Raw genomic sequence first — 254,920 nt, 5'->3', positions numbered from 1 at the left:
GCGTCTCTCATAGCCTGAGTCGCTTTGGGACATTAACCCGCCAAACCAAACACGAGTTACGTGCACTGGAGAGGTTGCTTTGCCTGGAAGCTTCTCAAAAGCGCATGTATTTTGGCGCGATTTAGCCAGAATCAGTTGGGCCGCAGCGTTGAGGCTACTGTACTAAGGTATACTAAGCAAAAAAGATCGCTCTAGTATTCGAAGCGATGCGTCAAAAATCGTTCTCAAAAACCGTCGTTTCACAACCGAAACTGGGAAAAAGGCAGACACTGCCAAATGCCGGAAATGATGAAAAACTGGCAGTTTGTTGCTGCAAAGACTTTTCCATCATGTGCAAGGCTGCCGATGCTTAGCCAACTTCCAAACGGCCCATTATACCGAATCCTACAGTGCGTAGGGAGGTGATAGTTGGTGAGGAGGTGATATGGGGGGGGGAGGGGGGGGGGGACTTCGTATGCCTCGCAACGGCCCCGAAACAGACGGTAGCGTCCATCGCTCCTTCAGGTACGTTCGTAACGTTTGACGGCGCAGTTACGGCGTATTATTCTCTATAGCAACGGACGTCCGAAACACGCATGCGCGGGGGGTGTTCGCATGGCACCTTTTTCACTTCCGGATTGTTCCAAAATCGGGCCCGCTAGGGGAGGTTGGTGGATGTATCGGTCTCCGCCTGCTCTGCGCGCGGCAGCGCGCCGCAGTTTATTTTTTCGAACACCCTTTTTTTGCTCCCGTGGCATATTAAAATTTGTTGCGCTGCTGCTCAACATTGGTAATTGCAACGCTGGGCCAATGTTTAGACAACAGAGATTATATCTTTTTATGTTTTTATTGCCATATATAACGTAGCTGATGAAGTGGTTTCAATGCAGGTGAAAGCTCGACAGATGAAAGTTGGCCGCAAATGGCTCAGGTAATGATGATGATGATGATGTCTTCAGGCTCAGAGCCCAGAGCAGTCTGCGCGCGCCTCCCACCTTTTCTTCCCAGAAGTCCTCAGTAAGTCGCGACGCGGCGTAACAATTTCCCTGGGGGCCGACGATTCTCGCCCTCGAGAAAGTTAGGCGATGATGGCAGCGCTTCAAGCGAGCCGCATGAACGACTTGTGCCTTGTGGGAACGGCGTTTATCCGTCAGCACCTTGGCGACGACGTAATTCACGTCATTCAGTCCGTACAGCACGACAAAGGGGCCATCGTACTTGTACAGAAACTTCTGATACAATCCTCTCTTGCGGGTTGGCGTCCAAAGCGAGACAAGTCACCAGGAGAGTAAGTGACTGCACGATGATGTAGGTCGTAGTATTCTTTCGAGCTGCGTAATCATCATCATCGTCATCATGATGTTGATGATGTACATAACGGGCTATACGACGGGCAAAGGTATTCGCGAAATTGATTGTCAGGCGACCTTACCTCCATCGGTCGGATCACCTTCTTTCAAAGCGGGGGAAGAACGGAGCGGTGACTTGGGAATGGTTAACGGCCTTGTCGCTGTGGTGGCTGAGTGATGCTGTGATTGGAGACAGGGGAGTCACTGCGTGCAAGGCGGTGGATAGAAGGACGCCGGTAGAAGGTAGCGGGTGGTTGCTCCCACTGGGCGTCATTCCTGAAGCGTGGTGCGCGTTGTACAGGGCGCCGAGAAAATTGTCTACGTGGCCAAAAGCGGGAGATGTGTCACCTGCACCCACAACACATCGGTGGCTGGCGGCTCTGGTAGCTAACAGCAGGATCGCTTGGAAACGCGATCGACGGTTGTGAAATTGGAAGGGCGGCCTAATTTGGGTGCTCAAATGGAAGGCACTGCTTTATGACATCTGCAACCGTAGCAAGGGTTTCTTGTGAAATAAGAAAGTTATGCATGTCCTCAGCAATCTCCTTGACTAGGTGCCGTACCTTGTCGTCTTCTAGCATCTGCCGGTTGACAATGCGACAAAATTTCAATACTTCCTCGATGTATCGCGTGTGTTTCACGGGACAGCTGGGCTCTCTGGGAAAATTGATGTCGAGCGCGTTCCTTCTTGATTTCTTCAACAAAACCGGCTCCAGGTCGTGAGTTTCTTCGCAGTTGTCAAGCCAAGCTAGAGCTCAAGCAAGGAAAACAACAGCGTTGTATAGACAGGCGGTAGAGTTCCAACGGTTGTACTTGCTGCATCTTTCATAATGTGGCAACCATTCTTCGACGTCCTCTTCGGTCTCTCCGTGGAAATGTGCGCGGATCTCGCTGATGGGGAAAGGTCGTCTCCTCTTCAGCTCGCTATTCCTGGGTCTGCGTCGCTTGCGCGGTACCCATTGAAATGAACTCTTGAGGCGATAAAGGTGGCAGACCTGCTACACGGCGGCTACGACGGGGTACTGGAGAATCCAGGACGTTTTTACCCAGCATCTAGTACTAAATGTAGAGGATGAAATGGTTTTAATACAGGTGAGAGCTCGACACATCCAAATTGGCCGCAAAAGGCTCAAAGCACAGATAAGATAAGCACAGTGCTCGTCTGCGCTCATTAAGCAGCTACGCGGCGTAAGAATATCCTTCCCGCTGGTTTACGTCTAAAAGAAAGATTTCTCCAAGTACACTATGTGTCTATGCTGCAGCTTTCCGTACAATACAGACAGTGCGTGTTGATGCACCAGAGGTGTTATGTTTATCTCAGGCGACGCAGCTGATATTTTCAGTACATCCTCTCGGCCATCATTCCGCAATATATGCGCGATCATTCCTGCATAATATTCACGCACTACGGAAGGATCAGTCTGTGCACAGCAAGTGCACGCAGTTTAATGCATGCATGATGCCCCTTGCGCTGGTAGATAATTAAAAAAAATTGTTTCGTGCTTAAGTAACCGCGTGAATGCAAACTACTAACACTTAATGGCCTTCATTGTCCATGTTAATATATGCGACATCAATAAGATTCTGTTAACATACAATTGCGTAATCAGTTCCCACGATGTGCCGACTATTCTGCAGACCAAACACGATGACTGCTTCGTGAACAGGAGCGGCTAAACCAGAGTTCATGATCCACGGCGCGGAATGAGCCATGGCTCCTGGTGTCGGTTCCCATCGTATTGGTGCGGGTCGCTATGCACTCTTGGCAATTTCTAAGTTCACGAGCACAGAATTAAACACCACCGTATTTTTCGCAGCACCGACATCACTAACACATGAAAATAACACTATGTCAATGTACCGTGTGTCCCAAAAATGACTGATGGATTTTGAAAATCAATTAAAAAAAAGACGGAATGAGATAGAATTGTATTGTTTGCGGCCTTACGCTTAGGAAATCAGGAAATTTTATCTCTTCAAATTTCAAATTTAGTTTACATTTCCACCAACAGGTGGCACTGATAGCTATAAAAAATTAGAACACCTGTATAAAAATTTTGCTAGGACTGTTGCAAAAAACTAAAGAATGGCATTTTATATGTAACCACCACATGCGGCGACGACGTGGCGCAGTCTTAGGCAAAAGTTCCCAGACACCCGTTGTAACATGTCACTTGGAATTGTGTCACATGCCGTACAGATGTGCTACTTCAGCTCGGCAGTTGTTTGTAGAGTTTGATGGTAAACCAAATCTTTCAGGTACCCCAAAAGAAAATAGTCACAGGGCGTCAAGTCTGGCGGATAAGGAGGCCGTGCCATGCCACTTCCTATATGCTTGTCGTAATCCGAGGCAATCACACGCTCACTGAAATGTTCGTTCAAGAAATCAAATACGGTACGCGTTCGGTGTGGACGAGCGCCATCTTGCACGAACCGGGAGGCGTTCGGACGGTCCTCCAAAGCGGTATGAATCGCCACAAATTCTTCCAGTATCCCAAGATATCGCACAGCATTTACCGGTTGCTCTCGAAAAAATGACCCCATTATTCCTTTTGAGGAAACCGCAGCCCATACCAATAATCTTGATGAATGCAGGGATAATGGTTCAGCAATATGAGGATTTTCACTTCCCCAAAATCATGAGTTCTGCTTGTTGACGTAGCCATCGAGGTGAAAATACGCTTCGTCTGAGAACCATAGAAATAAAATTCCGGGATTTCCTAAGCGGAAGGCCGCGAACAATACAATTCTATCTCCTTCCGTCTCTTTTTTTATTGATTTTCAAAAGCCACCAGTCATTTTTGGGACCCACGGTATCTGTGACCGGCGCCTCAAACGGCGACAGCGCGCGGGGTAACGCGACTGACGCATTTCCCATACACGCGAAGTATGCGAGACTGTTGCAGCGGCCGCGCCGGTAAAAATTCAAAATGGACAGAGAGGGAGAGATATCTTTTCTCCTTTCAGAACCTTGTCGCAATTAAATCTCTTTACTACAGACGCTAGCGCCAATTCCTCCTTAAGCTACGTTCACAGCGTTAGGCGGACCAGTTACGGCTTCAGTGGTTTCTCCAATTAGCCGGGGCGAAACTTGCTCGCGCCTTCCTCCCCCTGATGTGTCAGACATCCCGGACGCCGGGTGGAGTGCGCCGCGGTCACTACTCCGGCGGCTTGGAGCCGCGTTCGATATTTCATTTATTTATTCAAATACCCTAAGGGCCCGGGTGGGCATTTCATACAGAGGGGTGGGATAACAGTGAAAATAATGAAACCGTATCAAATTGCAATGAGTACGAAAGTCCTAGCTACAGACACCATTACGAAATACACATAAAACGCTGTAAACATACGTGTTCATCTGGGTGCGGTTTACACAATAAATACAAAAGGAAGGAAGGGTCAAGAGTATAACTCGAGGAAGCGTGTCAAAAGGACTTCAAATTTGTCGTGATCATTGAGAGATGCAATGGGGAGGGAGCTGATTTCATTGACGGATGGCGAGGAAGAGAGGCGAGTGAAAAAAAAAAATATTGGTTCGAGCAAACATAGGTTCGACTTTTATTTGGTGATCAATTCGTGGCAACACGTTGCGGGCCGGGGTGATATGGCACAGAGCAAAGGAAGAATGACGATAAAATAATTTGTGAAAAAAGGATAGAAGTGAAAACATTCTTCGTCTTTCGAGCAAAGGTAAGTGCCGGTATTTTTTTTATTTCTGTTACACTCGATGGTCGCCAGTAGTTCTGGGATATAAACCGGGCGGCTTTATTTTGTAGACTCCAGTTTCAATACCAAGTATGTTTGATTTGGGTTCCATATCAAGGAGGCGTATTCCACTTTCAGTAGTTTACTGTATATTCCATAGTTAGCGGGTAGACGGTCGATGTCACAGGATACGCCTTCTGGCGTGGCAGTTATGTCAGGCATTGCTGAATGTAGCCTTTGGAATTGCGGATCCATGGGTAAGGGGCTCTCATGAGTAAACACTGAGCAGAAAAATTTGTTGAATTCTGCTGCGATCTCAGCTGTCGTAAGGGGTCTTCCTTCTTTAGTCGTTCGGGCTACGGTCTTTGTACTATAATTTGGATTAACAACCCGCCAAAATTTTTGGTGGTTGTTTTTAACAAATTTGAAAAGTCGCTATTATAAAACTTGTCCTTATCGGTTTTGATTTCAGTTTCACAAAGCTGCGCATGCGTGCGGTAGTTACTCCGATCTTGTTCAGATGCTGATAGTTTAGCTTTTGCGTACAATCGCTTTTTTTATTTATACATCATTCAACGCTCCTCGTGTGCCATGTGCTTAGTGTGGATGGGGTGATGGTGATTTTAGGCACATGCTTATCTCTAAGCAAAGTTAGTTGATAACTAATAAAACACCAGTTCTCATTTACAGTCCGTGAATTGAAGAAAGGAAAAAAATCGACAGAGAATAATGACAGTTCATTCAGGAGCATGTCAAAATTTGCTCTGGTGTAATCGAATAAAACTTTTTTTTCTTTTCCTGGCTTTTCCGTAGGTACCATGAAATCGATATTGCAAAATTTTGTTATCACTGACATCTTTTTAGGACATTCACGGATGTCCTGTCTTGTGCGTTGTCAGCGCAAGGTCCAAAAGTGAATCGCCACGCTTGGGAATAGAAACCATTCGGTGCAGATCAAAGAGTGATAGGACATCTAGAAAATTCTGATATTCGCGCATTCTTGTGCCATGGAGGGGACAGCATGTCTGCTAGTCAATAATCGGGTAATTGGAATCTCCGGCCAGGAATATTGGTGAGCGTGGAAATTTGTTCTGTACACACGTTAAAAACTCACTCAGGTGTTCCGGAAATTCTTCATGCGAATCGGATTGGCGATAGCAGACCCGACTAGCACAAGTTACAGAAGGCGATAAACACGAAGCAATCCACAGAATTTCTAGACATGATTTCGTGTCTACAACCTACGCTTGCAAGCATTTCCTTACAGCGATTAACACCCCACCACCGCGTGAAACAGCGTGGTCTTTCCTAAACAATGAAAACTGGGTGGACAAGGAAAGTTCGGTATCAGTAACATCGGGAGATAACCACGTCTCTGTGCCTAGCACAAGGTCAGGTGAGCATGCTTCAACATATGGACAGAAATAATCTTGGTTTGGAACAAGGCTTCGGAAGATAGACACTAAAATTCACAACGTCGAATTTCCGCATTTCTGCATGCGTGGAAGAGGACGACCGTGTACGCAGATAGCGCACCTATCCCCGGTGAGCTGATTAGATACCGACAAGAAGGGGGGATCGCGCACGAAAGGTAAACCCAGTTTGTTCACCTCGCGTAGCTGCTGGAGTTGCTGGGGTTACTGCCGCCTGCCAGTGTTGGCGTGGCCTGTAGCTGCGAAGTACTACGTGCTGCTCTTCCCAGGACCGGGACAGGGACGCCAGTCGAGGATTTATTATCCGAGTAAGTGCTGCTATTGCCCGCTTTTCCTTTTGTATGGTTTAGAGTTCATTGCCCCAGAATCGCCCCCAGCGCAGCGAGATGCTTTCGTTGGTTCAGCGGATGAAATTCCTGTGTTGGTGCCAACGTAAGGGGATACTTCGCCTACGCCCTCCCATTCTATCACCATTCGGCGTTCTTTCTGTGTCGGGGCTAAGTATTTCAATCCAATTGCACGGTTCTTACAGCATACTAGCCTGGTGTACAAAAACGTTGAAGTGCAGGTATCTCGCTGCTCCATTTATGCAATCATCGAAAGTATGAAAGTGACCTCGAAATGCAAAGGCTGGTTCGCGAGTGCGCCTGCTAAAGTAACTTGTAGTAGTGGCGGCTAGCTGTAAACTTCCCCTATTTTGCATTTAATAAAGATGCAGGAGAAGACGAGAAAGCCATTACGCATTTTCTTGCTCCCGCCTCCCGTTCCTCTAGGTTACAAAACTGCGCAACAAAGATTGTTAGCGCAAACGTGCTTCCTTGAGGGCTCGAAAGCGGTGCCATATTATCGCTCTCCGTGTGTATCCCAAGGTGACCGGGCAACCCTTTAGTGTCCTTTGTTGTCGATTGTCCCCGTGTGTTGCCGACCGAACCAGTAGCAGGTGGCGCGTGGGATCTGGATGTGGTAATGTATCTGCCCGTCTAACAGCTGTCGCTGCGAGATGACGATGATGTTGCAAGGTGTTTATTTGGATATATAAGATGCTTTCTTCGTTTGAGTGCCATCCGCCTAACCAGGTTCTCCTCCCTGCGCTCGTTAACCAGGTCCCAGCTGTACAGCGGAGGTTCCCGTGGTGCTCGGGTTGGGTTAGGGGGGACTGCCGGGTTAAGTTGGCACGGCCAGGTGGTGGGTGTAGTGCAGTATATTCATTACAATGTGGGCATATGTTAGGGTACAGTGTGGTGTAGCTATGGGATTCCAGCACTTTAGGTTACTCGCAGCAGCGCTAACCCACTGCGCTGTCTTTATAACGCGACACTCGTTTCGGTGATCACGCTCCTATGTATCACGAGTCTGCATTCACAGGTTGCAGTGTGCCACGCTAGTAAACTTGTTCACTTCTGTTCAAAGTGATACCCTTCAATACAAGGCCCTGTTACCGTTGTACTGAAGTGTTGTTCATAAGCATATGTGTCTTCTTGTGTCTTCCTTGTGCGGGAGCACGAGCACTGTCAGTATAAAGGAGCGTTGATGACGGTGCTTTCTCTGCGGCACTGTTAACACAACTTGTCTATATTTCGCCTTGTTTTCCCCCAAGGGAAACAGTTTGTTTCGTACATCCCAACGAAAAATGTTTATACAACTTTTCAGAAGTATCGAGTGTTGCGGAAATAAACGCACGTTGTAAAATGTTTCTCTCAGCAAAACGGGCGCATTGTTCGAGCTCAAATTTCGCACAGAAATGACATGTTGTCGGCAGAATTGTTTTATACCAAGTTCGCTTGGGGTACTTACCTGATTCGAACAGAATAAGTCGGAAATTGACATCGTCTGAGGCGACGACGAAGGAAATTAAGCCGCTCTGTCAACGATCGCATTTTTGGCGCCATCTCGTTTCTTGGTCGTGAAGATTCAGCAAAAGAGGAGGTTTCGGGAGATTTGAAGATGCTCTTTCAACTGGTTTCTCAATGGTCACAGAAAACTTAGCTTGGCCAAACTAAGTTTTCAGCAAGTTAAGTTTCCCGTGACCATTAACAAAAAGTGTTGAAAGAGCGTCTTCAAACCTCCCGAACCTCTCTCCTTTGCTGGATCTTCACGGCCAACAAACGAGATGGCGCCACCGGTGCGATCGCTGACAGAACGGCGTGATGTCCTTCGCTGTCGCCGCAGACGATGAGAATATGCGACTTTTTTTGATCGATTCTGGCAAGTAACCCAAAAAAATGGTAGGTTGAAAGAATTCTGTCGACAAAATGCCACTTCTGTGCGAAATTTCAGCTCGAACAATGCGCCCGTTTAGCTGGGAGATGCATTCTACCGCGTGCGTTCCTCCCGGAAATTCCACCGCCGCTCCCCCACTCGCCACCCTCGTTGGCGAAAAAAGAAATCCTTACTCTTATATACCGAGAGAAAGCATTTGAGTCAGTCGAAACCTCAGCAGCCATGCAGGCAATGCGTAATAATGGCGTATATGAGCCATATTTAATAATACTAGAATATGTCTATAGCGGCGGCACAACGAACATAGTGAAATAAACTGATAAAATTCAACTAAGGAACGATATTAAGAAGGAAGGTGCGGTAACTGCAGTGTTATTCACCGCCTGTTTAAAGAAGGTTATCGGAGACCTGGATTGTGAACCTGTTGTGATAAGAGTTCACGGACAATATCTGTTTTCTGCGGTTCGCCGATGGCATTACGTTGCTGAGTAACTCAGGGGATAAACTACAAAGCATAATCAATGATTTATAAACGGGAAACAAAATGGTCGGTCTAAAAATTAATATCCTGCAAACTAAAGTAAAATTCAGGAGTCACAAAAGGGGACAGCATTTACAGCAGGGGACCCGCCGCGGTGGCTCACTGCTCAGCAGCAATGGGCAGCAGGTGCTCGGCTGCTGAGCCGAAATACGCGGGTTCGATAACGGCAGCGGCGGTCGAATTTCGAGGGAGGCGAAATTCTAGAGGCCCGTGTGCTGTGCGATGCCAGTGCACGTTAAAGAAATGGTCGAAATTTCCGGGGCCCTTCACTACGGCGTCTCTCATAGCCTTAGTCGCGTTGGGGTGCTAAAGCCCATAAACCAAAACCAAACTTAAGGCGTCCACTGGGCTCCCATTGCAAAGGGTGCGATGAGGCTCGGACTGTAAAAAAATACGAGGTCCGCTCTTACAATATGCCGCTATCGTATATCTGATTGTAGCTAAGACTTTTCACATTTCGTAGCGGGGAATGATATGCCCTCTCAGCACGGGGCAGCATGCCATTATTTTCCAACTGGCCCTGTCTGCCATATTTCACAGGCGCCATCGCATTTTTTAAGTTCTTGCAGATGAAAAGGTGACTCCAGGTGATAATATGCGGACAACGATTGCAACCAAAGTGGCGAAAGAAGAATGAAGGGTGAGAGGTTGTCTTTAGGGAATTTCGTTGAATGACAAACTTCTTGATAAGAATAGATCCGCCCGCTTGGCGATTTAACGCGGCGACCACCGACAGCGCACACAGCTGATGTCGTTCACGATAAGGACGATGGCATCTTCAGAGTGCGGGGAGACGGTCGCGAGAGCGCTAGGATGAAGTCTCGTGTCATCTTCCCGTAACCGTAGCAACAGACAAAGGGGAGGTGTTTGTCTAAAGGACATACGCTGGAGCGGCGTCGAGTGACAGCTATTGTTTATCTGCAGCGCACGAGTGGAGGCAGAGGACACCGCCATGCCAGATCCTGGGCCCGGGGCGCTGTACCGGCTCCGCGACCACATCGCTGGCGCCAACTGGCGACCGACACGGTTCGCCGATGTCGTTCCCAACATCCGCATATGTAGTCTTTGCCACATGATTCCCAAGAAGACAGTAACTCTTCCCTGCGCGCATTTTCTCTGCGAGTCCTGCCACAGAGCCAGCGCACAAGATGGCGGCGGCGTGTGTCCTCTGGACAGGGAGGCCTTCGGTGAGGACGAGTGCAGCTGGAACCCGTTTATCAGTAGGAAAGCCAGGGAGTTGAAGGTGAATTGTGTTTCTATCTTTGTTGTGCAAATGCATCCATAACATCTAAAGTTCTCTTCGCCCTTTCGCCGGCTCTGGCTCTTGCGGGGAAGTATTGGTAAAGCCGCCAGGGAATATACTATCTGTTGGTTTAAGCTCGTCCACCGTAAAGTTCCAGTAGCCTACCAGATCACTTTGTCTGGCAGCCGTAAATATGCAGGATGTTTCATGTAAGACTTTACACGGTATTTAAAAACAGGCTTTTTGAGTTCTAACAGCGCTTTTTTCGGCATAGCTTACGGCTTCATAGGGCGCCTTATGAGCATAGTCCGGCGGGCTTCCTAGTCCGTGCGGCATACACATTACGGAACCCGTTCTCTGCAACGAGCTTGATGCAGGGAAGAGTGGAGATTTCAAATTTTTGGAATTTAAAATTGATTTCTTCTGTGGCGACACAACTGTGAATCCTCCGATTTACTCTTTGGGAATCGAAGCTGTAGCGCATGTTACGCGCCATTAGCCTAGTCTGTTTGGTGAATTAGATCGCTAACCAGATCTTGATCATTCACCCCGTCATAGCCCTTCATCTAATATCATGAATTATTTCAACTTCGCGCATGGCTGAAGGCATAGCATCATAGACGTCCTTTCAGCAAGTTAGAAATTATTGCAGTGGATCGATTTCGCTCCAGTTCATCCTCAAACATTAAACTCAATCACTACTGAGCCCATCTCCATTTTTTCTTCTTGAAGGCTCACTGCTGGAACCAACCCCATGGATGCGAGTTCGTGGGCACCATGGAAGCCATCTTGAGACACTACGAGGCTGAATGTATATTCCACGCAGTCGAGTGCCAGCAGTGCGGAGTAGCAGTTCTGCACAGCGAGCTGACAGCGCACTGCGTGGCTGGATGCAGCGGCGGCCTTCTTTTACCCAATACAGAGCCCAATGGCATACCCACAATGCATGACATCAGTGCAGCTGTGGAAGAACTGAAGGCTTTCGTGAGAGATCCCCAGCACGACCAGCTGCCAGCTCTTCAGAGTCAAGTGAACCAACTCATGGAGCAATGCAGGCGGGATGCCACAAGTTTGATGGAGACCATGCGTTTGCTCACTCAGTCAACAGATTGTATAAAGGGGGAGGTGACACGAATCGCAAGCACCGCGCAACAGGACCGCTCTGTGGGTGGCTCAGGAGAAGAGGTTTGCGCCGGTATCTCTGGAGCCGGATCAGGCAGGGCGCCTATACCAAGGCGCACGGGAAAGATGCTCATTCTTCGCCGTCTGGAAGTGTTCACAAAACATTCACTGAATGCTCTGGAGCAGCTGCGAGGTGGGACAATAGGCATACCGGTTACCATTCAGCCCCTGGAAGAAATTGAATGTCTATCAGAACCGAGCTACAGTCCGTATTATGTTTTTAAGCTCAGCCACGCTGACAAGGTATTGAGTAGTTGTCACAGTTTTGCAGACAAAAAATGGGGACATCATATTATTTGGGATCGGAGGGACAGGTATCTCACAGTTACATTCTCGACTACCAACTTCGGCGGCGCGGCCAAGTTATGGGTCCTTTTGGAATGGCTCTTCCTGCTTCCCTCAGCTTCCCTGCCATCAGGTAGACTTAGTTTGAGCGTGCTGCATGAAGACCCGCAAAAAAATCTTACGATGAGAGCAATGCCATTTTCAGTGTCCCCGCTTTGTTGTCATCGCTACAACAATTTTTGCACGGAAATTCAATTGGTCAAGAATAGTGGATTCCTCGTCAACGAAGAACTGCGGTTCCAGTTAACTTCTATCAGATGACCGAGGAAAGAGCGTTAACGTGAAGTAGCTTGCCACCACCAATGTTAAGCTCGCTGTCGGCCTGCTAGTGTTGCCGTGTCTAAATTGGCATCAACATGTCAACTTCACACTCATCTGATTATTGGCGTTTGAGATATCGGGTTTTTCAGCTTACACTTTCAAAACGCAAGTTTCAGTTTTGAAAACGTTATTACCCTTGTCGCTGAGGCTCGACAAAATTTGGCTGCATCGTGCGAAAATACATTCGCATTCGAAAGCAGGCGGAGCAACACCTCCAGCGCAAGTAATAAGTCGAAAAGCCCAAATTTTTCGAGCCAGAGCGCCCAGGGTATGGTGTTTTCGAAATTCTAGAAAGTGATATGGCTATTAATAACGACAGGCTACAAATCTCTAATTGCAACTAGGCGCCTAATTCAACTAGTTAAAAAGGCAATTACTAAAACTTTGTGTGTGCGTGTGCGTGCGCGTGTGCGTGCGTGCGCGTGCGTGCGCGCGAGTGCGTGTGCTTGCACGCGTCTGGGCTAGTCGGCTGCAGATCATGAACGATTAAGGTGCCCAAAAAACTTCATCTAGGAGGAAGCAATTCAGGAACAACGTTTTCGCATTTCTTTTCCGTCCTCCTTTTTTGTGCCGGTTAATGGCTCCATGCTTCCTTTCCGTCACTGAACGGCTGTCTGAAAACACCAGTCTGCTTATTCCTGCCGCGGTCTTCGAGCCAATTGTATTGCTCCGACAAAAAATGCTGCTATCATACCAAATGCGAGGACGAAAATAAATGCGCATACTTTCGCTTTGGAATTCTTATCTATATTTGTGCCCCGCCGCAGATAAAGTGCTCCATGCTATCTGTAATAAGAAGGGCACTTCCACTTGTGATCTAAAGCAGGAACATTATCGAGTTATTCCTTCTTGTTTTGAATCCAGGCATCCGACATTAACACTATGTTGGCAGAAAATGAAAAGACAATAACGTTTTTTTTTTATGGTAAATTCATCAGCTTCAGCAGCTTTCCATTAAATTGAATAAAAAAAAAACTAATCCCGCTCACAGCACAAGATGAAAAGAGAAGTGTCACTCAGATAATCACCGACGAGCGTTTTTACGCTGCTTTATAGTATTGTTGAGAAAGACATTTTCTGGTAGACACTACGCTGCATCATGGGCTCTATATACGTCTTGAATAAACAGCGCGAACGAAGACGAGCACAAAAGACAAGAAAACGGACGACACAGCGCTGACTAACAACTGAGGGTTTATTGCTGATCACACAAGTATAAATACATAGATGTCGACATAGAGGGACTGGACTGGAGTTTGAAACCGAGGTGTCTCGTAGTCAGTCAATTTTTTCTGACGCTCTCTCCCCCCTTGAGATCACTTATGAAACGCCTGTTCACAACCGCATCAAGTTTCTAGACCTTGGCCTGTACTTCACTCCTGGCCACGTTTTCAGGGCTTTCGAACCTCGAGGTAACAAGCCTCTTCTTCCCTATGGTTCTTGCCATTCCAAGCTCATTAAGAGGGGTATCATAGGGTCCTGTTTGAACAGCTCATTAACAAAATCCTGCCACCACAGACTGCACTCCAGCATTTCACACCAGGTAAAATGGTTGCTCTCGGCAGGGTACCCTCTAGAACTTATCACGTCAGTAGCTGAGCCGGCCCTAAAGAAGAGCAAGTCAGAACCAGCTACACGAGGCGGCCAGGAATCGGACAACAACCGCAAACGTGTCGCTGTGATTCCATATCTACATGGAATTTCACACTCCCTGAAAAAAAGTGGGGAAAAAAGCAGGTGTCGATGTTGTGTTTTCCGCGCCTGATCGTCTGGCTGGTTTGTCCGATCTGTTAATGAGATCAAAAGAAAAGTGGCGAAGTGCACAACTAAGCACCAGTCACGCTTCGTTCCTTGTGATAAGGGGGTTGTTTATAACATCCCTCTGCCCTGTGGAGGGCAGTACGTTGGACAGACGGGACGATGTATCAATAAAAGGCTGTGCGAACACAGCTATAAAGTCTGAAAAGTAGTTTCCGGTCACCTCGGCATTCATTGCCGGGATTGTGAATGGGCAAAGACAGAGAAAAAACAGTGCGTACCGCTGTATCATGAAACCAAGGTCATTGCCAAAAATCTGGATAAAACTGCGAGGGAAATCATCGAGGCTTACAACATATTCAAGCAGGGAAATGCATGTATAAGCACTCCTTCGCTAACACTACTGCAAAAAGAGCTGTCACTCCTGGGGGCTGATCATTTCCGCTGATTACTAGCGCGCTTCTGTTGCTGTTGTCACATTTGTTTTTTTTTTGTTTTTGCACTTCGTAAAACTTTCCCTCTCTGCCGACATCTATGTATTTATTCTTGTGTGATCAGGAATAAACCCTCAGTTGTTAGTCAGCGCTGTGTCGTCCGTTTTCTTGCCTTTTGTGCTCGTCTTCGTTCGCGCTGTTTATTCAAGATGCTTAACCAACTAGCCCGCCAAAACGTGTTAACGCAATCTATATACGTTAAAATTAGTCCCTAATATCGAGGTCTGCCTCGCGTTTTCCAGTTTCTTAACCCCAAAATATCGAAAGTAGCTACAATACTTTACCCCCTGCTCTGTTGTGCGCTTCGAAACATTCCCGCACGTTTATGAGAACCGTTATCGGGTGTTTTCTTCCCAGGAATTGTTACATGCAAGATGTTTCACCAAAGACTGCAGAATTTTTAAAAATCGGCTTTTTGAGTTAGAACCGCGCTTTTTCAGTGTATTACTGTCAGCGCTGTACTGCATCAGAATACACCCAACACGTGCTAACTAGCGCTCTGGTTAACTAATTTTGAATAGTTAACTTTTTAACTATTACCTTGAGGCTACTATTTATCGAGATGCGTGTAGCCCACCGTAAGTAATATCCATATCAGGTTTTAGAATTTCGAAAACATGGTTACCGTCGGAGCTATGGCCCCACAAATTTTGGCTCTTTAGACGAGTTCGGTGTAAATAGCCTCGCCGCGGTGTCTCAGTGGTTACGGCGCTCGGCTGCTGGCCCCTAAAGACGCGGGTTCGATCCGGCCGCAGCGGCCGAATTTCGATGGAGGCGAAATTCTACGAGCCCGCGTACTGTGCGATGTCAGTGCACGTTAAAAAAGCCCAGGTGGTCGAAATTATCGGGAGCCCTCCACTACGGCGTCTCTCGTATCCTGAGTCACTTTAAGACGTTAAACCGCCATAAAGCCAACCAAACACGAGTTACGTGCACTGGAGAGGTTGGTTTGCCTGCAAGCTTCCTAAAAGCGCGTGTATTTTGGCGCGATTTGGCCAGAATTACTTGGTCCCCAGCGCCGAGGCTACTGTACTAAGGGTACTAAGGAGAGAAGGTAGGTCTAGTATTCGAAGCGATGCGAAAAAAATAGCCCTCAAAAACCGTCGTTTCAAAACTGAAACTCGGAAAAAGGCAGCCATTACCAAGAGCCGGAAATGAAGAAAAACTGGCAGTTTGTTTCTGCAAAGATCTTTCCATAATGTGGAAGGCTTCGGATGCTTTGCAAACTTCCAAATGGTTCATTTAGACCAAATGCTACAGCGCGTAGTGAAGCGTTAGTTCGCAGAAAGCTTGGTTTGGAAATTTTGATGTTTTCTTCCACTTCTTTTGGGCAATAAAAAAAATATTTTTTTGCCAATTCTGTAAGGTTTTCTTTTTCCTTTTGAAGCGCTCGTATTATTAGCAAAGACCAAAATACACGAAACCATCAAAGATATTTAAGATGCTGTTGAGATTGAAAACGCTTCTACTGATGCCCTTATTCTCAACTATTTCGAGTGCTCGTTCAGCAGGTAGCTCACGTACGAGCAAGTTTCTGAAAAAATTGTGCACTAACTCAGTCTAGTAAAACAATCTCATAAAATATGCATTCACGGAGAACTCCGAAAATTCATCCGGACGTTTCTTGGTTGCAATACAGACGAGTAATGCGTCGTCAAAATTTTTTCGCAGTCCCCTCCATGAAGACATTATTATGCCAGGCTCACTCGGCGGTTCCTCGTGTGCTTTTCAAATGAAATACGCGCACATTTTAGAGGGCAGGTCTTAAGCGACCGTACGTCGGTTGAACCTCGTCGCCGCGTTCGGTGTAACCGAGCTTAGCGATAAATAAACGAACAGATAAGTAAACAAACAAACGTACAGATCAGGTAAGCTAGCCACTGCACGAGAGCCCTGGGCTATCGCCGCAGACGATCACGCCTCTCGTTAAACTGCAGCACACTCTCGCACTGTGCATTACACGTCGTCGTCTTTTTGAACTAACACTGCTATTGGACTAACAGGCACGTTGTTGTTGTTGTTGCCTTGGTGGCATTCTCGCGGGCTGTGCATTGGACATCGTTGTCTTCGTCAACTAAGACTGCTATCGAACTAATATCGTCGCTAGACGTGCCGACGACCCAGCAAAGCAACGCACTGAACCTACAGAGCCTGAGATATCGACAGAGCTGGCCTCAAATTTCGGATTGGGGAGAATCGTAAAAGCCCTAAGAGTTGTTGTTTTTTTCATATAAATGGCGTCAGATGGTGTCCCGGAATAAGGACTACCAACCGGGAAAGGCAGCGGTGAAACCCTCCACTCTCCCCTAAAACCAGCCCTAGTGCATTCAATAAAGTTTTTACCACCACGAATATTGAATGACCTCTTTTTGTTTTAGAGCTTATTCACATTAGCCAGCTTCAGAGAATTGTGAAAAAAAATGAATACGAATATTGTCTCACCCCGCCGGGGTGGCTCAGTGGTTATGGCGCCCGGCTGCTGTCCCGAAAGACGCGGGTTCGATCCCGGCCGCGGCGACTGAATTTCGATGAAGGCGAAATTCTAGAGGCCCGTGTGTTGTGCGATGTCAGTGGTCGAAATTTCTGGAGCCCTTCACTACGGTGTCTCTCATAGCCTCAGTCGCTTTGGGAAGTTAAACCCCAATAAGCCAAAGCAACCAAACGAGTGTTGTCTCGTAGGATCAGCCAGGAGTGTACGTTGGAGATTTTAAATTCTGCTAAAATTGAGCTTCTCAAAGGTGTTAGACATGAAAAACGAAGAAAAGAAAAATGAAAATATAACAGAACATCCGATATTTCGCTTATTTGCACTGTTGGACCCATTGAAGTGTGTTTTCCATGATGTGTAAAGAAGAATAATCAGAGTGATGGCGCTGAACACAACATGCCTCCAAGTGCTAACGCTCATCCCATTGCTTATAGTTTTCCAAAGATGAGGTGCCGAATCTGGCTAATCAGTGAGCTCAATTTACATTCAACTGCTTTCCTAATTGTACTAAAATTAGTTCGTAAATAATTGACGGCAAATTTCGTTCTGACGGTTGAACTAAATATATTAGGATTTGTAAATGAAATTTTCCTTGAATGCATTTGAAGCCATGCATTTTGCGACGCTTTGTAATGCTCGCGACAATGTTCATCATTTTTTGGTTGCTCTACGTCTTTTTTGCGTGACACGGAAACAGACGCAGTGGAGTTATTCCGCTTATTTCTCGCTCCTCATTTCTGCAGATTTAGCACTAATATTGCTTATGACTGCATTCAGGGAACAACGTAGAAAGCCTCCGTGTTAATCCCTCCTCCACATAACTGGTTTGTCTTGTCTGAGTGGTGCTTGCTTGGCCCTATATTTATGATGGAGATTCACGTATGCTTCATCCGTGCATTCTTTGCTCTGTTCCTGGATGACTGATGGGAATTTCCCAAAGTTACACGCTTTCCATAACTGATATGTGCACATTTCTCTCTCGTGACACCCCTTTTTACGCTGGCTGACCGGTCTCTGGGATCTGCCGTGCAGTGGTTGCCACACAAAGAGAAATTTATTGTGTACAAACCAAACAAATAATTCAGTAGACACATATATACACTGGGGAGCTGCCACTTTCAAATTTAGAGCGTTAGCTTTAGTACTTGCATTACGCAAGGCAGCGTTAGTATGAGACACAGGGTCATTCAAGTGGGACCAGTGAGTAATACCATTGGTACACAGATTGTGGGCCACCTAATTGGCGTATAATTTCGGAGTGGTATCGAATGATTATGCGCTTTACGGAGCATAACATTACTAGTCGAGTCAAACCATAGGGCATGATAGGGAATCGCACCGGCAAGCTTTGGTTCCCCAAACTGTGACTTCTCTAAACTTCAAATGTGCATTACGTCGAAATTAATTGACATGGACATTCAAAGTGGTTTGAAATGATTTATCTTCTTGCACTGTATATTTTGTCATCAAAGAAGTAGATATACGGAAATGACGAAAAAAAATTGGCGGGGGATTAGCTTTGGTTAAGCCTGGTAGGTCGCGAAAGCGGGTGTTTCATACTGCATATGCATCGCCTCTAGTCGGAAGAGCGCGGCGCGGCGCGCCGTGGCAAGCGGCTGCCGTTACCCGACGAGCCGAGTTGGTAGCCCGTCTCTTGCTCCTGGTATGACGTCAAGCCATAATGTCACTAGCGCCTCTAGCGGGAGGAGCTGCGCAGTGGGCCGTGGCAGCTCCGCCGCGCCCATGCTAACCGCGTGAGCTGGGGCCCTGTCTCTCTCGGTCTGGCGTGACGTCACCACGTCACGCCAAACCGGAATGGTGGAAGCGCCGCGACCACGCTAATGGCTCGAACGTGAGAGCAGTATTGCTTTCGCAATAAAATTTGTATGGGATACAGCGAAGACGGCTTATGACGCAGTATTCTTTCAATATTGCTAACGCTCGATACTCATATGCTGCCTCAGCGTTTTGCTCTTTTTCGTACTGCTGGAGGGGCGACGTTGGGATGGCGCGAAAAATGGCCCGAATTATTTAGTCGAGCGAGTGTTGCGAGTAATCGCGTTTTCGAAATTCTAAAAACTGATACAGCTATTACTAACGGCCGGCTACAAGTCGCTAGTGCAGTCTGGCGCTTACCGTTAATAGTCAAAAAGTTAATCATTAGAATTTGTTCAACCTCTTTAGTAAATACCATTCGTCAGCTTTTGACGTCCACCAACGCAGCTATTTCTATGCCACAGGAAGCTTCTGTTTACATGAACAACCCTTTCCTTAAAGATTAGTTGCGCAGCTTCTCTGAAGCACCCAGTGCATCAAGGAAAGAGCATCCAAGAGCAGTAATTCCATTTTCCAAAGAATGTACAGAGTGGTACAAACGAGAAGCAATGAGCTGTAGATTCGTGCAATGACTGTTGGACCGTACAGTATGCGTCTGTAAAGTCAAATATTTTATTTCCTTCGTAAGAACGCGCATGTCTTCTTTGGTAGCTGGTATCTGCTTAGTGCACTCGACAGACTGTTTCGCAATAAGCGAAAATCTGCTTGTGCGCGCTCGCGGAACGTGTTATTGTTCATGATAGAAGTTAGAACGAGATAACACGTTGGTCGTTTAGTCGGCAGCCGCCCGTAATGGTGTTTCATTTTTCTAAATTTCTGATTTGAGGAACGCCAACAGCGGATGTTCACAAAGGACTGAGAATTTTTCAACCTTGAATTTGAGGAATAGATCGGAAGTGTGGGCATTGAACGAGGTGCTTGCAACAGCGCGTATCGCATTCATTTGTAGTGTAGCCAATCTGCCGAACTTCTTGGCACTAGTATGCGATATGAATAAGATGTGAAAAGTGTGCCGTAGATTATTAGCTTGTGAGGGAAAGGTAGAAAGCTTAGTAGGTTTCCAAATATACCTTGTTCTTTACGCAGTTTAGCTTTTCGCTCTCTATATGTAAATTGCCTTGGCATATTTTCATGGAATACAATATCCTGCTTTTTTGCTGCGGAAGAAAATTCTTTTTGGGTATCATCATTTTTCAGTTTGTTACAGCGAACATATGAGCAGCACAGCCACAATCCGTTACACAAGCATGTTTCTCTTATATGACTACTGAGTGTTTGCAGGCACTGAGGGCCATCGAGTTATGTGGCCACAGTCCGTGGACCTTATCCTCCGTCAGAGGGCGGTTATCGAGGCGGTCCGAGAACAGCGCAGATTCCTTTCTTCTGTAAATAAAGCAGGGCGCGCACACAGATGTTTGATTTCATCTACGCATCCACATGTGTCACAGGCAGGGCCGTCGGCAATCCGTATGCGGAAGGAGGATGGCATAATAAAACCACCGCCACTGACAGCACAGCAACGTTGCTTTGCGACTCGGTATGTTAGGGGAAAGACGAAGGCACAGACCGGGGTCCAGAGCATTGTGTCGGCGGTTAAAAAAGTGCCCGTGTTCCATGCAGCCACTCTGAGCTCCCTCGCCGCCATGAGAAGCCTACCCGCTGCGTCCATCCTTGATGGAGGGATAATCACAGGAAATCCGTCGTTGTGGGCAGATCGGGCGGCTGCGTCCGCACGACGATTTGCTGTTACGCCACCGTGTCCTGGTATAGCCACTGAAAATTTTTGTACTGACCCTTGGTTAAGGGGCTGTGGCAAAGGTTCGGGGATTTCAGAGCCGTGGAGCGGCTCTGAGGGGCATCTTTGGAAGTATTGCGTAGGCGTGGCGAGAGCCGCAGGCGGGTCTCCCGGGTGTCGTCGAGGCACCCACGGTCACTACTCCGGCGCCACGGAGCCGCGTTCGAGATTTTATTTATATATTCAAATACCCTAAGGGCCCGGGTGGGCATTTCATAGAGGGGGGGGGATAAGAGTGAAAATAACGAAGCAGTATAAAATTGGAATTAGTACCAAGGTCATAGCTGTAGACACCATAACGAAATACGCATAAAATACTGTAAACATACATGTTCATCTCAGTGAGATTTGCACAATAAATATGAAAGTATGGAAGGGTCAAGAGTACAACTCGAGGTAGCCTGTCAGAAAGACTTCAAATTTGTCGTGATCATTGAGAGATGCCATGGTGTGAGGGAGCTGATTCCATTGACGGATGGCGAGGAGGAGAGGCGGGTGAAAAAAGAGATTGGTTCGAGCAAAGGTAGGTCCGACTTTCATTTGGGGATCAATTCGTGGAAAAACGTGACGGCCCGGGGGGATATGGCACAGAGCAAAGGAAGAATGACTGATCTAATGTGAAAAAAGAATAGAAATGAAAACATTCTCCGTCTTTCGAGAAAAGGTAACTACAGGTATTTCATTATTTCTGTTACACTTGATGTTCGTCAGTAGTGGTTGGTTTTGGTTCATGGGGTTTAACGTCCCAAAGCGACTAAGGCTATGAGAGACGCCATAGTGGAGGGCTCCGGAAATTTCGACCACCTGGGGTTCTTTAACGTGCACTGACATCGCACAGTACACGGGCCTCGAATTTCTCCTCCAAAGAAATTCAGCCGCCGCGACCGGGATCGAACCCGCGTCTTTCGGGCCAGCACCCGAGCACCATAGCCACTGAGCCACAGTGGCGGCTCGTCAGTATTTCTGGGATATAAACCTGGCGGCTTTATTTTGTAAGGACTCTAGTTTCCCTACCAGATATGTTTTATTTGGGTTCTTTATCAAGGAGGCGTATACCACTTTCGAGAGCACTAACGAATTGTACGCCAAGACCTTTGTGTTTGCGTTTGGTAGCCGAAGGTTTCGTCCGAGGAAGCCAAGAGTTTTCGATGCCTTATTAATAATTGCATCTATGTGACGGTTCAACGAGAGGTCGGATGCTAAGTAAACCCCTAAGTATTTGATGGTGGGTACTGATTCTATGGGCACATTTTTCAGGGTGGAATGGTATGCTAAAGGGCTAGAGGTGGTGGTAAATGTGATTGCTTTTGTGTTGCGGAAACGAACTCCTAGGAACTTATGAGAATTCACCTGTTCAATTTCTGTGTTATTAAAATATATTCGGATATTATGATCAAGAGGTTTATTTTTCGCACGGAAAAGCACATATTTAGTTTTTTTTTATGTTTAGTTCAAGCTCATTGGCATCAAGCCATGTTCCCAGTTCATTGAGCCAGGTATTGGATTTGATATTCAAGCACTCTAAGGTTGGCACCAGAAAAGAAGACATTAGTGTCAACAGCGTAGAGGACCATATTTGAAGTTGAGTGTATATTTAAAATATCAATAATAGAACCGTATTAGAACCGCATTGCCTCACCCGCTGTCCTACAACCAGTGCAGTACTGATCCCCCCCCCCCCCTCCGTCTCAAGTGAAAATACACAGAGGGATATCCTTCATCTAGTCTACCTATGCCTATACAAACCATTCCCTGTTCTACAACCAAGACAACCCTCCCCCCACCGCCTCCGCCTCAAGTGAAAATACACAGAGGGATATCCTCGATATAGTCTAGCTATGCCTATACAAACCATTCCTTGTTCTACAACCAAGACAACCCTCCCCCCCCCCCCCCCCCACCCCACCCCACCCCGGGCCCCAGTGAGCGTATGCAGAGAGGGATACCCGCAATCTAGCTGCACCTACCCAAACCGCCCAAACCATTCCCCGTCCCGAATGGCCGCTCGAAATCGCCCTACTTCGATGGGCGAGCTGGCTCATTCAGTCTTCTCTGTGCTTAAATTGAAGTTACGGTTAGGCACGTGTAACTTTTTCTTACTTTAGAGCACAAGAGTTAGTATTTCAACCAACGCATTCTCTGTTTTTAATTCGGGCGATGTTACTGCGGTAATTTGCTTTCGAGAACTCGGAAGCGGCAACAGAATTCACAATGCTCTGCAAAAGCGACCAGTGCTTGGTCTCACAGCTGGGAAACGCTCTCGGCTGTGATCGTCTTGAGACTTTTGCAGAGGAGCGCTTCACTGAAGCAAGAAAATTGGTTTGGTTTATTAGGGTTTAACGTCCCAAAGCGACTCAGGCTATGAGGGACACTGAACCAAAAAAAAAAAGGGAAGGGGGCCTGAGGTAATGTAGGGTGAGTGGTCGTAACCTTCACTTTATTCGTACAGGCGTTCTCCAGATAATAACCCCGTGCTGTTCCGGCAAAAACAAGAGTGCAGATTCTGAGTGAAATACTGAAATAGCGTGGCTCAAGAGGAGCATGAGGAGCAGCGTCCATCCATTGGAGTCTGGTTGAGATACATTGAGATATAGGCGGGAAAATAATAACTGTTGGCCAGATGGGAAGGGTAATAGAACTTGCATTTATGCTAGTAGTCAAAACATAACCGAGTACTGCCGCGCAAGATAGCCACATGGGATTTGTCTGGACGGATAACAGCAGGATCATCACGGATGCCCCAAAAGACATTAAAACCCCCACGAACGTACTGCGGACGTTCAGGACGTCCGTGGCAGGTTCAATGCCCATTGGGGCGTTTCCAAGTGCTTTACATCCCGTGGCAGGACACATGCGCTCTGAGGCTGTCCCAGCTTGAGGCCACAAATTGGCACTCAAAACAACGATAACCCCCTTCCGTTACATGTCTCTGCATGTGACGCTGTACGTTAGATCGGTTCGTCGCAGCATAAAAGCAAAAGTCGCACTTGAACGGTCTTTCGCCAGAGTGCTTAAACATGTGCTCATTGAGAGAGCTAGGCCAAGAAGTCGAGAAGGGGCACACGTCGCACTTATACGGTCGTTCTCCGGTGTGGCAGCGCGTATGCCTCGTAAGGTGGAAGTTGGTCTTAAACGCCGCTTGGCAGAGGGTGCATGTGTACGGCCTCTCACCCGTGTGGAATCGGACATGTCTCGTAACATTAGTGGAGCTGTTAGATGTGAACGGGCAGAAGAGACAGCTGTAGAGTTGTCCCTGTTCTTGAAGTCCACTCTGTTTCTCTTGAGGAGAGGAGCAGAATCCTTCGCTGATTGCATTCGCTCCTCTTCCACCCTCGTCGTCGTCCAGCTCACAGCCGGAAGCCGAACTCATGAAGTGGTCGCCAGGACTGTACATTGCTCCTCCTGCGATTGCAGCCAAGAATGCGAACGTTAAAAAAAAATCACCGGCTCTTTCTCTGACACTTAATGAAGCTTCTCCTCTCGCAACATTCCAGTGCAGTTGTTGAAGAATCCCAGATTCAGTTTGAGTGTCTTGATCTAGAGTCCATATCTAGTTTGGGATCGCTTTTAAGCACTAAGACAAGGTCAGGGCTCGGGCACACGTCAGATAATTGCGCAGTATATCAAGCCACGCAGTCAATGAAAAGTTATTCTTGATGGCGTTCGTTTACCTCGATGATTGTTTTCTCTGCGATCTATTCGTTTATGTGTAAAAGAAGAGGCACAGAAAGGCGGACATCGCCATCGTTGATCGTGACAGCGTGGAGGAAGCAATTATACATACTATAGGCAACGAAGGATTCCCGAGTTACCATACTTCGGTCATTACGTCACACGCCTGAAAACTGTCACGAAGACCGCTTACAGAAGACAGTTTTCAGGGACTCCGTATTCTAAGGGAGAACTGCCTTGACGCACTTGGTACGCAGTTCTTGTGGCAGAAACATATTTCGAGTTTCGGAGAAAAGCCTAAAAAGTCAGAATTGAATGAAATTCATCGCTGCACAAGAACTATCGCTGTAACCTATGGAATCGTATTTGTACAGGTGTCGACACGGAACTGTTTCGAAGATAGCTGCAGCGATGCCCCATATTAGTACAAAGGAAAACGTAAGTAGAAACATAAGAACAGTAACGATGGGTCTTCAGTGCTCGCAAACAGACCAAAGTAGACAGTATCAAAACAAGTAACAAGCAGGAGGTGCACTGACGGTGCAGTTACCAGATGAAAATGAACGTAAACCTATAACACAGGAAAACAAAATTTTTCAACTTTAAGCACGCATCTTGATTAACCATAGCTGTAGAGATACAAGCAAGTACAACAGAATTTCAACCACCAGCAGCAAATATACTGAAATGCTTAAAGCAAGCATGTTTAGTTATTTAAAAGGAAGTAAAGAGAGTACAATGTAAAGGCGTAGGATAGAATATTGCGGGCTTCTGTCAAGTTAATTCACAAATCAGTGACGTGAGTACAAACAAATGGTGGTGATAGCTTAGGCATATACAAGGGTCCTGATCTGAAAACCCCGAGGGAGAATGCATTTAGCCATTGCAGCACTCAGCCTAGAAGTTACGTCTGACACAACATATCCATTGCAGTGCTGAAGGCGCATTCAACGCAGGAATAAAATTCAACGTCGCTAAAGCCTTCAAGCAAGCCTTTTCTGCGGGAGCAAAATCCGCTATATTCCGTCCCGCTGGGATGGTCGATCGGGTATGAGGAAAGCCGTCGCAGAACCCTGAAAAAAAAAAAAAAAAGACGTTGCCTTCCTTCACTTTTCGCAGCATAAAATGCACATTTCTAGCAAGCCTAGAAATTGAGAGCAGCAGGCATGCTTAACATAATGTGCCCAAAGTGAAAACACTGAATATACAGGGTGTCCTGGATGAAACGGGCAAGATTTTTTTTTTTTAAATCAATTGTCTTCCGTACTGAAATGAAGTGAATTTTGTTAAGGTTATGTAAAGCATCGGCCACTGTTTCTTTCATTCCTCCCGCTTTACTGGGCGATGGAAGTTAAACAATGAACTTCATAAATATGCTTTGAACCCTGAGGTAAGAAACGGAAAGTTGTAAAGCGCCATGAAAATGGCCCGACCTAAGGTGCTACCGAAGGGGCAGCCATAGCGTGTCCCCCTTCATTCGGCAAAATGAGCTCACGAAATTAACACACACACACGCACACACACGCACACACGTCCGCCGTAATCCGCCGCGATTACAGCGTTCTCATCAACGACTTCGTGCCGCCTTCCCGCCTTCTGCACTGCCCACGACAGAGCTTAGCTTTGGGGTTGATTTCCAAAAACTTTGAGACCATTGCGGCGACCCGTATTGGAGCAATGCGAAAGCAAAACGTAAACATACACCTGACGTCTATGTACCATATCGACGTCCATGGTTATTATGACGTCTAAGTGTATTTTTTCGCGCTCCATTGATGAACTAATTACATGTCATCAACCAAATTTTTCCCACGGCAACATTTTATCACACACAATCTGTTAGAATCATACTTTCACATATTTATCTTCAGAGAACGACACAATCGTGCGGACACTTTTTGCTGACGCCGCAGAGCCATACATAATGCTTTCGCATTAATAAGCGCCAGCGCTCGTTACCAGCTGCTGGCGCTTATCTCCGAATCAGCACAGCAACGATGAAGCTCAAGACGCGAAGTTGGCAGCGCTTTACGAAATCTCGGATGGACAGAGGTGTCGCGTTGTATTTTTAATTTTCGCGGGCTGTCATTTCTTCCGAAAGAAAAAAGGGCTGCGCTAAGGCTGCCTCGTCGAAAGTGCCTGGGTCTGACCATTTTCATGCCTCCCGGCTACTTTCCAGTGCACACCTGAGCGTTTAAAGCCACATCTAAGACGTTAATAAATTAATGTCATTTAACAAATAAAAATGCAGGGAAGAAAAACTGGCCGGTATTTTAAATAACTCCAGGAACATTATCTCGCTTTCAGTTAGGAAGAATGATTTGTTTTTGTTTTGAATCTCTATCCATTTTAGCTGGAACAACGTTACATATAGTGATCATGATGGGTATAGTCGCATGGAGAGAGACCAGCCGAAAGGCTGGGACTATTCAGTTATAGTGCCTAGAATATTCTAGGCACTATAATTCAGTTGCAAATACACGTACCTCGCTATAGAAATATGGATTACGGAGATGCAGATATTACGTAACTTGGTCAAAACATGGCATGATGATGCCATGTCATGACATGATGATGCCATGTATCGCCGTTTAGTTTAGGGAGAATTTCTCGTTGAGCTGTAAATGCAACAATAGCCATCGTTTTGGAGATGCGACATATGGAAGGTAAAAAAGAGTAGAAAACTGAGCTGTAGTCGGATACAGCTTAAGTCTGCAGTGAAGCTCCGCCCACATTACGCCTCGGCGCGCAGAATTCCTCCACGACGAAACAGTAGTCCGCTGCTTAAATAAACGTTTGTTACCTAAACAAGAAGCTTATCACAGGAAGAAAATTATGAGCTCTAATTTTGATACATGGATTGTTTGATAGAGACAACCATTAAAACCTGATTTCGTTTACAGTTGCGATTGGCCAGCGGAGTGATACAAGACGCCGCGGACCGTAGCCCAGTGTTAGCAAGTGCTGTTTCTTTAAGTTGTATCCTACTATAGTTGGTTCATACCTCTGGGTGGGTACAGCAGGAACAACAAAACGAGGACGCAAAAAGGAACACACAGAACGTGGACGCTTCGTCCACGTTCTGTGTGTTTTTTTCTGCGTCCGCGTTTTGCTGTTGCTGCTGTACCCACCCAGAAATATGGAAGGTGTACGCAATCAAACAGCTGCAGAGTCGAGTACACGAGACCGCGCGAGCTCTGCCGACGCTTCGAACCAAATTATTTCCAACAGGCGATTGTCGGTGTTTAATACGGTGCGCCCAGTGATGAAGACCTGCAAAAAAGGAAGAAAAGTTATTAACGAGAAAAACACTCAAGGAAACACACTTCCCCAGTCTCAGGTCTTTAATGACTTGCTTCTCTTCCAAAATAAGTGCAAATATCCACACTCAACGCAACGGCTCTCAAAGTGAAGTGCCTTTTGTGCAAAAAATATCCAGACACCAAACCTCATTGAGCTTCACTTACGCAAAGTATGTACAAGAAGTTCACAACGGCTGCTCTCACTAAGGTACTGCCCACGCAAAAGTTTTCAGGCAGCAGCTCTCATAGATTACTTAGGTACCGCTTCTTGAAGGGCTTCAAATTATGAGCTGTCATAGCAAGATAATTACAGGCTGCCTGTGCAAAAACATCCTGGTACCAGTTCTCGCAGTAAGTTTCTTGCGTACATTCTCGGCAATATCTTCCGGGCATCAGCTCTCTCAACACCTTATACATGACCTGTCTGCTCGAAAGTGCCGAGGCACTAAAAACTGATAATATTTTCTTTTTTGAGTAAAGGAAGTGGCGCACTAACTGCCGCACCTATATCAGTGCACACCTGAACCGCGCCGTAAGGGAGGGAATAAAAGTGTGAGCGAAAGGAAGCAAGGAAGAAGGAGGTGCCGTAGTGAAGGACTCCGGAATATTTTGGACCGCCTGGGGATCTTTAGCGTGCACTGGCATCGCACAGCACACGGATGCACCGGAAGGCGAAACACAGAAGGCGCCCATGTGCACGCTAAAGATCCCCAAGGGGTCGAAATTGTTCCGTCATGCTAAGACACGCAAGAACGAAACTTTGGTGTTCCTGTTCAGGGAGAGAGAGAACTTTGGTTTGGTTTATCGGGTTTAACGTCCCAAAGCGACTAAGGCTATGAGAGACGCCGTAGTGGAGGCCTCCGGAAATTTCGACCACCTGGGGTTCTTTAACGTGCACTGACATCGCACAGTACACGGGCCTCTAGAATTTCTTCTCCAAAGAAATTCAACTGGCGCGGCCGGGATCGAACCCGCGTCTTTCGGGTCAGCAGCCGAGCACCATAACCACTGAGCCACCACGGCGGCGGGAGAGAACTTTCATTTTTCAGGTTAAAGCCCCACCTCGATGGACACTTCCGAGGCGTACGGGCGGAGCGCCTAGGCGTACGGGCATACGCTGGAGCCTGTCTGCGCATGCGCGACGCGCGAGCAGGCGCGAGCAGGGCGTAGATATCTGTGCATGTCATATCGGCGCCCACACACGGGCGCTAGCGCGCGCGTCGGAAGCGGGATACGGTTTACAACAATCGGAGGACCGCGGGGCTCTCAGGGACTTTTTTTGAAGCGAACAGCTTCACTAGGGTCGTCAACACCGCACTTTGCGTGAGCTACGCCACAGATTTGCCACAGCTGCGCATGCGTGAAACCGAGTGACGTCACGCGGAGCGCAGGTGGCCGCTGTGCCGCAGCCGTCATCCCTGCCTCGCGCTGACTCCGTCTAACCTTTCGCCGCCGCCGCGCGCTACAGCGCATGTGCGTCACCGGTTCCTCTCCTCGCCACCGTTTTGCTCTTCGCCGCTGCCGGCGGTCGCCGCCGCCGTCCCAAGAGGCGAAGGTTCTTTCGCAAGGCGTTGCGAGAACGCGGGAGCGGCGGCGGCGGCCATAAAAGAGGCGGCCATCCTCGCCCCCGTTTGACCCTTCGCCGAAGCAGTGCGCAGTGCACATTTGAAAGGAGGGGTATATAAGGCGCGCTTACCCATAAAACAGGCGCAGACACTCGCCATGGAAAGAGAAGAAGAGGCAACAGTCTGACGGCGCAGAAACACCGATCCAGAAGTGGTAGCTTGGGAGTTGGCTGAAAAGCAGCGAGAGCTTTTCGCTTCGAGATATCCAGGGTTAACCTTAGCGAAGTCACAGCCAATTTTTTTCTTCATGGCTGGAAGCTCTTTCGGGTTCCCCAAAATTTTCCTGGAATCCTTGCAGCTCCCCAACCATCTTCTGTTCACGGCTTGACATTTTTTTCAGACGGCATGGAGGTGCATGCAACTTTCCGACGCCCGTCGCGGAGCGTGCTCGGCGCGCAGGCGCTTCGCGTGTACGCCTCGGAAGTGTCCATTGAGGTGGGACATTAATCTTCTAGAGATCTCGAGTATACCATTCATTAGAGAATGTACCCTTTACCTTTAAGATCAGAACCTTGCGACATCTAATTGCAGTGCAAAAGATAGTCCGTTCTCCGCAATTTTAACAACGAGCACAGACATCCACTACCAACGATAACAGAGCACGTGCTACACTTTTCGATACAAAATTCAAGTACAGCTTAATCCCATGTTTAGCGAGCTTGAAAAATGTTTCGGAAAAAAGGCGCAAGTTTCTATTTACCTCGCTAAAGATTGCCAGCAGTCTCAATTTCAGTGCTGTCAGGTGACACCGCTTCACATCAGCATTTTTCTAACAACCTCTGTATGCATGTGTGCTGCTGTAACTGGCTGCTTAAAAAGAAAACATTAAGGAATGAATTATACTTCAAGTGTTTTGCTTGTTACGGGAATTTCATAATGCAAGCTCATCAACGGCAAGTAATTAACTCATGCAAGCACACTGCGTAAAATTATTTATATCGTGGGTGTGAGGTTATAAAAGTCAAGATGTAACCTGATTTCTATTTGGACATAGGCACTCTTTTCTCACACCTGAGGCAACATATGTTTATATAAATTCTAAGTTCAAGCAAAAGATTACAGAACAGAAGCGCCGCTAACAACGAAGACTGCTATCAATAACCGAATGGTTTTCGGTGCAAGTACGTTAAAAAATTTATGGTTTCCATCGCCATGTTGCCCATCACTGAAAGAAATCAGCATCCGTGTTACTCTTGGACAGACATGAGTCCATGAAAGAATTCGCGCTAAGCGCGCACGGCAACCTGCTAGTATGGAAACTTTTTCTGATGGTTTCCCATATTACCGACGCACACGAGTCGATTTCTGGACTTCCATATACCTGTGCGGCCTTTATTACGACGTGATAGTTGAAGTGTACAAAGCTCTTTTATCTGTCTGCCATGAAGCACCACACCTCACCTGTTGTAATGTGTGAGGCATCTGGAAGATTTTGGGCTTGTAACTTCGATCTCATTACATGTATCCACCCAACATTTATCTGCATCATTGTGATGCTTGCGAATTTAATTAATCCCTTGAATAAATCATCAAGATTGAATACATTGGGAAAATTAATTCGTTAGTAATAATTTCTTGTAAAATGCGGGTGCTATTGTGCTCGTCGTCAAGGTAACTTACATAAGCTCTGTAAAGAATGGTACTAATCGATCATGACTATTAAATTTGTAAAAGAAAATGTTGCTGTGGTGTCTGGTTCAGACCAGACGCATGACACGGGACCACGCAAGCGCAGTATGCAAAAACCCTCTCCTTATATATGGAATATGGAAACCTTATATAGGAAATCATATTGAATGACGATGACGATATGTACACTGAAAGAAGCGAAGCTGAAACAAGAAAGAAGGATACAAGATCGCCTCCCGCTTGAAAATACAACATAGTAATTTGCAACAACCAAAATAACATCAACTAAACACTTATTGTTCAGGTAAAGAAAACCCAAATCTTTCTACATGTCGGCGTACCGTAGTGCTGCGACGCAAAGGTTGCTCCACCGAATCCTCTAAAGGAGCAACCACTTCTTCATTAACTTCAGCCCTTGTTTCTGGCAATCGCAACAATTCACCCTGTTCAGCGTCTGCGCGGCTTTCAGGCCCAGCGGTACCCGAGTAGTCATGAGGCAATGCCCATGCCCATTGTTCTATTGTCTGCGATTGATTGCAGGGAACCCGAACTAGTTTACACGCGTTCCAGCAACGACCGTCGCTCATCAAAAAGCTATTTTTGCCTTTTCTGCCGACAATCTTGAAAGGTCTCATGAAGTTTACAGACGCTTTCCCACCGCCTGCTGGCTTGCGAACGGCAGGCGTCGGAGTTTCGCAGCGACTGGTTTCACAGATGAACGGCATTTAACATGGTGAACAAAGCCTTTCACATGCCCTAACTGTTCCGTGAACAAGTGCGCAAACTGGTGCGTAAATTCTGAAGGCAGTGAATCAGGGCATGTCACCTGGCAGCAATTCAAGGTTGAGCCGTTGATAGTGATTCCCAGGCTCCGAACGGCATCAAGCCCAAGCAGCGAAGTGCCCTTGGTTGTGACATGAAAAAGCACACTGGCTCTGTTTCTCTTGTAAGATACGTCAGCAAGAAGGCAACCGCTTAACTTGATTTGTTCTCCGGAATAGTTACACAAATTGGCAGTCGGCGGTCGTAATGAGTACGTGTCGGCCAGATATTTGTGGTAGTGCTCTTCACTGAGCAAAAAAACCGTTGTGCCTGTGTCGACAATAAACGACAATCTTATCTTCCCGATAGAAATGTTGGCTCGAATATCTTTCGCCGACGCATTACGGTCACCGATTTGAAGTACCGTGACGGCGTTGGCCTTCTTGGGCTTTCGAACGGCATATATTTCTTTTTCTTCGATTTGCACATGCTTGAAAAGTGACGAATTTTTCCACAAGAATTTTTCCGCTTGTTCCTCGCCGGACATGCAGTCTAGTTAGCCATATGCGATGACGAGCCGCACCTGTAGCAACTTCCTTGCTCCGAGTCTGGCCTTTTTCGCACATCTTGAATCTTGTTCACAGTGCTATGCGCGAATTCCTCGAGCTCTTGTGCTTGCTCAATTTGCTTCCCGATGTCAACAGCACGCTGCAATGTAAGCGAAGACCCTTCATAAAGCATGCGTTCACGGGTTGTTCGTGACGAAGTGCCTTCCAGTAATTGGTCTCGAATCATGCTATCGGTAGCACTGCCAAAATTGCAAGTAGACGCAAGGTCCCGAAGACTGTTTGTAAATGCTTGAAATGTCTCACCAGGCCGTTGTCGTCTTTGGCGAAACCGGCGCCGCTCCACCAAATCATTCGTAGCGCTCGCGAAATGCGTATCCAGTGCAGCAAGCGCGTCCTTGAACTGGTCCGCCTCTTCCTCCTTGTCCCCCTTGTCCTCGGCCTTGGCGTCCGCAGTCACGTCTGCTCCTTGTGCAAGGATGCTGTAGAATATTCGCTGGCCTTCAACCCCGAGCGAGTTTAGCAGAATTGCCTTGCAACGCTTCGGCTTCAGTTCATCGCCGCCAATGGCCTCCAGGAAATTCAGGGATACGCGTTTCCACTGCTGCCAAGGCAGAGCCGGGTCACCGGGTGCAGGCAAGAAAGGGGGCGGTGCTGGGAAACACCCGAGTGGCATGGCTCCGATACTGATCCTCTTCGCCAATATGTGGGGTCTGGTTTAGACTAGACGCATGACACGGGACCACGCAAGCGCAGTATGCAAAAACCCTCTCCTTTATTCGTCACAGTGAAGCCACTTATATATTGAATGACGATGACGATATGTACACTGAATGAAACGAAACTGAAACAAGAAAGAAGGATACAACAGTTGCTTTTCCCGAACTCAAGTCGTTCCTGTCAAGTGCACGTTTTTTAACACCAAAATCAAATCAGCACAGCACTACTACAGAAATATTAGCTGCCTAGCTATCTCTTACGTTGCCGCGGCTTTTCGTATGCCTTTGTTTTAATCTACCCGTTGCTCATTCGGTTTCCGTTGGCGCTCATTCAAGGCATCTTATGGTGAAAAACATAGCCCTGATATAACATGGTAGGTCGTAAAAATCAGCTCGCTCTATTTATAATAAATTTGCACACAATTCTGCTACCGGGATTCGATCACGTATCCCTGTGCTGAGCGGCCGAACAACATGTATGTGACAGAAGTCGACTCCAGCCCACTTTTTGCGGGAAAGAGCAGCTTTTGAGAAGAAAAGGCGCGACTAGTCTTCTACTCGCTTCCTAGATGTTTTTGCACTTTCCCTCAAAACGTGAACTGGAGTCGACTTCTGTCGCATTCATGTAAACGCCGTTATAGAGGTCTTCCTCACGCGGGTGCCGACGGCGGGAACTCGCTCGAGGTGGAAAGATCGTCTCATCTCCCTCGCGTCCAGAGTTCAAGTAACTGCCACGGGACCCTCAGCTGGGATTCCTTCCTTGCTCTCCTGTCCCCTCGTCCTGCCAGCCCCTTCTCTCCTACCCGCCCCGGCATCCTCCAAAACATCTCCTTCTTTTCCTGCGGAGGCGGCCGGACACTGTCCCGTGCTTTTGAAATGGCTAGCTCATCTAGGGGGTTGCCGCTGTTTGTTTCCTAAGAAGTGCCCCCCCCCCCCCCCCCCCCTCGCGACCCCGCTTCCTTTCGTCAGGGACCGGTGGGTTTTCGCGGGCGACGGAGAGCGTGGCGCTCGCGTGATGATCTCTAGGACGGTGCACGTTCCTGCTTGAAGGTCGAGGCCGAACGAGGCAGGAAGGTCGCCAGAAGTAAGACAGGCGCGTGGCCCGTCTGCCATCATCAACCATATGGGTCGTCACAGTCGACGGTGGTATAGTTCCCCTGGAGTCGTGGTAAACATTCGAACAGCCTTTCAGTTTTGTTTTTTTCTTTGTCAGCCCGCGTGAGCATTAAAGTCGTATACGATATTCTCGCTGCGCTTACATGGGACTGGTTTGAAGCACAGCCCAAAGTTCGCATGTCTCACAAAGCTGTTAGTGAAAGATGTGACACTATAACGGCATTTCAGTCTTTCCGGCCTCGCACATCACGTGAATGGAACCACCTTCCTGCAGATATCGTCGACGTTAGTGATAACCAGCACTTTCGTACTGCACTTGCTAACATTGTATAACAGGAGGGTGAAAACACTACATTTTGTAATATGCATCACATCTGTTTTTATGTCTTGTAACCACTCTCCTCTTTAATGCCTTTGGCCCTGAGGTTTCAATAAAAGAAATTAAATGTTTGCTGTATTCGGGAGCAGATACGATTGTTTCTCTAGTTAAGAACGTTCATTTTGCAACCTTACGAAAACAAAAGCTCTCACTGTCGTCATCAGTAGCACTGTCTTGTCCCAACTCACACTATTAAGCTCCATGATCATACCTTTGCGGTCTGCAGGAAAAAAAAATGGGACGCATTGCTTTGGGCTCGCGGTCGATTAAAACTTGGCCGGTGCTTCGTTATTATGCATAATGTCGGCCTAGCTGGCACGGTGCGCCGAGATTTTAGGGGACTTGTTATCGCGCACGTGTAGGTTTGGACATTCCGATGAACACTGAGTGGCGATTTGACTTATTTAAAGCGGTTGTGGCTGTGAGTTCGCTGGTCAAGAACAACAAATTCGATAGGAAAGGGTATAGTCTTCATCTTTGCAAGCAGTGAAGGTTCTACATGCATATCCTAGGTTGCGCAAAAGAGATGTAGCACCCAAAATCTTTTCGCGCGTAGGTCGTGCGAGCAGGCGTACACAGAGCGATACTGAAGCATGCACAACAGCTATAGGGTCATTCCAGGGAGATGTATCGTACCAGTAATTGCGGGCAATTTATCCCATAACACGGATCGTGCTACGAGAAATATACCACGGCAACTGATATTGAGCTTTAATGCATGCTCAGTGCACTGACGGAAATGTTTTCATAGTTTATTTAAAGTACGAGATTGAAAGCATCTGAAATTGTGGTCAATAGCCTGAGTGTAAAAACGGTATTCGTGCGCAGTGAAAAAAAAAAATCAAGCCTAATCTTGGCCACACAACTAGCTATAAGCAGGACCGCGCACTGCTCGCGTGTCAGTGACCGCGAGGTGCGAGCAAAAAATTATAATAATAGCATGCAAAGAATGAAAACGGGCTACCTCTTTTGACTTCACGCGATCTAAAGCTGGCTTATGCACTGGCTTTCGTAATCACGGGTGTCGTGGTCCGCTCTCAGGAACAGGACCGCTCCACTAACTCACACCGCATCTTTGGCAGCGAAGAACATAGCACTGACGAAAACCCTGCAGACAAATAGTTCGCTGATATTTCCCAAATATTACTTGGCCTCCCTCGATCACGTGCAGGCAGCGGGCAGGCAGACAGGCACGAGGCATGCTGATGTCACCTGAAAGCATCAGTGGTTTTCAGGGTCACTCCCTGTTCTCACTCCAGCGTCTCTCTCCTGACAGCATTGACCGCGTTGTTGGGCATGCTCCCTTCTGCCGCCTTCGAAGGTCACATTGCTTTGAGCAGGGAAAGGGGTTGGGACGCGTTGGATGGTGTGATGTAGGTAGAGGCCCGGGCCAAGCAAATCCTAGCGTGCGGAGGCGCGATTAATTATGCTTGGTAAGTAATCCAATGCCGAAGGGTAATCCAATGGCGGTAATTCAAAGCAGCGGATGCAGCGAGCACAGCACAACCACCACCACGCCCATCCAAAAGCGGGAAATACTGCGAAGCGCAAGCAGGCTGAAGGTAGTTTGTTGGCCTCCTCAGTCACGAGGTCTTCACTGTTTTAGGGAGCGCAGCCAGCCTCCCTCCAGCAGCCCGCACGAATCGAACAACCTCAGGAGACGCATGCAGTCGCGGGAGCCTTCCGAGTACTCCAGTCAGAACAGGGCGGCCGTAGGAAGCCGTGCCGCTGTCCTTGATTTGGGCACGATTATGGCTACTGCAGCAGCTCCGATAGGTGACAAAATATCCTGGGAGAGAAGCACTTGTATGGAAATCCAACGATGTGATGAAAACAGTGCCGGAAGCTCCTCGCTCGCCTCAGTAGGCAAGAGCATCTCCAATGTGGGAGCATATCCGAACTGCCGCGAAGGCAGTAGTTCCATGCGGTAGGTACAAATTACTGATAGGAGTGGCCAGGCGTACCAATCCAAATAACGCGCAGATCCTTGGGCAGGCGGGCGATAACCCAGCCGGCCGAAATCCAGGTAGGCGACGAATTGAGCTGGCCCTTGAGAGCAGGCACTCACACGTCCTCACCCTTCGGCGACTTCGTGGAAACCTGCGAGTGGCACGCATCTCTGGCTGACTCTTCCTGAGGATCCGACTGAAAGAGTTTCAAGCTGTGAAGAAAAGAGGCTGGGAGAGCTAAAAGGCATTGAAGCCCTGAATAAAAGGGTCAGAGGCAGGGCTGAAAGAACTTAAACCGTGAAGAAAAGAGTTTGGGGGTAGGGTGGTGGGGTGACACTTAAAGGATTCAAACCCGGAAGAAAAGAGACGGAGAATGCCCCGCAGTTCACCGATTGTTGTAAACCGGACCCCGCTTCCGACAAGCGCATGCGCGCTCCGACTTCGTGCGTTGTCCTTGAGGACGCGAACCCTCGAGAGGGGAAAGGGGGTATGCTGGGCCGCCCACGAGCGCAACGAGACTGCACGGGTGCCTCTCGGGCGTTTTCGGTTGAGCTCAGTTCGCGAAGAAAGTGAAAGTGGCGCTTGAGACTAGCAAAGCAGGCGGTGGAGGTGCGTGGATGGCAGCGAACAGCGAGAACCCGTATTGGGAGGGGGGGTATGAAAGAAAAATGTGGCCAGGCAGAAGGGGAAGAGATGGGGATGAATAGGTTGGGAGCTGGCAAAACGTCGCAAAGCTGGACAAAAGAGACGAACAAATGGCTGAGAAGCGTGCTTGGGCAGTAATAGCCCGCGCAGAGAGAAGAAAAGGAATAGAAAACGAAGTAAACTGAAGGAAATATGAGGAGAGGAAAAAAAAACAGTACAAAATCAAAAGTGCCGCGCGCGCGATTAGTCCGAGACAGGACGCTACGTGCGCGCGGCTATGTAGTACATACAGTTTACTTCTTTTTGTAAGTGATTGTGCGCAGTGGCCGCTCGCGCGCACTTATTTTCGGACAATGTTTGGACATTAGCGCGCGAGCGGCGCGAACTTTGTTACTTTTGTATTTTGCAAATAGTGTACAAAGCTCTACCCTGTCCTTTCTTGCTGTCGCTCCCCTCTATACTTCTCACTATCCTCTCCCTTTCCCTTTCATTTCCGCCGGCTGCAGCTCCGGTGCTTAAGATATTAGACAGCAATTGCCGCGGCCGGCAACACTTTTTTGCTTCACTTTTTTATTTTTAAATAAGCCACTACCACCCAAATCAAAAGGCCAAAGAAAGCAGATAAGATGAAAGAATGAGAGGGAACCGATGAAACATCTAGCAGGGGCTATTAAAGGCTTCTGATTAGTATTATATCAGACTTCGTTTCAAAAAATGTTAGCAGAAGCAACACTGACCCCCAGGTGATCCCTGTAGCCCTCCTAATTGGAGCCTTGCCTTATGGTAAGGACAGAATGTTAAAAAAAAAAATAAAACACCTACGTTAGATAAAGTGTGAGGGCCAATTAGCTGCAATGGCATGTCATTGTTTTCATTTTATTCTTTGCGTTCACGAATCCTGTCATTCACACAGCTACTTGTTTCTTCAATGTAAGATTGAAGTCTAAGGTTGTTCTGATTTTATCTGCGATTATCTTGTAGGCAACGGACAGTAAGCTGATCGGTCTGTAATTTTCAAGTCCTGGACACCTCCTTTCTTGTCTGGCTGCTTTGGCTGGTTTATGGGGTTTAACGTCCCAAAGCGACTAAGGCTATGAGAGACGCCGTAGTGGAGGGCTCCGGAAATTTCGACCACCTGGGGTTCTTTAACGTGCACTGACATCGCACAGTACACGGGCCTCTAGAATTTCTCCTCCAAATAAATTCAACCGCCACGGCCGGGATCGAACCCGCGTCTTTCGGGCCAGCAGCCGAGCACCATAGCCACTGAGCCACCGCGGCGGCGCCTCCTTTCTTGTGAATTAAGAAAATGTTTCCAATATTCATGTTCCGTACAACGTTCCCATTAGGTATGCAGTAAGTTCCCTGCCTCAGTGCATTGTGTCCGAGATGAGATCCCACATGGCTCTTAAGGCCAACACACAGCCCAACTTCGAGGCCTGGAATACTGATACCACCCATGTTTTTTTGGCAAGCGAACAAAAACGACTAGCCTCACGTATACGACGTCGACGCTGCCGGTGGCAGAACTGGCCTGCATTGCGAGGAGCCAGGGGAAGGCCAACAAAGACGTCACACACGCTGCGCTTTTTTTTTTTCGTTTCGGTTTTTCGCTGACAAATCTTCAGAACGGCAGCCGGAGTGCGGCTCGGAGGCACTTAAGGATGCAGGCTAACACGATTTGTAGATGATCACATGACCTTAGATAACCGAAGGATTCCTCTATCTTGCAACGTCGGTTTGTTGCGAACCAAATCAACGTCACGCCAAAAAAATTTCTTGGCCCCGTACTGCCGATCCGATCGTGATAACCTTCAAATCACGCTAAGGCTGTAGGCAGATAAAGCAGCTTTCCAAAGTGCTGATAATATAGCGACGGGAAGGAGGAATCCTTACGAAAGCCGGGCCGAGGTTATTCTGCTTGCTGAGCTGCTGGGGTGGCTGGGTGCGAAGTTTACGTGCTGCTCTTCAAAGGACCGAGACAGGGACACCGTCCTCGAGCGATTAAGTTGCCGCGTAAGTTTTTTACTCTTCTCTTTTTACATGTCTGTCTTCGAGTTTGTTGCGCGTGATTTGCGCCCAGCAGAGCCCGCCCCTTGGTTTGGTTCAGCTGCTAATTAAAATCCCTAGGCACCATGTCCGCGCCAGCGTAAGGGGAAACCCTGCCTGCCCCCTCCCCTTTTATCGTCAATTGGCGTTTTTCCTCTGCCAGGGCTAGAATTTCTGTCGAATGGTATGTACACCCTCCCACTTTTTTAACCTGAACGCGCGAGCGTCGACTGCCCGGCGCTGCGGCGCCGGAAGAAGGAGAGGAGAACGCCTGCGAGGGCAATGGCACGCCTACAATTCATGCTGCTGGAGTAAGGTTCATCTGCTAGGCTGTTCTGATTAGTGCGAAGCAACCCCTGCCCATCATCGGCTGTTATGCATCGGAGCCCCAAGAAGCTGCGAGCGATTGATTTATCCGCTGCATGTAGCGTGGGTGATTCTGAAAAGAGCATATATTTGGGAACAGCCTAGCATGCCCAAGAAACAAGTTGCAATCGCTGCTTAAAAAAAACTAACTGAAGAGGACCCTCGCTATTGACGCTTTAATTTCGCTATTTTAAGCAAATGCTCTCGAGACGCTACCCGCAAATGCAACAGGGGTCTAGAGTCGTGCCTGGAACGCTACGTATTTGCACCATCCCAGAGACATATGCACACATCAGACAGAACACGAAACAAACGCCCTCAGAACTCGGCCTCAAAAGTTGCTTCGCAGGGGTTGCTTCGCACGAAACAGAACAGCCAAGCAGGCGACGCTAGCTGCAGCGACATGATCAGCGCGCATGCTCGTCCCCTCTCCCGATTTCCGCTCTGCTTCGCCTCGGCACCGCTGCACTGGACAGTCGACGCTCGTGCGTTCAGGTTAAAAAAGTGGGAGGGTGTACATACTTATAGCTGGCTAACCTCAGTGTAGTAAGAAGGTCGCCATACCGGTATCTCGCTGCTGAATTTGTGTACAGTCATGAGAATTATGAGCGCGAACACGGCATCGCGTGTCGTTCTGCACTGACAGCGCAGCCTGTCGTACGCTATGTCTGTGGTCACACGAGGAACTTGCACTGCAAAAGGCTGTTTGTAGAGCGAACCTACTTCCAGCCATTACGTTTTTTGCGGCTCCGGCAGTTTCTGTATAACCTGCCGTGCTCGCTGTCTACATCTGGAATACGGCTAACTGCACAAGAGTGATAGGTGGCACACGAACTCACCTAATAGCGTTCAGAGAAGCGGCAGCCAGGTGTGAAATTTCGTGTCTTGCGGGAGATATGGAAGCAGATCAAAAGGCGAATGCGAATTTTTTATTTATCGTTCCTTTCAGCTACAAGGGTGCCCGACCAGTATCCGGGCGCTCTTGTGTCGAAAAACGTGCTGCCTAGCCAGCTCGATAGTACCCCAGAATATTGCTCTGGGCGTGAATGCCATTGTTACCGGGCAGCACTTCCATGTCCTTTATCAGTTATCCCCGTGCATTGCCGAACGAACGGGTAGCAGACGGCATCGCGGCGGGTGTATATATGTTCGTCTGCCAGCCGTTACAGCACGATGATGGCGATGGTGTAAAAAATTCATTTCGTTCAACAAGTGTGCTCCGTCTGGGAGAGGCCTTCAGTCCCGGGGCCGGATTCTCGCGTGTTTGGTTGGTTTCCCCGACGAGTTGGCTTCGGCTATAGCGGCTGGCTGGCCTGCCGCCGGCTGTTGTCATGAGGCTGGAGAGCCAGCTAATCCCCCAGTTAACTGGCTGGGACAGCCAGCTACGTGACAATCCGGCCCCAGGGATCCTGCAGGAGCTGTCGCGAGCCTGGCTCGGTACACAAGTTTGTGCTGCTTATCCTAGTTGATGGCTTCCTCCTGACTCCGTTCCCTCTTCAAGCATAAGATAATGCGAGACTTTACAATCCTATGGTCACTAAATCCCACCTTGCCGAGCACCTACCCATACTGCATGGTGCTGGGGAGAACGCGCTATATGAAGTCTATTTCATTTACGGCACGGTACTTAAATCGCAGTATCACCATACGTGATGCACTAGTGGGAACGAAAGCCGCCGGGGGGCGTGACTGGCGACCTAGGCCGATGACGTTTGCTACCCGGTGGTTAGAGAGCGAATTGGGGGTGTAGGCATATATTCGTGCTTTGTGATGTGGGATACTTAAATGTGAATGAAATCAGCAGTCATCAAAGCCAATACAAAACATAATGGATTTTTTTTTGTTTGTAAAGAGAAAAAGATTGGGCATATGGGTAATGCATACTTAGAAGGAAGCCACACCACGGAAATGAAGACGGGACGCGAGACAATACAAGGACAAGCGCTTGTCGATTTGTGGCCTTGATCAATGGAATTACATTAGCGCGACTGATTGTATCTATCCATATATGTCTTAAGAAGCCCCTCATTTCCCCGCGCTTCTTCGCTTAGTGCTCAAGTGAGTTCCAGGAGAGTACTACGGAAGGCTGGCTGGTATGACATAATTAAGCATAAAATTTCGCGGAGGACAGACACATGACAAAAGCAGACAGGACGAACGCAAGCTTTCAAATAGTTTATTGAAGCAATGCCTCACACTTTCCTCAACAACAATACGCAAGCGCGCAAAGCACTCAACCGTGCACTCTAAACGTAAACACCTTATCAAGCCGAGGAATCAGTTTCTTTTTGTACAAGTGAACCGAAGTGTCGATAACAAATTTTTCGAATCCTTATCTGTGTATATGCAAAGCTTCGTAAATTTCACTTGCCTTCATTTCTCTGGCGCCGGCGATTATCTTAGTTTACTTGAAACGCAGCTTATCTTTTTTCGTTGCAGATAGGCAGTGCTTAGTTCTAGAGCTGCCCACAGTGCGGGCCTGTCTACTTTTGTCCCGTGTCCTTCGCGCAGTTCTGTTTCATTATGCTTAAATGAGGCAGCTGTTGGTAGACACGGCACCTTTATTCCTAGGTCTGTTAAAGCTCGTCCTGAAGATCTTTGTCCCGTTGCACATTTCTTAGTGCGGATGCACTCGTCTTGACATACGTACAGTGAGGTATCCATGTCTCTGTACTGGACTATTGCTGTACTGGGACAGGGGGGCGGATGGAGAGGTCTGATAAATGCACCCCCTTTAAAGCTGACAGAGTGCATTGAAAACTGTTCTCCTGTGCTTTCAGAGTACCTCTAAGCGAGACTGAAAGTGACCGTACACGTATAAATAGCAGACAGGAGGAATAACGCGCTTCCCGCATGCAATTTTCGCTATAGACATATAATGGCACTGAAAAAGGTACTGCAGAATGAAGCGGTTGTTTAACCCATGTAAATCATACTTCAGGAATTAAAAAAATTACCGACGATTACGTTACTTCCTAATGCGAAATTTGAGCGCAGCAAATAAGCCGTTTCACCTTTTCGATAGATTGAGGCAAAGAAATCGAGCAACACATGTATGCGCTATCACAGAATTTTTTATTTTTCACACGTATTCGCAATTTCGGCTCGGGCGGTGCACATATACAGATCCGCCGCCACCGATCTGGCTCTCTGATTGCCACCGCACAGGGGTTGCATTGGAGGAGGAGCGAAGAAAGGAATTAAGTTCGAGCCGGCGCTTTGACAAGCGGAGACTCGCAGGAAGAGGGGGGAGGGGGGCGGCGTGTACACCCAGCGGCAAACGATGGGGGCAGAAGCGCGCGCAGCAAGCGGACAACACGATAAAGGGAGGAGGGAAGAGATAGCAGCGACAGACTGATGCCGCTGACGCCGATAGCGCTGGGGGGATGAAAGGGGGGCGGAGCTGGTTACGAGGCCGACGCCGACGACGACGCGAAACCCAGGAACGGACGCCAAAGAGCTGCGCTCTAAAAAAAATTGCTGAGGCTCAGCTTGGCTAAGCCTGGGGAATGCGAAGCATATTAGTGGCTAGGCTTGGTAATACATGGCTTTCCTTGGTTGAATACTTGGTCATTTTAATACAACCACTAGAAGCCTTCGTCGTGGGGGGAAGACAACGGCATGGCTACAGCGGAACGCCGACTAACCCCGAGACGCGCGTTGGGTGAGCGCCTGGATTGCCACGGAAGCCGCGTCTGCCTGCCCGGTGGAGCGAGCGTTTCACCTACACCGAGTGTGAACGCGCGTTCGAAATGCGCGGGAATGCGCGGGTGTGACGGCTAGGGGTCCCACGGCGACGGCGCGAGGTGGAGGCCGGCTCCCTCATCCGATGTCACGTGGTGTGACGTCACGGTGTCACGTGGCGTGACGGCTAGGGGTCCCACGGCGACGGCGCGAGGTGGAGGCCGGCTCTCTCATCCGATGTCACGTGGTGTGACGTCACGGTGTCACGTGGGGGTCCCACGGCGACGGCGTGAGTGGTAGCTCTAGCAATATGCTTCGCATAAAAAAACTATGCAGAATGCTTATTGCACTTCAAAATTGGGACTCATTCTTCTCTAAATGGGAGCATACAAAACTGCACTCCCACAATGCTAAGCTTGTCCAGGGAAGGTTTAGAACCTCTTGAACCTCCGCCTCAGTGGTTATGGCGCTCGGCTGCTGACCCTAAAGACGTGGGTTCGATGCCGGCCGCAGCGTTTGCATTTCTATGGAGGCGAAACTCTAGAGGCCCGTGTGCTGTGCGATGTCAGTGCATGCTAAAGAGCCGCAGGTGGTTGAAATTATCCGGAGCCCTTCACTACGGCGTCCCTCATAGCCTGAGTCGCTTTGGGACGTTAACCCCCCATAAACTTACACTAGCCGGCGCTCTACACAATAAACTTTCAGAGTTACCGCTCAAAAAAGCGGAGTGCTACATGCAGGACGTTGGTTACATACCTAATGGCTAAGGGCTTGATTTTGCTAAAGCACTGTTTAGAAAAAGCTGCAAATAGGCCTCTGCCTGTTTGCAAGTCAAAAGATGACACGTGGAAGAGCAAGAGAAAATGCCTATTTCTTCGTCCTCGCGTGCGTTTCCTTGCACCCCTTCAATAACGTCTGCAAATATAATGCAGCAATTTGCTGGTTCGCGGCATCGATCACGCGATGAGGTGTATTTATTTATTTATTTATTTCTTGTACACCTCAAATGCCCCTGAATAGGGGTATTACATGAGGGGAAACAATACACAAAATGAATCTGAAATGAATGACATGGGGTTTAAAACAGAACATTTTCAATGGCTTTTTTAAAATGGACGGCGCTGGTGTGGAGTGCGGCATCGGCAGGCAGGCCATTCCAGTCTACTGCAGTCTGGGAAAAGAAGGAATGAAGGTGCGCAGTGGTGCGTGCGCGGAGGGGATAAATGGCTTTTCTGTGACTGGTGCGAGGAGACACGTGATGAGCTGGTTTTAGATCTGCAAGGGATGAATGATAAAACTTGTGGAAAAGGATGAGTCGGCAGATTTTGCGTCGCAGCTCGAGGTCAGGCAGGTTAGCTCTTGACTTCATGGCAGTCACACTAGACTGATAAGAGTAGTCTGAATGTATGAATCTAGCTCCACGGTTTTGCACTGATTCAAGTGCTTTAGTTAGATAAGAAATGTGAGGGTCCCAAACTGCGCATGCATATTCCAGCTTGGGACGAACCAACGTTATGTAGGCGAGAGTTTTAATAGACGAAGAAGCTACTGGCAAATTACGTCGTAAGTAAGACAGGACACGATTAGCTTCATTAGTAATGGCAGTGATATGGGTGGACCAAGAAAGGTCATGCGATATGTTAATTCCCAGGTACTTACATGTTGATGTCGGAGAAATAACGGAACCGCAAAGTACGTAGCAAGGAGTTGGGTAAGTGCGTCATTTTGCAAACTTACAAGCTGTAAGCTTGTAAGTTTCCTGATTAAGTATATATTATTGTAGTTTGTTTATTTTGTTAATTGATGCAATTTCTCTTCATAGCGGCAGCAACGTGGGAAGGTGTGCACGTGTTTTTCCTGTCCCGCATTTAGACGTCACTTTCCGCCCTATCCCCAGTCGTGTGTACCCATGACTTCGCCCATGACTTTCACCCATGACTTCGCACCTACCGAAGCCCTGAAATGGCACTTCGTTCGGTGGTTATCCAGATAATTTTCTGCTGGTTTCCGGAGTTCGAAAATGGTCGTCCAAAAGGGCATCCCTCAAAGCCTCCGCAAACCAACAGCAGAAATGACTCCCACGCGACAAAGGCTACATACCAGATGGGATAAGTGGATCGTTCTTAAAATAAGACAGTCTCGTCCAGGTGTTTTTGCATAACACTTTTCAAGTTTGAAGTTTATTCATAGTTTCAATACACAAGAAAGATGAAAAGGCAAGAGATAAAGGCGTAGCCTGACAAGCGCTCTTGCTTCATCGAGCAGTCATAGCGAACAGGATGTATATGTACACAAACGTTGCAATAATAAAGCGCATATGTAATAAACAAGACAATTGCGCGCACATCTTGCATAAAAATCAACATCACAGAAAAAAAAGTAGTACTAGGAACCAGATTTTCTAATTATACAAATACAAAAAAAACCTGTAAATATCAATACAGCCATTACTATAATCATTTTCTAATGACCACTTCCTCAGTTAACTTTTCACACCTCGAAGCGGAGAAGTGTCCGTGTCCTGTCAGCATGCAACGGCATACGGCAACTAGCACTTTTTATGCTTCCCAGGAGGCGTATAATTTTTGTTAATTTTTTGCAGGAGCCCTCTCCCTCATAGCCTGAGCCACCTTGGGACGTTAAACACCATAAAAACAAACCATTTGCTGCAGGTGCAGGGGTTTTTCAAGGTGATGACAGCCAAGGATAGCACTCGTCAAGGCGAATGAAGAACGAAGGCTATAAGCAGTTTACTTCATGTGATTTATTGGTCATTGCCTGGAAGAACGATGGATATCTTAATTTTCTGTGAAAACGGAATGCGGGGGGTGGGGGGCGGACAGTCGTTCAAGCTAGGATGCAGACCCGTAATAGCGGTTTAGAATAGGGGGGCCCCAAGGCTTGGGGGCCTCAATGAAATAGCTGGCCCCAGCGCTACGTAAGCGTGTGCCGGTGAGTTTTAGAATACGGGTCTCCTCTACGCAGCGGGGACAGGCTTGCGTTTATCGATTGCAGCGCCACTACGACCATCCAAAAAGCTACTCCTCAAAAGTTTTTAAAATATGAGTTTTTTTTTCTTCATCAGAAACTGCTATTATTGCAGACACACGATTTAAGAGTAAAAAATTATAAGTGTTTTTTTACTGAGGCAGGAAACCCCATTCGAACGTCCCACCAAGTCACGTCTACGGCGACCAAACAATGCTACTCGCTAAGCCTAGTAGCATTGTAAACACGGAAGCAATCTGAAAATATGGCGATTTCAGCGCTAAAATTTTGTGGCGTGGGCATCTTCAGACAAAGCGAAAGCTTCGTGCGCCTTTCGTTTGCCATGAACTTAGTGCACAGAGTAGCGGCGACGACGAATCGGTGGTGAAGAGTATAGTGAACTATAGTGAACAGAGAGGCCCCGCTTCGATGGGCGCCGCCATGTTGCCTGTACGTAGAGCGGCATTGGGGCGCCCGCTATTTCGGCAAAATAGCGTTCACCGCTAACGTTAACCCAAGACGCAGCGCGGGCATTGCGTTCTGCGCATACGCACTTCGACGCCCCAAACTTCTTGCGGGGGCCCCCAAAGCTTTGGGCGCCCTATTCTAAAACTCCGTAATAGACACGTTTAGCATACCGTGTACCATGCTATCGTTACCGGTACTGGAGTACCGGGAGCCCGCGCGCAGCCAATGCGCATGCGCAAATCGCCTTGACGGCGCCAGATGGCGCGATGTGCCCACGAGCTGCGCGCGCGTCTGCAGCATCGGGGCCAATCAACGCGTGCTCAGCGGCGGTGGGCGGCACCCGGTACTCCGGTAGCGGTAACGGTAACACGGTACACGGTATGCTAAAGGTGTCTTATGTCTCCTTTTTAACGCAACAACGGAGGACGGGAAGGTTCCAGCCTCAAGGAGGTATGGTCGGTAACTGACCACTATCGTTCTGGGGGATTGCAGGAGTGGGGGCCGAAGAACACCATGCAAGATCCAGGGCCCAGGGTGCGGTACCGATTGCGCGGTCACCACTTCTGTGGCGTCAATTGGCGGCCGACACGGTTCGCCGAGGCCGTGCCCATGATCAGCATCTGTGGCCTCTGCCATATGATTCCCAAGAAGACGGTAGCTCTTCCCTGCGCACATTTTCTCTGCGAGTTCTGCCTCAGAGCCTGCATGCAAGACGGCCGTGGCGTTTGTCCGCTGGACGGGGAGGCCTTCGCAAAAAAGCAATGCAGCTGGAGTAAAAGGCTCATAAGGACAGAGAGTGAGATGAAGGTGAGATTTTTTTTCACGGCGACAACTGTTATAGGTTTAGTTTAGCAATATAGCCCTGCATTTTACTTTTGAACGTACGACGTCAACCATAAGATGATAATTACTGAGTGAAATGACTTTTTTCACATTGATTATTCGATTAAATGACCTAATTGCTGTTGTTACCTCTTTCCAACTAAGTTGGAAAGAAATAAAATTCAAAAGGCATCACTTGGCTGATAACATCCAATTCTGTGCAAAATACTCAAGTTGTGTAGTTTTTCCGAAACGGGGAACTAAGATCACTTGGACTGATACCAATAAGAAAATGAGTGGTGTTCTGTGAAAGCAACGCCAAGCCACAGAGGGCATAGCAAAGTGCCCTAAAAAAAAAAAAAACCTTTCGCCAGTTATGTTTTCTCATTGACTTTTTCACCAGCGGCGTTCTTCTATGGTTTGTGCTTTTGCAATTTTGCAATGCAATGACCCCACCAACACCTGTGCCTAGCGCTCTAGGACATGTCCGCGTTGTCGGCGGCATCATGGTGACGTGACACTACTAGGCCGGTAACTTGCCGGTGACTTTACAGTTACCTAATGTCACGTGATGGTGATGTTGTTGCATAGTGACGCCATGGCCTCGTGTTGCTGAACGCCAACGACGGCGATGCCACTCACGCCACGAATGAGCAGCCAACAACCTCGCTGTAAAGCTTTTTGCGCTTCGAGAAATAATGCATGGGCTCGCTTTTGCTCCGGCTCATTCTGTTATGTGGAACTGATTTACCACTGACCAGTTCTTTATTTTTTTCTTCCAAGGCTCACTGCTGGAACCAAGCCCATGGCTGCAAGTTTGTAGGCACCATGTCCGTCATGCTCCAACATTACGAGTACCAATGCGAATTCCACGCTGTCGAGTGTCCGCAGTGCGGAGACGCAGTGTTGCACAATCAGCTTGCCGCTCACTGCGTGGCCGGATGCAGAGGCGGCAATCCCTCAACCGCTGGTGACGTGGACAGCCGGCTTAATGTGCATGACGGCAGAGCAGCCGTGGAGGAGTTGAAAGCCATGGTGAGATACCCGCTTCAAGACCAGCTTCCCGCCCTCCAGAGCCAAATGAACACACTCATCGAGGAGTCGAGGACAGAAGCCGTGCGCTTGCTGGAAACCATTAGTTCGCTCACTCAGTCTGCAGACACCATAAAGGACGAAGTGGAGCAAATCGCCGGCAACGTGGCCACGACGCTGGCGGAAGTCCAGCGATCTCGGGAACATTCCGAAGAAAACAGAGTCGGCGTCATCGGAGCTTCTGTCCCGGTGGGGTACATACCGTGGCACACAGAGCAGAAGCTCATTCTTCGTAGGCTGGAGAAGTTAGCCGAGCAGTCACTAATTGGTATGGAACAGCTACGTGAGAACACTGAGGCGGACACCCGGCTTGTACTAATCAGCGCGGCGGCGGATACAGGGCTGCTACCGATCGTTAATGCCTCACCCGAGCCGCCCACTACGTTTAGGCTGAGTGACACTGACCGGCTCTCATCAACAGCTTTAGTTGGCGAGAAAGTGTACATATTGGGCGTGAAAAATATTGGGAACCTATTACCGACTCTCTGGACACCAGGTGTTATCAAGAAGAGAGCGACATTGATCATATGGGATTTCAGGGACAGGTATCTGAAGGTTACTCTCACTGCCGCCAGCAAAATTGCGCTTATTGGTGGTGGCCCCTTTCTTGATGTGCGTTTGGAGTTCTCCTGCCTCATTCCATCCTCTCGATTGCCGTCGGTTCGATATACTGTGACAATGCTGCATAAAGAGCCTCGAAAAAATCATCACTTGGAATTGTCGGATGAACGTCGCGACTCGGGTAACTTACACTCTTACTTTGGAACAAGTCTTGAATTGCTCGACGTCGAGGGTTTCCTTCACGACGGAGATTTTCGTCTTGAATTGAAACAGGAAGTTTCTTAATTGACGGGCACATATCATCGTCTAGCCACTCATCGTCATAAATGTAGACCTCGCCTTGCTTGGACATTGTTGTCGTTTATAAGTGAAGTTTGTGTCTCATCGTCAGTTTAGCTTTTGTATTGATTGTTTTCGTCCCGAAAAATGACACTGTAAGCGCTCTTACACGATTGCACCATCCACGTCATTAGCGCACAGGGATTTCACCCATGAAAGTAATTCTAACGGCAAAACTGCGGAGAATTCTCGACTGTCTTGGCGAGCCTTGTATATCTTTATGCGGCTCCGTCGATGAATGATTAATCGAAGGTTCTTAGGCGTCTGGTCATCTGCATCTCAGCTTGCAAACATTTCAGCAGCACAGCAAACATTTAAGCAGGTCAGCAAACATTTTACATTATATCTCCTCGATGGGATCGCGTATCATACTTTTATCTCTCCTACATATCATAATCATGTCAATTTCATAAATCTCATATTTTATATTGGACCGCATCGGACAAAGGCGAAAAAAAAACCCTAATCTGCGTTTCTTCGTCAGACCAGCCGTATGTGTATGTTGAAGATTTTAAATTCTGCTAAAATTGACCATCTCCGAGATGTTCGGCATGAAAAACAAAGGTGTTATTGAATATTGCACAGTCAGATATTTCGCTTATTTGTACCTTTCTCGCCAAGAAAACTGCTTTCACTACGATATGTACAGAAGCATATTCGGAAACACGACGCTAAGTCCAAAATGCCTCGTATTGCTGACGCTCAGAGCAGTGCTTATAACTTTCTAAGCTTGACATGCCAAACTTGGCTAATGCGCGATTTCTAGTGACATTCAATTGCCTTTAGACAACAGTAAAAGTAGTTTGTAATTAACTAGCGTCAAATATGTTTGTGATTATTGACCTGAATTTTTCAGGAATTATCACTGAAATGTTTCTTGGATGCATTTGTTTAAAATTATTTTGTCGGTTTATTAAAAATCTCACGAAGTGCTATTTCAATCTGACTTGTGAATACTGAATTATGTGATTTTTTGTCGAAAATAAAGGTGTACAGTCATGCTGTTGGTTTCGCCGTTCAGGACAATAAGGGCTCTGAAAAAGTAAAACAGAAATTTCATTAGTGGTTGGCCCTAAGGTAGAAACTGACAAAGCTTACGCTATGTTGTGTAATGCTCGAAACCCAGCGAGAGCTGGGGTGCAAGTGTGTACTGTGCAGATCTCCATCTTTGTTACTTCGCATGATATCTGCTGTACTCACTGTCCACATGCACGTCATCCACGAGGGAGCTCTCGAGCCCGACGCATCACGGCGGCGTGGCTGGTCGGTCTTTGATTCAGGCCCGAGCCCAAGCAGCACACGTAATGCACCCAATATTGGCAATGTATCGGTAAAGGCCGACCCTTTCAAAGGAGAAGAGAGAAACCATCCATTTTCAATATTGGCTCGACTACTTGTGCTGCTTGGGACGCGACAGAAGTGCCGTATGGGCCGCGTCGCTCTGACTCCCAGCAACGTTGGTGCGACACATTCTACACCCACACACCTGCTTACCATTCACTGCTATAATTGAACGCCATATCGGGTAAAGCTCCACAATCTTGCCCTCTTCGCTCAGTTTTCATTGTGCTCTCCCTCACCCTGTTATTTCTTGCAAAGCTGAGGGCGACTGCGCACAGCATTGCCCTCCTTTAAGCTTCTGTGGTGGCGCTGTGGTTCTGGCGCTCTGCTGTTGAGCCCATGAAGTGGAGATTGAATCCCAGGCGAAGCGGCCGAATTTAGATGTAGGCGATGTGTAAAATATTTTGTGAGTAAATGTGAGTAAATATTTTTAGTAGACAACAAAACCGCAAACTAGGCCCAAGGAAATAAAAATACGCGTGGACTCTTTGCTTTCGCAGGTCATTGCGTATCAATCCGCCGATGGCAGCGTGGCAACACGCCACGCGATTGGCTGAAAGGCACTCCTAGCGTTGGCTGAGTGCTCCTACTCTCGGAGGTCAGTTGAACAAAAAAAATGGCTGGAGTCGGGACGTTCGACCCGATTTATTAGAAAAATTGGCAGCAGGGGACAATAATTCGAAGTTTCTAAGAATTGCTCCGAGCGTGTAAATCGAGTTCCCGCAGTAAAAAGGCGATCTCAGAATAATTTATTAGTGCACCTTTGAGTTTTAACACTGGAAGCACAGACATAACAGCATGAAGCAGCGTGTAGTTTGAAAACGGAGGCTGTGGATAGCACCTCAAACGTGCGTGGTCTCTCGACCCGTGGCAGTATGGAGATCATTACGTCAAAGCTCCACGCACCTTAGATTTGCGTCGGACACACGCTCTTGGTTCCCTCGGAAAAAAGGGCATCCACATAAACGTAATTAATACTTTGAGCGCATATTAATGCCATTGAACACGACAATGCGGTATTTGATATGTGCGTCACAAGTGAATACCTTTAAGAGGACGTCGGCGGTAGTGCATTTAGTGTAAGAGCGTACGTTGTTGGGCTAGTCGGTCAATCATAGTAAACACATGGGGGGTACTGCGCACGAAAAGACATGGACAAGAAGATAACACAACAAGCGCAGACTCACGACTAACTTTATGTGAAAAAACGACACTCCTTTTATAGTTTCAAACTGTCACATCACACACATGTGATGTGACACGAATGTGCATTTGGTGTGTTTGTGTGTGATTCGATAGAATATATGGGATTCTAAGAAGGTTTAAGCAGGGGCTTAAAAGACGTTAGGACTAATGAGAATTCGCTTTTCATAACAGCTGCACGGTAAACATTGGATGAACGTTCTCGCAAGCATTCAGTGTTGCGAGGAATCGGGACACTTATGAGCAAGAGAAGAAGAGCGCCTCCTCGTCAGAATTCTCACCAACACTGTACTGTGCCCGGCGGTGCTAAGCCATTTCAACACATCTTTTGATGGCGCGTGTCAGTTCTTTTGGGAGGTGGCTGAAACCTTCCACATGGTTTGGGCGTGCGAATCAAACCCATCTCCCCCAAACCCACCAGAGAGTACTGGGAGGCGACCCTGCTCGGCTGTTTAGACCTCAAGGCCCAAAAGGCCTTGGTTCAACGGACGTGGGCGGCGTTGCTTGCGAATGCACCAAGTATCGTAAGGGAAAAAGGGCTCTACCCCAATCACCTCTCTAATTATTTAATGGCTGATAAATTCTTTTTGCTATCAACACCTACTCATACTAGTTCGGCACCTTACAAAATGCGGCCTCCTAAAGTGAATGCATAAGACTACCATTAATTGTTGAATAGTAACTTTAACGAAATATTTCTCATGTCACTGAATGTGAAGCTTGAATCGCACATCTTTGGCGCTTAAAGGATGCCTGCTGTCGTCTGGGGTTTTATTTCTTTCGTATTTATTATCGCTACAGTTACGCTGGTCAGAGACAAGACAAAAGGAGCACACCCGACTGTTCACATTGGTTTGTAGTCCATTGTAACTCTACATCAAATACGCATGCAGTTGTGTTACCAACTACCTAAAGTTTAAGCCATAAGAAGGGCATTTTGAGAGTCTTGGCGATTGCACGTCAAGGCTGAGGAGCAGTTAATTCGTGGGCTACTGCGTTATTTTCCCGCAGACCTCTGACGAGCGCAAGCCATTGGGATACCACGATCTCCGCCCTTACAAAAATTTTTTACACAGTGCATAGACTGTCCATACACTTTTATCGTGTCTATAGACTCTCTATGAACAAATCCTAGAGAACAATCTATAGGCAATACAAATGTTGTAGGCAGTCTACAGACAATCTATAGATTTATGGCCATACGCTTTTAGTAGACTTTTGTTTATAGGCAGTCTATAGACTATGAATAGACAAAAATAATATCTACACGAAGGCAGTAGATTCTATAAGAAGTCTATAGACTGTTTACAGACCATTTCTATAAGGGCGGAAAGCCATGGTAAAAGGAAGGTAAGATTTTAGTGAGATGAAGTACGTGCACGAAAAGCTCAAGCAGGTTACTAGGTCGAAACTTCTTTCGGGAGGATGATGGGTAATTGAATATCAATCATGCATTTGGCTTCCTTACCCTGGCTGTAGGCAGTTTCAGGGACCCTTCGTAGTGCCTTAAATGACGCTTAATTTGGAGGCGAACGCGTTTTCTTATGGTGAATTTTTATGGTGTAAAGGGATCTCTGGCCAAAGAGCAACAAGGCACAGGTTGTTTTCGTCTACTAAAAATGTGGTAAAAGACCCATTTCTCAAGCATTTCACACTGAAGAAGCCCAGCAGCAGGCAGAGGCAAGCTTGTTCCCGTTTTATCACCGGTGGGTACCCGGCAGTAGTGGAGATTGAACCCTTTATCTCCCGCGTACGATGCGCATTCTCAAACCACAAGGTCACCACTGCGATATTATGCGTTTTCCCTTGTTCCGCTTTGTCGTTTGAATACATTCACGCTGATGCGCTTCCAAAAGCCTTAGTAAAAAGAAAGTAGATATGAGGGCTGCGATAAGGGCCACGTGCCACGGGTGATATGGTCAAACGAGTTACTCTTACTGAATGGCCGGCCTCATCTTGAATTCGCAGGCAAGCTTTGATATTTTACCGAGAGTAAGAGCCTCACGGCACTGTCAGCAAGGAGCTGTAAGGTAAATGTCTTTGAACTGCCTCGCTTTTCTACTTCTTAGGCTTCGGAACACTACTTTTCAGTTTATGCAGGGAGAGGAATCCCTGCTGAGAACAGTAAGGCAAGTGTAACAACAACCATGGAAGAAATGGAAGGAAGATGGATACGAGTGGTTGGCTTGAAAAAGTTGTAGGGTTTTAACGAAACTGAGGTAGACGTGCGAAAGCTTTCGTCCACAGATGGAAGATGATGGAGACGTCGACATGCAATAGGCAACACGAGACTGTCTTGCAGTTTAGCAGGAGGCGACATCGGCTACGGCGATGGCATAAGCGCTCTCGTGCAGCAGCCAGCAACGCTTATCTGTTCGCGCCGCTGGGGGTTCGAAACCCAGTCATGGCAATATCTATTTTAGTATTGAAGCTTGGCCAAGGTCAGCATCAAGGTCATGAAAACCACATGTTTCTTGTTTGTGTTTGACCATGTTCAGAAGTGCATACGCATTAAAGCTATACTGGAGTGACAAAGCGTAGTCGTTAAATAAACGAACGCCTCTTCAACACCTATAGCGTTCAAAGGTACTGAGGTTGATAGGAAGAAAGAAAATATTCGTTGAAACGAGCGCGATAAGCGGGACGGTGGAGAGGTCGTTAGAACGCTGGGACACAATAGCGCGGTATCTTGGACGTTGCTGTAGTAACCGACGGCGAAGTGGCGGCCTCTAAAGGCGACACTCTCGATCCCGTGATAAAATGACTGTTATCATTTCTTCTCAGTGCAGTAGCGGAGGCCGAGAAGGTCGCCATGCCGGATCCGAGAACAAGAATGCTGTACCGCTTGCGCGACCACGTCGCCGGCGTTAATTGGCGCCCTACGCAGTTCGCCGAAGTCATCCACGTCACTCGCGTCTGTGGACTCTGCCACATGATTCCTAAGAGAACGGTGCTCCTTCCCTGCTCGCACTCTCTCTGCGAATCCTGTTTAGACGCCAGCTCCCAAGATGGCGGCGGTGTTTGTCCCCTGGACAGGGAAGCCTTCGCCGCGGACGAGTGTATTTGGAATCCGTATCCGTCCAGGAAAGCAGAGGCATTGAAGGTTAGTGCTGCTTTCTTCGTGTTTAAAATACTGTTCTTACATTTAAACGCTTCTTCGCGCTGCCGCTTCGGCTCTTCCGGATTTCTGCGTCGGCGTTGTCGGCGTAACCTCCATCCCGAGTAGCAAAGCGAAACGTCACCCGCAAGGTGGCGCCAAGGGAGGTTCCCGGTGTGTGACTCGCAGCTTAACGCACCATATGAAGAGCTGCGCTAGAACCTCGCATTGCCGAATATCGTAACCGTGTGCCAGTTTTCCATCTGTGGACCAAACATTTCTCAAGTGTTACGGAATGGCTTTATGGAACTGAAACGAGCCCGAAAAGTCTTTCTTTGACGCGTAGCGACACGATACGAGCCCAGCTGTGCGTGCGATGTGTAGTGCGATGGGCCAGTTTTCAAAAAAGATGTTCACCAAATGCATGAACTTAGTGCGTGCTGCTTTATCGTTCTTTTACAGTCCAAATTGATTTTAGCTGTCCAGTGGACATTGTAAACGTCCTGATTGGCTCTTAGTACAGCGATTACCTAAATGGAGTTTCCTAAAATGTTACCTAAAATAGAGTTACCTAAAAATCACTGGAGCAATATCGCGTTTAAAAAATATCCTCCCTACACAAACTAAGTTTCTAGGTTGCAACTCGCTGTTCAGCTCCCATATAAATTTTTGGCTGTTAGTACGGTGTGCTACTACATTCACAAACCTTGAACGCATTTATTTATTCCAAAAAAAGATATCTCCGGCATGCATATAACTCATCGTACCTACATCCAAGCGCAGACTTCTTTAGTCGGTTGACAGTGATAAAGTCCATAATTTTTAGAAATATCGCCTCGGTGTCATTTTTAAATCAGAAATCAAGAACAATCTAACCAACCTCGGGCAATTAGCCTAACTAAAGAAAAACGCGTTAAGCTATCCAGCAAGACATGGAGAGGAATGGATTGTGCCGACACCTCGTGTGAATCTTGGAAGAGGATGCATTCACTACGCTCTTTCGTTTCTTCTTAACATGTACCATGCCATCAATTTCGATTTGTTTGCATGTTTTCGGAGGGAACTGCACACTAGGTATGCATTTAACATAGCTTAAGTTTACTTGTATACATATTGCTTTTTATTGTATTATTTCCGTAATCTTTGGTGTATCTTTTTTATTTAAAACTGTACAACCTTTCGCACTGCCTCGCTGCTGAACTTTAGGCTTGTAGACTCATCAAGCTGCCACTGGGCAGTATTTTTTTTCTACAATTCCTCCATCTGTACTGTAAGATGAGAGAATAAACTGATTTGATTTTGACTTGAGTTACCCGACAGCAGATAAATCTTGAAAGCGACATAAACTTGAAAGTAATTTCTTCTTTTATCCTCGGCATAGATAATCACGTCATATAAATCATGTCAAATCCCCTCAGCGCTCCAGGCCGAATGTGACAAACGCCCTTTCATACAATTTCTAGAGTCGACTCGGAATCGCTTCAATTACCACTGAGTGCATCTCTTTCTTTTTTTGAAGGCTCATTGCTGGAACCAACCCAATGGCTGTGAATTCATGGGCACCATGGACGCCATCTTGCAGCACTACGAGGCTGAATGCACATTTCACACTGTCGAGTGCCAGCAGTGCGGAGTAGCAGTTCTGCACAATGAGCTGGCGAAGCACTACGTGACGGGGTGCAAAGGAGGCACTGACTTGCCCAATAAAGACCACGATGTTACAATCACTATGGGCGACATCAAAGAAGACGTGGAAGAACTGAAGGCTTACGTGAGAGATCCGCACCACGACCAGCTGTCAACTCTTCCGAGTCAAGTGAACCAACTCATGGAGCACTGTAGGCAGGACGCCACACGTTTGATGGAAACCATGCGTTTGCTTACTAACTCAACAGAGAATATAAAGATGGAGGTGGCACGAATCGCAAGCACTTTGTCTTTTACACCTGCGGAAGAGCGCCATAGTCGAGGAGGTTCAGCGCATGAAGCCGGAGGTGATATTTCTGGAGCCGGTTCCAACGGAGCATCCATACCATGGCGCACAGAGAAGATGCTGATTCTTCGCCGCCTGGAAACGTTCACAAAACATTCACTAAATGCTCTGGAGCAGCTAAGAAAAAGCGTTCAACCAGGCACGCGTTCGACACTCATCAGTGAGACCAGAGCCTGCCCGCTTACCACGGTTGAGCAGCTGAGCGACGCTGAAAAGCTGTCATCAGACTCGCTATCTAGCCTGTGTTATTCATTGAAGCTGTGCAACGCTAACGAGTTATTGAGGTGTGTGAATGAAATTGGGTGGAAGAAAAGAGCACAGATGATTTTATGGGATGGGAGGGACAGGTATTTCAAGGTGACCTTCGCCACCGAAAAGTACAACAATGACATCAGGTTGTACTTGTGTTCGGAGTGCTTCTGTCTCCTCTCATCTACTCGTTTGCCAAATGGCCCATGCAAAGTGACATTGCTGCATAAAGACTATGTGCAGAGACATGAGATGAAGGTATTCCCTCTTACACTTGCTCCGGACCCACTTTATTGCCGCTTCGATTTCTGGACGGAACTTCAGCTTATCAAGGACGGAGGATTCCTCCAAGACGGACAGTTGCACTTTCTGTTGTCCATGAGCGAACAGTGAACTAAAGCGTCGGAACGTTGGGTACCTATTCGTCAGGAAGGTTGGTTTTTGGTTTGGTTTTTTGGGGTTTAACGTCCCAAAGTGACTCAGGCTATGAGAGACGCCGTAGTGAAGGGCTCCGGAAATTTTGACGACCTGGGGTTCCTTAACGTGCACTGACACCACACAGTACACGGGCCACTACAATTTCGCCTCCATCGAAATTCGACCGCCGCGTTCGGGATCGAATCTTCGTTTTCGGCTCAGCAGCTTAGTGCCATAACAACTGAGCCACCACGGTGATCCCCAAGATTGAGTTTGCGTTCGTTCAGTTTTCATTTACAGGCTGACTTTACGTTCCACCATCCGCCTCTATTATCATTATTTACCTCTGCCTGGGTGCTGCACGTTTTGTTTCCTTTCAGAAAACGACAACCTGAAAAAGTGAGACTGCTTGTACATTCCACAACCTTCATGCGTATTGAACTGAACCTGAAAAATATACTGCTATAACCCTATATACAAGGCGTGGACAGATAGGCATATGGAAACGGTCATTAACAAAAATCTTTTAAGTGAAGAGCCACAACATAAAGAGGAGGGGGGGGGGGTATTTTTTTTTTTAATTTCTGGCAACACGCATGATTTTTCGATTTCTCCGCAAGATAGCGCAAACTGGCGACAGCTGCCTGCGTGCCCCCCTCTTCTAGAAACTAAAGAAAGCTGTCTTTAGCGGCAGAAAATGGGAAAGGCAGATGCCAGAGAGTCGCGAAGCGCACTTGAACCCGCCTGGAGCCGCATGCTGTTCTTGAGCTGAGGTAGGCCACCTCGCTTTATACAATGCTTAAATAAATTTTACACTTGAACATCTCTGGTTTCCTGCTCTGCCGAAGACGTATATATAGGGTGTGATCTTGTAGTCTCATCAGACCGCTCTCCCCGTAAAAGGAGCTCTTAATTGTAAGTTAGAAAATACCAAAAACACTAAATACACCTGTCATCATCACTGACCCATGTTGCAAGTAAAATACAGGCATCACCAACGATTTTTGAACGTAGATCCTGGAGGCTGCACTTACTGTCGTTCACTAAAAATCAGCGGCAATCCGTCCTTTTCGGTAAAGGCGTAACGAGTTTTAATAGACTAGCGGAAAAAAAATTTAATCCAATTTTATTCCGGATAAACGCGTCTTTTCCTTATGAAAAACGGTCAACATACTCAGAAAGCGCGAAAGAAGTCATTTTCCGCTCAGAATAATAATTGCATCGAGTTGGTAAGTGCATTAAATTTCGAGTCTTGGCCTCGGTGCTTGATGTCGAAGTGTCACCGACAAAAATTTTTCCAGCATGGAAGATATTTGCTGCATTTGCACAAGGCATGAAAACCACAGAGCATAAATTATAGGCATAACTATACGTAATAGCCCGAAATGTTCTTGCGTTTAAAGTTGTAGACAGACGAAATTTCGAACACCAACAAACTATATGAGTAGTTTCATGGGAATAAACAGATGCCTCCTCGGAAGTTTTTGTCGCAGCTGTTAAGCGGAAGATAATTTATTATGATTTTCAATTTTGTCCCCATAGCCGTTCAGCAATTCCACCCAGGTCGAATGACGTCAACATGCGCTTGCCCCAAGCATTGTGACGTCATAGTACCTAGTGGTTGTTCAAAAGAACTACCAGCGCTTGCCGGCGACGTCAACGTCAGCAGTATTGTCGCAGTCCAGGCTGAACGGTCGACCGTGGCGTCAAGGTACACATCACCGCTCGCACCGACCGAGATCGAAACTACCGGGTGACAATCGTTTGTATTTAATTTTTAACTTTGCGCACTGGTTCAGATTTTGACGAGGTGCGGCCCTTAAAATAAAGCTGTATTTTCCTGATGTTATGCGTACCCCGTCCGTGCCATGGCTAGCGGTTTGAGACGAATTCGTATTCTACTGAGGGACTCTCAATGAAAGTAACGCATTTAACGCCTAGATGATATCATGACGGGGGGGAACCACCACCGTTTAGAAAGCTTCGTAAGGAACGTTATTGGCAGGCATAACATCTGCCCAAGGTATTCCCAATAATGATAAGAATAAGGCACCTGAAGCGACATTTTGGCGACATTTTTTTAAAAAGTTACCTCCAAGTAGAGAGATTTTACAGCAGCGCGTGCGATGTAGGCTGTGAATACTACGCCCGGTATAAACATTTTAATATTTTTCGTCTCTGGTTGCATATCATCTGTAACGTCGTAAAGCTGGGCATGGGGTTGAATATAAAACGTGGGGGAGGGCTCTGGATTAATTTCTGCTAGGTTTTTTTTTTTTTACCGTGGATAGAAATATCAAAGCCAGCTGGCTTAACGGCCCTGTTTCGTATTCCGCCTCAATTAAAATGCAGCCGCCAGAGGTTGCATTCGATCCCGCCACTTTGGCCGGACCAGCCGAACGTGAAGACCACTGAGCCACTACGTCGGGTTTGACTTCAGCGCTTTTCAACAGCTATTTGTTGTGCATCTGGCTGCTTGACGGCGCTGCCCGTGAAAGTTGTAGCTACGCCTAGTCAAGTTTCGTAGCGCCGCTAACCTCATGTCCGTGACTTGACGCCTCCGTTGGCAGAACTGATTTGCATTGCGAGAATAGTGGAAGTAACAAACATACACTCGCCAACAAATGTGATCAAGGGACCCGTACGGGCCACAAAACGTCGTGTTTTCTTTTGAAGAATTTGTTGGCAAGTGTATTTTCGTGATTTCCACTATGCTCTCTCCTCGCCAGACGATATTACGTCAAACTCTGGACTATATGCATTGCGAGGAACCAGCGCGAAACCAAAGAAGACGTCACCCACACCGCGGTCTTTTTTTTTTCGTTACGAATTCTAGCTCGCAGTTCTTCCGGACGGCAGGCGGAGTGCGTCGCGCCGGCATAAGCGGATGTCACGTGGTCGTCAACTTCCGTATTCCACGCGGCTCCGTTCCGCTGGCGCGCCTTGGAGCGGCTCTGAAGGGCATGTGGGGAACTATTGCGCAGGCGTGGTAAGAGCCGCAGGCGGGTCTCCCGGGTGTCGTCGAGGCACCCACGGTCACTACTCCGGCGGCTCGGAGCCGCGTTCGATATGGAAGCGGACGACCGTGTACGCAGATAGCGCGCCTATACCCAGCGAGCTGTTTAGATAGCGACAGGAAGGAGGGATCGTGGATGAAAGGCGAACCTAGTTTGTTTAGTTCGCTTAGCTGCTGGAGTGGCTGGGGTTGCTGGAGCCTGGACAACAGTGGTGGTGTGGCCTGTAGTTGCGAAGTGCTACGTGCTGCTCTTCCCAGGACCGGGACTTAGGCGCCAGTCGAGGATTAAATAGCCGAATAAGTGCTGCTATTACCCCCTTTTCCTCAGTATGGTTTAGAGTTTACTGCCCCAGAATTGCGCCCAGCACAGCCAGATGCTTAAGTTGGTTCAGCGGATGAAATTCCTGCGTTGGTGCCTATTTAAGGGGATACCGTGCCGACGCCCTCCCGTTCTATCTTTCTTTTTCTTTCTTTCATTCCGGTTTAACGTCCCAAAGCGACTCAGGCTATGAGGGACGCTGTAATGAAGGGCTCCGGAAATTTCGACCACCTGGGGTTCTTTAACGTGCGCTAACATCACACAGTAAAAGGGAATCTAGAATTTCGCCTCCATCGAAGTTCGGCCGCCCCGACCGGGATCCTTCCGTTCTATCACACGCTAACCTGCAGGACCACCGCTCTAATCAGATCACGCGTGATGTCTAGCAGGTTACGTGGCAAGAAGGACCTCCTTGCCCCTCGTGGAATTTTTCTTTGAAGAAACCACATACTCCACAGCTCATGACGCAACTGTAGATTTCCCTTGTGGTACGAAGGAAAATGCAATGGTTTACGAACTATATTCTAAAGCGCATTCAGTGCACATCGTGCGCAGTATAAAATACTTATAAAGTACCATACAGTTGCTAATTAAAAAGCGCCCTAAACATTGTTTCCATAACTCAAAAGCATAGGTAATGCACTCGGAGGAACAATAAACGAAGAAAAGAAGGAATTGGTATTGTTATCACCTGAGCCGTGTTTTGTCTACAGCCCACGATGCACAGCATACAAGGCCTCGCAGTAGTGATGCAAAACTATCGATAGTACTATCGATACTGTCGATAGTTGAGTCACTATCGACCTATCGATAGTAAAAAAAGACTATCGATAGCATTATCGATAGCGCGCTATTGATAGTACTATCGATAGTCATTACTTTCGATAGTAGTATCGACAGTACTATCGATAGTACTTTCGATAGGTCTATTGATAGTACTATCAATATCCGTATCGATAATACTTGTAATATATCGTACTATCGATTCTATAAAATCAACCACGCGTACCCACTGCATCCTAAACTTGGTTTCCCTAGTGTGTGGTATGGAGGTGATGGTATGAGCAACTGACAGGACTCGCCCCCTATAGCTTCCTATACGCGTCACCGAGCTCTGCAGACGTTCCCTACGTAAAGTTGCTGGATAAAATTTTAGCGTGCGAATGTCCTAGTGGCGAAGCATGTGTGCGAAAAGCATTTCTGCAGCGGTTACGTCAGCAAGACCACGCCTGCAGTGCACGATAGAGTCGTGCAAGCCAGCACAACTTGGGGTGTTTGTTCTTTCATCGGATGCAGTTCCAGGTATTTTTACGAACTGTCCCCGTGCACGTTAAAGACCCATAGCTGATCGAAATTTACCTGGAGACCTCCACTACGGCATCCCCCATAGCTTGAGTCTCTTTGGAACGTTAAGCCTCATGAGATCGTGAAACCAATCAGGTATCGCAAATGTTTTGGTTATATTGCTGGCCAGCAAATTCGTAATATCAATATTGTTACTATCAATAGTCTTACCATCGACAGTTTCACTATCGATAGTCTTGCTATCGATAGCGGTACTATCGCTAGTAATACTATCGATAGCAACACTATCGATAGTAGAATCGATAGTATTACTATCGATAATACTATCGATAGCCTATCGATAGTAGCACTATCGATAGTTCTTTTACACCATCGATAGTTTAAAAAAAACTATCGATACTATCGATACTCAATTTTTCGATGGTGTTGCATCACTACCTCCAAACCATCGCGCTAAACCCTCATGGTTATACACCGTACACAGACTCAATGGCGGCCATAAGGGCGCTCCAGAATGGAAACATACCCTGCAGGAGTCGAGGAGGTACAGCAGATGAAGCCGGAGGTGATATTCCTGGAGCCGGTTCCAACGGAGCATCCATACCATGGCGCACAGAGAAGATGCTGATTCTTCGCCGCCTGGAAACGTTCACAAAACATTCACTAAATGCTCTGGAGCAGCTAAGAAAAGGCGTTCAACCAGGCACGCGCTCGACACTCATCAGTGAGACCACAGCCTGCGCGCTTACAACGGTTGAGCAGCTGAGCGACGCTGAAAAGCTGTCATCAGACTCGCTATCTAGCACATGTTATTCATTGAAGCTATGCAACGCTAACGAGTTATTGAGGTGTGTGAATGAAATTGGCTGGAAGAAAAGAGCACAGATGATTTTATGGGATGGAAGGGACAGGTATTTCAAGGTGACCTTCGCCACCGAAAAGTACAACAATGACATCAGGTTGTACTTGTGTTCGGAGTGCTTCTGTCTCCTCTCATCTACTCGTTTGCCAAATGGCCCATGCAAAGTGACATTGCTGCATAAAGACTATGTGAAGAGACATGAGATGAAGGTATTCCCTCTTACACTTGCTCCGGACCCACTTTATTGCCGCTTCGATTTCTGGACGGAACTTCAGCCTATCAAGGACGGAGGATTCCTGCAAGACGGACAGTTGCACTTTCTGTTGTCCATGAGCGAACAGTGAACTAAACCGTCGGATCGTTGGGTACCTATTCGTCAGCAAGATTGGTTTTTGGTTTGGTTTTTTGGCGTTTAACGTCCCAAAGTGACTCAGGCTATCAGAGACGCCGTAGTGAAGGGCTCCGGAAATTTCGACCACGTGGGGTTCTTTAACGTGCACTGACATCACACAGTACACGGGCCACTACAATTTCGCCTTCATCGAAATTCGACCACCGCGGTCGGGATCGAATCTTCGTTTTCGGGTCAACAGCTGAGTGCCATAACCACTGAGCCACCACGGTGATTCCCAAGATTGAGTTTGCGTTCGTTCAGTTTTCATTTACAGGCTGACTTTACGTTCCACCATCCGCCTCTATTATCATTATTTACCTCTGCCTGGGTGCTGCACGTTTTGTTTCCTTTCAGAAAACGACAACCTGAAAAAGTGAGACTGCTTGTACATTCCACAACCTTCATGCGTATTGAACTGAACCTGAAAAATATACTGCTATAACCCTATATACAAGGCGTGGACAGATAGGCATATGCAAACGGTCATTAAAAAAAAATCTTTTAAGTGAAGAGCCACAACATAAAGAGGAGGGGGGGGGGGGGGGGTATTTTTTTTTTAATTTCTGGCAACACGCATGATTTTTCAATTTCTCCGCAAGATAGCGCAAACTGGCGACAGCTGCCTGCGTGCCCCCCTCTTCTAGAAACTAAAGAAAGCTGTCTTTAGCGGCAGAAAATGGGAAAGGCAGATGCCAGAGTGTCGCGAAGCGCACTTGGACCCGCCTGGAGCCGCATGCTGCTCTTGAGCCGGGATAGGGCACCTCGCTTTATACAATGCTTAAATAAATTTTACACTTGAACATGTCTGGTTTCCTGCTCTCCCGAAGACGTATATATAGGGTGTGATCTTGTAGTCTCATCAGACCGCTCTCCACGTAAAAGGAGATCTTGTAAGTAAGAAAATACTGATAAACTAAATACACCTGTCATCCCCACTGACCGATGTTGCAAGTATAATACAGGCATCACCAACGATTTTTGAACGTAGATCCTGGAGGCTGCACTTACCGTCGTTCACTACAAATCAGCGGTAATCCGTCCTTTTCGGTAAAGGCGTAACGAGTTTCAATAGACTAGGGGAAAAAAAATTTAATCCAATTTTATTCCGGATAAACGCGTCTTTTCCTTATGAAAAACCGTCAACATACTCAGAAAGCGCGAAAGAAGTCATTTTCCGCTCAGAATAATAATTGCATCGAGTTGGTAAGTGCATTAAATTTCGAGTCTTGGCCTCGGTGCTTGATGTCGAAGTGTCACCGACAAAAATTTTTCCAGCATGGCAGATATTTGCAGCTGCTTCATTTGCACAAGGCATGAATACCACGGAGCATAAATTATAGGCATAAGCATACGTAATAGCCCGAAGTGTTCTTGCGTTTAAAGCTGTAGACAGACGAAATTTCGAACACCAACAAACTATATGAGTTGTTTCATTGAAATAAACAGATGCCCCCTCGGAAGTTTCAGTCGCAGGCGTTAAGCGGAACGTAATTTAATATGAGTTTCAATTTTGTCCCCATAGCCGCTCAGCAATTCCACCCAGGTCGAATGACGTCAACATGCGCTTGCCCCAAGTATTATGACGTCATAGTACCCAGTGGTTGTTCAAAAGAACTACCAGTGCTTGCCGGCGACGTCAACGTCACCAGTATTGTGGCAGTCCAGGCTGAACGGTCAACCGTGACGTCAAGGTACACATCACCGTTCGCACCGACCGAGATCGAAACTACCGGGTGACAATCGTTTGTATTTAATTTTTAACTTTGTGCACTGGTTCAGATTTTGACGAGGTGCGGCCCTTACAATAAAGTTGTATTTTCCTGATGTTATGCGTACCCCGTCCGTGCCATGGCTAGCGGTTTGAGACGAATTCGTATTCTACTGAGGGACTCTCAATCTAAGTAACGCATTGAACGCCTAGATGATATCATGACGGGGGGGAACCACCACCGTTTAGAAAGGTTCGTAGAGAACGTTATTGGCAGGCGTAACATCTGCCCAAGTTATTCCCAATAATGATAAGAATAAGGCACCTGTCGCGACATTTTGGCGACATTTTTTTTTAAAATTACCTACTGCCAAGTAGGGAGATTTTACAGCAGCGCGTGCGGTATAATGTAAGCTGTGAATGCTACGCCCGGTATAAACATTTTGCTATTTTTTTCTTTGGTTGCATATGGGCTGTAACGTTGTAAAGCTGGGCATGGGGTCGAATATAAAACGTGGGGGAGGGTTCCGGATTAATTTCGACTAGGGTTTTTTTTTTTTTTACCGTGGATAGAAATATCAAAGCCAATTGGCTTAACGACCCTGTTTCGTATTCCGCCTCAATCAAAATGCGGCCGCCAGGGCTTGCATTCGATCCGGCCACTTTGGCCGGACCAAACGTGAAGACCACTGAGCCACTACGTCGGGTTTGACTTCAGCTGTTTTCAACAGCTATTTGTCGTGCATCTGGCTGTTTGACCTCGCTGCCCGTGACGGTTGTAGCTACGCCTAGTCAAGTTTCGTAGCGCCACTAATCTCATGTCCGTGACTTGACGCCCCCTTTGGCAGAACTGATTTGCATTGCGAGAATAGTGGAAAAAATTGGAGGCTTATCAAGGTTAAGCCCAGTGGATGCGAAGCATGTCCTTAGCGTTTGGAGGCATCTTGACCGCATACACGGCCGGCGCAAAGACGCTGGCGCGGTTGCGGGCACAGAGACTGACGCGACGGCGGGCGCGCGCCGCCTCATCCCTGGCGTGACGTCACATATCACGTGATGCAGCTATGGTGGCGCCGCCGCCGCGTCGCGCGCGACGGCGCGAACCGAAGCGTGGAGGCCTCCGCCGGGCGACGTCCGACGGCGCGATATGAGGCCCCATCTGCAGCCGGTGTGACGTCATCACGTGACGTCACACCATGTGATCTCACTTCAAGGTCAATGGGGGCCACCGCCGGGAGGCGACCGACGGCGCGATATGAGGCCCCATCTGCAGCCGGTGTGACGTCATCACGTGACGTCATGTCACGTGACCTACTTGAAGGTCAATGGTGGCCACCGCCGGGCGTCGCGCGAAGGCCCGAAACCTACGTCATAATAACAAACATACACTCGTCAACAAATGCGATCAAGGGACCCGTACGGGCCTCAAAACGTATTGCTTTCTTTTGAAGAATTTGTTGGCGAGTGTATTTTCGTGATTTCCACTATGCTCCCTCCTCGCCAGACGTTATTCCGTCAAACTCTGGACTATATGCATTGCGAGGAACCAGCGCGAAACCAAAGAAGACGTCATCCATGCCGCGGTCTTTTTTTTTTTCGTTACGAATTCTAGCTCGCAGTTCTTCCGGACGGCAGGCGGAGTGCGTCGCGCCGGCATAAGCGGATGTCAGGTGGTCGTCAACTACCGGATTACACGCGGCTCCGTTCCGCTGGCGCGCCGTGGAGCGGCTCTGAAGGGCATCTGGGGAACTATTGCGCAGGCGTGGTAAGAGCCGCAGGTTGGCTTCCGGGTGTCGTCGATGCACCCACGGTCACTACTCCGGCGGTACGGAGCCGAGTTCGATATGGAAGCGGACAACCTTGTACGCAGATAGCGCGTCTATACCCTGCGAGCTGATTAGATAGCGACAGGAAGGGGGGATCGCGCATGAAAGGGGCCCGATTCCAGGGGCCCGATTCTCGATATTCACATTCGCCTGTCGGCACCATATTGCCTCTCTGATTGGCTGTCAGAAGTCTCAATCGCCCCCAATGGGCGTGTCAATCAGGGTCGGTTACAGGAGCACTTTTCGCGGTGACGTCGATTTGACGTGGCATTGAAAATGCTTTTTCGCAGCGCTATTCTTGGCCTTCGGCTGGTACATATATGTGATTGTGGGCAATTTCCTCACTGGCGTCCCAGAACCCTCCTCCGCTCCCTTCCTCCTCCTCTTTTTTTTCTCCCTTCTCCTCTTTTGTTTTTTCACGGCTGTTGGGCTCTTCGGTCTATTCCTCCGGACCCTACCTCCGGTGAGTCTGCCTCTGCGCCCCGCCGCCGCGGTTTCTTGCGGTTCTGTCGTGCAAAACCGCGATTCCGCGCGTCTTCTGGATCACGCGGTCTGTGTTCTTTAATATTTTTTGTGTTTTATAGTTTAATTTCTTTATTATTTTGTTTCTTTTCATATTTGCATTTTTTTATTTCACTCACGAAACCCGTGCGTTCACTAGATGTGCCTTTTCTCTAATATTTTTCGTGTTTTATGATCTAATTTCTTTATATTTTTGTTTCTTTTCATACTCGCAATTTTTTCTTTTGTTTTATTTGACTCACAAAACCCGTGCGTTCACTAGATCTGCCTTTATTCATGCTCAAACCGTGTACGTGGCGGAATGGCAGCGACTAAGTGCCAAACGCCCTGGTTCGATTCCCAGTCTCTAAAGTTTTTTTTTCTTTGCCGGAACTCGAACACACTTGCTAGCATTCCCTGCTCACGACAGTATGAGGCATTAAAGGCTTTCGCCTTAATAAAGCCATTCTGCTCGTATTTTCTTTCACAGCTGACCTGCTCCTGGCGAGCTTCTAGGGCGGCCGGCTCGCGACTTTCGCGTTGCCCTTCCAGCCATTTGTGTGGCCGGCACGTTCCTCGCGCAAAGAAGGCGACTGCGCACGTAGTTAAAATGGCGTTAAAGGGCGATTCACACGACGGTCCGTTCGCCCGCGGCCCGCGCACTACCTGCTCTCATTCCGTGATATTCTCTCGTATTACCGAGACAAACGAAGGGAATACGCACCCCCGCTCCGTCCCTCACCATAGCTCAGGCTGCACATTGGCGACAACTACAAACCCGGACTGCTCAATACCCAATACTGCTGCATGCCCGATACCCAGACCAATTCTCGTCATCATGCAAACTTTGCGGCAAACCAGGAGACTTCTTACACACCCTCCTCACATGCCCCACCTTCCCTCATCCCCCATCACCAACCGCGGCGGAGTCTTACTGGGAGTCTCTTCTGACCAGAGCGCCGGCGCTCACCGAAGGATTACGCTCCAGGGGCTATCCTTCGCGTTGTAAGGGTGCCTTTTCCTCACATTGAGGAGGCACCCAAGTGCCATGTAGGGGGCTTCGCCCCCACGATTTACATCATTGGCAATAAACGTTTTCACCACCACCTACGTGTTCATGCGTCAGCACATTGAGAGGCGCGCTGACCAGGCCGCGGGCCGACAGCGCGCCTCTCAATGTGGTGACGCATGAACACGTAGTGCGCGGGCCGCGGGCGAACGGATCGTCGTGTGAATCGGCCTTTAACGCCATTTTAAGTACGTGCGCAGTCGCCTTCTTTGCGCGAGGAACGTGCCGGCCACACAAATGGCTCGAAGGGCAACGCGAAAATCGCGAGCCGGCCGCCCTAGAAGCTCGCCAGGAGCACAACAGCTATGAAAGAAAATACGAGCAGAATCGGTTAATTAAGGCGAAAGCCTTTAATGCCTTATACTGTCCTGAGCAGGGAATGCTAGCAAGTGTGTTCGAGTTCCGGCTAAGAAAAAAAAAACTTTAGAGACTGGGAATCGAACCAGGGCGTTTGGCACTTAGTCGCTGCCATTCCGCCACGTACACGGTTTGAGCATGAATAAAGGCAGATCTAGTGAACGCACGGGTTTTGTGAGTCGAATAAAACAAAAGAAAAAATTGCGAGTATGAAAAGAAACAAAAATATAAAGAAATTAGATCATAAAACACGAAAAATATTAGAGAAAAGGCACATCTAGTGAACGCACGGGTTTCGTGAGTGAAATAAAAGAAATAAAAAAATGCAAATATGAAAAGAAACAAAATAATAAAGAAATTAAACTATAAAACACGAAAAATATTAAAGAACACAGACCGCGTGATCCAGAAGACGCGCAGAATCGCGGTTTTGCACGACAGAACCGCACGAAACCGCGGCGGCGGGGCGCAGAGGCAGACTCGCCGGAGGAATAGACCGAAGAGCCCAACAGCCGTGAAAAAACAAAAGAGGAGAAGGGAGAAAAAAAGAGGAGGAGGAGGGGAGCGGAGGAGGAGAGGCGGCGCTGCGAGGAGGGTTCTGGGACGCCAGTGAGGAAATTGCCATTGTGAAGGGAAAAGAAGCTACAAGTGGTCCGTGCGAGAGCACTTGCGCTCGACTTGCCAATTTGGAGAAAATAGCTGTACACCGGAAATGGCAACTTCCTAAAATCTGATTGGTTGGAACAATATCACGTAAAGCACGTGATAGGCGCACATTTTGGAGTGATGTCAGAATGACGTTTCATCACGTTTACATTGTGCCGCCATTGCAAAAAATGGCTGAAATTCGCCGCCCAGTTTGTTCAGCTCGCTTCGCTGCTGGAGTGGCCGGGGTTGCTGGAGCCTAGACAACAGTGGTGACGTGGCCTATAGCTGCGAAGTGCTACGTGCTGCGACAGGGAGGCCAGTCGAGGATTAAATAGCCGCGTAAGTGCTGCTATTACCCCCTTTTCCTCTGTATGGTTCAAAGTTTATTGCCTCAGAATTACGCCCAGCAAAGACAGATGCTTGCGTTGGTTCAGCGAATGAAATTCCTGAGTTGGTGCCAATGTAAGGGGATACCGTGCCTACGCCCTCCCGTTCTTTCTATTTTTTTTTTCTTTTAGTGCGGTTTTACGTCCCAAAGCGACTCAAGCTATGAGGGACGCTGTAATGAAGGGTTCCGGAAATTTCGACCAACTAGGGTTCTTTAACGTGCGCTGACATCGCGCAGTAAAGGGGAATCTAGAATTTCGCCTCCATCGAAGTTCGGCCGCCGCGACCGGGATGCTTCCGTTCTATCACACGCTAACTTGCAGGACCACCGCTCCAATCAGATCACGCGCGATGTCTAGCAGGTCACGTGGCAAGGACCTCCCTGCCCCTCGTGGAATTTTTCCTTGAAGCCACCACATACTCCACAGCTCATAAAGCAACTGTAGCTTTCCCTTGTGGTACGAAGGAAAATGCAATGATTTACGAACTATATTCTAAACCGCATTCAGTGCACATCGTGTGCAGTATAAAATACTTATGAAGTACCATACATACAGTTGCCAATAAAAATGCTCCCTAAACATCGTTTCCATAACTCGAAAGCATAGGTAATGCACTCGGAGGAACAATAAACGAAGGAAAGGAGGAATTGGTATTGTTATCACCTGAGTCGTGTTTTGTCTACGGCCCACTATGCACAGCATACAAGGCCTAGCAGCCATCGCGCTAAACCCTCATGGTTATACCACGGCCGCTCAATGGTGGTTATACAGAGTACACAGACTCAATGGCGGCCGTAAAGGCGCTCCAGATAGGAAACACACCGTCACCCTTAAAGGCGACTTACACACCGCGCTATAATACGACGTCGCGGTGTCATACTCCGATGGGTCTCTGGCTATGCTGGAATCGCAGGAAACGAGCTGGTCCACCGACTCATCCGCGACATCACGCATCGGGCACCTTCAATCTCGTGGATTTTCCCACCGGCAAGGGAAGATAACGTTGCGTGCAAACGCAACATAACCACTTATGACAACGTGAGGGACGCCCTCCAGACATGGCCTTTCCCCCAACCAGTGCTACCAGCACCATCATTCCACAAACTCCGCCAAATACAGCTGAACATATTCCACACCCCTGCCGGGTCCTACCTGAATCGCCTCCGAGCTACCCCAGACTGTCTTAACTTCCCTGGACCTTACGCAAGCCTAGAGAATTATATCTAAACATGCCCAGTCGCCATGCAGTCCCCTCACTTTCCTTACCCGCCCCAACTATTTTGAAGAGTTTGGTTAGCTTTGGACTAGTTTTATGATCAACTCGTCCTGGTGTAAAAAACTCGGTCTTACCTTAGCGACTACAACGAAGTCGCCCATTAAACTGTGGTCTCTCTCCACTAGGTGACGCCCAAGTGAGGATAAAGCCAGAGAGAGGAATTTTAGTGAGGAAAAGGTGGAGAGGGGATAAAGCCAGAGTTACTTAGATAACTCAATGAAAACGCACTCGTGTCGATGGATAAATTTTATGTCTTAATACCAGTTGTTTATTAATCTTCGGCATTGCCAGAGTTCTGGGAGATAGAGTTTCTCTAAACTCGAGCTATCCTGCATCAGGCGGGCATCGCTCGAAGCCTTCGCAAATCGACAGCAGAAATAACTCGAATGCGATAGGAACGGCGTGGAACATGTGAGAAGCTCAAGCTATAATTCTATTTCTTTTTTTGCAAATCAGCCAGATTAGGATCATCCGACTGAAGAAGGTGCTTTCTTATCCTCCTTTCCTGCCTCTACGTAGAGGTGGGCTAACCTTCGCGCCTGCGCCTCGGTTGTGGAGTAGAGTAGAGAACTACGTTGGTGGCGCCCTACGACGACACGCGGATGAACTGAAGCAGCTGCAGGCGGCAGCAAACAGCCTCAGATATCGGTGCAAACATCGCGCTTTACATGGCTAGCGGCGCGGCGCAGCAACTAACTGAATGGCGGCGTGTAATGGGCTCCCACTGCAAAGTGTGCAATGAGGCTAGCACTTAAAAAAAAAAATAGGAGGCTCCGTTTTTGCAATATGCCGCTATCGTACAGCTGACTGTAGCTCAGAAAGTCAGACTTTTCACATTTTGAAGCGGGGAATATTATCCGTGCCCTGTCAGCACGGAGCGGCATACCATTATTTGCACTCTGGCGCTCCCTCCTATATTTAGCAGGCGCCGTTGCATTTTTTTTTTCAGTTGTTGCAGATCAAGAGGTAACTCCGAGTGATAATATGCGGACAGCGATTCCACCCAAAGTGGCGAAAGAAGAATGAAGGGTGAGGGGTTGTCCTAAGGGGATTTCGTTGAATGACAAAGTTCTTGTTAAAAAAATATATCCGCCACCTTGGCAACTTAACACGGCGACCACAGACAGCGCACACAGCTGATGCTGTTGACGAGAAGGACGGTGCTATCTTTGAACTCTCCATGATAACGGAGTGCGTGGAGATGGTCAATAGAGCCTTAGTCCGAAGTCCCGTGATACCTTCCCGTCACCCTAGCAACAGAGGGGAGGTGTTCGCCTGCAGGAGATATGGTCGAGCAGCGGTAAGCGACCGCTATTGTTCTGCGGTAGTGCAGGGGCGGAGGCCGAGAACACCGCCATGCCAGATACTGTGCCCGGAGCGCTATACCGGCTCCGCGACCACATCTCTGGCGTCAACTGGCGACCGACGCGGTTCGCCGATGTCGTTCCCGACATCCGCATCTGTGGCCTCTGCCACATGATTCCCAAGAAGACGGTAACTCTTCCCTGCGCGCATTTTCTCTGCGAGTCCTGCCACAGAGCCAGCGCACAAGATGGCTGCGGCGTGTGTCCTCTGGACAGGGAGGCCTTCGATGAGGACGAGTGCAGCTGGAACCCGTTCACCAGTAGGAAAGCGAGAGAGTTGAAGGTGAATTATGTTTCTATCTTGTACAGAGGGCAAAACGCCTGCCTATAACACGTTCTGGGCCTGTTTCGGGCTGAACACGCGATATCTAGCGATAACATTAGGTTAAAAATGGTCTGGGTGTAAGCATGCTCAGTTAAACTCGTAAAATTTCTTCGTCATTTTTCGCCTTCCTTTCGGCAGTGGTTTTGGGAGCTGCGGAACGCAGTTCGGCTGTTCTAAAAAGGCGTTTTGCCCTCTATACAAATGCATCCGTAACATGTGAAGTTCCCTTCGCCCTATCGCTGCCGTTGCGTTTTTGAGGGGAAGCATTGGTAAAGCCTTCAGTGAATAGATTTTCTGCTGGTTTAAGCTCATCCACTGTAAGGTTGCAGTAGTCTACCGGATCCCTTTACCTGGCGGCCGTAAATATGAAGGGTGTTAGACGTAAGACATTTCACAATTTTTAAATATAGGTGTTTTTGAATTAGAACAGCGCTTTTTTCGGCATAGCATGCGGGCCCTTACGTACGGCGCCATATGAGCATAGTGTGGCGGGCTTCCTAGTCCGCGTGGCATATGCATTAATGAACCCGTTCTCTGCAACGACCTTGATGTGGGGAAGAGTTAAACTTTCAAATTCTTAGAATTTGAAATTGATTTCTTCTGTGGCGACCCAACTGTGAATGCCCTGATTTAATATTTGCGAATCGAAGCTGTAGTGCATGTTACGTGCCATTAGACTAGTCAATTTGGTGAATTAGATCGGTTACCAGATCTTGATCGTGCACCCTTCATAGCCCATCATCAAATATCATAAACAATTTCAGCTTCGCGCAAGGTTGAAGGCATAGCATCTAGACGTCCCTTCAGCAAGTTACAAATTATTGCAGTGGATCAATTTCGCTCCAGTTCGTCCTAGAGCATTAAACTCAATCACCACTGAGCCCATCTTTATTTTTCTTCTTGAAGGCTCACTGCTGGAACCAACCCCATGGATGCGAGTTCGTGGGCACCATGGACGCCATCTTGAGACACTTCGAGGCTGAATGCAGATTCCACACAGTCGAATGCCAGCAGTGCGGAGTAGCAGTTCTGCACAACGAGCTGACAGAGCACTACGTGGCTGGATGCAGCGGCGGCATTCCTTTACCCACTACAGAGCGCGGTGTCATACCCACTATGCGTGACATCAGAGAAGCTGTGGAAGAACTGAAGGCATTCGTGAGAGATCCCCACCACGACCAGCTGCCAGCTCTTCAAAGTCAAGTGAACCAACTCATGGAGCAGTGCAGACGGGATGCCACAAGTTTGAAGGAAACCATGCGTTTTCTCACTCAGTCACCATATTGTATAAAGGGGGAGGTGACACGAATCGCAAGCATCGCTCAACAGGACCACTCTATGGGAGGCTCAGGGGAAGAGGTTAGCGTCGGTTTCTCTGAAGACGAATCAGGCAGGGAGTCTATACCAAGGCGCACGGAAAAGATGCTCATTCTTCGCCGTCTGGAAGTGTTCACAAAACATGCACTGAATGCTCTGGAGCAGCTGCGAGGTGGGACAATACGAATACCGGTTACCATTCGGCCCCTGGCAGAAACTGAAGGTCTATCAGGCCCGCCCTGCATACCGCGTTATGTAGTTAAGCTCAGCAGCACTGACAAGGTATTGAGTAGTTGTGAGAGTGTTCAATTTAAAGAATGGGAACAGCATATTATTTGGGATCGGAGGGACAGGTATCTCACGGGTACATTCTCGACGGACAATTTCAGCGGTGCGGCCATGTTAACGGTCTATTTGGAATGGTTCTGCCTGCTTCCCTCAGCTCGCCCGCCGCGAGGTGAACTTAGTGTGAGCGTGGTGCATGAAGACCCGCAGAAGGATCTTAAGATGACAGCAAATGTAGATTTACTGTCGTCGCAATTTATTCATCGCTGCAGCAGTTTTTGCACGGAAATTCAATTGGTCAAGGACAGTGGATTCCTCGTCAACGAAGAACTGCGCTTCGAGTTATCTTTTTCATCAAATGACTGAGCAAAGAGCGTTAACGTCGAGTAGCTTGCCACCAACAATGTTTAGCTCGCTGTCGGTGTGCTGGTGCTGTCATCTATAAATTGACACCAATATGACAACATCATATTCATCTGATTATTCATGTTTAAGATACCGGATGTTTAAGCGAACACTTTCAAAACACGAATTTTAGTTTCGAAAACGCTATTACCCTTGGCGCTGGGGCTCGACAACCTTTGGCAGCGTAGTGCGAAGATACATTCGCTTCCAAAGCATGGAGCCAAAGCGACGCCTCCGGCGCACGAAATAAGTCGAAATAGCGAATTTTGTCGAGCCCCAGCTTCAAAGGTAATGGTGTTTTCGACAATCTAGAAAGTGATATGGCTATTACTAACGACAGGCTGCAAACCTCTATTTGAAACTAGGAGTTCTAGTTAAAAAGGTTATTATCCAAACTATATAACCTAGGTCTGGGCTAGTCGGCTGCAGATCATGAACAATTAAAGGGACACTGAGGAGAAATTGAAGTTGGCTTGTATCGACAGAATACCAGCTCTTGATTACAAAAACGCCACTCATACTGACAACAAAGCTCTTGTAACGTAGAAAAGAGCAAGAACCAAAATACAGGTATCGCCGCCACAGGCCAAACTCGCAAGTACAAGCATGATGACGTCATAGGACAAAACAGTGTTGCTAGAACTAATGGTTCTAGCTACACTAGGACACGAGAAGCCACGAATCACTGAAGCGCAACCAATGCATGCGCAAATCTCCTTGACGTCGCCAGATGGCGCCACGTACCCGGCAGCTACGCGCGCGCCTGCAGCATCGGGACCAATCAGCGCCTGCTCACCGGCGTAGGCGGGCTCCCAGCAAGGTTCTAGAGCACTGTACTCCCGGTATTCCGCTAACGGTAACAAGGTACACGGTGTGCTAAAGGTGTCTATTTGCGAGAACTTCGTTGACGACTTCGAGAGCGGGATCCATCGTAACGATGGCAAAACGCCGCTGCAAACGTGAACGAAGCGACGGTAGCGACGGCCGCAATCGCCGATAGATACCTTCAACGTGCGGCCGGCGGTCGCTTTCTTTTCGGCTGCTGCTAGGCCGCACTGCTGGCACAGAAATCACGGAGTCTGCGTTACGTCATGTGCACGTCTTGGTCACGTCACTTAGTCCTGTGTCGTCATAAGAGAATCCCAAGTTTGAATCAGAGCGGCGGGAAAAACTTTTTCAACTTCGAATCCAAATTTCTTAGAAATAAATGCATCTTTCGCTGCCTGCCAAGTGGCAACAAAGCCATGAAATGCCGAACTATCGGATTTTGCTTTAAAAAAAAAATATTAATAGAGCTCTCCTCAGTGTCCCTTTAAGGCAAAAAAAAAACGGGGTCTAGGAGGAAGACACACAGGAACAATGTTTTCGCATTTCTTTGTGGTACTCCTTTCTTTGTACCGGTTAGCGGCTTCACATTTTCTTTTCGCCACAGGACGGCAGTCTGAAAAGATCGGTCTGCTTATTCCTACCGCGGTCTTCGAGCCATTTGTATTACTACGACAGAAAATGCTGCTATCATACCAAATGGGATAACGAAAATAAATGTGCATACTTTTGCTTTTTAAGTCTGCCCTATTTTTGTGCTCCGCTGCAGATAAACTGCACCATGCTATCTATTGAGAGGATCACTTGCACTTGTAGTCAAAAGCAGGGACATTATCGAGTTATTCCTCCCTGTTTTGAATCCAGGCATCCGACATTAACACTATGTTGGCAGAAAATGAAAAGGAAATAACGTTTTTTTTTATTGCGAAAGCAATACTACGCTCATGAACGGCCTTTCGCATAGCGGCGGCCGGTAGCCAGGTTTGACCTTTAGAATGACCTCTGACGTCATACCAGGGTGAGAGGCGGGATACCAAGTCGAGTCGTCGCGCAGCGGCGGCTGGTAGCCACGCGTGACCTGTAGACGCGGCGCACTGCGTTCCTTCAGTTGGAGGCGCTGCGCTTTTGCCTTCGCAACCTACCAGGCTTAACCAACGCTAAGCCCCTGCCAATTTTTTTATGGTAAAGTGTATCAGCCTTGGGTGCTTGCCGTTAAATTGAATAAAAAAAACTAATGCCGCCGACTGCAGAACATGAAAATAGAAGTGTCGCTCAGAAAATCACCGATGCGCGTTTTTACACATCTTACAGTTTTGTTGAGAAAGGCGTTGTTTAGTTAGCAGCCAAGTTTTTTTGGCAGACACTACGCTGCATCATGGGCTCTGTATGCGTTAAAATCAGTCCCTAATATCGAGGTCTGCCTGGCGTTTTTTAGTTTCTTAACCACAAAATATCGAAAGTAGTTACAATACCCCCTGCTCTGTTGTGCGCTTTCAAGCGTTCACGCACGTTTATCAGAAGTGTTATCGGGCGTTTTCGTCGCAGAAATTGTTACATGCAGGATGTTTCACCTAAGACTACACAGTTTTTACAAACGGGCTTTTTCTTAGAAGAGCGCTTCTTTAGCGTAGCGCTGTACTGCATCAGAATACAACTAACACGTGCTAACTAGCGCGCTGGTTAACTAATATTGAATAGGTAACTTCTTAACTATTACTTTTAGGCTCCTTATTTATCAAGAGGCGAGAAGCCCACCATAAATAATATCCGTATTAGATTTAGAATTTCCAAACCTGGTTACCATCGGAGCTGCGGCCCGACGAATGTTGGATATTTACATGAGTAACGTTCACTCGAGAGGTTGCTTTGCGTGCAAGCTTCTCAAAAGCGCATGTATTTTGGAGCGACTTAGTCAGAATTAGTTGGGCCCTAGCGCCGAGCCTAATGTACTGATGGTACTAAGGATAGAAGACAGCTCTAGTATTCGAAGCGATGCGGCAGAAATCGCTCTCAAAAATCGTCGTTAAAAACCGAAACTGGGAAAAAGGCAGCCGTTACCAAGAGCCGGAAATGACGAAAAACTGGCAGTTGTTGCTGCAAACAACTTTCCATAATGTGGAAATCTCCGGATGCTTAGCAAACTTCCAAACGGCTCATTTTGACCAAACTCTACAGCGCGTAGTGAAGCGATAGTTTGCAGAAAACATGGTTTGGAAATTTTGATGTTTTGTTCCACTTCTTGTGGACAATAAAAATATATATAGTTTGCCATTTCTTTTTCTTTTTTTTGAAGTGCTCCTATTATTAGCACGGACCATAATACACGAAGCCATCAAAGATTTTTAAGATGCTGTTGAGATTGAAAACACCCAGATTTTAGCCAAATTCAAAAATATGGAAATATGGAAATGAAATAGCATGGTGGGCAAAAACAGTAGAATCGGTACAGTGGAGGCACAAATACACAGCGCCAGTAAGTTAACGCCCTCGACTTCGACGGCATCACGGCAATGCGTGGCGAGCACAATACGTTATCTTCTTGTCACTCTTTCTCGCTGGAGAGCGTCTCCAGGGGAGTGGAACTTGACCTGCCAGCGGCACTGAAAACAGACGGCAGCCCCAATACCTCCTTCAGGTACTACTCTCATAACTGTTGGCGGCGCAGTTACGTATTATTTTCCATAAAAACGGACGACCGAAATACGCCGGCGCGGGGCGTGTTCGCATGGCACCTGCATCGCTTCCGGATTGGTCCAAAATCGGGCCCGCTAGGGGAGGTTGGTGGATGCATCTCTCTCCGCCTGCTCCGTGCGCGGCAGGGCGCCGCAGTTTACTTGGGTCTTCGTGCGCCCTTTCTTTGCTCCCGTGGCATATCAAAATTGGTTGCGTTGCTGGTCAACATTGGAGTTGAGGTCCCCTCTGGATCTTGTGGAGGGAAATTGGGTTGATGACGATTGTTGAAGGATGCTTGACGTCTTGCAGATTCGAATTGCTCAATCACATTGCTAGAGGACACTTCTGGAGAGGTTAACTTTTAATAACAATTAATAACACAAAGGAAGATCAAAGCAAGGAGAAAACATTTGCACTTGACTGGCTCGTACTTCTACGTGACGAAACCAGCCCTCGGTCCTGCCGAAACAGCTGGTTTTAAACCCTATGTCTCCGCCCTCGGTGGGGAGAATAACCAATCAGGTAACTGCACAAACATCCACCCAATAAATTATTGGGAAAGGCAAACATCACCAATCGCTGCCGCGGTGGCTCAGTGGCTATGGTGCTCGGCTGCTGGCCCAAAAGACGCGGGTTCGATCCCGGCAGCGGCGGCTAGAATTTCTTTGGAGGAGAAATTCTAGAGGCCCGTGTGCTGTGCGATGTCAGTGCACGTTAAAGAACCCCAGGTGGTCGAAATTTCCGGAGCCCTTCACTACGGCGTCTCTCATAGCCTTAGTCGCTTTGGGACGTTAAACCCCACAAAACCAAACCAAACATCACCAATCAACAATTCGGAAAGGACAACACAACCAATCTATGATTGGGGAAAGAAGGTAACTCATCGAGAGAAACACTGTACACATATATACACTTTCTACCATAACGATTTTGGAGAATTATGCTTTCCTGCTGCGAGCTTCGCGAACACTCTCACTTTCCCATGATGCAGATTATTTGAACGTCCGGTTGACCGAAGTTCAAGGAAAGTCACTTCAACCGATCTGTTCAGCATCGTCGCTCCTCATGCCTGCAGCTAGCGTGGCAATATTCTATTGATCGCGCTTCAAGAACGCACGCCGCTGCAGACATGGGACAAAAGCCACGCACTGTGACGCGGGTCCGCCTCGCCACAAGCACGTGCAGAACAGGATGCGGCGTAATGAATCCGTCCCTGGAGGGAGTTTGACCTTTCCCGTAATCCTCCGCTATCCGGCGCCCCCCCCCCCCCCCCCCCCCCCCTTATCCCGCTGGGCAGCGAGTGTGACCCATCTCCTTCTCTGCAGTTGTGCGGAGGGCACAAGAGAAAGAACGTAATGGGCGTTCCACTAACGCGACCCGGATGCGGCAAAACAAAGTACAGCACCGCGAACATCACTATTGGTAATCTCAACGCTGGGCCAATGTACCGCAGAACAGGGAATATATTTTTTATGGTTTTATTGACATATACAGGGTGTCTAGGCTAACTTTAGCCAAAGGTTAAAAAATAAGATATTTTAGGTAAGCCAGGGAAACCACTTGCATACACCTTCCAACCGGCTTGCGCATCATAGCCAATTTTTCGTTTTGCAATTAGTTCATTAGCAATTAAGATAATTTTTCTAAATGCGTAAATATTGGCTTTAGACAGCAGATGTGAATAGTAAAGTTGGAGAGAACCTTCAGAAACCGCCATTCCATTTATTTGCTACAAAGAAAGCCTCATGTGCATCTTTTTTCCGAGCTCCAAAGAAAGCCCACGAAATACAAAAAAAAAATCACGTGACTAGCGCATTCGCGCCACGATTGTGCTGCTCTCAACCGTGGCTTGAGTGAACGAAATCAGCTGCTGGCAAGGCGCGCTGGCCTCATTACTCCGGCAGGCCGATATGTCGACGGTGGTTGCGGCGCCCCCGCGAGAAAGTCTGCAAGCGCCAATTGCTAATTAATTAAGTGCAAAACAAGTAACTGCCTAAGATGCGCAAGCCGATTGGTAGGTGTAAGTGGTTTCCTTGGCCTACCTCAAATATCTTATTTTTACCCCTTGGCTAAAGTTAGCCTGGACACCCTGTATATTGTAGCGGGTGCAGTGGTTTTAATGCAGGCGAGAGCTCGACAGATCAAAGTTGGCCGCAAATGGCTCAGAGCCCAGATCAGTCTGCACGCGCATCCCTCCTCTTCTTCCTCGAACTTCTCAGTAAGCCACGACGCAGCGTAACAATTTCCCCGGGGGCTGACGGTACTCGCCCTCGAGAAAGTTTGGCGGATCGACGATAGCAGCGCTTCAAGCGAGCCACATGACCGACTTGTGTCTTGACGGAACGGCGTTCATCCGTCGGCACCTTGGCGACGACGTAATTAACGTCCTTCAGTCGGTTCAGCACGACAAAGGGGCCATCGTACTTGTACAAAAATTTCTCATACAATCCTTTCTTGCGGGTTGGCGTCCAAAGTCGAAGTCTCCAAGAGAGTAAGTGACGGCACGCTGATGTAAGTCGTAGTATTCTTTCGATCGGCATAATCATCATCATCATCATCACCGTCATGTTGATGATGTACGTAAACGGGCTATACGACAGGCTTCTTCGGCACGGCATAGTATCTGGGCAACGGACGTGTTGTTGAGGGAAAACGGGAAGACGGTATCGAGGAAAACGTGGGCAGTTTGGCATATAGCAAATAGGAATATACCTCGTGACCCTATGATGTGCCGTGCTATAAGCGTACGTCACATATAGTAACGCTGCGTCCCAGTGGCGATGGTCACGTGAGGCGTACACCGACAACACAGCTGAGTTCACACACGCATATTTCCCATTTTAACCGAGGAAGGATAGTGTCCATAAATCGCTCGAACTTTGCGGGGGCGCTGTATAATCCAAACGGCATCACATTAAAATCGTACAAACCGTGCTGGGCTACGAAACCTGTCTTCTCACGGTCGCATAGATGCGGGGGAGTTGGCCAATAACCAGATCGTAAATGAAAAACAAGGAGAAATATTACGTCGAGTACAGACAATCGACTGCGTCGTCAATGCAACGCAGTCTTTGTTAACGACGGTAGTCAACGCAGAATCGCCAAGAATTGTCTTTTTTTTTTTTTGCCTATAGGGTCACAGGGGCGGCCATCGGACTGGAAGATTCGCGGGTGACTTCTTTCTGCAGCATTTCGTCCACCTGGTCTTGAATTATCTTGCGCTTTGTTGGGGAGACTCTGTAAGGTTTCTGGCGAATAGAGGGTTCGTTTTCTATGTTAATTTTATGCTGTAGTCGAAAGGCTGGGAAATGGCTACCCGATCCGTTGGAGCCAAAGTCGAACCCTTGGGCATGATTCATAAAAATTTCTTGCAGCGTACGGCGTTCACTAGACGGAAACGATTTGTTGAACATGCGTTCAAGCTCAGCACAATATTCAGATTTCCCTTTCGCGGCTCCTCTGCAATCAGAAATAGTTTCAACGGTGTGGGTCACGTGGTTCTCAAATCTCGCGAGTGCTAAACCAGAAGGAAGACTAACAGGCTGCTCTGCCACGTTCACAGTCCAGATGTGTGCGCGACCATCCACTGCCTCCCCGACGGCGCGTGACACCAAAATAATTTTTTTTCGCCCCGTTCGAGACATCTGGCTCGACGACTATGGAGTGCGTGCCCACGAAATGTTCGGGTGATTTCACAGGCACAAATGCTGCCGTCAGTGCTGGCAGCAGCACATATTCCTTCAGGGAGAAAACTCCTGCATGATCCTGGACATATTATTCACTAGTGCGAGGCAAATGTTTGGCTTCAAACAAATTTCACTGTCACTGAAGCCTGGCACTGCACCAAACTCGCGGAAAAACTCAACACAAGATCATGTCATGTGCGGTACATCTCAATACAACGAATTCTGTTCTGTCGAAGGCGGTTCTTAACTGACAGGCCCATGACTGACACAGCGGCACAAGCGTCAACCAAAGCATCCGTTTCGACATTGTCTACACACACTGACACTTCGATCATAAGCATGATGATAGGCAGAGGTATTCGCGAAATTGATTGTCTGGCGACTTTGCCTCCATCGGTCGCATCACTTAGTTTTCCAGCGGGGGAGAAACGAAGCGGTGACGTGGGAATGGTGAACGGCCTTGCCGCTGCGGTGGCTGAGTGATGCTGTGATTGGGGACAGGGGAGTCATTGCGTGCAAGGCGTTGGAGAGAAGGAGGCCGGTAGAGGGTAGCGGTTGGTTGCTCCCACTGGGCGTCATTCCTGAAGCGTAGTGCGCGTTGTAAAGGGGGCCGAGAAAATTGGCGACGCGGTCAAAAGCGGGAGATGTGTCCCCTGCACCCACACGGTGGCTGGCGGCTCTGGTAGCTCACAGCAGGTTCGCAGGGCGCGCGACGAAACGCACCACGATGCCCTTCATCAGGATGGAATAGAAGCTGCCGGAAATAAGGGTGAGACGTCGATTTCTGGGTCCGCTCAATACCGGATTTCTAAGATGGCTCGTTGTTATTTGGTGCAGTCCATGGCGTACGCTGCTACCATGATGGCATGGACCTCAGTGTATGTTGATAACGTAGATGAAAATTTGTACGTTTCTGGTGAGCACAGAACTGCTCGCTCTATAGAACTGCTCGCTCAGAACTGCTCTTGACTATAGAAGCGATGTTTTCGGTCTTGCGGATGTCGATGCTGGCGACGGTTGTCACATTGTAAAGGCAGCCGAATTTGGACTCTATCCGGCGTGCTTTAAGTGCCTCAAATGAAAGGCCCTACTTTGCAACCGTAGCAAGGGTGTCTTGTGAAATATGAAAGTTATGTACGTCCTCAGAAATCCGCTTGAGAAGGTGCCCTACCGCATCTGCCGGTTGACAATGCGACAAAGTTTCAATACTTCCTCGATATATTGCGTGTGAGCCCTCTTGACAGCGCGGCTCTCTGGGAAAGTTGATGCCGAGCGCGTTCCTTCTTCGCAAGAGTATTTTCAAAGGTCTTCGTGATTTCTTCAAAAAAAACGGCTTCAGGTCGTGTTTCCTCGCGGTTGCCAAACCACGTCAGAGCTTTGCCAGCAAGGCAGAATGCAACGTTGTTCAGGCGGGCGGTAGAGTTCTAACGGTTGCACCTGCGTCTCCTTTCATAACGTGCGAACAATTCTTCCACGTCCTCTTCGGTCTCGCCGAGATATGTACTCGGCTGTCGCTGATCGGGCAAGGTCGTCTCTTCAGCTCGCTGTTCTTGGGTCTGCGTCGCTTGCGTGGTAGCCATTGAAAGGACCTCTTGAGGCGGTAAAGATGGCAAACCTTCTACACGGTGACTGCGACGGGGTACTGGCGATTCCAGGACGTTTTTACCCAGCACCTAGCACCGAATGGAGCGAATGAAATGGCTTTAGTACAGGTGAGAGCTCGACAGATCAAAACTGACCGCAAACAGCTCAAAGCCCAGATCAATCTGCGCTCAGTAAGCCGCTACGCGGAGTAACAATATGATTCCTGCTACTTTCCGTCTAAAAGAGAGATTTCTCAAAATGCACTATACGTCGATATTGCAGCTTTCCGTACAATACAGGCAATGTGTGTCGACACACCAGAGGTGTTATGCTTATCTCAAGAGGCGCAGCTGATATTTTCAGGGCATCATTTCGTGCATGATTCACGCAATACACGTGTGATCATTCCTGCATAATGTTCAGGCACTGAAGAAGGATCGGTTTATGCAACGTGAGTGCACGCAGTTTAATGCATGCACCATGCGCCTTGCAATCGTAGATAATTGCAAAAAAAATTGTTTTCTGCTTATGAAAACGCGCGAAAGCAAACCACTATCACGTAGTGAACAACATCCTGTCCATGCTAATATATGCGACACAAATAAAATTCTGCTAACGTACAGTTGCGTAGTCAGTTCCCACGATGTGCCGACTATTCTGCGGACCAAACACGATGACTGCTTCGGGAATAGCAGCGACTAAACCAGAGTTCATGATCTACGGCGCCAAAATGAGCGATGGTTCCTGGTGGCGGTTCCCATCGTATTTGTGGGGGTCTCTATGCGCTCTTCGCAATTTCTAAGTTCACGAGCACAGAATTAAACACCACCGTAGTTTTAGCAGCACCGACATCACTAAGACATGAAAGAAACACGACGTCAATGTACCATGTGTCCCAAAAATGAGTGTTGGATTTTGGAAATCAATAAAATAAAAGACAGAATGAGATAAAATTGTATTGTTTGCGGCCTTACGCCTAGGAAATCAGGGAATTCCTTTAAAATTCAAATTTAGTTTACATTTCCACCAACAGGTGGCGCTGATAGCTATAAAAAATAAAACACCTATATGAAAATTTTTCTAGGTCTGCTGCAAAAAACTAAAGAATCACATTTTCAATGTAACCACAAGATGCTGCGACGACGTGGCGCAGTCTTAGCAAAAGTTCCCAGACACCCGTTGTAACATGTCACTTGGAATTGTATCACATGCCGTACAGATGTGCTGCTTCAGCTCCGCCATTGTTTGTAGAGTTTGGTGGTAAACCAAATCTTTCAGGTACCCCCAAAGAAAATAGTCGCAGGGCGTCAAGTCTGGCGAATAAGGATGCCGTGCCATGCCACTTCCTATATGCTTGTCGTAATCCAAGGCAATCACACGCTCACTGAAATGTTGGTTCAAGAAATCTAATACTGTACGCGTTCGGTGTGGACGAGCGCCATCTTGCATGAACCAGGAGGCGTTCGGACGGTCCTCCAAAGCGGTATGAATCGCCACAAATTCTTCCAGTATCCCAAGATATCGCACAGCATTTACCGGTTTCTCTCGGAAAAATGGCCCTATTATTCCTTTTGAGGAAACCTCAACCCATACCAATAATTTTAGAGAATGCAGGGATAATGGTTCAGCAATATGGGTATTTTCACTTCCCCAGAATCATGAGTTCTGCTTGTTGACGTAGCCATCGAGGTGAAAATACGCTTCGTCTGAGAACCATAGGAATAAAATTCCCGGATTTCCTAAGCGTAAGGCTGCGAACAATACAATTCTATCTCCTTCCGTCTTTTTTTTATTGATTTTCAAAAGCCACCAGTCATTTTTGGGACCCACTTCATCTGTGACCGGTGCCTCAAAAGGCGACAGCGGCCGGGGTAACGCGACTGACGCATTTCCCATACACGCGAAGTATGCGAGACTGTTGCAGCGGCCGTGCCGGTAAGAATTCAAAATGGACAGAGAGGGAGAGATATCTTTTCTCCTTTCAGAACCTTGTTGCGATTAGCTCTTGTTCTTTACTACAGACGCTAGCGCCAATTCCTCCTTAAGTTATGTTCACAGCGTTAGGCGGACCAGTTACGGCTTCAGTGGTTTCTCCAATTAGCCGGGGCGAAACTTGCTCGCGCCTTCCTCCCCCTGATGTGTCAGACATCCCGGACGCCGGGTGGAGTGCGCCGCGGTCACTACTCCGGCGGCTTGGAGCCGCGTTCGATATTTCATTTATTTATTCAAATACCCTAAGGGCCCGGGTGGGCATTTCATACAGGGGAGGGGGGGGGGGGGATAACAGTGAAAATAATGAAACAGTATAAAATTGCAATAAGTACGAAGGTCATAACTACAGACACCGTAACGAAATACACATAAAACGCTGGAAACATACGTGTTCATCTGGGTGCGGTTTACACAATAAATACAAAAGGAAGGAAGGGTCAAGAGTATAACTCGAGGTAGCGTGTCAAAAGGACTTCAGATTTGTCGTGATCATTGAGAGATGCAACGGTGGGAGGGAGCTGATTCCATTCACGGATGGCAAGGAGGAGAGGCGAGTGAAAAAAAAAAAAACATTGGTTCGAGCAAACATAGGTTCGACTTTCATTTGGTGATCGATTCGTGGAAAAACATGACGGCCCGGGGTGACATGGCACAGAGCAAAGGATGAATGACGATAATATAATTTCTGAAAAAAAGGCAGAAGTGAAAACATTCTTCGTCTTTCGAGCAAAGGTAAGTGCAGGTATTTTTTTTATTTCTTTTACACTCGATGGTCGCCAGTAGTTCTGGGATATAAACCGGGCGGCTTTATTTTGTAAAGACTTCAGTTTCGATACCAAGTATGTTTGATTTGGGTTCCATATCAAGGAGGCGTTTTCCACTTTCAGTAGTTTACAGTATATTCCATAGTTAGCGGGTAGACGGTCGATGGCGCAGGATACGCCTTCTGGCGTGGCAGTTATGTCAGGCATTGCTGAATGTAGCCTTTGGAATTGCGGCCCCATGGGTAAGGGGCTCTCATCAGTAAACATTGAGTAGAAAAACTTGTTGAATTCTGCTGCGATCTCAGCTGGCGTAAGGGGTTTTCCTTCTTTAGTCGTTGGGGCTACGGTCTTTGTACTATAATTTGGATTAACAACCCGCCAAAATTTTTGGTGGTTGTTTTTAACATATTTGAAAGGTCGCTATTATAAAACTTGTTCTTCGCGCTTTTGATTTCATTTTTACAAAGCTGCGCGTGCGTGCGATAGTTATTCCAATCTCTTTCAGATGCTGATAGTTTATCTTTTGCGTACAATCGCTTTTTTTATTTATACATCATTCAACGCTCCTCGTGAGCCATGTGCTTAGTGTGGATGTGGTGGTGGTGATTTTAGGCACATGCTTATCTCTAAGCAAAGTTAGTTGATAACTAATAAAACACCAGTTCTCATTTACAGTCCGTGAATTGAAGAAAGGCAAAAAATCGACAGAGAATAATGACAGTTCATTCAGGAGCATGTCAAAATTTGCTCTAGTGTAATCAAATAGAACTTTTTTTTTCTTTTCCTGGCTTTTTCGTAGTTACCATGAAATCGTATTGAAAAATTTTGTGATCACTGACACCGTTTAAGACATGCACGGATGTCCTGCCTGGTTGCGTTGTCAGCGCAAGGTCAAAAAGTGAATCGCCACGCTTGGGAATAGAAACCATTTGGAGGACATCAAAGAGTTATAGGACATCTAGAAAACTCTGATATTCGCGCTTTCTTGTGCCATGGAGGGGACTGCATGTCTGCCAGTCAATATTCGGGTAATTGGAATCTCCGGCCAGGAATATTGGTAAGCGTGGAAATTTGTTCTGTACACAGGTTAAAAACTCACTCAGGTGTTCCGGAAATTCTTCATGCGAATCGGGTTGGCGATAGCAGACCCGACTAGCACAAGTTACAGAAGGCGATAAACACAAAGCAATCCACAGAATTTCTAGACATGATTTCGTGTCTACAACCTACGCTTGCAAGCATTTCCTTACAGCGATTAACACCCCACCACCGCGTGAAACAGCGTGGTCTTTTCTAAACAATGAAAACTGGGTGGACAAGGAAAGTTCGATATCAGTAACATCGGGAGATAACCACGTCTCTGTGCCTAGCACAAGGTCAGCTGAGCATGCTTCAACATATGGACAGAAAAAATCTTGATTTGGAACAAGGCTTCGGAAGATAGACACTAAAATTGACAACGTCGAATTTCCGCATTTCTGCATGCGTGGAAAAGGACGACCGTGTACGCAGATAGCGCACCTATAGCCGGTGAGCTGATTAGATACCGACAAAAAGGGGGCATCGCGCACGAAAGGTAAACCCAGTTTGTTCACCTCGCGTCGCTGCTGGAGTGGCCGGGGTTTCTGTAGCCTATAGACAACAGTGGTGGCGTGGCCTGTAGCTGCGAAGTACTACGTGCTGCTCTTCCCAGGACCGGGACAGGGACGCCAGTCGAGGATTTATTATCTGAGTAAGTGCTGCTATTGCCCGCTTTTCCTCTGTATGGTTTAGAGTTAATTGCCCCAGAATCGCCCCCAGCGCAGCCCGATGCTTTCGTTGGTTCAGCGGATGAAATTCCTGTGTTGGCGCCAACGTAAGGGGTTACTTTGCCTTCGCCCTCCCGTTCTATCACCAATCGGCGTTCGTTCTGTGTCGGGGCTAAGTATTTCAATCCAATTGCACGGTTCTTACAGCATACTAGCCCGGTGTGCAAAAACGTTGAAGTGTCGGTATCTCGCTGCTCCATTTATGCAGCCATCGAAAGTGTGAAAGTGACCTCGAAATGCAAAGGCTGGTCCACGAGTGCGCCTGCTAAAGTAACTTGTAGTAGTGGCGGCTAGCTGTAAACTTCCCGTGTTTTGCATTTAATAAAGATGCAGCAGCAGACGAGAAAGCCATTACGCATTTTTTTGATCCCGCCTCCCGTTCCTCTCGGTTACAAAACTGCGCAACAAAGATTGTTAGCGAAAACATGCTTGAGGGCTCGAAAGCGGCGCCATATTATCGCTCTCCGGGTGTATGCAAAGGTGAGCGGGCAGCCCTTTAGTGTCCTTTGTTGTCGGTTGCCCCCGTGTGTTGCCGACCGAACCAGTAGCAGGTGGCGCGTGAGATCTGGATGTGGTAATGCATCTGCTCGTCTAAAAGCTGTCGCTGCGAGATGACGATGATGATGGTGGTGCGAAGTGTTTATTTGGATATATAAGATGTTTTCTTCGTTTGAGTGTCATCCGCCTAACCAGGTTGTCCTCCCTGCGCTCGTTAACCACGTCCCAGCTAGGCAGCAGGGGTTCCTGTGGTGCTCGGGTTGGGTTAGGCGGGACTGCCGGGTTAAGTTGGTACGGCCAGGTGGTGGGTGTAGTGCAGTATATTCATTACAATGTGGGCATATGTTAGGGTACAGTGTGGTCTAGCTACGGGATTCCAGCACGTTAGGTTACTCGCAGCAGCGCTAACCAACTGCGCTGTCTTTATAACGCGACACTCGTTTCGGTGATCACGCTCCTATGTATCACGAGTCTGCATTCACAGGTTGCAGTGCCACGCTAGTAAACTTGTTCACTTCTGTTCAAAGTGATACCCTTCATTACAAGGCCCTGTTACCGTTCTACTGAAGCGTTGTTCATAAGCATATGTGTCTTCTTGTGTCTTCCTTGTGCGGGAGCACGAGCACTGTTAGTATAAAGGCTCCGAGCGTTGGTGACGGTGTTTTCTCTGCGGCACTCTTCAAACCACTTGTCTACATTCCACCTTGTTTTCCCCCAAGGGAAACTATTTGCTTCGTACATCCCAAGTGAAAATGTTTATACAACTTTTCAGAAGTATCGATAACTTTCAGGTATTCGATATTTGATTTGATCCAAATGTTTCGTATTCGACATATCGCGAATTATTGGGCTTAATCTAATGGTATCTCTGGAACGCATGCAGGGATTTGTTTCGGCTTCAAGTACCACCTATTGTGTGTTATACGTAGACTCCCCCACTCGCCACCCTCATTGGCGAAAAAAAGAAATCCTTAGTCTTATATACCGAGAGAAACCATTTGAGTCAGTCGAAACCTCAGCAGCCATGCAGGCATTGCGTAATAATGGCGTATATGAGCCATATTTAATAATACTAGAATATGTCTATAGCGGCGGCACAACGAACATAGTGAAATAAAGTGATAAAATTCAACTAAGGAACGATATTAAGAAGGAAGGTGCGGTAACTGCAGTGTTATTCACAGCCTGTTTAAAGAAGGTTATCAGAGACCTGGATTGTGAAGCTGTTGTGATAAGAGTTCATGGACAATATCTCAGTTTTCTGCGGTTCGCTGATGACATTACGTTGCTGATTAACTGAGGGGATAAATTACAAAGCATGATGAATGACTTAAAAAGGGCAAACAAAATGGTCGGTCTAAAAATTAATATCCTGAAAACTAAAGTAAAATTCAGGAGTCACAAAAGGGGACAGCATTTACAGCAGGGGACCCGCCGCGGTGGCTCACTGCTCAGCAGCACTGAGCAGCAGGTGCTCGGCTGCTGAGCCGAAATACGCGGGTTCGATCCTGGCAGCGGCGGTCGAATTTCCATGGAGGCGAAATTCTAGAGGCCCGTGTGCTGTGCGATGCCAGTGCACGTTAAAGAAATGGTCGAAATTTCCGGAGCCCTCCACTACGGCGTCTCTCATAGCCTTAGTCGCGTTGGGGCGCTAAACCCCATAAACCAAAACCAAACCCAAGGCGTCCACTGGGCTCCCATTGAAAAGGGTGCGATGAGGCTGGCACTGTAAAAAAAATACGAGGCTCCGCTCTTGCAATATGCCGCTATCGTATAGCTGATTGTAGCTAAGACTTTTCACATTTCGAAGCGGGGAATAGTATGCCCTGTCAGCACGGAGCAGCATGACATTGTTTTCCAACTGGCCCTGCCTCCTATATTTCACTGGCGCCATCGCATTTTTTTTTAGTTCTTGCAGATGAAAAGGTAACTCCAGGTGATAATATGCGGACAACGACTGCAACCAAAGTGGCGAAAGAAGAATGAAGGGTGAGGGGTTGTCTTAAGGGAATTTCGTTGAATGACAAACTTCTTGATAAGAATAGATCCGCCCGCTTGGCGATTTAACGCGGCGACCACCGACAGCGCACACAGCTGATGTCGTTGACGATAAGGACGATGGCATCTTCAGAGTGCGGGGAGACGGTCGCGAGAGCGCTAGGATGAAGTCTCGTGTCATCTTCCCATTACCGTAGCAACAGACAAAGGGGAGGTGTTTGTCTAAAGGACATACGCTGGAGCGGCGTCGAGTGACAGCTATTGTTTATCTGCAGCGCACGAGTGGAGGCAGAGGACACCGCCATGCCAGATCCTGGGCCCGGCGCGCTGTACCGGCTCCGCGACCACATCGCTGGCGCCAACTGGCGACCGACACGGTTCGCCGATGTCATTCCCAACATCCGCATATGTGGTCTTTGCCACATGATTCCCAAGAAGACGGTAACTCTTCCCTGCGCGCATTTTCTCTGCGAGTCCTGCCACAGAGCCAGCGCACAAGATGGCGGCGGCGTGTGTCCTCTGGACGGGGAGGCCTTCGGTGAGGACGAGTGCAGCTGGAACCCGTTTATCAGTAGGAAAGCGAGGGAGTTGAAGGTGAATTGTTTTTCTATCTTTGTTGTGCAAATGCATCCATAACATCTAAAGTTCTCTTCGCCCTTTCCCCGCCGCTGGCTCTTGCGGGGAAGTATTGGTAAAGCCGCCAGGGAATATACTATCTGTTGGTTTAAGCTCGTCCACCGTAAAATTCCAGTAGCCTACCAGATCACTTTATCTGGCAGCCGTAAATACGCAGGATGTTTCATGTAAGACTTTACACGGTATTTAAAAACAGGCTTTTTGAGTTCTAACAGCGCTTTTTTCGGCATAGCTTGCGGCTTCATAGGGCGCCTTATGAGCATAGTCCGGCGGGCTTCCTAGTCCGTGCGGCATACACATTACGGAACTCGTTCTCTGCAACTAGCTTGATGCAGGGAAGAGTGGAGATTTCAAATTTTTGGAATTTAAAATTGATTTCTTCTGTGGCGACACAACTGTGAATGCTCCGATTTACTCTTTGGGAATCGAAGTTGTAGCGCATGTTACGCGCCATTAGCCTAGTCTGTTTGGTGCATTAGATCGCTAACCAGATCCTGTTCATCCACCCCGTCATAGCCCTTCATCTAATATCATGAATTATTTCAACTTCGCGCATGGCTGAAGGCATAGCATCATAGACGTCCTTTCAGCAAGTTAGAAATTATTGCAGTGGATCGATTTCGCTCCAGTTCATCCTCAAACATTAAATCAATCACTACTGAGCCCATCTCCATTTTTTCTTCTTGAAGGCTCACTGCTGGAACCAACCCCATGGATGCGAGTTCGTGGGCACCATGGAAGCCATCTTGAGACACTACGAGGCTGAATGTATATTCCACGCAGTCGAGTGCCAGCAGTGCGGAGTAGCAATTCTGCACAGCGAGTTGACAGCGCACTGTGTGGCTGGATGCAGCGGCGGCCTTCTTTTACCCAATATAGAGCCCAATGTCATACCCACTATGCATGACATCAGTGCAGCTGTGGAAGAACTGAAGGCTTTCGTGAGAGATCCCCACCATGACCAGCTGCCAGCTCTTCAGAGTCAAGTGAACCAACTCATGGAGCAATGCAGGCGGGATGCCACAAGTTTGATGGAGACCATGCGTTTGCTCACTCAGTCAACAGATTGTATAAAGGGGGAGGTGACACGAATCGCAAGCACCGCGCAACAGGACCGCTCTGTGGGAGGCTCAGGGGAAGAGGTTAGCGCCGGCATCTCTGGAGCCGGATCAGGCAGGGCGCCTATACCAAGGCGCACGGAAAAGATGCTCATTCTTCGCCGTCTGGAAGTGTTCACAAAACATTCACTGAATGCTCTGGAGCAGCTGCGAGGTGGGACAATAGGCATCCCGGTTACCATTCAGCCCCTGGAAGAAATTGAGTGTCTATCAGAACCGAGCTACAATCCGCATTATGTTTTTAAGCTCAGCCACGCTGACAAGGTATTGAGTAGTTGCCACAGTTTTGCAGACAAAAAATGGGGACATCATATTATTTGGGATCGGAGGGACAGGTATCTCACAGTTACATTCTCGACTACCAACTTCGGCGGCGCGGCCAAGTTATGGGTCCTTTTGGAATGGCTCTTCCTGCTTCCTTAAGGGAAATAAATAGCGCACAAGAGAAGACGGGACAAGCGAGGAGACACAGACAAGCGCTAACTTTCAACAGACGGTTTATTGCAAAATCGGGAGCATATATACACATGTCCAGATAGGCAACAAAGAACAGGATCGAAGATAACATCAAAAAGACACACACCCCCTCGACAGCCATCTGGTTATCGTGCCAGATATGCAAGCTCTTTTTTCGACAAATTAACGGAAGGTTCGCTGACACAATCCGGTCCAAAGCGCACGATATTCGACGCTTCAACAATCTCCCTGGTGAGTTGGTCGCGGTGATGATACAAGATCACAGTATCTTCAAAAATTGGACGGCAAGGAGGGTCGCAGTCACATGTCTTACAATGCAAAGCCAAATGCCCGTCGACACCACCTCTGACTTTCTTCGCGTGCTCTTTTAGGCGTACGTTGAGGCATCTGCCCGTTTGCCCGATGTAGAATCTACCGCAGGACAAGGGGATCTTGTAGACTACCCCCAGCCGACAATGGACGTAGGACTGCCTATGTCTGATATTACAGTCGGGTCTACGCGTTTTAATCGGGCAACTCATTCTGCACAATCTCCCCAGCCTCTCAGGAGCCGTGAACACGACCTTCACATGAGACCGTTGACCCACCTTCTTGAGGTTGTGTGATACCTTATGCATGTAAGGTATCACCGCCAACTTTTCTTTCTCACTTCTATCCTTTTTCTTTTTCCTGTCCTCTGCTCTTTGTTCATGACTCAGGCGAGAAGCTTCCTTCCTTTTGCGATGCAAGCATTCAGCTACCGAAGCTATCACGTGAGTCGGATAGCCCGCGCCCAGCAAACGTGCAACTTGCATGTTTAAACCCTCCTCGAACGTATGCCGGCATGACTTGTCAAGAGCATTGGACAGGAACGAAAGAACGATATTTCTTTTGACAAGTTTAGAATGCGCTGAACTGTACGGCAAAGGGGGCTTGTTAGCTCTGGGCTCGTACATCCAACAGGCATGGTCCTTTCGAAACCGCAGCCGCAGGTCTAAGAACCTAATGCTGTCATGATCAGGCATTTCAGACGTGAATGTCAACGGGTAAAAACAATCAACAAAAGAATTTAAAATGCGCGTGACAATAGGGTGACTACTAACGAGAAGATTAGAACGTCCGACAAGAGGGTCAGTAAAAACAGATAGGTCAAAAAGAATTAAAAAGTCATCCACATAACGAAAGATCTTTAAAATCTTTAGATCAGTTAGACGCTCAAAAAGAGCCTTGTCACAACGAGCTAAAAACAAGTCACTCAAAATCGGTGCGATGCAGGATCCGATGCAAACACCTTGCTTTTGCAGGAAAACGTTGTTGTCAAAGGTAACAAAAGTAGAAGTAAGGTAAACAGATAAAAGCTCTAAAAAACCATCCGTGCTCACGCCACAAGCATTTTGAAAGTCGACAGCGCCGCTATTGTCGATAGCATCCTCGACGCAAGACAGCAGCCCTTCATGGGGCAACGAGTAAAACAAATCTTTTATGTCTACTGAAAAAGCTGCAATGTTCTTCTGGTCATTTGCTTTGAGGAAGTCAATAACGGCTGCGGAATCCTTGGTTAGGAAAGGATCAATCACAGTGAGGAGTTTCAAATTGGATTGCAGATAGTCCGCAACGCACTTCTGCCACGAACCAGACTCTGAGATAATGACGCGAAATGGGCATTCTATCTTATGCGTCTTAGCCGAGAAAAACATCTCCAGTGTATCTTTGTCGCTATTATCTATGCCCTTAACGACGTTCGTCAGGCTAAGCTTATCGCAGAGCTTTTTTGCCCGCGCCTTCACCTTTGTTAGCGGTACGCGTTTCATCTGCTTGAACACAGTCTGTACAGCCTCAGACGCCTCAGACACTTGTGCTTCCCTCAGCTTCCCTGCCGTCAGGTAGACTTAGTTTGAGCGTGCTGCATGAAGACCCGCAAAAAAATCTTACGATGAGACCAATGCCATTTTCAGTGTCCCCGCTTTGTTGTCATCGCTACAACAATTTTTGCACGGAAATTCAATTGGTCAAGAATAGTGGATTCCTCGTCAACGAAGAACTGCGGTTCCAGTTAACTTCTATCAGATGACCGAGGAAAGAGCGTTAACGTGAAGTAGCTTACCACCACCAATGTTAAGCTCGCTGTCGGCCTGCTAGTGTTGCCGTGTCTAAATTGGCATCAACATGTCAACTTCACACTCATTTGATTATTGCCGTTTGAGATATCGGGTTTTTCAGCGAACACTTTCAAAACGCAAGTTTCAGTTTTGAAAACGTTATTACCCTTGTCGCTGAGGCTCGACAAAATTTGGCTGCATTGTGCGAAAATACATTCGCATTCGAAAGCATACAGGCGGAGCAACGCCTCCAGCGCAAGTAATAAGTCGGAAAGCCCAAATTTTTCGAGCCAGAGCGCCCAGGGTATGGTGTTTTCGAAATTCTAGAAAGTAATATGGCTATTAATAACGACAGGCTACAAATCTCTAATTGCAACTAGGCGTCTAATTCAACTAGTTAAAAAGGCAATTACTAAATTTTTGTGTGTGCGTGTGCGTGCGCGTGCGCGTGTGCGTGTGCGCGCGCGCGTCTGGGCTAGTCGGCTGCAGATCATGAACGATTAAGGCGCCCAAAAAACTTCATCTAGGAGGAAGCAATTCAGGAACAACGTTTTCGCATTTCTTTGCCGTCCTCCTTTTTTGTGCCGGTTAATGGCTCCATGCTTCCTTTCCGTCACTGAACGGCTGTCTGAAAACACCAGTCTGCTTATTCCTACCGCGGTCTTCGAGCCAGTTGTATTGCTCCGACAAAAAATGCTGCTATCATACCAAATGCGAGGACGAAAATAAATGCGCATACTTTCGCTTTGGAATTCTTATCTTTGTGCCCCGCCGCAGATAAAGTGCTCCATGCTATCTCTAATAAGAAGGGCACTTCCACTTGTGATCAAAAGCACAAACATTATCGAGTTATTCCTTCTTATTTTGAATCCAGGCATCCGACATTAACACTATGCTGGCAGAAAATGGAAAGACAATTACGTTTTTTTTTTATGGTAAAGTGCATCAGCTTTAGCAGCTTGTCATTAAATTGAATAAAAAAAACTAATCCCGCCACAGCAGAAGATGAAAATGTAAGTGTCACTCAGATAATCACCGACGAGCGTTTTTACGCTGCTTTATAGTACTGTTGAGAAAAGACGTTATTAACTGAACATAGAAAATTTTCTGGTAGACACTACGCTGCATCATGGGCTCTATATACGTTAAAATTAGTCCCTAATATCGAGGTCTGCCTCGCGTTTTCCAGTTTCTTAATCCCAAAATATCGAAAGTAGCTACAATACTTTACCCCCTGCTCTATATGCGCTTCGAAACATTCCCGCACGTTTATGAGAACCGTTATCGGGTGTTTTAATCCCAGGAATTGTTACATGCAAGATGTTTCACCAAAGACTGCACAATTTTTAAAAATAGGCTTTTTGAGTTAGAACCGCGCTTTTTCAGTGTATTACTGTCAGCGCTGTATTGCATCAGAATACACCTAACACGTGCTAACTAGCACGCTGGTTAACTAATTTTGAATAGTTAAGTTTTTAACTATCACCTTGAGGCTACTAATTATCGAGAGGCGTGTAGCCCACCGTAAGTAATATCCATATCAGGTTTTGGAATTTCGAAAACATGGTTACCGTCGCAGCTATGGCCCAAAAAATTTTGGCTCTTTAGACGAGTTCCGTGTAAATAGCCCCGCCGCGGTGTCTCAGTGGTTACGGCGCTCGGCTGCTCGGCGCTCGGCTTCGGATGCTTTGCAAACTTCCAAACGGTTCATTTAGACCAAATGCTACAGCGCGCAGTGAAGCGTTAGTTTGCAGAAAGCTTGGTTTGGAAATTTTGATGTTTTCTTCCACTTCTTTTGGACAATTAAAAAAATATTTTTTGCCAATTCTGTAAGGTTTTTTTTTTTTTTTGAAGCGCTCGTATTATTAGCAAAGACCAATATACACGAAACCATCAAAGATATTTAAGATGCTGTTGAGATTGAAAACGCTTCTACTGATCTCCTTATTTTCAACTATTTCGTGTGCTCGTTCAGCAGGTAGCTCACATACGAGCAAGTTTCTGAAAAAATTGTGCACTAACTCAGTCTAATAAAACAATCTCATAAAATATGCATTCACGGAGAACTCCGGAAATCATCCTGACGTTTCTTGGTTGCAATACAGACGAGTAATGCGTCGTCAAAATTCACATGTGTTGCACAGAGCTCTGAAGCTGCTTATCGAGGAGACCCCTCATCAATGCCTCAGCTTTTCACAGCTTTCCGAAGATAATGATACACTGGAAGCCAACTTTAAGAATAATTTTCGCAATTTCTTGCGTACTCTGCGCGACACCGAGATGCTATCGGTGTCCCTGAGGTATCCACAGAAACTCTGGGGATGCGAAATTTGCGGATAACCTGCTTTGTTACAAGAGGTCAGTCTGAGAAATGATGTTGTTTGTATATTTCATCGGGACTGCCGCTTCATTTGCGAGGAAGTGGCGTATTTCCAACAATTGTTGCAGACTATTTGAAGTGGGAATCAGGTCGAAGAAATGCATACACTCTTTGGTAGCCGATATTCTTAGTCTTCATTTCTTGCCAAAGCGAAAGAGCACCCGCGCATTGCTTACCGAAAACATGTGAAGTGCTTAAACAAGTCCAGAGCCGTCAACTTCTAGCTCGAACACACGAGGTGCATGGTTGCGCTCTTAAGACCACCAGTGCGCATCAAAGGAAGTGGCAGACGCACCAGCTGTAGGTCCCTCTAAGCCTGCGCCACTTTTGCTTCGATGTATGCCTGTGTCGGACGCAGTGGCCATCAGAAGAGATCTGTCGCACCTCTCGGGTGTTCAATCCAAGAGTAAGCGATCGTGTACATACCTGGAATGTATATGAGTTCATCTTATGACAGTGAACTAGTGCACTGCACGGGCTCGGGCCAGTCCTAAAGCCCGGGACATGATTTATTTTGCCGGGCCTGGGCCGGGCCCGTGCCTGAAGTTGCGGGCCCGGGCCGGGCTCGGGCTTAAAGCTGCGAGCCCGAGCTGGGCTTGGGTCTGTACAGAAACGGCTGGTGTCCGACTTTTATTCACTATTGCAGAGTGAAGTACACTGCTGGGGCATTGATGCAGCGACACGGATGAGCTATGAGTTATAGTACGCGCTGAGAAAAAAACTAAGCTTTATTCATTAACTTATTTATTTCCTTATTTTCATGCCGCGGTGCACCAAGAGTAAAATTCAACCTGCCTTAATTGGCCATTCATCGTTCGTCATCCCAAAACGTACCTATACACAATTAGAAATGCATTCGGGAAGAACATATCAGTTTAGGACGCTTATATTCTTCAAAACACACACCGTGAAATACTCAAGTCTTTTATCTTTCCGTTTCTGCTTAAAGGCGGCCAGTTCGGCAATGAGTTCTACCTGTGAGATCGAGAGCTGCCTAGCAAGCTGCTTGCTAGGCAGCTTTAATGTTTATACTTTGCGGGCGGCAAAATATAACTGATTAAAATCATGGGGGAATGCAAAGTAGTCTATTACGTGTGTATGCAGCCCTGTTTATTTGGCTCTCGGAACATCCGAGTTTATCTTTGCGCACCTACACGAGATCACTGCCCAAAAGACGGGCCTGGCGAGCACTACTCTTAATCACTTCCTTCTGGGTTAAAAAGAACCAACTTTCTGCAAGCCAAACTGTGGTTTCAGAACCTTTGTCGGCCAGTTTCTTATCGGTCTAGTAGCAGTCTACTTGCTCAGAGTGAGCAGTATACCTCAAGCGTTACTGTGAAACGGGCCGGGCAGGGCCCGCTAGAGCGATAATTTAGCGGGCCCGGGCCGGGCCCGGGATTGAAGCCACGGGCCTGGGCCGGGCTCGGGCTCCAGGTCTCGGGCCCGAGCCGGGCTCGGGCCTCAAATTGAGGCCCGTGCAGTGCTCTACAGGGAACTAATGGCAGTTGTGTGCACATAGTCTGCGCGTGTTTGATCGCTCTGTGTTGTGCTTTTGCCGTCCCAGTGAGCTGTTATATTTTTTTGCACTAGGCAGGGAAGTCATACCCTAGCGCCATAGCTTACGTCCGTGAATTGTTACAAATAACGAAGAATGAACTTCAGAGCTTCCGAGAAATGGTTTTTAAAAATTTATTTTTCGGGACCACTGAGGATATAGGATAATGTTAACTCACTCGATGAACTCGTCCAAGAAAAAGTGTCCACCGGGTGATTTTTTTCCCATTTACACATTTGTATTGTGAAAACTGTGATAGATCGGTCGGTGCGGTATGTGGAGGCAGACTGCACAATGAAGCCGATGTGATGCACGTGACACAGCTCACTTAATGCACGATTGATTAACTAATATTACCTGATCAACTTGTTCACTTTTAATTTTAAAAGCTAATATAACACAGTGAGATTGAAGCCCTTCAACATCGAAGGTGAGCCCAGTTTTAAAATTTTTGTAATCTGCAATGCGGTTCAAATGTCAAATGTTAAATATACACACTTCAATCCTCCTAGGATATTTTTTTCAATGGCGTCTCTTGGTGTAGTATCACCGCTGAAATAAGGTTAAATGCTTCTACGTCATAAATTACCCAAACGGCGTCTGTATTTTCGGCAACGCCATGTTATAAATATGCCACACTGGGAAGCCAACTAAACTTAAAGACATCAAATCCGCACTTTGTTGTTCAATAGTTTGAAGCACATTGCAGGTTAAGAAAATTTAAAAACTGTACTTCCTCACATGTTAACGACCTCTGATTTGGCATTTTAATCTTGGCCCCTGGTATCAAAATTTCACAGTTGATTTATTTTAATTAATTGAGTAACTATTGAGCTTTCTATCACGTACGTAATGTACGGCTCTATGTACAGTCCACCTGCACGGACCGCATCCACGTATATCTAACAGTTTTGAAAAGATAAATCTTCAAACGTAAAATAAAATCACTGCCAATAACTGGGTATATCAGCCTTTAATCAGGGAGTGGAACTGATTGCACTGCCCTCAACGTCTTTTCCGCGCGTATTTTTTATTCAGTTATTTATTTTCATTAAGCCATTACGACCAGTACCGCCACCATTTTCCTGCCTGTAATTCCTCGAATATAACTAAAATTGGGCTTCTCGGGACAAGCATTTATTTCATTCCAATGATCAGAATTGCACAATACTTCGCATTGCATGACACCATGCAGCGCTTCATGCATCTGATATGGGCGTCTTATAGTTGCCCGTGCAAATAAAAAATCTTTGAAACATTATGAAAAGCGATAGAAATGCTGAGCGCTGCCCACTTCCGTCCAGAAATTTTTGGATAGAACTTTTCACACTTCGGAGAATAGCCTCCGTCACCTGTCAGCATAGAGCGCCAGAAAAAGGGCTATTCCCACACCCCAACTTGTGTGTCTTGTGGTGGATGAAAAAAATTAGTTGAATAAGAAAATTAAGTAATGAACTAATTTAAAACAAAATGACAAATGAAGTAAATAAAGTGATATGCCAAAGGGACGCCAGGCAGCTGAAGGGACTCATTAACGCAATCCCGGCTTAACGCTTAAAACGGAGCTTAAGTGTGTCCCCAAATTTTTCCACGGGATTTATTTGACTGATAGTTTTTTTTTTTTAATAACAGCTTGCTTCGCACCTAAGCCTACCGACGATCGACCGATAGCGCAACTGGAGTCACTGATCAGAAGAACAGCAAATATCTTTCAGTTGTGCATGATTAAGTTCATAGTATTCAGCGCAAATGCACAAGACCAAAGAAAGAAAGGCAGAAGAAGGCCTTGCGCCTTTGCTCAGAATACTATGAACTTAATTCGATGTTACCAACTATCCCAGCAACTAACTTTACCGAGGTACATTTCTTATACATCGGGCTCGCCTTTATTCAGCGTTTCCGCTCTTCAGGATGTGAATATGCTGCAGATCAGCATCGCAAGAACGACGTTTTATGCGAAGTTCCTGGGTTTCTGCATTAAGAAGAGTGTGACCCCAGCTGTAGTCAGCGCTGTGTTCGTCTTTCTTCCCGTCCGTCTTCTCTCTTTCTTTCTTTAGTCTTGTGCCTTTGCGCTCTTTACTATGAACTTAATTAGAAAATACCAACTAGCCCAGCAACTAACTCTACTGAAGTTGTTCAAGATATGGGAGTGCAGTGGGTGAGTCGCAAGAGTGCTAGGACGCAGTCGCGTGATGTCATCTTAAGGCAGCAGAGGTTGACGGCTTGGAAGCCGCCTAGAGGACATATGCTCGATCCTCAGTAAGTGACTGTTACCGTTTTGTGGCTGTGCAGGTGCGGAGGCCGCGAACACCGCCATGCCAGATCAGGGGCCCAGGGTATTGTACCGACTGCGCGACCACATTGCTGGCGTCAATTGGCGGCCGACGCGGTTCGCCGAGGCCGTGCCCAACATCCGCATCTGCGGCCTCTGCCGCATGATTCCCAAGGGGACGGTAGCTCTTCCCTGCGCGCATTTTCTCTGCGAGTCCTGCCACAGAGCCAGAGCACAAGATGGCGGCGGTGTGTGTCCGCTGGACGGGTAGGCCTACGCTGATGATGAGTGCGGCTGGACTCCGCTCTCCGATAGGAAAGCGAGGGAGTTGAAGGTGAGTGTTGTTAAAGCTAAAGTTGTTATAGCTTCAGTTTAGCTGTAGCAATTGCCGCAATATAGCTATAGATGTAGCAATACAGGCATATTGCCCTGCATTCTGCCGTGGAAAATAGAGCGCGAGCTGTAAAGCGTGAATTATTACTGAAATAAATTTTTCACTCTAATTTAGCACTAGTTAAGTTAACTTAATTCCGATAAATTCATTTCAATAGCCGTCTCCAGCCAAAAGTGACAGGTGGCAAAATCGAGTGAAAGAAATCCCCCTATCCACGTTTAGGGGAGAGGAGAATAGGCAAAGAGAGGGACCGAACAGAGAGGGAGGCAGGAGGGTTGTGACCAGGTCGTATTTCGCGTATTCGCATTATCATGACTAACCTTGCTCTCACAGCCCAATGCACGATAAATGGGTAAAACCAGAGCCATATCAGTTTTAGCTGATAATGCGCTGAGCAGATAAGCATAGCTGTGCAAATTTGTTTGCAGGCTGTTTGAAATACAATCATTAAACAAAAGGCGCATAGGCGCTATCATCATCATCATCATCATCATCATTTATTTTCCCTTAAGGACCCCTAGGTGGGGCATTACATAAGGGGGGAGCAAAAATACGAAATCACAAACGATAGGAACATTTGAAATATAACAGTGAAGAATGCAAAACAATTGTTAAAAGAGCATTGAAAAATGAAAAAGGGAACAATCACAGGTACACTGTGGCCATCACGCTATATATACAGGAAGAAAACGGGAACACTGATTAGCAGACAAGGGTTAAAAAATGTAACATGTGCCGAGGCGGTACTGAAAATTGTCGGGCATTACACTGTAAGTGCGCTAACGAAAAGGATGAGATAAAAGCAGGGTTTTGAATTTGTTTGCATCGCGCTCAGTTACAACTGCCTCAGGCAGCTCATTCCACTGTTCAATGGCGGATGGCAGGAAGGATTTTTGAAAGGCATTGGTGGAACCATGTAAACGCTGTAGGCTCAGGCTGTTAAAAAGACGGCGAGATGTTCTATTGGGAGGGAGTAGAAGTGTGCAGTGCAATTGCTGTAGTATAACTTGTGGAAAAGGCAGAGTTGGGAAATTTTACGGCGAAAAGAGAGTGGCGGTATATCAAGCGATGATTTTTTGCGGGGCGAGCTTTGATGGGCGAGTTGAGGGGCGAGCTTTTGTCCAAGTGTCAGAGAGCAGATTTTGGCTTGATTTTCAGCGGAACTGGTTCTGTAATATAATAAGTAGCGCATATAAATGCACACCTGCTGAGCCGCGTTCTTTTTTCCACGGCGTGCACATGAACATTGCTTTCTGAGGAAACGTACTTTTCTTAATGCACCTCTCACGCGCCATTGCTCAGGAGGGCATGTGATCTACCTGTGATTCGTAAACGCGCACTGAGAACGCACAGTAACATAGGAATGCTGCGTTTCACGTTCACCGAAGCGCAGCCGTCTATGACCGCGCACATGAAAAGGCGGCAGTGTGCTTGACAGGGGTGGGTTTTAGATGGCGTCGAGGCCTAGTGGCACCAAACGTGGCGAATACAGCGCAAGGCTGGACCACTTCCTCTTTTAGAACAAAGCCTGCAGCGGGGCGCCTGTTCCCAAACTATTTTGACTGTCCGTGTGATTTACTGAGGGACCGTATGGTGGCGTCAGCCTATTACTCAACCTCGGAAGTTTTATTTCCTAGCACATAATGCAGAAAATTTTTCATGACTCTCTAAAATATTTTCGTTGATAGGAAATGCGCAAATTGCTGAAAGTAGTGTATGTCATGGGGTAGTTCAACGTCGTGGACGCGAGGCGGCGCTACGCTATTACTCAATTGGGGGAGAGAAGAGCAGAGGGGAGAGGAGGCCACTCGGACGCCTCACGCTGCAGGTGCTAGGTGAATCGGGCAGTGGACTGGCATGTGCGCTTTACTGTATTCGGCACACTGCAAAGATGCGGACCATATGGAGAGAGTGGTACCGAACGCCAGTCAAGGCGGCGATGGCATCCTGCCCTCGCGATGGCATGCCCGCTGCGATGGTCGAGTGGTGAGGGCGTTCGGCAGATGAGCTAGATAACTCGGAATGAAATCCCCGTAGCGCCATCCGCATTCCGATAGAGGAGAAATGAGTTTCTATTTTAATATTATTGTGATACATTCCAGCGGCTAAAAAGACACGGACGAAGGTAGACGAGACAGGACGAACGCCGGACTTCAACTGAGGTTTATTTCACAAACAGCGATAATATACAAAAGGGGGCGCAAGGAAAAGTAATCCGTGACAAGATTAACCCATAATCAAAAAAGTGCAGAAGGCTCCTTTGCCATGCCACTCATGTTTTCCACATCGGCGCATCTACTATCTATCGAATCGCCTACCTGGCTGAATCCACCCGTTTGCCTTCAGGTAATCTATTTCTTTTTTGTGTAGCGCCACAGAAGGGCTGCTGACGCAGTTTTCTTTGTCATTGAAAATACTGAACGCTTCAAAAATTTCTCGGCTCTTTTGAGTCTTAAATCTGCGCATCACACTTGTCTTTTCTAAAAACGCCTTGCATGCTGGCTTGTGTGAGCAACGGCGAATGTGGTCGGCTAGGTGACCTCCGCCAGATAACGAATGGGCTGTCCGGCGATGCTCTAGCAAGCGTTCGTTGAGGCAGCGTCCCGTCTGTCCGATATACCGTCTGCCACAGGCGAGGGGGATGCTGTATACAACACCAACTTCACATTGAACAAGAGGTTTGATGTGCTTAATTTTGCACATAGGCCTCTTTTTGGCGTCATTCACCAGGCGGCACATGCGTCCCAGCTTTTCCGGGGCCGAAAATACTACACGCACGCCACACTTGTCGCCGACCTTCTTGAGGCGGTGTGAGACCTGATGCCAGTAGGGCACAACGACAGGTCGCTGTTTGGTACGTGCATTTTCCCTTGGCTTGCACCGCCCACCAGATTTCACCTCGCGAATCTGGGTTTCCACCACAGATGCCAGAATTTCTCCTGGATACCCAGCCTTATCCAATCGCCTTAGTTGGGCATGGACGCTGTCACGCACTTGATGTTCGCACGACTTGGCAAGAGCAGACCGGACGCAATTTTTTGCTATAGCTCTTTTCACGAGCTTGGAATGGGCCGAATCATAGTTCAGAATTTGTTTCTTCGACCGTGGCTTATACTGCCAGCACACACGCGTTTCTTCAAAAATAAGGCACACATCAAGGAACTGGATGCGACCTTCCTGCGGTAATTCGTGAGTGAACTTCATTCCGAATGCATTATTAGCAAATATTTCCAGAATGTTGTTCACATCGATACCTCTATCCTGAGCATCAATCACATTTACTACCACCAGGTAGTCGTCAACATACCTAAACACTTTCTGCACGTTGGCGTTGTAAAGGGACGCCTGAATACGCTTGTCAATACTAGATAAAAATATATCACTTAAAAGTGGTGCTAGGCAGGAGCCTATGCACACTCCTACTTTTTGGATGAAATGGCGCTCATTAAAGGTGACAAAGGTAGATGACAAGTAAAACTTTAAAAGCTCTAAAAAGTTGTCGGTGGATAACCCTGTCCTGTTCTGAAAGGCCACCGGCCCAGTGTCTTCAATAAAATTCCTTACAGCGCGGAAAAGTTCAGGATGAGGTATAGAATAGAACAATTCTTCAACGTCAATAGAAAACGCGATCATTTCTTTGCCTGAAGCATCAGATCGAGAGAAATAATCAATAACATCGTTAGAATTCTTAACCAGAAACGGATCTTCTAGCGGAATATCTCTAAGGTGCTTCTGCAGGAACCTGGACGTTCCTGCAGAAGCACCTTAGAGATATTCCGCTAGAAGATCCGTTTCTGGTTAAGAATTCTAACGATGTTATTGATTATTTCTCTCGATCTGATGCTTCAGGCAAAGAAATGATCGCGTTTTCTATTGACGTTGAAGAATTGTTCTATTCTATACCTCATCCTGAACTTTTCCGCGCTGTAAGGAATTTTATTGAAGACACTGGGCCGGTGGCCTTTCAGAACAGGACAGGGTTATCCACCGACAACTTTTTAGAGCTTTTAAAGTTTTACTTGTCATCTACCTTTGTCACCTTTAATGAGCGCCATTTCATCCAAAAAGTAGGAGTGTGCATAGGCTCCTGCCTAGCACCACTTTTAAGTGATATATTTTTATCTAGTATTGACAAGCGTATTCAGGCGTCCCTTTACAACGCCAACGTGCAGAAAGTGTTTAGGTATGTTGACGACTACCTGGTGGTAGTAAATGTGATTGATGCTCAGGATAGAGGTATCGATGTGAACAACATTCTGGAAATATTTGCTAATAATGCATTCGGAATGAAGTTCACTCACGAATTACCGCAGGAAGGTCGCATCCAGTTCCTTGATGTGTGCCTTATTTTTGAAGAAACGCGTGTGTGCTGGCAGTATAAGCCACGGTCGAAGAAACAAATTCTGAACTATGATTCGGCCCATTCCAAGCTCGTGAAAAGAGCTATAGCAAAAAATTGCGTCCGGTCTGCTCTTGCCAAGTCGTGCGAACATCAAGTGCGTGACAGCGTCCATGCCCAACTAAGGCGATTGGATAAGGCTGGGTATCCAGGAGAAATTCTGGCATCTGTGGTGGAAACCCAGATTCGCGAGGTGAAATCTGGTGGGCGGTGCAAGCCAAGGGAAAATGCACGTACCAAACAGCGACCTGTCGTTGTGCCCTACTGGCATCAGGTCTCACACCGCCTCAAGAAGGTCGGCGACAAGTGTGGCGTGCGTGTAGTATTTTCGGCCCCGGAAAAGCTGGGACGCATGTGCCGCCTGGTGAATGACGCCAAAAAGAGGCCTATGTGCAAAATTAAGCACATCAAACCTCTTGTTCAATGTGAAGTTGGTGTTGTATACAGCATCCCCCTCGCCTGTGGCAGACGGTATATCGGACAGACGGGACGCTGCCTCAACGAACGCTTGCTAGAGCATCGCCGGACAGCCCATTCGTTATCTGGCGGAGGTCACCTAGCCGACCACATTCGCCGTTGCTCACACAAGCCAGCATGCAAGGCGTTTTTAGAAAGGACAAGTGTGATGCGCAGATTTAAGACTCAAAAGAGCCGAGAAATTTTTGAAGCGTTCAGTATTTTCAATGACAAAGAAAACTGCGTCAGCAGCCCTTCTGTGGCGCTACACAAAAAAGAAATAGATTACCTGAAGGCAAACGGGTGGATTCAGCCAGGTAGGCGATAGATAGTAGATGCGCCGATGTGGAAAACATGAGTGGCATGGCAAAGGAGCCTTCTGCACTTTTTTGATTATGGGTTAATCTTGTCACGGATTACTTTTCCTTGCGCCCCCTTTTGTATATTATCGCTGTTTGTGAAATAAACCTCAGTTGAAGTCCGGCGTTCGTCCTGTCTCGTCTACCTTCGTCCGTGTCTTTTTAGCCGCTGGAATGTATCACAATAGTACTACCAACCAACTAGCCCAACTTTCTACGCTTAATTCTATTTTAAAAAGACTGTTTTAGAGTGAAAGCTGTACTACTTCTTTACAAAGCTCAAGGTCATGCGGCTATGAAATTTAACCTTCAAACCAGGAAGAGCGGGGGCTTGGCTCTGACATCGTGTCACGCGACTCGCCACACCACGCCACAGCTGCGCGCGTTGACCCAATACCTCTTGCTCACCTCTCAACTATCGAATCACGTGACTCATTACGTCTCGCCACAGCTGCGCATGCGGCGCCGACGCCACGCACGCAACTCCCTTAAATCACGTGACGCACCGTTCGCTGTTTAAAAGCGTGTGACATGTGCTTACCATAACAGAGCTTTCGCTCGTCTTACTAGGCTCAGCCTGGTTTAATCGTAACTAGTTTTTTTTTTGCCAGGAAGACGTTTTTCTATAGCCGAGAAGTCCACGGTGCCCTCGTTCTCACCACACCCTCGTAACCGCCGTAGTATATTCGCAAGGCGTGTGTGGCGTTGCTGTACTACGGTTCCGTTGGTTGGGGCGAACCTACTTCAGAACCGCAAATAGGCTCGTCGTGACGGTCATTCTTTTTAATGGCAGACATATTTTCTTTGAATGCAGCAAAGCTTAAATTTGATCATTCTTTCCTTTTCTTCATGCAATTGCCTTGTGTGGCTCAAGTATTCCAAAAGCTCTTCCAAATAATTCAGAGAAAACATCTATTCGCTTCGAATTCGATTGCAACCGAAAACCACTTCTGAGACGAATCTAGTTTTCAGTATAGGCGCGTAAGTTTTAATTAAGATTTTAACAATAAAGAGGACTGTGGACTCGATCAGATACCTAACAGTTTTTAGCACGACATGCTGTTTGCAGTGGTAGACACCTCACCACTATATTTCGCAAATCTCTTTCAACCGACACAGTTCCTTCGTCATGGAAGCGATATTGTTCTGAAGGGTCGACAGAGTCACTATTGTCGACAGAGTCACTAGGGTCGAGCCAACTCTAGGAGTCCTTTTTAAGCACAGCGGTGTGTCGTCCCGGACATGGGATGAAGTTGTTGCGCACACGACGAGCGCGCTAAGGATGGCAGCGCAGTTCGGCCTCTCCATGGAGGCCAGGGTGAGCGTCATCAAGGGCCGCGCGTGCGCCTTTGCCCACTATGTCGCCCGCGTAGCAGTGATGCCGCGTCGTACGGCGGGTCGGCTCGCGTCCCTTGTGGGCGCCTTTGTCTGGGACGGTGGCACGGCGCAGGTCGCTCGACGCCTTTGCCAGCTGCCGCCTTCTAGAGGAGGACTCGGGCTGCCCTGTGAAGCCACCATAGCGCGTGCGCTCAGCGCCAAGCTCGTAACCACGCTGGTGGAGAGCGACGCATACCTTGGGCGTTCGCTCATGTTTTATTGGATGAGCACAGTGCGGCGCTTCTTCACCACTGAGCGCCATATAGGTCCACAGGCCGAGAGGCCTCTGCGCTTCTATAGAGCGGCTGCTGGTTTTAAGCAGTCTGTTTGTTCTGACTTGCCAGGAGTCGACCTGACTGAGACGCCCGCGTCTCGGCTGAGCGAGATGATCGCGTGCGTGCGCCTTGGCGCCGACGACCAGCGGCGCACCGCGGTACGCAAGTGGCGCACGTGGTGCACAAGTCGTGTCCCTCCGCAGGTCCGCGACTTTGAGTGGAGGAGGAGATGGAGAGTCCTCCCCACGCGCGAACGCCTCTTATCATGGGGCCTTGTGCCCAACGCCCAGTGCGCGCAATGTGGAGCGCGAGAGACAGCGCGACACACTTTTTTTGAGTGCCGTGTTGCCCGGATAATGTGGTGGCAGGTGTATCGGATGTTTTCAGTTCGTGCCGGGCCAGGCATCCGGCAACCACGGGATTATTTTGGCAAACTAGTGTTTATGTCCGCTATGTTTGTTTTGTGGCGTCGCCGCTGTCTGGCCGAAGCCCGGCGTCAACCGGCGACGGCTATGTACCCCGCGTTGCAGAGCCTGCGTCTCCTCATCTGGCAATACCTGTCTGAAAGGCTTGCAGCGGATGGGGAGGCGCGGTTTCTGCGACGGTGGCACACACGCTTCTTTGTCGTGCACGAAGGTCGGCTGGTTATGCCGGCGCTGCGGTATTAGCCGGGCCGACTCCCCTCTCTTTACCGACTATGCTGGTTTGTTCGAGGATGGTGGTGTATAATTTTGAAAGGGCCAGTCACCCTGAGAAAAATCCTTGCCCCCCCCCCGTGCGTCGTTGCTACGGGAGGCTGATTCTTCTTTGTCCAGTGTTCGTTCTATGCACTATAGGCTGTAATTTGTGATATGTACGGTGTGTTAAAATAAGGTCATGGTGTTTCTGGGTGGCCACCCACTTTGTATACATTTGTTTTGCCCTCAGTCATGAGTGTGTTTCCAATGTTTTGTTTGTTGGCACTGTTGAATAAACTTCCCTTTTATTCTAGGAAATACACACAGGTGGACAGCAAAGGCTTTATGCATGCAACAGCTGAGCGGTTCACATTAAGTTAATCTAGTTGATATTATCATAATCTTCATCATCATTATCATCATCACCAGACTGACTACGCCCACTGCAAGACGAATGCACTCCCATATCTCTTCAATTAACCTTATCCTGTGCCAGCTGCGGGCCCCCTATTCCCATAAACTTCATAATACATAGATGATATAGAACCTAGTTAATGTTCCTCCCCAGCAAAGATCCGGTTACACGCTGATATTATTCAACTACACTCATATTTGACCACAACTAATTGAAGGAAATTCCTGAAAGGTATCAGTTTGAAGCCTATCACTAATTTCCGCTAGGCCAACAATGTCCTGAGAAACCTCTAGTCTTGGCTTTGGTAGTGGATTCAACACCCTCACACAAATATATGATTTCGCTCATCACATCTCTCGTTCTCTTGATATCGATGACTTGGATGACTGCATGTATATATACATAGCAGACAATAGGAACGGGATATCAATCAGAACTAAGTTATTTAATTGTCTCATTTCACCTGGAAACCATAATGTAGGTAGCGAACATGGTTCCGAGGTCACCTTGACAAGGCTTGCTACCGCATGCAATCGGTAAGCTAACGCGTGAAACAGGCTGCTCTGGCGGCAGAGCGTTCACACTCTTCAGAAATAACAACATTAGTAGGAAATAAATTTCTCTACTGTTATTCTTTCTTATTATTGCGTTTCACCACGGCAGGAGTCGCATGCGTTGTGTCCTAGGGTGTGCAGTGAGCGGCATCATTAAACGCCTATATATATATATATATATATATATATATATATATATATATATATATATATATATATATATATATATATATATATATATATATATATATTATATGCGCACACCCCACTATATACTGCACACCCCAGGACACAACGCATGCGACTCCTGCCATGGTGAAACGCAATAATAAGAAAGAATAACAGTAGAGAAATTTATTTCCTACTAATGTTGTTATTTCTGAAGAGTGTGAACGCTCTGCCGCCAGAGCAGCCTGTTTCACGCGTTAGCTTACCGAGTGCATGCGGTAGCAAGCCTTGTCAAGGTGACCTCGGAACCATGTTCGCTACCTACATTATGGTTTCCAAGCAAAATGACATGAATAAATAACTTAGTTCCGATTGATATCCTGTTCCTATTGGCTGCTGCAGGACAAATAACATGAAGCAGGACTTTCGTGCTAGCACGCGACTCAGGAAAAAATATTGAAATCGTTCAGTGTTTGCGGGATTGTGAGAAACTAGAGTTCCTATTTTTCTTACCAATGAGGAGTGAGTGCACCACGTGGCCGGTAACGTACCTGTGACTTCACTTACCTGATGTTACATGATGGAGACAACTTTGTGTAGTGACGTCACTGTCACATGTTTTGGAGCGCCAACGACGGCTATGCCACTCACGCCGCATGTGAACTGCTAAAAGCCTCACTGTAAAGCTTGTGTCTTTCAGAAAATAGTGCAAGGGGAAGGTTTTGGTCTTCCTCACTTTGTTACACGGAACTGATTTACCACTGACCAGTTCTCTTTCTTTTTCTTTTCTAAATGTTCACTGCTGGAACGAAGCGCATGGCTGCGAGTTTGTGGACTCTGTGGACATCATGCTCCTACACTATGAGACCGAATGCGAATTCCACGCTCTCGAGTGTCAGCAGTGCGGAGAAGCAGTGTTGCACAATCAGCTTGCCGTTCACTGCGTGGCCGGATGCAGAGGCGGCAATCCGTCAACCGCTGGAGACGTCCACAGCAGGCTTAATGTGCATGACGTCAGAGCAGTCGTGGAAGAATTGACAGCCATGGTGGGATACCCGCTTCAAGACCAGCTTCCCGCTCTCCAGAGTCAAATGAACACATTCATCGAGGAGTCGAGGAATGATACCGCGAAACTGCTGGAAACCGTTCGTTCGCTCACTCAGTCTGCAGACACCATAAAGGGCGAGGTGACGCAAATAGCCGGCAACGTGGTCATGGCGCTGGCGGAAGTCCAGAGATCTTGGAAAGATTCAGAACATAGCACAGGCGGCACTATTGGAGCTTCTGACTGAGGATTGTCCTTATCGTTGCACACGGAGAAGAATCTCATTCTTCGCAAGGTGGAAATGTTAGCAGGGCGTCCACTGGTTGGTATAGATAACCTGCGAGAGAGCACTGCGGCGGACACACGGCTGGTACTGATCAGTGAGAGCTCACCGGAGCCGCCTACTACGCTTAAGCTGAGTGCCACTGAATACCTCTCATCCAGAGCCATCTTTGGCGAGAAAGTGTACGTACTGGGCTTCCCAAAATTTGGGCGCCTATTACAGTGCGGAAAGTTGCGTCCCGAACGTAGTCAATCATTACATGGGATTCTAGTGACAGGTATCTGAAGATTACACTCGCCATCGTGGAACGAATGTTCATCGATGCTTATCTTGAAGTGCATTTGGAGTTCTTCTGCCTCATTCCATCCTCTCGCTTGCCCTCAGTTCGACATACTGTGAAAGTGCTGCATAAAGAGCCTCGGAAGAGTCGGAACATGGACTGCCGGAATGAAGTCAGCAACGCAGGAAAAATACACTCTGACTTTAGATGCAGGCTTGCTTTACTCCAGGACAAGGATTTTCTTCACGACGGAGGACTGCGCCTCGAATTGAATCAGCATGTATCTTAATCGATGGGCAGGCATTAACGTTGAACCTCTGGTCGTCATCAATGCATACCTCGTCTTCTTTGGGCCTTGTCGCCGTTTATAAGTGAAATTTTGTGTCTAATCACCACTACGTCTTTTTATTTATTTATTTTATTCAATATACCCCTAAATGCCCTCTAATCGAGGGTATTACATAGGGTGTACGGTAAACACAAAGGTGCAACGCATATACACAATAATACAAAATACTACTAGAAGACACAAAACAACAAACTCATTATACCCAATAAAAAAAAGTAACAGTGTATTAGAGTAGTAAGGCAACTGCTGGTTTAAAAGCAAAATAACAATATATCTGAATGAAACAAGCGATATAAGCAATGAGCAATGCTGCAAAGAAATTTGTGTTGAGAGGTCCTGAAACTTGATAAGTTTACTTTCATTCGTAATGTGTCATGCAGGGTATTCCAGTCGACTACGAGGCGTGAATGACTGCACAAAAGAAAAAGTGTGGCATGAAAGGCGCTATTTTTTCAACGGTTGATCACGGCGCAGAGAAAAAGTACCGGCTGGTTGGAAGAAACTGTCGTGGAGCAAACGCGATAAAGTTTGTGGAAGAGGTCTAGGTGTGGTATATTGGGACGATGTGATAAGCTATCAAGTTCGGGTCGCGCTTTTAGTGCGCGCTTCCTTTCTTCCTGCCAAACAACACCTCAGGAAGTCTAGCTCGGCTGTACAACACTCGACATTGGCGCACATTGAATTTACCGAAAAAAATGTTTTAACAGGACACTTCCGGACATCTAATTCGGGGCTGCTTTTCGCAGCCTTGTTTTTCCGTAGTCCACTCCGCGAACAAATTATTAGGCCAGGCTCACTCGGCGGTTCCTCGTGTGCTTTTCAAATGAAATACGCGCACATTTTAGAGGGCAGGTCTTAAGCGACCGTACGTCGGTTGAACCTCGTCGCCGTATTCGGTGTAACCGAGCCTAGCCAAAAATGAAGGAACATATAAAGAAACAAACAAACGAGCAGATCAGCTTGGCTAGCCACTGCACGAGAGCCCTGGGCTATCGCCGCAGCCGATCACGCCTCTCGTTAAACTGCAGCACACTTTCGTACTGTGCATTACACGTCGTCGTCTTTTTGATCTAATACTGCTATTGGACTAATATGCACATTGTTGTTGTTGTTGTTGCCTTGGTGGCATTCTCGCGGGCTGTGCATTGCACATCGTTGTCTTCGTCAACTAAAACTGCTGTCGTACTAATATCGTCGCCATACGTTTAGGCGACCCAGCAAAGCAACTCGATGAGCCTGCAGATCCTGAGACATCGACAGAGCTGCGCTCATATTTCGCAATAGGGAGAATCGCAATCGTCCTAAGGATTTGTTTTTTCATATAAATGGTGTCAAATGGTGCCCCGGAATAAGGACTACCGCCCGGGCAAGGGAGCGGTGAAACCCTCCACTCTCCCCTAAAATCCACCCAGTGCATCCAATAAAGTTTTTACCACCACGAATATTGCATGACCTCTTTTTGTTTTAGAGCTTATTCATATTAGACCGCTTCAGAGAAATGTGAAAAAAAATGAATACAAGTGTTGTCTCGTGCGATCAGCTGGGAGTGTGCGTTGGAAATTTTAAATTCTGCTAAAATTGAGCATCTCAGAGGTGTTAGGCATGAAAAAAGTACGTGTTAGTAAAATAAAGCAGAAAATCCGATATTTCGCTTATTTGCAGAGTTGAGCCCATTAAACTGTTTTTTTTTTCGTGATGTGTAAAGAAGAATAATCAGAGTGATGGCGCTGAACACGACATGCCTCCAAGTGCTAACGCTCATCTCATTACTTATAGTTTTCCAAGGATGAGATGCCGAATTTGGTTAATGAGTGACCTCAATATACATTCAACTGCCTTCCTAATTGTACTAAAATTAGTTCGTAAATAATTGACGGCAAATTTCGTTGTGACTGTTGAACTTAATATATTAGGATTTGTGACTGAAATTTTTCCTGAATGCATTTGGGGCCATTCATTTTGCGACGCTTTGTAATTCTCGCGACAATGTTCATCATTTTTTTATTGCTCTACGTTTTTTTTGTGTGACATGAAAACAAACGCAGTGGAGTTATTCCGCTCATTTTTCGCTCCTCATTTCTGCAGATTTAGCACTAATATTGCTTATGACTGCATTCAGGGAACAACGTAGAAAGCCTCCGCGTTGATCCCTCGCCAAAGTGACATGCTTTCCATAACTGATGTGTGCACATTTCTCGCTCGGGACATCACTATTTACGCGGGCAGACCGGTCTCTGTAATCTGCAGTGCAGGGGTAGCCATAATTTACACTGACAAATTTTAGAGCGTTATCTATAGAGCAGGCGGGAGCGTAGCAACAGCGGAGGTTTCTCCCTTTTACAGGGCCGGAAGTTGGTCGCACTTTTCTCCCCGTGTCAGCATAGAGCGGCGTGCAGTTGTTTGTCAAGTGACGTACATTTCTATACCTTCCAGGAAGCGAAGCATTTTTTTTTTAATTTGTGCAGACACGTGAACCTTCATGGGGTAACATGGCAGACAAGGATAGCACACTAGTAGGAGAAACAAGAAAGAACTCTATGAGCTGATTATTTAATGCACTTTGGTTTCAATGATAAAACTCTTGTTCATAGCAGCCCTTTTGGCCCATAAATGCGCCGACCACCGACAGAGTGCACAGGGTCTGTCGTTGAGGAGAAGAACGACGATTATCTTTGAGTTGCCGATGATAGCCGACGGCGGAGGAAGGGTCGCTCAAGCGAAGGACACAGACCCGTGATATCTTCGCGTTACGAAAGCAACGGACGACAGGGCGGTGTCCGCCTGCAGGAGATACGTTACTGTTTTGCGTCAGTGCAGGAGCGGAGGCTGAGAACACCGCCATGCCAGATCAGGGGCCCAGGGTGCTGTACCGACTGCGCGACCACGTCGCTGGCGTCAATTGGCGACCGACGCGGTTCGCCGAGGCCGTGCCCGACATCCGCATCTGCGGCCTCTGCCGCATGATTCCCAGGAGGACGGTGGCTCTTCCCTGCGCGCATTTTCTCTGCGAGTCGTGCCACAGAGCCAGCTCACAAGATGGCGGCGGCGTTTGTCCGCTGGACGGGGAAGTCTACGCTGATGATGAGTGCGGCTGGAATCCTCTCTCCGAGAGGAAAGCGAGGGAGTTGAAGGTGAGTGTTGTTAAAGCTGAAGTTGTTGTAGCTTCGGACAGCAACGTGGGCTCACAGCCTTGCATCCTACAGGCTAACGTACAGCTTCAGCCGTGAAAAGTTTACTATGGATGAAATAATTTATTTGCTTTTTAAATTGAACTGAAATTAAGGGAATTTAATTCAATTCAGTTCAATTCCTTGACCGCTATATGCAAACCGTGGCAGGTGCTAAATCGATTGTGGGAAATCCTCTCTCCAAGTTTAGGGGAGAGGAAAGATAAGGAAAGCGGGAGAGCAAAGAAGCTTGAGAGGGAAAAAGGCGACGGGTGTCGAGATCATATTGAACATTTTCACTAGCACGCCCCACCTTTCTCCTACAGCTCAATGCATTTTAAATGGGCTGAAACCGGAGCCATTACAGCTTGCGCTGGTTAATGCGCAATGCCGATAAGCATAGCTGTACAAATGTTTTTGCAGGCTGCTTGAAATAAATTTCCGGAGCCCTTCCCTACGGCGTCTCTCATAGCCTCAGTCGCTTTGGGACGTTAAACCCCAATAAACCAAACCAAACAACCACTAAATAAAAGGCGCATTGGAGCTGTCGCCCCCGTTGTTTCGTTTCGGGCCCAGCTTTTGTCAAGGCGTCAGAGAAGAGATTTTGTCTTGAGTCTCAGTGGAACTGGTTCTTAAGTGTAGTAAGTAGCACATATAAATGCACACTTGCTGAGCCGCGTTCTTTTTTCCTCGGCGTCCACACAAACATTGCGTTCTGAGGAAATGCGCCTCTCACACGCCATTGCTCAGGATGCAAAATAAGGGCGTGTGATCTGCTTGCGATTCGTAAACGCTCCCTGACAATTCACAGTACACGGACATGTTGCGCAATGCCTGCTCCCAAGGATGCGTTGCGCAAACCAGGAGGAGTTGAGGCTTGGCTCTGACGTCATGCCACGTGACACCGGAACGCCTCGCCACACCTTCGCGCGTTGAGCCTACGGCGCTCGCCTGCCCCGCAACCATGAAATCACGTGACCAGCTGCTCCTCGCCACGGAGCCGACGGCACTCACGCAACTCCCGAAAATCGCATGACGCCCCGTTCGCTGGATAAAAGCGTGTGGCATGTACTTACCTTCATGTGCTTACCTTGACAGTGCTTTCGTCCGTCTTCATTCTTTCTTTTTCTTCGTACAATTGCCTTGGGTGGCTCAAGCATTCGAAATAGTATCTTGCGAATAATTCGGAGAAAACCTCTATTCGCATCGAATTGGATAGGAACAGCAAAACCAGTTCCCAGGCGAATCTAGTTTTCAGTATAGGTGCTTTGATTGGAATTAAGGTTTTGGGAAAAAAAAGCTCTGTGGACCCGATCACATACCTCGCAATTCCTTAGTACAACAGGCTGGTTATACATGTAGACAGTTCACCACTATTTTTTCCCAAATCCCTTTCAACCGACACAGTTCCTTCGTCATGGAAGCTATATTGTTCTGAAGTGCTGCCGGAGTGGTAGCCAGGAAGAGTTCCGAGGAACAAAGACGCCTTAGGGTTTATTCGCTCTTGATTTAGAGCCTTGACTAGAAAGGGCACACATTGGACAGCAGCAGACGCGCTGAAATGCTGTACACAGGCAGCAGCTGGGCCGTTGGCATTCAGCTAATCTAGATGATGTCATCATCATCAGCAGCAGCAGCCTGACTACGCCCACTGCAGCGCAAATGCCGCTCCCATATATCTCCCATTAACCCTCTCTTGTGCGAACTGTGGCTACCCTATCCCCAAGAGCTTTTTAATATATAGATGGTATAAAACATAGTAAAAATTCTTCTCCAGCAAAAATCCGGTTGCTTGCTGATATTATTCAAATACATACATATTTTTCTTCCAACCAGTTGAAGCAAACTCCTAAAGTTAAAATTCTGAAGCCTATGACTGTTTTCAGCAGCGCAAAAATGCCCTTAGCAACCTCTAGCCTAGCTTTGTTAGTGGAATCAGCGCCCTCACAAAAATATATGATTTCTCTCATTACATACCTCGTTCTCTTCATATCGTTAACTTAGATCACTGCATGTTTATAGGCATATCGAAGGTGTTTAATACTGCCTCTCACTGCACACTGTGCGATCAAACGCATGCGACTGTGTGGTGAAACTAAGTAATATGAAAGCAGAACACTAGAGAATTTTCTTTCCTGCTACTATCGTTATTTCCTTCGAAAGAGTGTAAAAGCTTTGTCGACAGAGCAGCCACGTTTCACACGTTGGCTTACTGAGCGGATGCAGTAGCAACCCTTGTGAGGGTGACTTCGGAACCTTGTTCATTACCTACATCATGGTTTCCAAGCGAAATTAGATCAATAAATAACTTAGTTCCGACTGATATCTCGTTTCTATTCGCTGCTGCAGCACAAACTTCATGAGGGAGGACGTTTGTGCTAGCACGCGACTCCGGGAAAAATGCTCAAATCATTCAGTTTTTGCGGAGTTGCGAGAAACTACATTTCCTATTTCTCTTGCTAGTAAGGAATTAGTCCTCACTTGGCCGGTACAGCGCCTGTGACTTGAGTTACATGAGGTCACATGATGTTGACACTTTCGTCTGGTGGCGTCATGGTCACGTGTTCTGGAAAGCCAACGACGGCGATGCCACTCACGCCACATGTGAGCTACTAACAGCTTCGCTGTAAAGCTTGTGCGTTTCGCGAATGAGTGCAAGGGGAAGGTTTTGGTCTTCCTCGATTTGTTACACGGAACTGATTTGCCACTGACCAGTTCTTTTTATTTTTATTTTCTAAAGGCTCACTGCTGGAACGAAGCGCATGGCTGCGAGTTTGTGAGCTCCATGGACATCATGCTCCGACACTATGAGACCGAATGCGAATTCCACGCTCTCGAGTGTCCGCAGTGCGGAGACGCAGTGTTACACAATCAGCTTGCCGCTCACTACGTGGCCGGATGCAGAGGCGGCAATCCCACCACCGCTAGAGACGTGGACAGCAGGCTTACTGTGCATGACGTCAGAGCAGCGGTGGAGGAATTGAAAGCCATGGTGGCATACCCGCTTCAAGACCAGCTGCCTGCTCTCCAGAGTCAAATGAACACACTCATCGAGGAGTCGAGGAATGATACCGCGAGATTGCTGGAAACCGTTCGTTCGCTTACTCAGTCTGGAGACACCATAAGGGCCGGGGAGACGCAAATCGCCGGCAACGCGGCCACGACGCTGGCGGAAGTCCAGCGATCTTCGGAAGACTCGGAAGAAAGCGGAGGCGGCATTACTGGAGCTTCTGACTCAGGAGAGTCCGTACCGTTGAACACGGAGAAGAATCTCATTATCCGCAAGCTAGAAATGTTGGCAGGGCATCCACTGATTGGTATAGATAACCTGCGAGAGAGCACTGCTGAGGACTCACGGCTGGTACTGATAAGTGAGAGCTCACCCAAGCCGCCTACTACGCTTAGGCTTAGTTCCACTATACACCTGTCATCAGAAGCTTTCCTTGGCCAGAAAGTGTACGTACTGGGCTTTCCAAATGCTTTTGTGGCATTAGACAGTGTTAGTGCGGCATCTGGCGTCACGAAAAGAGCGACAATCATTATATGGCATTCTAGGGACAGGTATCTCAAGGTTACCCTCACGGTCATGGAAGGAATCATCTGTGATTTTGAACTTGATGTGCGTTTGGAGTTCTTCTGCCTCATTCCATCCTCTCACTTGCCGTCAGTTCGACATAGTGTGAAAATGCTGCATAAAGAGCCTCGGAAGAGTCGTGATATGAACTGCTGGAATGATGTCAGCAGCGCAGAAAAAACATGCTCTAGATTTCGAAGCCTTGTTTCATTAACCAGGGACGATGGTTTCTTTCATGACGGAGAATTGCGCCTCGAATTGAATCAGCATGTATCTTAATCAATGAGTACGCACTATCGTCGAGCCTCTGGCCGTCATCAATGTAAACGTCGTCTTCTTTGGGACTTGTTGTCGTTTATTAGTGAACTTTCTGTCTCATCATCACAACGGCTGTTTAGTTTTTTTTATACAATATGCCAGTAAATGGCCTCTAGTCGAGAGTTTTCCATAGGGGGAAGCTGAACACAACGGTGCAATACATATACATAACAATACATTGTAGACATCAGAAAATAACAACCTGATTATAGCCAATAATAAAGTGCATTATAGAAGTAAGGCAACTGCTGGTACAAAAAAAAGTCAGGGGGCACTTTGAAGGTCTAAAGTGCGTAGAGGCGAAAGCGTTTGCCGCACCACTTCGACTTCCTCTGTTGCACTGGTGACGTCACCACTGGATGAAGTCACACATATTTAATGACTAATTACTAAGTAATGACAAATTACTAATTGGTGGATAATTGCTGATTAATAACCTAAAAGAAATCACGCAGTGAATGTCTCCCACATATCGGTGAACACCCGTCATCCGTTTTTAGAGGAAGGGAGGAAATGGGAGTAAAAGAAGAAAGAGAAAGCGGGGCGTTATGAAGAAAATGAAAATTGCATTTGAGGAAAGGAAATAAAAAAAAAACTATTTAGACCAACCGAAAAGCGTGACACCTCTGCTGACAACCTTCTGTTGACAACGATGAGGCATTAAAGGTTTTCGCCTTAAAACGAAAAAAAAAAAAATGCCGATAGTTACGTTATTTCGTAATGTGAAATTTGAGCGCAGCACACCAACCGTTTCAGTTTTTCGATAGATTGGGGCAAAGATTTCGAGCAGGACATGTGTGTACAATTAGAGACAACTTGTTAATTTTCACAGTATTCTTTCTCCAAGAAGCACTCCGCTAACAGTTCTTGATTGTCATGAAGGAAGCTTTGTGGTCGGAAAAATAGATAAATATATGCTCGACTTGCTGCTCTAATGCCTGGTTCTCAAAGAAGAGGTCTATGCAAGTATTTCGCGAGGTTTTCGCAGCCGTAGGAGGCGTTACGAGCGAGAGGAGCGGGATGTTCTCCCATATGAGTGGTCAGGAATTCCTGTTCCCATATGGACCGAACGCTGAGCTCGGCTAAGCCACTGTCCACGCCAGCTGCGATGTGCAAGGAGGCTGGAGTGGACAGTGGCCAAACAATACATTACCTCCATCGACGCAACAGGCATGTCCGATGGAAGAAGATAAGGCAGAGCTACCCCCTCCGTTTCCACACCAGTTCGGCACTAGCACCACCGAGAAGCAAGAATCTCCACGAGACGCACCACACCAGGCACCAACTCCGCAGGCACCACCACCGCAGGCACCAAAGCCGCAATATGCGGAGCACCCCCAAACTGAGGAACGCATAACTCGCTTGGAAAAAACAATTCAAGACCTCACGGAAAATAAATTAAAAATTATGATCGAGACGACAATCAAAAGCATGTTCGAATCAGTTATTAAACCCATGGTGGAAAACCTCGAACCAGTTCTAATAAGGATACAAGCGCAGGAGATTAGAATTGACCGCAAACTTCGAAAATTATCAGATGTTTCTCGTAACAAGGGCACAGAGCTACAGGGTAAAATGGGAACTCGTCGCCTACTAAGCACTCAGCTAGATCTACAACCTGAGGGCGCACCACATGATGAGACCCCCATTTCTAGTGTTCAACATGGCACCACAACCAAGACCTAAACTTGCCATCCAACAGTGGAACTGCAGGGGACTAAAACGAAAGAGGGAACCACTACAACAATACGTAGACTCTCATGCCCTTACGCCGCAAATAATAGCAATGCAAGAAGTGAATATGAAGGCTAAGATCAGAGGATACTGAACACATCAAACAAATCCCTCGACATGCATCTTGGTCCGCAAATCATGCACGGCAACCACTGTAGACCTTAATCTAGACAGCGCCATTGAATATACCTTCATAAAACTACTACCACAGCAAAGAAACAGCAAGGGCACCTATATACTCAATATATATAGTCGCCCCAAACAGCACCGCGTAGCATTCGACACGATCTTTCTTAAAGCACTAAGAGAAGCTCAAAAAGCTCCCCTAGCTATAGTTAGCGACTTTAATGCTTCTAGCCCCCTATGGGGATACCCGAGGGAAGACGAGAAAGGCAGAAAACTAGCATCCGCCATCGCCGAAATGGCCCTGACCCTACTCACGGACCCGCAGCACCCGACGCGAGTCGGCACCACCATAACACGGGATACTTCCCCCGACCTGACGCTCGTCCGCAGTGCCCGCAACTATGAGTGGCTTAATACGGGAGAAACGTTAGGCAGTGATCACTGCGTGCTGCAGACCATCTTCGAAAGCAACAAGCACACCAAACCACGAGGGTAAGCCCGAATTACAGACTGGGAGACATTAAGGAAGGACACCAAACTAGCTGCATCGGCACAGTTACGAAGATTGGGCGGCCTCCATTCATGACCTCAAAGAAAAGCTAACAAAATCCCTCCGTGACGACCCAGCTGCTGACAACCACCTCCTACATCTTTATGAAGTCTCATAAAACGGTGGAAAAAAACAAAGACACAATCGGAAACTTATAATTCGAATAGCCAAGCTTACTATTCAAGCGGAACAAAACGCATGGGACCTCGTTCGCACCAATTGACTAACAAAGTGCGAATCCCTCAAAGGCCGCCTAGACGCCAAGGCGACGTGGAACGTTCTGCGATGCCCAATTGACCCTCTGAAAGCAAAGAGTGAACAACAAAAAAATTTGCATCGAGCCCTACACAGTTTTCAAGGCACGGATCATGAACTCGTGGATTAACTCTCGCGTCGCTACATCTGCACCGCGAGAGACCCACAACCCTTGAGTAAGGAGTACCGGGGGGAACTGAACGAAAACCTAGATAGAGACTTCACTTTGGAGGAAATCATTGCAGCACTAGCAGATATGCGCCGAGGCACAGCCCCGCGGTAAGACAAAATTACGGTCGGGCTTCTGGCCAACCTCGGCACAGAGGCTCTGCAGCAACTGACGGATTACATAAACGAATGCTGGCGCACCGGCACCATTCCACAAGCATGGAACACAGCGAATTGTACACTTTATCCCGAAGCCCGGCAAGAAAATCAGCATCGAAAGCATGCGCCCCATATCTCTCGTCGTGCGTAGGCAAACTCATGAAAAAGGCAGTCTACGCGCGTCTCAACTATCTTGGGGACAACGAGCTACTTCCCCACACGATGTTTGGATTCAGGGCACACTTGTCCACTCATGATGTGCTTCTGCAAATCAAACGCGAAGTCATTGATCCCGCACGTACAAACAGTTACCGAGCGCTTCTAACCGTCGACCTCAAGGGAGCGTTTGACAATGTCAAGCACTCCACAATCCTCAACAACCTCCACAGCACGAAGTGTGGCCAGCGAGTCTACTCGTACATCTGCGATTTCCTCACGGACAGAACCATCAACATCAGCGCCGGCACAAAACACACAACGGAAGTGAAGATGGGCACGACAGGCACTCCGCAAGGCGCAGTACTAATCCAACTTGCCTTCAGCATTGCGCTCCTAAATCTCCCACCTCTTCTCAATCGGCTGCAGGGTATACGCCGCACCCCATTCGCTGATGATATAACCATCTGTACAACCACTGGAAGTATGGGAATGATTGACGAACAGCTACAAACAGCGTCGACAACAGTTCGAAATTATGCACGGGTGTGTGGACTAACGTGCTCACCCGAAAAATCTGAACTCATAGTCTTCCGTAAAGGCAGTGATCAAGACACCATCAACATCCGCGTTGACAACTCACCCATCAAGTAAGTTCAGGCCCTCAAAATACTGGGTCTGTACATAAATAACAACGGCAACAAACTCCTCATCCTCCAGAAACTGCGGCTCGTGAGCGAGCAAGTCGCCAGGATGATCGCCAGGATAACGACGTGGAAATCAGGGATGCGAGAAGAAGATACTCTGCGACTGGTGCAGGCTTTCGTCGTAAGCCGCATCGTCTACGCAGCTCCCTACCTCCGCCTTAAGAAGAGTGACATCAAAAACCTCGACGTCATAATCAGAACAGCCTACAAGAAGGCCCTGGGCCTCTCTCTTGCAACATCGACGGACCGGCTCTTACGACTGGGTGTGCACAACACTATAGATGAGCTTATAGAGGCACAGCTTACGGCGCAGGTGGTACGGCTCTCCACAACTAGGACTGGCCGACAAGTCCTCAGTGACTTAAACATCGATTGCCCCGACAGCTAGACATCAAAACCGACTCCAAAAACTGGAAGGCAACACATTAGATCAGCTAAAACCTTGTAGGCTAATCCAAGCTACGTCCCGAAAGAATTTTGTTTATTAATGCTTCTGGGATTTCTCGCTCACGGCCAACACCGCCGACGCCGACCCCGGCTTTTCTGCGACACGGGGCCCTTAACGCTATCTAGGCAAAGTAACAATATATCTGAATGAAACAAGTGATCGAAGCAATAAACAATGCTACACAGATATTTGAGTTAGGAGGTCCTGAAACTCGTTCAGCTTACTTCCATTTCTAATGTGCCATGGCAAGATATTCTAATCGACTATAATTCAAGGTATGAATGATTTTTAACTTTTAACGGTTGATTACAGCGCGGAGAAAAAGTTTCTCGTGATTGGAAGAAGCTGCCATGGTGCGAAACGTGATAAATTTTATGGAAGAGTGCCAGGCGTGCTATTTTGCGGCGATGTGATAAGTTATCAAAAACACCACCTTATGCACTCTAGTCCGGCTGTACGACTTTCGACATTGGCGCACATTGAATTTACCGAATAAATTTTTTTTAACAGGACACTTGCGGACAAGGAATTCGGAGCTGCCCCTGGGAGCCTTGTTTGTCCGTAGTCCGTTTACGGAAGAAATGATTAGCCGAGGCTCACTCGGACGTTGCTCATGTGTATTTCAAATAAATGCGTCCCCATTTTTAGAGCTGCGTCGCCGCCGTCTGTGTAACCAAGCGGATCCATAAATAAGCACATAAGTAAATAAAGCAAACATTGTTGCGACTGGTATCGAAACCCCTAGCGCCGTGAACAGATCAGCTCCGCCGGCACGAGAGCTGTACACCGTCCTCTTCAATGAATGCTGCTATCGGACTAATATGCAGATTCTCGCGGACTGTTCATTGCACATCGTCGTCTTCGTTAGCTAATACTACTATCAAACTAATATTGCCGCCAGACGTGCCGCCGACCCAGCAAAGAAAAACAACGAGCCTACAGTGCCTGAAACACAGAACGAGCGGCGCTCAATCCAAAATCGAGAACGGTTATCACAGACATTCACCGGGCCTGTGAACACTATCCTGCAGGGGAAATGTCATCTCTTCCCTCCCAAATTCTAAGGCGGGCTTCCGCCGATGCAACTCGCACAAAGGTAATCTGGGCTCCTGGCCACCAGGGTGTACGAGGCAATAAGTCCCCCGAGCGCTCACACACCGGGCTCTTCCTCCTAGCTCTTCTGGCTCAGCAGCTCGTAAACCGCTTCTGCGGTTCCGCGAAAACTTAATTCATTAGTGCGACCGCCACCGCCTCTACCCGGCACTGCCAAGGGGCTGAGTAAGGCGGAGGAGCGAACTCTGCGGCGCCTGCAGACAGGAACTCTTCTCTGTCCTGCCATAGCAAAACACTTTGATCCGAACACAGATGGGCGCCGCCCGCACTGCGGAGATATCTGCGATATCTCACATGGTGTGGGCACGTACTCAGAATCCTCACCTTCCCCCTTCCCTAGTAAAGCGGCCGCGAGAGGGGGCATCGTCATGCGGTGTCCCGGACTAAGGATACATACATACATACATACATCTTTATTAACTCTCACAAGGTTACATCAGTAACAGAGGAGAGAGGACGCAAGGCAAAAAGCTGCGTTGGTGCAGCTTGAGGGCCACCCTGCGCCTCCTGCCGGTGGTATCGCCTGGCAGCTAATCACAACAGCAGTGGAAGAGCGCACTCACAAGCACAAAAGAAAATACAGCCACAAAATATATACATCAACATTTGCATGACGTTATGCCTCTGTTATCACTCGACATTATTGGACAAAAGAAACTGCTCAAAATTTTTATGTACAGGAAACGCATTTATAATCAACCGAGATACAAATCAAGTAGAAAGAAGATACACAAAGCTATATATATATATATGTTCTAATCATGATGTCAAAATGATGCACATTCAAACAAAGGAACACATTCAAACACATTCAAACAAAGGAATAAGTGTTATTAATTTGTGCCGTGAAGTCTTTTCAAGTATGATGTTGTTCTTGTGCAGAATATTGAGGTAGTGTGGTAGACTATATGTCACTGACTGCTTACCGTATGTAGTGCGGCAGAAAGGTACGGACCATGACATTTTGTTCCGTGTGTTATAAGATGGAATCGAACGAATGAGGTTGAAACTTGATAAGAGGAGATCATTCTTAGTTGAAACAGCATTTTTATACATAGAGATTAACTTGAATGGGAATAACTCTGAGAGTTTCATGATACTGAACCTTGCAAAGTAGGAAGCCGTATGAGTACACCATGGCACATTAGCTATTAATCTAATTGCTCGTTTTTGCGCCATTAGAATTTTCATTTGGTTTTGCTTGGTTGTAGTCCCCCAGACCATGAGACAATAAGTTATATGTGGCAATATAAATGCATTGTAAATTAATAATTTAACTCTAGGCGGAAGTGTGTGCCTCTGGCGGCATAGGATGCCATTAATCTTGTTTATTTTAGCGCAGATATTCTCAGTATGTTTATCCCAATTAAGTGATTCGGTCCAAACAACACCAAGACATTTCACAGCTGGCACGACATCAATTTTTTTGTTTCCTAACCAAAGGTCAAAATTTGCACGCACCATTCTGTTTTTAGCTCGGAATATTATTGCTTTGGTCTTCGTGATGTTTACCCTTAGGTAGTTCTTAAAGGACCATTGACGCAGGAATTCTAAGAACTTATTGCCGTGTTCTAGCAGGTCTCTTTCTGTGTTACCTGAGGAAAGCATTGTGAGGTCGTCTGCATACGCTATTATGTTGACAGGAAGGGGAGCAGAAAATATATCATTAATGTAAATATTAAATAATAGGGGGCCCAGAATGCTGCCTTGTGGTACACCAGAGAGGATAGCTTGCAGCGGGGTCTTCTGGTCCCTAAACTCTCTTTGAGTATAAAAGGAGCTTTTCACCACCACCACGCTCAAATTTCGTATTGGGGAGAATCATAATCGCCCAACGAAGTTTTTTCGTGCAGGCAAAGGAGCGGTGAAACCCTCCGCTTTCCCCTAATACCCACCCCAGAGCATCCAATGAAGCTTTCACCACCACCGCATGCAATTACCTCTTTTTGTTCATATTAGACTGCTTCAGAGAAATGTGAAAAAAAAAAAAGAATGAATACGAGTGTTTTCTCGTAAGATCAGCCGGTTGTGTGCGCTCGAGATTTTAAATTCTGCGAAAATTGAGCGTCTCAGGGGTGTTAGGCATGAAAAATGACGGTGTTAGGAAAATATTGCAGAAAATACGATATGTCGCTGGCTTGCAGAGTTGGGCCCCTTAAACGTTTTTTCCATGAGGTATAAAGAAGCATATATGTCAAAAGATTTCTCTTCTTGCACTGTATACGTTGGCGTCAAAAATGCAGGTATCCGGATGTAACGAAAAATTTGTACCGGACATAGCGAAGATTGCTAATGACGCAATAGTTTTCGATATTGCTAACGCCCGATACTCGTACGCTGCCTCAGCGTTTTGCTCTTTTTTACCAAGTATATATCACACAAAATAGGCGTTAGGTGTTACACATATAATCTGCATACCGGTGAGCTTACTGCGTTGCTTAACTATTTTGAGACAACCTGCTATGATTGCTCTTTTGGTGACGTTTCTTGCGAGGTTGCTCCGTAGCTGCGCCGTGGAGACGCGATGCTCCCACTGTAATGAAAGCGTGTAAAATGATTCCGCGTAGTGGTCAAGAAAATTTTGGTGCTGCTTCTGAACTGATGCTTGATAGCAAAAAAAACAAGCACATTTCTTTTCGCTCTTATCCTAGGCAGACAACGGGCATTTAAACATAAAAATAACTACCAGAAATGCACTTGAGGCACATCACAACTATGCGCGTTCAAGTTTCAACAATGATCGACACTCGTTCTGCGGGTGTGAAGTTGCTGCCTTTGCATTTTAAAGAAGGCGGCAGGACTACTTGATGTTAGACCCAGCTGTTTTGACAGCTGGTTTCAAAGCAAGGATAAGCGAAGTATCTCATTAATAACATTAAAATAAATGTACTCAATAACTTCTCTCATTAGTTATTGATTGGACTGATACAATTAGATGCATGTGCGAAAGAAATCGAGGTGACGTGAAACGTTGTAACGTTGGATTTTGAGGGTTTCTAAACTCAGAAACTGCTATTGAAACAAAGCCTATTATAGCTACAATGCACAACACCATCTATTTGTGGCTCGTTTTCCAAACCTCCAAAACATCTCGCCCTTAGAGCAAACATAACTGTGCTATGGCGGCATTGCCTGCACTTATTAGTGAGCACTACAATCACACTCGAATGTGGTTGTTTTCCATACTTCTTTCAGCTAGTATATTCCAGGGCAGGTCACCCGAGTTATTGCACGAACATTTTTTGCCGTTGAATGAAAAGTTGGAGAAACGCAGGACTGGAGCGGCATCCCTAGGGGACGCATGCTGATCTATTTAATCCTGGAGGTCAGCGCTGCACCTAACTTCACTCCGAAGGGAAGGAAGTACCGCCGTAGTGCTGATGTCTCGGCCGTGCTGAAAATCTGACTTGGGGGTTTCGCAACCATCGCTGTTGAAGAGACTACGTGGAGTCACTTTCTTGTGCGAGAGTACGAAACCGGATGCGCTGCTAAGTTTCTTGGATGCCAGAGCAGCCCAAGAATATTGACGAGCACAATAAAGGACCTTCCCCACCTCAGCATCCATTCTAAGAGCGCTTTGCATGTCTTTCTGAATGCTTGCCCTCAGAATGCTTTAGATAGACGCTTTGTTAGCAGAATAACATTAGCATCTGTTGTAGAAAGATTCATTTCGAGTCCCACAATGTGGAGATACTGCTATGACCTTTTTCATTGATGTTTTCCTCGCTAAGCAGGTGCAGCAGCTTTCCTCGTGGTTTCTTGCTACTTTGCCAAGCTATTATAGGATCAAATAGCTAGCTGTGTGCACACAATTAAGGTCGTGAAAGGAACACAAGGGCAGTTAAAATCTACATCCTTATCGGCTTGTAGAAGGGTCAACTCATTATCTCTGAAGAATAAAACAGCTTCTCTTACAGACGTCTTCACTCCTGAAGGAAGCCCGCCCAGAATACTGTGAGGCTTGCTAGTATTCCGCAGCAGGCAGTCAGCACCATCAAGTAGATACCGTTCACAGTCCTCGACAGATGCCTTGCGTGCCACTTGCCGGTTCAAGGAGAGCGGCTCGCGTGTCGGCACTTTAGGTTCCCTTCTGGAATTCGATACCCTACCCACTCTTGATAAGAAATCTCGAGAAATCTATGCGCGAGAGATCGAAATCCGCCTTGTGCGGTAAAGCACATTGTGGCCCTTTTTGTACACAGGGTAGGGTCAAAGACCCATTTTCCAAGCATTTCACCCCAAAGGAGCCGAGCAGCAGGCCAGAGGAAAGCTTGTGACCATTGTATCAACGGTGGGTATACCATCCGACGAACCTCGCCCATCCAGCATAAAAGAAGAGACAAAAGCTCAGCATGGAACGTAAAGTGCCGGAGCTGCTCACCTTGAACCGGCAATTTCCACGCAAGGCATCTGACAAGGACTGTGACCGGTGACTACTTGATTGTGTTGAGTGCCTGTTAAGTACTGCTAACAAGCCTCAGAGAACTCGGAGCGGGTGTCTTTTGGGAATACAAACGTCCTCTGAGCTTGCTGTGTCCCTTTCAGGTCATTGTTTGTGTGTACGCAGTTAGCTACGTGATAATGAACTACGGACTCGCCCAACACCGTGGTGTTTTAGATAACTATAGGATACTTCTACTGTTCAATTGCGCCCCCATATTTTGCCTTAAGTACTGTAAAACGTGGTGGTCAAATGTATTTTGCCTGCCCTTTCACACTAGGATAGCCCGACAGCCAGGCCTTGGGTAAGCATGTACCTATTGTAAAACCAGTGGTAATATGCAGGCTCTGGGGATAGAAGAGATCCCGAAATTGAGAATGATTCTGAAGCTACTAGGATATTGCTTCGGTTTTCTCAGGCGATGAAGTGTGGTGCACGCTCGCTCGCGAACACTTCTTACTTTGTTGCGCCGTCCTGCGTAGCGAAGCTGTCATCGAGCGTCTTCTCGTAGCTCTCTGGTAGCAGCAGAGTTGATCCTGCGCCGGCGGCGCAGAGCCCTGCTGCAAGTGCATTTGGCACCCACTGCTGCGTCGCGTGGCCCTGCATAAGAAAACACGGGATCCCCTCAGTTATCCTCAAGCGCAACTCGGAAACATGACGACAGTGTGGCAAGACATGCTGAGTTCACTGAGCGGTGCAACAAGTAGCTAACCTGTTGTTGTGCTTCATGCGCTACATGCGATATTTGTTTCCTTGCACCGCTGTGTTACGGCTGATGCCTACACCTTATGTTATATCAGATTAACGTTAAAATTATTTTTGCATTAAGGCCTAATCGATTGATTGATGAGGTAACATGAGTATGGTTTGTCGTCGAGTGAAGTGAGTGGCCAGGGAATATTGGGATGCTCACTTCTTTGCAAATTAGATGGCTTTTAGCCTGCCTGTGCAAAACAGAATGAAAGAATGTTTTATGAAGGCTTCGAGCACAAAATAAACAAGTTAGATTAGCTTCTTTACGCGCGGCTCTAATTTCCTGTTTGTCCCTCTCGGGCTAACTAGTTCCAACAATTGCTACAGCCTATGCCACCACCTGTCATCGCGCTTTACACGCATTTTATCTCCCGCTTGACTGAATTATGCCCTTCACGGTTACGTTATGAGCTTGGATTAGCGCTCGCGCGTTACCTGGATTTTATCCCAGCATCTGCGGGTAAAGCTGCACACAACAATGTGTCTCCATCCTATCAGGGGCAAAACTGAAGATGTCTCAAGTAAAGTAACGGTACAGCCGCTCACTTTTAGTACATTATTCGACTGAGATCTCAACGTCCGCGACATGCTCATCCTTTGACGTTCGTAAAGGCGCCTGCGCCCTAGACGCGACACACAAAGAAGCGCCGGTTCACGGAAACGTCAACACTGCCACGTCAAAAACAAACTCACAAGGCACCAGTGATTCAACTGCATCAGTAATGGTGACCATGATACGCGTGACACCTTGCAACAAATCTTAGGAAGTGCAATACGTATACACTGCTCATAGTCCACCTAATGCACAGCCTTTGTCACAAATTTTTAACCAATGTTTTTTTTTTTCTGGGCCCCGAGTAAATTTGAGCGGCAGCTCAGTTCAGCGTCATCAGCGTTGCAACTGTCTACAAGGTGGAAGGAGCTCTCGTCTTCACCTCTTCGACTCTTAGGCCTTCCAGGTGTGTTAGCGAGATCCACTAGATGACTTTTGAGCGACCCCTTCGAATGTATATTTTCGACAAAGCCCGTACATGAATCTGCCGCCGCAGCAATCGAAAATGAATGTCATCTTCGATTGCAGCGGAACGTCCGTGAAGCCAAATAGCTGCCAAGTCTTTTATGCCGTACTACGACTCCGCGGTATGGGTGTACAAACCGTACCAGGTCGTCGAAGAAAGGTGCCACGACTGAGCCGAGCCATCCCATGGTGTTGCAGAAGCCCATGGCGACGGAGCGCACCACAGTCGGATACAACTCGCTCTGTTGGACACGCAGTATGGTGCCGCTCACCGACGTGCCCACCTTCCCCGCCATCAGCAGGCCCAGTCGCACCCACGAGTATTCTGCGAACAAGTTCGATCCTACCACTGCGCGCTCCTTCGCATCGAATGGAATCGCCTGGATTTCATCGGTATTTGTCCATCGAAGTAATGTTGAGCATAAAAGCGATTGAAATTAATGCCGGTTAGTAATAATTTTGCTTTGTCGGGCGCAACCACAGGAGTGTCCGAGCAGCTTTGTTCTGTTCCTTTCGTTTCTACATAAATCTTATCTTCTTTCTGTTCTGCATAAAAATACAGAATTACTATGTATGGACACCATGCTTCTATGGCAGCTAGACTTATTATTTCGCTCCACTGTCCTTTTATTGTGGGCCGAAGCCTCAAATATCATTTCCATTTTGCCTCCATAGAAACGCAGCAAGCCTAGTTGAGAAAAAAGTGGTGACCTTGAGTGCAGAAGACAAATTTTATGTCCCCTCAGCCACTTGCCTCTTATTTAGCAATGTAAATTTCTTGGCAGCATTATGAGCTCCGCAAGCTTCATTACGTACCGGTAAATTTAAGCTGTTAATCAGGAGCTAACGTAAGCTTGGTTCATTTGCGCGTTATCAGATTCACATTGCACGGAGACGGTCCGGGGTCATAAGCTCTTCCCACTCTGCTCAGCCTCGCTACGTCCTTGGAAGGCGCGCAGCCCAAACCACCCACGATGAACAACAAAGTTTCGTTCCTATCTGATCAAAATACTCATTATCTCTTTTCAACGTTATGAAATTCCAAACACAGCTTTGTTATCTATGCCAAGGGCTCGAACACCCACAAAAAAACATATAGGCGGTATAGATTTGTGACGGAACAGCGCAAAACACCGGGACAAGAGACAGCGCTTGTCTCTTGTCCCGGTGTTTTGCGCTGTTCCGTCACAAATGAATAACCAACATGCCCAAGCTGCTGTCCAGGCGGTATAGACTACGAGAAGAACGGATCTGAAGATGAGGGCAACGAGAAGGAGCCCTAGTGGTTCTCGTGATCACCTAGGAGTGAATTGCTTGTAACGAATGGGAGTTCGTGGAAGGATATCAACACGATGGCCTTGTAGTCAACACGCGCCAAATCAACGCTGCACAGCGGGGAAGAGCACATGGAGTTCACGCCACCCAAGGTGCTATATAATGCGGCAGCTTTGAGAAATTTGGCCTTGTGGCGGCTGATGCAGCGCAATTATAAGAGTGCTAGCAGATATTTAGAATAGCAATGATGATTTGATCATCGAAAAACAAGTTTTCCCAATTATTAAGCTCAAAAAGCCGAGCCCCAGGCCAGAGTAAGGTTCAGTCATTAGAACACTGTAAGTACACGGAGGCACAGGAAGTTGGTTGGTTTGGTTTATGGGGTTTAACGTCCCAAAGCGACTAAGGCTATGAGAGACGCCGTAGTGGAGGGCTCCGGAAATTTCGACCACCTGGGGTTCTTTAACGTGCACTGACATCGCACAGTACACGGGCCTCGAATTTCTCCTCCAAAGAAATTCAACCGCCGCGGCCGGGATCGAACCCGCGTCTTTCGGGACAGCAGCCGAGCGTCATAGCCACTGAACCACCGCGGCGGCGGAGGCACAGGAAGTATTTTGGGGAAGGTGTCAGGTTACCAGGTTCACTAAATATATTTCACTTTCCTAGTCCCTCCCCTACGCAGAGTAGCACGTCAGCGAACATTCACGCCGGCTAAAATCTCTGTCTTTCATGGAAGAGCTATCTCTCTCTCTTTCAACATAGACTCTCTGCGTGAACTAAATGGTTTCCAACTTGAATGCTTAGTGCATTCTCAGTGCTGACCGCCTAAAGATTCCATGAGTTACTTCGCATTGCTCAATGCTCCGCGAGCGCAATCTTTTTGCACTGTGGGTGAAGTGCAGCTCACCTGGCGGCACGAGCCAAAGGGCGATTAAAATAAGCGCCGAGAAGGAGAAGCTGCCGAAGACGGTGCTGCGTCGGTGGCAGTACTTGACGAGCATCGCGTTGAACAGCCTCACCGGGTACTCGGACGAGGCGCCGATAGTGAAGCTCACGTACGGGTCGCCGCCCACGACAGCCGTGGACACGGTCATGTGGTACCACGCCAAGTTGTAGACCACCCTGTCGGTGGTCAGGAGAGACATCCCTGTACATAGTACACAATATACCATGCCGCAAGACAACCACGGGACTCTTTATATAGACGGTTGCCTATAAAAGCCGGTGTGAAACAGTGGGTACCATACTTGGTATTCAGGGTACAGCGAGATCTCTGACACAAAATACCGGAGGTCTTAGACGAGGAGACCAGGAACAACAGTTAAGGCAGGAACCGGCAACTATCCTACTTTACGCCACTCAAGCGATTCCCGTTCCCACCCTTTCCTAAACTGGACGCATTTCATTCTTTACTTTATTAAATTCATTCTTTCATTTATCACCTCCAACGCTATCCCTCCCCTTCCACCACCACTAGCGCTCTTGTGAGGTTCTGTGCGGTACCGGAAAAGCACCCACTGATCCGCTAATTCTGCCTTTTTTGAAGATGCCCTCAGTAAGGGATTTTTCACCCTCCCGTGCAAGACATTTCTTCCTAGTGCATATAAAAAAAAAGTGTTGACATCTTGCGCAGTGGAGAAGTGGTTGTGTGGTGGTTAAACATAAATGATGTTTAACAGAGAACACAGTGGGGCCAGTTGGTCATACATAATCTGAACGAAAAAACGTAGCGTTGAAACAGGACACAGAAAGATGAGGACAGGACGGGGCTACATCTTTCTGTGTCCTGTTTCAACGCTACGTTTTTTCGTTCAGATGAATGATGTTACCCAAATGGCTCAATGTGCGTTTAGAGAGCCCCTAGTTATGCGTGTGGATGGCAGTGAAAATAACCTCAAGGCTAAGCTATGTTTCTCAATTGTGTTTCAAAGTCCACAATCTTGGCGTCACAAAAAACACTTGGACTTGAGCGGCGCGCACCTAACAGCCGGCTTAGGCGAACCTTTCATGTGGGTGAATGCAGCTTTTCCAGAAATCCATCTAGATATTAGGAGAATCCCGCCCTATAGATATTTCAATGAAAACAGATACTTGCTAAGTACGTACATAACTGTGTCGTACTAGACTTGACTCGGAGGATGCGTCAGTGTTTTGACCGGCTATGCTATTGCGTGGATACTATATTACCGATCATGTACTAAAGGAGTTCTAAAAGTTTAGCCACAGTGCGCTTCTGTGCACTTACTGACCGCGCCACACACGCAAGGAAGCCGCGCATTCTGAAAGACGTAGACGCAGTGGCTAATCATGCACACCGTGACACATTCCTAAATTCAAAGTTTTAAGGGAAAAAAAAGAAAGGCCGTATGGATTTCTGTCATGCAGCGCTTGGGGCACGCTTACTGCTGGAAGCTGAACAGCGCCGTTAATACGGCCCAGGCTTTAGTAGAGAACAGGTCAGCGACGCTTGCTCTGTGCACGTCCTGAACCTGGAAAACATTTAAAGGAAAATGCGCAGAATTGAGTACTTTGTCCAGTGCTTTGGGCTCATCGAGTTATACTCTGAACTTCTACAGCAGCCATACGAACGAACTGCTGAGATAAACATCCAGTCATATTCGATCTTTTAGAGCGTTAGCTCTACTATTCGTGTTACTCTGAAATCCAAACCACTGTTTCAAAATGGCGGCCGTAATGGCATTCGACGCATAGCTATAGTGTACTAGAATTAGGATTCTAGTACACTATAGCATAGCAACAGTGTATACATAACACGTGACAATATAGCCAGTGTAATATGTAAACATCCTACCAGATGTCAGTTGTTACCCCAGATGGCAACCAAGTGTCACCATTCAATGGTGCCATACCTTGTGACCCAGGTGGTTGCATTGCAACAACGTACACTTATAAGCAGCACCCAAGTACAGAATACTACTATACCTTCGCGTCCCTATAAATACCGCAGTGTGCAAACAGTCAAATTGGTCCACTGAGGGGTACCTTTGGTACACAGACTATTAACCACCTAATTGGAGTACAACATTCAGAGTGGTATCAAACGATTCAGCCTGTTATGGATCATATAATCACTAGTCGAATAGTCGAATCAAATTCTAGCACATTATAGGGATTCGTACCGACGACCTTTGGTGTCCAAAGCCATAATTTCTTGGATATTAAGACGTCCATTGCGACCAAACTACTTGACACAGGACATTCGAAGTGGTGTCAAACAATTTGTCTTCTTATGCTGTATACGTTGGCATCAGAATGGTTTGTGCAAAAAAAACTTACAGCTAACACTCGATCATACGCTGCTTCAGAGTCTGGTGATTTCTTATAGCATATCGTTCGCATTCACCCTATCGTCGACCTGTAGTGCGGCACGTTGGGGGCATAAACGGTGACTACGCCGTGGCCCATGGGCTTTCTTACCACCGCCAAAATAATGCACCGCTCCAGCATAGGGAGATTGTTAAGCGACTGCCGCATTTAAACAGTAAGAAATACTACGAATGGATTCATCCACCTGTTGAGCTATGTGTTGCGCCGTTGCTGTCAATGTGAAGAGCGCGGCAGCAATATACCAGAACTCACCAGAAAATACAAGAGTGGACGAAGCGGGTAAGGAGTTTCGGAAATTTGCTGCGGTTCGTTTTTTTTTTCTGGGCACTTTTTTTTTAAACTGACATGTGTGTCAATGGTAACTATCAATTTTCATTTCGAGCGGCAATTATGACTTTTTATCTGAAGTCATGTCATAATCGCACCTGTTTACTCCACGGGGGCAGAGAAATTTAACACTGCCGCCAAAATAACGCGGGGGTCGCAGGCTTACTTGTTATCATGGCGTACATAGTTAATATTTTGCACATTGCGTGGGGACCTTTCTGCGAAAGGTGCCAGTACCTGCGAAAAGCGAATGACCGTTGAAAACCGAATTGCGCTCTTGAATATCAAGATCAGAAAAGAGTAGCTCAGCACTAAAGATTCACCAGGCTAAATGTGCCTGCTTTGAATACTGGCACTCGAAACATCCGAATGTTTGATGTCTCCATGTCGCATTCCTGAGTCCTGCGCAGTTGCACCTCAGAGCTAGAGAAGTCAAGATTTCAGCGCTGCTCACACGTGTGGCCTCATCCCGTCTTTGAATACAGGCGCCAGAAATATCCGTGCCGGCACGATGGGAACGTGGGACTTGTGCGACGCGAAATCTCAGTTCATAAGCGCAGAATAGATCTGAATTGCCGCCACGCAAAGCCGCACACTTGTGCTTTAGCACAAGTGAGCAGCTGGCTCCAATTACCTTTTGCATAATGACTGCAGTGATGCCCGTTCTCCTGTGTGTAATTGCTGTTAATCGCGTGGACATGAGTAGCATTCGTCAAACATATGCAGACCGAGAGGTTTCCTTCTATATCATGCACTGACTTAAGCTTCAGTCAGGCGAGTACACGTGAGTGAGGACTACAGATCCTGCCTTCGATAAGGATGAAACGCCGGCAACGCGAAACGCACCGCACTGAATAGACAAACAGGAAAGGCGGTCGTCTGCATGTGTTGGCAATGAATGCACATTTCGGGAGAGGTAAAAAATTCTAATTATCACGCGATGTTTCACATGCGCGTCTCGTACTTTTTAAAGAAGGTGCATCAGAGGCACACACCCATAGATTTCTTTAAATCATTATCACTTAAAATAATCAACATCATCATCATCATTCACACCGTTACCCTTAAGGACCAGCGCTTATCTTGCCTTCACATTACATGCCCTGCCCAAGCCCATTTCTTCCTCTTAATTTCGGCCGGGATGTCATTAATCCGCGTTTGTTCCCTCAACCACTCTGCCCGCTTGCGGTCTCTTAACGTCACACCGATCGTTTTTCTTTCCATAGCTCGCTGCGTAGTCCTTAATTTAAGACGAACCCTTTTCGTCAGCCATATGCGCTCCACCCCATTCTTATTCTAGTTATTTGCCTCTCACGATCCGAGACAGCAGCCACTATCTGCCCTAAGCAACCGTATTCCCTTACCACTTCCAGCGCCTCGCTACGAATTGTGAACTGCTGCTTCCTTACGAGATTGTTGATCATTATAATAAATTCTATCTAACGGGAATGAAGTAATCATTTATTGTGTTATAATAATTATTGGCATGGACTCTTTGGCACGCACTCACCGCAGCCTTCCTACGCTTCGCCTCTTCAACGATTTCGTCAACCAAGTTGGCCGGACCGCGGCCATTCTTGGCGAACTTGGTGACCACTTGCTTGGCCTCCTGAAACCGGCCCGTGGCCATCAGCCATCTGGGAGACTCCGGCAAAAAACTGGGCAGAAGGGTTGAAACATAGTCCCGCCACATTCGCACTCTTCCCGTGTGCGTACACTAGTGTTATAGCTTTGCAACGCCTATTGCGTAACACCAAGTTCACGAAACGCGACGCCTATGCGCTGCTTCAAGTGGAACCAATGCTAATTGTACGGGATGTCTCACGCAACTTGTGCTTGAAGAAGAATTTTAAACATGCGGTAGGAGATGCAGTGTAGTGACACTTTGCGCAGTCGGTACTGCCATGCCAGTCTCACAACCAGTTTTCAGTAGCACCTTAGCGTGGCTGCGATTTCAGCAGACTTGTACAATATGTCCTTACGTACAGTTTCATGTTGTTATTGAGTATGGCTTTATTTTATTTCTATGATTTTCTTTGATTCTGATTGTTCACAGCTGTGATCTCCTTTTCTACACATAATGCTAGAGTTGCGTCCTTGCATGTTTCGCACTCAGGTGTACTCTCTGTTGCAGTTGTGTTTTGTTGAGCAAAATGTCGTCAAGTCTAGTGTGATTTCTAACCCCATATTACAAATAGTATCATGCAGCACAATGAGGCACCAACCTTTCTTTCGATGCCTATGTTCATAAAAGAAAAAGAGCGAGGAACACTGTTGCACACCGTGTTCGTATTTTAATAAATATTCAACTTTGAAGCTGCCTGAGAAACGCGGGAAAAATTAAAATGCAACGTTATACAAAAGGAGGATGCGACAGCTAGCGAAATTTTTGTCATTGCCAAAGAATGAAAGAGAGAAGGCAGAAGTCTGTTTAATGAAAAACAGGTATACCAGCTTGCCTAAAACAAAGGGAATGATACACTGCAAAAAATCCGATAGAGAGAGACAGATCTAAGTAAATGCGGGGTGGTTATCTGGGCAACTGTGGGGAAAAAAATTGATCCGCTGGCAGAAAGAGATTGTAAAATTTGCCAAGGATGTCAATGTGTTCCCAGTAGGCAAATGAAGCGTGTTTATTTCAGAGCGCACGTTTGATGAGCAGGGCAAAGGGTTCAGAATACTTAAGGACATTTTATTGGGAGTGCCATATGCGCAACAGGCATCTATTTTAAGCTGATGAGGTTTTCTATCGAGACTACGCTCGACATTTTAGCGCTTTTTGATGAGCCCCAATCGTCACGGTATGGGCTGATAGGCTGTCTGAAGTCGCACCGAGGGCGGTTCTAAAATGCGTAATACCCTTAAGCTTAGTTGTAAACCATTGGAATTTAGGGACCAGAACTAACGCGACCATAAACTCGACGCGTGTTATCTTTTTTCGTGCGGTTAGATATTTTTACGTATTTTACGTGGTTACGGGGTTTTATTTCATGAGTAGTATTCCCCGTAGTATGCGTTGCTGAGGATCTCTGTCGGCCTTATCTTCCGCCTTTTCCTTTCACAATATATTACAATATTCTGACTTCCATCACAATAGTCAGCAACGTCGGGCGAGTTATGGTCATGTAACATGCCACTGCATAGTGGTTGGAAGTTAGACATCCTGAATGTATTAGAAAAGGCTAAGCTGCTCGGCTATCTGGTTTTAAGACGTCAAGGCATAAGCACCTCTTGCAGAAGAGGACGAGTTGTGTCCGTCATTTTTCCATCACTGTCCTCCTTTGCAAGCGCTGCTTATCTCAAGATGTATCAGATAATTTTTGTAATCACAAAGTGAACAAAAAAGAGAAAAGCCTCAGGCTGCGTGGAAACGTTTTGAACTTGTCTTCGTCTCGTTCCAGACGAAGACAAGCACACTTGTTGAAACGTTGGCAAGCATCATGAAGTTTTTCCCTCCCTTGTTCTCTTTGTGACAATCAAGAACCACATGACAAACCTCTCTCTAGCCCAAATCCATGTCAGAGACTGTGGGTGTAGCGAGGTACGTGGACGCCCTGCAAAGCGGGCAGCTGAAGAGTAACTCCTGTCATTTGGCTCCTCATAAACTGATCTGCCGCATGCGAAAACCGACATGTTTTTCTGTCTGTTTCTGTCATCTCGTACGCAAATCCGTGCTCAAGACTATCTTGTTTATCTTTTCCACCTTAAACACAGTGAATACAGATTACACTTTATGGGAATAAACATTTCTCTAGCGCAATCCCTTATCGATGCACGGCATGTCTCGGAAGCCCTTAGGTAGATTTGCGACCCGGGAAAATGGAAAGAACTCCATACGTTTCGAGACGGAAATCTGCACCCACTGCAAAGTGTTACCATCGAGTATTTTAGGGGTGAAACTTCCGCATTCCAGGCAGAGCATACTACGCATGGAGTGCGCTAAAGAACCTTTTGGTTTCGCATAAGGCGTTTGCTGTTTAGTTTGTACATCCCCGAGGCATATATGCCCCCTCTTGCTTCAGTCACCGTCACCGTAATATTTATCGCTCGCTGATGGCTGGGGCCACCCTGCCACCTCAGCCAGGAGGGAACAACTTTTTCGAAATCTTTCGAAGTTTTTTTGAAATCATTATACCTCGCCTTCTGTTTCAGCGGACGATCTTGTTTATCTATAAGGCGCACGCTTCTTACCGTGGATTAAATTTCGTTACGCGACGGCAAGCTTAACCCCCTAACGAACACATTTTTTTTTTCGGAAATGGTGCCAGAATAATATTTTAGTACGCATGCTGCCATCTGTCGGTGAACAAAAAAAAAAGAACTTCGAACGAGCCGTGCTTCCCTTAACCAAGACAAACAGTGCCAGAAAATCCTCGACAAGATGTATTCTTCAGGAACCAGAAATTCAGCGGCGTATGACGAACCGGGCCTGGCTCGTTCAAGACCGCTGTGCAGTTAGGAACAAGACGACATGAGCGATGCGATGGCATATGTTTCATTGCGTTCAGCCCTTGTACCCGAGTCCCTAGCCAGTTCCCGCCCCGCTGCTTTGCATTCCGTACAAATATTCTATCCCTCCTTCTTACGCTTACCGAAACAACTGCGCACCATTTATTCTTAGACAACGTTTTCTTCGAATTTGGTACTCTGCCACTGGTGCCAACCGCCACGTCCTACGTCTCCGTGACGGCGCAACCAATGACAGCGAACCGAAAGAGAGTAAAACCAATCAATGCTTGCAAAGTACGACCCCAAGGCAACCCGTGTGAGCACAGAAAACACAATTTCAACTCACAATGTTTGGAAAAGTGAAGAGAGGTATTCTGTGCAAACACCTACCAGCATAGACCGAGCAGCGGAGCCAGCGGCAACGCAGCGTAGAGCTGGGTGGCGCGCCACTCCCTGGTAAGGTAGTGGAGCCACGGAAGCAGAAGCATGGCTGTCGTCCAGCCCATGTCTATCGTCATGGTTGGCATGTACCGGTACCGAGGGGATACTGTCTCCATCGCTGTAGTGATCGGGGGAGAGGGTAGACTGCATTCAGTCACTTCTGTACGTTTTTTAAACGGCGAATTTAGCCGCGAGATCTGCTCAAGAGAGGGCGCAAGAGGGCTGTGAAGGACAGAGTCTCTGGAACTCTCCAATGACTTTAGTGAAGGACGTGGGGAAACTCATGAATGGCTCTAAAGCCTACTCTCGAGTCTTGTAGCAGTTTTTTGAAACCTTGCTTCGGTCTAAGTGGAATTTCAGCTGCCTGCAACAAAGAACACATTGCAAAAGACGTTTACTAAAGAACGGCACCACGTCAATGGCTACGGTTCCTTGAGCGCAAAAAAGAGATTATTCGTGCACTAATCGAAACAGCTTTTATAGGTATTTACTCCCGCTGAGCAGCACGAAGCGTGTTAGAATGGTGAACAGATCTCAGTGGTTTCTTCACAGGTAAGAGAAAGCCTACCACAGTCGCTTAGTGAATGTGGATGCGGCGTTCGGCTGCTAAGCACAAGGACACGGGATCGAATCGTGGCAATCGTAGATGCATTTCGCCTACATCGAAATTCGAAAAGATCGCAGTGCTGTGCGATGTCAGTGCGCATAGGAAACTGCGAATTTTTTTATAAGTCAGGAAACACCCATTAAGGAGACTCTTAGCGCATGTGGAGCCTCGGAAGATGAAACTCATATACATAAATTATCATCGAAACTCGTCGCTTCTTTCTGCGCAACTCAGCTTTGAGCGGAGTGCAAATGCACTGAATTTCCCGCAAAACATGCACGGTGAAAGGCCAACTTCTCATTAATATACACGTCGATTATTTTAAATCCACGCAGAAAACGTCACTTGTCCAGTAGTGAGGAGAACCTTTTCATCCACGTGGGTTGAACAAACTACTCGATTTAGAAGAATGCATATATTCAGGCGTTATCTTCGCAATAGTAAGAAGAATAGAGAACCTTACGTCGACCAAGGAAATCAGGTGGTCTATTGTCGGGCTGCGTTTCTTGGCAGTTTCTCTTTTTTTTTTTCGGCGTCAATTAAGTTCCTTCTTTACGCGCCCAGCCTTCGTTACCGCTTCCTGTGTTTTGGCTTTGCTTGCTAGATAGTCCTTCCCAGCTGCTGCTTTATAGAGAGGTGAAAGAAAGGATAGGAAGAACTGGTAAGAAGAGGAAGAAGAACACGAATAGGAAATAAAGCAGAATACAGCGCCTGATCACGGTGTTGCGATTTCCGCACTGCAGGGCAGATTGAAGGTAAAATCTCCACCGGGCTCCACTTCTTTTTCAGCACACAGTGAACATATCAAAGGTAGGACTGAGAGTTTTTAGGGACGGTTTGAGCATTTCGATCACAAACTGCGAGGTAACGTGGAAACAGACCATGAATTAAAAAGCACAAGGAGACGAGCTAACCTGTCTTCAGCTGTGTTATTTAAATGTTGTCTGGCTTACGTGCACTTTTTATTACCTCAACAAGACTAAGAAAAGTAATATTTTTCCGATGCAATGGACTTTGGGCAGCGAAGAAATGGCCACATTTATTCCGTTGGTACTTAAAAAGGAGAAAAATGAAACTGGAGAAGAAACAAATGCGCTGAAGAATATAATAAAAAAGAGAACAAGAGAGAAGAGAAAATGGAGTGAAGCTGTGGGGATAGGCAAATAAAAATAAAAAAAAATGAACTACTGGCTAAACAAAGAGCGGGCTTGTTAAAACCTGAAGACTCTGGGCGAACGTTTCCATTGGGCCGTAGCCTAGTTTAAGTCGAGTTCTCTCTTTTTCTCTGTATACCTTTTACAGGGTGCGTCAAAAGTTACCGGGCCATAGCGACTGCTTTCGAGCCTTGTAAAGGTGCATTTATGACACCCCCGAAAGTCGAAACCTATGTGCGAGGGAGCAAAAATAACGTTCTCTCAGCTGAGAACTTAGCAACTTCACAAACATCTTCAGTTCCGAAATATACTGATCAAAAGCAGACGACGTGGACTGGCAACTTTTGAAGCACACTGGACATGATGACATTTACAGGCATCTGCAGTTTGACGGGTGGCATGCAGAGCTCTCACTGAACGTGTAAATGACGTCCGCGAATCCGGATATTCCCAGGGCCAGGAGGAAGCGCGATGCATAGTACATGGCGGCGGAAGTCGCAAAGGCGGTCATGGAACTCGCGCTGACCGACAGGAGGAGGCCCCCCATCATCGTCCACTTGCGTCCAAACCTGCGTGCAAGGATACTCGTGGCGCTTTGGCGAAATAGTGAAAGACGGTTGGGAATGTAAATTGCGCAAGAAGAAAAGACCATACAATGTATCTACATCATGCGTATAAGAAATTGTCCCACTATCCTCACAAAGCAGTAAACTACCTTTTGTGATGCACTCTGCAACACGATCTTTGTAAAAGTTATTCCACACTGATAGTAAGGTTTATTCTGTCCCACTATCCTTACACAGCAGTCAACTGCCTTTTGTGATGCTCCGTGGGTCACGGTCTTTGTAAAAGTTATTCCACACTGATAGTCAGGTTTATTCTGTGCTGAAATCCATGGTTAATTATAGTCCTCCTTGGTGCCCGTGATCACCGCATTGAGCACATTCCTTGATTGTACTCTGATGGTTTGGTTTGGTTTGTGGGGTTTAACGTCCCAAAGCGACTCAGGCTATGAGAGACGCCGTAGCGGAGCGCTCCGGAGATTTCGACCACCTGGGGTTATTTAACGTGCACTGACATTGCACAGTACACGAGCCTCTAGAATTTCTCCTCCAAAGATATTCTAGCCGCCGCGGCCGGGATCGAACCCGCGTCTTTCGGGTCAGCAGCCGAGCACCATAACCACTGAGCCACCGCGGCGGCGATTGTACTCTGAGGAAATTATTTCATTAATGGAGTAAATCGTATTTGCCCTTCAGACAATATGTTCCTAGAATGTACGGCCTCTCTGCGAAATGAGAGGGAAGGTAGTGTAGGAATTCAGTTATTCATTTCTACATAATTATGAGCGACAATAAGTTTTTTTTTCAGTTTCTTAACAATTTTGCCTCTTAGCGTATAATATCCAAAACACATTTTCAACTTCAGGGGAGAAGTAAACAAAAAATTCATGTTTTTGTGCAAATTTGTTTTTTCCCTGTGATATTGCACACGGGAGTACGATTAGCTTCAAATGAAAGTCACCGACGGGGTTTTGTGAGAAACATTTTCAGAGACGTTTGAATATGACGCGGCCTGCTGAAGATGCATGTTCAAAAGTGGTTAAATATCATGAGCAGGTGACGCTGTTTCATGCGCTATAATTTCAGAGATCCCGTACGCATTGCTATGGAAGGCTCTTCGTGCTACCCTATATAGTGTTTCCTCTACGTCGTTAGGTTATCAACAAATAAATCAACGAAGGAAACAAGGATCGAAGCAAATGCGATGAATATAAAAAGCGGTGTCGTGTGCTCACCAGTCAGATATCTGGGACGAGGCCACCGTTCCGACGACCATCCCTGCCAGGTAGATGCTTTGTACCAAAGAAATCATCCACCTGCTCCCGCATACCATGTTCCACTGAGAAGAAAAGGGTCATCAAAGCGTTAGTTGAAGGAATATTTCTTCTAATTGCAACCACATAAAAGACCATTAAAATTTCTAGCGGGCACATGCAGACGTCTCTTGTCCATCCTTGAAAAGTCCCCTGACAAAGACAGGGTTATAAGAAGTTTAGCTGGGATGCAATTTTGCTTCAAGTAATTTTGCCTGGAAAGGCGGATGCGGCTTACCTCTTCGGTAACAGTTTTGCCGTAAATGCTACGGTCGTAGACCCAAGACATGCAGGGCTCCCAGCCGCTAACGTTGATTTGCTGGCCGCTTTCATTGACGGCAGGTTGGAAGCATTCTTCTGTGTCATTGCCTACAGTGCTGAGGTTAAAGTTCACCCACAGTTGGCTTGTGGGCGAAGAATTCCACTTGGAAGCAGTCTCCAGGTCTTCACCGCAGCGGAAATTGATGGCAGACGGTGCAACGAACACGGGCATCATCAGGTTCCATGCGGCGGGTAGGCCTCGCAAGAAGGCGAACACGAAGATGATGACATGAGTAGAAGACAACTTATCTAGCACGGCATCCACGTTAGCCGAAGCCATGTCCCAGACTATTTCGAGAAAGCAGGTGTGGGAGACGGTGTGACTTCACCTGTCACAAGAGAAGTACCGGGTTGAATGCTTGAGAAAGCACTGAATTTAGGAACCTAAAGCAGCCCAATGCTCTTAGTAACGTCCTGGATAAGGTTACTGATATAAGCGGCATATCCCGGTCGCCTCCTCAGGACCCTGCTTAGGAGCGGCTCCGGTAGAAAAGTTTCGAATCGACATCAGCGTTGCCCAATGCCCCTCCTGTAAGCAGCCTTTCTGTGGATGTGGCGTGATTACCTCCCGCGGCGCGGAGAAAGAACGTGGCACGGTTCAATGGCATCTATAAAGACAAGGCCTTCCCATTTCCTCCTCCTCACACTGCTGACGTAACAGCGGTCGTTGGCGTCTCCGTTGCGGTGGTTCCGTCCTGAGCATAAGCCAAACTTGCAAGCATTTACTTCCGCGGATGGTTCTCGTATCTCAGAACCTAGGATTAACATCAGCCATTTGCTTCATCTTGCCATGTGAACGAAAGCAGGTCTTTGCTCTCGCGGATATTTCTCGCAGCTTCCAACGAAAAAAAAGTATGAATCCACGCTTGTTTTCCGCTAGGTGCGGAATAAAAACGAAGTCGTTCCTTCAATGAAACGCCCGTGACTCTTGCGGACGACAAAAACATTTCCTCTAACACCCATTTTTTTCCGGCGTGCTGAACACCTCGAAGCAGCTGAACGGCAAAGGACAATGTCAAGCCACTGATGTGTTCTTACCAGGCGATTTATCCTGACGGCACCAAAGTGAAAACATCTTTTGTGGTGAAACGGGGCAGCAGGATACGAACAAAGAAGGAACAAGAAATGATGAAACAAGGCATTCACTTATATTATTCGAATCACAGCTTGTATAATAACCCGCCAGTATCTTCTAAAAAAAAAGTGTGCAAGAAAAACTATAGCATCCGGTGAGAGCCATGCGTCATATTTTGTCGAGCATGTCAATATCAACTTGGAGTTTCCTGATGATGAGAGCCTCTGCGTTGCTCTCCTCTCTTGACGTGAAAAGGGCGGTGCTTGGTACTTGCAATTTCAAGGGAAAGTGAGACCTGGCGTGCAGTAGAACCATTGTTATTTTACCAGATAAAAGTGCGCCATTTTTTAGGAGACTCCTACAGCGCAGTCAGGCTGGTGAGTGTATTTTTCTTTAGTGTGTTGGATTTTAATTTCAAGCACGAAGGTTTGTTTGAAGGAGCCAATGCGCGTACAAAGAAAAGTGCCTCTTGGAACTGCAGACGCCGGTGCAATTCGAACAATAGCGCTTCTATTTCGCGGAAAGTGGCGTTTATTTTTCGTGATCTGTCATGGCAACCAGCTGTCGGTGTGACAATGGGTCAGTGCATAGAAAGCGAGGAGCGTACAGAAGAATTGCGCGTTGTTGAGTTTTCATTTTTACCTCACTAATAAAAGCTATTATTTATTTTTATATGCAGATAAATGTGCGGAACATCGCAAGTTTCATGCCTTGCGTCATCATTATGTCTTCGCACATTTGCATGTTTATAACACGGTCTTTGTGCACTGCAGGGCTGTAAGATACGCCGCAAGCTTGCACTTATTTTCCGGTAGGAAATTTTGGAGCGTGCCGGCATCGGGTTTTAATGAACCCGTACTTGTCATCATGCCGCGACGGTAAGCTCACACTGGATGAACGTGTATTAAGTAAAACCGGCTTACATATTTCTCTGATAAGGAGAGGTTATTCAATGTGCATAAATTAATGCTCCTGGCAACTGCTGGCAATGCAAGTAAAAGATATTTTCTAATAATGCGCATTCTTTTTTAGCAGTTCGGTTAGAAAATATCTGCCTGTAAACGAGCTACAGAAATCGGAATTTTAGCCACGACACCGCACCTGAACAGTGTGATTAATTCATAACTGATATTATGTTTTTTGTGAGTTTTATCTTTCACGACTTTGCACTGTGAGCGACTTTCTACAATTTTAATGGCGTCGTATTATGTCGGGAGCGCGAACTTCGTCAATCACCGGCTGACAGTAGATAATATTTTCATGTCAGACTGAGAATTAGCGGCACGTGGATTGAGTGGCTGGTGCTTTCTAATATATGTGCCACTTTTGCTCACTTGGTGAGCTTTGGAGCGTAGCACTCACGTGGACTGGTGGCGGTAGGCCTTAAAGCTGCAGTCGCGTATTATCCCTAAAGAAGGTGTACTAGCCGGAAGTTGTCTTTTTGTGACGTGTTATTTCCTTCTTGCTCCCATGTGAAAAGAAATGTTGCGAGCGCATGGCTAAAAAGTATGGTGTAATAGATACGTGTGACCATCCATTTCTTAGTGTCAGTTGTGTTTTCATCACTTGAGCCCCTGCTGCAGTGCTGACATAACTGTAGTGATTTGTATTTTTATTTCTCAGACTGCATAATTTAAAGCATCAAAGGGGCCTGATGGGCAATTTCTAGATGACACCCCCGACTGACTTTTTGATATAGCTCAGGGGAGCAGCGAAGAGCTCAAGTCACAAGATCCACTTATACGAGGTCTGTTAGAAAAGTATCCGACTTTATTTTTTTTTGCGAACACCTGATGGATATGAAACAAGCGCGCTTACAGCAGATGACCTTGAACCCTCGTGCGCATGCACGAATTTTTTCCCGCCTGCCGATAGCGTCAGTCGCTGGGAAGCAGCGTTTGAGTGAGGCAGTGCGCAGTGCTCTCGTCGGTTTTTTGTTGCAAGGAAAATGGCGGAGCGAGAGGAGCAGCGCTGCTACCTCAAATTTTGCCAGAAACTTGTCGACAGCCAAGTGGAAACCATTCGAAATGTTCAGACGGCTTTCGGTGATGATGCTATGAGCAGCACACAGATTAAGCAGTGGTGCAACTGGTTTAAAGACGGCCGCACATCCGTGGAGAGAGAGCCACGCTCCTGTCGGCCATCAACATGCCGAAATGACCAGGTAATTTCCGAAGTGAACTCTGTGGGGATGCGGGACTGTTGTGTGACTATCCGAGAAATTGCGGGAGAGGTGGACATCAGCAATTTTTCTGCACATTCCATTATCACCGAGGATTTGGCCATGGAGAGAGTGGCAGCGAAATTCGTGCCGAAGCTGCTGACAGTGGAGAAAAAGCAGCTCCGTGTTGAAGCCTCACAGGAGAAGCCTCACAGCCTCACCGACGCCGTAATCACTAGTGACGAGTCTTGGGTGTACGAGTACGACCCGGAAACCAAATCACAGTCGTCACAGAGGACGCATTCCACGTCACCAAGACCAAAGAAGGCCCGCCAAGTGCGCAGCAATGTCAAAGTGATGCTGACTGCTTTTTTGACTCCCTCTGTGTGGCACACCACGAGTACGCACCCCACAGGGTCAAAGAATGACTAAAGAGTACTACAGAGATGTCCTCCATCGCCTACGTGGCGCTGTGCGGCGCAAGAGACCGAATTGAGGTCAACAAGAAATTGGCGCATCCCTTGCGGCATTGCTCCTGCACATTTCTCTCATTTGATTCAGACTTTTCTGGCGAAAAACCAGACTCCTGTAGTTCAACAGGCTCCTTAATCTCCTGATATGTCCCCCTACGACTTCTGGTTGTTTCCTAAAATCAAGAGGCCATTGAAAGGAGCGCGATTTCAGAAAAGAAAGGACATTATGGCTGCAACGACAGCAGAGCTTAATTCCATTCCGAAAAGGGCCTTTTCGGAATACTTCCAACAATGGCAGCACTGCTGGGAGATGCATATGGAGCTTCAAGGAGACTACTTTGAAGGTTATTAGGTTTCCAACGCTTCAGTTATGCCAGTTTTTTTTCTTCGGACAAAGGTCGGATACTTTTCTAACAGACCTCGTATACCTTCACAGAAAACTGGCGTTGTTCCAAATATCTGGAAATATTTTGACTGAAGAAAGAAGTAAAAATTGCAGGAATTCTCAAGTTTGTGCCTGTCTGAAGGAAACAAGCCGGCATAAATTTGACTTAAAAACTAAAAATGTTACTATATTTTACAGTGCTGTTGCATTTTATGGGTGTGTATATATGGCTGTGAGAGATGTGCCAGCATTATTTCAGGTACATGGAGAATGTTTCCATGTCAAGAAGAAACATGAGCATCAAGTGGCAGCCTTACACGCATCATTAGGTATTGAATATTTCTTTACAGTTATGCTGTGCGAACTATCGATTTTATTGTGTTGCATAGGTGCTTCTGATCATCATATGCTTTGAAGCTCAGGTGCTGCATAGTGTTTCTTTTTTATTGAAGTGCTCTGTCGTACTATGCAACAAGCGTCTGAGATCTCCAGTTAAAGTTTTGACTTGTATTCTCCTTTTTATTTGTTGAATGTATTCTTAGTTACTCTGTAGGCAGTGGATTGATTCCTTGATTCTTGTTTGTTGCCCTTTTGGGTCTTATGCTCATCACACAAGAGAAGCATAATATGAAATCGTGTCTATCATCACCTTTCTTACTAGGGCCCTTGAAGTATACTGTGACATCCCCTTAAACTTATTCGTTATGAACTCGCTAATATATGGTTCTTGAAGCCCGAAATACCATTAGATTAATCATAAATGTAATTTCATCCACATGCCAGTGTTCATCCACATGCCAGTTCTAAATGTGACGGAATTAACATTTTGACTTGAACTCGATGCAGTGTTCTTTGAAATAGTGTATACAACCTTATAGCAGTGTTTGAAATCCAGATACAACATTAAAAAGTTACAATAAAACAGATATCATAGATGCACCCGCCGTAATGTCCATATGTATGCCTGCAGTTGCAGAAAAGGTAAGCGTTTCGACCTTGTTGAGATTTCTGAACTAACCACAGGCGACAGCATACTAAGGTTTATTATTTGTATCCAAGCCTTACGCGTCTAAATGCGTCCTGCGTTGCTCTGCGTAAAATGTTGAAGATGTGTACATGTAGTTGAAATGACCAATTCTTTATGATGATAATGTCATCGGATACAATGAGTATCTATAGTTCTAAGTCTCAGGGCGAATAATATGTGTAACAATACCACAGTCAGGACATAAAGCTAACCTAAACAGCCGCAGAACAGTACGTGCATACCACGCTTCAGACATATGCTTTTGTCTCCGTTTGGTGGACTTGGTTATTAACATAGAGGCTTTGTTATAATAGCATGCTATAAGCTGGGCAACGTTCATAATCTACCTCCTGTATTTCATGTCATGCCCCGTTATGTTATTTCCTATGGACGTTTAAAAGTGCAATAAGTTATGATGTTGATCAAGCTGATAAGGTGCTAATCCCAATATACATTAATCCTTCATGTTGAAAACACTCCAGACCATTGCCAATGATGGTCACACTCCATATCCTCTACCTGAGGCCTTTTTTTCCGGACGCTAGCGCCCCACTGCGTTCAAATTTCTCTCATAGTGCGAAACTTTGCGAGAAGCGAAAAAGTACTGACGGTCTCCGGTTACGCTTGGGTTTATCGTTGTCCCTTTCAGGATCCGCATTGATAGATATTGTCCCGGTGTAGTGACGGCAGCGGAGTACGCAACATACGTGCTTGTCAGTCGTCGAACTACGAATGCCCGCCGCTCGCGGCATCGCTCAATTTAAAGCCGGCCGGGAAACTTCGAGATAACAGGCCAAGATCGTCTACAGTAATCTGGAAACACGTAGATGCAGCTCTTCATGGCTGTGATCAATCGAGATTAGTCCGGTCGCTTCTCGCGTCACGAACAAAAATGATAACACCCCTTTCCTGCGGCCTTGCGCGAACGAACAGACACTACAATGATACGTGGCAATATAGAGTGGCAGGTTTGAAGGAAAAAAACAAAGAAAGGTTTGTTTGTTTGTTTGTTTGTTTGTTGAACAAACAAAGGTTTGTTTGTTTGTTGGACAAAGAAAGGTTTGTTTGTTAAAAGAAACAAGGGTTTAAGGAGTCAGTCAGTTAACCCGTGCATACAAAATCCGTTTGGGTCACACGTTCCACAACCGCAGTAGCAACATTCACATGCCCTTGGGAAACGAACCTTTGGCACTAGACGCTGTCACGAGACACTGCAGCGAGAACCATTTGTTTTACACAATGGCGGAGTAATCAGCTCTCGAGGAGATCGAGTCATTTCATGCCCTTGTATCGCCATTGTATCTCTTCAAGGGCCACACAATCAGCTGCTGTCGCAATGCAGCGTAAGTGAAAACCTTTGCTTTGAAAGCTGGTGATATAAATTCGCTTAAGCTTATCCGAGCTTCTCTTCATAAGTTCTTGTTTCTGCGACTTTTTCCGCAGGTTTGTGCAATTCTTTCTGCAATTATTTTTAGCAGGTTTCTGGCAATTCTTTATACTATGGGGTCAGAGTAGTTAATTTATTTATCTGAGTTCAACAATAATAAGGTACTGAGAAGCATTGATTTTTTATGCATTTGCGAAGAGATATAATAAGTGTCCTCTGTATATCGGTGGTGCGCAGAGATGAACTGTTTTTGCAATCTATGAAACGAAAAAAATCAGCTCAGTGTCGAAAAATTAAAGGTTGTGATGTCGGGTTCATTATTCATACACATGATTTGAAATCACCAGCGCGAAAACAGACGGAGACAAGAGAAGAAACACTGACGACAGGACGGGCGCTGACTAGCAACTGTTTCTTTCGATGAAAACCCAGCACAATATATGCCAAAAACGACGTGACAGCCATATATTCGCATATATTGTGCTGCGTTTTCCTCGAAAATATACATTTGTTTGTAAGCCCCGTCTGTCGCCAGTGTTTCTTCTCTTGTCTCCGTTTGTTTTCGCGCTGGTCATTTCGAATCATGTCCCACCAACTTGCTCAATCGGCAAGTTTGATTCATATACAGTTGCAAGCATGAATATTTCCACAGCACAAGTTCTTCTTCCAAAGTTCGTGCAACAAAGCAGAATGACCAGTATTTTGAAAGCACACTTTACTTACTTTTTCAAGAGATGTGTGCCCACTGTCCCAGCCAAAACTTTCGTACAGCCTAATGTACAAGGTGCTTCACCTTAAACTTTACGCTACCCTCGGCGTTGTTACCCAACAAACCTTGACTATTTCGGTGAGTTGCGTGCACTGGAGGAGTTACTTTGCCTGCACACTTTTCTAAAGCGCATGTATTTTGGCGCGATGTAGCCAAAATTTGATGGGCCACAGCGTCGAGGGTAACCGCCTTTTCGAAATTCTAAAAACTGATATGGATATTACTTACTGTGGGCTACATGAATCTCAATAATCAGGGAGCCTAACAGTAACAGCGTAAGAGTTGACTATTCAATATTAGTTAATCAGCTTACTAGTTAGCATTTCTTGCTGTATTTTTATGTACAGTCAGGCCGGAATGAAACGCGAACACGCATATGTCATACATTTCTGCTTTGCAGCGAGATATTCCTTTACAACCTATTTTCGATTATGCATTTCAGTAGGCCCTTTACCCAGACACATGAATCAGGCTAGTTGTACACTTCAGCTGAAAGTAGGCAGGTAAAATATTTTGTTTTCTTGACATGCTCTGTTCGCGTTTCATTCCGGCCTGACTGTACAACACCGCTAACAATGATATGCCGAAACAGCTGTCTTAGGTGAAACCCCCTGAGTATCTGCGAGCGCACAGAAAGAAATTTGTATGCTCGCAGGTATAGTGTACATATTCGCTAGTTTATTTCTAGTGCAAGGTGCAATTTATTTGAAAGTTCAAGCACGATCGAAACAAAAGCGGGGAAAGTGCGCTCCTAACACTCACAAATCCTCATTACAGTTATTAAAACATTTCAGTGAAGGTTACTTTGCTCACGTTAAGCCTTGAAACTGACGAAGGACTTTATTTTCTCTACGCATTCAGCATCGTTCAATTAGATAGTAAGTCAAAAGGCACTGAAGGAACTAGAAATGGAAAAACAAAATAATAAAGTAACGAATTGGCGTCACCAAAGCGCCTTTCTGTCTGCCACTTCCCAGAACCTACGCTACGACGGAAAATAATAAACAGTTACTACCACTAACACTATTTTTAAATAAGTCACATAGCTATTGTAATCACAGAGATTCTCCTGGAATACGAAAAAGAAATCCCTCAAAGAGATTTTCATTGCGTTTTATTCCCTAGATTAAGGGCTGTGCACTGATTCTCACAACATGCACTTCAGTATGTGCATCGTGGTTGGTTCCGCTGGATCGTTTCTGAAAACGATGCCACACTTTGAGCTCCTGTATAGGGTCACACAATCGCTGCCCACTCACCTTGCCTGGTTGTTGCTTTCCTCGCTCTCAGGCGCGAGCCAATGCGCCCCTGCAGCTGGCGCGACACATTGCGAACGAGGCACCGGTTCAAACCAGCGCTGATTGTTAGCCTGCTGCTCCATGCCCGATTACTGTTATCTCTACACGCCACTGGATCGGAACAAGAGAAGCCTTCAACCCTCACTGGTCCGCTCAACTGTTACCAGATTTCTAGGGCGACGTCGACGGCCGTTACCTGCTCTGCCAGTTACACGCTTTATGTTTTGTCACGAGTTACGCAAAATTTTGCATTCATGTTTTGGCTAGTTTAGCGTTCCAATAAGATATGAGCATCAAGCAGATTACAAAAGACGCGACCCGCAGTCGACGGAAAAGTATTACCAGGCGACCATCAAAAATCCTACGATCTTTAGCGCCTGCCAAATGCTTCACATCGCCTCACTATGATGTCACTGACAAATGACGTGGTAGATCGTACATTTACCGCTGAACTTTTCTACGTCTTACCTAGCCTGTCGCCGATAGAACACGCAAAGTCTAAAGAGGTGAACTGATCCTCTACTGCCCATGTGGCATCACTGTGGTTGCCCTGCAACTTGCGTGTGACGGGGTTTCGAGAACGCACAAATCTGTATCGTAGGGCTGTTATCTCATCATCTCGTCATCGCGAGTTCGCAGGCCGCGATCATTTCGCCGGGAATGCATTTGCTTCGCTCGAAAGGCGCAGCTTTGGATCTTCCTCCTAGTCGGCATTTGCGCTCACTTTTCAGAAGTTCTTATGTGTCGTCTTCAGGGGAACCTTCTTCAGAGCCACCGTAGTGAACCTTTTAATTTCGTCCTGCTGACGAGCCACTTGCCGGGCAAGCCGTTATTCCATGGCGTCAGAGTAAATTGGACATTGAAAGCCACCACGAAAGTCCCGCCTTCGCTTATGTGTATCTAGCGTTCTAAAATGCAGATATGAGGAGGCTTTACTGTGCGAGGAAAGGAACTGTCCATGATTGGTGCACAATCAATGGACATTAGCATATTTTATTAGTACACACTTCAGGCGGCGAAGTACTTTAAAGTCCTAGAGGCTTGTAAGTAACTTCGACTTTCATGGATCCGTAGGAGTACGCCGAAATATCTGTAGACGGATGTGCGTGCGTTCCGCACACTGTGAACGAGAGCCAGCGCCGCCAAGATGAAACTATTGATATGCAGCCAAACTATATTGATGAGACTATTGATATTCAGCCAAACTGTACAGATACCAAGCCCTGCATGTGCCACCTGCGGGCATGACGAGACTATAACCCCCATTCTTTGTGACTGCCCTGCCTACAGCGCCGAAAGGCAGTCTCTCAGCCGTGCGCTGATGATGATGATGATGATATTGTGGCATTGCCCTTTGTAGCGGGCGGGCACAGAATTTGTGTCCTAGCCGAAGAAAAAAAGAAAGAAAAGAAAAAAAAAATAACGGAGAGAAAAAAACAGAACGAAGCACACGCAACGGAGCGTCTAGATCCACGCCCACTGACGGAAGTGGAGATTATCGGCCACTGGCCGCGGCGATCGTCGGCGGTGAAGGATTCCAAGGCCCTGCTCCGCTTTTTGAGAACTTCTGGCCTGCACGATAGGCTGTGACTTCAACGAACACTGACTTTTTAGAGTGACTTCAGTTTTCCGCTACTCTCTTTTCACTTTCATTTTTTTATCCCGTCACCCCTTTCCCCCCGTGTAGGGTAGCAAACCGATTATTCCTTCGGTTAACCTCCCTGCCTTTCCTCCTCTTATACCCCCTCCTCCTCCTCTTTGGTGGCGGGTTGATTAGGAATATCAAGATTATAAGTTGAGCGAGTTAGGTATATTTTTGTGTGAAGAGTGAGAGTAAGCAGTTTTCAGAAGGTAGGACATGCACTACTCACAACATATACTTTTCCGGCCTCTGCCTCCGAAGTGTAAGGGAAAACTAAAAAAGATAGTAAAACTTTCAGCAGCCGCAGAGCACATGAAAACCTCAAACCCTAATAAACTCACCAAAGGTGAAGACTGTAAAATGAATGTTTTCACTTCATCGGAAAGGCTAATAACGATTTCGAAATTTTCGAGCGATATATATGGACATCTTACCAAACATCCGTAGTTATGTGCTGTGCTGTGCGAAACACAGCACTGGAGCAATAGGCGTTGGCATAGACAACATTGTTGCAGAAACGCAGCAGTGGACCATAGGCCCCCAGCTGTGATGATGGTGCGGTTTGTATATTTGAATATTGTGTTCTGTGGGATGAATAGGATTCTGTTAAACTAAGCGCTACGCCACAAACGCAATACTTTAGTTTAAAATGTGAATAGCGGGCAGCAACATCAGGCACCTTAGTATAGTCAAAGTGAACATCCGCACCGAGTTTTGGTCACTAATGCCTCGATCATATTTTTATTTTTCTTGAATGCGCTGTTTATGTAGACGTATGCTATCTAAAGCCATGGTGAAAATAAAAAAAAAAGTTGTGGGAACGAAAATGAGACAATGCTCTGACGCCTAAAATAATTGGCACCATTGCGCAAAATATCATGTATGGATGTCACTCGATAGCTGTTAGCAACCACTGTGGCTCAGTGGTGATGGCGCTCGTCTGCTGACCCGAAAGACACGGGTTTGATCCCGGCCGTGGCGGTTGAATTTCGATGGAGGCGAAATTCTAGAGGCACGTGTACTGTGCGATGTCAGTGGACTTTAAAGAATCCCAGGTAGCCGAAATTTCCGGAGCCCGTCACTACGGGGGAGCCCTTCACTTCTCTAATAGCCTGAGTCGCTTTGGGGCGGTGAACCACATAAGCCGAAAAAAAAAACCGATAGTTGTTAAATAAAAAGGTTTACATATTGAAATGAGTAAATTACTTGAACTGTCCCTATTTCTTCAGAAAAACTGCAAAATGAAAATCCAAGCTAAGCACTGGGCGACGACGGGAAACAAAATAGCAAAAATGAGCTAGACGTGCAACGTTTTAAATTTCACTCCCGCTATGAGCCTTTTTAAAGCTCTTTAGGGAGTATAAAACATCGCCTTCAAGAGAAAAAGTTACATAAAGGCTAAGTTTTAAATTGCGCTCTGTAAAAAGTGATATGCGCTGTAAAGCTTGCTTAACATCAAACTTCGAACAGGCTAGAACAGATCCTCGAAATCGGCGATAGGAATGAGCCTTAAGTCACCGAAATTGCTAGCAAGAATGTTGCCACTCGTTAGGCAGCCACATCGTGCACAATAAGCCTGAATTTCATTGCGTTTTTTATAGAAACAAGAAGCGTTGGGGCCTATAAGTGCCAATTCAGCAATTATTATATTTTGTTGCGAAGCACGTGATAACCAATGCATTGGTATATCCACTTGCTGCAGCACTGTAACGGTGTCCTTAGTTACAACCTAAAGTCCAGTAATAAAATCGACAAGTGCGACGAGAAGGAGATATTACGAAATTTAATTATATCTTCTCAGTGTAAGTTATATAAGATGAGCACACGTTTCATCCTGGCGTTGTCGGCTAAGGCTGCAAAACGGCTCCCCGCTCTGAAACTGAGTGCAACCATATGAAACAAAGAAGCTGAGTGAGCACAGCAGTACAATTATTCGCAGATGGCGACGTCTTAACTACAATTTACTTTTTTCTTGTAAAAACAAACGGTTTCATTTTTCGCCCAACTCAATACAATTAATCTCGTTTCCTTCTTTATGGCGGCTATTGCCTTGGAGAGCTCTGTGCTACAGAAATAAAAGAGACCTCACCAGCTGCAGCAACTGCTTTGCAGGCTCACTCCACACACCGGTCCTTTTTCTGCGTGTCAAGACGAGAATTGCTTTATTTTGTCTTTATTACTTACGAGTTCCACCTCTTTTCAACATAATTTCAATTCGGCTATTGTTGCCAGCAGCCGCAGCCCTGTCGCTTCTTCTACCGTATTATTTGATGTCTGATAATTCGCTCCAAAAAGAATAGGAAGCCTACAAGCTATTGCACTCGTTCCGTACCCTGGTCTCTGTGTGTGTGTGTGTGTGTGCGTGCGTGTGTGTGTGTGTGCGTGCGTGCGTGTGTGTGTGTGTTCGTGTGTGTGTGTGTTCGTGTGTGTGCGTGCGTGCGTGCGTGCGTGCGTGTGTGCGTGCGCGTGCGTGCGTGCGTGTGCGTGCGTGCGTGGTTTGGTTTGGTTGGGGTTTAACGTCCCAAAGCAACTGAGGCCATGAGAGACGCCGTAGTGAAGGGCTCCGGAAATTTCGACCACCTGGGGTTCTTTAACGTGCACGGACATCGCACAGCACACGGGCCTCTAGAATTTCGCCTTCAAGAAATTCAGCCGCCGCGGCCGGGATCGAACCCGCGTCTTTCGGGTCAGCAGCCGAGCGCCGTAACCACTGAGCCACCGCGGCGGGGCTGTGTGTGTGTGTGTGTGTGTGTGTGTGTGTGTGTGTGTGTGTGTGTGTGTGTGTGTGTGTGTGTGTGTGTGTGTGTGTGTGTGTGCGTGCGTGTGTGTGTGTGTGTGCGTGCGTGCGTGCGTGCGTGCGCGCGCGTGTGTGTGTGTGTGTGTGTGTGTGTGTGTGTGTGTGTGTGTGTGTGTGTGTGTGTGTGTGTTCAGACTACCATGTCCGCAGTATTGAACCAACTAGTCCGACAACACGTTCTGCTTAGCTATAAGAAAGTATTTGCTTCTTCCTTTCTTCTGCTTTGTATATTTTTTGTCACAGTGTAACAAGATTTGCGGCTGAGCCCGCCAGTTAAGAGCCATATGTTGCGCAGCTCGGAAGTTTACGACGACAAAATTAACTTCACTACGAGGCGATCACAGTATTGTAAGACAGGCCTTCGGCTCCCGAACCTTGGGTGGCTAGCGTAAGAACGAAGAGGACGAAGACAGCGGCGCCGATGCTCGTGCGTGTGCGCTGATCGCTGCCGCTGAGACTGATCGCTGCCTTCGAACTGAACCGAGACGTACCGCTAGCCGTTCGCGACGCAGCGCCTTCGTAGACGTCCTACACTACACTTGGTGGAGGTGCTGTCTGCTCTCACTATCGAGATACGGCACCATGCCAAGACTTCCAGGCTCTACCACGGTGTCCGACCTCCCGGCCCAACCTGCCCAGCCTGCTGGCCCTGCAGTCATCTGTTCTGGTGCCGTCCGTCAGCGGGACCCCGCGATCTTCAGCGGCACGGATGACACCGACGTGGAGGATTGGTTGGCGACCTATGAACGCGTAAGCGCGTATAACAAGTGGGACGACAGCGTCAAGCTTACCAACATTATATTTTATTTAAGCGACGTTGCCAATCTATGGTTCCGCAACCACGAAGCGGACATCTCCAGCTGGGCGGATCTGAAAACCAATCTGACGGAGGTCTTCGGCCGTCCCGCTGTGCGTAAGCTTCGTGCCGAGCAACGCTTGCGCAGTCGGGCACAACAGAGCGGCGAAAACTTTACCAGCTACATCGAAGATGTAGTCGATCTCTGCAAACGCATCAACGCTTCCATGAGCGAGGCAGACAAGATCCGAAATATTCTGAAAGGCATTGATGATGACGCCTTTCAGATGCTCGTCGCGAAGAATCCCCAGTCTGTCTCCGACGTGATAAGCCACTGCCAAAGCTTCGATGAGCTGCGCAAACAGCGCCTTTCGACCCGCCGAGCCGGCTTTCAAGAGGCAAATATTTCCAGCTTGGCTCTTTCCCGGGACGGTGCTCTGGACCATCAGTCGCTCCTCCAGCACATTCAGAAGTTCGTCCGTGAGGAAGTCGCCCGCCAGCTGTGCTTGTCGACCAGCCCACCTACTCCTGCGCCGCCGCTCACTCCCAACATCCAGCGTGTCATACAGGAGCAGGTCGCCGAGGTACTGCCCTCTCCTCCACCACCTCAGCAGCCGCTGATCACGGCTCCGTTAACGTACGCGGATGCTGTGGCGCGACCGCGGTCTTCGCCTGCTGCTCCTGCCTACGGGCCGCCCCATCACCTGTTAGAGCCCCAGCGACCTGCACCAACCGTTTATCGTCCGGTTGCCCGCCCAAGACCACAGCCGCAGCCTCTCAACCCCTGGCGTACGCAAGACAACCGCCCAATTTGCTACGCCTGCGGAGTCGCTGGCCACGTGGCTCGCTTGTGCCGCAGTCGCGACTATCGTCGGTATACTTATAGGCGTGAGCCGACTTACGATCTATCCCCCGCCTCCTCGCCTGTGTCACATGAGCCGCCTCCCGATCCATCTTCGTCTAGCTACCGTTTCCGCTCTCACCGCTCGCCGTCCCCTGGCCGACGTTCCCGCTCTCCGATGCTCCGCCGCCCACCCGCTCCGCAAGCGGAAAACTAACGGCCGCAGTTCCGGAGGCAAGAACTGCGCCGCCAGCGACTCGCTCAAGCCCTGTATCCGTGCCAGCCAACATTATCCCCGTGTTCGTTGAGGGAGTCGCCGTCGAAGCACTTGTTGACACGGGCGCAGCCGTTTCTGTTCTTAGCCACACACTCTGTCGCAGACTCAAAAAAGTGACGACGCCTCTTCCCGCCGTTTCTCTCCGAACCGCCAGCGCTCAGGACATTCGACCATTAGCCGCCTGCACCGCCCGCCTGCTTATCGAGAACGTCCCCTACACAATAGAGTTCATCGTCCTCGCCCGCTCATCTCACGACGTCATCCTTGGTTGGGACTTCCTTTCCACTCATCACGCTGTTATTGACTGCGCCCGTGCTCAGCTTGAGTTATCGCCCTTCAGTGACGCTCCCTTGGACGTGCCCGACGCTGCTGCCGCTACTGTGTTCGTCTCACAGGACACTGACGTTCCGTCCTTTTCTTCAGTGCTCGTCCCTCTTTCTTGTGCTGCTCTCTCCGACGCAACTGTCGCATATACGCCCTCTTTACGATGCGCTGACCAGAAATCTGTTTTGCTGCCTCATGCCGTGCTGACAATTATTCGTGGCTCCAGCGCTATATATGTGTCTAACCCGTTCTCCTGCCCTACCACTTTGCTCCGTGGCCAATCGCTTGGTAGTGTTGCCGTGCTAGATCCCTCCTCAGCATACCCCCTCGTCGACAGCTCGGCCGACCTTCACGTCAGCGCCATTACGCCTGTTTCCATCGCCAATCCGTCTCCTCTCGATGTTTTTCACCGCTCCATCGACGCCACCCTGACGCATACCCAAAGGGCCCAACTTGCCGCCGTCCTGCACCGTTTTGCAGCTTCGTTTGATTACCAGCAAACATCATTGGGCCGCGCAACCACCGTCACCCACTGTATTGACACTGGCCCACATGCCCCTTTGCGCCAACGTCCGTACCGTGTGTCAGCCGCTGAGCGCCGCATCATTGACGAACAGGTTACCGACATGCTCAAGCGCCACGTGATACAGCCGTCGCAAAGCCCGTGGGCATCGCCGGTGGTCCTTGTCAAGAAAAAAGACGGTTCCATCCGGTTCTGCGTTGATTACCGTCGTCTGAACAAGATTACACGCAAGGACGTTTACCCTCTCCCTCGTATCGACGACGCCCTCGACTGCCTGCAGGGCGCTGAGTTCTTCTCTTCATTGGACTTGCGCTCTGGTTACTGGCAGGTGCCGATGGCAGAGGCCGATCGCCCAAAAACTGCATTCGTCACACCCGACGGGCTTTATGAATTTAATGTCATGCCCTTCGGCCTCTGCAATGCCCCTGCCACATTCGAGCGCATGATGGACAACCTACTCCGCGGGCTTAAGTGGCACATATGCCTTTGTTACTTGGATGACGTTGTGATATTTTCTCCAGATTTTTCGTCTCACCTCCAGCGCCTTGAGACTGTTCTTCGCTGCCTGGCCGACGCTGGCCTCCAACTCAATTTAAAAAAGTGCCGCTTCGGAGCTCGGCAGCTTACCATTCTCGGACATGTCGTGTCCAAGGATGGCGTTCTCCCGGACCCGGCAAAGTTACGAGCTGTAGCAGAATTTCCGAAACCGACTTCTGTAAAAGACCTCCGCAGCTTCGTAGGCCTCTGCTCCTATTTTCGCCGCTTTGTCCGCAACTTCGCCACTATCATCGACCCTCTGACCAAGCTCCTTTCCGGCCACGACCTCTCGGCCTGGTCGCCAGCCTGTGATGACGCCTTTACGGAACTCCGTCGCCTCTTGACCACACCGCCAATTCTGCGCCATTTCGACCCTCGTTCTCCGACGGAACTCCACACCGATGCCAGCGGCGTCGGCCTCGGTGCAGTCCTCGCGCAGCGCAAGCCTGGCTTTGACGAATATGTTGTCGCTTACGCCAGCCGGACACTCACAAAAGCTGAAGCGAACTATTCTGTCACTGAGAAGGAGTGTTTAGCCATCCTGTGGGCGATAGTCAAATTCCGCCCTTACTTGTACGGGCGCCCTTTTGACGTTGTCACCGATCACCACGCCCTCTGCTGGTTGTCGTCTTTGAAAGATCCCTCTGGTCGACTGGCACGCTGGGCTCTGCGGCTTCAAGAGTACGACATCCGCGTGGTCTATCGTTCCGGCCGTAAACATGCGGATGCTGATGCCCTCTCACGTTCCCCTCTGCCGTCTGAGGCAGCGTCTTCTCTCTGCGCCCTGTATTCTTTGACGTTTGAGCCCGCTGATATGGCTTCCGAGCAACGCAAAGACCCATGGATCGCTTGCCTCTTGGATTTCTTATCTGGCCAATCACCTCGACCTCCTTCCCGTGCTCTGCGCCGTCAGTCCCACCATTTCGCCATCAGAGACGAGCTGCTTTACCGTCGGAACTACCTTCCGGATGGTCGCAAGTGGCTGCTTGTCATTCCGACCCATCTGCGCTCCTTCATTTGCTCTTCCTACCACGATGATCCCCAGTGTGCTCATGCCGGCTTCTTGAAGACCTTCACCCGCCTACGACATCGGTACTACTGGCGTGGGATGTACCGTTATGTGCGCAAGTTCGTTCAGTCGTGCCCCGCATGCCAGCGCCGAAAAAACCCACCTCGCCAACCCGCCGCTCCTTTGCAACCGCTGCCTTGCCCAGCGCAGCCCTTCGAACGTGTTGGCATCGACCTCTACGGCCCTCTTCCCAGCACATCAGCCGGCAACCGCTGGATCATCGTCGCCATCGATCATCTTACCCGGTACGCTGAAACATCCCCTTTGCCATCTGGTACAGCCCACGACATTGCATCCTTCGTCCTCCATCGCCTCGTTCTTCGCCATGGTGCTCCCAAAGAGTTGCTGAGTGATAGAGGTCCAGCCTTTCTATCTGAAGTTGTCGAAGCTCTCCTTCGGGAATGCAACATCGTTCACCGCACCACCTCTGCCTACCATCCGCAGACAAATGGCCTGGTTGAGCGTTTTAACCGCACTCTTGGCGACATGCTGGCCATGTATGTGGCTTCCGATCACTGCAACTGGGACCGCGTTCTACCTTTCGTCACCTATGCTTATAACTCCGCTACTCAAGCCACCACCGGATTCTCTCCATACTTTCTCCTCTACGGCCGTGAGCCTTCTTGCACAATGGACACCATTCTCCCTTACCGCCCTGATGCTTCTGAATTTAAGCCTCTTTCGCAAGCCGCCACTTATGCCGAAGAATGCCGCCAGCTTGCCCGGTCTTTCACTTCACACTCCCAGCAGCAGCAGAAAAGCACCCGTGATCCCTCTGCACTACTTCCCACCTATCTTCCTGACTCATTGGTCTGGCTCTGGGTTCCTTCCTCAAGTCCCGGCCTTTCCTCCAAACTTCTCAGCAAGTACCAGGGCCCCTACCGCATTCTTAAACAGACATCCCCCGTCAATTACCTCATCGAACCCCTTACACCGTCTACTGATCATCGTCGCCGAGGCCGTGAAATTGTCCACGCCGACCGCCTCAAACCATACTACGACCCCGCCGTCGTCACATCTCCCTAGGCCGCCAGGATGGCGCCTTTTCGCCCGGGGGAAGTTGTAAGACAGGCCTTCGGCTCCCGAACCTTGGGTGGCTAGCGTAAGAACGAAGAGGACGAAGACAGCGGCGCCGATGCTCGTGCGTGTGCGCTGATCGCTGCCGCTGAGACTGATCGCTGCCTTCGAACTGAACCGAGACGTACCGCTAGCCGTTCGCGACGCAGCGCCTTCGTAGACGTCCTACACTACAGTATATTTACTGCTACTTAAATGCCACCGAACCACACCTTTCCGGAATCTCCTGTTGTCACGATCTGCATAATACTTTCGATCAATAACGTTGCGGAGTCCTCACATCACAAAAGTCCAAGCTCCAGACCACAGTGGCGGGCAGAGAGCTTAAACGGGTAGGCATCCCGGAAGACCTGTTAGCGCTGGTGTCAGAGGAATTACTCTCGCATAGGGTCCAACACCACAGTAAGGTGTCTGCAGTATACGAAAGCAAATACACTATCAGGTGTAGGCATACAGAGCACCGCATACAGTTTCAAACGCATGAAAAAAAAAAAACTTTTCACACCAAACAAAAAACATTAAACGAAAACGAAATACTGAAATTATAGAATAGATATAACTAAAGAATGAATTTAACAGACATTCAAAGAATTGTTTTAACGTGTTGCGCGATATATTAACAATATAACAGCATTTACACGCACTGGGGGAAGGGCAGACTAAAATGTCAAAAATGCCCATTGCATCATGCTACCAGAGGTACTACTTTATGGAAATGTCCGAAAGTGGCATGTGTCCACCACAAAAGGAAATAACAAGGGTCATTTACATGTGAAGGAAGCTAACAGTCACCGAAACCAGGTAGCAAATGTTAATGTTTCTATTTGTATTTTAATTTATCATGTTGATCAATTGAAAACTGATAATGTAATTGTTGTATCGCTGGAAGAGAACTCATTCAAAAGTAAAGAAAAAGTAACTGACAGACAATTGCGATGAAGTTTCACATTAATTACCACTTTGTATGAATTGCACAAGGAGTGAATAATCACATTTATCTTCGATTCATATTCGATTTGCTTTTTAACGTCACTTTTCGTATTCAGTTCGGCAGCAAAACTATTCCGTTGTTTTCGGTGTGCTTTCCAAACATTGCTATTTGCACACCTGTGCTCTTTTCTACATACTCCTGTCTGTTTTTTCCTAAAATAAACGAGATGCTAGTCTGCGCCAGTCTCACGCCTATATCGGTGCTTCTTTATACTTCTTGCCTCGTTACAGCGTATGCTTTAAGCGCAGTAACAAAACAATAACGCACAAACTAGCCCAGCAAGACTGCCTTGTTGCTTCAGTTTAGTGTCTAGTATTTTTAGCCCAATGTCCAGCGAAGACACCTCTCTGAAACTCGCGCTAAAGACATGCTACTTCAAGCACGTTTGTGGATTAAAATGGCCGATTTGAACGTAATGAACGTTTTCGCAGTCTAAAAATAAAGTCACGCAGGTCTACCCCCGTAGCTAAATGGTTGCCCAAGGGGACGGTAATGCATTCGACGGAATATTATTTACGGAAAAATGTGATCTGTAAACAGTTGCTCCTTTCAACACTCCATTTATGCATCATGTAAGAAAGTTATTAGCAATATAGCACGTCAATTCATGCCGCACCAAAGAAAACCTGTAGTAGTAAACAATTTTTTCAGAGAATAAAAGTTTTTCAGTCCGGAAATACAAGAGGAAACGTGATTTTTTAGCTTTCTTTTCAATGACCCCGATTGGTAGGAAATCGGAAATTAAAAAATTTCGCCCTGACTAACTACCGAAAAATAAAACTAAAAATGATTGGCCCTAGCCTATACTAATGAAAATGTAAAAACACTCAGAAGAGGGACATTTTCACAACTTCTCGAAAGTGCAAGGAGCACAAAAATTGGTCAATGTATTAACTCAACCAGTATCTCTATGTTCAAATCTACATGCTACTCGTGTCTCTACCTTCGCAAAAGATTTTATTTCGCAAGTATAATTTAAAAATAAACGTAATACCCCTTCACAAAATATCGAGGGCTTGCTTCCCATGCTTTCTCTGATTGCCGTTCAGGCCTTATACTTTGCTGTTTTTCATGCTATTTACAGAAAAGAAAACTACATCGTCAGGGGGAAGGACAGATTGAGTAGTTTCCTCCTGAGAACGAAGCATTACATTTTATGTCGTACCAAATTGATATTGAGAACAAATGTGTGCTTCATTTAACTGCCTTCAGAAATCAAGGTTGCCTTGGACAGGCCCTACAAACGGGCACTTGTCTGGTATCGAAATTGAGACCAAGGATTTTAGCATTGCCTGTTTAGGCGTACTTCCGTCCGGGCTCTCCCCCCCCCCCCCCCCCCCCCCCAATGGCAGCGCAAAACAGTTGCTTCATTGTTTCACTGATCGGCACGAGTGCTCATGCACAAGAATATTGTTGCGAAAGCAACACTACGCGAGTCTCCGAGCCATTTCGCAGAGCCGAGGGAAGGCCGTACTGCGCATGCGCGAGGAGTAGTGACGTCACGCGGGGCACAGCTGGCGCGCCGCCGCCGTCGCTGCGCGGGTGACTCAGAGGTGCCACCGCCGCGCTCGCCAGTTGCGCATGCGCAGTAGCAGCGCATAGCTAGCATGCCGGGGCCGCCGCCGCTGCCGCGCGCTCTCCATCACCTCTCTCTCTCTCCTCTCCGATGCGCAGTTGCGGCGCACAGCTACCGTGCCGGGGCCGTCGACACGCCAGCTGTGCGTATTGACGTCACTTGCTCCTCGCGCATGCGCAGTATGGCCGTGCATGAGCACGCGAAACGGCGACACTGTGGGCAATGTAGCTCACGAAACAATATATGGCTACGCGCAGATGTTGCTTTCGCAATCCTCCTGGTTTAACCAGAGCTAAACCACAACAATTTTTTTACTTGTTTGTAACGCTAAGTCATGCACTGTAAGGCTGTGTTTTCTTTTTGCTTTCTAGAAATTGCTTGCGTTCAGCCCTGCGCGAAAATTATAAAAAAAAATCTGTTCTTTTCACGAAACCGAGTGCAAAGCCGAGTATTAACAAAGCTTTTGTGACATATCGGGCGAGACACTAGATTTATGATTGCTGTAATAAAGTCGACGAAACGAACACACAGATTTTAAAGTTTCTCTAAATCTCCTGGTGTAGGCCACGTTTAACGCCCGCTCGTTTCTTCTTTACAAAACAGACGGAGACTGTAAAATGGCAACTCGTTCTTAAGCCAAGCAGAACAATGGAAAACAAGTCATGCAGCCTGTTTGCTTTTGAAAAATGTGCTTTCCTTTCTTGCCCGGTTTAAACCATTAAACCAATGAAATCTGTTTCCTTCGTTGCCGCGGCTGTAGCATTTCATGGCCACGCCATAAAAAAAAACTCATCAGACCTCGCCTTTCGCCTTTGTTATTAGCAGGTCCCGATTCTTGCCAACATGATCTTACTGTGGATCTTGCTGCCCACCGTGCTTGCATTTGCTGACAGATCGTATTATGAATCCAACGACACCCTGGAGAATAAGTGGGAAACCTTCAAGAAAGAATACAGTAAGTCATGACATATCGTTTGTGTGTTTCTTTATCACCAGTGCAACAAGCTTTGCGGCATGACACGCCGGTTAGAGCTTGCAGTTCCATATGTTGTGTAAAACTCGATTCACACTAACGGAAATAATGCAGCCTACAAGAGGATGTTCCAGATAATTTCGGATAAGCAAATATCATCTAAAACCAGCTTTTATAAAGTTTTTTTTTATCAAGAATTTCAGAGGAGAACGTTCATGCTGATTCAAGGAACATTGCAAACGGGGGAGCAACACAAACACATATTCAATACACTCTAAACCACTTGAGACGCTAGAACACAAAGCCTATGATCAAAAGTTTCAAAACCCACGAAAACACTCTGTTATTTTAACGCTGCGTGAAAGGATAAAATAGACACCATTAGGCAAACCCCAAGCCGCACAAAATCAAGAAACCAGCGCCACAGCTTTCATGGTTTTCGCTGACAGCGTTCGATGTCTTGTGGGCGAGCTTTGAGAAGCTTGAGCGCTACTTTCTCTGGGTGTTGAATGCGTCGCAAGTTTGGAAGGCGTCGGCGTCACAGGACCAACTGCGTGTCGCAAAGTATACTGGCATCTGCGTTGGCGTCGGAGGAGCCTCCGGGTGTTGCGGTTGACGGTAGTGTCAGCGTCGAAGGGCCCCTGGGCGATGCAGGTGGTGGCTGAAGCCGCTGGAACCCAAGGACAAGCGGAGCCACAGCTGGGGCCTACGGAGCTGCGCCGTTGGGCAAACGGGACAGCAAAACCGGAAGAGGCCTGCACTCCGGAATAACTTCAGTTCAGTTCAGTTCAAAGCAATATATATTCACACACAGAGGAATACATACTGAAATATATGGACCGATAGCCGTAGGGCTAGTCGACGGTCCAAAATAAACTTCATCAGACAGCCGTAACAAAAAGAGGAAAGAGAGAAACACAGGAATCAAAATGCCTAGAACAAAGTATACATTTGAGTGAACAGGAGTATAATCCAAAGCGGAAACAAAGAATGGGGGAAGAAAGAAAAAAAAACAGAGAAAAGGGGGGGGGGGGGGGGCTAGAGATGCTTTCTGGCTGCTAATGAAGAACAGCTTGGAACTGAGCTTAAAGATGGGGATTTTTAACGTTCACTGACATCGCACAGCCCACAGTTTGTACATCCACCGCTAATGTTTCTTAGCGAAAGCTATACTACTATAGCTGGGACGCATTTTGCCGTGAGCCTCCGAATGACCTTGAAACGACCTTGAGATCAGTCATGGCTAGTGTTGCTATGCTCATATACTTAACCATGCGTGGTCCACTTCCTGAACCACTTTTGACCTTGAACTTTGACCATGACCTTTGATCATAAATCTTTGCCTTGACCTCTGACCTTGACATTTGATCTTGAACTCTGATCTTGAACTCTTACATGGAATTTTACATTGCAGGTTGTCGCCAGAAGCAGTAAGAAAGCCACGTCGTAATCACGTTATGTCACGTGATTAAATTAACAGTTGGTATGTCAGGTCTGGGACATATATATATAACCAGAGCTGTGGGCTACTGACCATCGATCAGTCTTTGTCTTCATCAAGCCAATCAATGAAGACGAATTTGCGGCTGTGAAGTGGTGGGGAGATAAACCATGTTTAATCATGTTTATGTAGCTATCTTTTGCTACGTGAAACTTGCTTTGGCACGGTTTAACCGCTGCCTAACTTTTTTTCATATTTTTGCCTTAACTTATATCCTTGCCTTAGGCACTACCGCTTTACTTATCATGAGATGTGACATTGCAGTTATTTTCGATTCTCATGTTCCAGTACTTCCTTTATATCTAATTTTATATACTATTCTTATGAATGAATAATACGGTAAGACAGCATTCATGGAGGTTTATTCCGACCCGTAGCCAGAGACGGGCCCCGAGGAAACAGCCCAAGCGATGACGATGAGTATTCACGGGTGAAAAAGGATGAAGCCGCAGATAAAACAGGTGAAAGGAACGAAGGCGCATACACTGCTCACAATATCAACAGATAGGACAGAATGGAATGAAGAATGGAAATTTACCTTGACTGGAAAATGGCCGCACTACGGATTCTGTGAATTGCCTGTGGTATGTATTTCTTGCAGATCGGCACTACTCTGCGGACGAGGACCGGTGGAGGATGAAGGTGTTCGAAAAGAACTTACGTTTCATCAATGAAGAGAATGAAAGATACAGAAAAGGCGAAGTATCAAACGAAGTTGGCATCAACAATTTTGCCGACTGGGTGAGTTCAAGATCACCCAGCCTCGTGAACAAAATACAAGATCCTTTAAGAGCTGACCGCAGTGAGGGTATACATATAACGAAGTTCTAGATGTGGCGCCATTTTGGAGAGTTCCTACATCAACCCGCCAGAGTTCGAAGGCACCAGTTAATGAAATCGATTCCGCCGTTATCTTCGAGTGAGCTCGATAGCCGTATCCTTCGTCGAAATCACTGATAGTATATAGTAGCCATATGATGGAAACTGCTCTTCTCCGGTCAAATACGCCTGAAAACATTTTCAACTGTTCGCACAGATGCCACTTTAGTTTGGTTTGGTTTGGTTTGGTTTATGGGGTTAACGTCCCAAAGCGACTGAGGCTACGAGAGACGCCGTAGTGAAGGGCTCCGGAAATTTCGACCACCTGGGGTTCTTTAACGTGCACTGACATTGCACAGCACACGGGCCTCTAGAATTTCGCCTTCAAGAAAATTAGCGGCCGCGGCAGGGATCGAACCCGCGTCTTTCGGGTCAGCAGCCGAGCACCGTAACCACTGAGCCACCGCGGCGGGGCACCACTTTAGTGGTCCTATCGGTAGACTACCAGGGAGACTACGGAGCGGACATTTCAAATGCTATGCATCATAGCTGTCAGTCACCTACTCCAAGCTATGATGTTGTGCCGAGCTAGAACTGCCAGGTAACTGATGTTAAATACAGCCTTAGTAGCAGGCGCAAAATGATAGAAACAAAAAATCACACAAGTGCATTAGAAGTAGGACACCATCGTCGCCATCTTCCGAAGTATACCTGATCTGAGAAAAATGTCAGTTCAGCCACCTGTAACCGCAGAAGGATTTGTAATCTTGAAAGTTTTTCCAATGCCGGTGCATAACCACATTCAGAAGTTCCAATGAGACCATGCTTTGTTTAGTGTTCTTTGCAAGTCATGTGTCCATGAAAAAAACTGGCAGTCGCTTAGCTCAGCTAGGCCAGGATACACGTAGCGAAAGCAGCTTCGTCTACTGACATTTCGGTAGCGATACACCGTCGTTGCCGTTCAGCAGCTTGGCGGCGTCTCTTCCCGAGACGTTCCTCTCGTTCTTCGGGTCTCTCGGCCTCCCGCTTCACCATTCTCGCCTCGTTTTCACGCGGCGCGGAAGTTGTGCGCAGGTGCGCCACCTGCGCCATCTGCTGGGCCAGCGCCGTACAATGCAAGAGGGGTTTTCAGTGGGTGCCGCATGATAGCGCTTCAACTACGCGCCAAGCACGGAGGAAATTTACAGGAAACGAAGGAAATTTGGTACACACTTGATTACGACGTATGTAATTAACATGCTCATTATTACTAACGTGGGCCTTAGTACATATCTTGAAGATACGCATTTAAGAACTGCGCATTCACTAGACGCGCCTTTATTCAGCTCCAAACGTCGTATTGTCGTGTCTTAGTGGCACGGTCCCCGTCTCGCAAGCCGGCGGCCCGGGTTGGATTCCCACCTGGACCAAATTTTCTTGTTTTCTTTTCTTATTATTGACAGTCCGAGCGGCACCGTGGTTGCCGTTGCACTGGTTGCCATGGTAATGGCGCATGCGCAGTAGTGGTCTGTGCCAGGCACCGCGAAATGCGGTTATGCTAGCCATGTGTAGCTTTGCCTACAAAATAGCATATATTACCTCTAGGTGTTGAATGTAAGTGCAGTGTAGATTTTGTTGCCTGTGAGTTTTGATCTTAGGCCATAGGAGGTTACAACATGATGGCTTACTGCGAGAAAAAATTTATCGAGTGGTAGCTCTTATGTGCGTCCGGCATTCAGGTACCTATAGACGCCTCAATATCTCTTAGTAAAGGAGAAACTATACGCATCCATTGTCCTCTTCTTCCTTTTTCAGACTGACGAAGAGTACAGACGCTTGTGAAGCAGAAAAAACAAAGGATAACTCCTGCTATGCAGGATTCATTGAGAATTGCAACGTTAAACATCTTAAGCGAAATGGTGGTCTCTAAAATTGTGTGTGTTAAAAGCGAAAATAAAACTTCCCTTTGCCATGCCGATTTGGTACGCGCCTTTATAAATGCTCTCTTTTTTTTCGTCTTGTAAACGTTATATTTGTACTGGCCCGGTGGAGAGGCCGTTCAAACTCTCCTTGCATCGCTTGCGATATACTCGATTAGTCGAATGAACAGCTCCTTGAGTCCCAGATTTCTTGAGAGACAGCGGTCCCTTTTCGTTAGTGAAACTTGATAACATAATATTACGTGTTTTAATCCCCGCGAGCAAATATAATTAATGACCCTGCAATCAGATGACGCAGTGGCACCGCTCACAAGATGGTTTACAGTTATGTAGAAACGTTGAGCAGCAGCAGCCGTATGGATTGCATCTGCGGCACTGCGAGGAAAAGAAATGTGGTGTTATGCAGAGGGACGAGGTCCCAGGGCCCGGCTCGTGCACAGGTTGCGATCGACGTCGCCCAGCGTCAACGCTCAGCTCTCGCCATTTTGGCCTCGGAGCGCCGCCATTGCGCTAGTGGAGGCTGTGTCCGACATTCTATGCGCAACGTGTGGACAACCTCCACGTCACTTAGATCCTCTTCTCTGAGTTCACTGACGAGTATGACGACTTGTTGATTATGTATGATCCCTCCATTCCATAAGAACACTTCAAGGCTACTGTTCTGGCCCGGAATATCATCTCTGATTGCCGCCGGTTGAAGCAGTAGCTCCACTCTGAGGAGCATGACGACCGCCGACCGTCTCAGCTCCTCCATCGCATGCACAAGCTTCTGGGAAACCGCCAGCAGGTCGTCGACAGCACGCTATTCCGCGAGTTGTTCCTTCAGCGCTTGCCTCAGAACCTCCTGGTTGTCTTGGCAGCCGCAGGTAATGGTTCCCTGGACAAAGTGGCGGAGCTGGCAAACCGCGTAGCCGTCTACTCCAGCTCGAGTTCTGTTGCTGGCATCGCCTCCGCCCCGTCGTCTCGTCTCGTGGACGGGCTATCTCGTCAGGAAGCAAAAATCAACTATAGCGTACACTGCTGCCGCTCTGCCCCAAGTTCGGTACCGACGCCTGCAAGTGCCGGCAGCCTTTCCTCTGACCGAGAAACGCGGCGGTGAATCGCTGATGGTGATGCGTCACTCGGGCTCTGCCGAAAAAAATTGATCTGGGGTTCACAAAACACGCAGTTCCTGATTTCACTTAAGCTCCTCCACGGTGTTTTAAATGCCAATGGTTTGGGCATGTGGCCAAAGTCTGCATAAAGGATCGACGCTGTATGCGGTGCGTTTGCGACCACGACTTTAAAGCCTACGAGGCCGGTTTTGCTCGTGCCAATTGCGGTGGTGATCATCCAGACAGTTTCGGAGGCTGCCCCTTCCGTGTGAGCGCTCTGAACCGTCGAATATCCTCCATTGCTGGTCCCAAAAGCCCACCAGCTGAGAAGCCTGTGCCAGGATTTGACGAGTTTCCAGTGTTGGAGTCTGAGATTGCTGCGTCACCCAACAATGTCTCTAAAAGACCTCAGTTCAGCAAGACGCCAAGGTCCATTGCGTGCGAGTCGGTTGTTCGACCTCCAGCAAAAAGTGTCCATGTTCCTGGGTGACCAGATCACAGCCAGAGTCGACGGCAAGGTGGACTCTCGTATGCAGAATTGACAAGAAAACAAGCTACTGCGGCCAAGAGTGTGTCCTAGTCGGTATCTTTTGTCGAAGTTGTGTGTGCGTTGCGCTAAATAAGGAGCTCAAAAATCAAGGTTTGTCTGACCTTCTTCATGTTTTGTTTGGGGCCCCGCGTTCACATGTTCCAACGATGCCGCCTGGTGACCTGAAGAGCTTCCTACAGCTGGTGCTTTCTTTTGGGTCCATGATTACCACCTTCGCAGCGAACTTCCTTTCGTTCTAATATGGATGGTGTTCAACCTCATGGATCTGATATCCACCGAAAAGTGCCTTTTATATTTCACTGGAACTGCGCTAGGATTTTAAGTCCATTAGCTGAACTGAAACTTTTCTAGAAAGAGACGTCTTCCAGTATTGGCCCTGTCGGAAGCTGGCCTGGTAAGCGGGAGATGTTTGATTGGATATGTCGCCCATAAAAACTGCAGCATAAAGTCATTTCCCGCAGGAAGTACCGCGCTTTACATAAGAAGGGAAATCCCACATGTTTCTTTAAGCGTTGCCGATCTTTACACGGATGACATCGAGGTAGCGGCTGTTCTACGGTGACTGAATGTGTGTATAAATGGTCACTTCTGGAGTGGATTATGTTCTACTGTGAGTGAATTTGTGCATATATGATGACTGCGGGAGTGGAACATGTACTATTATAAGGGGCTGTGCGCATAGCGGGGCAGATCTGACCAGTTTTTGGACATTATTAACATACAAGCGGAACAATTGCCGGAACAATAAGCAGGGCTAATCCCACCTGTAGTATACAACAACTCAACTCAACTGCAAGATGACTGTGTTCCCATTTCACAGCTTGTCCACAGATTACCTGAGTAAGGACTGCTATATATGCATGCCTGCTGTTCGATGCCGGGGAATGGTAAAGAGGCCAAATACTTCTAAAACGCGATGCCGAAGCTAACGTGCGACATCCGCTCGAGAGAGGCGCCGGGGTTAAATGAGTGTTGTTCGTACGAAAAAGAAAAAAAGCGCGCGCCGCTGTCTCCAGTCCAGTTGTGCTCAAACTGATCCCAGACATACATCGCCCGTGATAAACGGCCACAGAAGGCACCCGCATACGCTCCTCCAGTCGGTTCACAGCAGGAAGCGCAGCGACCGAGCCCGTTATCATAGGCGAAGCGGAAACGCATGCATGTATATAAAAAAAAAGAAACGTGAGGACGCGTTGCTAGAAATGAGGAGGCGTGTCGAAAGCCCGCGACGTTGGCGACGGCTTGAGGCACAATCTGCCGGCATCTAGCGCGCCATCACGTGGTGAGCCGTCGAATCACGTGATCACAAACCGCCGGCGTACGACAGTCTACACCGAGAGCGCCGCCGTGCCGCGCCCTTTCTGTGCCGTGCGCTTTTGAAGAACTTAAGAGCTGGTGTTACGGGCAGAGGGTATCATCGAGGCTGAACAGTCAGGCCGTTGGAGAGGCCTATTGGTTTTGCGCCACCGAAGCAACGAGTGAGCATTTTCTCATGTTCGATGCACTATGAGGCCGGATTCAAACGGAGCAACCCAATCCGTTATTCCCATAACGTGTAGCGCGACGTTGACGTGAAACCATTTGATTGATATATATATATATATACTTCGCGAGAGCATTCAGGCAAGGTCATGAATCGCGCTAGTTTGGTTTCTGAAAGTGACCCGCCGGGGTGTCTCAGCGGCTTCGCGTTCTCTTGCTGATCACCTGGTCGCCGGTTCGATCCTGGCCGTGGCGGCCGTATTTCCATGTAGGGGTACGTTAAAGAACCCCAGGCGGCCTAAATTAAGCCCAAGCACTCCACTACGAGGTCAGTCATATCCCATAATTATCGCTTCAGGACGTCAAACAGCGCAATTTACAATTTCATTACTGCAAGCAAGTAGTGCTAAGACGTGATATTTCGTTCTCATTGCTCACTTATTGAGAAGCTTGTTGCCTACCGTAAGCAATATCCAATATCAGTTTTTAGATTTTTGAAAATGCCATTCTCGTCGCCGTTTGACAGAAGACTTTCTGGCTCCACACAGAAGAAACCGAAACTACGCGACCAGAGAGAGTGCTAGCCACTCCTACGAGCACGCGTCACACAGTGGCAAGGGCGTATTGTAGCTGCGGCGCAATTGTGTTAGAAACTGCACGAGCGTCACTTCCCATTGTCTGGGTGCCACTCTCCGCAGGGAAGGACTTGAAAGTAGTTGTGTGGGGAAGCAACAGCGCGCACTACGCCCTCTGGGAAACTCAAAGGTAGGTCGTCCCTTCTTTTTTGCAACAATGCACTTGCGCACAGGGCATATATGAGCCCTTTGTACACGTTGCCGGCCTCGTATGACCCAAACCGACCGAGATAGGGCGATGAATAAGCGCTTGGGTTATACTGGCTTAGAAACATACTGTAATATCTGCCCTGCAGTGCCCGTAAATTCGCAATCGGAGACACGGAGAAACTTAACGTACCTCCCAGCGCTCGGTAAAAGGCTTTCAAGTAATGACATTTCTTGCAGAGTTGGTGAGACATGATGATAACTGAACATAGTTCACTAGTGATACGCCTACTGGAGCCCCCATTTCTGCATGTGAGGAGACTGGCTAATCCACGTAGAATATTTACGAAAACGAATTTTTGAACAGCGATAAAATGAGTCCTGAATAAAGAAGCAGTGAACTGAATGAGCCCCGCCGCGGTGGCTCAGTGGTTACGGCGCTCGGCTGCTGACCCCGAAAGACGCGAGTTCGATCCCGGCCGCGGTGGTCGAATTTCGATGAAGGCGAAATTCTAGAGGCCTGTGTGCTGTGCGATGTCAGTGCCCGTTAAAGAACGCCAGGTGGTCGAAATTTCCGGAGCCCTTCACTACGGCGTCCCTCATAGCTTGAGAGGTTTTGGGATGTTAAACCCCAATAAACCCAACAAAACCAATTGAATGACACTATATACAAGTACAGGCGCGGCCATAAGTAAACGGAGCACGCTATTGGGTTCGAAGTGCAATCACGCTTTTTCCATTGCTAATGAAGAAGCGTTGTTTGTCTACAAGAAATCCCACCAATCTACGCTACCAGAATGCGCGCACCGCTGCTTAAAGTTTCAATTCGGTGACGCGTGAAAAATATTCGAAGACAGTTGTGTGCTCCGTTTACTTTTGTCCGCGCCTGTACCTCGCTGCCTCCTTCTAGCAGTACTAAGAAAATGGCGTTTTGATAGCGTTCATGAACCAACCCCCGTGCACCCTTATCGTGCGCTTATCAATAAGAACCCTGTCATCGAAAGCCGAGCACGGGGACTGTGGCGATAGGAAACCGCAACCCGCTAAATATAACGCAACCTGTAATACATTGCTCTCTCTTTCTCTCTTTTTCTGCGACTTATCTTGCAACACCTGCAGCCGAGGTAGATAAGAGCGTCAGGGAGAACAGCCTGCAGAAAGCTTCCCAAGGCGTGCGCCCTGAACGCTCCATCATGCCGGACGCAACGTACCGTCTAAGCGGCTTCGCCGGGGGTGTCGACTGGCGACCCATTAACTTCAAGCAGCGTCTACAGACCACCCGAGTGTGTCGCCTGTGCGGAGTCGTGCCCCGCAGCATAGCCGTGCTGCCATGCACTCACTTCCTGTGCGAGTCCTGCCTCGGCGGCTGCGCGGATGGAGGCCGTTCCGCCTGTCCCCTGGACAAGATGTCGTTCGAGGCCGACGCGGACGTCTCATGGATAACCTTCACTCACATGGAAAGGCTGCAGGTACTGTAGAAATCCTGTACTGCACAGCACTTTCATTGGCCTAACGGAGTTCCTAGACAGCGTCCTAAAACCCTAGATACCCTGCACTGCACAACACGTTCCTTGGCCTGAGTTCCTAGACAATGTCCAAATGCGCGGATGGAGACCGAGGCGGATGTCTCCTGGATATCCTTTCCTCAAAAGCACATGGAAAGGCGGCAGGTACTGTAGAGACCCTTCACTGCACAGCACGTTCCTTGGCCTAACGAAGTTCCAGCTTCGAGTATTCATCGTCAAAAATTCTAAGCGAGAACACCCCCCCCCCCCTCCTTCGTCTGCCTACGACGTCACGCTAGAAGGTACAAGTGATCAATCACGACTTTACAAAAATCGCTCGGCGCCGTTTCCTGGAGAGCCTGTTTCGAGCGGTATTAGCTGCTTCATTCTCGAGTAGTACGCGTCTGTTCTGGCTGTGACCATTCCCACTTTTTACATGCTACCCTTAACGCCTCGCAAAAGCTAAAAGTGGTCACATCTTGCACTGGAAGAATGTTACAACGTTTTAACACCGCATATTTCGTGGTTTTTTACTTGTATGCGGCGTTTAAAGCTTCGAAGCTCCAGTGGGATTTATGAGAGGCGATAGTGGAGGGCTCGGTACTAATTTCGACCACCTGGAGTTCATTAACACACATTGACTTTACACAACAATCGGGCGGCCTTTTTTGCTTTTCGAGAGAAAACTTTTTGTTTTGTTGAGCAATAAAAAGGGCAGAAGTCGATGGCTTTGCGGATAAAAGCAATCTGGTAGTACTGTTAGATCTGTTAGGGCCATCAGATAGCCCTGAAGCCAGACAGCTATGCCAGGAGGATGGGGAGAGACGAATAAAAGTGGAAGGGGATTTGATTAGCGACGGGACAAAAACACAGTGTTCAAAACAAGCGCATAGGAAAATGAAAGAGGGAAATTTGGACACGGGGAATCTAAGCAGAGGCAGTGCTGGCAAAGGCATGAAAGGGTGATATGCGTGTGATTCAGGTGCCCTGAGGTTTGGATGACGCTTAGTAGAGGGTGTGAGGAACCGCCTGATATGTGCATAATTACTTTGGTTAGATGCTGGGCAGTCGAGAAAAAACTAAAATTGTCCTGCCTGCGTATTCAGAATTACTGCGGATTTTTTTTTTATTTATTCATACCGCGGTTTTCCTCAAGACCATTGCACGGTGGGTACATGTGCATAACAGGATATACAAATAGCAAACAATAAGAGTAAACTATTTTAGGCGCTCTTAAATTGATGCTAATAAGTTCTGTGTAGTTGCGTCTTTAGTGAGTTTGTTCTAGTCAACTACAGATAGTCCGCTTTTATACAAATTCCTCACCCTCGTTGGCGTGCTTATTCCAGAGGAATTCCGGAGCCTGATTCTGAATGTCGTGGGCTTACTGATAAGCCGATTCACTGCTGACAATGCCCGAATGACTAGAGATCCACTTCGAAGTATCGGTAGCTGGATGGGGCTATAAGAGGGTAACGTCGAAGGCCTCTGGTCCTGTGCGGTATCGGGCACGATTTTGGACATAGTGGAGTGCGTCATGGTCGTCCGTGTAGCCTACACAATTGTGGGCTCGGCAATATCTGAAAGAACATTTGCCCGGCGTAGTGTGCAGGGAGGAGAATGAGGGTGATAATGGGGGGGGGGGGTGTTGAGGTAGGCGCCATGGGTGCACGTTTGGGGAGTAGTCTGCTGCACCAGCGGTGGAGGCAAGCATGTGTCCGAAACTCACCGGTACAGACAACGGGGCGATATGGCGTTTGCAGGGCTAATGCAGCAAGGACGGGGGCTTGAAGGTGAACGTGTGGGATGCAGCCATAAGCCGGACTCTAGCTCATAAAAATATAGGACATGCAAATAATTTGGGGATCTCGGTGGAGTTTGATGCGATATAGCAGAGGGAGGAAGTGTTACGTAATGATCTGTTTGGGCGTAAGTGGGCAGCCGTATGATCACCTTGTATAGTGTCACGTAGTGGTGACTGCAGTCCAGAGAGCAAGGATACAGCGAAAGTGGCTTCTAAACAAATCTCCTTATTTGGGCTGACTTGCGCCCAAAAAGGACTGGATCCTTCGGCGGCGGCGTAGTAACAAGCGTGCTCGGCTGTCGTCGGACAGAATGCCCGCCGCTCTCGGCCGGGCTCTTTTTAAAGCTGATACCGAACTTTCGAGATAAAGCTAGAACATTCTGGAACTACCTAAAATAGGCTTCGCCTGGATACGATCAATCGAAATAAATATAGGCGCGTCTTGCATCACAAACAAAGCGATAAAGCGTTCTGCCGGCAGCTTTGAAGAATGAACAAACAAACACTACAAAGACTCGCGGCAATAGGATGTTCAGAGGGGTATGATATTTTTGTGGTGTAGTCTTATGTTGAATAAAGAACGCAGTACGACAAAAGCATTTGTTGGGCGAGTTCTGCATTCTTTCTGGCCGCCAGGGAGGTATTTATACCTGCTGGCATCCAATAAACTTCAGTTGTGAGTCAGCGCTGTGTGGTGTCCCTTCTTCATCTCTGTCCTGTCGTTTGCGCTGTAGTTATGGAACGCAGTAAAGCTTGCATTCCGCTTCTGCTGAAATGCGGCTCCCCTCAGCCTGTTCTCGAACCATGACTTTTCACGTACCAGACCAATGTCATATCAAGAGAGTCGCCAGAAAGACTGGTGTACGGATAAGATTATTAAAGTTGCTGCGACATTATTGCCAGAGCCGGCACTGGACAGGAATAATTGTAGGCTTAAGGAATGTCTTTTCTCCTGCAGTGGATGTAATTGTGCTGATGGAGTTGATGCGAGTGAAGGTTTCTTGTTACTCTGATTCGTACCTGCAATGATTTGAAATTTTATTGCCTTATATTAGAGAGCAAGAAGCGCTCCATGTACGAAAGAACGTTGAGCGTCTTCAAACAATTTGAGTGTTGCCTAACCATCATTTATCTTCGGCTGAATTAGGAACAAGTGGTTTTACTGTGCGACTACGGGAGTTTACGCTCGCGCGTTTTGATCCAGAAATAGCGCCGACAGTCTTTACTTGTTTTATCAAAAGACATCGCGTTTAGGAATGCCAGAACCTATGTCCGGCATGACATTTGTAGTGGGGAAGCCAGCCGTAACAAACGAGTTACACTTGCAGCCGCTCATTTTCTTTTTGTTCTTAAAAGGTGGGCTGCTGGAACGCCCAGCATGGATGTGACTACGTGGGTCCCGTCGGAGAGCTGCTGGATCATTTCGAGAAGAACTGTTCCTTCCACGCCGCTACCTGTCCTCGGTGCCAGGACGCTGTGCTGGTCAGGGACATGCCGAGGCACTACGGCGCTGGGTGCGGCGGCGTTGCAGCGCTCCCTGCGACCCAAAAGGACGCTGCAGCCATCCTACCGACGATGGCGGCACTCGACGCAGCAGCCTGCGGGTGCCACGACATGCTGACGTCGATACAAGGCCGAGTGAACGACCTGTCTGAGGCGTTGGGCCGCCTTGGCGCTAGGCTTCCAGAAGACACATCGTTTGTTGGCGGCCAGCAGACAAGGAGTCATGCGACAATGTCGCAGAAGGGACCATCCTCTTCTCGCCCTGGAGCTTCAGCGCAGCAGTCCACTGAATTTAGTGCTCTTCTTTCAGCCCTGGATGAAGTGAAAGTGGCCGTGACTGAAGTACTCAGCCAGGGAGGGCAAGACGCGTGGAGAGATGTAGCTGGTCCATCCACACGGATCCGACAGCCTCCTGTTGCACCCAGCCAGAGGGTCCCGGCACAACTGGCGTCCAGGGCTGCCTCTGGTTCCAACACACAAGCAGTTCTTCACAACGGCGAAAACCTCGTAGAGCTCGTTGTCTTCAGCCTTCTTTACAAACCATGGGGTAGTGACTTGGCGAGCAAGGATTTAAAGGTTGTCTGGCATCAGCTTTTCGTTGGCGGGGAGGACACTGGAGTGTGCATCAGGTGCGTGGTTCTCAAAAACACCACTTTCGTTCCCATATACGCCATGGCAACTCAGCCTGCCAGGTGGAAGCTGCCCGACGTACGGCCGCTGAGCCCTCAGGACCTCAGTTCACCGGACTTGAGAGAGTGGGTCATCGAAAAAGCGAAGGAACCAAGTCGAGAGTACCTGCCCGTCTCGGCCTACGCTCCGGACTTGCGCCTGCGGTGCCTCGTTGACGTGACGTCGCAAGGCTTGAAAAAGACCCCAAGTGGAGAAGTTCAAATTGATCTCTTAATCAAGTTGCAGCGCCGCTTCCCTTCTTAAATTGTGTCCTTGAAAACAAGAGCATCGATCATTAAAGTGCCTTAATCACCTGAATTACCTTACGTCATATCGTTCTTGACAAACCCCAGATTAAAAATTCGTTCACACTAAAATAAACCTTCTTTCCATTTTCTTCCACTTTCCGTTTACTTTTCTTCCAAACGCTTGTGGGTAGGGCTAAGAGACTTTCGGGTCGACAGTTGGGGGTGGGTTGACTTGCCAGGCACCCTGCGCAGATGACACTGGATCCCTTTCACACCTGAGAATGGGATTATCTACACGGGAGAACTAAAGCACGGGATCGGCGCGCCGTCGCGTCTCCGATGGCTGGCTGCAGCCTCTTCACTCTCCAAGATCGAATTCGTGTCAACGCGAAGTCGTCAAGTCACGGGGACCATGTTCATTTCGACGCCCGACTCGACCCGCTCCTGTCGGGCACGCGATGTAGACGAAGGTTGTGTGCATATCCTACGCGTGTTAAGTTCACGGCGCCCCTCTCTAGAGCAGGTTAGTGCTATCCCCCATAAACGGGAAATACCGTGATAATTATGCCGACATTTTATTTCTGTAGTAGCGTGTTTGCATTAGCCAGGACAGCAGCTTGGGCATGTTGGTTATTCATTTGTGACGGAACAGCGCAAAACACCAGGACAAGAGACAAGCGCTGTCTTACAACTGGTTTTTATTTCGAAGAAACACTGCTTCTTATACCTTCTTCCCCCTCAAAAAAAAAACACAACAAATGCGTCACAACCATATCGTTCAAGCGTCCAATAAAAAACATAAGATAAATAATCACAGAGATTTATAATCACATTTTTAACATTTCAAATTCTTTCTTAGTCAAAGCAACAGACGGCGTGCTGACACAATCGTCGCGCAGACTCGCTATCGAAGCTGCCTCGATTATTTCCCTGACTAACTGGTCTTTGTGATTAGCCAAAGCTTTGCATTTCTGGAAAACAGGTGCGCAACTTGTTGAAGGGCAATCTCTGCAATGAATTCCCAGGTTCCGGCAAGCTTGCTCGAAATTAGTTTTGTGTTCTAGTAGCCTTTCGTTCATGCACCTACCAGTCTGCCCTATGTATTGTTTACCACATGCCACTGGCAACGAATAAACAATGCCTTCGGTGCACTCCACAAAGGGGGTTCGATGCTTTATCGTGCATCCCTGCTCCTTTTTGGTCGGGTCGGAATTGACTCGTCTGCACAGACTTTTGAGTTTGTTAGGAGCAGTCATCACAACATTCACGCCAGCTTTTCGACCTATGCTCTTCAGGCGATGGGAAACGTTGTGAATATACGGTATTGCTACTACCGGCCTCCTTTCTTTTTGTTTCTTTGCCTCGAGTCAATTGCCTCGAGACGAGTCAATTCCGACCCGACCAAAAAGAAGCAGGGATGCACGATAAAGCATCGAACCCCCTCTGTGGAGTGCACCGAAGGCATTGTTTATTCGTTGCCAGTGGCATGTGGTAAACAATACATAGGGCAGACTGGTAGGTGCATGAACGAAAGGCTACTAGAACACAAAACTAATTTCGAGCAAGCTTGCCGGAACCTGGGAATTCATTGCAGAGATTGCCCTTCAACAAGTTGCGCACCTGTTTTCCAGAAATGCAAAGCTTTGGCTAATCACAAAGACCAGTTAGTCAGGGAAATAATCGAGGCAGCTTCGATAGCGAGTCTGCGCGACGATTGTGTCAGCACGCCGTCTGTTGCTTTGACTAAGAAAGAATTTGAAATGTTAAAAATGTGATTATAAATCTCTGTGATTATTTATCTTATGTTTTTTTTTGGACGCTTGAACAATATGGTTGTGACGCATTTGTTGTGTTTTTTTTTTAGGGGGAAGAAGGTATAAGAAGCAGTGTTTCTTCGAAATAAAAACCAGTTGTAAGACAGCGCTTGTCTCTTGTCCTGGTGTTTTGCGCTGTTCCGTCACAAGTGTTTGCATTGCTGAGTGCATTTATATAATCTTGGGAGTAATGCTAATTTTATTTACCTTGTCGCGCGTTTCTGAGACACTGTGTACAGTATAAATGAAGTGTTTTTCGAGCAAATACCCCTTCATTCTGAAAGGCACACTGACGACAACGCTATCAAGATTTTTTGTTAGTAAAGTCTAATAGTTTGTCATTTTGCGGCTTTGATGGCTCTCGTCCGGCAGCGAAAGGTGCATTTATTGCTGGGAGATTTGAATTCGAAACTTGAAAAAACTTTTTCCCGCCGCTACGATTAAAACTCAGGACTCTCTGTTGACGAAATCGGACAAGAGTGTCCTGAAGCGGCGGAAACGGAAATGAGGACTCTGTGATTGCTGCCGGTGAGCGCTGGGCTCTCGACTAGCAGCAGCCGAAAAGAAAACTACTGCCGTCCGGAGGTTGAAGGCATCTATCAGCCGTCGTTGTTTCTTTTACGCTTGTACCAACGTTACGATGGATCCGGTTCCCGATTCTGACAAAGTTCTCGCATAGAACTGCGGCCTGCATTCAGCGACCTCAACCCCACACAGAGTTGGATGCTTTTGAGTGCTGAGACGGCGGATCTTGCAAGAAAGTCCTAGCGCCGAGGAGTCGGCAGCGTCGCTGTCACCACGGAGCCACCGTCTCGACTTATGTGTGGCGACTAGTACGAGCGGGTGTATTTAAATTCTGTAATAATAGTCCTCGTAGAGCTGGTTACGCAGCCCAGCGTCTTGGTACGTTGACGAAGTGAACACGCCGAGAGCGGTGCGTTTGCTAACGTGGAGGAGCGTTGAAGATTGATTATACGCTGCTCTTTTTCCTGGTCGCAGTTGCGTGCCGTTGCACGAACTCTGTCCGAGTAGCACTTAGAGAGGCACTTGAAGGTCCTCTGCTGTGCCGCCATTGTAAATAGAGGAGCATAACGAAACCATGAGGGCACGCAGATGGCATAGCTGCGAAGCATCCCAAAACATACCGAAACTCAAATGGCCGCCTGTTGCGCCGCCAACTGCAGGTTTTCTTTGACTTCCAACATTCAGGCTGTCTTTTCCCCGTCTTCCTCGTGTGATAAAAGTGCACTAGTTGTTTCAAAACAAAACTGATAGACTTCAATATCCATCAAACACGTAATCTTTAGGCACATTTGTCAGCCTCAGAGATATGTGGCACTTTTCTCCTATTTCCTATTTTATTCCGTAAGCAATACTGCGGCAGGTTTCGAGCCGTCGCGTAGCTCCCGGCGGTGGCCACGGTTGACCTCTAGCCGCAGCGACGTCAAACAGATGGAGCGCCGTTGCCATAGCAACCGTTTCGGCCGCACTCCACCAGGCGGCAGGACCGCTACTACTTAAAAAAAGTGTGTCGAGGCTGGGAATCGAACCAGGGCCTTTGGCAATTGAGGCGGAGACGCTACCACTCCGCCACGTAGACTTTTTTTCTGGTATTTATTTACATGGTTTTGTACATACATGTGTGCGTGTGTGTGTATGTGTGTGTGTGCGTGCGTGCGTGCGTGCGTGTGTGTGTGTGTGTGTGTGTGTGTGTGTGTGTGTGTGTGTGTGTGTGTGTGTGTGTGTGTGTGTGTGTGTGTGTGTGTGTGTGTGTGTGTGTGTGTGTGTGTGTGTGTGTGTGTGTGTGTGTGTGTGTGTGTGTGTGTGTGTACATACACACGAAAAAAATCTATTTACAGAGAACCTAGGTAGGGGTCTACGTAGGCTGTTGGCTTCTGTCATATTTACAACGAGCCCCTCATTTCCCTTCCTTGTTTGCTTAATTGCTTAGCGAGGGCCTCGATTCTGGCAGCCTTGATGCCATAGGAAGCATAAGAGGGTGCTCACACAGCTTCCACCCTCTCCGTTCGATGACGTTCTACGTCACACCTGCGGTAAATCAGGACGTTCTACGTCCGCCGCTTATGAACGTGGGTGGCGCTGATGAACACTCTCAAGGTTAGGTTACTTGTAAACATAAATACCCCTAAAAAGCAGAAGGTTTGACAGCCGTCGCCGTACCTCAGAGGTAGAGCACCGGACGCGTAATTCGGAGGTCGTGGGTTCGGATCCCACCGGCGGCATATGGTTGTTTTTTCTTCTGCTTTTCTAATCAATTACCTTTAAGCGATAACATATTCAGTAATATTCTAAATCGAACAACAGCACAAAATAAATAAATAATTAAAAAAAAATCCCCTGTGCCCCTTGGTTTCTGTGGCTGTTGGCTTCTGTCATATTTACAACGAGCCCCTCATTTCCCTTCCTTGTTTGCATCATAGTAAACAAATTAGAACTAGAAGGCCGGTAAGGATATACAGCGCATCAGGAGAAGAAACCAATCCGGCAAAAAGTCAAATTCTTTGTAAATGTCCTTTACCTGCAGCAACATTCAGCTAAAATGAATTCTGGGCGAAACAACAGGTTCAACGTTGCGGTGTTGCATACGCGTTTTCCAAAGGCTATGAAGTCCAATCAGAAGAATCATATCATAGGGCTTCGAGTTAGGTCGGTAAACAACAAGGTAGCGCACACTGTAGGAATTTAGGAGAAAATATTTCTGTAGCGTCCTCTGCAACACATCCCAAAACAAAATCGCGTCTTTGCAGTCTACAATTTTCAATTTTTTCAGGCACATTGAACAAGCGGCAGTTTACAGAAGACACACAAATGTTTTTCCTGTCGAGCCACGTGTTGACAGGTAGAGTTTCGGTGTGTAATTTATAAAAAAATGTTTTGGTGCAAGGAGAAATTGGTATTGTACGCACTCGCTTTAAAACATCATGACCCATGAGACCAAAGTAGACAGAACGATACAGTGGCGGCGGGAAGAGCGTCGATATCAAATGCCTATGCAGATTTCTGCGCGACACAGAATATAAGTACTCATTTTGAAGCCGAATTGTCAAAAAACGCACGGAGGCATAAACTTCCTGTATAAAGCCTAGTAAACGAGGGCGTTCATTAAAATTGGAAGAAACTACTAAGTTCGGAAGTAGAGTCATGAAGTTAACCTCCAAGAATGCTCTAATGATCGGATGGGAATAATCACGCAAAAAAGAAGAAACGGGCAACCAACTTTTTTTATTTCTTTTATTCTATTTATGAGACCCATATATTCACTAGATGAGCCTTTATTCATGCTCAAACACTGAGCCTTCATGGCGGGCCGGTTGTCCGCCATAAATAGAATAAAAGGAATAAAAAAACGGCAATAAGAAAATAAAAAAATTAATGTAAGAAAAGGAACAAAAATAGCAAATAAGAAAATTAAAACAAACAGAAATAAAAAATTAAATTAAAACAAATTAAAATATGAAAAGATAGAAAGCAAAAAAAAAAAAAACAATACTGCGCCAGGTTTCGAGTCGTCGCGTAGCTTCCGGCGGTGGCTACGGTTGACCTTCAGCCGCAGCGAGGTCAAACAGATGGAGCGCCGTTGCCATAGCAACCGTTTCGGCCGCGCTCCACCAGGCTCCACGCTGCTTACGCAACTTGCCCGGCTTAACCAGAGCTAAATTTCAGCTATTTTTTTTTCCTAATATTATTTTTGCGCTTAACCACGCTCTATGCTCGTGTCGAATTGGGGCGCGGCTGTACGGTACCTTTGGCGTTAAGAAACCTTTGTTTCAGTCATACACGGCTTCCCAAACAACAGAGAAACCGACACCACCAATCAGAGACATTTCATGCAAAGACTATGAGCGACATCCGAGACCTATCGAATGCATGTAGCCCAACAGTGGTCGAGTAGATTTTTTCACCAATAATCGATGCAGCCGGCAGTGTCGGACCGGTAGAGGAGCGATACCACGGATACTGCCACATCCCCAGAGGGATGGCCGCCACTGTACGCCGTCGAGTTAAATAACTTCACCACTGCGGCTAAATACAAGACCAGTTAACTTTTGGAACAATACCTAAAATACAATAAAAGAATACAGTAATGCGGTGGTATATTTTCGCAATAAAAACTACACCGGCACGAAATGAGGGCTATGACTTATCAGCCTGGCCAAGTGTAAGCTCCTTATGTGGACATCTCGGCATAGGTGGCTATTCCAACATCAAAGAGATATCGCTCTCGTAATCTAGAGCTAGAGCAAGCACTGCACGGCGCGTATGTTACATCAAACAGAAAAAAGAGAGTCCTTCTTGCCAGCAGAGATAGTGCTTCTTCACACTGTCGTCGATAGGTCTTTTATACTGCTGACTCAGTCCAACTGCGCCACCCGAATCGTGGAAATCATACTTCATTACTGCCTTGGTCTCATACTGGTATTGCCTGCTGTACTTATAAGCATGGAAGTGCGTATGTGATCACCTCTCAACGAGTCAACAAGGTGTGCAAAATCAAACCTGGTGAAGGGAAAGCAAAGCATTCTTACAGCTGCGCGTTCATCCCTTTTATTGCGTTGTTGCATATAAGAATATTCACCGATGAAGCAAAAACATTGTTACGATTGTTGGACAGAAAGAAAGCCTCATGACAGCCTGCGTTTGCCGAAGATACTTGGCAACCTGAGATTTCAGCAGAGTTAGCCATAGCTTGTAAAATTGATGGGTGCCTTATAACAAGCTATCTCACTCTTGCGAGCCCGTGGCTCGCCACAACCTTTCTTTTGCTGATGCAGCGCAGTGCAGTAAGCAATACAGCGCTTCTTTTCTTTTTGGATTAACCTGTAAGTACGTGGCGATGAGTGATGCAAATGTATTGCACACAGAAAGAAACTGTGTGGTTGAACATGACAAGCAATGCGTTCCTGCGACGCACTGGATGGTGTTCGAATGTCTTGCTCCAGATAGACCGCCTTTGGAAACAACCTGGCATTGCTTAATCCGATGGAGGCGTGGTTACTCGCCTTTCATCTGCCATCCCCTGCAATTTCGCGCTATAGCAAGTCCAAGGAGATCGGGGGGAGAATCGGTCGCCGCCACTGGCTGAAGGGGCTCCTGTGAGGAGAATATACTCCTTCATTCTTGAACTGCATCCAACTATAGAAATGGAAGAGGTAAGTTATCAGCATAGTTCGCCGAAAGAAATAACTTAGAGATAATTCATACCTTTCCACTCAAACGGGCGGATCGAGAGTGCATGTGGAAGAGCAAGAATGGCGAGACTAAAAGTGAAGTAGACGTCCCACTGTGCGCACAGACTGGCATTGTGCGTGTAAAGAAGCCCGGCACGGTGAATGTAATGACCGTAGGATGTTGAGGTCTCGAAGCAGTCTAGATTTCAATAGGGAACTGACGAAACTTGTAGCATTAGTAGTGGAAGTGAAATAACCTGAGTTTAGAATCTCGCTGCAGAACAGATACTCTACTTTAACCGAGGACGAAGACCTTACTGTTAAAGCAGTTGCTGATAACCTGACAGATATCACTACGGAGTGCCCGATAAAGGCAGGCGTTGGATAACGAGACAAGGTAGTGGTTAGCTAGGTCACGAGACGAAAGATCTGATTAAGAACAATGAAAGAATGAAAGCCTCGAATTAAAGTTTCGAAAATGAAAGCCTCTAAAACCTTCCAAAATGTAGCAATGTATATGGTGAACGCCGGATAGAGTTCAATGGAGCAAAAATATGGAACAGATTGCCTGAAACTCTTCTTTTGTGAATTCTTGACGCCTCATTTTTCTTGATGCTTGGTTTTGGTATGTTTTTTCTTTGTTTTCTGTGTATTCTTTTCTTATTTTTGTGTATTCTTGGTATTCTTTGTATTCTTCTTGCAAACTTCCTTCATATTCTTGTTTTTTTGCTGCGTGTTTTATGTAACCTGCACTATTGTGCATATCATGATTAACTCTTTAGTCCTGCGCGCTCTGTGGCTGAACTGCAAGTAATTTTTGTATTGCACCGGCCACTAGGTTTGTAGCTATCGGTCCAAAGCGTTTGTGTATAACACCCGTTCTCGCACTAAAGTTTCCATTCAAAAAAAAAAAAAGAAAAGCCGCCACAGCGGTAAACACTAAACTATAAGCGTAAGGTAATTGACAGAAGGAAGCATATCACGGGAATCGAACGTGATCTTAAGAACGGATGATTTAAATGTTCAAGCTGAAGCTAGCCATGAGCAAAAATAGTATCTAAGAGACAAGGAGGGCAATGTCATTATAAACATGAACAAGACAGTTAATGTAGGTGATCAGTTATCGACAGATATATACCGTAGTCGAAATATTGGAACACTTATGACGGAGCCAGGGGCGTAGAGGGATTGAGCATCCCGCCGGTAACGAAAGAGGAAGTGATCGCAACATCGTCTATAGGCCGAGCGGTGAAACTTCGCCGGCAGAAAGAAAATCATGCTTTAGTTATCTGGTTGCCATAGAAGCCATTATCAGGAATTCGGGGCAATCTTTTCAAGTTCCCTTAGCTTCTGTCACGTGACACATGGCTGTCAACATTCAATAATAACGTGCTGAAATTGCCCCTGGCGTAAAAACTAGAATGGCCGAATGGCTGCAGCGCTGATCATAGTAGGGCCGCTCGGCTTAGCGGCACTGGCTGGACGCTGTCACGAATTCCTAGTAATGCGAAGCTATCACGGGGCACTTCATTCTTGGCGTTTTTCCAGCCGGCTATTGTGACGCGCAGACGCGCCATACACGTGCGGTAAGGATTTTTTTTTTTCATTCTTTTTTTTTTGTAACGTTGGAATAAGACCGGGTTCGCAGTGACGAACAAAAACGTATGCAACATCCTTGGATAAAAGTTTTGAATATTGAAAAACTGTAAGGTACTGTTACAGAAAAATTGAAGGCAATGGTCCATTCTTCCGATATAGTCGTCCATTCTTTTTGGGCACTTAGAGTATTCAATAAACAAATCATAAATAAATAAGTAAATTAGCCTACTCTTTGTTTTACAGTGTTTTCATCGCTCGTATCGAGTAGTTAAGGATGCAATAGAAATCTAATGCGGAACACTTCTGACGAAAGCAAAATCATTAATTGCAAAAAAAAATGCAATCTTGACGACGGGAGATCTCCGGGTATATTGATCGTTATAGTGAAATCTTGCAATATATGAAAAAATTGCGCTGGCAAACTTTTTTCCCGATCAAAAATGCCTTTGTCCAGAATTGTTGCGTATGATGGCGGCAAACGAGTGAGGCAACGATAGAGGGAACAAAATAAAGAACGAGAGAAAGCCAGGCACGAGTAATCATGGCGCCAGTTTTTTTCCCTCCTGATATGTCCAACATACGCGCGAGAATGGGCGGCTTATCGAAAAGTTATCTCGTGGCCCGTAGAAGAAGATCTTCCAACGGTTCCGGCTATTGTGTCCCCATCTGTATATCGTGTACTGTGGCCGGGAGCTGATTAGCGGCGTGGAGATGATATAGTCTGAATTGAAGTGCTACGTGAAAACACAGGCGTTCCGCCTGCCTCAGTGACGTCCCCATCAGCAAAGCTAATAGGGTCAATATTAGAAATGTATTAGCAAAATCCAGTCCTATAAAGAACCAGAGTAAAACCGTCCCTTCCTAATATTGATTTGGTTTATTGGTTTAATGGGGTTTAACGTCCCGAAGCAGCTCAGGCTATGAGGGACGCCGTAGTGAAGGGCTCCGGAAATTTCGACCACCTGGGGAGCTTTAACGTGCACTGACATCGTACAGTACACGGGCCTCTAGAATTTCGCCTCCATCGAAATTCAGCCGCCGCGGCCGGGATCGAACCCGCGTCTTTCGGGCCAGCAGCATTCCTAATATTGGTCCGATTATCTGTTTCGCTTGAGGTGCTGCTCCACACACATCACCTTACACGGTTTAAAGCCATAGCACAGCAGAAAACCCGGTTGCGACTACTGTGAATGCAAAAAAAAAAATGGCAGTTGATTTACCGTCAAAATACTGAAAAGTGGATTGAGTTTAAGGGGTGTCTTCGTGTGTATTTGTGGGTTCTCGTACCTAGTTTTAAAGTTTCAATTTGTGGCATAAGGCAAAAAAGAAAGAAATAATCTCACTTCTCCGCACTAAGCCTCAGCAAGCGTTAAAAGAAAGCATTTGGCTTCCCTGAGTAGGATTCAGCTGACAGAATAGGCTATAGGAAAAGGTAAATCTTGCGCACCTCCAGGTGTTCCTACTGCCACTTAGAAAGGCGCTTGTCGTATCTACAAATGGGCTGGGTGCTCTTTTATGCAAAATAATAATTAACTGAAAAGAAACCTGACTATAATTCTGAAGCATATTGATAAAAATAATAAAGGTATGAGCTATAGTTTTCACTATTTCAAAGATTAGCCGTCATAAATAGGCTGTCGTCGCCGCCATTAGCATTCCCAATAGTAACATGCCGGACGCAGGGAAAGGCGCTCTATTCCGACTGCGAGGCTTCTTCAGCGGCATTAAAATACAATACAATACAATCTTTATTCAACATCTCAAGGATGTTTGGGGTGCAGACAAAAAGCCGGATGAAGGCTCGACTAGACCCTTAACCCAAGACAGAAAACAGAGGCAGCACATGGGAAAAAAAGGAAAGAAAACAAATTCTACATGCGTATTTTGAAGAAACAATCTGCAGCTACTGCTGCAGAAGAGAAAGAGCGTAAAGCAATCTACTAAGCGACAGTGAAACCAACACCAGTCCAAGATATGCATACATCAATAAATAAGACACAAAGGTAATGAAATTGTTCACATAACATATAGAAGTGTGCACAAATTTAGACTTCCGTCTAAGATGGTTGAAAAACATCAGGTATAAATATGAATGCAAAAGTAAATGCTAAAAAAAACGGCTCTGAACAATGAGAAAACCATGTTGACATTCTAGTTCTATATAAATTTCATTCGTAGGTTTTTCAATGAAATAGATTGTATATTTGTATCTTCATCCTTCGGGAAATCATTTAACATTGTCGGCAGTCTGAATTTCAACATTTGATTTGCATAACCAGTACGGCATTTGCGCACATACCATTGTTCGGGCTTGCGCGTTGGGTAGGCAGGAGTGTGTTTTTCCAAACCGGCCAGCAATTTTAATGCATTAATATTTTTAGCTCCTTCTAATCTATATTCCTTAGATAGTCTGTAGTTATGAATAGATTCTACGCTAACAATGTTAATTAAGCTGCTTGTACATGTCGTTCATGTGACTCAAATAGGGTGCTTTGTAAAGTATGCGGACGGCACGCAACCAGCGACCGACGGGGTTCGTAGAGGATATGTCACACCACCTCACTTGCCGGCTGCGTCGAGCGCTTCTCTGAAGGACGGTACTGTAGCCCTGTCAGCACAAGTTGTGTGAGTCGTGCCATGGGAGCGTCCTCCAAAATCATGGAGGGACCTGCCCTTTCGACGAAGAAGCGCTCCAAAGAGACGAATGCCGGTGGAAAGACATTCCAACTAGGAAAATGAAGGACTTGAAGGTACGTCGTTCAAAACTACTTACGCTATTCTTCTGTTGCTTGGGAAAGAGGTTCAGAGGATGTAGGCGGTTGCGTGTCTGTACCAAATTTTAAAGTTTTTACGTTTCTCTTCAAGACGCGAAAACTGCGCCACTCTCATTGGCATGGGTTCGCGAAGATAAGGGAGTATTTTATTACGTAATGTACTAAGTATTGATTCAAAACGATACCGTGACTGGGCTCATTAATTATATGTCCCAGCAGCACCGGTAATTGGCCCAATATTGGAACTGACTAGTGTCACCTTGGTCCTTTGTAGGATTGGCTTTTTACATACATACATACATACACACACGCACGCACGCACACACGCGCACATACATACATACATGCATACATACATACATACATACATACATACATACATACATACATACATACATACATACATACATACATACATACATACATACATACATACATACATACATACATACATACATACATACATACATACACACACACACATACATACACACACACATACATACATACATACATACATACATACATACATACATACATACATACATACATACATACATACATACAAACATACATACATACATGCATGCATGCATACATACATACATACATACATACATACATACATACATACATGCATGCATGCATGCATGCATACATACATACATGCATACATACATACATACATACATACATACATACATACATACATACATACATACATACATACATACATACATACATACATACATACATACATACATGTATGCATGCATGCATACATACATACATACATACATACATACATGCATACATACATGCATACATACATACATACATACATACATACATACATACATACATACATATCTTTATTTCTCTAAAAAAGAGGCGAACGAAAATAGGGAGTGCATATAAGCGACTGCTATTACCACGTGTAGTAATATTGTTTGTGTGTTCTTGTGGGTACGTGAAAGATACGCTATGCTGCGTTTAGAACGCTATCTTGCATGACAACTCACCCTAACACGTACTAGTACGCCAAATCAGTAATCGATATATGCACTAATGAAGACTATAGAGCTGAGTGAGGTGTAGGCTTTTGCATGCTCTTTTTAAATTTGTGTTTTTATTTTTGCGCAAACCACGCTAATTTAGACACATTACGAAGAAGTCTGTCAGGGTGTATGTCGTTAAATGGTATTTCACAGTACCCGGAAACTTATTTGCCAGCCACACTCTGTATTTTATTTTTCTATTTCACTAACAAATAAGCAAACAAATTGACCATAAAAAATAAATTTAATTAGCTACGCACAAACAAGGTCGCATAACCCCTTTTCTATTTACGCCCACAACGGTTGGGCCCTGCTCATACCGTACGCTGACGGCTGAAGCTTGTCTCGATATGCAAGCAGCTCTACGCACCAAGGAAAATAGCCTTCGAGTCTCACCTATGGGGAATGCATTCTCCGCAATCATTGCACAGCGACGCCTTCTGCGTTTGAAGTTAAGTCCTTGCTATCATTAACCTTATACGAAAGAGTGTACTCTAAATTTTTAGTCGTCAGAACCTAGACAACAAGAGAACTGCGAATGTAGGACATTCAGAACACGCACATTAAACAGTTTTTATTTATTATAGTGAATTCTCGTTTCTCATGACAGGCCTCTTTTTCGATACAAACACTCAGAACCGAAGCCCCCCTTCCTGTAGCTCGTAGTCTTGTGTCATCGCCACCGCAATGAACCCTCTCTCAATTTGTGTCATTCACCCGTTCCTCTATTCAAGAGAAGTATATTCCAGAAATGCCATTCTTCCTGTGACCTAGCTAACCTTTCAGTCATCTCCCAGGTATTCTCAATCACGTTGCATTCTCCGACGACAAGTCGTTCGCATCCGGAACTCTTCAGCCGTTTCATCTTGTATGAACAGACTGAACCTCAGTTGGCCATCTTGGAGGAATCCCTTGTCCCTGAGAGGCTCAGTTTCCGTCATAAATGCGCAGTCACAAGAGTTTCGTTCTGGTGAAAACGCTGCAGGAAATTTTCCCATGACACGATTCTTCGCAGGGTCGTTGTTTAGAACCACCACGTTGCATCGAGTCGACATCAGATGAGAAGTTTCGAGGAGCCCGAAGCACCGGAAGTCCAGGGACAGAACTTCAAAGTTACTTTCGACCACAAGTTCGAGATACGTGTCTCTCCGGTGCCATATAACTATATCTGCCCACCTCTTGTAATCACCGCTCGTTACCTTCAAAGCCTCACCTGCATTTTTCAGTTGAAGCCGATATTCTCGGGCCACCAACCCCTCTACTGACGAAAGAGGTTCAGGTCCAGCGGCCTCTACGCCACCGAACATAACAAGCCGTGTGCATTTGTTCCTAACAATAGTGACTGGGTCTATGAACGGCTGAACGCTCTGTCCTGACTGTTGCAGGGCACTTAGCGAAGACTTAGCGAGCCTTTCTAGCTTCCGAAGAATAAGCATCTTCTCTGTGCGCCAAGACTGGGACGATGCCAAAGCTGCAACTTCAGGAACGCCACCTCCGTTTTCTTCTGAATCCCCCGAAGACTGATGGACCTGCTCAATTATCGAAGACATGTTGCCTGCGATAAGCGACGCTTGACCTTTTAAGGTATCGGCAGACTCAGCCAGCAAACGAACTGTCTCCTGCAAGCGCGTGGCATCGCTGTCAGACTGTTTCATGAGCTGATTTATTTGGCTCTGGAGAGAAAGTAGCTGATCGTAGCACGGGTCTCTCATGAGGGCCTTCAATTCCTCTACAGCTTCTCTCAGGTCTTGAAAAGTAAGCGGGTTGTCTTGCGAAGGTGGCTGCTCTGTTGCGGATAAGGTGGTACTGCTACTGCATCCAGCCGCGAAGTGTGCTGCAAGGTCGCTGTGTAGAACTCCATCGCCGCACCGTGGACATTCGACTGCGTGGAAGGTGCATTCAGTCTCGTAGTGCCGCAGCACAACATCCATGGTGCCCACGAACTCGCAGCCATTAGTTTCATTCCAGCAGTGGGCCTTGAAAAATAAAAAAAAGAAAATATTATTACCAGCGGAAGCTTCATTTACCTAAACCAACCTATGTGGGACGAAATACTGAAAGGGATATCAACGCTCATAGTTTACGCGTGATGAAACGAACACTCTTCAGTTTTCGACCTTTGGTCACAGAGCTACAAGGCGCCAAGGAGCACGCAAATGTGACGATCGTCCTGAAGCACTGACAGATACCACGTGATGAATTCAGGTGGTAGCACAAACCCACTCGCGTTTCTCTTCATGGTTTCCTGACTAAGGTGTCACACCCAAGTTGGTTGTGACAAAAATAAGTTTATTAAACTGAAGGCCAGAGACTTCGGCTGGAAAGACGAATATCTGTCCTGCTACCCTGCAATGGGCAAGGGGAAGAGAACAAGAAAGAGGGTTATGATGGGCGACATAGTAGTGTCCCATGTTTGACGCATGCAGTCTGCAATACAGGTAGTTGCCACCCGGTTACGGCCAATCCTCCTAGTGCTCCTGTGTTGTGGGTGTGTGTTCTCTCCCCTTTTGTCAGTCGTCCTGGTTTTGCGCGACTCTTATGTTATGGATCAGTACCAACTTGCCCAAATTTCCACCCTGGTGAATCCTACTCCTTGTGCGTATGTGCCATTTTATGAGGCAAACAAGAACAACAACAACAGCAAATTGATTGATTCAGGAAGTTAAATCGCACCCTGACAAACTGACAGCAGAACGATCTCGTCAAGATTGTGGCACATGAGGAATACAAGGAGGGGAAATTTTTTAGAGGCCAGTACGGGAATGCCGAGAATAAAAGCACTTACTCCTCTAAGCCTTTGGTGATCGGAAGATTTCGAATGAAGCCGAAGACTCCGGGAAGAAGAAGGAGACAAGAAAAATGAGGGGATGTAATGGAAGCGTTTATGTGTGTAAAATGCGCTCTACCTGTATATCCGCCCTCAAGTCATGCCACTCTATGTTGCAGTATTAGTGAGGTGAATAGTCTGCTGGGCTGAACTTTGCTGTTGATGAGTGCTTGTTTCACGCTGGGCGATCAGATGCGACGATAGAGTGCTCCCTCCCCTTCCCTTCACCTTTGTAATACGTGAGGTATAGCGCGAGAGAAAGCCACTCTAATCAAAGGTTTGACGTAATACCGTCTGGCGAAGAGCGAACATTGCAGAAATAGCAAACATGCTTCAAAAACATAAATTAGGCTGAACATTCCCTGCTCAGTCGTGGACTGAAGTTCATTATCGCTGGCGCCCTACACTATGGAAGAATGGTCGTTACTGTGGAACGGGCTGTTCGGCATGTAGAGCCCAGAATTGGAGTCGTGGCACGCTTGCATGCTATCGGAGCCCTGGGAAAAGTTTCGAGGGCGAGTCAGGATCCCTATCGCTTCCAGAAAAGCAAGGTATCAAAAAGTTCCAGAGCAACAACGGAAGCTTAATCCTCCCCACCGACATATACAACGCCACCGTTATTCTAGACGGGTCTGATTATGTCGCGAAGATGTCTGCGCATTTTTAAGATGAAGACACTTATGTGAAACTCAATCGCGATACAACCGAGCAAATGTAATCAGGCTGTAGAAGCTGCTGACTGATGTCTGCAAGTACGCACCCAATGAAAAAAAAAATCTTTACAACAAGCTTCTATGCTACGACGGATGTGTTACCTCTATGTTCGGAAGTCCAAAAGTGCGCAAGTCAAGTGTACCAGTACACTACAGGCGTTCACTTCACTTTTTTCCAACATACTAAACACAAGTTGGCACACGAGAGCGGATTCCCAAATGACCACTTTTTCCAGTTCTAAATAACGCTCATGGGCCAACTTGTGTTTGTGTGTCTGAGCGCAATTGTTCGTCGTGGATCATCTACTATCCCGCACCATCGCACTAGTGTGAAGAGGTCAAACGGAGCTCTGGGTACCGCCGCGGTGGCTCAGTCGCTATAGCGTTCGGCTGCTAACCCGAAAGACGCGGGTCGACCCCGGCCGTAGTGATGGAATTTTGAAGGAGGCGAAAGGCTTGAGGCCCGTGTACTGTGCGATTTCAGTGCACGTTAAAGAACCCCAGGCGGTCGAAATTATTCCGGAGTCCTTCACTACGGCGTCCCTGGTACCCTGAGTCGCTTTGGGACGTTAAACCTCCATCAACTAGAGCTCTGCGGACTCACCTTTAAGGCATGCGCTTTCCGATCGGGAAACGGATTCCAGGTGCACTCATCATCGTGGAAGGCCTCCCGGTCCAGGGGACAAATCCCGCCGCCATCTTTGGCCCTGGCTGTGTGACAGGACTCGCAGAGGAAGTGCGAACAAGGAAGCTGGACTGTTTTTTTCGGAATCATCTTGCACAAGCCGCAGATTCGGCTGGTGGGCACGTCTTCGGTCAACCGCGTCGGTCGCCAGTTCACGCCTGAGACGTGGCCCAGGAACCGGTGAACCCTCCTAGGTTGTGGGTCTGGCATGGCGGTGCTCTGAGCCCCAACTAGTCCACGGACGCAAAATGATGGCTGCGGCTTATCATAGCCTCACCTTGGATGTCACCTCTCCGAGGAACGGGGGAGGGGGGAAGGGGGGGGGGCAGCCGCACAGGTAGCTATCGCAACACGAAATGTATCCCTTTTTTGTATCTTAGTGCTATAGGCCGCATTTACCGCCTTATGGATAGATAAGATAAGCAATTTGGTCGTTATCGTTTGCGGTTGTTAGGCCTCTCTGCACCGTCGCTGGCGACACTCTTACGCAGCTGTTGAGTCACAGTGTCACGCTGTCACTAATCTGTGAAAATTATAGCCATTTTAATTTTTTTTAATTTTGGTCAGCGGCCGTTATAATTTTCTCTTCCAACGCAATATATTAGCATTATAGTGCGCTACAACTAAATAACGAAGAGTGAAATTCTCCTCAAAAGAGATCCTGCGCTAATGGCGACGGCCGGTTTTCATGTCATCGTGGCTAATTCTCTTCCACCTGGTAGCGCAACATTACAGAGGGCTGACAGGCGTAAGAATTACCCACGGGGTAAGGAAATAACAGCAACGTCATGACAATTGGTTGATTCCGTTGGCTGAAGGGCTTTTTGTTGAGTTCTATTGGGTCATAAACACTTGTGGCACGGTGCCTACGTCTGTGTACTCGGCTGTGAAGAATGTTTCTTGAGCCTGTGTCGCTGTTCTCAGGGAGGTAATGATGCTGGCTACCACGTTTGCAATTCCTTTCGGAAAGATTGGCAGGCTCATTTCGTGTCTGCAAATAAAAATGCATTTTCTGAACCAAAAATAGAGATGGAGGTGGCCAGTTCCACGCCACGCCTTTCAAGTCCTGTCTGGTGCTGTCACTTTTCTGAACTCACGCGGTGGATGTGATACTAAAGATCCCTGGAGCTAATTTTTTTTTTTTGCGGAAACAGGTCCAAATGATGAAATAACTAATTATTGGGCATAATTTTATTTTTGACGCAAAGCTGAAATTCCTTAGCGCGGAGATGTGTACGGAATTCTTGAATTGCTTAAGTTTTTAAAACATTCAGGTTATTTTTTTTAGGTAACAGATATTCGAGGAATAATATCATTCATAATATTCGGCTCTGTTTTGCAGGCATAGAAGCCGATACGGGCTGCTGAGAAAGGATATGCTTAAAGAATTATATGACTACAAACTGTCTCCGTATATGCATAAACATAACCTCCCAAATGATACACACCGTCCCTTGCATGCTTACAGCTTACGTAGAGAACTAAACCCAGTGCCGCGTACACGAACAAGTTATGGCTGGTCCACTCTTGACTACCGCATACCATCACTTTATAACAAACTTAAAACATACATTGATTTTACTGCCCCGCTTAACACATTTAGACTCGAATTAACAAATTTTCTGATGAGGCAATGAATATTACTGTGATGTAAATTAATGACACGGACAAATAAGAACTGACACCACTACTCGACCGACGGACAGCTTATAGGTTTTAATCGATTAACTTTTGTTTGCATCATAATGTGCCAGCGTCTATTTTTTTAACGTATTTAAATCAAATATATTATTTTGCATTATTATTGTATAACTCTCCAGGAAGTGTAAACACTGCATTTGCTGTTTGTATAAGCTTCGTGTTCATATTCATTTCGATATCTGCTGTGTGTATAATTCTTTAGGAAGTGTAATCGCTGCATTTGCTCTAGGTGCAAGATTAATGTTGTTATTCATTTTTATTGTGCTCTGAGGTCCACTGCGTTATGCTGCCTGTAGGCCCCCAAGGCACAATCAAGCTGTCTGCGGAAGCGTTTTGCCTGGGGGACCCCCGACTTGTAGGTTGGAAATAAAGTGGATTTGGAAAGTGGATTTAGATGCATGCGGCAGTGATTTCGGCGTGCATTTTCGGATGCATGAGGTAGCGATTTCGGATTTCACACCGCAGACGAAGCCATTAAAAATTTCTTGTTTGTTACCGAGAGTTGTAGAAGATTGGAAATTTTCTTTGAATAGCCCGATCTGTGCCCGAGGAGTAGCACCCGATTCTTATCCCCTAAATTCAAAAAAAAAATTGAACCGAAAAACAAAGAGCCGTATTGTCAGAAAACCCAAGACCGCAGCCTCAAAGGCCCTTCTAAGGAGGCCCTGCATCCAATGGCGTAGACTGATTTTCGTGGCGTCGCGGTTAATTCCATTTCAGGGATGCATCTGCCGGCTACCACCGATGACAAACTAGAGGATTAACGGCATTGTCATGACAATCGTTCGATGCCATTGGCTGGAGTGCCTCGTTTCAAGGGCATTTGCTGCTGTGTTCTCGAGTTGTATACTGTAAATATACTAATATACTCAGTACGAAATGGCGAATTAGGTTCGCTTGAGGTTTATTATATCCCGTTGTAGGTATATTTTGCTTCTTAAAATATACATGGCGTTTCTATGAGAGCTTCCGAGAGTAAACATCATCATTCCGTTCAATCCATTATTTGGCTGTAAACCTTTTCGTTATATCGAGTTTTGACTCTAGCTTAAATACGATGGCATCGTCTACGCTGCGCCATGCTGGAGCGTTTTTGGATAGTACTAAACCTGTATAAAACACGCGGCGTCAGGTCCAGTCGTCGCTTTTCTGTTTTATTTTTCCTGCGCATTGCGTGCTGGTCCCTATTCGCTCATATTGTCACGGGTCGTCCAAACGACGAGGGTCGTGGGGACACTGGAGGACAAGGACCACAGGAGAGCAGGCGCCAGAGACAGTCGTCGTTGTTGTTGTTGTTAGCCTTCGAAAAGATGGCACACACCCACACTGGGGGATCGGCCAGGAATCGGGGGTCAAAGGTTGCTATTCACGAGCGATTCCCACCGAGCCTCTTCCTCTTTGCCGTCAAACGGCTCCCTGCTGGTTGAGGATGACGTTAAGTGGAAAATCACAAATGGTTGGTTTGGTTGGTTGGTTTTGGTTTATGGGGTTTAACGTCCCAAAGCGACTAAGGCTATGAGAGACGCCGTAGTGAAGGGCTCCGGAAATTTCGACCACCTGGGTTTCTTTAACGTGCACTGACATCGCACAGCACACGGGCCTCTAGAATTTCTCCTCCAAAGAAATTACAAATAGCACACATCACAATATTATACCTCCGTAGGCCAATTTTGAGCAAGGAGAACAGCTACCTTACTTTCCGCCTTCTTTTTGTGGGGTGATAAGTGTTTAATGCATACAAGCCCGCTCTGCCTTGCGCCTTCGTGAGTGCACCCCAATGCCCGCCTGGACCAAATACAGCGCACTCTATTTGTGAATAACGCTCGCTACTGGTACTCCCACATCATTTACGGCTGAGACCCAGCTGCAAAGGAATGCCTTTGGACGGCGAGTAAACGTTCGAGCTTGCGGTAACACCATTCTACGTTATGGCACTCAAATACTGCTACCAAGGCGAAAATATGCCGTGGCAGAGAATACACAGTGCGCAAATGGATATTAATGAAGCGGAGAACGGCATTTTTAATGAAAATTTCTATATCACGCACGTGCCCTCCAAACATCGAAAGGTTTTATTTCCTGACAAAGGCGTGTGCATTAACTATGGGGTGGTCTAAAAGGCACTGTGGACTACTCGATCCAGTTTTTGTTCTTAGTAAAAAATCCAATATATGGCTGTTTCTGGATATGTTGCAGCTGGTCTGGCAGCAAACGACGCAGTTTTTGCTGATAAAATTGCATTTAAAAATTATCCCCCTCCCGCCTGAATTGAAATTAGTGACATTTACACCGAAACGGAATCGGTGATCACCTTTTTCAGTAGAATGGCGGTGTAGTCTGTACTCCATCCAAGTAGTTCCTCTCAACGCCACCAAAGCTGCGATTAGTGCACAGGCAACGTTCTAACGCTGCGGAAGGCAGTTCCAGTATAGAATAGGCATATGGGCATATGGGATAGCATGGTATAAAGTGCGCTTGCGCCAAACGCTATTTCATATCGAGCCGTAACATACGGTCAGGCCAACGTGGCCAGGCGCTATGGCGTACAGGTAATCTTCTCGGCCCCAAACAAGCTCAAGAAAGTGTGCGGCCTAGTAAGCAGAACAATAGGGAACCAGAGAGGACAAAATAAAATTAAGAAGAAGACATGCCATCCTTCGGGATTCATCCCGTGCAAAACGGGTGTGGTATATGAACTCCCTGTTTCCTGTGGCAAGACCTACATAGGTCAGACAGGGCGTTGTGTAAACGTGCGGCTAAAAGAACACGAGAAATCGCTCTCTGGGTCGAAGTCCTCGCATTTGGTTGACCATTGCCAAGAATGTAAGGAGTGCAAGCCGGATTGTGTGCCGGAATGTGGCCCAGTGTGCAAGAAAAAATGCAATCCAATTTATGCGCAGGCTGAAATTCTGTCACATCATAGAGAACGCCTCCAGCGCGAAATTACCGAGGCTTTTTATATTTCGCGACAGGGAAATTCATGCATAAGCGCACCGTCCATTTCTTTAACAGAAAAAGAGCTGGCATACTTGGATCACACGTGGAATTAATATCTTTTCCTTTCCCCCCTTTTTTGTTTTTTTGGTATTTTGGTTTCGCCTTCGTGATTGTGATTGTGACCATGAAGTTTCCTGTTTTTGCACCCTTTATGTACCTTTTGCACCCTCAGCACTCTTCAGATGTATCGCCCTCTAAGATGTATCGTTTATCTTGACCATATCATGTATGTTTCTTCTTTTTGATTTACTTCACGAAATGGGTATATATGTTATGTGTTCTTCCATTAAAGTTTTAGTTGCGAAAAAGCGCTCGTGTTGTGTCTTCACTCCTTCTTTGTCCTCGTTTTTGGCGCTAAACTTCATCATGAATACGGTCAGGGATTAACATGTCCAGAGGAAACCTGGAATCTCTCAGGTACATTTCAGGGTTAGCATCATTTTAAATTAACAAATGTCTTGCACGTGGTCAGACCATTTCCTAGAACCTCGCATAAGTATATTATCTTTTCAGGAGGACACAGGGGCGCGATGGGGGGCGCGGGCGTGGAGGTAGACAGGGACAAGCCCTTGTCCCTGTCTGCTTCTATGTCCGTGTCTTTTGTTGCGCCCCTGTGTCTTCCTGAAAAGTTATGAACCAACACACCCAAATACAAGTAGTTCTGAGTATACTATCGCTCTTTGCACCCTTCCCACGTCATATCTTCCACCACATTTCCGGCCTTCTCACCCTCTCCCTTTGTTCACCTTTTTTTTTTTCTCCTAAACCCCTACTATCAATTCTTGGAAACCATGACATTCCTGTTACCCCCTCTGCCCCCACCTTTTGGCTTTCTCTGAACTCGAGCCATTCCCCCCCTCCCCCCCTGCCTTGTCCTTCCTTGGAAATGTCCCCCCTTTCGTTCTCCTTCCAGTGCCAGCCTATTTTGTTTGCCTTGTTCTCATTTCCCTGTACCACGCTGACTAATCCTCTTAACTGAGTTTTTCAGGTCCACCCAGCGCCAACCCCCCGTCGCAGCCCCTTCAAAGCCTTTGTTCATTACACACCCTGGGGATATAAGTTTTTCCACTATTGCAGCTTAACGAATCAAGATTCACCTCCCTCCCCTTCCTGACACGCATCCCCTCTCACACCACTTTCCTTCCCCACCCCCGGGGCCTTCCTCCTCGGAGCGAAGGCCCTATTTAATCCCTGCCAATGATGAACGCTTTGCCCAGACGAAGACAAGTCCCCTTGTCGAAACGTTGGCTCAAGCAACCTGAGGTTTCCCCCTCCCTTGTTCATTTTGTGATCGCCAAGGACCATCTACCACATCCTCTCTCTACCATGGACTACGGTCGCACTACGTACGCTATTTTCCGAGTTTATCATGCGCGCCTGTTGCGGACTCTAAAACATCGTTTCCAAAATGGCGGCGCCCTTCGAAGCAGGACCTCTCGCTTCGGACTGAATTCGTCGTTGCTACTGCCGTTTCCAGTACGTTCAATGGTCATAAATTGGGCGGCGAGCTTTCACTTCGTCTTGTCTTGCCTATAATAAACGCGTCAGCTATAAATTTGCTTTATTCTTTAGTTCGAGTGATGGTTCTGCCGCTTTTAGTCCTAAAGAGGGGCGTCGATTTGTTGGCAAATATCATTCCTGTTCGAACTGCTAGATGACGCCACTTGGCTGAGGTTATCGTCGCGTCTCCGTTCAGCGCTGAACTAAATATGCGAATTTGACCAATGACGTAACGTCACGCAAAATGCTCGCGTTTAATGAACGTAAGCACGCATAAGCTTATGGTACTTAGACAGCTGAGATTTATACACTTTTCTGACTATATCTGCGGACACCGCGATCAGACGACACGCGTGCGCCTATGAGCGGAGGAACACGTATAACGCGCTCTCCCGATTGGCCGAGGTGTGATGTGCACACTTGACTGTCGAGGGATTTTTTGAACGCGGCGTGTCAGCAGTGGTGCGTCGGACAGCGGAGCGCCGTGCGTGCCAGCCCCGCGTTGCGCGTGTGCGCGAGGCAGGCACGAGGAGCCTACGTAGAGCTACGTGTCAGCAAACCGAGGTGTTGAGGTAGACACCGCACCCCAAGTCTGGTCATTCAAGCGTGGTAATGGCTGCTGTCGGACGCTGGGTCCGAGCCGCCAGTGACTTCCCTTGGATCATCGACGCAAGACCATTGAGCCCCATTCAAACGTGGAGGTGACAGCCGTCAGACTTCGGGTCTGTGCTGCCGTGGACCTCCCCTTGAATCAACGACGCAGGCCTACTGCGATCGCCACTTTGCTGCCACGGCTTCCTTGGATGGGCTGCATAGGCCTACGGTGTTTGTGGAACGCCGTGGACGGGGCCTGGCAACGGTTTGCCGGCTGCAGCTGCCCAGTTCTTGGGGGCGACTGACAGGAGTTCGTCAGCGCCTCCCGTGTCCATCTCCGTTCCTCATCTCCTGGTTCTCTACCACCGCTTCCCTGAACGCAACGCCAGCGACGCATCGCAAGTCGACAACCCGCGTCTGTGCTACCTGTAAGGCATTCCCGCTCCACCTGGGACGCTTTGTATCCGGTGAACTCTCTCCTTTTTATCCGTAGTGTTGTACGCGTTTCTAGTGTGTGTTTTCTTTGGTGTTTTCGTTTCTTTTATTGGCTCCTTTCATTTAAAATATAAACACAGCTTCGTTTTGTTTTGTTTGATTTATTTGTTCTTTTCTTCGAACCTGCACGCGAAAGCGTTCCCCTCCAGCCGTCGGGGACGCGTCACCCCGATTCGCGACATCAGGAGGTCTCTGCCTTCGGCAGTTCTACAAGTTAATTGTGGGGTGAAGTATAGAATTCACAATCCACTCCGAAACAACTCCATCAGCGAAGACAGTTTACTTGTGAAATCGGCCGGTGATGGCGACACATATAGTTTACTTGTAGGCCTTTTCTAGCTTATATCAGCTCTGTTCTGAATGAAGGTGGCCCCTTTGTATTGAGAATGAGGTACTCTATTGATTAAGGGTAATTTCAATTTGCCCTCGGTGCTCCTTTGATAGGATATTCGTTCTATATGGATATCACATATGTCTCATTATTTCACGGAGGGCTCTAGTCCCTTCGCTTCAAACATAGTAGGATTTACATATGCCTGATTTATTTCTTGTTCCACGGCAGAAGCACAGAAAAATTACTGCAGGACGAAAATCATAGCCGCTTCATCATGCCCCGGGACTATGCCCGTAAACTGAGCGGAATTGTGATCATTCTTCTGGCCGTTTCGAGGCTACAGGTACCACAGTTGTGGCATTACATGATCATTTTCTAATGGCCGGCGTGAACTAGCTGTTCCCCTTCCCTGCGCAATGAGCCTCAGTTACGTGAACAGGTAAGCGCACGCTCTCGACAATCAGGAGTCAAAGCTAACATAAGTATCTGAGGATAAAAACAGCGCTAACGGGGACGAGACAGAGAGAGACACGACGCTGACTATCAACCAAGTTTTATTGCACGTTCACTGGTTAAATACCTCTCGTTCGTGCAAAAAAAGAAGAAAGGAAAAGAGAAAGAGGGAAGGCGGGATAGACAAGAAACCACGTGGCATGAGGTTATACATTTATACACGGATAATTAATTTCGCTGTCGCGAAGTGAAATGGAAGGGATGCTGACGCACTCTTCACCATGTCGCCGAATGTTGATGGCTTCTTCAATTTCTCTCTTCCGTTGGTCTGGGTAGGTAGATATGATTGTGGTGTTGCCAAGTTGGGGAGCACATTCATGCTCTCGGCAATGTCTTGCCAGTTCACTGCTGATGGCGCCTTTCAAAGATCTTTTATGCTCTTGCAGCCGTTCATTTAAACAGCGCCCTGTTTGGCCGATGTAGGTGTGCCCGCATGACAGTGGTATTTGATAGACGACGTTTTTAGTACATTTCACGTGCATGTTCTTGTGCTTCTTTTGGCACTGCTTCCTTCCCGTTCGCTCACTGTTTACCTTGGCACACATGCTCATTAACTTGTTAGGTGCTGACATCAGCACTTTTACGCCAACGTTTTCGCCTATCTTTTTGAGGTTGTGTGAAAAGCCATGAATGTACGGAATTACTGCATACGGCTTCCTTTCTTGTGATGTGGCCTTGGTCTTTTTCCTGCCTTTAAGTTCTTGCAGTACTCCTTCTGCGACACTGGACAGTAGCTGCGTCGGGTAACCTGCTGCTTCCAGCCGACAAATTTGGGCGTCGAATCTAGCTTGTACATCATGGTGGCAAGATCTTGTCAATGCGGCTTTCATTGCTGCTTTCACTATTCCCCGTTTGATGATCTTGGAGTGGGCTGAGGTGTAAGGAAGCAGTCCCTTTTTGCTTCGTGGTCCGTACCGCCAACAAACATGACTGTCTAAGAAGGTTAGCGTCAAGTCAAGGAATCGCAGAACGTTGTTTTCTGGGAGTTCGCTCCTTATTTCTAGTCCTTTTAGTTCTTCTTTGGAAACGTCAATGATTTGGCCAACGTGCTGTTGCTGTCGTGCTGTCTCGTCCTCTTTATAAAGAATTAGATAGTCATCTACATAACGGAACACCTTAATGATGCTTGTCACTTTAATAGCAGTCATAAGACTTCTGTCAATACGCGCCAGAAACAAATCACTCAGAATGGGGGCGAGCGAAGACCCGATGCATATCCCCTCCCGCTGAATGTAGAAACTACCCTTGTGACTGATGATGGTGGATTGTAAGTAGCTCGTTAATAATTCCATAAAATTTCCTTTCGACAGGCCGCAAGAGTTCTGAAATTTCACCACGCCGTGTCGGTCAATGCATTCTTCGACTTCTCTGCACACCATATTCTGCGGGAGCGAGTAGTACAAGTCTTTTACATCTATCGATAAGCCACTCACATTGTGCTCACAGGCACCCTGAAGGAAGTCGTCCACGCTTTGAGGCTTGCGTATCAGGAACGGGTCGTCCACCGTGAGTTCGGTGAGGGCCCGTTGTGAAAAACCGCCCACAATGCTCTGCCAGGTTCTTTTTTCCGACACAATGGCTCTGAAAGGACACTCTTCTTTGTGAGTTTTGGCTGTGAAGAAGACTGTCACACTTGTCTCTTCGCACTTGCTTATGGCAGAGGCCATCTTCGTCAGGCCCATATCCTCGCACATCGTCATCACTTTTTTCTTCAATCTCGCCGGTTTCACACCTACCAGCTCCTTGAAGTTGTCTGACACTGCCTTGTCCGCTTTATCGTTGTACACATGAGGTGAGGCTAGGATGAATCCTCCTTCCTTGTCCGACTGCAGTAGCCGCAGGTCAGCTTCACGCAGGGTCGTCACCGTTGACCTCAGAAGGTCAAAGCCAACTTGAGGCTGTCTTCTGGGAAGGCACTCCACTGCGCTGTCAATGCACCTTTCTCCACCGCCATTCTTTGCCTTGGATGCCACGCTCCTCACAATTCCCAAGAGCTCGGTCCTGTTAGGACGTGGGGGAACGCAAAACTTGGGTCCCATATTCAACAACCTCGTCGTCGTGTCGGGTGCTGACGCATGCTTATGGGCTCTGCCATAAGCAAGTGCGAAGAGACCAGTCTGACAGTCTTCTTCACAGCCAAAACTCACAAAGAAGAGTGTCTTTTCAGAGCCATTGTGTCGGAAAAAAGAACCTGGCAGAGCATTGTGGGCGGTTTTTTACAACGGGCCCTCACCGAACTCACGGTGGACGACCCGTTCCTGATACGCAAGCCTCAAAGCGTGGACGACTTTCTTCAGGGTGCCTGTCAGCCCAACGCGAGTGGCTTATCGATAGATGTAAAAGACTTGTGCTATTCGCTCCCGCAGAATATGGTGTGCAGAGAAGTCGAAGAATGCATTGACCGACACGGCGTGGTGAAATTTCAGAACTCTTGCGGCCTGTCGAAAGGAAATTTTATGGAATTATTAACGAGCTACTTACAATCCGCCATCATCAGTCACAAGGCTAGTTTCTACATTCAGCGGGACGGGATATGCATCGGGTCTTCGCTCGCCCCCATTCTGACTGATTTGTTTCTGGCGCGTATTGACAGAAGTCTTATGAGTGCTATTCAAGTGACAAGCATCATTAAGGTGTTCCGTTATGTAGATGACTATCTAATTCTTTATAAAGAGGACGAGACAGCACGACAGCAACAGCACGTGGGCCAAATCATTGACGTTTTCAAAGAAGAACTAAAAGGAATAGAAATAACAAGCGAACTCCCAGAAAACAACGTAATGCGTTTTCTTGACTTGACGCTAACCTTCTTAGACGGTCATGTTTGTTGGCGGTACGGACCGCGAAGCAAAAAGGGACTGCTTCCTTACACCTCAGCCCACTCCAAGATCATCAAACGGGGAATAGTGAAAGCAGCAATGAAAGCCGCATTGACCAGATCTTGCCACCATGATGTACAAGCTAGTTTTGACGCCCAAATTTGTCGGCTGGAAGCAGCACGTTACCCGACGCAGCTACTGCTCAGTGTCGCAGAAGGAGTACTGCAAGAACTTAGAGGCAGGAAAAAGATCAAGGCCACATCACAAGAAAGGAAGCCGTATGCAGTAATTCCGTACATTCATGGCTTTTCACACAACCTCAAGAAGATAGGCGAAAACGTAGGCGTAAAAGTGCTGCTGTCAGCACCTAACCAGCTAATGAGCATGTGTGCCAAGGTAAATAGTGAGCGAACGGGAAGGAAGCAGTGCCAAAAGAAGCACAAGAACATGCACGTGAAATGTACTAAAAATGTCGTCTATCAAATACCACTGTCATGCGGGCACACCTACATTGGCCAAACAGGGCGCTGTTTAAATGAACGGCTCCAAGAGCATAAAAGATCTTTGAAAGGCGCCATCAGCAGTGAACTGGCAAGACACTGCCGAGAGCATGAATGTGCTCCCCAACTTGGCAACACCACAATCGTATCTACCTACCCAGACCAACGGACGAAAGAAATTGAAGAAGCCATCAACATTCGGCAAAATGGTGAAGAGTGCGTCAGCATCCCTTCCATTTAACTTCGCGACAGCGAAATTAATTATTTGTGTATGAATGTATAATCTGATTCCACGTGGTTTCTTGTCTATCCCGCCTTCCCTCTTTCTCTTTTTTCTTCTTTTTTTGCACAAACGAGAGGTATTTAACCGGTGAATGTGCAATAAAACTCGGTTGACAGTCAGCGTCGTGTCCCTCTCTCTGCTTCGTCCCCGTTAGCGCTGTTTTTAGCCTCTGATCATGCACTAAACAGCTCAAATTTCCACCCTTTTGAACTAACTTAGGTAGGTCGACCTGGCACTACGAGTGGAGTGGTTGAAGGAAGTAAATCAAAAGTGGACAAGGGAGGAGGACTTCTCCTAGTTGCTAACCGACAACAACAAAATCAGCAGCCTTCTCCGGTTCTTGCGCAAGAATACCTTGCATGGTTTTCTGTAGTACGCAGCGGACCGAAATTATGAATTTATGGCAACTGTGCGAAATAAAAAAACAATCTGCCGCGGTAATTTTCCTTGCGAGGTGAGAAACAGGTATTGTGGCTTCTTTGTTTCCTAAAGGCAGGATTATCGATTCACATAAAAGCGGCATCAGAATTTTGCTGGTTACGAACAAGAAATAGCGCAGATACGCGACGTTTGGACCTGCGTGGCGACGATACGTGTTGAGGAAAGCTTTACGGCCGCCAAGTGAACTCTCCAGCACCGCGCAGCGCCCCTGCGGCCATCACATCCACAATTTCCTTCTCCCATGATTTTCTCGCAGAAAGCGGCCTCACGCGGTGCTTTCTTCGTCCTCTTTGTTTTAAGCGCCGGCGAGAGGTGGCGCCAGCGGTGAGAGCAGCTCCCAGTAGCGCCTTTCAGGCCATATACAGTAGCGGTTGCCTGACGACCTCTGAGCAAATTTGTATTTTCAGGGCTCATGGAGGTATGAAAACTCGGGAGAGGCCCTCGTTATCCAAGCTGCAGGCCAAAAAGCGTGCGGGAAGTCTAGCGCGTTCGCAAGGACTACTGGGAGTCTTTGGCCGACGGCGCAGCCAATAGTAACACTCGGCGCAGCGGCGTCGTCTGCTGCTATGTATGCTGCGCATGCGCCGGCGCACCGAGACGGCGACCAGGTAGGGGGGAGCAGTGGCAGCCGGCTTAAAATATGTGACGTAACCGCCTCTCCTGAGTTCTTTCCCTCCTCCATTTCGGGGGGTAAAGATTAGCAGAACGCGCTATTTGAATCGTTCCAGCAAAGGGAACACGCTTCCCGCATATAATTCTGTTTTTCATTGTCGTGATTTGGCTCCCCGAGGAAGCTGATAATTCAGTTTTGACTCACTCTCTCACTCACTCCCTCCAGGAGCTCTTATCCCGCGAACTTTTGTCCACGAATGTAAGTGCATCATCATACAATGTATCGCAGGTCTAGCGAAACAGTTCTAGTGAAGCGCAATGCGTTCTGCCCGTGATGTTAACAAACTGAAGCGTTGGCGGTAAGCGCGACCTTCAGCCCGTATCACGGACATGTCGCCGTACGCGGAGGAGAAAAAAAAAGGTAAGCATAGCGTATTGTCTGTACGCGATACGGTCGATATAGCCTCATGTTATCGCTACTTCGAGCGCAGTTGCAACCACTGCCGCAACGTCAGCGTTGGCTGCCTTGCGTCGCGAATATTAGTCCCGTGACCACCAGAGGTCACCCCAGCAGCAACCACAGAAACCGCCCCTCCTACAGAAGCGCCCGCGCCGTTGCCGGCGGTAGTCGTCGCCATGCCAGACAGAGGCAGAGACGTTGTGTACCGACTGCGAGGTTTCGTCAGCGGCGTCAACTGGCGACCGACACGGTTCGCAGAGGACGTGTCGCACTACCATCCATGCCGGCTGTGCCAGGTGCTTCCCAGAAAGACCTTATTGTTGCCCTGTATGCACACCTTGTGCGAGTCATGCCACGGTAGGGTTAAAAATGGAGGAAGTGTCTGTCCTTTGGATGGCGAGACGTTCGAATAAGACGACTGCCAGTTGATCCGCATGCCTGCGAGGAAAGCGGAGAACTTGAAGGTATGTTGGAGACTTGACTTGCCCGTACCTTCGCCGCATTTTGCGATTGCTGTAAAAGCGGCCATGGGGTGTCGCATTTTTGTTAAGCCAAGAGCAAAGGCAACACGTTTCTTTTGACAACTTTACAACGACAGCTGATTGCGCAGACACGTTATTAAATAAATGCGATCGCGACCTGTTCTTCCAGTTGTACGGGTACAATTAACGGTGCACAAACTGTGAATGTTTTCAGGATACAGGTAATGAACGCAGCGGTATGTCCCTTTAAAGAGGCCCTGCAGCCAGTGTTGTCAAGACAGTTGTGGCGTGGCGGTTGGGAACCGCACCTTGTAGTGCGACATCGCGGAGGGAGGTTAGGTGGAAGGGGGTGATGTACGGACTAATGGGATTAACCGCCACGTGACGAGGGTCGGTCAGTGCCACTAAAGGTAAAGTGCCAGTCCTGTCCATTTCTTCGTTTGTCATTATCTTTTCGCGCTGCATTCTTCAACCATGACCACTAGAGGGCCCCTTTTGAGGAGAATTTGCCGCTGCGTCCTTGAGTTTCATTCCTAAATGATTTTCATGTTCCTGCTCAACGTAAAAAAAATATTAATTCCATTTGGCTGTTGGACAGAGCTGGGACTTCTTCAAGTGGGCCCAGACTGTAGGCATATTTTGCCCCGCTGTCAATCCTAGGTACTTCATATCGATATTTAAATTAGATGTATAATATTGAATGGGAGGGATATAAATATGAACTGACAGCTTCTACCTGAGCTCAATTTAGTGTTTTGGCGCTAACTGCGGTTTTCAGTTAATAGCACTGTAGATGAACCTGTTCGATTCTAGGCATACAAAATAAAAAGTGGCAACATTCACTTAAATAACGTTACCAAGCAAGTCTACCACGATCTCTCTTGAGGACACCCTTCCTTGACCCTTATAAAAATGGTCAAGAGGCAGTCTATAGACTTCTTATTCACTCTATTGACTTCCTATGGATATTTCTTTTTGTCTATTCATATTCTATAGACTGTCTATAGAGAAATGTCTACTAAAATTGTGTGGCGATAAATCTATAGATTGTCTATAGACTGCCTATGGCATTTGTTTGCCTATAGACTGTTTTCTAGGATTTGTCCATAGACAGTCTATAGACTTTATAGACAGAAGTTTTTAGACACTCTATACACTGTCTAAATATTTTTATAAGGGTTAAGGGTATACGAGGTCTGCTAGAAAAGTATCCGACTTTATTTTTTTTGCGAACACCCGATGGATATGAAACAAGCGCGCTTGCATCACGTGACCTTGAACCTTCATGCGCATGCACGAATTTTTTCCCGCCTGACGATAGCGTCAGTCACTGGCACGCAGCATTTGAGTGAGGCGGTGCGCACTGCTCTCGTCGGTTTTTTATTGCAAGGAAAATGGCGGAGTGACAGGAGCAGCGCTACTGCATCAAATTTGCCATAAACTGGGCGACAGCCAAGTGGAAACCATTCGGAATATTCAGACGGCTTTCGGTGACGATGCTATGAGCAGCACACAGATTATGCATTGGTACAACTGGTTTAAAGACGGCCGCACATCGGTGGAGAGCGAGCCACGCTCCAATCGGCCATCAACATGACCAGGTGATTGCATGACCAGGTGAAATGACCAGGTGATTGCCGAACTGAACGCTGTGGTGATGCGAGACCGTCGCGTGACTATCCGAGAAATTGAGGAAGAGGTGGACATGAGCAATTTTTCGGCACATTCCATTATCACCGAAGATTTGGCCATGGAGAGTGTTGCGGCGAAATTCGTGCCGAAGCTGCTCACGGTAGAGCAAAAGAAGCTTCGTGCTGAAGCCTCGCAGGACATGCTGGATTCCGCAAACAGTGACCCCGACTTCATCAACATCATAACTGGTGACAAGTCTTGGGTGTACAGGTATGACCCGGAAACCAGATCCCAGTCGTCACAGTGGAAGCATTACACGACACCAAGACTTCAGAAGGCCCGCCAAGTGCGCAGCAATGTGAAAGTGATGCTGACTGCTTTCTTTGACACCCTCAGTGTGGCAGACCACGAGTACGCACTCCACAGGGTCAAACAATGACCAAAGAGTACTACAGGGATGTCCTCCGTCGCCTGCGTGGTGCTGTGCAGCGCAAGAGACCGGAGTTGAGGTCAACAGGAAAGTGGCGCATCAATCACGACAATGGTCCTGCACATTCCTCGCACTAAATTCACACTTTTTTCGCGAAAAACCAGACTGCTGTAGTTCATCACAGTCCTTACTCTCCTGATATGGCCTCCTGTGACTTCTGAATGTTTCCCAAAATCAAGAGGCCATTGAAAGGAGCGCGATTTCAGACAAGAGAGGACATTATGGCAGCAACGACAGCTGAGCTAAACTCCATTCCGAAAGGGACCTTTTCGGAATACTTCCCAAAATGGCAGCACCGCTGGGAGAAGTGTGTGGAGTCCCAAGTAGACTACTTTGAAGGTGACTAGGTTTGGAACGTTCCAGTTATGCAAGTTTTTTTTCTACGGCCAAAGGTCGGATACTTTTCTAACAGACCTCGTATTGCGTAGGCGAACGTGACCCGTTGGAATCCGTTGAGTGATGTGCGAAGTGCCTGCGTTGCATCATATTGCAGTGCTCTGAAGGTGTTTTGCTGTAAAATGGCATGATGGTGAGTTAGGTACGTTTCTATATTAGCGCAGTATTTCGAATTAACCGAAAATATAACCAGACTATTCGGACATTAGAGGTTCTCGGCAGGTCTGTGTTTGCACCATCGATGCCATAAATAACCTGCTGTGTGAAACTGTGATTTCTTTTTTTGTTATCACCTTGATTCAATCACCTTTATTTCATTCGATAATTATCTAGGCCTCGGAGACTGCTCCTGTCTCCACTGTGCTGGAAATCCAGAAACATCTCGCATAAGTCTACTCGAAATATCTACAATACGTAAAGCCGCCCACAGACTTAACACGAATGACGGAACGCCACGAAGCGATAGTCTCGGTATGTTTACGGTGGCTGACGATAGCTGGTGCGCAGCTCGCTTCTACAGTACTGCTGTTTCGCTTCTGTCTGATCGCCGCGTGGACAGCGCGCTCGTCACGGGGGCGTTTCTGCACTCTTCGCTCGCCGATGCGGCCTACACGGCCCCGGCAACGTCTTTGCAGTTTTCTTATCGCGGGAACCAGAAATAGCGCGCTAAGCTGCCGTGGTTCGCACCAGCTATCGTCAGCAGCCGTAAACATATAGCGAGCATTATCCAGCACCCGATGACTATCGCTTCGTGGCGCTGACGGCAGTCCAGGCGATGCTTTCCGTCATTCGTGTTAAGTCTGTGGGCGACTGTATGACACCTCGGAATGGACATATATTTTATTGTTACAAGTACTTTGATTTTTGGTCAACGAGACATAAATAGAGGTCTCCTGGAGGTGTCAAATATCCAGTATAAACATCTCATGGACATTCATGGGATGCAATTTCACCGTTCTCTTTCATCACCTCTCCTATCTCACTTCTAGCGTTTACTCTTCACTGTGGCGTCTACATGTGCCCTTTGTTGACGGTTTGTCCGTTTCATGAATTTCACTTTTCCTCTTTTCACATCTGTGTCGCTCTCTCACAGCCATCTTACATGTTCTACTGCCCTGCCTTCTAGTTGCTTTGATATTTCTCTGCACCAACGTTCTTCATGCGGTGTTTGTTTTTTCTTTCTCGCTCAGCTTCTGTTCATTTTGCTGCATTTCCTTGAGTCATGTATTACTGCTCTGTCTTCTCTTATGCAGTTTTGGCCGCCGCGGTGGCTCAGTGGTTATGGTGCTCGGCTGCTGACCCAAAAGACGCGGGTTGGATCCCGGCCGCGGCGGTTGAATTTCTTTGGAGCAGAAATTCTAGAGGCCCGTGTACTGTGCGATGTCAGTGAACGTTAAAGAACCCCAGGTGGTCAAAAATTTCCGGAGCCCTCCACTACAGCGTCTCTCATAGCCTTAGTCGCTTTGGGACGTTAAACCCCATAAACCAACCAGCCATCTTATGCAGTTTTGATCTTCTAGCTCTCGGACGTCTTCTTTCACCTACCCTCCATGCCTGGGGTTTTCTGTCCTCACTGCTGTCTTTTCGTTCTTTGTTTCTTTAGTTCTTAGTTGTTTGTATCTAGAACGGCAACTTCGCGACCTGTACTTCCGGCTGGGCTCTTGCTTTGTCTTCAACGTTTGTTTTCTTTTGGTGCGTCTGTTTTCCCTTTAACGATCGGTAGGACAGCGGGACACGTGTCCTGCTTGTTTGGAAAGTGCAGGTAAACGGTGCGCCTACGTACAATATTTATGGTAGATGAATGCTACCGAAGTATAAAAAAAACATTCAGTGTGTTTTTACCTTTCGCTTATAGGCTTTCTTGGTGTTTTGCGTGTTTTACAAGCGCGTGTATAAAGTTCAACAAGGCCCAGTTTGGCGCCAGAAAAAACTTTTTAAAAAACTGTTGACCTTTGAGCGTTTTCTACCAGTCAGCAGCCTCATAAAATTCCGTGAAGAAAGTTCGATTGCTTCTAATGCAGGTAGTCTTATAGGAACAAAACACAGAGGTATGGATGTGTACCACATTAGAGGTCCTTTTACAAATGCATTCGTAAATAACTGCTTACCCGAATTTTTTTACAAATAAATGGTTTAAATGGCTTGAAAGTGATGTCATTCAATTCGAAGTCCTTTCAAGCGCAGTTTTATCATATTGCCACATATCATTTCAGTGTCCGTTCGTTCGCGCTCAAGGCCGCAGGAAAAGGGTGTTATCATTTTTGTTTGTGATGCGAGAAGCGACCGGTCTAATCTCGATTGATCACAGCCATGAAGAGCTGCATCTACGTTTTTCTAGATTACTGTAGATGATCTTGACCTGTTATCTCGAAGTTTCCTTGGTGGTTTTAAATTGAGCGATGCCGCGAGCGGCGGGCATTCGTAGTTCGACGACTGAGGAGCACGTTTGTTGGTTACGCCGCCGCCGAGTGATTGTTCTTTTGCGGGCGCAAGTCAGCCCAAATAAAGAGGTTCGTTTCCAAGACTGATTGGTGTCTTCCTGACCGCTGACAATATGTATATATGAGATACATGCGTGAAGCTCTGGCCTTATAAACCGCTACAACGAACTTTTTTTAGTGTTTATAGCCTTCTCATTTCTTTTATACTGGCCTTAATCCCGGCAAAACTCGGTTGGTTTAGGCTCTCTATCTTTCATCATTTTGTTTTTTTTTTGTCTTCTGAGAGAACAAATAAAAGCGCATGCGCTTCCTCAGCGAAGCCCTCTCCGCCGCCCAAGATCTTATATAAAAAAAAATTGCGCCTCTCCCGTAACCGAGAGTAGAGTAAGCATGAAATATTTACGGGCCTAACACAGGCTCCATTGCTCGGCTTAAGCAGCTGTGACGGTGGCGGCATTGAAATCCAGGACGATGCAGAAGCGTACGCGGACACGACGAGACGCAGGCCTGACAAGAATGTACAGGGTGGTCCACTCTAAGTGCGAACACAGCTCCGCGTGGCCGCGCTCCGCGGAGCGCCAGCGGATCCGGCGCGTTCGCGCATCGAAGCAAAGCCGCGCAGGCGCACAGGGGCCCGGGGCAAGAGCTTCGTGTCGTCTGCTACAGCGCTGCGCGCACCTCAAGCGAGGTGCGCGCCAGCGCGGTAGCAGACGACACGAGGCTCCTCCCCCGGGCCCCTGTGCGCCTGCGCGGCTTTGCTTCGATGCGCGAAGCCCCTAAGAGATCACGTATGACAACTAAGTGTATCGTGGCATTTATGTGCTTTTCGCACGCGTTATTAGAAATCGGAAATTATAATTCCGTGCATTATCAAATGCACAGCTCGAGTGATATCTTGATGAACATTGAGAAGACACTTGCAGCAGTTATTTTTTGTGACTCGTTTGGAGAGCAACCGGCGCTTGTATGCCGGTCCCGTAGGAGGGTTTAGAGAGTCTCGTTGAAACTCGTTAAATCTCGTACGGTGCCCGGATGTTCTCGTTTCAGAGCCCGGATGAGTAGAATTCAGTGCCCGGATGTTGGCTCTCGGTCTCGGCGTGACGTCACCACACTGCCGACAACGGGAGCTAAAAGCATTTGATGCTTAAAAAACTAACTTGCCCGTACCTTGTTCTCCCATATCTAAACATGTGAAAAATCCTCCCTGCGCTCCTCTTTCCTGTGAGCAATGATTTGGGGCTGCCTGCTTGAGCGGCTGTTAGACCGCCGCTCGCGAATGACGTCTCTCTACACTTGTGGGCTTTCTCCGCTTGCAGACTTCAGTTTTATTTCATGTCTCCTACAGAAAATCTACAAAAAAAAAACATTGTATAACACTTAAAGGAAGTACAGAAAGGAAGAAACACAAAAGCAGTTTGTGGAATTGTTTCGTACTGCTTAACTTCCCAAAGCCGCACATGGGCTACCAAGACGCCCCTGTGGAGGGCTCCGAATTAAATTGGACCACCTGGGGTTGTTTACCTTGCACGGACATTGCACAGAACCTGGGCGTTTTTGTATACGACCTCAGTCGAAATGCAGGCGGCGCGACCGGGATTCAACACCGCGTTTTTAGGCTAAGCCGCAACCCCTAAGCCTCGAGCGGCGGTTAAAACGTGTTTACGACTTAATATTTTTCTTTTTGTTTCTTATTTCACAGGCTCACTGCTGGAATGACGCCCATGGTTGCGACTTCGTCGGTAGCCTGCAGACCATGCTGCAGCATTACGAAGAAGACTGCAGTTTCCACGCGGTCTCATGCACTCGCTGCGGCGAGAGTGTGCTGGACGCAGAGTTGCTGTCGCACTGCGTTGCCGGATGCGGCAGCGCCGAAGCCGCCGAGGCAGCGGACCTACACCAGCGGAACGACGACGGTGCCGTCATTCAAAGTGACCTCACCACCGCTGTGCTGACCAGTGGAATCAAGGCCCCCGTAAGGGACTCGTACGAGGAACAGCTCCCAGTTCTCGAGACTCGGGTGAACGAACTCACGGAACAGACCAGAGCGCACGAAGGGAGGCTGGAAGAAATAACCGCCCGGTTTGCGGGCACCTTGGAGACGCTGAACGCTGAGCTGACACAGGCCGTGGCAAAGTTGTCGGCCTCCTTCGGCGAAGCCCTGCAGGCTCGACAGCGCTCATGTGACTCCTCCGGGGTAGGAGAGAGCGACGCTTGCTCCGGCGCGGAGTCAAGCAAAACGTCCGAGCCGCTTCGTCAGGAGAATACACTCATTCTCCAAAATTTGGAACACATGGCTGGAGGAGTGCTTCGATGTCTGGAAGACATGCGCCATTGCGCAGTACTGCGTTTGTCGGACCCTAACTATCGAGGGGAGGATGTTCTTTCACTAAGAGTTCGCCAAGACTTTGAATTGGATATCTACCGAGAGAAAACCGAATTGATTTATTTTTTGATCGTCGGAAACGGAGACGTTATCAGGGAACATGACTCAAGGATTAATACCGCATCTTCTGTTGTCACAACGTGTCATAGGCATCACACGGATTTCGCTGTGTGCGTCAGAGCCACACGTTATGGGCGCCTAGAAGTGGTGTTTTTTTCGACTAACGCCCAGGAAACCTACTGTTCCGCTGCGAAAGTCCTCAGAGTGGAAGCACGTGGTAGACGCATGTCGGAAGACGACCACGCGTTAGTTACGAATTCTTCCGGGCGCTGTCAAATATTTTATCTAAATCCTGATGGGGAGGACCTTTGTAAATATGGCAAAAAGTTTATTTTTCACGTAAAGAGGTGTGATTAGCGTTGGCAACCTTTCTACCGAACCCACGTTTTCCCTTAGGCCTCTCGAGAAGAATAGGTAAGCCATCTTGGAGACCTTTTCCCTTACCTTCCCGTGATTCTCAGAGAGGATTGTGGGGCACCCGCCCACTGCCGGTGAGCATGCGCTGATTGGTCCCCATGCTGCCAGCAAGCGCTCAGCTTCCGGGTGCCTGGCGGCTTCAAGACGATTTGCACATGCGCATTAGCTGCGCGCCAGCTTCCGGTACCGGTAACACTGTACATATAGTATGCTAAAGGTGTCTGATAATACTGTACATGGTATGCTAAAGGTGTGTGTTATCACACCGCTTTCCATCTCCGTTTCTGAGTTTTGCGTGCAGCTGTCCCTTCTCAACTTTGGGCAATACCGGGATACGAGAACACCTACCAATGCTCGTCTTTATTCGCGACTGACTGGAAGGTACCGCATTCACCCGATTCTGACGCGCGCTTCTTTCTTTCCCCCGAAAATCAACCCTCAAAACGGCAAGCGTGTTGTAGTCGGCTAAAAACTGAAACTGATCTACAAACAGCCCTAGCGTCATTACCCGTCACACTACGTCAGTTAACCATTTCTGCACTGGTAGGTTGCATGTTTGGAATCTTCGAGACGGCAGGCCGTATTTAGCAAGTTTTTTTTTTTTTTTGCAGGTTAAAATAGGAAAACTGGTTTTTGAGGAAAAGAAATGACGCAGTAACTGTCTCAAATCTCTGTGTACACCCGAAACGCGCCGTGAGGGAAGGAATAAAGGAGGGAGAGAGAGAGAAGAAAGAAACGAGTAACTGGAATTGACGCCCTTGGCCTTAGATTGTGCTTACACTGTGCTGAGGACTAACCCAGAAGAAGCAGAAGAAATAGTTACAGCGCTTGCGCTCGGCAGCTCCAGTGCCACCTATATACTCAGTGATCCATCAACAGCACTCCTAAATTATGCTGGGGCTAGAGTCCACCCTGCCACCCACCAAATACTGGTCCAGAACCCGCCCTCCTCCTGCAGCACTGAGCTTATCTGGGTGTCTGCGCACTCTGGAAACCTGCGCAATGCGGCCACTGATGTCAGGGCGCGTTAAAGATACCCAGGTGGTCGAAATTATTCCGGAGCCCTCCACTACGGCACATCTCCTTCCCTTTATTCTCTCAGTTCCTCCTTTATCCCTTCCCTTGTGGCGCGGTTCAGGCATCCACCGAGATAGGTGAGACAGATATTGTGCCATTTACTTTCCCAGAAAACCACTTTTCATTTTTTTCGCCTATTCTTTAGCCCCAGGGTCTACAAACCGGGGAACAGGTTTACCTAAGGGGGGGGGGGTTCAATGGCGCGTGCGTCTACAGTCGCGATCAATTTGAAGGTGATCGCGCGAGCATCGACCGGCGGGCCTTTCAAGCTGCATAGCGGCCGATATCCGAACTGCGACGATAAAGATTGCGTTGCCTTCTTTCCCTCGTAGGCTCTTCCGGGCTACAACCGTCACCCCTGTGACGCCACCTTTTTTCTGTGCTTGTTCTCTTTCATGGAAATCATGTGTCCGCGCCGTTGCCTCATATCGTGGTCGATAATATGATCGGAATGAATTTGAAGGTTATTTCACGAAGGGTAACGAATCTTTTAGACAGCGTCTTCCCGTGACACATTTTTACCACACCAATGCAGAATTATGATAGCTTCCCTCGCCTTTTGGCTGTTCAATGAAGCACTGGAGCAGTGCAATGAAAATGCCGCGCAAGGCGGCTTTTTCTAGCATAGGTTGACGCTCGCATGATTAAATTCCAATTGATTGCGCCCGGTCTAACAGTATACACAAGATTACGACACGTGCGTATACGTCTGCTGACGCGTAAAAAAAAAACGCAGTTTGTGACCTGCTAGAAGGGAGTGACAACAGCTCAAGGAACACCGAAAAGAGAGAGGGAAGTTATGTTGCCCTCGCCACGGAAGGTGATGACGTAACGTGGCGCTGCTCCTTGCCTCGGTCGCCGCTCGAGCGATCACCTTCATATTGATCGCCACTGTACCTTCGCTGAACTCACTGCGAATGCTAGTGCCAAAAGGCAAATATGCCCATCCCCCGCCTCTCCTCACTACCAGGGATCAACACCTATGGCGCCTTCTGCAAACGCGGACTATAACTACCCCCTCTCTGCTATCTGAGTACCGACCTATCCCATCTTCCTGCCCTCTGTGCAATGCACTCAAGGAAAACCTGACCCATATCATCCTGGCCTGTCCGGCATAGCCTCCACCGGCGGGCCGGTGCCACTCCAAACATGGGAGGACTGGGAGACCTCACTGCCCTCCACGGATCCGGCAGGACAGAATATCGTCGCCAGCCGCGCTACCAGCTTCATGGACCTTTTATGCATGAACGTTTGAATGTGGTGGGGTCGTGCGGGGACCCAGGGGTCCACGGAGTCTGAAATTCTTTCGTAAAATAAAGTTTTTCCCTCCCTCTCTCTCTCACCGTACTAGTGCACGTTCTTGCCAGGATAAATGCAGCTGCTTGTGCAAAAAAAAATTAAAATCCAATGCAACTCGATTCCGCTAAAGAAAATTCAAGTTAGGCTCGTTTGCAGTGGCAGCCGCTTTCAGAGACGAGCGACATTTCCGGCTGGAGATTTCATATCCGGGGACTTTCGAAGTGTTCTTCGTTCCAGAACACAACACTACTGGACCGTTTGCAGTTCGATTTGCCTGTTACCAGTCTAGTCCGCTGGACTGGATGCGAGTGTAGAAGGCGTCCATGGTGCGATGTCATCACTGTTGATTGTCATTTACCTCCAGCTGCTGGCCGCGTAACCTATTAGTTATGTGTCTGTTGCTTTGAAGAGCGTCTGTCGCGTTGACAGCGAAGAACCGTCAAGATATCGACGAGTAACGCAAAACTAGTATCAACGTCGCTTTAGGCTTATGCACAAACTGTTCTTTTCTCGTCCGCGTTAGAATCGGGTAATTACGGCAAACCACCACATGCGGTAATTCCGCCAGCAGGCAAGAGAACAGAACCCTTTGCATCCTGTTGCGGAATTAAAAACCGCCGCAATAAACCGAACAAATAGTATTGGAGGCTATCTGTCCATGAATAATATTGCTCATTACATTACTTCGCGTGTCTTTCTTCATGGGTTTCTTTTGTTTTATTGTGGAGAAGGTCTAAACTGCCCGTCTCAGTCTCCAATATCCGTGGCAAGAGCTTATACAACCATTACGGCGGTCGATAGCCGCTTTATGTGCTCTCCATTGACAACCCACACCCAGAAGTACAAAGAAACATCTTCAATCGAGCTTTGGCTGCTGCCGAGTCGAAAGGGTTTACGGCTGACGCTTAGCGGGGGGGAAGAGAAGGGGGGCGGAAGAGGACAAGGTTCTGCGGCCCTCCGATTGACTCTGAGATAAAGTTTTTCCATCCACCCATCCATCCATCCTGTGGCGCAGACAGCAATATCTGAACATTTGGTGGTTTGGTTTATTGGAGTTTAACGTCCCAAAGCAACTCATGCTATGAGGGAAGCAGCAGTATTATCTGGCGTGCCACAAGGGTCAGTGCTCGCCCCAATTCTTTTCCTTCTCTTTATTAATGATCTGTGCAAGAATATTGATGCAACAGTACGTATGTTTGCGGATGATTGTGTGATGTACAAAGAAATCAATAGCTCTGCCGACCAAATACTGCTAAACAAATCCCTGCTGCACATATCGGAATGGTGCGACAACTGGCAGATGGCCCTCAACCTGGAGAAAACCGTCTGCATGACCGTCACAAGAAAGAAACAACCATTAAACTTCACTTATGGAATTGAACAGAAGTCCCTTACAAAAGTAGAGCAATTCAAGTATCTTGGTGTGATTATTAGCTCCGATCTACGATGGAACAAGCACGTGACACACATTGCCACAAAGGCACATTCCGCGCTTTATACCATAAGACGTTCCCTTCGACTTGCTTCACCTGAAACAAAACTGTTAGCCTACATTTCACTTGTCCGCTCAGTTATAGAATACGGTATTATTGCCTGGTTGCCCTACACTAAACAATATATTGATAGATTAGAAAGTGTTCAGCGAAAAGCTGTCCGCTTCATTTATAACAAATACAGTCGCCATGACTCCCCCTCACTGGTTTTACAAAAAGCCGGCCTATCTACAATTCACACACGAGCTAGACTGTTGCGGCTTAAGTTCTTGTTCCTCCTCTTGAATAACGACACAAAACTTGATAAAACTAGATACCTGCTTACGCCTAATACACGTGTCACAAGAACAAAACATGAAAAACATCTATCTGAATATAGATACCACAGTGATGCATTCAAATTTTCATACTTCCCGCATGTAATCCGTGAGTGGAATATGTTGCCTTCTGAAATTGTAAGCCAGCTCACTCCTGAAGCATTCGTGTCGAAGGTAGCAAACCACTTTCAAAACGGTTAACATTGTCACCATGTGTCGTTTACCATGTTTCTTTCTATGAGAGTGAAAAGTTCCTTCTCTGCAGTCTTTTATTGTGTACTTTTTCATGCATATGTGCACCCAATCCTGTTACGCGTCCTCAAAGAGAGGCCAACAGTATGTAATAAATAAATAAATAAATAAATAAATAAATAAATAAATAAATAAATAAATAAATAAATAAATAAATAAATAAATAAATAATATAGTGAAGGGCTCCGGAAATTTCGACCACCTGGGGTTCTTTAACGTGCACCGACATCGCACAGTACACGGGCATCTAGAATTTCGCCTTCATCGAAATTCGGCCGTCGCTGACGGGATCGAACCCGCGCGTTTCGGGTCAGCGGCCGAGCGCCATAACCACTTAGCCACCGCTGTGGGCCGAACATTTGGGTCATTGTATATACCGGGTGTCCCAGCTAAATGTAACCAAACTTTTAAAAAAGGCGAAGTGTCCTAGTCCAGTGAAACGAACTCAGGGTTGTTCATAGTCGCGTGGCCTAGTCTTGAGTATTTTTTTCGCTCTTCAAAGTAAATTAATTATTTAAGTTTATTTAGCTAACTTTTTAATTATTAACTTCAGGAAGAAAGTGTCAATGCAAAAGTTTTAGATCACCTCGAAAAACCGCTAGTAGTGCTGTTTCCGTGAAGTTAAGATTTACGTAGCTTCATTTATTGGCCTCAAAAGAAAGTTGTCACGTGACCAGCTGCTCGCTCACCTCTCTGCCCCAATGTGCACCCAAAGTCTCATCGAGGAGAGGGCTTCAGAAAAAATGTATTTTATTCTTCAAGGTGCGTCTTGGGACGTTGAAGTGGCACAGTTGTCATGTGGAAGCTTTTTCTTGTTGGGCGGGTTATGGTTAAAGGCCGGTAAAAAAAACTAATTTACGTAAATATTACTTTGCTGCAAATGTCTCAGTGAGCTGTTTCTCAAAGCGGTCTACAACTTTTCCACTGACACGTTGTTCCTCAGGTCAATAATTAAGAAGTTAGTTAATTAAGCTTAACTAATTGGTCAACCTTGAAGAACGAAAAAAATACTGCAGACTAGGTCACGCGACTCTAAACAACCCTCATTTGGTTTCAGACGGCTAGGACACCCCGTGTTTTTTAAAAGCTTGGTTACATTTAGCTGGGACACCTCGTATATACAATGACCCAAATTATATATATATATATATATATATATATATATATATATATATATATATATATATATATATATATATATATATATATACATAGGAAGACTTGAATGGAGAGAATGAGCAATTCCGCATATATGGACATTAAGACGTTATCGCTTTCCGAACAACTGCCATCCGTGAACACTGGATTTTAAAGACGGCACCGAAGGGAGAAGCGAAGTGCTAGCGCAGCGAATTAGACCATCATTTTTTTTTTTTTTTGCACGGGTCACTCGGCGCCAACAATACCGATGGAACCAGCACAGCTAATCTAAACGCGATGGTCGTGTACGCGATGTCACCTTCGTGGCCGCGCATTGCACGAATTGATCACTTTCACTTCATGAATTGATTCACGCAATTAATTCCCCTCTGCGATTCTTGCGCATGGGCCGTAATCAGCCGGAACATAGTAGCTCGCGGTTTCGTCCTCCCTGACGCGCGTCCTCTACTCAAGGTGCGCTACCAAGCACGCCGTTATGCGATACTGCGAGGGGCGACGACATCCGGACAGAGAAGGGAGATGGCAGTCGCGCAGCAAACTTCACACCTTAACCCCGCCGCCATCAAGAGCTAGCGAGCAAGCGGACGAAATCTGCTTGCCGCACGGAGGAACGCAGGGTAGGTAGGCGGAGGGGAAGGAGACACGCAGGGAATCTCCGCTGGTCACCGTGTCTGTTTTCGATTATGGCGGGAAATCCTTTGCGGAAACTAGTTCGTATCTTCAGCCACACTTCGCGATAACGCAACTCAGATAATTTGGGCGTCTCCTTTTTGCGTGTGCTAGAATTTGACGATCGCCCACCCACGCGATTGCCGCAATCTGCCGGCGATGCGAGTAAAGAGGCTAGAAGGTTTTACTAGTGTTGCGAACGCGCCAGCGGAGAGGAAATGTTTTGCAATGACGGCTCACAGATGGCGCTGCAGCTAGCAGGTGCGTTGTGCGCGCTCGGCAGCAATGCCGGCAAACGTGTTTCGCTGCGCGCATCTCGCTGTAACGGCTGTGATATTGGTCTGGCCAAAGCACAAACTACAATTTGAGTGCCCATACGTTCTGCGGTGCATGCGGCGTCGGTCAGCAGCGGTATTCTCAGCAAGCCACTCTTTCGAAGCTACTGCTTTCAGGTGGACACAGACTGTTGAAGCCGCGAGGAGTTATATTTTTGCTTGTTTATGCTTTGGCTGAGCCATTTTCGCGTAAAAAGGAACAAGGAAAAACTGCGCAAGAAGACAGCAATGAAGGGCAAGGAACGAGCACAACACGACATGTGCAGAAACAAGGAAGGCTCGTCATCCAAGAGATTGGGCGTGTCTCATATAACGACCGAGCGAAATTAAGGCACCACTCGCGGATGGTCGTTACAGCCCCGAATACATTAATGTAATCACATAAATAAGGGAACAGAACGCATGAATGCAATATGTTTGTTTACAGGAACATTTCACTGATGCAGTTTCACTAGCACCGCCTGAGTTTGAGCAGCGTTTGCTTCTCGCCATTGGACACCTTATCTTTGCTCATTGCCTTAGTAAAAAAATGCAACCTCGTCAATACATTAAACTTAATCACGTCCTTTGTAAGAGGGCGGGAGTGCTCGCTGCAGCCAACTTCTTGGAGTTCATGCCCTTGTAGAAAATGTAAAAAAGACATCATATTACCAGCATGCAGCTCGTTTCTGCTGAAAAAGGCAGTGAATGCATTTTCTAGATTAGTTACTAGCACTTCAATGCGCTTCGAAGCGTACACCAAACCTCCATGGTCAGCCTGCCTCATAAGTGAGGCATTCTCCTGTCTATCAGCCTGTAGGGGCAAAATAGTCGAGGCAGATTCACATGCGGGGCATGGGAATCTTTTCAGTGATTTCCTGACAACGTAGCCAGCGACATAGAAAATGAGTCGGCTGTCGCTTTTCTTTTCACAGCCTTTACGGTCAAACATGCTTTCCTGCTCTTGCAGCACAGCTGAAGCATGTGCGAGATTTCCCTCGTCCAAGAGATCATCAGTTAGCATTGCTGTCTGTGACGCCTTTTCTTTCCTTACATCACAGGGCTGCAGAAGAGAACTCACAACCTCAGCTGGAGAATTTCCATTCCTTGGCGGCTTTACCAAGTTGCAGAAGGCAAGGTTATTTACTATAAGCAAACACTGCTCTGGAGAGGAGTGGCCATTGCAGCCGAATGATTGTCTTACAATTCCAAATGAATTCTCCAATTTGTCTTGGCTCAAATTGGCTGTCAGGAGATATTTGCATTTCAGTGATGACGTCACATAATTCACAAGTGACAGCGAGCTTTTCAGCGTCACACGAAGTCCGAGGGCAGACCCTGCACTGAGAAATTCATTCAAGAAGGTTAGAAATTCTTCTAGAAATTCTTCTAGAAAGCCCGCACTTGCTGTCTCTGGGCGAAGTTCTTTGAAGGGCACTCTTGATGTCATGACAAATATCAAGCGTTTCATGAGCTTCACAAACCGTTCTGTTGGCTCAATTGTGCAGAAAATTTTGTTTAGCTTATCCTTGTAAAATAAAAGTCCTTTCAAAACGTCATCACTGAACAGCTGGAAGGCTAGGTAGACACGCATTATGCATTCAGCTGTAAATGGCATAAAGTTAAATGTGGCATGACGTTCAATGTAAACGCATATTTGTCCAACATCCACGCTTCTTTGATAACGCCGACGTGTGCATTGCCACCTGGGATCTGGACTCCCTTAGAAGAAAATGCATTCCTTATAAATTGTACGATGTGAGCAAAATCAGAAATGGAATGAAGGTTCCTTGTTTTTTCCATGGCACTGTTGAATTGCTGCGCACAAAAATGCCAGGCAATCGGAACGAAGTGAGAGAAGCGGAAACGCGCGAGAAATACACCCTTTCACTCGACGAGCGACGCGAGCAGCTGTGGCGGCAGGGTTGCCAGATCGCTCCGACCTCTGGTAGCCAAATTGGCCTCCGTAGAATCCCAAACGTAGCCAAAAGCGAAATTTTTGAGTAGCCTAAAAGTAGTGAAAAATATTTGTTTTTGTGACGATATTTCTTCAGCATATTGAATTAATTATTTCTTTCCCGCACATGATTTCTGAGGTGGTGCACGCGGCGTGTTCTTTCGTTGTTACGTTTCGCCTCCGTCATGTGCGGCTGACCAGGTGCGCTAACCAGGTCCTGAAGATGGGGCCGCGGATCCATTTGGCAGGCGCGGCAGTGCGCCATATCACCTGAGGCGGATGTCGACAGCCAGTCTGCAATCACAGCTCTTGTTCAGGGATATTTCACGTTTTAAATGTTCGTGCGCAGATTAGGCACATCGACAGTGAAAATACCTTGTTGTATGCTTACGCAGCCTCAAATTTCAATTCTATGCATTAAGAGAAAGGCTCCCACTGAGAGCGTCACCTCAAAGCATCTATAGTCGGATACAACTTAAGTCTGCAGTGAAGCTCCGCCCACATTCAGCCTCCGCGCACAGAATTCCTCCGCGACGAAAAAGTAGTCCATTGTTGAAACTTTTCTCCTATACCTAAATAAGAAGCTTGTCACAAGAAAAAAAAAATATGAGCTCTAGAATTTTGATAGGTGGGTTGTTTGATCTAGACAAACATTAAAAAGCAGATTTCGTTTACAGTTGCGATTGGCCAGCGGAGTAATACAAGACGCCGCGGACCGCGGCCCAGTGTTAGCAACTGCTGTTTTTTAAAGTTGTATCCTACTATAGCATGCACCTTCTTGAAGCTACATTCGATGATATGCATGAGCTCAGAATACATCAAGGATATATGCCATTAGATGACAATCTATGTCGATTTTATCTTCAGTCTAAAAGCACGTTCGCAATGATGAGAAAAACATGTTACCCTTGAATTCCAGCTCCTCTTTCCATTCCTTCTTGTAGTTCCGGATGTACTTCGCCAATTTGCCCACTCTGAAAGTTCTCGTAGCGACGGATCTAATGCCATGTCATGCTACTATTTTCCGCCGCCCTCATTAGTTACAGTTGGTCCCAAGCCGCGTCGAAGGATGGCGCGCGCGCCATGGCTCCGCATCAGTGCGCGCGGATTACGCAACGGACACGGCGCTCTCGCGTAGATCGCAATGAATCTCGAGGGCTGCACGTGTGCCCTTTGAGGCTGCAGAAAACAGCGTAGGCTTTTGCAAGTGGCGCTCTTGCCTTGTCCACCACGGGAATAGGAAGAAAGAGAAAAAGACTTTATTAATGCGTACGCATTACATGCCTGATGCGTATCTTGAGCAGAACGTGTCCGCAGAACCAGAATAAAAAATACAAGAAAAAAACATGCCTAGCGGTGAGTTTCCAACCAGCCACCTACCGCAGCCGAAGCGGACGCCCAAACCAGGCCACGTCTACGGTTACCGGTTAACATGTGAGGATCACGAAACCACGTAACAGAAGCGAAACAGTAGCATTTAATGCTCATTCGCACCACGTAGGGAGACTTAAGCTCTCTCAGTGTTTTCCCTCTATTCTGGCGCCAAGGTCACCCGCGGTGCACCGTCAATGGGAGAACGCTCACTCGTGCAGACGGCAACAGTCTAAGTTCGGCGGCGCGCGCGCGCGAGTGGCGTCAGTTCGTGGATTAAGAGGAATCTATGGGCCCGCGAAGTGTTTCCTGTGGGCAACTTTCACGTAGTGTCCACTCTTTATAAAAGAAATCGAAAGGCCATAATCCTTGACCCCCTGACACATATAAGTTTTCTCGAACACAGCCTTTTCAAATTGTCATTTTGTAGCAGACACGCGCTCTATTTCTTTAACCTGCTATAGCCTGCATTTTGATTCCAGCATGCCTTTTATTTCTGTCACTGTATAATTGTAACAGAGCACATTATAACTGCATCAACTTTTCTTTTCACGCATGAAAAAGATGTAGCCCAAAACAGGCCCTTTCGCTCGACGAGCGACACGAGGAGCCGTGGCGGCGGCATCGGTCTTCACTGCTCGCCTAACTAGACTGCCGCGAACAGCGCCACCTAACCTAGCATCGAAAGAGGCTTGGGCGCGGCGGTTGGCGAGGCGCCGACGGCGCCTGCTCATGATACTATAGTGAAACCTGCTAGCCTCTATAATGCGAGTCGGCGGACTCGCTGGCCTCTGGCCTCCTAGAGGCGCGAAGCTGATTGGCTGAGTAAAGTGACCACGTGACTTCGCTCACGCGACGAGCGCGAAAAACCGCCTTGGGGGCCAGTGCACGCCATTTCCGTCGCAGGCTGCGGGTGTGTTGTGGGTTTCTGGCGTTGTGGTCAGCGGTTGCGGACTTTGCGCGTCATGGCGGCAGCGGGACGAGGAGCTCTGTACCGAGTGCAAGGCTTCGCCAGCGGCCTCAACTGGCGACCGACGCGGTTCGCCGAGGATGTCTCTCAGTACCGCAAATGCCGTATGTGCCGTGTGCTTCCGAGAAGAGCGGTACTGTTGCCGTGCCAGCACTCCTTGTGCGAGCCATGCCATGGAAGGAGCCTCAAAGATGGCCGAGGAGCCTGTCCGCTAGACGGGGAGGGATTCGAAGACAACGAGTGTCAGAGGGTCGAAGTGCCCGCTCGGAAAGTGGAGAACTTGAAGGTAAGTGCGTACTACGTGCGGCGCGTGTGTACTTTTGTATACGGCGCGCAGGCAGTGTATAAATATTGCTATTGATTAAACAGTCTGCTTCTGGTAGGGGCTAAGCAGTATCTTAAGCGTCGGTTAGAGCTACATATGTATAATTATGTTCTGCAAAAGAACCACCGTGCTTTTTTTTTAACGTGGTATGTGCATGAAACACTCGGTTAGAAAATTAAAGCTGGATGATTAGCTAAGTGAGTGGTTATCAGGTAATGAAGGCTCTTTCAGCATTGGTTTTGCATAACCCACTTTACAGCGGCGCCCCTCCTCCTTCTCTTTTTTCCTTTTCCTCTTTTTTTTTCTTTCTCCTGCTTTGCTCCTTCCCACCCTCCACCGCACCTCTCCACCGCGTTGTCAATTCTCCCTTCTCTTATTTCTATTTTCTTTCACAGCTGTACCGCTCTTCGCTCCATTCCTCGGGCGAGTTGGGGCGGCCGGCCGCGTGTTTATTTTTCAGCGCAAGCCCAGCCAGGCCACTGCTCATTGGCTCGCTGAACTGTGCACGTCACTTCCGCTCCGATTAGTACGCAAGCATTAAAAGTAAATGGCTGTTCTAAAGAACTATCTACGGAAACGTTTCATATGCATGTAAAATATACTGAATCTTTGAGAAACTAGATTTGAACGTTTAGTTTGGTCACGTGACTAGACTGCAATCACGTGACATGACGTCACTTTTGTCAACAGTCAAAATGGCCGCTTTAAAGGTCGTCGCGGCTGGTCGCGGTGTCTTCGGGCAGTTGTAAGCAAGTGATTCCAAGACCAGTGCAAGCCGCCTAGTTGGATCAAGGATACTTGCCCCTGAATGGTTAAAGTGCGCCGATTCCAAGGTGCTATGTAAGCCGCGCGGTTGGATGCTAGATATGCGTATTGAATTGGTTTTCAAACCGACGTAGGACCTATGCGGTGGCGATGTCACGAAGCGTTTGCGGCCGTGTTGCAAGCGTTTCTAATTCCTGTGAGGATCACCACGGACAGCGACGATCAACAGCTGCTCACCTTAGAGAAAGGAGGCTGCTCATGGTGAATTTCCTGTGTGTGCATAAGCTACACAGCACAGTGACAGTGGACGAGAAGTGAAAGTGGTTGCGGTCGGAGCTAGTGCTTCTCCGCCGAGGCAGAGAAATATGCACGTGCGAAGGCTCACTACGCACGCAGTGTTTTCCGAATGCTGAAATGAACTTGGCGTTGTGCAGCTAATCGTACTGGTTACAGTGATCGCGACCGAAGCGAGCGTTGTTATACGCATCTCTTTTGCAATGACTGTCAGCAGGGAGGAAGCCTGTTTACATATTACAGTGACAACTACTGTGCACTGCTAGGGAAACGCTCGTCCCATCCTGTCTCTTCTCTCCTGATCGTCCTTTTTGCGCCTTCCCTTCGCCAGTATTTTTTTTTCTATCAAAAATGCAAAACCACTGCTGTGTGCTATTTTGAATCGCTCACTAATAATTTAAAATATATAACCTTGCTATTTGAAAAATGTGATTTTGTAATTATGACGGTTGTTATCAGCTTGTACTGCAGCCTGGCTTGTTCCACTCAGTGTGTTCGGCCCGATAGAGGATTCGTGTGCACAGTGTGCAAGTTAGCCTGAATGCAACTACTGTGCGCATATATTTATTTATTTGGAACACTGCCAGCCTCTGGCTAAAACTTTAGCAGAGGGGCATTACATGTATCATAGTAAAGGATAGCATTTCTAAAAGCGGCTGTGCAAACGACATATTTATACGCCGTGATATTGCTTGAAATAGAGGAAAGTTCTCGATGACCACATTATGCATAATAGAGCATTTTATTGGTTTGCCCAAGTGAACGAGTCAGTAGGCACTTTATTAGATCAATTTATTTTGATATTTATTATACCTCAACGGTCCTAAGTAGCAATACCTGAGCGGTGAACTTTGACATGATGAGGCAAGTAGGAGCTTGATGAGTTCGCAATGTACTAATAAGGGAATAATTACTCATTAGTATCCAAGCGCAGCCATGCAGCTGCAAAGAAAAGCTTTGTAGCTCTTTTTGTAGCCGTATGGCCGTGCTTGGGTGGATGCCAATGAGTAATGACTACCTTATTAGAAATCATTTCAACTTTGAGGGAGTCGCCTAAAATATTTGACTAACACCGCTCCCATTTCGAGCTCACCCCATCATATGCTAGCCATACAGTTCGCGCACTTGGTAGGGCAACTGCCCCGGTGAGGCAGTATTCCCGGGTTCGAACCCTAGACTAGGGTAACTTTTCCTCTAACTACAAAGTTTCTGTGGAACCTGAGTAGCTTTCTTTTGTAGCCGTATGGCTAAGGTTGGGTGGGTGATAATGAACAATTACTTCCTTATTGCAAACGTTCTCCACACTGGGGGATCCCTCAAAAATATTGAACTTGCATTGTCATTAACTGCATGGATTTCTACAGTGACCAGTTCGAAGGACAATAGGTTAGTAAGCGTAGCCTTGCGAGATGGAAGACCATTCTAGCCTTTCGTGGCAAAAACAAAATTGAATCTTGAAATGCAATGGCATAAGCTAAGGGAGGGACAGTGCTTGTGCAGCTAGTGCAGAAGGAACCATTAGCAGGAAAAGATTAGTTGGTTATGTGACAGTAAAGAGCAAAAAAAACCCGCAGTTTCTGCATGAGACAAAGAAATTAGAAGATTCATCTTTAGTGCTGTGACGCTGGAGCTTCTACAATAGTCTGAGAGAATAAAACAAGCAGCTCAGTTCTGAATTCATCCCAGGATCTGAGAAAAATTAGATTTGTGCCATGTGGCATAACAATATTCTGCTGATGCTGCACAGGAGATTTGAATGCAAGCAACATGGAAGACGGTGACACTAAGGACATGCTATGGTGTAAATATCCTGGGCTGTGGGTAGTTGTATAAGGAAGGATTGTTAGGTGAGACCATGTTACATTGTCAGCGAGTTCGAGTATCCACTGAGATATGTGACATTTACTACGTCATTTCCGTTCCTCAAAAACCAATTTTTTTTTTCAGTATGCAGTGAATATGTCTTTCTCAGTAAGGCCTTATAAGTAGGCAAGATGTAGTTATCCTGAAAGTAAAAAACGTTGGTGCATTCTTAATAACATTAGCAAACAGGCTAGTCGAGATCATCCGAAATATTGTTCTGAGAATTGAAATACTGTTATTGATTGCAGAGGGCAGACTCCATTGTTGTCAATGAAGGCATGTTAGGAAACACTGAAAGGAAGGTCGTATTGTATTTAATAAAACCTCGGGCCCAAGGGCAATGCCTTGGGGACGCCCGAGATTGCAGGAAAAAAGCAGGACGCGTAAGAATTAGTATGGGAATTCTGTCGACGGCTGGCTGTTAAAGCTTGGAATCAGTTTAGAGCAATTGGATCCAAGTTATAGCATGAGAAAATACACCTTATTTATATAAATGAGGGATTTTATCATACGCTCTTTCAAAGCCCAGAAAAAAAGCGTTAAGGGGGATGTTGCCGTTCAGGGAGAATGAGAGCAAGTTGGCTATCGCAGGAACGCTTTCTAAAGCCTTGCCAATTTGGATGAAACAACTTAATCGGCCAAAACATTATAGCACCACAAGAGTATAAAATATGTTTACAATTGGGTGCACATGCCAACGGCACAAATAGGGTCATAGGTGCTGAATGATGACTGGCAAGACACATACAGGGGCCAAGCTATGATGAGACATGCAGAAGATATATGTACACACTGTGTCCCGTCCTGCTGTTGCATTCTCCAGGTTTCACAGGGCTTAAGTGTGCTGTCGGGTGAACTGCGTGAAAGACAGCATGTCGACGAGCTACTAAGGGCGAGAATGACAGAACAAGAATGGCTACTGGGTGCGGCGGTGGTGGTGTTCTCTCCTGTTGTCTTTGTTCCTTGCAGTTTCACTAGCTCCACAGGCCTTGTTCTCCTATCCGCTGTTTCAAAGTGGTGTCAGGTAAAGCCAACTGTTATTCTACAACCACCAAACTGCTGTGCCATACAACATTCTTTTAATCAGCTTTCATAATTTGCAATGGCAAATTTACTTCATAAGTCGTCTAGGCAAATAACACAGCTGAATAACTTGTGTCATCATCAGGACTAAAAATAACTATAATTTCATTTATAAGGTCATGCCTCGTTAATACAGACCCCATAATTATGGATTCAAATTATGGACAGTATTTCTGGGGGTAAAACTTTTTCAATGCACTCACACCTCGATAACATGGAAACTCGCTCATAACACAGTGGACAGAGTGAAAATGAATACAGCCCTTTGTCGCATAATTGTGCAGAGTGCAAAGACTGTTAAGACTTCTTGAATTTGAGTAGATAAGTCAAGCACAGCCTGAATCATATGCTTTTGTTACACACTGTAATTGCCATCATACTGCTTGTCGCACTGTGTGCAGAGAGTTTTGTGTTAACCCATGAACTGCCAGGCCCAGCAACTCCTCCTGCTCACACACTTTCTGGATGCCAAAGCACTTCTTTTTCTGGTGTCAAAAGCATTGTCAGTGCTCGGCGACTCACATCATGGCTCAGATTACTCAATGCACAAAATAAATTAAGCTGCTTAACAATAAAGAACAGAGTCGCAAGCTTACATTATAACCTTTCCGCAGCCCACAATGCTATAGCACTTTTTAAACGGAGTGCACCATGTTGTCACAACCTAAACCGAGAACTACTACTCTGGCTCAGCCCACCATCATGCAGAGAAGTTTGTGATGTCGCCAATTCTAAACGCAAATATTTTTGCAGACATAGGTCCACATAGCAGGCAGGAAATAAAAAAAAAACGACGCTCCACAAGAGACCACTGCACTACACACCGATGTTTTCGCACGTCGTAACCCGTGCATCCGTAATCACACAATGTACTGTATGAAGCAGCAACACGCCGAAGAATGGCGACGCTGTGGTTGTCGCGGAAGAAAACAGTTCGGCGGCTGCGCAGCCAAGATTGCGTCACGTCGCACACAGCAGTTTCGAAGCACAGTATCCACAGGAAGCGCGATCAAAATCGGTGATAGATACGTAACAGAAACAACGTCGTATAACAACGCTCGCTTCGGTCGCAATCACTGCAACCAGTACGATTAGCTGCTCAACGCCAAGTTCATTTCAGCATTCGGAAAACACTGCGTGCGTAGTGAGCCTTCGCACGTGCGTATTTCTCTGCCTCGGCGGAGAGGCACTAGCTCCGACCGCAACCACTTTCACTTCTCGTCCACTGTCACTGTGCTGTGTAGCTTATGCACGCACAGGAAATTCACCATGAGCAGCCTCCTTTCTCTAAGGTGAGCAGCTGTTGATCGTCGCTGTCCGTGGTGATCCTCACAGGAATTAGAAACGCTTGCAACACGGCGGCAAACGCTTCGTGACATCGCCACCGCATAGGTCCTACGTCGGTTCGAAAACCAATGCAATACGCATATCTTGCATCCAACCGCGCGGCTTACATAGCACCTTGGAATCGGCGCACTTTAACCATTCAGAGGCAAGTATCCTGGATCCAACTAGGCGGCTTGCATTGGTCTTGGAATCACTTGCTTACAACTGCCCGAAGACACCGTGACTATAGTGCCTAGAATTCCGTGACTGCCGCGACCAGCCGCAACGACCTTTCAAGCGGCCATTTTGACTGTTGACAAAAGTGACGTCTTGTCACGTGATCACACTCTTGGGCGTCGTCTGCATGCCGCTCGCCACCACTAGTCACGTGACCAAACTAAACTTTGAAATTTAGTTTCTCAAAGATTCATTATATTTTGTATGCATATGAAATGTTTGTATAGATACTTCTTTAGAACAGCCATTTACTTTTAGTGCTTGCGTACTAATTAAAGCGGAAGTGACGTGAACAGTAGAGCGAGCCAATGAGCGGTGGCCTGGCTGGGCTTGCGCTGAAAAAAAAACACGCCGGCCGGCTCGCCGTTTTCGCTTTTCGCGCCTCCCATTCGGCGCCATTTTGGTGGCCGGTGCCGACGCAGATTTCCCGCCATTTTTCTTGGGCTCCTTCCCCGCGCGGCCGGCCCTCGCCGACGCGGCTTTTTGCGGTTATTTCGTGCAAAACCGCGATTGTACGCGTCTTGTGGACCACGTGCTCAGTGTATTATTTTTGGTATTTTGTTTTAATGTTTTTCTTTTCATGTTTTTATTTTTATTATTTGTTTTATTTCGTTCATGAAACCCGCGCTCACTAGATGCGCCTTTATCCACGTTCAAACCTTGTGCCTAAAACAATTGAACATTATTTTATAGACTGCAAAGAGGCGATTTTGTTTTGGTATGTGTTGCAGAGGACGCTACAGAAAGATTTTCTCCTAAATTCCCACAGTGTGCGCTACCTTGTTGTTTCCCAACCTGACTCGAACCCCTATGTATGATTCTTCTGATTGGACTTCATAGCCTTTGGAAAACGCGCATGCCGGACCGCAACGTTGAACCTGTTGTTTCGCCCAGAATTCACTTTAGCCGAATGTTGCTGCAGGGAACGGACATTTACGAAAAATTGGACTTTGTGCCGGATTGGTTTCCTCTCCTGATGCGCTGTATATCCTTACCGGCCTTTTAGTTATAATATGTTAGTATTATGTTTCTGCCACGTAGCGCCTACCTAGGTGCTCTGTAAATAGTTGTTTTTGTGTGTGTGTATACACAGTGGTAACGTCTCCCTCCCCTACAAGTGTCAAAGGCCCTGGTTCGATTCCCATACTCAACATAGTTTTTTTTTTTTTGTAGTAGTGACGCTGACGCACACTTGCTAACATTTCTTCGTCGCGGCAGCATGAGGCATTAAAGGCTTTCGCCTTAATAAAGCGATTCTGCTCGTATTTTCTTTCACAGCTGTTGTGCTGTTCGCTCCATTCCTCGGCCGAGTTGCTGGGGCGGCCGGCTGGCCATTTTCGCGTTGCCTTCGAGCCATTTTTGTGGCCGGCGCGTTCATCGCTCAAAGAAAGCTATTGCACATCTACTTACGCGCGCGGAATACGGAGCTATTCGTGTCCCCTAGTGTTGTGTGCTCTATCATTCGCGGGAACTGCGGATCTTTAGAGCAAAAACGCGATTACCTCGCGCGACGCAGTTTTCCCGCCTTTTTCTTCCCTTCGGCTCCCGCCGCGCGGCCGGCCCCCGTTCGCCAGCTTCCGCGCGCTCGTCCCGGCGCCGCCAAAGAAAGCGATCAGTAGTCGGAGTCCCTCGTGACCTGCGCTGTATTATGCACGCGAATTGGGGTTCCTTGGTGCAAAACCGCGATTCTGCGCGTGTTGTGGACCACGTGCCGGGTTCGGACGTCTCTGGCGCGCAATGAAAGCGATTTGGCGCGTATATACGCGCGCGGAACACGAACTACTCGTGGTCCCTCCTGTCCTGCGCTCTATAATACACGCGAATTGCAGTTATTTCGTGCAAGCCGCTATTCTGCGCGTATTTCTGCACCAACAGATCCCAGTACGTGGACCACGCGCTGGGTCGGACGTCTCTGGCGCGCAATAAAGCGATTCTGCTCGTATTTTCTTTCACAGCTGTTCTGCTCTTCGCTCCATTCCTCGGGCGAGTTTTTGGGGCGGCCGGCTCGCCACTTTCGCTTCATTTTCGCTTTGCGCTCGTCTCCTTTATCAGTATTGGAGCCGTGACCCGCTCTTTCATTGCGCTATTGTTAACAATGAAATGTGATTTTTTTCTAGGCGCATTAAAAATCTGGAGACCTGCCTTAGACGATTGTGTACAACCCTGCACTATTCCAATCTTCATGTAGCGCGCTGTAATATTTAAAACTCTGTCGCAAATGAGTTGAAGAAACTGTATATACGAATTTTGGTCGTATATATCAGGCTCCTGCTACAAACACGAGGTGTTGCTCCAAATTTAACTTTCGGCCACTCCCACCACTGAGTGCCAAGCAAAAAATGTTGGTTAAATGTTTAGAGGAATCCCCCGCGGTGCAGTAGATTAGTAATAAGGGAGTAATTATTCAATGACATCCACCCGAGCGCAGCCTTACGGCTACAAACGAAAGCTATACAGCTTTCTCAGAAACTTCGTAGTTAAAGGAAAATTCTTCCTGGTCCGGGGATTGAAACCGGGATCACCGCTTCACCGGAGCAGTCGCTCTACCAATTGAGCTAACCAGGACGGCAAGCTTATGGTAGGGCGAGAGCGAATTGGTCAACAACTCGAAGTGGGAACTGTGTTGGGGACTGTGTTTAGGGGAATCCCCCAAGGTGGAGTAGATGGAGGTGGAGGAGTGTTCCCACTTCGAGTTTTTGATCAATTCGCTCTCGCCCTACCATAAGCTTGCCGTCCTGGTTAGCTCAATTGGTAGAGCGACTGCTCCGGTGAAGCGGTGGTCCCGGGTTCGATCCCCGGACCAGGACGAATTTTTCTTTAACTACGAGGTTTCTGAGAAAGCTGTATAGCTTTCCTTTGTAGCCGTAAGGCTGCGCTCGGGTGGATGTCATTGAATAATTACTCCCTTATTACAAAAAAAATGTTTTGTACCGTTTAAAAAGCACGCAAAAGTGGAGATGAAAGCCGGTTTGAGCTCTAAACAGTTCCTGCTTTTCTTTTCTTTCAAGGCGCACTGCTGGAACGAACACCGGGGCTGCAACTTCGTAGGCAGCCTGCAAGCTGTACTGCAGCACTTCGAAGAACAATGCGGTTTCCATGAAGTCGCATGTCCACGGTGTGGCGACGGCGTGCCGAACGGAGACCTGCCGCCACGCTACGAGCTCGGATGCAGCCATGGGAAGCCTTTGGCGACACCGGACCAACATTCGGGGCACGGGAGCGCCGCGACTGCTAGCGACGTCTCCGCCCAGCTGCAGGAAGTCGAGGTGCCCCTGAAGGACCCCTTCCCGGCACATCACGCCCACGAAGGGGCTACTGCGCTGTCCATGATGCAGGCCCTTAGGGCTCGTGTGAACGAGCTCGTCCAAAAGGCGCGAGTGGACGAAGATACACTGAACGAAATGAGGGTCGCGTTGCCGGGGGTTTTGGAGACGCCGAACGCCGAGGTGACGCAGGCTATGAGCAAATATTTGGCCACCTTAAATGAAGCCCGCGAAGCACAGCAACGCACATGTTCTTCGGCACAGCAGGGGCATAGCGCGGCTGAAGGAAGCTCAGTTTCTGGAGGGTCGGAGGTAAAGGAGTTGCCAGTGCAACCGCGCGAGGAAAATGCTCACGGCCTTCAGAGCTTGGAAGGCATGGTTAGCGGGGCGGTTGGCTACCTGGAAGAGATTCTTCAGTGCACTCGCTTGAAGCTGGCATACTTGGGGCATCCTTTCATCGCGGTGGAGCAGGTGCATAAAAGTCTGCCAAAGCCGAGCCGGCTAGGCAGGATGGAGAAAAAGCGAGTGCATTTTGTCGTGACTGTGCATCACCCTAGCAGACTCCGTGCGGACTTATGTTACGGTAGCACTGTATCAGCTGAAGTGAGAGCGTGTCGCCAGAAGCAGGCGTGTTTCACAGTTCGCGTCGGAACTGCGGGACAGAATTACACGCGTCTGGAAGTGGCGTTTATGTCGAGCAACGCGTGTGAAGTTCCCCATCTTGAAAAAGCCTTGACAGTGCAGCTTAGGAAAGGCCAGTCTTGTTGCAACTTGCTGGAAAGCGATGGGTCAGTCTGTGCTTCTCCCGGGCGCTTTCGGCTATTTTATATCAGTGCAGATGTATGCCGTTGGTCGGGATATCCAGGTGCAGATGTGATCAAATTTGACGTCTCACTTGAGGAGTGATTACTGGCTGTCAGCGCTTCTGTTGCTACCTCTGCCCGATTCTTGACTTCTTCAGTTTTAGCTTTTTTGAATACTTTTCCACTCTTTTAATTTAACATTGTAGTGCAGACCATTACGCTGTGCGCAGGTGTGCACACTGCGCTTGTTTCTTTTTTACTTTGGGAAATCTTTTGCCGAAAGATTCGGAGTAAAAGTTGACATATTTCCCCCTGCGCATATTTGTACTTGTTAGATTTTTCTTTTTTTGCAGCACGAATGTTCGCGGAATACCATATGTATCGCCTTCAACTTCAGATGTTCAAAAGCATGTTGTTCTTACACGCTTTGATACCGGTCTTATGCTATATTGGCAGCTGTGAGTGCAATGCAGTTAGAATGACCAGATGAGTGTGTACATGCCATTGTTCGATTTTTCTATAATAAAGCCTCGTTCAGTGCACTTTGTATCATTTTTTTTGTCGCGTATACGTAACTTCCGTGCCAAACGCACTGGAGTTTGTGATCGACCTTTTCCGACTTATTTATAAAATTTGTGGCTTTTTGTTAATGGTGTGACCCAATCTCCTTTGCTATCTCAGGGATATAATCTGTTTTCCGGACTAGTAGAAAAACGGCTGGGATAGTTAGTGAACTCGTTTTTTCGATTTTTTCGCTTTAAATTTTTTATTAACTATCTGTATGAGTTGTACTTTTTATTCAAGTAATTGCCAGTGCAGAGTTTTTGTTTTCTTTAGATTCGTTTTTTTTAGTTCTGGACTCAATTTTCTACCTTACTTTAAAAACTGCACGCAAAATTCGCGGGCAATCTAAGATTTTAATCGGCTCGTCACATCGTAGTAATTTAAAATGTTTTGACACTGAAGTTGAACCGAATAACGTTCAGAAAACAAATTGACAGAACTGCAAAAAAGTACGTTGTGGTGCGCATTTGGACGGTATTTTCATACTAAGTGCCCGTTGCAAAAGTGCAGCATACTATTCAGATGATAGCACGTCTTGTAGTTTCTGTCAGCAATTTGTACATAGATAACTTTTTGTTTTGGTTGAAAAAAGAGAAGTTGTGCGGCAAAGCACCGGTCATGGTTGCCCCGTACTCTAACTTCACTGCAGCATACATCCTCTGCGCTGCGCACTCACGTGTTCAGGCGTTGCCCATCCGTTCTGAGCGATGCCTACATCGCCGCTTCTCGCCTCCCGTCTTTGAAAGAGAAGTGCTATGCGAGGATGGAATAAAGTGACCCGAAGGGGCATCCACAGCAGCGAATATGATCGCCTCGGGAGATTTGAGGCTTGCCACCCTCTGCTTTCAATCGTTTCTACGTAACAGCATCTCTGCCTGAGCCGGCACACATGGCCGGGCCCCTTAGTTTTTTAATGTCTTGTTCTGCACAAGCAACCGTTCCATAGAGAGTGCGCCCCACTGTGCTAAGGTGATTTTACATCGAATGATGTGTTTCTTCGCATTATAACCACTATATATTCTCACCCACGAACGGGTGACGTACGCAGGGAAGGTTTACTTAGACGTGCTGGGATACGCAAGGCAGCGGTGAGCTCCTAGCATGCTCAAGGCTTTGTGAGAAAAGTTTACGCTTATAGCGTAAATAGAGGAACGCAGTGAGAACTAAGGCGCGAACATCGGCTACCGTCCCCACGCGGCCGGGATCGAACCCGCGTCTTTCCGGCCAGCAGCCAAGCGCCGTAAACACTGAGCCACTGCGACGGGGCACTTAATCCTAACTATTCCTGACTTCCAGATAATGGTTTGCGGTATTGTTATAGGGGCAGTGAGTACAATTCCTTTCATTATTTATGCTCAGTAACACTTGTCTCGGTTGCTACGTAAATGTTCGATCGGCGTCGAAAGACGCGCTCGCTTGAGGGGAAACTGCGTTCAGAAAAAACTCCGTGGTCGCTGCTTGGTCGTGAATGGCCGCCTTGAACATCCGCGTTCTAAAACCTGTATGTCGTCATCGCAGTTTGCTTGCGAATACGTCCGGTGGTGGTGATGGCTGTATTTAATTTTTCCATCTTTTTCTAGCTGCATGGCTCCTGCGCGGCCAGGGGGCTCCTTGAAAACGCCGCTAAAACTCTCCGTCTGCTTCCTGTACATATATAGCACCGGCGTCTACTTCCGAATGGATACGACTGATATCGTCCCATATATTTCGCTTGGGCTACTATGAGGATTTCAGCCAGTTGAATTCGCGGAAACAGTGGGCGAAAATTGTGCAAGCGCGCTTAGCACGGCTCCGCTACCAAGTAGTTGGATACAATTAAAGAACACATCGGCTTTTCCCGGTCAAAAGGTCGGCGTTCCTGGCCTGGTGTGCAGGCGCGTGTGCGTATGGGCTCCGGCCATTTCTCCTATTTTGACCGACTTTTGACCTTCCGCCGAATCTTATTGTGTCTCCCGAAGTTCACGAAGGTGCTCGGCACCTGCCCAGCCCAATTTCGGGACCGGCACTCCGTTTTTGTGACCTGCATGGACACTTGTTTCCACCGAGTCCAGCGCCAGCCTCGCTAAGCCTACCGCCGCTGGCGATAGGCTCTGCTTCGCAGCCGGGCCCAGTGCTTCGCCAAGCATGGACGTCGTCACCGTGGAGGGGGAGGATCTAGCCCCTCAAGATTATATACCCACGGACTGGACCTACGTAGCCCGCTGCTACGAACGCGGCTCCGCCGCCGCTTCATCGAAACGCACTCCCAAGCCACCGCTGACGGAGACGCCTTCCGCGTCCGCCCAGCATACCGCGTCCCAGCAGCTACCTCCCTCCACGTCACGTAAGCTACCTCGAGGTGCACCGTCACTGCCACGTCTCCCTCTTGAAGACTTTAAAGTCATCATTCGCCCTCGCGGGGGCCTCAATCTGCGTTCCTGGGGCGAGAACGCTCTTCGCAGAGCAATCACCTCAAGCCTTCGTTTGACTTACTCCGATACCGCAGAGGACCGCCTTCGGGTGAATTTCGTTCACAACACCCTCACCTTTAGCACCCCGAACCGGGACCGCGCCATCACTTACACAAAGCTACAGGAAATCATCCTGGGCCCGACAAGCTACCCAGTTGCCACCTATTTGGCCCCACCAGGCGCATACGTCCGAGGTATCATTCACCACCAGTACGTGGATGAGACCCAGGAGGAAATCATGGAGTACTTGATACCCCAGAATCCAGAACACTGCATTCTCTACGCCCGCCGTTTAGGCAAGACCCAATTTATTGTCATCACTTTCGCAGGGACAAAGGTCCCCCGCCAAGTCTCCTACGTAGGAAGTGCTGTGCGCTGCTACATCTTCAAGAACAAAGTGGAAGCCTGCCTTAACTGTCGCAAAACGGGACACCGAGAGGACGTTTGCCTGTCTCCCAAGCTCTCCAAGTGTCCTCACTGCGGAGTTTGCGACCCTGACGAAACCCATGAATGCACCCCCACTTGTATAGTTTGTTCTGGTCCTCACCAGACTGGTTCCTCCAAGTGTAAACGCCGCTACAAAGTGCCTGGTGCCGTACTGAAACGCCAGCTACAAGCTGACTCAGACAGTGCCTCCACCTCCCATCGTTCCCGATCCCGGACCCGTCGCCAAGGGTCTGGAAACACCTCGGCCAAAATGGATTCTAACCGCTCCTCCTCCTCTTACCGGCGCTCCAGCTGGAATCGCTCCCAGTCCTTCCCACCCCTGGACTCCAAGTCGTCTCCTCACCGAGAGCCCTCCACGAAAAACCAGGTGAGCTGGGCAGCTGCGGCTTCTCACTCTCAGCAATCTCAGTCTCATGATTCAGAGCTGCAAGCCCTGCGCGACGAGATAACAGCCCTTAAAGCTAGCAATCATAGACTCCAACAATAAAACGCTTCCTTAAAGCGTCCACCCTTTGCACCCGATCCACCACCTCAAACAAATGCCACTCTACCACTTCAACCTGTTCCTACCATCTCACCTCAGGCGCCCCCATCTACTCCCCCGCAACCCAAAGATACTACCTCTAGTCCTCCCTCTAAGCGGAAAGCTACCTCCCGCTCAGAACGCTATGTTAATTTTGCCGACCTTGAGGATTTTGAGGCTCGCCTAGAGGAAAACTTAGAGGCTAAAATTGATGCTAAGCTCGGAGCGAAATTTGCTGAGTTCTCCCAACAAATCCAACAGCAAATGCTCCAGTTCCAACAACAAATGCAGCAGCAAATCCAACAACAACTTAACGCCCTCATGCAACAGATCCAAACACGCGTCACAGGCCTTGAAGCTAGGGGAGACGCAACGGCCGCCCTCCACACGACGCGCGTTAAACCATACGGTCGCTTGCCGCACGGTCCCACCACCCTACCCATTTTAGCTTTACCCACACTTCACCATGGCGCCCCGCCACCTACTTAATGTGTGGCAATGGAACTGCAGGGGGTTTCGCCGCAAGCGAGGCAACCTGCAGCAGTATGTCCAAAGTTCCGACATCCCCCCTGATATCATCGCCCTTCAGGAAACTCATGGCCCAGTGAAACTACCTGGCTATAAACCATACTCCCCCCTAGATGTCACCACTCCCGACACCGCTATTTTGGTTCAACGCAACCTGACGGCCGTCCAACAATCCTTAGACGACGTTGGGGTAGACTGCGTCTTGCTCGAACTCCTCCCTCGTAAAAGGGGCGACCAAAGCCTCTTCATTCTTAACCTTTATAGCCCTCCAAGAGACAGAAGACGCAACTTCACCACCCTTCTTTCCCGGGTCAACAGGCTTGCGCACCATTCTGGTCTACTCATTGTAGGAGATTTCAATGCCCACCACCCCGCTTGGGGTTACCGCACCGCCAACCGAAAGGGTAACACACTGTGGTTGCGAGCACAGGAACTGGGCTTCACCCTTGTTACTGACCCTCACACTCCCACCCGCGTAGGAAACAGCGTTTCTGTTGACACTTCACCTGATCTGACATTCTGCAAAAACGTACGGTTCGATCAGTGGCTGAACACTGGGAATACCCTCGGCAGCGACCACTATCTCCTCGCGACCACCCTCAGCATGTCCCCGTTCCGCCGGAGAGGTCGCCCGACCCTAATCACGGATTGGGACAAGTTTCGTTCCCTACGCGCTCAGAACGCCCCTACCCGGATTAATAACCTGGACGAGTGGATCTCCAAACTGCAGGCAGATGTCTCTGCTACTACTCAAGAATCACCTATCACGGCTGATCAATCCAATACAGACAGCCGTCTCCTCCACCTATGGCAGGCCCGCGAAAGCCTTCAAAACGGTTGGAAAAAACAGCGCCACAATCGAACGCTTCGGCGTAGAGTAGCTCAGATAGACAAACAGATTGAGGCGCACACTATCGCACTGACTACCCAGCAATGGGGTCAAGTTTGTGACAACATGCGTGGACAGCTCGGGCTAACTCGCACCTGGCACCTTCTCCGTTACCTTTTAGACCCAGACGGTTGCAAAACATCCAAACGAGACACCATTTCCCGCATAGTCCATCAACACCCCGGCTCAGACCAGGATCTTCTCGATGAACTTCGTGTACGCTATCTCAATACTACTTCCCCGGACCCTCTCCCCCCCTACATGGGCGGTGCCAACCCTGCCCTCGATCAGGAGATTTCGGAAGCTGAGGTAAGATTCGCTCTCACTCAGCTCCGTCCTAACTCTGCCCCGGGACCGGACGGCATTTCCAACAAAACTCTCCGTAATTTAGATGACCCGTCCATTGAGGCCCTCACTGCCTTTATGAATGATTGCTGGAGAGAGGGTAAAATCCCCGCAGCATGGAAACATGCACGCGTGACTTTCATACCGAAGCCAGGCAAACAACTAGCTCTCGAAAACCTCCGCCCCATCTCCCTCACTTCCTGTGCTGGGAAACTGATGGAGCACGTCATTCTCAACCGTCTCAATAATTACGTTGAAGATAACCATCTCCTACCTCGCACCATGTTTGGCTTCCGCTCAAATCTCTCTACGCAAGACATTATGATCCAGCTCTCACGAGAGATACTGTGCCCCTCTACCAGAGCGGGCACAAAGGCTATTCTAGGGCTTGATTTAACTAAAGCATTTGACAGCGTCTCGCACCGAGCTATTCTCACTAACCTCTCCCTGTTAAATCCTGGTCACCGTACCTACGAGTATATACGTACTTTCCTCTCTGGTCGTACAGCTGAACTTAGCTTTGGCTCTCTCCTCTCAGACCCTATAAACCTCGGTAGCAATGGCACCCCCCAGGGATCCGTTCTCTCCCCATTTCTTTTCAATGTCGCCTTGCTCACGCTACCTTCTAAATCAGACGCTATCCCCCGGCTATCCCATACCTTATACGCAGACGACATTACCCTCTGGGTTTCAACAGGCAACGATGCTGAGGTCGAATCCGCACTTCAACAAGCGGTCGATGTCATTGAGCGCCATGTAGCCGCAGCCGACCTCTCGTGCTCCCCTCAGAAATCCGAGCTGCTGCTCATCCGAGGTCAACCCGGCCTCCACGGCCATCCTCCCATCTGCATTACTGCTAGTGGTCAGCCCATACGCGAAGTATCCACCATTAGGGTATTGGGGCTCCTCATCCAGAGCAATCGGAAAAACACCGACACTCTAGCTAAACTTACAGTCTCTGTATCGCAGACCATTCGTCTAATTCGTCGCATTGCTAATAAACATAGAGGCATGCGAGAGGCTGACCTCCGACGTCTTGTTCAGGCGTTTGTTATCAGTCGCCTCACATATACCCTCCCTTACCTCTACCTTAGCTGCCAGGAACAGGATCGCGTTGACTGCCTTATTCGACAGGCTTACAAGGCGGCTCTTCATCTCCCCCACCGGACCCCCACGTATAAACTACTGGCATTAGGGGTCTACAACACTGTGACGGAGCTCTCGGAAGCTCATCTCACTTCTCAGTACGAGCGTCTCACTCACACCTCCACGGGACGTCACATACTCGACAAGCTTGGAATACGCTTCGAAACAACCGCACCCGACAGGGTCCAGCTTCCACACCATATCCACAGTAACCTTATCGTTACCCCTCTTCCTAAAAATATGCACCCAGAGTATCATGTCGCTCGCCGCAAGCACAGGGCTAAGTCTCTGCACAAAAAATATTTAACAGATCAGACAGCAGTCTATGTCGACGCCGCTGAATACCCCGACCGCGAAGCTTTTTCGCTCGCGGTTGTAAACTACTGTGGACGGCCGCTAGTTGCGTGCTCCATTCCCGTCAGATTGCCTGAAGAGGCCGAGGAGGCGGCCATAGCCTTGGCGATGGTCTCCACCTCTGCAGAAACCATCTTCAGCGACTCTAAATCGGCGATTCGTAGTTTCGCCAAAGGCCGGGTCTCCCCTGTCACCCTCTGTCTCCTCCACTGCACCAAACTTCAACTCCGCCCGATCCAATTGATCTGGGTCCCTGCGCACTCGTCGCATCCAGGCAACGAGGCGGCCCACAATTATGCCCGAGGATTCGTCGACCGGGTTGTGGTGTCGCCCGTCCTGCGGACGGCGAGAGATCGTATGGTCACATTTCATGACATAACCATGCACTACCGCTTAGGTAGACTTCTATATCCCCCCGCACATAGTTCTCTCACCAAACCCCAAGAAGTTGCGTGGAGGCAACTCCAAACGAACACCTTCCCCAACCCCGCGATATATGCCCGCATATACCCTGGGGTCTACTCCCCTTCCTGCCAAATGTGTGGCCAACATGCCACTCTATCCCACATACTCTGGGCTTGCCCTCGGGACTACCCCCCTAGAGGCTTGCAGCTCTCGAATCCAGACCAGTGGGAGGCCGCATTGCTCAGCTCCGACTTGGACACACAGATCCGGGTTGTGACAAGAGCCCTAGAAGTCGCCGAACGCCACGGGCTCATGGCCACTTGATGGGGCTATAACCCCACACCGTCAGATACATCTGTCGACGAAAATAAAGTTTATCCTCCTCCTCCTCCCGGTCAAAAGTGCCCCTTCCAGCCATTGGCGTCGGGCGATTGTCATGGCCCTGCTAGCCTGAGAAAGCAGGGAGCGACGCCACAATGGGGAGAGGGGTCGACCTCGACAATAGAGGGAAGGGGTTATCCCGTTTCATCTATCACTCTCTGCTTTGTCACACTAGCAGGGTGATGAGCATCGGCCGACGCCATTGGCTGGAAGGGGGTCCTTTGGCAATGAGAAGCCGACTATAGGAAGCAGCGTTCGGAAGGCAGCCTGTGACCTTATCGCGACACGTATTGCCAGCGCTGAACGCTCAGTCGCTGCATTTGTGCGTTACGTTTCGCCCCTAATTCGGCTCCGCTCGTTTTAAGATATCGGCATTCCCGCTTTAACGTAAAACATGCAGAAAGCTGCCACACGCGCACTCTCCACACTGCGCTCGGGTGGACGTCAATGAGTAATTACTCCCTTATTACTCTCCACACTTTTGCGACAAGCTTTTTCGCATGCTGCCAGCCGCCCCTGTGTGCCACCAGTGCGGCCACACTCTAAACAACGCCGATTTATCAGACCCACACGTCGGTGGCGCCTCATGCCCACGTGGGTAACAACGTCCTTGAGCAACAAGTAAATGCCGTACCTCTAGATTACTGTGTACTGCTTAACGACAGGCACTACACAGCTGGTACAAGGAAAAAAAACTGCAGCCGAATAGGTTATTTTGCGAAAAATGCCGACGTTGCCAGAAGTGACGCCTGCCATTGCTACACGGTCACGTTGAGAATGCCATTTTAGTCGAATGGCATTCGTAATAAATGGAGTTCTGCGGAGCTCTTTTTATAGGCGCCTTTTTTTTTTTCAATTATATGCAGCGCAAGGCAACGCTATTTTCTGTCGTTTTGCGTGCACGCGCACATATCACTTTACTTGTTTATTATCTATCGATTATAATTTACTATCAACCTACTTTCAGAGAGGCATCGCCGATTAGGTCTTTCAGTTGAACTTCCGAACAGCTATTGTGCATCAGGGCTCCTAAATTGAGGAGGGAAATTTCATTACAAATAGAGGAGAGAGCTTGGCCGCAGCAAATAGTAGCTGTTGACTTCTGAAACTAACACACCAATAGCCAACTCTGGAGGAGGGTGCGAGCATGAAAAAGTCGCCGGGAAGGGCTCGCTAGCTTTAGCGCGTGGTTGTGGGTTCTCTGCTGTGCGTAGAAGCGTATTATCTGGCTGAGGTGTTCAGGTGCTCTCATCGGAAGGTATTTCAGAGCGCCTGTAAAGTTATGCGTGACCGTTAACCCAATGTTTTTGAAGAACCTCGCGCAGGAGCGCAGGACTGACAGTTGAGTGGGGTCATACTCGGCTAAGCAGCATTTAAATATCAGGTGTAACAGAGAGCAAATTTTGTCATTCAAAACTTGCAGTACCCCCATAGTTCATGTTTACTCTGCTGCCTTTCCTTCTGACATTTGTATTTTCTACGTGGCGTGGAGCCTTCTGAAAGAGATGTATCCTACACCGACTTAAGGTCTGTAGTAGTAGAGGAGCAAAGCTCCTCAGATTGGCGACAGGTCGGCGTAGACAGCAAACCAGTTCAAAAAATTTGCGCGTACTCATCAAACCTGGAATGGTCTCGTGTGTACCGCACGAATATCACTAACACAGCATGCACAACCTTCCACATTCACAATAGAGCTGCCAGACCATAATGTAGCACTACTTCACGGAGGAAGCTGCTGCACAGGTTCACAGGACGGCGTGGTCACTTTAATAATAGATTTATTACGAATCGAGCATGCGAAATATTAAGACAAGAAAGAATGGCAACAATTGCAGAGACATATGTAGTCTCCCACAATGTGCAGCGGTAGGCAGCCTTTGGAATGTGTAGCTTGAACTTCAGAAGCGCTTGTTTGGAATCTGGTGCAGCTGGTCTGGTCTGGTGTCCGATATCAACCGAACGAGTCATACCAGTTCTCGTAGATCTCGTATGGAATCTGCAAAAGCACACAGAAATGGTCAGTCTGCTGCCGCAAGAGAGAAACAAATGCAGCAAGATCGTTGGGACAATGTCTTTCCATGGATGACAATGGGAACAGTAGCTCCCACGAAACATAACAAAGCGCGCCACCGCGGTGGCTCAGCGGTTATGGTGCTCGGCTGCTGACCCGAAAGACGCGGGTTCGATCCCGGCCGCGGCGGTTGGAATTTCTTTGGAGGAGAAATTCTAGAGGCCCGTGTACTGTGCGATGTCAGTGCACGTTAAAGAACCCCAGGTGATCGAAATTTCCGGAGCCCTCCACTACGGCGTCTCTCATAGCCTTAGTCGCTTTGAGACGCTAAACCCCATAAACCAAACCGAAACATAACAAAGCACATCAGTAGGTGAGGCAAGAGTATACGATACTGCAACAGTTGGATTACAAACATGTCCGGGTTTCTTGGTGACATTTTGAATATTGCAAGGCATTGTTATCGAAATATTAAAGGCAATGGTATTCTTCCGTTGCGCGCCAAAACCTACTGTTAAAGTTATTCCGTCGCTCGCCTCCAGCATTTAAAACTGCCATAGAAAACCATTGGGGGAACCACTTTGGGAATAGCAAGAGCGGCACGAGCAAAAAAACAAACAAAAAATTAAAACCCGGCGAAGGAAGAACTGCGGAAATACTGACTGTCAAAGTGAAATCTTACAATATATTGTTACGGGACGGCGGGCCCGCGCAGAGAAAGGCACAGAGACTCAGACACAGGAGACTCAGACATAACCGGCCGGGGCGATTCACCTTTGTTCTCTACCTCACGCGCTAGCGCCGCGCGCTCTCCTCTCGCGCTCGCCCCGCGCCTCTTCTTTATTTGTATACCGCAGCGCGCTCTTGGTTGCGAAGGTCGTATGCCGTTACAATATGCAAGGTTTCTGTGCACAATTGTGTGCACAACTGCACAATTTCAGCGCCATCTATCCTTAAATAAATGTAACGAAAAAGAGTCTTAGGAAATAAATTACGAAACAAAATTGACACAAAGTAACTAAAAAATGATGATAGGAAAAAAACGGACCTCGATTAGGTTTGGTTCGTATGCTTTCCGCGTTTCATTCCATTGTGTGCAGAATGTAGGCTCGTTGATAACATTTTCCAACTAATCTGCGGTCGAGTGAAGATGGGCCTGTGAAAATGCCAGCTTTTTGTTCTCGCTCTATCGGAAACTAGCGGCTTTTGAGCAGCATTTCGACTCTTCAGGCCTTCTTCTAAATGCCTCAGTGTTGTTAACTCTTCGCTATCCTCGGGGCCAGCAACATCTTTAATCTGGTCACTCGTCATGAATGAGCTGGCTTTCCTCCTTTCCATGGGACCCTGATGAGGCATTCATGACGCAACGCGAAACACACTCCCGAGATAGCGGTAGAAAGGCGTTGTTATATACTGCTAATCGCGATAAAAACGAAATCCGATCGATCGCGTTATTTGACTTCGTGTGTCACACTTTTCTTTGCTACAGAGAAAGCTGCAGTAGTGCCACCGTTTCAGCAGGTCCGCGCGAAAGAGAACGCTGTGGGAGCTTTGCGTCTTGACCCCTGCCGGACGCTGCCACTGCCGCTATCTCCTCTCTGGCAGCCCTCTAGTACATGTGGCCGCAGACACCTTCCCGGCGACCTGCACGTCGTGGTGACCCGGCGACCCGCGCCCATTCTTCACCAGCTGCATTCGAGGCTGGCGAGCAGACAGGTCCCATGTTTCGAACCGCCACTTCCGGCGTTCCGGCCCCGGAGCGCAGGCGGGTGGTTCGTTCAGTTCGAAGCTGTGCTGTGCATGAACGGCATTACTACCCAGCCGTTAAAACACGCAGTCCTCTGCTATATCCTCCCGCCCGACCTGCTGCGCCGGCTCGCCTGCCCTGCCTTGGGCTGCCGGCCATAGGATGAGCTGCGCGCGGCCGTCTTGGCGGACTTCGGCGCCTGCTACGTCCCGCTGCCGCTCTTCGATGCTGCAGACCCACTTTCGCTGCAGCCAGCAATTGGCCCCACACCAGCCTCAACTCTCGCCCCCGCAGCCTTCGTCAGAGCACTGACCGCCTCGGCAGCTCCTGGCCGCCTGCCCGCAAGTCCTGCCCAGCGCAGAAGCAGGGTATTAGAAAGGTTTTCCTAATCTCTACTCAGCTGCGTAGAGAAAAGGGAACGGAAGGCGATAAGAAACTCGAAAGCAAAGTAGGGTTGTGGATGTTATTCGGAACAGCCTAGGATAGGAAACTTTCCACCGGACTGTTCATTGCGTGCATGAACGCATGTACTCTCGTGCTTTTCGTGCTGTGCTCGTTGATACGGCGCTTCTCAGCTTGGCGGTCCATGCTGGTCCGTTCATGTAAAAATGGGAGGTCAGAAGTCCTTTCTATGAATATCCTCAGCCTCAAGCATATCCCGCGTAGTGCTATTTTCACCTCGTTCTATCACAACACGTATTGAATAATTAATTTGCATTGCCTTCAAGCGCCGTGGTGCTATAGACGGGAATGGGTAAGGTTTTTTTAAAGGTTTGTTTCCTGTCACGCGATTAACACAGTTAACAGTGCTCGGCAAGCAGTCTTCTTCGATTATCGGCCTTGCTGTCAAACTGTGTCATCTGCCGCGTTTTTGACGAATGATGCATTAAGTAGCCAGGTACCCAAGATACACGTCTTGATTTTATTTCCTTTGCTCATTAACTTTATTTCTGGCATTTTGCTTTGAAGCGTAAAGCTGTCTAAAACAAAAGCACATGCATACACGCGCACATGCACACAAACACTCCATTCCAGTGGAGCTTCCGATAATTGTCCGTAATGGCTGGCGCCCTCTTCAGAACACGTTTTCTTGATCTGATAAGTGCTTGCTTTGATTGAAGGAAGGACATACGTGACACGTTCAGGCATTCAGGTACAGGAATGTGGAGCCATCTACAGTCCTGACATGCAAACAGCGGCATTGAAAACTTCTGTTGGATCCATCAAATGATCTTGCAAAATGTCGTCCATGCCATCGGTGCCACACCGGAGCTAATCAGCATAAAACACTACGCGTTCTTCTGCAGTACGGCTGAAACGCGGAGTCTTAAAAACCAGGAGTAGTGTTGATTGTAAAGCATTTTATTCGCCGGAAAGAGCTTGGCAAGAGGTCGCGTCAAGTGGTCGAGAGTACATAGCCCTCGACGACTTTGTCAGCTCACTCCATCGCCAAAACTTGCGGTCTGGGGTCAGAGCTAGCCAGCACGGTCTCCCACCGCTCGAGACAAGAAGCTGTAACTAGATCACCCGGAGGTGGCTCTATTTTGCAGGAGTAGTGTTGTGACGGCCTGTTTAACTGTTAGTCTTTCCCGCTGTGCTTTGTATGGCGCCGTCTTTGTCAGCTTCCTTCCGCGTGCAATGGATCCGGAAAACACAGCTACCGCATTGTCCTCTTCGGGAGACTTAATTTAGCGGCCCCATTATTTTTTTCGCAGTAATCGTTCTCTTCCGGCACAGATGCTCAGAAGCAGCACACGATTAAGAATTCAGGCCTTCTTGGTCGTTTCTGCTATTGCTGGAGTGCGAGTTCCATTCCATGCCACCTGTACGCAAGAAATTAGGAAAAAGAAATGAAAGCGAACTACACACGAAGAATTACTGCGTCAAGATAACCCGAAAAAGTTAATTGTACGAAGCGGCCGAACCCTCCGAATAAATTATTTGTCCGGACACGCGTAGCGGAATGCAGGTTAGCCGGAATTAATTAAGGGTTATGCGCGGCGGTCCGAGCTTATTAATTGTCCTCCGTGGTAATTCGAAAAACTCTTTCTGCTCGCTTTTCTCTGCATGTCCTTGTGTCCCTCTTTCCGCAGCGAAACCTCGCCTCTTTTATCTCAAGCACACGACTGCGTCTTACATCGATAGCTAAGTTAGGCTTCTTCTGCCGTCCTGCATGAGTAACCAAGATTTGTGAACAAGGGTTAATAGGCATTTTTAACAATGACCGGAATTAGCCAGTGCACTAAATCTCAATGGCTCGCACTCACAGCACCTCTCATTTCGTGCGGCTGCTAGCCTAAGAGAAATGACCATCATATTCCACTCGAGTGCACTGTACTGAGAGTATTCACGGGATGATACTGGTTTCTATTTATTGTTTGTCGCTGCCTATTGGGCATGCAGCATATTCTGTTAGAATTTTTGCACAGGTGGTTGCACTGGCGGTTGAAAGGATCGGTGAGCACATTGCATATTTTATCTTTGGTTATTCGAATTGCTCAGCGTATTTGCGTCTATTTGTGAAAACAAATTTTGATCCACGAAAAGGTTCGGTATGTGGCTCTTGGTTTAGCTCACATTCGCTACAATTCCCAAAGCACAGCGTTTTTTTTTTTCGCTGAGGCAGAGTGGAATATCTATGCGGTACTACCAGGGTCCGTAACGCTGGCTTTGTGTTTCTCTCAATTCTCGGTTCTTTTTAAAAATGTTAAATGTTGCGGTTTCTGCGACAAAAAAAAAAAACGTTATTCCACCGAGAGAGGGTAAAAGTAAATTAGAGGTTCAGAATTTCAAATCCTTGTTGTTCAATTCATGTGGCAACAGCAGCTTCAGGCGACCGAACGCGTTGACTCAGTAGCTTCGGCGTTCGCGCGGAGAGCCAAATGTCGCGGGATAGAACCTCCCTGTGTCGGCTGCATATCATGGGGCCAAAATGCTAAAATAGCAGGGTACTGTGCGATGTCAGCGAAGGCCCCCTCCCCCCCCCCAAAAAAAAAAAAACAAAAAAAAACCCCACGGTGGACGAAATAATACATAGCTCTCTCTACACGACAGCTTTGCTCATAACCCACATGAAGCTCCTGTTTCTTAAATCCCATAAACCTAACCTAAGTTCACCTCAGGCGGCCCCTACAGAGGTTGTTATCGCTACCTCCGTAGACGTAGCCGACGTCATTTGCCTAATGGAAGTATTAATTCGGCAGAGTTAAGGAGCTCTTTTTTCAGAATGTCCAGCGTCGTGGGCGCCGCTGACCGTA

General features: G+C 47.5%; 11 protein-coding genes, 1 non-coding gene and 1 pseudogene across 15 annotated transcripts; 11 read left to right on the top strand and 2 right to left on the bottom strand.

Moving 5' to 3' along the window:
• Positions 1 to 10,235: 10,235 nt before the first annotated feature.
• Positions 10,236 to 14,510, top strand: LOC149335787 (uncharacterized). Its single transcript, XM_089552362.1, has 2 exons — positions 10,236 to 10,414; positions 11,203 to 14,510. The coding sequence occupies exons 1-2, from the start codon at positions 10,376 to 10,378 to the stop codon at positions 12,256 to 12,258; spliced, it is 1,095 nt and encodes a 364-aa protein (XP_089408488.1). The 5' UTR covers positions 10,236 to 10,375; the 3' UTR covers positions 12,259 to 14,510.
• A 33,719-nt stretch (positions 14,511 to 48,229) lies between these two features.
• LOC149335786 (uncharacterized) lies at positions 48,230 to 50,368 on the top strand. The gene has a single exon (XM_089554553.1). The coding sequence runs from the start codon at positions 48,259 to 48,261 to the stop codon at positions 49,366 to 49,368; it is 1,110 nt and encodes a 369-aa protein (XP_089410679.1). The 5' UTR covers positions 48,230 to 48,258; the 3' UTR covers positions 49,369 to 50,368.
• A 4,372-nt stretch (positions 50,369 to 54,740) lies between these two features.
• On the top strand, positions 54,741 to 58,738 carry LOC149335785 (uncharacterized). The gene is made up of 2 exons (XM_089554552.1): positions 54,741 to 55,069; positions 56,583 to 58,738. The coding sequence occupies exons 1-2, from the start codon at positions 54,779 to 54,781 to the stop codon at positions 57,696 to 57,698; spliced, it is 1,407 nt and encodes a 468-aa protein (XP_089410678.1). The 5' UTR covers positions 54,741 to 54,778; the 3' UTR covers positions 57,699 to 58,738.
• Positions 58,739 to 72,651: 13,913 nt separating this feature from the next.
• LOC149335784 (uncharacterized) lies at positions 72,652 to 76,653 on the top strand. Its single transcript, XM_089552360.1, has 2 exons — positions 72,652 to 73,039; positions 73,988 to 76,653. Exons 1-2 carry the CDS (start codon positions 72,749 to 72,751, stop codon positions 75,047 to 75,049), a joined length of 1,353 nt encoding a protein of 450 aa, XP_089408486.1. The 5' UTR covers positions 72,652 to 72,748; the 3' UTR covers positions 75,050 to 76,653.
• A 14,553-nt stretch (positions 76,654 to 91,206) lies between these two features.
• LOC149335783 (uncharacterized) lies at positions 91,207 to 93,093 on the top strand. The gene is made up of 2 exons (XM_089554005.1): positions 91,207 to 91,510; positions 92,242 to 93,093. Exons 1-2 carry the CDS (start codon positions 91,220 to 91,222, stop codon positions 93,091 to 93,093), a joined length of 1,143 nt encoding a protein of 380 aa, XP_089410131.1. The 5' UTR covers positions 91,207 to 91,219.
• Positions 93,094 to 101,475: 8,382 nt separating this feature from the next.
• Positions 101,476 to 112,403, top strand: LOC149335782 (uncharacterized; annotated as a pseudogene).
• Positions 112,404 to 114,666: 2,263 nt separating this feature from the next.
• Positions 114,667 to 171,196, top strand: LOC149335780 (cathepsin L1-like). Of its 3 annotated transcripts, none has more exons than XM_089552357.1 (4): positions 114,667 to 115,594; positions 166,802 to 166,931; positions 169,052 to 169,191; positions 171,064 to 171,196. In XM_089552357.1, exons 1-4 carry the CDS (start codon positions 115,304 to 115,306, stop codon positions 171,088 to 171,090), a joined length of 588 nt encoding a protein of 195 aa, XP_089408483.1. In that variant the 5' UTR covers positions 114,667 to 115,303; the 3' UTR covers positions 171,091 to 171,196. The 3 variants fall into 3 exon arrangements, with proteins under 3 accessions (XP_089408483.1, XP_089408482.1, XP_089408481.1); XM_089552356.1 differs by having other exon boundaries at positions 166,799 to 166,931; XM_089552355.1 differs by lacking the exons at positions 166,802 to 166,931; positions 169,052 to 169,191; positions 171,064 to 171,196 and adding an exon at positions 118,371 to 119,762.
• Positions 129,836 to 145,231, bottom strand: LOC149335781 (solute carrier family 22 member 4-like). Its single transcript, XM_089553603.1, has 9 exons — positions 144,869 to 145,231; positions 144,553 to 144,656; positions 143,169 to 143,323; positions 140,943 to 141,111; positions 137,614 to 137,761; positions 134,832 to 134,917; positions 133,336 to 133,550; positions 131,294 to 131,475; positions 129,836 to 129,979 (listed from the first exon to the last, which is right to left on the bottom strand). The coding sequence occupies exons 1-9, from the start codon at positions 145,229 to 145,231 to the stop codon at positions 129,836 to 129,838; spliced, it is 1,566 nt and encodes a 521-aa protein (XP_089409729.1).
• A 2,954-nt stretch (positions 171,197 to 174,150) lies between the features above and the next one.
• Positions 174,151 to 180,931, top strand: LOC149335779 (uncharacterized). 2 transcript variants are annotated; one of them, XM_089552358.1, is made up of 4 exons: positions 174,151 to 174,310; positions 175,013 to 175,079; positions 176,216 to 176,565; positions 179,762 to 180,931. In XM_089552358.1, the coding sequence occupies exons 3-4, from the start codon at positions 176,290 to 176,292 to the stop codon at positions 180,839 to 180,841; spliced, it is 1,356 nt and encodes a 451-aa protein (XP_089408484.1). In that variant the 5' UTR covers positions 174,151 to 174,310; positions 175,013 to 175,079; positions 176,216 to 176,289; the 3' UTR covers positions 180,842 to 180,931. The 2 variants fall into 2 exon arrangements, with proteins under 2 accessions (XP_089408484.1, XP_089408485.1); XM_089552359.1 differs by lacking the exon at positions 175,013 to 175,079.
• A 12,951-nt stretch (positions 180,932 to 193,882) lies between these two features.
• On the bottom strand, positions 193,883 to 197,706 carry LOC149335778 (uncharacterized). Its single transcript, XM_089554551.1, has 2 exons — positions 197,404 to 197,706; positions 193,883 to 195,235 (listed from the first exon to the last, which is right to left on the bottom strand). The coding sequence occupies exons 1-2, from the start codon at positions 197,692 to 197,694 to the stop codon at positions 194,063 to 194,065; spliced, it is 1,464 nt and encodes a 487-aa protein (XP_089410677.1). The 5' UTR covers positions 197,695 to 197,706; the 3' UTR covers positions 193,883 to 194,062.
• Positions 197,707 to 211,033: 13,327 nt separating this feature from the next.
• LOC149335777 (uncharacterized) lies at positions 211,034 to 221,448 on the top strand. Its single transcript, XM_089552354.1, has 2 exons — positions 211,034 to 211,197; positions 217,874 to 221,448. The coding sequence occupies exons 1-2, from the start codon at positions 211,168 to 211,170 to the stop codon at positions 218,972 to 218,974; spliced, it is 1,131 nt and encodes a 376-aa protein (XP_089408480.1). The 5' UTR covers positions 211,034 to 211,167; the 3' UTR covers positions 218,975 to 221,448.
• An 8,244-nt stretch (positions 221,449 to 229,692) lies between these two features.
• LOC149335775 (uncharacterized) lies at positions 229,693 to 240,307 on the top strand. The gene is made up of 2 exons (XM_089552353.1): positions 229,693 to 230,200; positions 238,816 to 240,307. The coding sequence occupies exons 1-2, from the start codon at positions 229,910 to 229,912 to the stop codon at positions 239,974 to 239,976; spliced, it is 1,452 nt and encodes a 483-aa protein (XP_089408479.1). The 5' UTR covers positions 229,693 to 229,909; the 3' UTR covers positions 239,977 to 240,307.
• TRNAT-GGU (transfer RNA threonine (anticodon GGU)) lies at positions 238,541 to 238,614 on the top strand. The gene has a single exon. It is a non-coding gene; the product is annotated as a tRNA-Thr (tRNA).
• Positions 240,308 to 254,920: the final 14,613 nt, after the last annotated feature.

Source organism: Amblyomma mixtum, chromosome 7 (assembly GCF_055824585.1).
Source record: "Amblyomma mixtum isolate Tamu chromosome 7, ASM5582458v1, whole genome shotgun sequence".
Lineage (NCBI taxonomy): Eukaryota > Metazoa > Arthropoda > Arachnida > Ixodida > Ixodidae > Amblyomma > Amblyomma mixtum.
This window is presented reverse-complemented; position numbering and strand designations above follow the sequence as displayed.

Bases quoted from the DNA above. Each gene is read 5' to 3' on its own strand.
- LOC149335779 (XM_089552359.1), top strand. From the start codon at position 176,290: ATGCCGGACGCAACGTACCGTCTAAGCGGCTTCGCCGGGGGTGTCGAC. The intron at 176,566-179,761 runs GTACTGTAGAAA...TGTTCTTAAAAG, and splicing joins CTCACATGGAAAGGCTGCAG to GTGGGCTGCTGGAACGCCCA.
- LOC149335784 (XM_089552360.1), top strand. From the start codon at position 72,749: ATGCCAGATACTGTGCCCGGAGCGCTATACCGGCTCCGCGACCACATC. The intron at 73,040-73,987 runs GTGAATTATGTT...TTCTTCTTGAAG, and splicing joins GGAAAGCGAGAGAGTTGAAG to GCTCACTGCTGGAACCAACC.
- LOC149335777 (XM_089552354.1), top strand. From the start codon at position 211,168: ATGCCTGCGAGGAAAGCGGAGAACTTGAAG. The intron at 211,198-217,873 runs GTATGTTGGAGA...CTTATTTCACAG, and splicing joins GGAAAGCGGAGAACTTGAAG to GCTCACTGCTGGAATGACGC.
- LOC149335778 (XM_089554551.1), bottom strand. From the start codon at position 197,694: ATGCCAGACCCACAACCTAGGAGGGTTCACCGGTTCCTGGGCCACGTC. The intron at 195,236-197,403 runs GTGAGTCCGCAG...TTATTTTTCAAG, and splicing joins GGAAAGCGCATGCCTTAAAG to GCCCACTGCTGGAATGAAAC.
- LOC149335781 (XM_089553603.1), bottom strand. From the start codon at position 145,231: ATGGCTTCGGCTAACGTGGATGCCGTGCTAGATAAGTTGTCTTCTACT. The intron at 143,324-144,552 runs GTGAGCACACGA...CCTTGCACGCAG, and splicing joins TCGTCCCAGATATCTGACTG to GTTTGGACGCAAGTGGACGA. The intron at 129,980-131,293 runs GTACGGTTTGTA...TTTCTTATGCAG, and splicing joins CACCTTTCTTCGACGACCTG to GGCCACGCGACGCAGCAGTG.
- LOC149335783 (XM_089554005.1), top strand. From the start codon at position 91,220: ATGCCAGATCCTGGGCCCGGCGCGCTGTACCGGCTCCGCGACCACATC. The intron at 91,511-92,241 runs GTGAATTGTTTT...TTCTTCTTGAAG, and splicing joins GGAAAGCGAGGGAGTTGAAG to GCTCACTGCTGGAACCAACC.
- LOC149335787 (XM_089552362.1), top strand. From the start codon at position 10,376: ATGGCGGCGGCGTGTGTCCTCTGGACAGGGAGGCCTTCG. The intron at 10,415-11,202 runs GTGAGGACGAGT...TTCTTCTTGAAG, and splicing joins TCTGGACAGGGAGGCCTTCG to GCTCACTGCTGGAACCAACC.
- LOC149335780 (XM_089552355.1), top strand. From the start codon at position 115,304: ATGCCAGATCAGGGGCCCAGGGTGCTGTACCGACTGCGCGACCACGTC. The intron at 115,595-118,370 runs GTGAGTGTTGTT...TATTTTCTAAAG, and splicing joins GGAAAGCGAGGGAGTTGAAG to GCTCACTGCTGGAACGAAGC.
- LOC149335775 (XM_089552353.1), top strand. From the start codon at position 229,910: ATGGCGGCAGCGGGACGAGGAGCTCTGTACCGAGTGCAAGGCTTCGCC. The intron at 230,201-238,815 runs GTAAGTGCGTAC...TTTTCTTTCAAG, and splicing joins GGAAAGTGGAGAACTTGAAG to GCGCACTGCTGGAACGAACA.
- LOC149335786 (XM_089554553.1), top strand. From the start codon at position 48,259: ATGTCCGTCATGCTCCAACATTACGAGTACCAATGCGAATTCCACGCT.
- LOC149335785 (XM_089554552.1), top strand. From the start codon at position 54,779: ATGCCGGATCCGAGAACAAGAATGCTGTACCGCTTGCGCGACCACGTC. The intron at 55,070-56,582 runs GTTAGTGCTGCT...CTTTTTTTGAAG, and splicing joins GGAAAGCAGAGGCATTGAAG to GCTCATTGCTGGAACCAACC.